The 212,500-nt window shown below is 38.1% G+C and overlaps 6 protein-coding genes across 9 annotated transcripts; 2 read left to right on the forward strand and 4 right to left on the reverse strand.

The window, feature by feature from the left end:
- Positions 1–4,810: 4,810 nt before the first annotated feature.
- LOC121367734 lies at positions 4,811–25,671 on the reverse strand. Of its 3 annotated transcripts, none has more exons than XM_041492072.1 (11): positions 24,330–25,671; positions 21,105–21,315; positions 18,044–18,147; positions 16,405–16,550; positions 13,100–13,242; positions 12,726–12,746; positions 10,014–10,170; positions 9,474–9,616; positions 7,525–7,656; positions 6,279–6,516; positions 4,811–5,288 (listed from the first exon to the last, which is right to left on the reverse strand). In XM_041492072.1, exons 2-11 carry the CDS (start codon positions 21,298–21,300, stop codon positions 5,156–5,158), a joined length of 1,413 nt encoding a protein of 470 aa, XP_041348006.1. In that variant the 5' UTR covers positions 21,301–21,315; positions 24,330–25,671; the 3' UTR covers positions 4,811–5,155. The 3 variants fall into 3 exon arrangements, with proteins under 3 accessions (XP_041348006.1, XP_041348007.1, XP_041348008.1); XM_041492073.1 differs by lacking the exon at positions 24,330–25,671 and adding an exon at positions 23,800–24,068; XM_041492074.1 differs by lacking the exon at positions 12,726–12,746.
- A 1,957-nt stretch (positions 25,672–27,628) lies between these two features.
- Positions 27,629–50,972, reverse strand: LOC121367735. Of its 2 annotated transcripts, XR_005957429.1 has the most exons (12): positions 50,829–50,972; positions 47,868–47,998; positions 44,285–44,474; positions 42,929–43,032; positions 39,932–40,077; positions 37,116–37,258; positions 35,732–35,882; positions 34,548–34,693; positions 33,509–33,640; positions 32,064–32,301; positions 29,917–30,920; positions 27,629–29,851 (listed from the first exon to the last, which is right to left on the reverse strand). XR_005957429.1 is itself a non-coding variant. In XM_041492075.1 (11 exons), exons 2-11 carry the CDS (start codon positions 47,877–47,879, stop codon positions 30,788–30,790), a joined length of 1,395 nt encoding a protein of 464 aa, XP_041348009.1. In that variant the 5' UTR covers positions 47,880–47,998; positions 50,829–50,972; the 3' UTR covers positions 27,629–30,787. The 2 variants fall into 2 exon arrangements, 1 of the variants encoding a protein (XP_041348009.1); XM_041492075.1 differs by having other exon boundaries at positions 27,629–30,920.
- A 14,810-nt stretch (positions 50,973–65,782) lies between these two features.
- Positions 65,783–107,359, forward strand: LOC121367736 (UPF0764 protein C16orf89 homolog). The gene is made up of 7 exons (XM_041492076.1): positions 65,783–66,366; positions 99,358–99,667; positions 101,074–101,188; positions 102,395–102,548; positions 104,747–104,897; positions 106,314–106,363; positions 107,216–107,359. The coding sequence occupies exons 1-7, from the start codon at positions 66,111–66,113 to the stop codon at positions 107,296–107,298; spliced, it is 1,119 nt and encodes a 372-aa protein (XP_041348010.1). The 5' UTR covers positions 65,783–66,110; the 3' UTR covers positions 107,299–107,359.
- Positions 107,360–108,131: 772 nt separating this feature from the next.
- LOC121367320 lies at positions 108,132–109,357 on the reverse strand. Its single transcript, XM_041491429.1, has 2 exons — positions 109,113–109,357; positions 108,132–108,248 (listed from the first exon to the last, which is right to left on the reverse strand). The coding sequence occupies exons 1-2, from the start codon at positions 109,354–109,356 to the stop codon at positions 108,151–108,153; spliced, it is 342 nt and encodes a 113-aa protein (XP_041347363.1). The 5' UTR covers position 109,357; the 3' UTR covers positions 108,132–108,150.
- Positions 109,358–122,675: 13,318 nt separating this feature from the next.
- LOC121367737 (fibrinogen-like protein 1) lies at positions 122,676–196,982 on the reverse strand. The gene is made up of 4 exons (XM_041492077.1): positions 195,621–196,982; positions 146,385–146,504; positions 136,063–136,200; positions 122,676–129,153 (listed from the first exon to the last, which is right to left on the reverse strand). Exons 1-4 carry the CDS (start codon positions 196,123–196,125, stop codon positions 128,714–128,716), a joined length of 1,203 nt encoding a protein of 400 aa, XP_041348011.1. The 5' UTR covers positions 196,126–196,982; the 3' UTR covers positions 122,676–128,713.
- Positions 130,714–133,442, forward strand: LOC121367739. Its single transcript, XM_041492078.1, has 2 exons — positions 130,714–131,972; positions 132,611–133,442. Exons 1-2 carry the CDS (start codon positions 131,042–131,044, stop codon positions 132,688–132,690), a joined length of 1,011 nt encoding a protein of 336 aa, XP_041348012.1. The 5' UTR covers positions 130,714–131,041; the 3' UTR covers positions 132,691–133,442.
- Positions 196,983–212,500: the final 15,518 nt, after the last annotated feature.

Below are 212,500 nucleotides of genomic sequence, written 5' to 3' on the forward strand. Positions count from 1 at the left end.
ACGGTGGAGGGGTGAGCGTATGTCAGAGTGGTGGCGAGGTTAGAAATAGCACGGTGGAGGGGTGAGCGTATGTCAGAGTGGTGGTGAGGTTAGAAATAACACGGTGGAGGGGTGAGCATATGTCAGGGTGGTGGGGAGGTTGGAAATAACACGGTGGAGGGGTGAGCGTACGTCAGAGTGGTGGTCAGGTTAGAAATAACACGATGGAGGGGTGAGCATATGTCAGGTTAGAAATCACATGGTGGAGAGGTGAGCGTATGTGAGAGTGGTGGTAAAGTTGAAAGTAACACGGTAGAGGGGTGAGCGTATACGTCAGGGTGATGGTAAGGCTGGGGGTGGAGTGGCTATAACTCAGTGGGAAACAACTCGACTGCAGTACAATGGGCCATAACCAGTCTACATTAGTACATGTATATGAAAACCTGTAGTATATGCTATTCTGTCAGTGGGAATTCATATTAAACAGTATTTCTTAATCTGTAAGAATTGTCTATATGACGGCAGTGGATTTTTGTTAATTCTTTGACACACAAAGCTAAACGTTTTACAATATGCAAGGGCGTTGTGAAGCAATATATTTTGTTTTATATATTTGAAATAAAAACATTTCGAATACTATGTGATTTTAATTGTATGGCTGATCAACAGCTCAGAATGCAAGGAAAGTGTAACCCTACTATTTTTACATTTGTGTTGTGTTTATATTCTTTGAAAATACATATTAAATAATAATAGCTTGAAATGCTAATTATTCGTCACTAATGGAAAATGACGACAACCACTCTTCACAGTGACCAACACATTACAACATAACTCTATTTTGAAAATATATTATTTTAATGTGGAAAATTGTACAAACTACAGAGTGTATATACAAATTAATCTCTCAAAATGAAGTAGTAGTTGTAACATAATCAGAACATCACATAGAAGATGTATACATAAACAAAACAAAATATATTATTAAAAGTATGAAAGTAAATGCATGTAAAAAAACATAACAATAGAAGTTTAGTTAAAGTACCTGCCTTTTGATTTTAATAAACAGTATCACAAATATACCACAGCCATAGCTAACTCTCTTCCCCGGGGATTGGTGGGAGCGGTGGCAATAACTGGCTTTGGTGGTGTCATGGTTAAGTAATCGGACTTAAGTCTGGTAGGCACTGGGTTCGCAGCCCGGTACCGACTCCCACCCAAAGTGAGTTTTAACGACTCAGTGGGTAGGTGTAAGATCACTGCACCGTCATCTCTCACACTAACCACTAAGCCACTGTCCTGGACAGACAGCCCAGATAGCTGTGGTGTGTGTGCCCAGGACAGCACGCTTGAACATTAATAAGAAATAAGCACGAAAATATGTTGAAATGAAACGACCATCAAGGCAAGAAAAACATTAATTTTACTGATCAAGAGTTATGCATCCCTCCTCAAGGCCTCCATCCCATGGTTGCTATGATACAGGTCACTTCCTAGTTAATTAATGGAAGTATGTAGATTTTGCCTTAAGTCCATATACTAAGGATCATTAAGAACTACCATATATATTATTATATATGGGTTACATCTAGAGCACAAAATTGTGTGTGCACTATCACAATTCATGTGTATTTTATGCACCTATCAAATGCACCATTAGTTTTTCAAATAAAACTCACAATTAACGTAATTTAATTATTACTTAACTAGGATAAACACATACATGTATATGTAAATGAAATTGTGATTACATCAGATTTGAATTGTTGTGCCCTGAATAGGTTTTAAAGGCGCAGATCCTAGTTTCAACCCATAAAATTGACACTGTTTGGTTAAGTTACAAACCTGTAACACATTTGGATAACATTACAAGAGAGTGAAAAAAAAAAAAGTCTGTTAGTTGAAATGGTGAAATACCATTAAAAATAGACTACAACTCAACTCCGTAACTGGTACTTCTCCGATGCATGTGCATTTAAAAAAAAAAAAAAAAAAAAAAAAAATCATTTTGTGGTATTAGAAACACCAGGATGACCAGAAAAACTTTGGTTGTATGTAAATGGATAATCTCAGGGCTGCTAGATTATAGTAGTCCCCCCACTCCCATGGCTAGTGATATTCAATGTTGGGCTAATAAATATCTACTATTGCCTAACGGCTTGTGAATTTTTGTTAGTCAAATGTTGCTGTTAAGTCTATTTTGTAAATATGAATATCCTGCCCCCACCCCCAATGTTTATGTTTTTAAGCTTGATCTCCCTTTTTAGGTGACATATCCGATTATTACTATTAATTAGTAAAACTGTATTAAAGTAAAGTAGGGCTAGTGAATTTTTAATCATGGCTAGTAAATGTTTTAAATCACTGATCCCATGGCTAGTGAATTTTATAAAAAAATTCTAGAAGCCCTGTAATCCAAACAATAAAATACCGGCCTCAGTGGCGTCGTGGCAGGCCATCGGTCAACAGGCTGGTAGGTACTGGGTTCGGATCCCAGTCGAGGCATGGGATTTTTAATCCAGATACCGACTCCAAACCCTGAGTGAGTGCTCCACAAGGCTCAAAGGGTAGGTGTAAACCACTTGCACCGACCAATGATCCATAACTGGTTCAACAAAGACCATGGTTTGTGCTATCCTGCCTGTGGGAAGTGCAAATAAAAGATCCCTTGCTGCTAATCGGAAGAGTAGCCCATGTAGTGGCGACAGCGGGTTTCCTCTCAAAATCTGTGTGGTCTGTAACCATATGTCTGACACCATATAACCGTAAATAAAATGTGTTGAGTGCGTCGTTAAATAAAACATTTCTTTCTTTCTTTCCAAACAATAAAATATAAGTTAAGTTTGATTTCAGTGATCATAAATGGCTCTAATAGTGAGAACATATGCCTTAGTGTTTACAAACTAGGCCTGTCCCTTTAAACTGAACCACCTTAACAAACCGTAATCTACTGTAGACAATATAAACTGTAAAAACACATCTATCACAACCAAGACTTTATGAGCTATGCATACATGTGGACTGTAGGAAATATGTCGTAACTGTCCAATTAATAATACATAAATGAACATGTAGATGGGCAAGTTGAGAAAAATAAATCATGATACAGGGATACAACATAAATATGGCAAAATACAAAAACAAATGTTTGCGACATCATGAACTTATTACAAAGTATATTTTTAAAAAAAGAGAGAAAAAAAAGAGAGACTAGTTAATAATAAATAATGAAAAGAGAAACAAATAAATATACTAGTAGTCAAAATATTGTTAAATGAAAGAGTTATATAAACTGATAAACTATCATCAAAACAAAGTGATAAATGAAAATAAATAAATATATAGAGATAGAAATTGTTCATTTGACCTCTTAAGTCATCGGACAATGTGGCAGAAATAACAGAAATAATAGCTTTACCCCTTAATTTTTATGGTCTGCAGGATAAAAATAATAACTAGTTACTGACGTCGGATATCTGATTTATCCTGTGAAGACAAGAATGGGAAATTCTGCGAGGCTCAGCACAGGATAAAGCACATATCCGACGTCAGTAACTAGTTATTATTTTTATCCTGCAGACCATAAAAATTAAGGGGAAAAGCTATTATTTCTACCACATTGTACGATGACTTAAGAGGTCAAATGAACAATTTTGAAATGTAACTATGCATACAACGTCATATGAGCGACGTCAAAAGTCATAATCTGCAAGCATACGTTTATGACTTTGGTTTATGACTTTGCTTTAATCAGTCGTCATAATCTGTTAATAGAAACAGTGGCTGCAGGATAAAAACTGATAAACTATCATCAAAACAAAGTGATAAATGACTATCAAACATATTGCTAATGGTAGTGATGCACCAACATCAAACATTGTTTGGTATTTGTATTGGAAACATGTACAGGTCTATTTCTTGAATTTATTTAGGGAATACTGTCATGAAGAGACTATCACAATGGCATGATACAAACTAAATTCATAGAATTAGAATTAGGAATGTGCTGTTCTCTGAAAGTTCTACTTTAACAACACTCACTCAAACAGCACAATAGGTTTATCAAGACACACAGTCTTGTCGTTAACATTAATTGCAAGCTACCATGGCTGTTTAAAATTAAAAGGGTGACAACTCAATATGAGAAAACGACGAGACAAAAATGTTTGTTGCGATCAGACTGCAATAAGTACAATGTAATGCCTCAGAAAACATCTGTATTCTGGGCATTACATGTTTTCAACCATACACAATGGGTTCTGCCAGAATTGTGTCAATATAAACATATAAAAATATAAGGCTACAAATGGACTATATAAAAATATAAATAAACAAATAACCTGAAATGTATGAGGCACTGCAGTATGGTTTACACTCTTGTTATAATCAAATACCAGTCCAACTGTTTCCATCCTTCTGTCTGTTCACATTCACGTCTGTTCCACATATAATTTTACAGACCTTCCCCCGCCCCAATGCCTCAAGTTTGACTTTCATGGATGTGCCCATTCTTGACAGTTTTGACACTTTGTTGGTCCTATTAGGGAACATATACTGCTTTAACAATACTCTCAGAATGCTTGTTTTTAGCAGAGTACTGTCACACAATGCATTCACTGCTAAATAATTAAATTTCTGGTACATTCATTACCACGTAACATCATCCCATTGGTCCAGCTGTAGCAACAGGAGTTTGTTAATGTTACAATGAACATAAAAATTACGTCGTCAGGGAACGTCATATCTGATGACTTCATTTTATATGAGCAAGTTGTCTTATTGAGCGTTATTGTTTATGGATAAAACATAATTCAAAATAAAGTATGACGATTTAGTGTTATTATTAGCCTGTATTCACACAGTTTGCGGATGATTTGTTTTGTTCGTACCCGATGAATGTAAAAGAAATAACAGACAATCCTTAAAAATATCAACATATTTAAATATAATTGTTGGTGACAGTGAATACCATTGAGTGTTGATAGAACTTTTCTTGTGATGTCACTATTATAAAAATATCAACATATTTAAATATAATTGTTGGTGACAGTGAATACCATTGAGTGTTGATATAACTTTTCTTGTGATGTCACTATTATAAAAATATCTTTGAAATATTCTACAGAAAATTATTTATTTATTTAACCGGTGTCCTATGTCTAATGTTATAGTGATGCTATTTAGTGAGCTGTCTGATCTCATCGGCCAACACTTTAGTGACGTGCATCTCTCTCTCCACCTCAGCGCCACCTATCTGCTGCAGGGCAACAAACGCTGCGTCTCGCACATGGGAGATGACATCATTTCTCCTGAAAATACAACCAATTCGGAGATGTTAGAAAAACAATCAATTCTGAGGTGTAATTTAATGTAATAATTCTTTTCAACTGAACCCGACATCTATCCAATGGCATTTTACCCTATTTTTAATAGACTAGTATGGAAATTAATTCTGTGACTTTCTTGTTTCAATTGAATAATTTTTTTTTTTTAAACCACATTTTACCAAGGAATGGTTTACTATAATTTTTAACTGCTGCACTGTGTAAATTGAAACTTGTGTCTGTAAAACAAACTTTATAATATTAACTAATGATCAAACTCGCAAAACAATCTTACTAGCAAGCTTATGTATAAAATCTTGTAGTAAATTAAGGTAGTAGTTCACAACCTTAGTGAGGTTTTGATCACACATGGTTTGTGTGACAATTAAATATTTAATGCCATTCGTAACCACTGAAATGGTTAGAAATAGCACTGCAGTGTTTTTGCCAGAAAGAATTTTTTTGGTATGGCACTATGAAATTGATTGCAACCAGTCTACAGGGGGTGGGGGGGGGGGAGCCTTCCCCAGAATGAAAATGTGTTAATTTTAGGGTTAAGGTTAAGAAAATCATACAGTAATGATAAGAGTAATTAATTTGATCAAAAACTGAACTTAACAAAATAAAATCTGCCAAATAATTTGGGTATGGTGCCATACCTATTTTACCCCTGGCAGAAACCCTGCAATGTCAATAATCATAGTACGCGTAGTGAAAGGAACAAATTAAAAAGGATGAATCACTATAATCGCGCAATCAAAATCTTGTTATTTTTACACCCACACCTTTAAAAAACCACTCAAAATTATTTTTTTCAAACAAAGTAAATAATTCCAATTATTTCTTCAAGCCCTATTTTTACCCCACCCCACACAAAACCAAAAAAACCACATTCAAATAATTTGTTTTTCAAATTAAAAAAATATATATTCCAATTATTATCAATATTTATCAGAATATAATAGAATAACTGACCACATATTAAGTATTTTCTTGACAGCTGGTTTGGCCTGTAAGTGACCAAGAGCCAGACACCCTGCTTCCCGCACCAGTCTGTCATTGTCGTTGAGGATGTTCATGATGCAGTTGATGGTGTGTTTGTCACTGGCGTTGGTCCGCGCTAGCGAGACGGCGGCCACGGCTCGCACGTTGGCGTCAGGGTCAGATAACAAATCATGGAGAGCCTGAATAACTGCCGGACTTCGGTATTTACCTACAGGGATATATAGAACAGGCATTCTAAAGTACATCATAAAGCTCTACACGAAATGTCAAAACTCTACACAAAATATCAGCTCAATATCTTAAGGCACTGTGAAAAAAACACATCCGGAAAACTATATGTGGGACAGATGGACAGACGGATGGACTGACAGAGATAAAACCTATAGTCCCCTCCAGTTATATCCACATAAATGGTTATTAAGCAGTATAAAATATTTTAGATTATTACAGCCTTTTTGTTTTTAACCATTAAATTACATATCTTACAGTGTATTGATAAAGTTCTAAGTTTTGATGAATTCAATATATTTCTGGTTGTCCTGGTGTTCGTAATAGCTCCAAAAGCATTTTAAGCAAAAATTAAAAAGTACTTATTTCAAGAACTAGGATCAATGGTTACCAGGGCTAGCGAATTTTACAAATAATTGGTGAATTTTATTTTAATTTGGTGAATAAATTTCATGTAATAAATATTATTTTATTAGACTGAGTTTTTGCCATTTTTAAAATTTAAAATGTTGATTTGGCGAAATTTTCTGATCACCCAAAGCTAGCCCTGGTTGTAATCATATGCGTCAACAGCTTTAATAGCCTGGTTAAGATAAAGTTATTCTATGACATTAATACGTTTTTCATTTCTATCATATAATCCAGCAAGAAGATAGGCAGTCATATTTATTCCAAATTTTTTGTTACTATTTTGTAGCCTAAACTCCAATAGATATACTGCAAAGATGTCAAACATATGACAGCATCAGAAAAAACATCTGGCCACAACACAAATCCCTTGAATACATGATTATTGTCAAAACAATGTTGGAACACATTCCTAACTTTTTGTCCACACTTAAGCAATATATACATTTTGTCCCTACTTATATAATATACAATGTTATACAACTTATATAATAAACAATATACAACTTATGCAATAAACATTTTGCCCATACTTATGTAATAAAATCTACTGTGGCAATATATGTCACCAAACTCCCACCTAAATTCTCAATAGCTTCTACTCGCACTGAGGAGTCCATATCAAAGACTCCTTTCATTGAAATACTCTCCAAGGCTTGATCCTGCACTCGGACCCACAGCGGAAATACTTCGTCGTCGATCTCACAGAAAGCTGCAAAGATTATAAATAATCTAATATAAATTTTATTACATTTCCAAACAAAAACTACAATTTATAAAATATCTGAATATTTATATTGTTATTTACATGCATGTAATATGCTTTATGTGGTGACATTACTAAGTAATTTCTGTAACCACATTTTAAGATAAGTGGTTTATGTCATTTTGCATATGTTTTTAGTTTTAACCCAGTTTAATTGATTGCTCAAAGCTACAAGTATTATCTTACAACATGAATCTCAACGGGAAAAAAAATCAAAAAAATCATGATGGACTGTTGAAATATGCACAGCAAAATCCATAAAAGCAATGTGCCATCTTAACACACAAAAAAAACCTGTTTTGAAATAATACAAACATCACAAACTTATCAAACATAATTTAAACGAGTACCGGTGAGGTACATGATAAGCCCATGAGGAGTTTGATGGAAAACCATATCTATATTAATGAATATGTTACGGGTATGATTCAATTCTAATTATGTGAAATTTTTGGACCAACCACCATCCCAAGTTGTTACTACATATGAGGTCTGATGGTCCTGTATGCATCAGATTCTGTATGCAAGATATGGTCTGGACAAAGATTTACTGTTATTGTGCAGCAGACCGTGAAAAGTAGGTCAGAGTGACCTAGTAATAGTACATGACACACCAACATCCCAAGTTGTTCCTACATGTGACGTTTGATGGTCCTGTATGCATCTGTATGTAAGATATGGTCCGGACTAAAAAAAAATTCACAGATGGATGGACGGACAGACAACACCTTACCATAATACGACCCATAGATGGGCGTATAAAAATCAATGATACTCGTAAGAAATTATAACAGGATATTCCATGCTCTATCACTTTAGAAAAGGAAAATGAATCTTTAAAACTATAAAAGATAAGCACTGAACATTAATCTGCTAACATACTAACTGAATACTGACACTGATAATAAAACTAACACAAAAACCCCAACATATTTGATGGGTCCATGGGAATAACCTATGATGTCATACTTTTGGTAATTTTATATTTTTTAATTTTAATATTTATAATTCGGCAATGGTGGAATATTTATACCTAGGCAAGCATTAATTACCGACAACACTTAATGGCCTACCATAATTATAGGTTTTTATTTTATTGTGTCATTGTCACCTTGACGGGGCAGGACGTAACCCAGTCGTACAGTGCTTGCTCGATGCACAGTTGGTGATGGATCGATCCCCGTCGGTGGGCCCATTGGGCTATTTCTCGTTTCAGACAGTGCACCACGGATGGTATATCAAAGGCTGTGGTATGTGCTATCCTGTCTGTGGGATGGTGCATATAAAAGATCCCTTGCTGCTAATCGAAAAGAGTAGCCCATGAAGTGGTGACAGCGGGTTTCCTCTCTCAATATCTGTGTGGTCCTAAACCATATAACCATAAATAAAATGTGTTGAGTGTGTTAAATAATTTCTTTCTTTCATTGTGACCTTGACATACACAACCTTTATAATACTGACTATCTGTTTGGACATCATACGTTATTCCCTTGTATCTTTCGTTTATATTCAGGAAAAGCAGAGCTAGCTCTGGCACTCACCAAATTCGCCAGTTGTGAATTTCAGGAACAATTGGCAAAATTTATTTTAATTTGGTGAAAAGTCCATTGTGTAACAGTTGATATTTTGTTGGAAAATATCTATAAGTTTTGCATTTTTCAGATAATTTGGCAACATTTTCTGATAATTTGGCAACATTTTCTGATAACACAGCGCTAGTACTAAAAAGGTCACTACGTCCATATGTGAGTTAAAATGACAACCTAAGAATTTCTCTTTGTCGAGCATGTCATCCTCGCCGACTTCCATCTCTCTTCGCAGGATGCTCATCAGCCAGACCTGGTCATCAGAGGTGAATGTTTTCTCCAGGTGAGACTTGTATAGAAACATGAAGTCCGTCACAAATCTGAAACACAGTGATGTTACAATTACAGTTTTATTAATATTGTTATATTTGTCTGTTACTCCATAACATATGTATGACAGATTCACAGACAGTGTGGTTGGCCCACCTCTAAATAACACACTATCTTCCACACTGTAACCTTGGCATCCGACACATATGGAATGTAGTGAAGAGAAAGAGAGAGAGAGAGAGAGAGAGAGAGAGAGAGAGAGAGAGAGAGAGAGAGAGAGAGAGAGAGAGAGAACCTACAGACACATAGAGGATGAAACCAACACCATCAGAGACTTGGTGATCACTTAGTGTTGCACTGACTTCATAAAGGTCATATAACAAATACTGTTTAGACAGTTATCACACACTACATGTTAACACTAATTACAACGTAACAATAACCTACTTCTTCCACTGGATGGTGTTTGAAGAATACCGGTCACTCCAGTATTTCCCTGGCATGATTAACAAAGTTTCATCTGCTTCTACCTGCTTTATCCTATGTCGGTTTAAATTCTGTCTCGACATCTGTCTCTGAAACTTTGGTCTGCTTTTAACTGCAACTGATTGTGAAATATAAAATGAATAATCACCCCCAGAACCACACTACTGTAACAAGACATTAATAAATATGTCAAATATAAAATGAATAGTCAACCCCAGAACCACACTACTGTAACAATACATTAATAAATATGTCAAATATAAAATGAATAGTCACCCCAGAACCACACTACTGTAACAAGACATTAATAAATATGTCAAATATAAAATGAATAGTCACCCCAGAACCACACTACTGTAACAAGACATTAATAAATATGTCAAATATAAAATGAATAGTCACCCCAGAACCACACTACTGTAACAAGACATTAATAAATATGTCAAATATAAAATGAATAGTCACCCCAGAACCACACTACTGTAACAAGACATTAATAAATATGTCAAATATAAAATGAATAGTCACCCCAGAACCACACTACTGTAACAAGACATTAATAAATATGTCAAATATAAAATGAATAGTCACCCCAGAACCACACTACTGTAACAAGACATTAATAAATATGTCAAATATAAAATGAATAGTCACCCCAGAACCACACTACTGTAACAAGACATTAATAAATATGTCAAATATAAAATGAATAGTCACCCCAGAACCACACTACTGTAACAAGACATTAATAAATATGTCAAATATAAAATGAATAGTCACCCCAGAACCACACTACTGTAACAAGACATTAATAAATATGTCAAATATAAAATGAATAGTCACCCCAGAACCACACTACTGTAACAAGACATTAATAAATATGTCAAATATAAAATGAATAGTCACCCCAGAACCACACTACTGTAACAAGACATTAATAAATATGTCAAATATAAAATGAATAGTCACCCCAGAACCACACTACTGTAACAAGACATTAATAAATATGTCAAATATAAAATGAATAGTCACCCCAGAACCACACTACTGTAACAAGACATTAATAAATATGTCAAATATAAAATGAATAGTCACCCCAGAACCACACTACTGTAACAAGACATTAATAAATCAGGGCTAGCTCTGGGTGAGCAAAATCTTTCACCAAATTGTCCATTAAACTTCAAAAATTACAGAAATCAACAGTTATTTTCTTAAAAACGTCAGTTATTACATGAAATTATTTCGTCAAATTAAAATAAATTTTGCCAACTACTTTCAAGATTCGCAATTGGTGAATTTAGCGAGTGCCAGAGCTAGCCCTGATAAATCAAGAAGTAAATAAACAATTTAACACTGTACATATACAAAACAATATGAATGGTATATATTTTGACATGTCTGATATTAGTTAATATGAAATTCTTATTAATGGATATAATAATATATACTGCAGATAGTAGGTTATGGAAGCAACAACTTGTTAAACATTATACAGTTTTTCTTTTATGATCACGGTGGACTGTAGCCATTGTATTTGTTACACCAGCTTCCTGCACAAAATTTGAAGATATTATATCAAATATTAAGCATGATATTCATCAGACAAATTATCAATTGTTGTCAAGTACACAGCACAAATATCTTATCTACCAGATGAATACATATCAGACTTCGACATCAATAGAAATTAATATTTATTCACGGCCGTTTTTTTAACTAACCAGTTAAGATATCTCAGAAATTACAAAAGTGACCTGTACCCAGTAGTTTTTCAGCATGCACCAAAAGAACCAACTTATTTATAGACACCAGGGATTGTTTGTGAAAACCAACTGACATGGTGATAATCATACATCAATAAGAAAGTAAACATGATTACATGTACATATGAATGGAAAAGCATGGGTACTGTACATGCATTATTGCATGTGATCCTATGTATATACATGCTACACTAACACACTAAGTATGCATATTAACATACATGCAAGCATGCATACCAAGTATTATGTATTTCTGTATATGATATCAGCTTTATTTGATAAGGTTAAGAATCGTGAAGAACACTAACTAATGAACAAACACCATGGAATAATCAAGAAACTTCATTAAGACACCACACCACCATTTGTCGTGATGTTACTGGTACTTAGCAGCTTAATATAGTCCGGTTCAGGAAATAGTTCCTCATTAAAAAAATACCACAAAATTATTATATGCTTTTGAAATCTTTCTTTGATGATTACACATAGGTTGACCTCTGTAGTGTTTAAATAACCCATTAGTTTGAAGTTACTTGTTATATATGTAGACCTAACTGATAACAACTGTGCAAGTGGTATAATGCCACTTGTATAACAGCAACACGAGGCGGTGCTCTGGCACGAGGGCTGTTAACTGAAAAAAGTTGTGGTCGACCCATGTTGATTTTTTACATGGTACTTGTCAGTTGAAAGCACGTTCTAAAATTAGTAGTCACATGATCCTCTTAATAGTGTTGTATTTTTCACAGAATATATCCTGACATAGAAACTGTATTGAACTGCATGGAGTAACTAATGGTGCTGAGTAACGTTAAGTAAATAACAAACACCATGCAGTAAATAACAAACATTGGAGTCTTTAACACCATGCAGTAATACTTGTGTGTAAGGTAAACACTGATAATACCTGACTCCTCAGCATGTTCCTCTGTTAAATATTAAACATTGTCAAAAATAATCACAAACAAAAATCTATGGAGCATTAAAAATAATTTAAAATGAAAAGCTGTCAATACTATAACTTTAAATATTAGACATTAGCATTTGTATTCTAAATTTGTTATCAAACCAAAAATAAACAGAAATAAAGTTGTCAAACTCTGTACATAAATTATCATGAAAGAGACGTGCAGTTTTTTGACATCTTTAATCTTCAGTGAGAATTAATATCTATCTTTTTGTTAAAATACAACCAGTTAAGTCCATGTTAAAGTAGAGAAACCAAAGTTCACTCTATCTGGTGCAATTTCAAACACTATAAGACAAAAGACAATATTTCACCTTTCTTTTCAGTCTTTTCATCCAGGAGTGCCGCCTTTCGTTTGAGCTCATCCTTCAACTCAACCACCAACTCCTCGAGGACTCCCTCCACCTTGTCTGGATCATCGACGAGCAGCCACGGGTAGCTAGCCAGCTGCAGCTTCCTTCAATATATACATGTATTGTTGCACTTCACGTAATCAATGGCAAGCTCTTTCTTGGAGATAAACAGAGTTATAGCAAGGATTTCGATAGGGAAGGGCACATGTTTACTTGTAGGGCTTTTTAAAAAATATTTTATTGACAACTAATAAATACCAACAAATAATGTACACCCTGAAATTAACACGTCTCTAAATTAATGCAAGTGACAGCGGACAGACGAAAATGCGACATGAAATTAATGCGAGTGGCCTCTCTTTGAAATATTAACTTTCCTAACATGACACGTCTGTGTACTTTTGGGTTAAATCCAAGTTCCAGGTGTCTTCAATGAGATCAACTCACTAAAATGTCAGTTAACCTGTTTAGTCCCTATTATTTTTGATGAGATCAACTCGAAGCATATTTTTGCGGCAATCATTTACGTAACGTGTATACAGTAGTTCCCTAAATCTGGCTAAACATTAGCATGCATGTACCATTACAACTGTATGCCAACACAGTTGCAGGGAACTTGAACAGTAAAGACAAAGAAAAGATCGACCGCAATATTAGTGTGCTAAAACCCATTCACGCACGATGGATCGTGTCGGCTTTTGACAGGGAGGCCAAAGATCCTACAATCATCACACGTGGCTGGCAGCTTGCTGGACTATTGGAAAATTAGTCTGTCTCATCTACAATGAATTGTTTTCCAGTTCTGTTTTATAAATATATTAGAATTTTAATTTTGGGGGGTGATGTTTTAATAACGTGGAACACATAGAAATATATTATTATTAATGTGAATAACACTAACTTGCATTTTTTGCATTAATATTATGAGCGCATTAATTTCAGGATCTACAGTAATTAATTTTTAAAAATAAGTTTCTAAAATAATTATTATTAAGTTTAATTAATTTTTGGTAAATGTTCGAGGGTAATATATACTCTTCAAAAAAAGAAACGCAAAAGGGTACAAATGGGTTATAACTCCGATTGTATGTTTCCTACCGGTTCATGCTTTGTGAATATAAGGTCATTGCATGTCCCAAACACATTCCCACGGTTACATTCGATAAAACGCAGCTACTGTACAATAAAGTTCCAAAATGTGAATATTCGCAAAAACGCAGCCACGTGCAAACCATGTCACCACTGCACGTGCAACACGTGAACACCGACAGTATAAAAGTGCAGGGTGTTCGCTTGCCTGGCCTCTGTATCTGGCCGACAGTTGACAATCCAGGACATGCCACGTCTCAGTGAACCGCAGAGAAACAATGCCATCGGCCGACTAGACGCAGGCGAATCCAGAACGGCCGTTGCCAGGGCATTCCATGTGTCCCCAAGCACCATCTCCAGACTGTGGGACCGTTACCAGCAACATGGATCAACACGTGACCTCCCTAGATCCGGCCGACCACGGGTCACTACCCCCGGGCAGGACCGCTACATCCGGGTACGCCACCTTCGGGAACGATTGACTACTGCCACCTCCACAGCCGCAGCAATACCAGGTTTGCGCAGGATATCCGACCAGACCGTACGGAACCGCCTACGTGAGGTAGGAATTCGTGCCAGACGTCCAGTTCGAGGTGTCATCTTAACACCACAACACCGTCGACTCCGACTGCAGTGGTGCCAGATTCATCGACAATGGCCTCAACTGCGATGGAGACAGGTGTGGTTCAGTGACGAGTCCCGATTTCTGCTCCGACGTCATGATGGAAGATGTCGCGTGTATAGGCGTCGTGGTGAACGTTATGCGGCAAACTGCGTGCAGGAAGTGGACAGATTCGGCGGGGGTAGTGTCATGGTGTGGGCAGCCATCTCACACACTGGCAGAACGGACCTGGTCCACGTGCAGGGCAACCTGAATGCACAGGGCTACATTGACCAGATCCTCCGGCCACACATCGTTCCAGTTATGGCCAACGCCAACGCAGTGTTCCAACATGACAACGCCAGGCCTCACACAGCACGTCTCACAACGGCTTTCCTACAGAACAACAACATTAATGTCCTTCCTTGGCCATCGATATCACCGGATTTGAACCCAATTGAGCATCTATGGGACGAGTTGGACCGACGCCTCCAACAGCGACAACCACAGCCCCAGACCCTGCCCGAGCTGGCAGCAGCCTTGCAGGCCGAGTGGGCCACCATCCCCCGGGACGTCATCCGTACTCTGGTTGCTTCAATGGGCAGGCGGTGCCAGGCAGTTGTCAACACACGCGGAGGCCACACCCGGTATTGACTCCAGATGACCTTAACCTTGGTGGTGTGTCCTATCACTTACTCACAATGGACTAGAGTGAATTGTGAACAATCCTGCAACATTTGGTAATTATCGGACTCACCATTCAATAATTAAATCAATTCTCCAAATGTTACGACAATGTGGTTTTGCGTTTCTTCTTTTGAAGAGTATATATATATTTTATTGTTTTCTTTGGCATTGAACTAGGATGCTCATACCCAGGAGTGAGCTGCACTAACTGGTAGCAGGTCATGGCACCCCTTCTATTTAATACTATTTTCTACACTCAGTCTGATAAATAATATATAAAGTATAATAATGACCTGTGATATAAAGAAGAATAATGTTCATATGTTAAATGGCGGCAGGTGACCTTGTGCAAACATGTAGTGTGCATTTGATGATAGTTTGACATCCAACAACCGTTGATTAATTAATCAATGTACTCTAGTACACAGTGTTATTAAAGTGACAGACCCTAGTTTTTAAACACTACGGAGTAGTTTTCACTATTAGAGCTGGTTTTTATATTACTGAAATCAGACATTACTTCGATTTATGGTTTAGATTATCTATTTACATACATCCTAAATGTTTTTGGACATCCTGGTGTTTCTAATACCACGAAATGTATTTTTCATATTTTAAAAAATGTATGTACCTCTGACAAGTAACAGTTAAGGAGACAAGCGCTAGTCTATTCAAGGGTATTTTCCCGTTTCAACATCATAGTCTTGTTTCACTTTATTGTAAAGTTATTCAAATGTGTTACAGGTTTGTAACGAACCAGACTTAGTGTCCATTTATATGTATTACCTTTAAACAAAACTGTTTGTTCAAGTGTTACATGATAATTATTTATATCACAGCTTATTTTAAATCATGTGGATGATAAATAAGAATACTGAATAAGACATACATGCCAGTGTCCATAAGAGGGTACAGTATTTCCTTGCTCTCCAAAGCAACTGGAAATATGGCACAGTTGGAAACATATCCCAGCGCAAGCTCATCTTTGCAGTACTTGGATTTCACAGATGTTTTACTCAGCAGGGAAACCAACAGCTGAAATATATACAGTGGAACCTCATTAGTCCGGACAGTATTGTTATTAAAAAAACGTCTGGATTAACTAATTTCCATATTACTGAAATGTATGTGATGAGTAACCTCCCTTGATTCACAAACAAAATAAAAACGACACATTTGATTTTTAGAAAAAAACATTTCTTCAACCAGTTTTGTTCTGTTGATCTGTCTCGTGGTGTGAATAAGCGCTATTTGCCAGACTACTATGCAGTAGTGTACTGCCAGGTGCTTGTCTTAAAGTTAGAAAATGCGATTAAATAAAATGAAATACTGTTTAAGACATGTTGCATTGTTGATACTAAATGTTTGATTACTAGCGACAAGTTTTAAATTTTATTAGTTGTGTTTTGTTGTACCGATTAATGTTATAAATCTAGGCCACGTGGTTGAGTTCTTTTCCACGAAGTGGGTACGTTGTTGAGGAATGCATATTGTTTCTCACTTATATACAATCATTATTAGTTTAAAGTTTCTACGTTTACAGATTATATTTTAAACATATTAAATGGCGAAATTATAATTCATTTCTGCTATATCTACTGATATAATATAAACGCCAACATGATACATCCCTCCACCCCTATCACAGAAATACAACTCTCTCAAAACCGGCGTGAAACCGAATGAGCATTGTTCCACCTGTGAAAGAGTCGCAAGCCAGTGTTTTGATAGCAATAACATATAAAGATGTTTCCTTTGTCTTTATTTTGGGTGACTGGCAATACTCTTGAGTTGGACACCAAAATAATTATGAACAGTATTCAATAATAAATCATAAAGGTAAGTTAGGAGGGTAGTTACAAAACGAGGTCATGGGGTACCGTAGGGTTACCCACTTTTAAAAATAAAATACTCTTTTTTTTCTTCCATAAAATAAAACAGCCAGTTTAGTCATAGATCAAAGAAATTATATTTAAAAATAACTTTTATGTTCAATCAGCGGCAACTGGTCAAATGAAGCAATTTGCCTTTACTTTTTACATTTAGTTCAGAATTATGACCGTCCGGTTCCGGAAGCTGAATATCTGGATTAATGAATAACTTTACTGAGTGGTTGTTTCATTTTGCAAAAAAAATGTCCATAAGGTGACTACTGGAGTCCGGATTAATGAGGTTCCACTGTAGTATATTTGGTTTTAGAATACTCTATATATTACTTTCAAGTACATGCTAAAGTCACATAGAACAAAGACCATTTATTTGAGGGTCTTTTTTTTTTAGCAGATATACTTATTCAGGAACTCACCAGTGGTGGAGAATGCCAGTGTCCGAATGCATAAGACCACCAGATCTAACAATTGGGGTGAGAGGGGACAGAACTGGTCAACTTACCACAAAACCCACCACATTTTTTTTTTTTTGGAGTGGGGTGGGGTGGGGGTCATATCTGTACTTGCAAAGTGCTTGTGGTAAATTTTTAGATCATAAAAAAAATTAGAAGTACAGGATCAACAGAAATATATACATACCTTTGCATCTATTATTGCTTGTCCAATCTTGCTGAGAAAATCAACACCTGCTCTCAGTCCAGAAACATCAACCCAAACAGAAATACCACTGCTTTGTAGTTTGTCTAAGAACAGACACACAAAAAACAATCAATTACTGACTAGAAATTTGTTTTACATTCACAGGTACCAGATATATTATATAAAAAACCCAACATTGGATATATTATATTTATTGTGTATGAAGCCAAAACAAAGGAGAATAAAGTAACTATCATCAACCTTAGGCTTATAATATATTAATTTTTATCATTACTGATAATTATCTCATAATTATAATTAATGAGATGTGTATTTTTATGTATTGTATGTGGAAGATGCTGTGAAATTACTGGCAATCCAAATAAACATATTCAAATAAAACAAAACAAATATATAAAAGAGAGTACAAGGCCATATTCAAAGGCAATTTTAAGCAGGGCTAGCTCTGCCACTCGCCAATTGCAAATTTTAGGAACAATTAGCAAATTTTATTTTAATTTGGCGCAATAAAATTCATGCAATAATTGATATTTGCTGGAAAATAACAGAGTTTTGCATTTTTGGACATAATTTGGCGAAATGTTTTGCACACCCAGAGCTAGCCCTGTTACGGTCAGTATTTTTACATTAAGCTTCTAGCAGAAAGAACTAAGGAAACAAGGTATCTGAGACCAAATTTAATTCCCAGTTGAGCACAGGCGTAGGAAGGGTGGGGGTGTGGTCAAGGGGGGGGCTACTCTGTAGCAGCAGCAATGGTTTTTATATATTTATACATGTATTTATATATATACTCTTCAAAAAAAGAAACGCAAAAGGGTACAAATGGGTTATAACTCCGATTTTATGTTTCCTACCGGTTCATGCTTTGTGAATATAAGGTCATTGCATGTCCCAAACACATTCCCACGGTTACATTCGATAAAACGCAGCTACTGTACAATAAAGTTCCAAAATGTGAATATTCGTAAAAACGCAGCCACGTGCAAACCATGTCACCACTGCACGTGCGTTGTCTGCACGTGCAACATGAACACCGACAGTATAAAAGTGCAGGGTGTTCGCTTTCCTGGCCTCTGTATCTGGCCGACAGTTGACAATCCAGGACATGCCACGTCTCAGTGAACCGCAGAGAAACAATGCCATCGGCCGACTAGACGCAGGCGATTCCAGAACGGCCGTTGCCAGGGCATTCCATGTGTCCCCAAGCACCATCTCCAGACTGTGGGACCGTTACCAGCAACATGGATCAACACGTGACCTCCCTAGATCCGGTCGACCACGGGTCACTACCCCCGGGCAGGACCGCTACATCCGGGTACGCCACCTTCGGGAACGATTGAATACTGCCACCTCCACAACAATACCAGGTTTGCGCAGGATATCCGACCAGACCGTACGGAACCGCCTACGTGAGGTAGGAATTCGTGCCAGACGTCCAGTTCGAGGTGTCATCTTAACACCACAACACCGTCGACTCCGACTGCAGTGGTGCCAGATTCATCGACAATGGCCTCAACTGCGATGGAGACAGGTGTGGTTCAGTGACGAGTCCCGATTTCTGCTCCGACGTCATGATGGAAGATGTCGCATGTATAGGCGTCGTGGTGAACGTTATGCGGCAAACTGCGTGCAGGAAGTGGACAGATTCGGCAGGGGTAGTGTCATGGTGTGGGCAGCCATCTCACACACTGGCAGAACTGACCTGGTCCACGTGCAGGGCAACCTGAATGCACAGGGCTACATTGACCAGATCCTCCGGCCACACATCGTTCCAGTTATGGCCAACGCCAACGCAGTGTTCCAACATGACAACGCCAGGCCTCACACAGCACGTCTCACAACGGCTTTCCTACAGAACAACAACATTAATGTCCTTCCTTGGCCATCGATATCACCGGATTTGAACCCAATTGAGCATCTATGGGACGAGTTGGACCGACGCCTCCGACAGCGACAACCACAGCCCCAGACCCTGCCCGAGCTGGCAGCAGCCTTGCAGGCCGAGTGGGCCACCATCCCCCGGGACGTCATCCGTACTCTGGTTGCTTCAATGGGCAGGCGGTGCCAGGCAGTTGTCAACACACGCGGAGGCCACACCCGGTATTGACTCCAGATGACCTTGACCTTGGTGGTGTGTCCTATCACTTACTCACAATGGACTAGAGTGAATTGTGAACAATCCTGCAACATTTGGTAATTATCGGACTCACCATTCAATAATTAAATCAATTCTCCAAATGTTACGACAATGTGGTTTTGCGTTTCTTCTTTTGAAGAGTATATATATGTGTGTGCATGTGTGGTGTGTGTGCACGTGTTAATTATACATGTATATAAAATACAGAGATATAACATGGGGCTGAATGTGAGTACTGTGGCACTGACTGCCAGTAACACGGTTAACATCCTGGGTATTAATTCACTAAACTCTCGCAACTTTGCGATCTCACAGTGCAATGCTAAAAGACTTGCAAAGAGGACGCTTTGTTGTCTAGCAGAGCCTAAGAGAGCTTTGTGAATTAGGCCCCTGATACTGTACTGGATGAGGGTTTTGAAATCAATATTTGCTGTTACTATTTATGTGTTCAGGGCCCCATTTTGCCAACTGTGTAATTGAAAGGTGTTACGATGGTGCCAACCGAATAACCGATGATCGACTATGAGAGTGCTACAATCACTTTAAGTGCATTAGGTAGTTATGCACTTGAGGTGATCTTAGCACTAAGATTGCTCTGTAAAAGGGGGCCCAGGCCTGTAGGAAAGATACTTCAAGTGGGTGGGTCACAACCATATTATTATCTTTAGGATGAAAACATTAATTTTAAATTTTCACCCTTGAATGGGAAGGGGCACAGGCCCACATAGCCCCGTCCCCACTTTCCCACAGGTCTGTGTGTTCTCTAAATTCTTTCTATCAGTATATAAACTAGTTGATGCTATCGACAATTAAACATGAGATACATTGTAAATGGCTTCCATCAATTAATTAATGCCTCAATTATACAAGCGACCACACAGATTAAGAAAGGTACAGGAAAACCTTTGATCCTCATCATCATCTCTCTATCTGCATGGCTGTAGCTGATCATCAGATCCTTCGGTGCCTGGCTCGACTGATGTGTTAAAGATGCACTCGCCTTTTCTTTGACATTGTCCTGTTTTTCCTTCGACAATGAAGACGAGGCTCTGGATCCCGACCGAGGACTGGCAGACTTTGAGCTGGCACTCGACCCCATGAATATAGCTTACAACTGAAGACCGTAATTGAAAACAAATTAAAAGAAGCATTCTGAGAGTACTGCTAAAGCTATACATGTCCCCCACTGTGCCCAAAAAACTAAAATTCTTATCTCCAAAGTTCAAAGGCCATAATTCTGTGAAAAATTTATAAATTGCCATGAAAGTTAAACTTGATTTGTAGCAGAAAATTAAAAAAAAATGATATACATAAAATTTCAGCTCAATTTCTTGAAGCATTACAAAAAAACATTTGTATCTCCAAAGGCCATAACTCTCTCAAAAATGGGTAAATCACCATGAAAGTCATGTAATAGTACATGATAAAGCTACACAAAACAATTCAGCTCAATATCTCGAGGCATTGTGAAGAAAAAACATCCAGAAAAATGTAGGTGAGACAAACTTAGAGATGACTCCAATATAGTCTCCTCCAAATGAACTGGTATGGGACTAATAATAGGGACCGCGGACACTTTTTAAATATGACAAGAATGATATTGATTGTTCGTTATACTGAAGAAATACATTTAAAAGAATAATAAAAAATAATAATAAAAAATTCAATTGGCTCCGACCCCTCCAAAAAAATATTGGTAATCAGGGTAGGTAACTCCGTTTTGCAAAACAAAATAAAACCCCAAAAAGTTTGGCACACTAAAAATTGTGGGAATGTATTCATTATTTTCAAATAAAATACCTTCAATACCATTAATATAATCAGTATAATCGTCTAATTGGTCATTATAATACCCATCCACCTCCAAAAAGGGTTCAACATAAGAGAACGGCCATTATTGTCGCATAAGCATATATCATACATGTGGAATGTAATAAAACTCATTTGTGCATTACAAATGAACATTACCATCATCGTCATGTGCTATATGTAGTAATCAGTAACTCCTCATTCGTTACCCGCATTATCACAGCATTCAATTGTACAGAGTAAAGAGCATCAGTTAGCAATGGAAAAAGTGATATACAGGTCAATGGTCAATATGTAAGAGGACAAAATGTGTACCATTAATGTTGTATCTGTCAAAATGTCAACTTGTGTGTGTTTATATGAAAGATAGAGAGAAGAGAGAAGTAAGACAGAGAGACAGTGAGAGAGGGGTAGAGAGTAAAAGGACAGAGCAAGAGAGATAACAGATGTATGTGTTAGGTTTTTGGAAATTGAGTTTCTTCATAAATTATTAATTACAAAATTTGGAATAATTAGAGATGCTTCATTGTTGGATGCATGGCTTATTAGCTAGCCTGTCTTTGATTTTAAAAAAATATGTTAGTGGCATTAAAAAACAAAATTACATCACCCATGCTGTGTTATTGAGACAATCATATACACATTTAGTGCTGTCATTGTCAGAGCATGGGCATCAATCCGGCTTTAAAAGTGAAGGGGACGTGTTAGTGTGTGTGTGTGTGATAAAGGAATGTCAATGAAAATAATAAAGCTACACATTAGTGGTTAAACTTTTTTTTTTTTGTTGCTGTTGGAGGTGTTATTGTTGCTTTTGCTAAATGAAAAAGTGGGAGGGACATTTATATAGATTGTCACCCGGCGTTGAAAAGTGAGGGGAACGTGTCCCCCACCCCCCACCGATCAGTGGTTTAATTGGTGAAACGAAGTCGTAGGATACAAAAGTTTTTTACACATTAAGTATAATGTCAAAGTTGACATTTTTACCTGGGTACCACTTTAATAGATTACAGCCAGTGCTCCACAACTAGTGTAACAAAGGCTGTTTTGTGTACTATCCTGTCTGTGGGATGGTGCATATAAAAGATCCCTTGATGCTAAACGAAACGAGTAGCCCATGAAGTGGCGACAGCGGGTTTCCTCTCACAATATCTGTGTGGTTCTTAACCATATGTCTGACGCCATATAACCGTAAATAAAATGTGTTGAGTGCGTCGTTAAATAAAACATTTCCTTCATTCCTTCCACTTTAATAGTTGATATTTTGACTTGACATTTTTTCCAGTGACATTTTGTCCTACATCCGTTAATTGTAAAGATGTTGTTATAGGGATTATTTTTATGTGATTCCCTAACAACAGATGTGTCAGGGCCACAGTAAATGTATTCATAATAACAAATCATTGAAAATGTAAACAAATATCCGCCATCTTGGATTGTAGTAAACACACAAACAGGAAGATGTTGTTAACTGGCGATCAGTTATACAATAAATCAAAACATCTAAATTTTGTTATGTACTGCAAGAGTAATACATAATATATAATTACCTCACAAAAATAAATACTTGCAATAACAACAACAACACTATTTTTCAATAATTAAATGCGGTATCGCTACTTTTTCACTTTGCCACTGAATAAAATGTAAAGTGGCAAGTAACATGAGTTCTATATTTGTTATAAAGTTTTATTAATGTATTTTATACCTGTTACAAGTACTGTATAATGTATTCTTCCAATATTAAACAATAAATGTTTTATAGACGTTAACTAACATGTGCTTTTCAAACCTTGCATTCGGCAACGGTGTAATGGATGTGAGTGATGCTACCAGTCTTCCAGTGCGGTCTCTACTAATAACAATTTATGGGTTTATTAATTGGCTAATTTACTGGCATAAAAACAATAGAATTTGCATGTAGATAATGCAAATTAAATCGAATCCCAACTTAAATGTACAGTGAGAAGAAAATACAGATTTTACTGCAAAATGCTAAAATTGTAATTATTATAATTCAGTGTGTGGGATAAAAGTGGAAATACAAACAGCTTTACTACCTCCCCCCCCCCCCCCCCCCCCCATAGAACATGATCAAGATTTACAGCATGTTTCGTGAACCACTGTAACCCTAGAGTTTCATACAGTCCAGTGTCATGAAATCCAGACATGACATGTATGGATTTTCTCAGACTTCGACATTTTGTATTCTGACTATGCCCACGATGCGCGAAAACGCCGAAAGGCATGTCAAATTCTTGAAGTTGAAACAGTCACAAACCGTAACAAAACAAAAAAACATGTCACTACTGTTATTCATACTTATTTCCTAAATAGCCAAGGCATCGACAACGATTCCATGACAATATAATATTTCATGATTGATGAGAAGTGCGTTGTCACTTCTTGTTGATAAAAATAACAACCTCACACAGACCGGAACTGTCGTTTAGGAAAACATTACGCTTCTTCCGATTTAAATTCCGCCTTCATAATAAGAGTACTTGTGCGGGAGCGTTGTTTAGAAAGAAAGTAAAAAGAATTTTAAAAAAAGAAAAAAAAGAAAAAGAATTTAAAAAATGTAATAATAAGAGGGGCAAGCCATAATATTGAAAATATTTGAATTCAAATATCAATGTCCTAATAACTTGTGCTATGTTTGATATCTTTTATATGTGGTGTCTCATTACTAATTATAATTAAGCACCCACCAATTGGGACTACAAATAGTTTACTGATAGCAGCCTGTTACATTTGAATATTTTTATATTGGGTCAGTCATTGCTTCATCTTTGCCAGTTATAGCAAATAACCCAAATGACTACTAAGGAAAAGAAATAAATAATGTTTTATTTAACGAATCACTCAACACATTTATGAAATTCACTACCAAATAATGCACAAGCTATTTTCAATTAGCAACAAAAGATGTTTTAAATGCACAATTCCACAGATAGGGTAATATATACAGCACAGCATTTGTTACACCAGTTGTGGAGCACTGGCTGGAATGAGAAATAGCCTAAAGAGCCCACCAACAGGAATCAGTTCTTCGCAGACTGCGCATAAAGGAAGTGTTTTACCACTGGGCTACGTCCCACCCCCGACATTCACGGAAGACAGATACCAAGACCCATTTCACCTCATTCAAGCGCTGTACACAACTACTTAATATAACTAATAAATCTGACAAATTTCTTTTGATAAAAAAAATATACTTTTAATGTCGTTAATTAATATACAACATACACATTATTACAGCTTCACAAATTAATAAACTGTCATGTATCCCGGGTAACATTAAACAGAGATGTACATGTAAGAACAAGGGTCAGTAGTAAAACATTGTGAATTAATTTGCAAATAGTTATACACATAAAAAGGCACTAACAAGAGCACATGCAAAGCTGCTGCCTCTAAATAACCAAAATTACACATTGAATACATTGTAATAAATATCAGAAATATGTCATCTTGTTAACTACCTACATGTGTGTGTATGTATGCGAGCATGTATGTATGCATGCGTGTGTGTGCATGCATGTCTAATCTGATTATTGGTCCTTTCAGATAAATGTATGTTAGTTGCAAATCAGTCTGGTTATATATATATATATATATATATATATATATATATATATATATATATATATACATAATAATATATATAGACTTGTGGATTTTTGTTATTATATTAATGCATTGGTTTTATTTGTTTTCATGTAATTAATTATTTTATTTCCATAAACAGGTAATGAATTACAACAGATTGTGTACCTTTAATTATTTTATTCTTAATGACAAGTTGATTACTATTTTCAGGTATCTTGGCTTGTTACAAATTGCACAAGCATGTATGACACTTGCACAACTTAGTAACAATAGCACTATCACCCATGCGCCGTGCCTGTCCTATTGTTTCCAGCTTGGGTACAGTGTAAGCTGATGTGGTTTTAGTGTTCTTATCTGAAATGATAGCTTAGTACAGTTCACTGTTTCCTTAAATACTGGTGTATTGTGGTCCACATTATAGTTTGCTCTTCTGGAGTTAATACTTCATTTTTGCTCAATTTATTGGAAGATATTTCTAGAGAAGATTTAAGGTTAGTTATAGTTAGGTTATTTATTGTTTGGCTACACTATAATAACATATACTTTAATATAAATGTAATTGACTAAATCATGCTTTACAACAAGTAATTATTATATATTTCTGTATAACGTTATAAACTGTACAGTGTAATACTAATTCTTATTAATTCAGTAATTTGATTAATCTATATCTAAATATGTGATAAACATAATTTAGTATGAATGCAGTGTGTATGTTTGTGGTGATGAACACTTTAGAGATTGTTGTATTTTATTATATATTTTAAGAAACATAACGTGTCTGCGTGGTTATTTATTATTGTAATTCTTTTATGCAGATACGTCAATCCTTTTAAGTGTGACCAGTTCCATTTGCCCTGGTGTCACATACTTGATATGTAATATATTTGTATATATATTTGTATAATATAATTCTTATTTCAGGACATGTATGTATTTCACATGAGTGATAATATCTTGTGTATTGTAATTTGTGATAATGGAGACACATGTTAAATCATTATTTGGACATGTGAGTCATAATGTATATTATGTATGTATGTATTATAACTATGTCTGTTGTAATCATAAGACATATTTTGTATTATGCATTAATTACTTTAATATGTCATGTCATGTTAAATACTATTATTTAAATGATGGAATGTTATATATTGCGTATCCTGAGATTTATATATGTATAATGAATGTATTGTTATATTGTATTTTAATTATATTGTTACAGGGATATAAAAATGGAACCTATTGTCAGCCATTAAAGAGCCTTTAACCCAAAACAATGCAGTTGTCATTTGTTCCAAAACGATGATGCTACTACATATATATATATATATATATATATATGTAGTAGCATCATCGTTTTGGAACAAATGACAACTGTTCGTTGTAACGAGGTCTATATATATATATATACACACAGTCAGACCTCGTTACAACGAACATGTTCATCCCTGGGTCACTTTGTCGTTATATCGAAATCGCCGGTGTATCGAACTGTCATGAGTTATCTCCATTGCCAAAATAACGTAACAAAAATACTAATTAATATTAACTGATGACTTAATAGCATTTAAATAATTAATGCATTGCAATTATTATTAAAAATAACAAATACACATAAAAACATCATTAAATATAAAAACAAGGCGCATTCACGGTCAGTCTAATCAAGACATATACGATTGGTACCTGTGTCATTTACAAAATATCATGAAAATAGAAGATTTTATTGTTCGAAGTTAATCCTTCAATTGGTTAACTAAAGGCTTATTTGCAAAAGCAATACATGTGTACAGATTTCGCGGACATCGGTAGCTCAGACAGCATGTGACACAGTCAGCTCACTACGAAATCATGGATTCCTAGTAGCTGTGTGTGTACTGCCAACGTGCTACGGTATCTGTTATTATGTAATGTCGTTGTAAAGAGGTGTTTTCAGATGTCGGATGCACGTTTGTTCCTAATTTGCTCTGTCGGTGTCGGAAGGTGTGAATTCCAGTGTAATGAGCAAAATAACACTGATGTACGTTTGTTTCCGACAATTTGTGGTCAGATGGTGTAAATGTCGTAGTAACGACGGTCGTTGTATCGAGGTCTGACTGTATATATATATATATATATATATAAAGTTTCATCGCAAAACGAGATAAACGCCATATTAAAAACCAGTGTGCGAACACCACTCAGACACTGTTCACACGTAAACAAACACAAGTTCAAATTCAGTTTTCAGTAAAACTCGATATGATTGTCTAAGGATATATCGCAGATTGCAGAGAAACTGGCGTAGTATTTATGGTGGTTTGGAATAAAACGTTTTTCAGGACTGGGTGTGTATAGTGGTGTGTATAGTGATGTTTTTTTGGATCACGTTTTGCGATTTAACTCTTCATATATATGTATATGTATTTTGATTACTGTTTCTTATAATTAATAATAGTCTTCAGTATCAAAGGTTCACCCATTTACTATAACTAGTCTCTCATTCTTTTCTATGTTCACAGTTTTCCATTTCCTTTTTTTAAGATGTGGACTAAAACTGATCATTTAACAGTTATGTAACCCTCTGGAGGAGGATCATGAAACATGTTATAGGGAGAGGGAAAGTTTTTTTTAATGTTTTTTTTTATCTCGAGTTATTTAACATTTTCAAAACAGTGTCTCATATTCATTCACAAACTAAATACAGCCAATTTGGGGCCCATTTGGGGCCAATTTATCTATTAGACAATTTTTTTTTTAATTAAAGGAAGTATGTATTGCCAAAAAAACCCAAGCACAACAGAAAACCCAATAATGCTGGTCAAATGATGTTAATATGGTTATGGTGACAGTGATAGGAGTGGTGTGTTATGCAATTAAATTTAATTTTTTTTAATTTTGTCTTTTTTGTGTGTGTGTTTTAACCTTACAAAATGTTACATGAGGTAGATGGAGTAATAAGAAAAATTATTGGCTGCTGGGATGTACAGATCAGTCCATTGTTAAAAAAGGGGGACTGGCTATAAAGTTTAGAGGTCAGATTACAATAAAAAAAACACACCCAAAGATTGTTATAAGTGTGCACATGTTGGTGGGAGTATTATTTGAGATTGAGTATTTACCTCTGACACCGAATAGAGGATGTAAGCCTGCCTAACATAGATCAAATTGTTAATATATATATATATCATCATAGAATTAATGTATATACATGTATATCTGTGTGTGTGTGTGTGTGTGTGTGTGTGTGTGTGTGTGTATACACATGTGGACGCGTGGGTGTATGTATCTACTAGATATGTTTGAACATATCTGCGTAAGTGCGGGTACCCTATTGTTTTTCATATAATTATTTATTTTAAAATATGTGTACACATGGAGGAATTTGTTGTAAGGCCATTAAATAGGACACCTTGACTTTGGTCTGAAGATAATATATCTTGATAAATAGAAGGAAAAAGATTCAGCTTGGACCGATTCATTGACATACTAATTCTGAAAGTATGAAAAGAAATTAAACAGAATGAAAATATGGCACTATAATAAAAAATATATATATATAAAAAAGCAAGACATGTAATACCCTGGAAATAATATGAAACAACAATAATATAATAAAAACAAAATGTAACGTAACATTATAAATAATATGGACATTGCCATGAGATCATATTCTACTTTTTAGAATCCAGTTGCAAAACTGTTTATTAGTTACTAATAATTATTAACCAGTTTCACATACTAAAATGAGACCATACTGTATATAAAATGTACATGTACCACTCTCATAACAGCATATTCATATGGATAATACTTAAATCTAAACAGTCTTGGCCCAATAAACGTAAAGTGATCATCATAGATGCGTTCAAGTAGTAAACATACACGGCTATTTAAGAAACGTTACAAGTGACAAAGAAATAAATACCTGTTGAAAAAAATTTGGTTCTTCAATTAAAATACCAATTTTGCATCATTATTATTGAGTATATGTCCATCTTAGAACATTATGCAACCTGCATCACTTATTTCAATACAGCAAGCACTAACATATGTCACTTCAAATATACAGAACAAAAATATATTGCGATCTTGACATTGGTGAAATGCATACAAACAAATCACACATCCTTCTATGAATTCCCAAATGAACATTATTTGAAACATGTTTGATAAATTAAACTCTATATTCGGTATTTTGGTAAAAACGACCACCTTAGTTATATTAGTGAAACCCCTCAAAATGGGACCTCAATAAACTAGAATTTTCTCAAAACCAGACCTAAAAAAAACAGGAATTTCCTCAAAATGGGACCTCAATAAACTAGAATTTCCTCAAAACCGCCTCAATAAATTGGAATTTCTTCAAAACGGGACCTCAATAAACTAGAATTTCCTCAAAACTGCCTCAATAAACTAGAATTTCCTCAAAACGGGACCTCAATAAACTGGAATTTCCTCAAAACCAGACCTCAATAAACTGGAATTTCCTCAAAACCAGACCCTTAGTAAACTGGAATTTCCTCAAAACGGAACCCTCAATAAATTGGAATTTCCTCAAAACCGGACCCTCAGTAATTACTAAACTGGAATTCCCTCAAAACCGGACTCTCAGTAAACTGGAATTTCCTCAAAACCGATGTTATATGGTCTCTTTTTGAATAGTCCAGAATAGAATCTTTCTAAATCACATATTGCATTTTAAAACCAGATTTTTTACTTGGTCCTGTGAATTTTTACTTGGTCCACGAGTGTCCGGTTTATAGGGGTTTCACTGATTATATTAAGTTTAAATCTGAATCCTAAACTACTACATAGTGTTTTTCCTAGACATTTAGCAAGTCATGGAAGACTAAACACTTTTGGGGCATTTTCACCATTTTTAGGGCACTTTTTTTTCCATTAAAGACAAAAAAAATAATTGAAATACAAATAAATGTAATTAATGTGCTTGCTTTATTATATGAATGAAAATATATAATAGGCATATTTTATTAATTAATAATACATTTTCTGAGTGTTTTTAAAGGCAATTTTACAATTAATTATTGAAAAAGACTTGTTTAATCTTAAGGCAGCATGGCACTGTTAAGGCAATATGACGTTAAACTATTGTGGCATGGTGCCGTCCCATGCTAAAACAAGCTAGGGAAAACACTAATAACATAAAAAACATGATGGTAAAATTATTTTGTGAGCTGTCTGATCTCATCAGCCAACACTTTAGTGACATGCATCTCTCTCTCCACCTCAGCGCCACCTATCTGCTGCAGGGCAACAAACGCTGCGTCTCGCACATGGGAGATGACATCATTTCTCCTGAAAATACAATCATGTCAGAAAAACATTGAAATAAAAATTAAATAATGCTCATAACTGGAATAATTGTGAAGGGAGTTTTGTAACTGTTTTAACTTAATGAGAATGTGTAACAATTTGCATATTAATTAATTAAAATTGGAAAATTATTTTACAGTAATTAATTGTAATAATTATTAATCTATAAATTGTCGTTATCATGGAGGAAAACTACTTGTGTTAGCTTGTGGTCTTAGTTTAATAAGTATTATTATTGAATTGTTATGTTTATAATTGCAGTCACAACTATTCACAACAGCTATATTATTAATAGTGTAATAGAAAATCATGTAGTATTTAAAATAAATGATTACGTTTATTTTACTTTGTTTTCTTGAATTGTTTGGTTAAAATATTAGAGTCAACTATCAAATACATCAATGCTTGGTTTATCTAACAAGACACGGTTATTTTTATTACATGTTCCATTAAACATGAACATAACAAGATTATCAAAACTTTATTTGTGACATGTATTTTATTAATATTCAGAATAATAATTTTTAACCGATGAAAAATCCCTAAGACTATCTCTATGTGTTGTTTAGATGTGCTATTTACACAGACAAATTACAAATCATCTTTTTGTGAAAATATGGAATAATCCACATCTTGGTAACATATTAGGGGAAAATACATTACAGAAATTATAACAATGGAATGATCATACATGAAACCCAAAATTTTATCAAAAGGCCAATCAGATTTGTTTTACGACATTATGTGCTGAACTCATATGAACAGGCCTCTGGATTTCATGGAAATTATAGTTTCTGACAGCGTGTTAGCTAAATCACAGAACCAAAATTCCAGATTACTGGTAAATAATTTTTGATGAGTTCTGATGACCACTGAGCATGGAAACGAAAAAGTGTTTCTCTTAAAGTATGAAATCCTGATGCCTGTAATATTTATTAAAACACCTACAGGTGCCTGTAATATTTATTAAAACACCTACAGTTGCCTGTAATATTTATTAAAACACTTATAGGTGCCTATAATATTTATTAAAATACCTACAGGTGCAGACAATAAATAGTATAAAATTAACAACTGCTGTAAATGACAAGTTCTGAAGATATTTCTCCTAGCACTGTAACTGACCACATATGAAGTAATTTCTTGACAGCTGGTTTGGCCTGTAAGTGACCAAGAGCCAGACACCCGGCTTCCCGCACCAGTCTGTCGTTGTCGTTGAGGATGTTCATGATGCAGCTGATGGTGTGTTTGTCACTGGCATTGGTCCGCGCTAGTGAGACAGCGGCCACGGCTCGCACATTGGCGTCAGGGTCAGTCAGCAGGTCATGGAGAGCCCGGACAACTGCAGGACTTCGGTATTTACCTGTAATGATATACAGCAAGTAACATGTACTGGCCTTAACAGGATTTAGAAAACACAAAAACCCAGTTATAATGTGAATCAATTAGTTTATTTCCTGTTCCAACCAGTGCTTCATGATTCAGGCCCGTAACCAAAATCTGATATAGAGTTTGTACTGTATCCGTCAGTGCCCCCCCCCCCCCCACTCAAATAGCCACATGTGTGCCCAGGACAGCGTGCTTGAACATTAATTGGATATGAACCCAATATGAAGTTAAAATGAAGAAGAGTTAATTTGTAAAACATGACATATGCCAATTTCTACATTTTGGAGTTAGAAGTGAAGGTATACTTATGTCAGTACAATTCATCAGTAATACAACAAATAATTTAAAAATAATTTAACAGTCACCGACTTAAAAACATTCTTATGTACAGGTGACAAATAAATAACTCATCTTGCACGTGTGCCACACAAAATATGAATATAAATAGTGTAACACCACTCTAAAATGGACACACCCTTTCCTGTCCTGGACAGAGGAACCGGTGGATGTCGACACCTGCACCCATAACAGACGTGTGCTACAACAGCTTGCTGTGAATGTGTATGTTAAAACCCTATGACCAAAATGGACACCAAGTAAAAGGTCTCTAGTTTAGAGAGGTTCTGTTCTGTAAGATATTTAAAATGTGAGTGAAAAACATCTCATTTTGAGGGAATTTCACTTTATTGAGGTTCCAGTTTTGAGAAGTTTCAAGGTTTCAGTTTCACTTTTGATTGAATTTCTAATACTTCTACTCGCTTGTTTAAGTCGGCAATAGCATTCTTAATTACCTCTAAGCGATTGAGGATTTGTTCTTCCATTCAACACAATGTTGAGTCTAGAGATGCGGGTGTAGCACAAAGTAAAGAACTGATGGCGGCATTGTACAACGCCACCTAACCTAGTGTTAAGTTATTCCCCTTGACGTAGGTTTAATCAAATTGTAATTTCATGACACTTCATGCAAATATTTCTTATTTCAGGGCTAGCTCTGTCACTCGCCAAATTCGCCAGTTGCGAATTTTTACAAGAATTGGCAAATTTTATTTTAATTTGGCCCAAAAATATTGTGTTATAATTTATATTTTGTTGGAAAATAGCTCCAGGTTTTGCATTTTTTAGATAATTTGGCGAAATTTTCTGAGCTAGCCCTGCATTTATTTTCCCATATTTAAACTCACCCAGATTCTCAATGGCCTCCACTCTAACTGATGAATTCATATCAAACACGCCCTTCATGGAGAGACTTTCCAGGGCCTGATCCTGCACTCGAGTCCACAGCGGAAACTCTTCACCATCGAGCCGGCAGAATGCTGCAAACACCAGTTTAAATCACTTTTATGATACATTTATGATATATATCTTTGTTGGATTGTTGAGGACAGGACGTAACCCAGTGGTAAAGCGCTCACTTGATGCGAGGTCGGTCTAGGATCGATTTCCCTCGTTGAGCCCATTGGGCTATTTCTCATTCCAGCCAGTGCACCACAACTGGTATATCAAAGGCTGTGCTATCCTGTCTGTGGGATGGTGCATATAAAAGATCCTTTGGTACTAATGGAAAAATGTAGCGGATTTCCTTTCCAAGTCCATATGTTAAATTTACCAAATGTTTGACATCTAATAGCCAGACCAGCCTCGGTGGCATTGTGGTTAGGCCATTGGTCTACAGGCTGGTAGGTACTGGGTTCGGATCCCAGTCGAGGCATGGAATTTTTAATCCAGATACTGACTCCAAACCCTGAGTGAGTGCTCCGCAAGGCTCAATGGGTAGGTGTAAACCACTTGCACCGACCAGTGATCCATAACTGGTACAACAAAGGCCATGGTTTGTGCTATCCTGCCTGTGGGAAGTGCAAATAAAAGATCCCTTGCTGCCTGTTGTAAAAGAGTAGCCTATGTGGGGACAGCAGGTTTCCTCTAAAAAACAGTGTCAGCATGACCATATGTTTGACATCCAATAGCCGATGATAGATAAAAAATCAATGTGCTCTAGTGGCGTCATTAAATATAACAAACTTTACTAATAGCCAATGATTAATAAATGAATGTGTTCTATTGGTGTCGTTAAACAAAACAAACTTTATCTTTTTGTTGGAGTGTCTTAATTTAGTTTGGTAAGATTGATCTAGAATGAAATTACCAAAATTGATAAACAAAATAAATTATTATAAAAAATAAAAAAAAATATACAATAAATAAACAAAAAAAGGTTCAAACCTAGGAAGTTTTCCTTTTTGAGAATTGGATCATCATCATTAACTTCCATCTCTCTGCGCAGGATACTCATGAGCCAGATTTGGTCAGCAGCTGTGTATGTTGTCTCCAAGTGGGACTTGTAAAGGTACATGAAGTCATTCACAAATCTGTACAGAAATAAAAGACCAATTCAAATTCAATCTGCATATAATAAGAATTTTTATTGGCTAATCAGATAACAATAGTAGCCTTATGGACTGATATATGGAGGTAGGCAGCAAAAGAAGTTGAAAGATAGGAGCCCGTAGAACAAAAGTAAATGAGTTAGAAGTAGAAAAAGAAAAGTGAGCGGCAGGATAAAAAAATAATAATAACAATAAAAAGTAATAGTGGTTGTAGTAGCGTCAGTACAGGATTCTGATAATTTAAAGTCTGCATAAACTATTTATGGTTTACACAAAAAACAATTTATGTCATCCATTTTGTTTTTGTGTAACCTGCCATGACCATATAAATGACATCTTATGCTAGTCTCAACTTCTACAACTGTCCAAGCAGTTGCTAATCTGAGCACTCTTACAATTTGATTCACATTGTAAAACCCATTAGTTGTTAATTTGAGGGCACCCATTGTAAGATGGGAGTTGAGAAAATTACAATGCAAGCGTCTAGTTTGCTAACTTCATCATGACAGCTATTTCTCGTTCCAGCCAGTGCATCACAACTGGTATAACAAAAGCTGTGGTATGTGCTGTCCTGTCTGTGAGATAATGCATATAAAAGATCCCTTGCTACTAATGAAAAAAAGTAATGGGTTTTCTCTTTAAGACTATATGTCTGAGATCGATCCCTTTTGATGGACCTATTGGGCTATTTCTCGTTCCAGCCAGTGCACCACAACGTATATCAAAGACCATGGTATGTGCTGTCCCATTTGTGGGATGGTGCATAAAAAAGATCCCTTGTTACTAATGAAACAATGTAGCAGGCTTCCTCTCTGAGACTATATGTCTGAATTACCAAATGTTTGACATCCAATAGCCGATGATTAATAAATCAATGTGCTCTAGTGGTCTAATTTTATTGTTTCGTCTAACATTAGACCAATCATCACAGTTGCATATTTAACACCTAACAGATACTTGAATGATTCCTTTCATAATCACATCTCAAACATGCTAACACTAAGTACCAGAGCAACTCACTTCTTCCACTGGGTGGTGTCCGAAGTGTAATGGTCATTCCAGTATTTTTCTGGCATAATTGACAGAGTTTTATCATCTTCAGCTTGCTTCATACGGTGTTTGTTTAGATTCTGTCTTGAAGTCAATCTTTGTAATTTTGGCACAATTTTAACTACAACAGGACAAAGTTGAAAACAACATTAACACCATACAGTTGAGGCAAGCATTAATGAATCATAAATAAAGAATGATAAGATAAAATAAATAAGTATAATATATGTTTATTTAGCGACACCATGGTATGTATTAAAAAAAAAAAGCATTCTGAGAGTACTGCTAAAGCAATACATGTTCCCCACCAGGCCCAACAACATTCCATATCATCTAAGTTTAAGGGCCATTATTCTGTCAAAAATAGGTAAATTTGCATGAAAGTCAAACTTGATCTGTAAGAGTACATGATAAAGCTATATGTATACACATAATTTCTGCTTAATACCAAGAGGCAATGTGAAAAACAAGTTCGGAAAACAGATTTTCTTATCTCCTAAGTTTAAGTGCTATAACTCTGTGAAAAATAGGTAAATCGCCATGGAAGTCACACTTAATATGTAACAGTACGTAATAAAGGTATACACAAAATGTCAGCTCCATATCTTGAGCCACTGTGAAAATAAAGTCCGGAAAACCTTATGTGGGACACATGGACAGACAGACAGACAGATGGAGACAAAACCTATAGTCCCCTCCAACTAACATCCCCACCCATCAAAAAGGACTGGACATGAAGATTTTTGAAAAATTAAAAGCACAGTTTTAGTCTTAGAGATAATAACATTGTTCACATGGTTTACCATAAACAGTTATAATATAAATGTCACTTTATTTGATGTTATCTTTATGGCGAGTATAACAATATTGTTGTAGTACTCCTGTGATATCACATTGATTGCAATAACTACATTAAGAATATCTGTGTGGTTTGTGAAAAATCGTCCATATGCTGAAAATATTTTATGTACTACAATTATCAAATGACGTTTATAAACTGTATCTATGGAAGAGCTAGGCAGTGCAATGGTGACAGTCAAACTTAACTAAAATAAAATACTCAAAAGTGGATTAATATTGTGACATTAGCGACGAGTAAAACATTTCACAAATTACTGACATTGCCAAAAGCACACTAACCTGAAAAATAATATTCGTATAAAGTTTGAGACTTGAGATTTGCATGAACAATGCTAAATGTGTATACATTCCCCTTCCCCCATTTTATAGTAGTAAGTTACCGGAAATGAAAATATCATTTATCAAATCATAATCCACATTTGTAATGTCCAAAAACTAAAAATTTACTTTGACTTTTTAAATGTTTGTGGTGTTTAACAAAAAATAAGGTTACCAGATGGTTCTACGTTTCCATCCATCTCTTCTTCATTTCTTTTGAGCTGCTCTTTTAACAGGACGACCAGCTCGTCTAAAACTGCATCCATCTTGTTTGGATCGTTCACCATGAGCCAAGAATAGCTGGCCAGTTGCAGCTTCCTGAAATTATCATTATACATTATTATGTCAAACTGATTTCTTGATTTCCTTCCCATTCCACTGCCCTCTTTTAATTAACTCCTTTGAATCTCATTTCAGAGAACATTTTGTGTTTAAAATCTCAATTAGTGATATTTCTAGTCAATTGAAAATTGATTGGCAAATACTGTTTAATGTTTAATGTAACAAATCGCAATGTTATGCCGAACAAAATGTTCTCTGCATGTCTTCTGATTTGGCAGCTCCTTGTGTATTTCAACTTCGTTTGCTGTCCACCTCCATATTAATATGGTTTGCCGAATAAAACATTTGTAATATTTAACTAAATGGTAACATTTAATCAACATGAAATTACAGTGACAATGTAGTGGTAAGCACATGAACAATAACAAAGATTATCGGCCTTTTCCAAATATATGTTACAAAAACGACACAATCAGTAACCACCACATTTTGAGGGGAAACAACTCTTTACAGACTAGCAAGAAATGATACACTGTTTTGTACTGGGTTTATAAAGGAAATCAATCTTTTGGCCAACAGACACTCTACATCTCAGTTAGAATAACATCCCATTGCTTGATCTTGGTCATTGTCTAGTTTATAACAAACAAAAGAAAAATGTTTCATTTAATGACGCACTCAACACATTTTATTTACAGTTATATGGCGTCGGACATATGGTTAAGGACCACACAGATTTTGAGAGGAAACCCGCTGTCCCCACTACATGGGCTACTCTTTCCGATTAGCAGCAAGGGATCTTTTATTTGTGCTTCCCACAGGCAGGATAGCACAAACCATGGCCTTTGTTGAACCAGTTATGGATCACTGGTCGGTGCAAGTGGTTTACACCTACCCATTGCGCCTTGCGGAGCACTCACTCAGCGTTGGGAGTCGGTATCTGGATTAAAAATCCCATGCCTCGACTGGGATCCGAACCCAGTACCTACCAGCCTGTAGACCAATGGCCTAACCACGACACCACCGAGGCCGGTTTATAACAAACAATGCACATTTTCTTAACAGGGCATTGCACATTTTCTTAACAGGGCATTGTACACAATAACATTCAATACACATACATTTTCTACATACAGTGTACTTAAAGGAGGGGACAATTAAGGCATTTGGCCTGGTATGCATATTCAACGATATATAATGCACATTATTGCTTAATATCAACAAGTATAATCTTATTGTTAATTAATAAAACGGTTAAATGTGACGGCTATTATATATAATGGATGCAGCCATTTTGTACCATCCTAGTGAATACATACGCGCTCTGGCGAGCTGATGGTTACGTAATACCTAACGTGTCATGTCAGGAATTAGTCTTCGAACTGAAGAAACAAAACATACCTGATTTTTGCAGATGCATCGCAATGTTCTGGAATAATAGCCATCCCAGTAAGCCATTTAACAATTATATATTATTTTTCAACACAAAATAAACCACCATTGTCAGTGTTGAAATAACTGTATTATATTTTGAACATAAATTAACACATGTACTGAAATAATAATCGGAGTGTTTTCTTAGTTAATTGGTCTTTTCTTTCCGTGGCCTGTACCTGTGGTTCCTGATTGGTAGGTGTATATTTAGACGATCCCCAGACACTGTGTCTAGACACACTAAAAAGACGTGCCTCTTTTATTAAGATCACAGGGTATTGTGTTATAACCGCATGGATACCCCTCTATTCGTAACAGATATTACCAGCCGCCGTGCGTTATTACTGTAAGTAATTCTGTAAAACCCTTGCTTAAGTAGACTTTCCCATCTAAAATCACAAAACTGACCAATTACGTCGTCCCAAAGAAAAGAAAAGTATCACTTGGGTATCGTGAGTGGTTGTTTTTGCTCGAATGTACCCTACCAATAGGCCTAATAATATGCATTTTTTTCTTTGGATTTTAAAAAAAAGAAAAATACTATAACTTCATTTCGTTCTATTGATGCAAATTGAAATATATTTAGTTTAGTAGTTTATTATAAAATCAAGTCATTTATGTTGTTTTACAAGTCTGGTTGATGAAAGCGAAGCGCCTTGTTGTAAATTAGAGCATTTGTTTACACTGCATACAGAGGAGATGGACGGAGCTGACGTCACTTCATCCCAAGCTATACCACCGGACATCACAAAAATGAAACAAAATGGCTGCCCCCAGTTAGCAGGAATAATCATGGTTTTTTATTAACTCTAAAATTACGCGTTTTTCATTTGTTAAAGTGTCAGTATGTGTTGGTGGTCTGGGTATGCATCTTTCTAACACATAAGGCTCTTGTTTGAGTTGACCCTACCTTTAATAAATAGGGTATCAAAACACTAATCGAATCATATGAACATGATATTCTGTTAGTTTTTAGAATCAGATAACATATTGTTACCCATTGGTTAAAAATATCTTGGTGTATATGAAAGTGATACGTCCCACTAAAACACCAAGTGGGATGTAACACTTCGAAGTCACTGATTGGCTCACTACAATCTTGCTGGAACGTCAGCCAAAACTAGTTGAGTGATATAAATCAAGATTGATTATGGGTAATAAATAGGATATTACACTCGTTACCATTACATATCATGATTATTTTACTCAGGACATAAACATGATATGAAATGGAAGCTTGTTTAATATCCTATAATTATGATATAGAAAACCTACATCCCAGTGTCCATGAGTGGATAGAGGGTTTCTTCAGTGTCTAGAGATACGGGAAATATGGCACAGTTGGAGATGTATCCCAGAGCAAGTTCATCCCGGCAGAACTTGGATATCACCGATGTTTTACTCAACAGACAAATCACGTTCTGAAACAAAAACATAAATTTAACAGAAATAATCATTAAAGGGAGGGTAAACTCAAATAAGAGCCTTATGTGTTGGAAAGATGTATACCTAGACCATCAACACATACCGACACTTTAACAAATGAAAAAAAAGTAATTTTAGAGTTAATAAAAAAACATGATTATTCCCACTAACTGGGGGCAGCCATTTTGTTTTGTTTTTGTGACGTCCGGTGGTATAGCTTGGGGTGAAGTGACGTCAGCTCCGTCGAAAGCACAGTGTAAACAAACGCTCTAATTTACGACAAGGCGCTTCGCTTTTATCAACGTGACTTGTAAAACAACATAAATGACTTGATAGTATAATAAACTATTTAACTTAAAAAATTCAAAGAAAAAATGCTTATTATTAGGCCTATTTGTAGGGTATGTTCGAGCAAAAACGACCACTCACGATACACAAGTGATAATTTTCTTTTCTTTGGGACTACGTAATTGGTCAGTTTTGTGATTTTAGATGGGTAAGTCTACTTAATCAAGTGTTTTACAGAATTACTTACAGTACTAAAGTGATAATGTCCATTACGATTTGAGGGGCGTCCGCGTGGCTATCAGACAATACCTTGTGATCTTAATAAAAGAGGCATGTCTTTTATGTGTGTCTAAACACATTTTATGGGGACCGTCTAAATATACACCTACCAATCAGGAACCACAGGTACAGGCCACGGAAAGAAAATACCAATTAACCAAGAACACACTCAGATTATTATTTCAGTACGTGGGTTAATTTATGTACAAAACATAGTACAGTTATTTCAACACTTTGACAATGGTGGCTTATTTTGTATTGAAAAATAATATATGTACTTGTTGCCGGCTTACTGGGATGGATATTATTACAGAACATTGCGATGCATCCACAAAAATCAGGTATGTTTTGTTTCTTCAGTTCGAAGACTAATTCCTGACGTGACACGTTAGGTATGACATAACAACCAGCTCGCCAGAGGGCGTATTCACTGGGATGGTACAAAATGGCTGCGCCCGTTATATATAATAGCCGTCACATTTAACCGTTTTATTAATTAACTATACTATTATACTTGTTGATATTAAACAATAATGTGCGTTATATATCGTTGAATATGCATACCAGGTCAAATGCCTTAATTGTCCTCTCCTTTAAGTAATGTATTTTTGGGTAGGTTCTACCTCAGTGGTAGAACACTCACTTGTCGTCTGGTAATTCATGATTGGTACATCAAATATTGTGGTATGTACTGTCCTGCCTATAGGAAAGTGCTCATAAAAGATCACTTGCTGGGGTTTTTTGTAGCATATATGGGCAGTGAGTTTTCTCCTAAACTCTTGACCAAGAGTTGAAATAGTCATACATGTATGATGAATACTAAACAGCCATAGTTTAACATGTGCTGACAGGACCGTATTGTTTTTTTTCTTTCCTTTTAGTAGTAGTGTAGTTCTTACATAGTATAATGTAAACTGATGGTGAGTGTGTTCTGTATTGTGATCGGTTAATTACATTCTTTTTCTGGGATCAAATGAAAATAACACCCGGAAAGCTAATGATGTTATTAGAAAGTGACGTCATTAGCAATTGGAACAGGCGAAGTTGACGATTCAAGAGTCTACAGTTAGATTGCAGCCAGGTATTTTTTTTTCAAGGAATACCAAATATACAGTTAGTTCCATAGAAAAATTATTCAGTTTACAATGGACATAACCACATAGAGTGTTTAGATTTGTGGGTGTTATTGTCTATTTCATGCCCACAAATGTTTCATTTTACACCTCAGGTTAACGCCTTGGGTCAAAAATGACATTTGCAGGATCAAATAGACAATATCACCCACAAATCTAAAAACTCCATATGGTTATTTCCTAAGTGAAGACCGAGTGCTGTTTCAAACTTGATCATACAGGTTAGATGGCATCACTGACTTAGCATGCCCCCCCCCCCCCCTGGTTGGACACGTCACGTGGTGGTTAATCTCGCACATATGTTTTAGGCTAAGAACTTGGAAATCACCAATCGCGATAACAGGTTAATCTCAATCAAGTAAACCCCAGTCATGCTTTGAATTTCAGTGTTTGTTTAATTTACCTATTGTTTTCTAATTTAACACTTCGCTTACATGTGGTTATCGGCAATCAGGAAAACAATTTACTTTAATGGTAACCGCACATGCAACGACTCGGCTTGGCCTATTATGTGTAGCGGTTTGGATAATGTGTTACAGCTACTGATACAAGATAATATCTTTTTTTGTTCATCATTTAAACAACGGATTACATGTCGCCATTATATTCTTTTGATATCGGTCTGACAGGGGATGATGCCCTGTATTAGAGCAATTGGCATCACTGTTACAGTGTTCCTGGCGATATAAATAGTAGGCCCCAAATCATTTAGTAAATGTATAACCCACTACCAAATACACCTAACCATCTATTACCGTGTGTCACACTGTCGTACCCTCATTTAAATTTAATTATTTTGATAGTGGGTTTAGATACCAACCATGAATTTGCTAAATTATTTTTCCCCAGGGGAAGGCAAAAGTGAAAATGGGACAAAGACGATGGATCACACTTGACAAAAGACCAAACGTACAACACGACAAAAAACCGAAAGTTACAACATGATTTAAGTGTTTGTCTTATTTTACCGTTATACTTGTAAAATGTGTAATGTTACAAAAATTATATAAAAATCCAGTTATAACTGATCAGGAATTTGGGCTAGTGCTTTATCTTGGTGGGCTAGTGGTTTTTACAAAGCCACTAGCCGTGTGGCTAATGACTTTTCAAAATATTTGTCATACTCTGCATATTACTTACACCATACCTTTGCATCTATAATTGCTTGTCCAATCTTGCTGAGGAAGTCAGCCCCGGCTCTAAGGGACGATATATCAACCCAAACAGAAATACCACTACTTTCTAGTTTGTCTAAAAACAAAAGACATGTGAAATAAAATCATTACTGGCTATATTAAGAGACAAATACATATTTAACCTTGTCAAACATATACACATATTTTATTTTAACAAATACAACCATGGCATAATCTTAATCTTTGTATATATACTAATAATATAACACCAAGATTTATGTAGGATAATTTGAAAAGTCCAAAGCTTTAAAACAAACCTAAAATTCTTAAATAAATTAATGACATAAACAAAGAAATACAAATGGAGAGAGAGACCGACAGACAGACAGACAGACAGACAGACAGTTGCATGTATAAGTAATAATTAAGAACAATCAAAACACTATGGGCTGAAATTACAAAACCTGTTTATGTCTTACACCTGTGTAACTACATTCATTTACAAGGATTAAACACCTGTGTTTAAGAAAAACATCAAAGGTAAATTCAAGAGGTAGGGTCTCGAGGGCAAATCCCACTACATATAAATACATGTCTATCCGAGTGCCCCCTTTATCCTTCTTTTAATTTGGTTTTCCATTGGAATGCCCTTTAACATGTTGATCCATACACTTTTTTCCACATTAGTCCCTCATGCAAAATATTTCTTGCATTCACTCTGTTCGCGTTTTATTAATTTTACTTATGGTTAAAATCTTATAATATATAACCATTACTGACACTGTAACTTCAGTGAATAGTTAGGGTTGTATATATGGCATAGGTGAAGGTGAGAGAGGTAAAATTAAAGTTTGTGTTGTTTAACGACACCAATAGAGCACATTGATTAATTAATCATTGGCTATTGGATATATGTCAAACATTTGATAATTTTGACATATAGTCATCTGATAAAACCCGCTACATTTTTCCATTAGCAGCAAGGCATCTTTTATATGCACTTTCCCACAGACAGGATAGCACATACCATGGCCTTTGGCCAGTTGCAGGGCTCATATTGGAATAAATTTTGGTTTAGCCAGTTTTCAGAAATGTAGAGTATTTTCTTGAAAATCATTAAAATGTGGTTAATTTGAGGAATATTTTATTAGCCAAAGTGTAAATTTTGTATAAAAATTAGCAATTGGCTAATTTGGCAATGTACATGGTGAGCCCTGAGTTGTAATGCACTGGTTGGAATGAGAGAGAAAAACCCAATCAGTTGAATGGATCCACCAAGGTGGTTCGATCCTGCAACGCAAGCACCTCAGGCGAGCACTCGACCGACTAAGCTAAAAGCTAGTGATAATTATATAGCACTGGTAAACCTTTGATCCTCATCATCATCTCTCTGTCTGCGTGGCTGTAGCTGATCATCAGATCCTTCGGTCCCTGGCTCGATCGATGCGCCAACTGAGGTTTTGGCCTTTCATTTCTATCCTCAAGTCTATCCTGTAACCCTGACTGTGAACCCGTAGATTGCGAGTTTTCGCGTGACTGCAATGACAGTCTTTTAAACTGAAAGTCACAAAGTACAAGCAAATTATAAAAAATACATGAAATAATAAATAAAGTTTGTTTTGTTTAATGACACCACTAGAGCACATTCTCAAACATTTTTTTTGGGGGGGGGGATATATGAATGCAGTGACAACAAGTACCCACAATTTAAATTATATGTAGTGTTTCAGCTGTCAACATTTTGTTATGGACACAGGTGTCGGAGTGGCCTTTTAACAGACGTCAGTTTGTTCTTAATTTTAATAATTGGAAAGATGTTAAGGTGCCATTTTAGCAGCAGGTATGACTGTGTAACCTTGCTTTAATTAAATTGGTGTACTAGCTGAGCTTCTAAATCTTATTTACCTGTAGGTGGGAGAAATAAATTCCTTATGGAGAACACCTTTTTTCATGCTATGGAATTTACTGCAAGTTAGTTATTTCTGAGCCGATTTTTGTGTTTTAAACTGGACATAGAAATATTATTTTAATAATATTTTACTTTTTGTCTTTCGTCAGACAAAACTGAAATTATTTACAAAAGACATTTTTATACAATGATGGGACAGACTATAGTATCCACCTGACTTAATGGCAAATGTTTAACAATTGAGGTCATTCCTTTTTTCAATCTGAATTTTTAAAATTAATTTTCCAATAAAATATTTTTTACTTCTATTAGAAGTCAAACTCCATGTGGTACTTCTGTGAAACAGAAAGGTAGACATTTGAAGTACTGATAAAATGATTAGTTAATGATCTATTACACATGTCGGTATTTCGGTAGATGGGGAGGGGAGTAAACTGTGGCAACACCTATAATGTATAATTTACAAAACATCAGCAGGACGTAGCCCAGTGGTACAGAGCTCGCCTGATGCAAGGTCGGTCTGAGATCGATCACTGTTGATAGACCTATTGGGCTATTTCTCATTCCAACCAGTGCACCACGACATATATCAAAGGCCATGGTATGTGCTGTCCTGTTTGCGGTCATTTGCACACCCCCCCCCCCACCCACCCCCGGACATCTGCCCCTTTTAATACGAAACAACATTAAAACATATTCAATAAAACAATATTTTATTCAATACTACATGACATAATTACAAAGCACTTTTTCACAATGGTCTATGCCCTTCAGGGTGGTTTTCACTTCAGTCTGATACATGACTATCAAGTAGATTAAATGATTTTCACTTGACAATACTGATCGATATAATATTTGACTGGGACTCAAGTTGTATAGAGAATTTTGTAATCAGAGATTAATCAGATGTGAGATTATTAAATGCATCCTATTCTGCCTATATACACAATGCCACATTTAGTCTTTTGATCAAAGCCGTAGTTTTGGAGGCCATGACTATCAAGTAGATTAGATGATTTCAGATATTTGATGTTATTGTAAACAAAGCTCACTGGCAATGATAGTGTGTGTGATTCTAGAAATATTTTTCGTAATTCGTTAATTTATTTCCATAATAAATGGAAGGAAGCCACATACATATTCATGCCTTCATGTACCTCAGTTGCAATATTTAAGAAAAATATTGAATAATTTATACAATAAAAAAAAAAATTAAGGTGGGGGAGCAAATGACCAGATTTTCATTAAGCAAAAGGGAAATGTCCAGGGTGGCAAATGTCCTAGGGACAAATGTCGGGGGGGGGGGGGGGGGGGGGGGGGGGAAAGACCTGGACCCTGGAAAAATGTAGCATGTTTCCTCTCTAAGACTGTATGTCAGAATTACCAAATGTTTGACATCCAACAGCCGATGATTAATAAATCAATGTGCTCTAGTGAAATGGGCTTGATCAAACTAATTCTTAAGTCAACAGGCTTGTTGGTTTTTTCTTTCATTTCTTGGCCATGTCAGCATACCACTCGGTAAATTTCCCCTTTCACTGATAAATCCATTGGCTAGAGCTTATCAGTATGAGATAATGCACATCTCATACTGCATACTGGCCACTAAGTGTAAGCTATAGCTATTAATTAAAACAACACAACATGCCACAGACTCATGTAAGCACTCAGTTCAACACTGACGCAAAGTGTTTGCTTTTGAATAGAGTTTTTATTTTTATTATTTTTGAGTTGCAACTAAGTTCGCAATACCTTTCTTGTAAACTACATCTGATGTCGCAATATTTTCTATATAAGCAGTTGCAGCTAGTGCTGGCATATCGCAAAACATTCATGACGCAATAATATATAATGAATCTACAGTACATAAAAACATTAAACAACTCCACTTGTCTTAAAGATACAGGCCTCTGAAAATTGTGCGAACGATCGTTTCTCTCGCGCATTGTTCGCACAAGTCTAGCTTGGCGTAACCCATTTTTTTTTCTCGCCAAAAAAAAAAAAAAGGCATTAAAAATATTTTACACTATCATTTGTCACTGTTTACATAATGATATATCTGTGACGGGTTACACAAAATGAAATGGGTTACTTGAAAAAAGATTTGCATAAACCATATTTGGGTTACGCAAACTTTTAATTTTCAGAGGCTTGAGATATAGGCCTATTTATATTTACAACTGAATAGGCCTTTCACACATTTGTATGGGCTCGTCAGTCCAATAAACATGTGACGTCATATAGATAAAATACATATATAAATGATTTGAACTGGGGTTGGTAGGGATGGGTTCAACCCCGTAAACCCACCTGTTTCATATGCACTTGATTGTTTTCACACATTTATAAAGGTTGAGCTTCTAGTGTTATAATTATTCAGTGAAAAATGACCAAAATAATTTAACTTAAAAATAATGAGTGAAATTATTAATTTCCACTAACTTAGATTATGGGCAGCCACTTTAAGGCCCAGACCCTAGTTTCAGTCTGAAAATGGACACTAAGTTTAGATAATCTACAAACATATTTGGATAAAGTTACAATAGGTGAAACAAAAGTCTTTGAAATGGTAAGATACCCTTAAAAACACACTAGAACTCGACTCCATTTATAACCATTACTTTTTAGACACACATGCATTTTTTTAAATATGAAAAATGCATTTTGTGGTACTATTAAAAAGACTTGGATGACAAGAAACACTTTGGATGTAGGGAAATGGATAATCTAAACAATAAAATCGAATTAATTACAGTGATCATAAACAACTCTAACCTTCAGTGAAAAATATGCCTTAAGACTAAGTAGACTTTAAAAACTAGGGTCTGTCACTTTAAGATACAAATGTTTTAAAAATTCACATGCTAAGGGTAGCTAAAAATGAGTCTCTGTGAACTTGTCTTGGGAAGTGATAGAAAGCCAGTGAGCTTCCCTTAAACAGCGAGGCTTGATTTCATTTCTTGCTTTGAATTGTTTGGCAAATGGACTCGGAAATAGTACTATTTAATGTCCAATGTATTTATACTAATTTATGTACATACTTCTCTATACATTCTGTATCACACATGTATCCATACAGTCTTCCTCAGTACTTTAACAGGGCTTGAAAGTAATGTCTGCTGCCAGGTCATCATGTTAGTAAACTATACATTTTCTTATCACTAAAGAGCATCTGTAACAGCAAAATAGCATTCAAAATTAGTAAAAAGACATATTTCAGCTTATACAATGTTTATATTTCTGTGGTATGAAAGGAAAGGAATATTGGTTTAATGATATCTTTTAAACTATGATAATTATGATGTCAAATACAATGTATATAAAAATAATTATATATATATAGTTATTTACACTTTGTACAGAGTATAAGAGAAGGCTTTGGACCATGCCACATTTAGTTACTGGATCATAATGGAAACCATCAACTTTGTATCTATGCCACATTATGAACTATTACCACATGTATACAGGGTTGAAAATTAACATGAAAACCATGGTCGCCAGTAGGGCTAGTTGAAGACATTTTTTACTGGCCCTTCTCAAATTCAACTAGACTTCCAATTATCACAATGAAATTTAACTGCACAGCCAAAATCAAAACTAGAATGTTTTTTGTTGAATAATAAACCATCTGCTCACCATAATTATATAGTCTGTATGCATCCAAAGAAAATCAATGAATTGGCATTTAACTTCATAATGAATAAAGTTAAAATTCATATAAAAACATGTGATTAAATTTTATACCCTAAGCAACTCAAATAAAAATTGAAAAAAAAATCCAGCATAAATAAAAATGTTTCTGTATAAAGTATCATTAAATTACACATATGAAATCTTACAGGGGTGAAGACAAAATGCTAGAACAGCCAAGGTATGCTGCTTGACTTGCATTGTCTCTGAAGTAAAATATAATGCAGTACTAAAAGACTATTTGTAGAACTGCACGCGCTTAGTAAACTAGTCTGAGTGGCCATGCAAGAGGGATGGAATAAACTTTGTGGCGAACCAAGATGGGTAAAATCCCCAGTAAATGATTTCCTCTGGAGTGGCTATTCTCCTATAGACGAGGCACTATAGATAGAGATCCATAGAATCATCCACTAGGCCTATTTTGCCAAATGCCCATTCGACTCTGCATTGTGCACAGATACGGTCTTGATCATGGACTACGGTTTTGTCATTCAGATTACCTTGGATGTTCCATGAATTGCCTTAAAACCTGTATCAGAAAAAAACCTATGCAGTTTGAAGGTAATTTGTAAAGAATTTTTGTTTTAATTACACTGAACTTTTACCCCCAATAAAATGTTATTTGAGATGGTTTGGGTTTAAAACTTAATAAATGAATATGTTTTTATATAAATTTTATCTTTATTCATAATTTTGGCACTATCAAATTTAAGAACATGTTCAGTGTCCTCTGCTGCCAGAACTGTAGTGGTTTGTCACATTCGATTTAGTATCAGTGACAGTGTGTTTATTTTTTATCTAGTACCATACTCCTCAGTCCCTAACATTGATGGTTGCCCAACGGACTACCTTTGTAAAATGTTTAGTCGCCTGTAGCCAATAAAGGTCGCCACAGGCGACTGCTAATTTTCAACCCTGTGTATATATTATGTTACTTCTTCCAAATTAAAGGCATCAAAGGTTTTCTTGTTAGTGTTTTCTCATCTGACAGTAGTGGAGAGCGCACATTAAGTTAATACTTTTCAGACTAATCTGTCAGGACAGTACCATCGACGTCCCAAACTGCGTTCACCTAACGACAAAAAAACGAATACGATATTTACGGAAATAGTATTCTACATTTTTCAGCTACAATACGTGAAACAAAATAAACTGCAATCAAATAACGTAAAAAATCAACAATGTGGACGTAAAACATATCCATTCTAATAAATGAAAGTGAAACACCCTCCGTTAAACAGGAAAGGGTGCGACGTTTCTAACTGCATTCAGGTGTATGGGTTTGCAAAACGTATCGTACTGCACATGTGCGGTTTGTCATTTTCCATTGTTAAGGCAACTACATGAAAAGATATGTTTAATTATGCAGTTGCCGAACACTTAATTTATTATTTTTTTTAAAGGAAAAATTCAATTTATCAAGCGTTCTGGTCCAGTCCACGTTTTATCAACACACATCGCTCACACTTGATATCAATACCGATAGGCATTACGTTCATACCTGCGAACAGTTTGTAAATTTTTTTTTTTTTACTGAATTGATTCTAAATAATAACACACTTTATATACTCAGTTATTTACAACTGTTATGAATGGATTATGAATATTATTCACTACAATAGAGGCACAAAAATGTAGCATACCTTTTGCAGATCGAATATAATAATTGAAAACAAATTCTAACAACAGGGGTCTTAAAAATCGTAAAAATTTAATTCTTTGGCCTTGTTGATCTGGCACATGTGAGGTCATGTGACACGCACCGAACGTTAATTCATCTTTCTCCATTTTAAGTCAATTTCTACGAATCACGTGGACCTGATCTCGGTAATTTTAAGGAATAAACAAAAACGACTTAGTAAAATTAATGGTTTTAGGGGTTTGTAAAGTTTTGTATTTAGATACTTACTTTTCTCAACTTTATTGTTTATAAAAAATTTCCTGAACTGTGAAGAAAAACCTCATAAGTGAACGACATGCCGATGACAACAAATCAGATGTTGATTGCGCGAACCGTGCACGAAAAAACAAAGTGAACGGAATTTGAATCATAACGCAGTTAGAGACGTTGACGATACATACCACAACTTATTTTGTAGAACTGTTCCATCAAGACAGATCAATCATGCACTCCACCACTGATTGAGGCTCAGAGTCAGTGACTGAGCTACATCCTGCCCCTCCAAAGACTGACATTGTGATAAGAGCCGAAGAGGCCATTTATAATTTAATTTCAAATTACAAACTTCAACTTGTCTTTTGCTTTTTCTTCTATTAGTTTTAAAATAAGAAGCGGACTATTGTCTTACTTAATTTCCAAATAAAGATGCCTCGATAAAAATAATGATTCCATGTCAAAATAATCTGTCACTTAGTGACGTGGTAATCACATCACTCAAATTTTTTAATTAAATAACAACCTAGGTTGAAAAAATAATAATAATAACACAGGGATCAACCGGATCCGGAACTATTGGTTACAGGTAAACATTTATCATATTCTTCTCATTTAAATTCCTCATTTTCGAAGATTCTGTCTTTCCACTGCGAAATATTTTGAGAACTTTTTTTCTAATTTAAATATCCCTAGTGGTGGATTTTTGTTCAACATTGTGATCTATGGGTGTATGCGTATGCAAGAGATAAATCCTCTCCAGTTAGGGGCTTGAACCTCAGCACATTTTAAACTACATCTATTTAGTGTCTAACATATAGGCCAGTTTCTCGTGCTCATGCTAAGTAACACCAGGTTATCGTATAACCTTAGGCTAACCCGGGGCTACGTAACACGCTCAAAACCTTAGCCTGTAGCCGTGGACTGGCGGCTTTTCACATGCTTGGGTTATAGACGTGTTACGAAAACCACGGGTTTTGCATGGGTTATCTGAAGAGTTCGCGGAGTGCATTTGAAAGTGGGGGTCACTGTCAGTGCAATTGCCCTGGGTGGTGGTGAAAATTTTAGTCCGCTAAAGGGCCGAAATTGTTAAGAATTTCGGGGACATGTCCCCCACCGACCCCAACCCCCAAATAATTATTTTTAATGTTCATGTGTCCAAATGCGACATTTCCAACCTTCCTAATACAAGAACCATGGAAAGGGATGGCCCCCGCCGCTCCACTATGTTGTGGGCCCTGGTTTTCTTCGCTTGGAAGGTATATAAACCATCGTATCAACTACATGCATGTTACATCTACACAATGGCTGAAACTAGAGGTAAAAAAAACCACAACAACAAAAAAACGTCAATGAAAATGACAATTTAACGTCTATTGATAGATCTGATTAATGCAAATATTAAAATAATTGAAAGTAAAAAAGTGATATGAAAACACATTTAGTGAAACAAAATGTATGGCATGACATACTTAAAAAATTCAATAGTCAGTCTTCCGTAAAACGAGACCTGGGACAACTGAAAGAACTTTGGAAACGTTTGAAGTGCAAAGCCAAAAAAGATGTATCCCAGCTGAAGAAACATCAGAAAGGGACTGGCGGTGGATCACCTATGGCTGACATTGACAACATGAGCTATACAATTCAAGGCATGATTTCTGGTGAATTTGTGGAAATGGTTAATCCATTTGATGATGACAGCACCCTGCATACAGAGGTGTCTGCAAATTTACCGTATGTTAAACTATTATAATAAGTATTAAGTAATATCGTATCGTATTATTTCAGATGTCCACTTACGAGATCGATTAAATGTAAAGCCGGTGGTCGCGTTAGCCGATACCGTTTTAGAAATTCAACATCATCATACATGTCTAATGGTTCCAAACGTTCCCTGAAAATACGTTCACGCCGCATGGCCTGCCGATATTGGTGTAAAAAACGATTACCGTGTCAGGTTTATGGCGCAGTGCAATTGTAACCTGGTGTGATCCTGGTGTTATTGAAACCCGGGCACGTGAAACGTGCAATCTAAATAACCCATGGGTTAACCTGAGGTTAACCTGGGGTTTCCATAACCCTCTGATAAACCCGGCACGAGAAACTGGCCCATGAGTCGACTGATACACACACCCCTCAGGTCAGGTCAGGTCAGGTCATAGGGCTTTACGTGCACATTCAGAGCAAGCTGTTGTAGCGCACGCCTGTCCTGGGTACAAGAGCCGGCCCTGGCCCGCTCCTCCGTCCAGGACAGGAAAGGTGGGGGTGGGAAGGGAGGAGGGACCATGCAAGGGAGCACCAGCAGTCCGACCATGGTAGGTAACAGGCGGGGGGGGGGGGGGGGGGGGGGGGGGGGGGGGGGGGGGGGGGCTCCATTTTTCCTTCTTTTTATACACACATGGACAAGGTACGGCCTTAGAGGTTTTAGTCGTCTGCATAGGTTGGTATATATATTAATATATAATATGTTTATTTAAAAAAAGAGAGGGAAAAAAAAGTCAAATTGGTTTGGTTTTTATATTTTTTATTATTATTAAAACATTTTTTTATTATGATCATTTCGTTTTAATTGTTGTTTAAATGTTTCTTCCTTCCTTTTACACTTGGTACCTCAAACTAAGATGTATGCATGTTCGTTTTCAAATAGGCTTACTATTCTTATTAAATTGAAAACATTGTTTTTTTTACTCTCCGAACGATTTATTATAACCTATAACATTAATAATTAGGACCTACTTTGATAAAATACAATACGTCTATTTTAGTAATTTAATGCTTGGGCATCAGATAACTCAGTTTCTAATTAATACTGAGCTTCAAATAATTATTTCTTGTTAAAACGTTTCTTATTGCATCCAACATGAACACCCTGATAATAACGCAAGCTGGGTTGTTATGTTATCGTATTTGTCTCAAGGCTCATAAAGACTGGATGCGCCGCGTGCGTGCGGTCCGACTAATGCGTCTGATACGTCGGCGGCTTGCGTTTGGGGCATATAGGGTGTATACTACCAAATCAAATCCCATAGACGGCAATAGTAACATATATGTGGCTAAAACTCTTACCTGCAACGTATCAATCGACATAAACGTCACGGATATAAATACTACCACCCTCACATTAAAGTGAATCAGAAAAAAATGGGGGTCAAACTGCTCATTACTGAGATAACGGGTAGCATCTATGACTACCCCAGTTCCGCACAAAATTTGAGTACTTTTTTTACAGGTACCCCATACATGTTCCAAACACAAGGCTACTTGACACAGTGGTACTAGATGAAATAAAATTGCATATATTTTTAGCCCAGATGAAACTTTTTTTTTTTTTTACAACCAACACACTCACATTTATAACCAATCAAAGGATTTGTGGTGTTCACTTCTCTATAAAAAGTTCGCTGCACCTCGAACTTTGACCCAGCCGGAAGTTATTTGGTTTAGTACTACCTATAGGCCTACACCATATACAGTTATTTCATTGCGCGTCTGGTCTAGACATTTTCACTGAAACTAATGTTGTCATTTTTTAAAAACCGGACCGCACGCACGCGCCGCATCAGTCTATACGAGCCTTAACACGTGGTCATCAGTGGGGTTTTTTTCCTGATTGAAAAATAGTTTGAATTACAGTAACTTGTTATAATATTATAATATCCACGGTGCTGGACGTTACAGTCCGAGAGGTCGGAGGTCATTCCAACTGCTCTGATGGCTAAAGTGACAACCCTAGTAACGTTGTCTTGTGGATGAAACTTGCCAGTGCCCAAGTTTATTTGGTGGCACAGGAGCAATGCCTTTGAATATCTATGACTTGGTGAGTAATCTCAGAAATATGTGCGTAACGGACGTTACTTCAGAAAGGTCATGGTAAAAACACCTAACTTCCATTTTCACAGATTTCCAATTTTATACAAGCCACTGATAATGTATCAATATATCCGTAGTCTCATATATTTCTGTCATGCAACAGCCTGCATTTATTCTTAAAGCCCCGGTCACACTGTCAACGGATTATGACGCCGGGTTAGCCACGGATACGACCCGGCATCATTCGTGATAATCAGTTGTGGTCCGTAAAGGTACGTAGCTGTCCGTATTAAATCCCTGACCAATCGTAGCAGTACTTGTATGTCCGTGAAAATTTTGAACATGTTCAAAAATTCATCACGGATCCAACAACCGTAGTACATCCTTAATGATCCGTAGAAGAACGTAATAATCCGTTATAATCCGAAATAAACCGTACTTAAACCGTACTTAAACCGTACTTATCCGTACTTAATCGTAGGTCCTAATCCCCGGCCTCAAGCCCCGGTCACACTGTCAAGGATCAGGACGCCAGATTAGCCACGGATATGATCCGGCATCATTCGTGACAATACGTGGTCCGTATTAAACTGTACCGATCCTTAGCGATCCGTAGCGACCCGTAGCGCTCCCCGTCAACTAACCCCTATCCTTAATAATCCTTGGTTTATCCGTCGAAAACCGTAGTTAAACTGTGGTGCATCCGTAGGGGACCGCGGATAGACCACTATCCGGGGTCATCCGTGAGGTTTTCATCCGTCATGGATCCGGCCAGACGATCCTTGACAGTGTGAACGGGGCTTAAAGGCATATTGTCACAGACGACTGATCTATTTACTGGTCTAACAAAGTATTACCTGAACAAAAATTATTTGATTTGTCCCTAAATGTACTTTATTCAACCATCTTCATAACCACCATACTCCATTTATTAATGATTTTTTTTTTTAAATAATTGAATTATGGCAATGGTCCATAATTCAAAAACTAAAATTGCCTAGAGGGTTGACATGGATTTCACTCCATCATGGTTGAGTTATGGTGATGCAATAGCTAGATTTGGTTTCCAACAATTAATGTAATTTTTATTTATTATCCATTTTTAGAGAAATAAGGTCCTTAAATCCGTGACAGTATGCCTTTACGGTAAAGTTCATCTCAAAACTGTCAAGGAGAATACAAACATAGTCTGCAAATAAAAATAAAAATAGAAAGACTTGTGATAAGTTACGAGCCTACCAGTGTCACACCCGTGTGCATTTTAAGGTTACCAGGGAGCGGGACGTAGCCCAGTGGTAAAGCGCTCGCTTGATGCGCGGTCAGTCTAGGATCGATCACCGTCGGTGTGCCCATTGGGCTATTTCTCGTTCCAGCTAGTGCACCACGACTGGTATATCAAAGGCCGTGGTATGTGCTATGCTGTCTGTGGATGAAAAAGTGTAGCATGATTTTCTATCTAAGACTATGTCAAAATAACCAAATGTTTGACAACCAATAACCGACAATTAATAAATCTATATGCTCTAGTGGGGTCGTTAAACAAAACAAACTTTAACTTTAACTTTTTAAGATTAATAGCGAATCTTTCATACAGGTCACAGTAGTAGCTGCTATCACGTGGTATCAGGGCACACTATTTCACTTGAACCGTTGTTCTGTTCGCGCGTCGGTTATCCCACTTCAGATTCTAGCGAACCATCACTCGTTATGTAATGAATCATTACATTCTAAAATAAAAATTTGCAAACTTCAAGGCACCCGAAATATTATTCATATATATATATATATACACACCCAAATGCATGTGTTATATACTGTTGAGACCGATTTGTGGACACTCGATGCACAGCATATCAGAAGTCAAATTATAACTCACCGATTACGTAAATATAATTCACGTAAACGAACAATCGGTTATCTAGGTACACTGATCAGAATACTGGGGGGGGGGGGGGGGAGACTTTTTATAAACAAATGAAACACTATACAAATTAAACCCTCAGATGTGTATACTATTTTATGGAGTAAAAAAAAAAAATTAAAAAAAAAAGGTGAGATTCTAAGGAAGGCAACTGCCCACCCCCCTCCCCCCAGGAGGGTACGGCCCTGTAGGTAAGCATCATGCGAACTGACTTCTGGTCATCTAAGATTTTGAAATATTTCCCCCTGTAGTGTGGATCTATTCAAAATCAATATGTGGTTAAAGATCTATTTTAATACACCATCTTGTGTCATATTTAAGACCACTGTGACCTTGTATCAAAATCGAAGGTTAATCAAAATTGTGGAAGCTCGTCTTCCTCCTCCCCCTCCCCCATCCTTTTATTAACCATGGTGGGTGGTGGCAGCTTTTCCTCATCTTCTCTCTAACATAGAAGATCTTGTCCTCATTTTTAGATAGTATCAGTTCGGTGCGTCGCACTCACATCGTGATTTTTTCCATCACGAATCTTATTTACCTCATCAGGAAAGCCAATCTGATTAAAATTAGCTCTACTGGGTCTACCCTGGTAGATCTAACAGCATTGCGTAGACTCCCATGTGCAGGTGACATTTCATCTATAAATAACAATTCAAATATCGACCAATTACACTTCGCCGTTTATAGCGTTATTCGGGAACATATAAATTCTAAAAATATCGGGCGAGACTATTTATGTAATAGGCGAACTTGTTGGTCTATTTCAACATTAAAAAAACAGGGGGGAAAGTGCAGTAATAAACTCTGGATTGTATACTAGTATAAACAGATTTTATGGCTATACCATCACAGTTTTATTTTTCGTCTTGAAACGAATTTTATATAAAATTTTATATTGAAATTAGTTTCCGGCATACTTCGTAATTCACCCGAATCATTTCGTATACCCTCGCCATAATCCCGAATGTTTAATTTTTTTTTTTTAAATCACTGGCATGATTTTGCAAGTAAGGTTTTGATTGGTCGAATGAAAGGTCAACTGGACATGAGCTCCAACGGGCTGCTGTTAGATCCACATGTAATAGTGGAGCTAATTTTAATTAGATTGCAGGAAAGCGTTAAAAGTTACAGTTTGTTTTGTTTAATGAAACCATTCGAAATAGTATTACCCTGTCTGTGGGATGGTACATATAAAAGATCCCTTGCTGTTAATCGGAAAGAGTAGCCCATGAAGTGGCGACAGCGCCCCCCCCCCCCCTCTCTCTCTCTCTCTCTCTCTCTCTCTCTCTCTCTCTCTCGTGTGTGTGTGTGTGTGTGTGTGTGTGTGTGTGTGTGTGTGTGTGTGTGTGTGTGTGTGTGTGTGTGTGTGTGTGTGTGTGTGTGTGTGTGTGTGTGTGTGTGTGTGTGTGGCAGAACCCATTATATGGTGAATTATACAAAAATGAGTTAATCACCTTGTCAGCATCATGGGAATGTGTACTATCATTTCACAATGTCTCGTTCAAACCAATCATTTATTTATTCTTTTATACATGAGAACCCAAACCAATTATCTTTTATGTCCATTTCCACAAAAGGGCAAAACCATGTTTTCAGCACTACCTTATTCTGTTTCTCTAGAATGTTGTAGTATTACCCATAGCGAATGTGTGTGTGTTGTTAACTAGTTGCTGAATAAATGCCGGTTATGTAAATAGTTTAATGAGAAGTGATTGCAGAGTTCATTTAGTTCTACAGAAGAAACACGCAGTTGAGAAAATATTAACTGAACAGAGACATAGAGAAACTAGTTAAACAGGAAAGTTTTTTCCTTAATTTAGTCTGAATAATTACTATGTGTATTTGAGAAAAAATAATATAATTAAATTAATTTGTCGGGGGCAGGACGTAGCCCAGTAATAAAGTGCTAGCATGGTGTACGGTCAGTCTAGGATCGAATCCTGTTAGTGGAATCATTGGACTATTTCTCGTTCCAGCGAGTGCTTCACAACTGGTGTTACAGACCATGATATGTACTATCCTGTCTGTGGGATGATGCATATATTAAAGATCCCTTGGTGCTAATAAAAAAAATAGTTTCCCATAGTTTCCTCTCTAAAATATATTTGTGGTCATTAACTACATGTCTGACACCACATACATGTACATGTGTAGTTGTGTTGAGTTTGTCATTAAATATAAAATTCCTTTCTTTGTTTCTTTGTTTCTTTCTTTTAAACATGTTTCCCATATGCCACAACCTTAGTTAAAAATTATGGTCGAGCTATGTCTGTATTTTGTAGATAATTTGAATATTATATAAAAAATAAATTTAAAATGAAAATGCCTGGGAATTGATTATTGTAAAAAGGATGCGGGCCCAAAGATGATAAATGTTTTATGACCATACGCAATAAAATATTTTAATTTACTTAGCATAGAGGGAAATTAGTTTATATTATTTCAAAGGCATCATCACATGATTGTAACTTTTCTAGTCATTGTATATTTTATAGACATTATATAATATTTGACATATAGTTGAACATGAATTAGTAGATAAAGGTCAAGTATTTTTTCTTTAAATCGGAGTCCGTGCATGGTAGTTCATATTATATCTAATTGGTTAGAAGAAGCGACCCCTTTATATAAATGGCATAAAATGAATATGCATACTAATAATAAATATTGTTCATTGTAGTAGTTGAAATGTATGCACATTCATATTTTCTGGGCTAAAATATCTAGATATTACTACATTAACTGGAATAATTGTAACATTTCAGATGTTCCAATGATGAGGGATCTCTGGTCATTATAACAAAGTGGTTACTGCTATTTAAATAAAATGTGTGTGTGTGTACATGTATATCATTCTACGAGCGCATTAGACAAACATTAATACTTAATCACGCACCAGCTCAATGCTGATAACGAATGCATTAAACTGTATTTAGATATTTTTTACACCTGGTCTTATTGTACTTAATGGCATTTACTGTTTTCATTATTATAACATCAATTTATTAAATATTTTAATCAAGTCTTTATTCAATTAACAAATTAAAATGTTTTCAAAACATTGACAATCAAAACATGAAACTATACCTGAAAATGTCTTATTTTTAATCTACATTTACCTCAATATATTTGCAATTTATATATGATAAGACTAGTAGAGTAGTTCATTCCTGTACACGCATGCAGTATATCACCCATGTCAGCATAGTTTAGTGGTACAGGTAGATGCGATGGGATATATGATTGATTGCCTTTAGTGGACCCATCGCCTTTTATTTTACTTCAACCAGTGCCCAGGACTTGTACATTAAAGATTGTGATAACTATGGTTTAAACAACTTCCAGATCAGGTTGCCGGGGTCTGGATTGAAAATTAATGTTGCGGAAAGACACTGACACTTAGGGGAACAAAAATAACAGTTAAAAGTTGATACACAACTATCCACAAGCACAAAATGCCTAGAGTTTGAGGATTAAAAAAATAATAATGCACTGAACATGGAATATGTGATTTTAACAATTCGTTAGCCATAGTAAAACACCTACCAGCCCTTCTCCTGTGTGTACTGTACACTGGTGCTAATAATACTACAAGTAGAACATAAAACCAGAATCCAACATGTCCAAAACACTTTTATAATCACTCTAATAATTAGCATGCAATTTGTGCACATACCATGTTAAAACTATCCCAATAAATTAATTCCATTTAATGTACAATTGCAATGCATCTACATTTCACCTGAGATTGACATTTGTTTAAGACAAAATTTAAAAATACAAACTTTACTTTCCACAAAATTGGGGGTTTCTAATTGACACATTTATTTGATCTCAAATGCCACGAGACACCCTACGTTTTGCTGGTAAAATCAAATGCAAGGTACCACACGTTATATGTGTTGCCTGAGTAAATCGATACATTGTTTTTATCAGATAAATGTTTTATTACAAAATGTTTACATTATCAACAATGAAATCTAATTTTGTGAATTTGAATGTTGACCATTTGCGTTTCGCCTACAGTGTATTACTAAGAATAACACATGTTTGCGTACCAGTGTCAATAAAATGGCGAGTTTTATTAGGAATCGTTTTTGTCTGTTCAAGTATAGGCTAGAAGGCATTAAAAATATCATGTGCTGACGTGCCATTAAATATTTCTTTCCCATCCATGCCAATATCCAACTAGTCAATAAACCCTAACGGGGCATATATATATATATATATATATATATATATAACCCTAACGGGGCATATATATATATATATATATATATATATATATATATATATATATATATTAGGGTAGCCAGGATTGTTTATTGGGGGTGGAGTGGAGATAGAGGGCACTGCTTTTACACATGTTATGGGGTGACATGCATTATAAAAGTTGGTATTGTGAAAAAAGAGGTATATTCGAGAAGGCAGGGTCCTCTTTTGCCCAATCCCGGGCTACCCGGATACGCCAGTGCATATATGTGCAATTTAAAGTATATCAATCAATAGATTTTGGTTTCAACACGGGTACCTTTAGCAGTATTACTTGCATGTTTAAAATGTACTCAACAAAATGAATTAAGGGACAGTAGAATTGTGGTAATTATTTGCTAATGTCATATTATTTTAGTAAGTTTTTATCACATATAACTTCTAAACATTGTTTCAGTAATGTCTGACCTATGTTACATGCAAACATCTTACACACAATGAGATTTTTGTGCATTTTTGTAAAACCTACGAAAATGAGTATTCTGCTAGGAATTATTACACATTGATTGTAAATATATTTGTCATTTTATTCTCTCTAAATTATTGTTTAAATCATTAAGTTGAAGAACATTTGTTTTAGAACATGTCAAAACGTAGACACTTTAGAACGAATGAAAACTTTTAAGGAAAAATGCCGAATATAGTTACTGGCCCTGTATTCATTTTGTTTTGTTAAATTACTGTGTATTAAAAATCATTAAACGCATTTACTTATTTTAACGGTTGATTATTAATTCAGTCAGTAGCTCAACACTACAGATGGAGCAGTTTACTCTGATAGCTTACATATCTGTTATAACTGGTTTTAAGGCTTTGCTTTGTTTGACAAATTGTTTTTCTAAAGTTGTGAAGAGCTTCTAGCAACCTGCTACAATACCAGGGAGCCCAATTCACCATCTCAGTGTAGGATAAGGTTACTGTGCACACAGCTGGAAACACCCATGACCATTTCCAGTGTCTGCCATCCAAAGATAATTTGTTATTGTTTACAATTATTTCCTGCCGCCAGTACATTTTCAAAGTATTAACAACACAGACCCAATTAGATGTCTCAGAGCTGCTGCGAAATTAAACGTTTACTGTATGCCAAGTGGACTCACTGCAAGATAACATTATTCTGGACTTAGATGTCACACAATGTGTCACATATGTTGGACTGTAAGAAAAACTGTTTATAAAATAGCTTGCTCTGGCATGCTGGTTGGAGCTGTTTGTGTTCAAGTTCCAGGAGCCAGAATAAATTAAATAGTTCTTCATCAAATTACATCATGATTTATTATTATTAGCAGACACAACTTTTAAGGTTTATACTAAAACAAATAACTGCTAGCATCTAAAAGCAAAATATTTAGCAAAAATTAAGTTTCCGATTTTTAAGTGCATTCCAAAGTTTTCAGTGCAGGTTTCTCAGATTGAAGTGGAAAGAAGATAAGTGGTTCAGGCACTAACCCCTCGATATGTCTGACGCCATATAACCGTAAATAAAATGTGTTGAGTGCGTCGTTAAATAAAAACATGTCTTTCTTTTTTTCTATTTGAAATACACTTTTCTCTTATACATTTGTTATGCAGTATACACGAGGTTGAAACAAGTGCATGGTACCCCAAAAATGGAACTGCGATTTTCAATAAAAATGCTATTAAAAACAATAAATGGTATGTGACCCATTAATATTATTTTCTTATAGGTATATTAAATGTAACTGTGGGTATAACTGTTACATACACCTCGTAATGTGTGGGTATATCTATTATATACACCTCGTAAAGTGTGGGTATAACTGTCACATACACCTCGTAAAGTGTGGGTATAACTGTCACATACACCTCGTAAAGTGTGGGTATAACTATTACATACACCTCGTAAAGTGTGGGTATAACTATTACATACACCTCGTAAAGTGTGGGTATAACTGTCACATACACCTCGTAAACTCTGGTATAACTATTACATACACCTCGTAAAGTGTGGTATAACTATTATATACACCTCGTAAAGTGTGGGTATAACTATTACATACACCTCGTAAAGTGTGGTATAAGTAATAGTTATACCCACACTTAAGGAGGTGTATTGGTGAATATCTCTACAGTTTTGGTGATGGGGCCTCTGAGGCGAGCTGTTGGGATATTCACCGATACACCGAGTAAGTGTGGGTATAACTGACTTATACCCCACTTAAGGTCGAGTTAATTATTTTATTAGTTCTATGGCAAATAAAATCAATAACTAAAAAGTAGTAAATGAGGAAGCGAAAATAACGTGGACCAGACGTTGTGAGCCTCACATTTTGTTCTGGAGCAGTGAAACTGTCTATTTCAGTTGTTCGTGTCGCACGTGCAAATGAAGTTTGAGGTAGTTTTATCAGTGTGTGTTAGGGCTGTAAGGGTATCGGAATATATTAAAACTCATGAACGTAGTTTACATTTCTCGGGATGGGAATAGTATGGAGAATTGAGTAATAAAATGCTATTTCCGAGAACATTGTTGTATTTAGATCGTTTAAAAAAAAACCTTTTATAATATGTAGAACTAGAAATAATATTTAATGATTTTTTGATTTTTTGATTTTATTTTTAAGTTTGGGGAATTTTCTGGATAAGGGGTAGTTGACACACCTACCACAATAACTACAGCTCCGCAAATTGCATGATTGTAACAGACGTATCGTGCTGTGACTATCTCAAGGGAATTATTGTGAATAAGTGCGCATGTGTAATTAGATGGCTCTTTCCATTGGTTGAAATATTACGAAAACATAATTTGAACTTTGGTATATGCAAATGATAAGTGTCACCAAGTAAAACCATTTTCTCTTATTTTGTAATTGTGAAAGACGGTCGTGGGTGTGAAAATAAACCAGAAAGAAAAAAAGGACTATGAAGGCCAGAATGGAGATTTGTTTTGTTTAGTTAAATGGACTTCATTTTCTGTGCATTTTAATTTGGACAATCAAGAAGATTTTAAATTCTAACTGCAGGAGGAGAAATGTTTTTGGAGACAGTTACGCAACTGATTCCCACAAACACGTTTAAGAACACGTGGTATTGATTAATACAGGTTATGACAGCTGGACGTGTACTATAAGGGGAAAATTAGTCTACATTCCCCAATATATGGATACCTAAAGACTTTTGTTAAGTGCTGAAGGATTTAAAAGAAAATGCGCTGCATCCGAACATCGCAAATGTGAACACGTGCTCATCAAATATAAGAAAAACAATGGAAATACTTTCTGGATTTCAATGTGAGTTATGACAATAAAAGTTCATTGTATTATTCATAATTTTTGTTTGTTTTTTGTTTTGTTTTAAATACAGGTGTTGTTAAATGAAAAGTGATAAACCTACACTATTCCTCCAAAAGTGTAGGTGTATTGTAATGCACCTAAACTTTTGGAGGAAAATTTTAGGTTATCGGTGAATACACCTTCACTTTTAACAAAAGTAACCATGACAACGAGACTGGAAGTGGGGTTTAACTATTACATCTCGTAAAGTGTGGGTATAACTAACCTTAGTATTGAGCCTATCGTGCAGAGGATAGTCATAACCACAAATCTGTAGGGGGAGGCACTGTCTGTTGGGGGAGGTCACAAGCCATATAAGTACATGTATTTTTATTTATATAGAATAGGACAAAAAGAGTTCATTTTCGTCCTCAAAGGAGATTGCCCCCTCCTACGTCCCCGGCACCCGATTCCTACGGACCTGATTAATGACGTCTTTCGTTGCAGACACGGGATTGAAAAGAAAAAAAAGAAATGTTTTATTTAACTCAACACACTGTATTTATTGTTATATGGCGTCAGGCATATGGTAAAGGACAACACAGATATGAGAGGAAACCCGCTGTCGCCACTTCATGGGCTACTCTTTTCGATTAGCAGCAAGGGATCGTTTATATGCACCATTCCACAGACAGAGTAGTACATACCACGGCCTTTTGATACACCAGTCGTGGTGCACTGGCTTCACGGGATTGGAGTTATATCTAAAAGTATGACATGGATATCGTGCAATATGTTCTCATAATACATGGCATAATTAAAAACCAGGGTTTGCAGCATAATTATGTAGTGTGTTATTTGTAACATTAACTTAAACTGGATACAAGAGACACACCAAGCAATGCATTGTTATAAAACACATCTTTAATGCACAGGATTTCAAGTGTAGAGACGTACAATAGTATTTGTTATATAACAGTATAGGTCATAAGAGGTATCATGAGAGGCATGTCGTGCAGTGTAATATAAAATATATATCGTTTTCATACGTAAACCAATGCGATGGTGATGATAAGTTATTTATTATCCAGGAAGGAGGTCAGTGGGTTAGACTGACCAGAAATCTGCTCTGTGCTTTACACTAGTGGATTTCACTTTTATAATAATAGTAATATTTGTTTAACGATACCTCTAGAGCACATTAATTTAATAATCTTCGGCTATTGGATGTCAAACATTTAGTAATTCTGACAAATAGTCTTACAGAGGAAACCCGCTACATTATTCCACTAGTAACAGGAATCTTTTATATCCACTATTCCATGACCAGGATAACACATACCAAGGCCTTTGATATACCAGTCGTGATGCATTGGCTGAAACGAGACATAGCTCAATGGGATCACCGACGGGGATCGATCCTAAACCGACCGCGCTTCAATCGAGCGCTTTACAACAGGGCTACGTGCCGCCCCTTTTAAAAAGATGACCGTTGATGTATCATTTATGGAATAATGGTTCTTTAAGATAACAAAATTTGCTTTGTTTAGCGACACCATTAGAGCACACTGATTTATTAATCATCGGCTATTGGTTGTCAAACATTTGGTAATTTTGACATGCAATCTTAGAAAGGAAACCCGCTACATTTTGTTCATTAGTAGCAAGGGATCTTCTGTATGCACCATTATACAGACGGGATAGCACATATACGACCTTTGATATGTACCAGTCGTGGCGCACTGACTAGAACGAGAAATAGCCCATTGGACCCATCCATCAATCCTAGACCGACTGTGCATCATGCGAGCGCTTTACCATAGGGCTACGTCCCGCCCTTTTTAAAAAAGATGACCGTCAATATATAAATTATGAAATACTGATTCTTTAAGACAACACAGACCAAATGTTAATGGTAGCAGTTTGAAAAATATATCACTAAATTGTTTTTAAATTCAAATAAAAGCATACACACAGCAATGTTATGTTCATGAATTATGAAATTCGTCAATATAGGAACGAAAATCGATTTAGTTGTTCATTAAAAACAGTTTAACGCAGATACCAATCTATGAAACCTGCTAGCTGTCTGCGAACGTCAGCTGTGACACTCATACTCTGGTTGGTGAATGGTGCTTCTCTTTTAGACCAATTTGTCCTGTCAGACACCAGCGATTCCGCTCTCACTCGACGGGAGGCCTTTACCTCCCGATAATTCTCTTTTCCTTTTAGAACTCTTTAAACGATCCGCTCGCGCCTTTCTCAATAGCTCCGACGCTGTAAGCAAAACTTTCGTGGATGATGATTATGATGGACTGACTGATTATATATTTTAAAAAAGAAGAAGAAGAATATGACTGTCAAATCAGCGTGCGTTCTTGACCACGCATTGGGTGCAATGTCGTGACGTCATTGCGATTTTCGCTCGGGCGAGCATTGAGAGGTGGGGCTTTTGAGTCCGATTATGATCTGTAGGACAAACACCTGTTTTGTTCACACATTCGTGATCCGGTTTGTCAGTCGTGTTCACGGTACTTGTCTGATAAACATGGCAGCTTTGCTCGTCCTGCTGCTAATTTGCTGCGTTTCGTCAACCCCACAGCGCAAAACGGAACTTCTGAATAAACTTCTGAGTGCAGTGGAAAAGGCTGCTGACTTTTTTAGTTCAGACTATGCAAATATCAACGCTGACGGAATTTTTGGATTAAGAATAGGACAAGGTAAGTGCTGTTTTTGTTTTGTTTTATTTTGATTGATTGATTGAAAACATATTTTATTGTACAAAGAACAGTAAGTTGTATATTATGTATGTTGTAGTTTTATATGTATATTGTGTGTGTGTGTGTGTGTGTGTGTGTATTTATACATACATACATACATACATACATACATACATACATACATACATACATACATACATACATACATACATACATACATACATACATACAAACAATATACAATATTAAACCACACGACATACTATTGCTTCTAGTTGTAGATTTTTTTTCACGGACCAACGGCTGATCTAGCTCGAGTCACCTCCAGCCCTGCCCTTATTGATATTGATATGTAATATCCAGCCCTGCCCTTATTGATATTTATATGTCATATCCAGCCCTCACCTTATTGATATTGATATGTAATATCCAGCCCTCACCTTATTGATACTGATATGTAATATCCAGCCCTGCCCTTATTGATGTTGATATGTAATATCCAGCCCTGACCTTATTGATATTGATATGTAATATCCAGACCTGCCCTTATTGATATTGATATGTAATATCCAGCCCTCACCTTATTGATATTGATATGTAATATCCAGCCCTCACCTTATTGATATTGATATGTAATATCCAGCCCTCACCTTATTGATATTGATATGTAATATCAATAAGGGGAGGACTGGAGGAGACCCAGCTACAGCTAACCAGGTATTATCTAAGATAATGCACACCGCTCACTTAAACGTGGATTTCACTGCACACACGCGTTCGCTTAATGCGCGGTCGGTCTAGGATCGATCCTCATCGGTTGGCCCATTGGGCTATTTCTCCTTCCAGCCAGTGCTCCACAACTGGTGTAACAAAGGCCGTGGTATGTACTACCCTGTCTGTGGGATGGTGCATATAAAAGATCCCTTGCTGCTAATCGAAAAGAGTAGCCCACGAAGTGGCGACAGCGGGTTTCCTCTCTCAATATCTGTGTGGTCCTTAACCATATGTCTGACGCCATATAACCGTAAATAAAATGTTATTTTTGAGTGCGTCGTTAAATAAAACATTTCTTTCTTTTTTCCTTAACCATAAGACTGACGCTATATAACCGTAAATAAAATGTGTTGAGTGCGTCGTTAAATAAAACATTTCCTTCCTTACAGTTTTGATTTCGGCTGTGCAGTTATATTTCAATGTGATAATTGGAAGGCTAGTTGAATTTGAGAAGGGCCAGTAAGATGTTTTTAACTGGCCCTGCTGGCGACCATGGTTTTCATGTTAAGTTTTATCCCTGGTTACAGGTTTGTAGATTAATTAAACTTAGTGTTAATTTTTACGGGTTGAAACTAGGGTATGTTACTAAGTAATGGATAATGTATGAGGAGGTGCAAGGGTGAGTTGATTATTGTTCATGAATCTACACTTTCGAGTGCATTTTCAGCTCAATCCATTATTACGATTCGGTCAGGAAAATTTCAGCATTAAATGACTGGCATTAAGCGTTAAGCACGTGCTTAACAGTTACTCTCGGATTTCTGATTTTGTTTCCGACAATCTTCGCTGTGCTCCGCCAGAATACATTACTGTCACATTTATCAGGTGTGCAAATCTGAAATTACATGTTTATTTGATGATGCAAATATTTAGTGTTGTGGTCTAACGTGTTTTATTCTATAACCTACCCATAATATCCATGTCATAAACCCATGTGATAATGTAGTGTATTAACCCAGTTAATAACAGTGTGCAAATGTACAGGTATATGCAAATTTGCAAGGTCTCTAGTTGCTGTCAATGGGTCATTTGTTTACAAGCCAACAATACCTGTATACCTGAGCGGAACGTTTTTATAAGACTTAGTAAAAATGCGTGACCTTCAACCTAATTTGTGCTAATCGTGATTACGTCATATTACCGATGGAATGAATGAATGAATGAATGAATGTTTAACGACACCCCAGCACAAAAATACACATCGGCTATTGGGTCGTCACAAATGGTAAGTATATGAAAATATTATTTATATATATTTATGTAAAACCACAGTGTAAGGAGCTGTGGGTGAAAAGTATAATACAATACATAAAATCAAGGTAAGTACATTTTAAAACTTTGTATAGAAGTCAAAGTGTTTTAAAAACTTTACAATTAATTCTGGATGGAATTTAAAAGATTCCAAAACATTTCTATTGCCAAATATATCATTTCTCGTCGGATTGAAATGATCACACTCCACCAAAATGTGGTGCAAAGTCAGTGTACACTGACAATGTTCACACTGAGGGGGAGGGTCCTTCTTTAAAATAAATGAATGCGTCAAATATGTATGGCCGATGCAGGCACGGCACAAGACTACTTCATCCTTCCTGCATCGCTTGTAGGATGACTGCCACTCCCCAGGACTGCCTTGACAGAATGAAGCTTGTTCGCATCCGCACCATCCCAATCGTCTTGCCAAGTCGAAAAGATATATTGGTTAATATGAAATTTAAAATCACTGTAGGGGACACCAACATGGACACGGGGCAAGTTCAAAGCAGACTTGGCAGCAACATCTGCCTTTTCGTTACCCTTAATGCCAACATGGCTGGGTACTCAACAAAATATAAACATCTTTATTGGCAAATGATAAAAATACACACTTTCGTATCACCGTCCCAACTAAGGGATGCTCCAGTTTCATGTACTGTAAAGCATGGAGACACGAAAGTGATTCTGTAAAAATAATATATTTGGATGCACATGAATACTTAATCTGTTCCAGGGCTTTAATGATTGCCCAAATTTTAGCAGTAAAGATTGATGCTGAATCGGGCAATCTCATGGAAATTATTGCGTCTGATGGAAAAACTGTAGCACAAGCTACAGAATTCCCATCCTGTGATCCGTCTGTGTAAACAGGAATGTAATCACAGTACTTCTCTTGGATTTCCATGAACTGTTGTTTATAAATAACTGCATCTGTGCCATCTTTTTTTAGATGCACAAGATCGAATACAATGTTTGGTGGTTTGATACATCAAGGTGGCAAAATAAAATATGACGGCGTTTCCAAAATGTCTGTTAAACAAATGTTGGAAACTGATAAAAACTGCTTAATGCGAAGACCAATGTTCGAATCGCATTCGGTTTGCATCAAATAACTTCATATATTTATTATCAAACACCGCATTGTGTGCAGGGTGTTTTGACATTGATTTAATCTTTATAGCATACTGCAGAGAAAGCTATGCACGTCTAGCACCCAAACTAGGTTCGTGTGCATCGACGTACAAGCTCTCCACAGGATGTTTTGAAAGCACCAAGACAAAGCCTAAGTCCCTGGTTGTGTATAGGATCTAGCATTTGCAAGTAAGACTTACGTGCTGACCCATACACAATGCACCCATAATCAAGTTTAGACCGAACTAAAGATCTGTAAAGTCGGAGCATAACCTTTCGATCTGCTCCCCATTCAGTCTTGCCAATAACCTTTAAAATATTAAGGGCCTTTAAGCCCTTCTTTTTCACATACTGTAAATGAGGAACAAAAGATAGGCTCTTGTCAAAAATAACCCCCAGAAATTTGGTCTCCTCCACAACTGGATCCGGTGTTTTGTCCAGAAACAGCTGAGGATCTAAATGGTGACCTCTTTTCTGGCAGATATGCATACAGACGGTTTTTGACTTTGAGAATCGAAATCTATTGTCAGTTGCCCATTGTTGAAGTTTATTCAAACAAAGCTGCAACTGACGTTCAACGATACTCATACTGGACAACCTGTAGCAAATCTGAAAATCGTCGACATATAACGAGCTATCAACGCCAGGTTTTAAACACTGGGTGATGCTGTTAATTTTCTCGGAAAATAAAGTTACTGACAGGATGCTACCTTGAGGCACACCCATCTCTTGGGAGTGAGAATCGGATAACTTAGATCCACTCGTACCTTGAAAGACCTATTCTGTAAGAAATCTGAGATAAAGTCAGGCATACGGCCTCTTAGGCCCATGTCATGGAGGTCTTTCAAAATCCCATACTTCACGAGGCGACTTTAGTACTGTGAGTTACTAAATATCGAATGAAAATGTTATTTTAGAAGTCTTATAGGATAATAGAATTCGCTACTCGTGTTTTTTAATATGTAAACAATCAACCTCGTCTAGTTAATCGGTATTTGTCTCGGCAGAGCCTTGACAAATATCGATTAACGTAGACTCGGCTGATATTTTCCATATTAAAAACCCCCCACTTGTGACCAATCCTCTATGTATTTGTTCACAATGCTTAAATAAACATATATGTGTCAGTAGTGGGTTCGAATCCCTAATCTGAACGCATAAAAATGTCAAATTGCATTGTTTTTTAAAAACTAATCTACACCTAGAACAATAGTGTGACGTCACAGTCACATAGATTAATTTTAATATAAAAGTATAATCAACTCAAAGCCAGGGCCTGGATTCGAACTCCAACCGGAACTGTAGCCGAATATTCCGACAATTCGATCACCAGTGGTTCACAGACAACACTCCATTTTTTAATACTTATAAAGATCATAGAGGTGTATTGTGACGGATTAAACCAAGCATCAACGGAATAGAACAAAACAATGGAAGCTCGTGCTTTTCGATGTAATTTCAGTCACGTTTTTGTCTGTCTAGAGGTAGGATTTGGGGTTTTCTGGATCTAAAAAAATAAAACAACCAACAAACGCTTTTCCATTAGCAGCAAGGGATCTTTTGTATGCACTTCTCCGCGGTCTTTGATATACCAGTCGTGTGGCGCTGGTTGGGATGGAGGAACATCCAATCAGAGAATGGTTCCACTGAGGTGAATCGATCCTTTGGTTTGAAGCGAGCGCTCTACCGATTGAGCTAAACCCCCCCCCCCCCCCCCCCCCTCTCCTCCTCCACCGCCTTGGTGATGTCAAAAGCCGCTGATACGTTTAGTACACTTAGCTCCAACGTTACGTTTTCAGTTTTAGCTTCATTTCTCACAAACTATAGTCATAGATCAACGAAACTTGGTTTATAGTTTATGAATGTTTATCTTAATAGACGTTAAACAAATTAACTGTCAGATTATTATTTTATTTTATTTTTTTATTATTAATTTTAATTATACTTATTTTCCTAAGAACTGGATTAATCGTGAATGTTACGTCACAGTCTATTTGTTTATTCACAATATCAGTTTATGGTGGGGGAGACAGGTATGCAGCGGAATTCCTTACAATACAGTGCGGGACGTAGCCCAGTGGTAATGCGCTCGCAAGATGTGCGGTCAGGCTAGGATCGATCCCCGACGGTGGACACATTGGGCTATTTCTCGTTCTCTAGTGCCTCACGACTGATATATCAAATGCCGTGGTATGTGCTATCTTGTCTGTGGGATGATGCATATAAAAGATCCAGTGCTACTAATGAAAAAATATAGTGGGTTTTCTCTCTAAGACTATATGGAAAAGTTACCTAATGTTTGACATCCAACAGCCGATGATTAATAAATCAATGTGATCTAGTGGTGTCGTTAAAACACAGTTTAAACTTTTATTTGTATAATAAAAAGGCATTGTTTTTAATACGTTCGTAGCTACTGTATTCAGCTGAAAACATATTGCACGAAAATTCCGAAGAGCGCTGGAGACCCAATTACTTTAAATACAGATAATGATAGTGTTTTTCACGTGTCAACTCGCCGGAGGCAAAATTCCAGGAAAAACCATTAAAATTACATTTAGATACTGCAATGTTCCAGATAGCTCTTGAAAAGAGACCTCTTGACATGTGTTACAAAAACTATATAACGAATGATTGAAATAGGTGTTCAGTTTTAGATGATTTTTAAAATTAAGTAATAGTGTTGTTTAGTTGAAGAAGTATAATGTCAAAAGGTTAAAAAAAAAAAAAAAAAAAAAAAAAAAAATATATATATAGTCTTAGAGGAAACCCGCTGCATGTTTTCTATTAGTAGCAAGGAGTCTTTTTATATACAACATCCCGCAGAAAGGATAGCACATACCACGGCCTTTGATATACCAGTCGTGGTGCACTGGCTGGAACGAGATACTGACACTCAGTCTCACATTACATTTTGGTACTTTCCTTACGTAGCCAGGCGGTAAAGCGTTCGCCTGACGTGTAGTCGATCTGGGGTCGATCCCCATTGGGCTATTTCAATCATTCGTTATATAGTTTTTGTAACACGCCAAGAGGTCTTTTTTCAAGAACTATCTTGAACATTGCAGTACCTAAATGTAATTTTAATGTCTTTTCCTGGAATTATTAAGAGGAAACCCGCTGTCGCTACTTCATGGGCTACTCTTTTCGATTAGTAGTAAGGGATTTTTTATATGCACCATCCCACAGAGAGGATAGTATATACCACGGCCTTTGTTACATCAGTTGTGGAGCACTGGTTGGAACGAGAAATAGCCCAATGGGTCCACCGACGGGGATCGATCCTAGACCGACCGCGCATCAAGCGAACGCTTTGCCACTGGGCTACGTCCCGCCCCTTAATAGGGGAATGGATGCCAGTAACACAGTTAACTTTCTGACACTATGTTGTTGACGTTGATGTGATTCCTTATTACTTTCTGTCAGTATAGATACACTACAGTCTCTGTAGTACTGTGGATCAGTTATCGAGCCGAGTTAAATTTAAAACTGATTACCATTCGCTAATTAAATCGAGTTCAATTCAATTTGTTTGCACCGGTTCACCTTTTTAGGCAGTTTACAAAATAACCGAAACTGTGTTAGTGAATAATAAACCGTAAGAAACCGGTAACGGTTATAACTTAATGTAAAGTAACATTTTTGTGTTTTAGCTATCGTAGCATGTTTTTCGTAAATGGAGCCTCTTTTTTCAATTATTAAAATTACAATATACAGTACTTGTATTTATAATATTTTATTTAAAATACAAATGTTTGTATATACAATGCATGCTTGGTCATCCTCTAATATACATTTTATTTTATTGCTCCAGAGATAATGCTATGGTTAGGACCCTAAAATCGTTATTTTACAAAATATACAATATATATATTCATATGTGTGGAGATATTTGTCGTTTGTTGTTGTTTGTTTTGTTGCTCTTGTTGTTGTTTTTTGTTTTGTTGTTTTTTGTTTTTTTATTTGGGGGGGGGGGGGGGAGAGTGGGTGTTTTGAGGTTTTTAGAGATGTTTTAGATGTTCTCCCTTGTATATAAAAGATCCCTTGCTGCTAATCAAAAAGAGTAGTCCATGAAGTGGCGACAGCGGGTTTCCTCTTTCAATATCTGTGTGGTCCTTAACCATATGTCTGACGCCATATAGCCGTAAATAAAAGGGGACGAGGCGTAGCGCAGTGGTACAGCGCTCGCTTGAAGCGCGGTCGTTTTGGGATCGATCCCGTCAATGGGCCCATTGCGCTATTTCTCACTCCAGCCGGTGCACCACGACTGGTACACCAAAGGCCGTGGCATGTGCTATCCTGTCTATGGGATGGTGCATATAAAAGATCCCTTGCTGCTAATCGAAAAGAGTAGCCCATGAAGTGGCGACAGTGGGTTTCATCTCTCAACATCTGTGTGGTCTTTAACCATATGTCTGACGCCATATAACCGTAAATAAATGTGTTGAGTGCGTCGTTAAATAAAACATTTCCTTCCTTCCGTAACTAAAATGTGTTGAGTGCGTCGTTAAATAAAACATTAATTTCCTTCCTTCCAATTCCCTATTACTGATATTCAGTTAAAAGTTTGTTTTGTTTAACGTCACCACTAGAGCACATTGATTTATTAATCATCAGCTATTGGATGTCAAACATTTGATAATTTTTACATATAGTCTTAGGGGAAACCCGCTACATGTTTTCATTAGTAGCAAGGTATCTTTTGTATGCACCATTGCGCAGAAAGGATAGCACATACCACGGCCTTTGATATACCAGTCGTGGTGCACTGGCTGGAACGAGATACTGACATTCAGTCTCACATTACATCTTGGTACTTTCCTTACGTAGCCAGGTGGTAAAGCGTTCGCCTGACGTGTAGTCGATCTGGGATCGATCCCCATTGGGCTATTTCTCGTTCCATCTGGTGTATCAAAAGCCGGGAAATGCGCTATTTTGCCTGTGGGATGGTGCATATAAAAGATCCTTTACTACTAATGGAAAAATGTAGTGGGTTTCCTCTTTAAGATTATATGTAAAAATTACCAAATGTTTGACATCCAATAGCCGATGATTAATAAATCAATGGGCTCTAGTGGTGCCGTTAAACAAAACAAACTTGTACTTTCGTTTTGGGTACAAACTGTGGCTAGGTTTACACCCACAAAGAGCGTGTCTGAACCATACTTGGATGTAAGCACGTTAAACCTGTTGGTTGGTTGATAGATTTATTGATTGATTGATTGATTGATCTTTGTACTTTATACAAACATTGCGGTGCTAGTAGTAAATCAAATTTGGTCTCCCGTATTTCGTTCTCTCACTATGTCATTCCCAGTCTGGAGCTCGCCGCGGTAAGACGTGTTTGTTTCGCCTGTGCACACTGCACGTGCTTTCGTGTGCTGACTTGGGAATCCTCCATCTAGTTTTGTTTTTGTCAGCGAAATGGAGTTTTCTACTGGGATATATGCCGGGACACTTCTCGTTTCGACAGCCTGCACCACCAGATTGGATTCTTTTTTTAGCGAGATTCTTTGCTGCCACATCATTTCTCCAGCTGACTATGTCGACTTGTTTTTTCGTGACTCATATGACGGCCATTCTACAGAACGCCACGGTTGTTCGCGTTTAGTCTCTACATGTCCGAGCCTGTCCTAACAGCACTGGACGATTGGCCGCCCCACTCTAAGAAGAAATAGGAAGCGGATCGGGCCCTACTACTCTTTTTCTAGACTATACTTTGTTTTATATTGATACCATCTCGTATCCTCCGGAGCCGGGCCCGTCCGCACCACTGTACCAACCATGTCAACTGGAAAATACCCTAGTCTGATACTCTCTCGTTCAAACTGATCCGGCTTCTCAAGATTTGTATTTCAGCACAGCACTACACCTTAAACGTCTAATGACTGTCAATCTAGGGGTTTTCTTGATGGGATACAACCAATCTCGTCCCTACAAACTGTGCACCTTAATGGTTTTAACGAGGCCACCCACGTGGACATATAGATCGGACATTAAACTTTTAGACCTTCGTTCAAATTGTTTTGTCAAAAATAATTATTTAAAAAAATGTATTATTAAATAGTCCGAACCTCTCTTCTTTCTCGTATTAATTTGTGACTGTCCTTCTAAAGTGCTCTAAATTAAATCAATATTCGGCTGAGCACTCCATAATTTTATTTTTGGCTTATTAACTTTTTATTTTATTTTTTAAAATATAATAACTTTTTTACCAGTTGCTATTTTCAAAATTCTTCCCATTTTTAACTCTAACCCCTTACCCATCCCTTCTGTTCCGGACCCAGTCACTGGCGAAGTCAGAGATTGTGCCCGGGAGAGACGTGCTTGAACCTTAATTGGATATAGGCACGTTAATGTGTTATCCAATCCAATCCAATCTCACTATATCACTGTGTGGGGGAAACTGCACCAAGTAAACCTAAAAATAATTATAAATTCTAGTCAGAATGTAACATAGTAAACTGTCACGAATTTTCTGATCTTGACAAGATTCGTTATTTCCTGGATATTTAGGGTTTTTTTTAATGATGATGCTTGTCCAAAATACATTACGCTAATAAAACTTTGCATTTAGAAAGTTCAGCACTTTAGGGAAGTTACCAATTAGTGGATCTGAACTAAATACACTAGCTGATTCACTTAGTTTTTAATCAAAGCTCTGGTTCAAGCACTTACTCCAACTAGGTTTTTTGCTGATGGAACAACGCATCGTTCGTGGTCTTCAGTTCAAAAATAGCACTGTACGCCGTGTCGAGGATTTAGGAATCATTACAGGCGCGTGAGCAGGACTTTAGTAGGGACGAGTCTAGAAGTTTATAAAGGGTGGGTGGGTCGAGTCATACTATCCCGGAAAATAGAGGAGGTGGCGGTTCGAGCCCCCCCCCCCCCCCACCCCCACCCCGGCATACTCGCCTGATTAAATGTCATTCTATCATTGTACGTGTTCTCTGTAAATTCAAATTAACACCAACATTATTAAAAGCATTGCAAAAGACCTACCTTCCTTATTTATATTGGCAAGTTATGGTGACTAAATAACGGCCGTTCTACCACTGGGCTACGCCCCCCCCCCCCCCCCCCCCCAATATAAAGAAGGAAAGAAATGTTTTATTTAACTACGCACTCAACACATTTTATTTACGGTTATATGGAAAAAGAAAAAGAAAGAAATGTTTTATTTAACGACGCACTCAACACATTTTATTTTACGGTTATATGGAAAAAGAAAGAAAGAAAGAAATGTTTTATTTAACGACGCACTCAACACATTTTATTTTACGGTTATATGGAAAAAGAAAGCAAGAAAGAAAGAAATGTTTTATTTAACGACGCACTCAACACATTTTATTTTACGGTTATATGGAAAAAGAAAGAAAGAAATGTTTTATTTAACGACGCACTCAACACATTTTATTTACGGTTATATGGCGTCAGACATGGTTAAGGACCACACAGATTTTAAAGAGGAAACCAGCTGTCGCCACTACATGGGCTACTCTTTCCGATTAGCAGCAAGGGATCTTTTATTTGCGCTTCCCACAGGCAGGATAGCACAAACCATGGCCTTTGTTGAACCAGTTATGGATCACTGGTCGGTGCAAGTGGTTTACACCTACCCATTGAGCCTTGCGGAGCACTCACTCAGGGTTTGGAGTCAATATCTGGATTAAAAATCCCATGCCTCGACTGGGATCCGAACCCAGTACCTACCAGCCTGTAGACCACGACGCCACCGAGGCCGGTTATATTAAAGAGAAAACATGCTTCAGGAAGAAGCTTATAGAACATTCTACAAAAGATGACGAATACATATATTCAGAAATTTATATCGCTTTCTTCCTTTATGCTCGCAAATGCACATGCAATGCAAAAAATGTCGGAAGAATAGGGACGCTATATACGATGTCAGTTCAACCAAAACTGCATTTGAATAAGACCCAAATAGCTGATATTAATTTAAGGGAAATGAAAGAATCTAAATGTCTAAATATATATATATGTTTAAATATACTAGTATACCCGCGATAGCAGATGTAATAATTAAAAACAGTACGTTTGTGAATTGCTATAAAAAGAGTTCCAAATTCTGATTGATTTGAACGTAAAAGACAGAACATGAATACATCTGTTTACGTTTCACCTAGAATCCCCTAAGCGCATTAGTTCCATATTCATTATGAACATGAAATATATATGGAACCGCAATCAAATTGAGCCTCAACTAACTAGCTTTAACGATATTACGATCCCCCGACACGCTCCAGGCAACTGATGTCATTTACACATCTGCGACTTTCCACTCGTTGTGATCGATTCTTAGGCAGCGGCGAATAGATCAGTTTCATTAGTTAATATACCACATTATAATCATATATTTAACCGTTCAGTTTTTGTTGTTCATTGCATGTACCGCAGTCAGTGGTAGGCCTACTGATTTGGTACTAAAACGTAAACTAAATTTAAACGGAAAAGTAATAATTAAAGTAACAACCGGCCTCGGTGGCGCAGTGGTTAAGCCATCGGACTACAGGCTGGTAGGTACAGGGTTCGCAGCCCGGTACCGGCTCCAACCCAGAGTGAGTTCTTAAGGGCTCAATGGGTAGGTGTAAGACCACTACACCCTATTCTCTCTCACTAACCACTAACCAACTAACAAGTAACCCACTGTCCTGGACAGACAGCCCAGAGAGCTGAGGTATGTGCCCAGGACAGCGTGCTTGAACCTTAATTGGATATAAGCACGAAAATAAGTTGAAATCAATCAATTAATGTAACAGACCCCAGTTTTTAAACACTACGGCGTATTTTTCATGATTAGATCCGTTTTTGATAATTAAAATTAGACATTTTTTAGATTGTAGTCTTTTATATTATACATCTCCGTAAATCCCAAGTGGGTTGTGTTTCTTTGTTTGTTTTTGTTTGTTTGTTGTTTGTTTTTTTTTTGGTTGTTTTTTTTTTTTTTTTTGGGGGGGGGGGGGGGGGGGGGGGGGGGGGGGTGAGGTTGTCGTGGCGTTTTCTAATACCTCGATATTGATTTTTGTTATTTTAAAAAACGCACGTTTTTTTTAGAAATAACGATTACGGAGACGAGCTGTAATCTACTTTTTAAGGGTATTTCTCCATTTCAACATCACAGACTCTTGTTTCATTCTGTTGTAACAAGAAGAAAAAAGAAATCAGATGAAGAAAACACAAACGAAGAGGACAAAAGAAAAGAGAAAAGAAAAAGAAAGAACGCAACAACAATCATTTCACTAAATATGTTTTTATGCGGAAAAAAAAAATGATTAAAGAACATCGTGTTTTGTTCGTTTGATACCAGAACCAAAATAAAAAATTTTCGCATACGTCCAGGTTTTTTTTTAGCCATGTCCACAACATGTATCGGTGCCTAACTACTACGGTGGTAACAGTAGCTCGAGGGCATCCTGTATCGCACGACAACAGGAACCTGTAATGACTGGAAAGGGATAAGAGTAATTTAATCTCACGTTATTACGCTGGATAACACGATATCATTAGACTCGGAAAGCTTCTGGTCGATGCCAAAGGTGGAATCTTGTTCTGTGTTTGGCAGAATGAAGGTCGCGCCGGTGGATGAACTGATCTGACGTAAAATCCATCTGTCGAACTGTGTCGGATTATCTGTACTTTTGTTTTAATATCTTTGTGTTAAAGGAACATACCCTAATTTTTAACCACTAAAGGTATATTTTTTTTTTACTGTTAGAGCCGTTTTTGATGACTGAAATCATACTTTACTTATATTTTATTGTTTATATTATCCATTTCCGTACATTCGAAGTGTTTTTGGTCATCCTGGTGTTTTTAATATCACAAAATGCGTTTCTCATATTTTAAAAACACACGTGCGTCTGACAGGTAACAGTTTAAGTTTTAGTCTATTTGTAGAGGGTTTTTCGCCATTTCAAAGTAACTTTATCCAAATGTATTACAGGTTTGTAGATTAACTAAACTTACAGCTAATTTTCATGGGTCTTTTTAATTCAGGATCCAGGGAAATACCTAGATTACAATAGTGGGGGGAGGGGCAACGACAACAGTAACTGGGGGGCAGTAATGAAAGTTAAAGTTTGTTTTGTTTCACAACATCACTACAGGACATTGATTAATCAGTCATAGCTATTGGATGTCAAACATTGGGTAATTAGGACTCGTAGTCATCTGAGGAAACCCGCTACATTTTTCCTAACGCAGCAAGAGAGAGAGAGAGTACCTTTAACATGCCCATATACCTCTATGGTTTCAGACATGACTGTCCCGGGCCCTGTCTCTGGATAGCCAGTGGCGTGGCTCGGGACAGTAATACTACGGGACAATTTAGACTCATTATTTTTAGGAATGGGGGTAGGGAACTAATAATTATAAAATTAAGACGCGATGATCTAAATAAAAATATTGGTTCAAAACCAAACTAATTTCCTCATTTAAAAAAAAAAAAAAAATTAATATAAAATTTAAATTTACTTTAATTTAATCTAACGCAGAAAGGGATCTTTTATATGCACTTTCCCACAGACAGCAAAGCACACACCACGGCCAGTTATGGTGCACTGGTTGGAATTAGAAAAAAAAGCCAATCAGCTGAATGGATCCACGAAGGTGGTTCGATCTTACGACGCAAGCGAGTACTCAACTGACCAACCGACTGGGCTAAATCCCGCCGCTGGACAGTCATGAAAGGTCTTAGAGTGTTCTTTAGCCCTACGTGTATCCCATGCACTATTGTATATACATGTCTATATTAATGTATCTGTTCAATACTGTTGATGCCATTAAGCTGAAAAGCTTAACGCAATACAGAACTTGAACTTGAACATACCAGCAAACATTTTAAGTGTTTTTGTCAATGGAAAGAAAAGAAACACTGCTTTAGAAATAACACAAAATGTTATATTTTTATGAGCAAGAAAAGCCTGTCTTGGAAATAACAAAACAAAAAAACATTTCATGTACAAATTGTGAAAACATTGGTCAAGATATAAATAAAAGAGTAATATACACTATAGTGAAGAACATTGTCTGTTCATTGCATATCTGTATATTGTTTTTGTAAATGTTTTATCCTACACGCATACGAAACACATGTTCAGCTAGTAGACAAACCTTAACAACAGAATAATCATATACTAGTGTATAGTTTAGTAGGATAAACAAATCAAGAAAATATTTTATAAATTTCATAAAAAAAATAGAACATTTAGTTTATTTTCAAAACATTTTTTTTCTTTATATATTAACACTTACGGAATAGAGACAAAAGGGGCATTTGTAATCTCATACATTTTTATGACCAGAAATACGAAGGATAAAAAGTTAAATTTTAACATATATTATATCAACCGGCAAAATTACAAGAAAATTAGAATATAAATGCATCACATAGGGTTTGTTTTGAACACCAGAAATACAAGAGATGTGCTGAATGTAATATTTTGAACAAAAAGCAAGAACATGATTTCAACCTACACTATTAGAAGAAAGTGCTTTTTGGATGTACAAAAACTTGTAGTTTTACGAACACTGAGTAGGAAACATACTCTATACTGAGCATTTAGTCTACACACTACAGCAAACATCTGATGGTGATCGTGTCCACATTGATACTAGCTATAACTGAAAACCGACAAACACGTTTGAGTAAATTACATATATGCAACAGCTGTCAATACCGAGTATGATTCAACTGGAAATGTACGCACATGTACATTTCCGTGTTGATTTCATTATCTGTTTTTTTTTTTTTATGTGACATGAGGGCTGGATACACTAAGTAGTTCCGTTATAGACTGAGCGGGACGTAGCCCACTGGTAAAGCGCTCGCCTGTTGCGCTATCGATCTGGTATCGATCCCCGTCAGTGGCCTCATTGGGCTGTTTCTCGTTCCAGCCAGTGCCGTGGTATATACTATTCTGTCTGTGGGATGGTGCTTATAAAAGATCCCTTGTTGCTAATCGAAAAGAGTAGCCCATGATGTTGCGACAACGGGTTTCCTCTCTCAATATCCGTGTGGTCCTTAACCATATGCCTGACGCCATATAACCGTAAATAAAATGTTTTGAGTGCGTCGTTAAATAAAACATTTCCTTCCTTCCTTCCTTCCTTCTTCGTTCCAGCCAGTTCTTTACAACCTGTGTAACAAAGGCCGTGGTATGTACTATCCTGTCTATGGGATACTGCACATACAAGACACTTAGCTGCTAATCGGAAAAAGTAGCGCATTGTGTGCTGCCAGGGGGTTTCCTCTCATTATCTGTATGGCCCTTAACCATATGTCCCACACCATATAACCGTACCGGGGTTCCCCGTATTTAAGCCCACTCGAAATGAAGTCCATGAGCTTAAAAACGGAAAATTGTATCGTGTTTATGCCCATGGGCTTAAATTCGATAATATTTTTCAACAGGAATCTGCCCTAGGTTACAAAAACATTGTGTCGTATTTACTATTAAAAATAGAAAGAAACTTTGTACGTCTAACGACAGATTTTAAATGTACTGGAATTAAAGATTCAGTATCATAGTTGCATGTGTCATTTTTCATTATCTTTACATTTACCTGATTTAAAAAAAAAAAAAAAAAAAAAAAATAATAATAAAATAAAACCCATATAATTGTTACCTAATTAAATAACTCACTAAAATGAAAATTGCAATTTGCTGGTTTCGTTTTGTTAAGAATCCTTAGCTAATTTAAGCGTCATGAATCCACAAAGGGACTGTCCTGAATGTGCTACCACTGTATGATGTTTCTCATTATAACATTCTATACATATTGAATACAAATTCTTATTTAAAATATCTGTGTCTGTACATTCAGTGTATTTCTGATCATCCCAATGTTTGTAAGTAGGCCGACCTGGATTTACACTCCCAATAATTGTGTACGTACGACAAAGTGCATATTAGGAAATAAAGAGCTAGTACAAAGACTAGGATGACCAGAAACACACATAACATACAGACACTGATATAATTATGCTATACAGATGCATTTACTTATCATTTAATTATAGTAATCATAGTTAGTCGACAACATCTTAACAATCGATAGATAGATAGATAACTACTTTAATGTGTTCATATACCACTAGGGTTTCGAACACGCCAATCCAGAGTCCGACCTCCGATAAAATCGGTGGTCTGACTTGGGGATGGGGGAGGGGGAGGGTAGAGTTGAAAATAGGCAGAATTTAGAAAATAACAATTAGTAAAAAAGTTAATAGAATAAAATAAAAAAATAAAAAATTACAAGCCAAAAAAAAAAAAAATTGTCTGCTCGGCCGAATATTTATATAATTTGGAGCATTTTAGGACAGTCCAAAAATAAATAAGAGAAAGAAGAGAGGATCGGACTATTTAATAATATTAAAAAAGAAAGTTATTTTGACATAAAATTTTGAACGCAAATCTAAAAGTTTAAAGTCCGATCTATATGTCCACGTGAGTGACCTCGTTAAGGCCGTTAAGGGTGCACAGCTTGTAGGGACGAGATGGGCTGCATCCCGTCAAAAAAACACCTAGATTGACAGTCATTAGACGTTGAAGGTGTAGTGCTGTGCTGTGCTGAAATACAGATCTTGATAAGCCGGATCCGTCTGAACGAGAGATAGTATCAGACTAGGGTATAGTCCAATCGTCATGGGTTGGTATAGTGGTGCGGACGGGCCCGACTCCGGAGGATACGAGATGGTATCACTATACAGCAAAGTAAAGTCTAGAAAAGAGTAGTAGGGGCCGACCCCGCTTCCTATTTCTTCTTAGAGTGGGGCGGTCAATCTTCCAGTGCTGCTAGGACAGGCTCGGACATGTAGAGACTAAACGCGAACAACCGTGGCGTTCTGCAGAATAGCCGTCATACGAGTCACGAAAAAACAAGTCGACATAGTCAGCCGGAGAAATGACGTGGAGGCAAGTAATCTCGCTAAAAAAAAAAAAAATCCAACTTGGTAGTGCAGGCTGTCGAAACGAGAAGCGTTCCAGCGTTCAATCAGTTTCAATGGCCGCATACATCCCAATAGAAACTTCATTTCTCTGACAAAAACAACCAAATGAAGGATCCCCAAGTCGAGCACACGAAAGCACGTGCAGTGTGCACAAGCGAAACAAACACGTCTTACCGCGTCGAGCTCCAGACTGGAAATTGACAACAAACCCAGGACAGTCTCTTTAAAATAACTCTACACGAAGAGTTATATTAGTAGGCATGGGAAGCATTCCCCTCTTCTCACCGAGGTGACTAGAATGCATATATTCATTGTCACTCCTCAACTGAAAGTCGAATTGATAACTGCCACCTCCTCTGACATTGAAACATATTTTGCTTGTGACTAATGTTATCATGGAACAATGCTTTTTATGCACCTTTTGTCTTTATTATAGTATAATGTTTGTTGTCAACATCTTAATATAGAAAGAAAGAAAGAAATGTTTTATTTAATGACGCACTCAACACATTTTATTTACGGTTATATAGCGTCAGACATATGGTTAAGGACCAAACAGAAATCCGCTGTCGCCACTACATGGGCTACTCTTTCCGATTAGCAGCAAGGGATCTTTTATTTGCGCTTCCCACAGACAGGATAGCACAAACCATGGCCTTTGTTGAACCAGTTATGGATCACTGGTCGGTGCAAGTGGTTTACACCTATCCATTGAGCCTTGTGGAGCACTCACTCAGGTTTGGAGTCGGTATCTGGATTAAAAATTCCATGCCTCGTCTGGGATCCCAACCCATTACCTACCAGCCTGTAGACCGATGGCCTAACCACGACGCCACCGAGGCCGGTCCACATCTTAATACAAGCCCTGGGCCTAATTTCAGATAACATTTTATCTTCTTCAAGGTGGTGAGAAATCCCGGTAATTAAAGTGTGTTGTGTGGCGTTAAATAAAACATTCCTTCCTTTCTTCAGTGGTATGTAGCGTTCACTGAGGTGCGATGGGTCATAGGATCAATCGCCTTTGGTGGACCCGTCGTGTTTTCCCCGCCTCAACCAGTGTCAGCGTTCCAGGACTTATATCAAAGCCCACAGTATGTGCTGTCCTGTTTGAAAATCATGTCTGTGAAAATGCACGTACTACTAACTGGTATAAATAGCCATGATGGAAGCGGGTTTCCTCTCTCATCTTGGAAAAGTGTCGAAGAGCGTTTTCATTCAGTCATTTAAAATGTGAGTTGTGTTTAAAAATGTTTGGAAAACAAAATCTAAAAAAAAGTTATTTAATACACTACTTCAATAATGTACGCCGCCACAACATACTGGTGTGTATATATACACATTATAATATATGCTGTTGTGTCCGAAATTTCAGTTTCGTGAAAATTTTATATAGATTTTTGAAAACATACTTTTTAAAGTATATTAGAGGACAAGGAACACACAAAATCGATGTTTCCATTTTTTTCTTCCGCCATCTTTCCTAACATAGTTACTTCGTCAGCTGTGATAAACGTGGTTTTTGACGTTTTCCTAACTAGTACCATTAATTTTGACATTCTGGGTGTAAAATGGTGGATATTATTTTAAAATATCTTACACAAAAATAGATCTTCAAATCAACGGCCTCGGGAGTGAAGTGATTATTAATAGTTTCAGCAATGTCAGCATCAAAGTCATCATCAAATGTCACAGCTACATCAACATTGTTACAGTGGTCTACTTCAGCCTGACAGGTGACCGGTGAAACAGTGGACAGGACGTAGCTCAGTAGTAAAGTGCTCGCCTGATGCACAATATGGTCTAGGATCGATCCCGGTGTAACAAAGACCGTGGTATGTACTGTCCTGTGCATATAAAGGATCCCATGCTGCTAATCGAAAAGAGTAGCCCGTGAAGTGGCGACAGCGGGTTTCCTCTCAATATCTGTGCGGTCCTTAAAGGGAGGGTAAATTCAAATAAGAGCCTTATGTGTTGGAAAGATGCATACCCGGACCACCAACAGATACTGACACTTTAACAAATGAAAAACGCGTAATTTTAGAGTTAATAAAATAACCCATGATTATTCCTGCTAACTGGGGGCAGCTATTTTGTTTCGTTTTTGTGACATCCGGTGGTATAGCTTGGGGCGAAGTGACGTCAGCTCCGTCCAACTCCTCTAAGCACAGTGTAAACAAACGCTCTAATTTACGACAAGGCGCTTCGCTTTCATCAACCTGAAATGTAAAACAACATAAACGATTTGATAGTATAATAAATTATTTAACTAAATATATTTCAATTTGCATCAATAGAACGAAATGGAGTTATAGTATTTTTCTCTTTAAAAAAGTCCAGAGAAAAATGCTTATTATTAGGCCTATTGGCAGGGTACGTTCGAGCAAAAACGACCACTCACGATACCCAAGTGATAATTTTCTTTTCTTTGAGAATACGTAGTTGGTCAGTATTGTGATTTTATATCTTAATAAAAGAGACACGTATTTTTAGTGTCTAGACACAGTGTCTGGGGACCGTCTAAATATACATCTGCCATCCAGGAACCACAGGTACAGGTCACGGAAAGAAAATACCAATTAACCAAGAAAACACTCCGATTATTATTTCAATACGTGGGTTAATTTATGTACAAAACATAATACAGTTATTTCAACACTTTGATAATGGTGGCTTATTTTGTATTGAAAAATAATATATACTTGTTGCCGGCTTACTGGGATGGATATTATTACAGAACATTGCGATGCATCCGCAAAAATCAGGTATATTTTGTTTGTTCAGTTCGAAGACTAATTCTTGATGTGACACGTTAGGTATTACGTAACTACCAGCTCGCCAGAGGACGTATTCACTGGGATGGTACAAAATGGCTGCGCCCGTTATATATAATAGCCGTCACATTTAAGCGTTTTATTAATTAACTGTAGGATTATACTTGTTGATATTAAGCAATGATGTGCATTATATATCGTTAAATAGGCATACCAGGCCAAATGCCTTAATTGTCCCTTCCTTTAACCATATGTCTGACGCCATATAACCGTAAATAAAATCTGTTGAGTGCGTCGTTAAATCAAACATTCCCCTCCTCCCCCTCCATTAAAACATATGTTACACTTTCTAAACACATACAATCTAATTAAAATTAGCTCCACTATTACATGTGGATCTAACAGCAGCCAGTTGGAGCTCATGTCCACCAATCAAAACCTTACTTGCAGAATCATGCCAGTGATTTAAAAATAATTTGAAAATATTCCGAATTATCCTGAGGGTATACGACATGTTTCGTGTGAATTACGAATGCCTTAAAACATGTTTTATTTTATAAAATAAATAATTTGTAATGTAAAACTGAAGACTGATTTAGTAGGGTTTTTTTAAAATAAATAAATAGTTTGTAATGTAAAATTGAAGACTGATAACCCATCCCGTACATATTGGTATGGTTCGCTGTACTGCGGCCACTAAAATAGACTCGCCCGATATATTTAGAATTTGTATGCTCACAAATAACGTTATAAAAGGCGAAGTGTGATTGGTCAATATTTAAATTATTATTTACAGACGAAATGTTACCTGGACATTAGAGACTATGCAGTGTTGTTAGCAATCTGATTAAAATTAGTTCTACTGGTCTAAATAAGGCATTTGTAATTCACATGAAACATGTCGCATACCCTCAGGATAATTCGGAATGTTTTCAAATTATTTTCAAATCACTGGCATGATTCTGCAAGTAAGGTTTTGATTGGTGGACATGAGCTCCAACTGGCTGCTGTTAGATCCACAAGTAATAGTGGAGCTAATTTTAATTAGATTGAAACACATATATGTGAAAATAATCTTTTTTTTTATGTTTCGGGTAGCCATTTTTAAACATGGCTACCAGATTTTCAAGATGGCGGATACAGAAATTAAACATAATTTTTTTTAATACTATTTGGCACTCAAATTACACAAAAATCATTCACTTTCTAACACACACACACACACACACACATATATATATATATATATATATATATATATATATATATATATATATATATATATATATATATATGTGCAAATAATAAAAAAGTTTAACATTTCAGATAGCCATTTTTAAAAATGGCCGCCAGATATTCAAGATGGCAGATAAAAAATGGAAACATCAATGTTTTACTATTTGTCACTCAAATTACACAAAAATCATGTTTTAAAAAATCTATATAAAATGTTTACGAAATTACACAACAGCATGCACTGTTAATATCATATTAAAGACCTATCTTGATTTAACTGACCCATGGGAAATTTTAAGTTGTACTCGAATAATTAAATCATACACAGTAGATTACGTGACTGTTTTAATTTTGTTTTGGACGACACGTCAATGATTTTAAAAAAAAAAGAATTGTTGGGACCAATTTATTATATCGCTTGACATATTTCGTGGAAAGAAAATTGGATCTGGTACTCTAATTCAAGTATGTTTTATGACGCCCACCATTTAACAGTTTTGGAAATGTTTTAAAAATAAAACGTAAGACACAACATTGTATCTCAAACTGATTCTCCAGTGTATTGATGTTGACCATCACTAATTTTTGCCTTTGCCATAGTTTGACACCCAATAGCCGATGCATTTTTCGTTCTGGGGTGTCGTTAAACATTCATCAATTCATTCGATTCTCCAGTGATAACCATAAAGACATGAATTTTCTTCTAATGAATTTTAGTTTGAAATAAAAAATACGAAAAAAAAGAAGTGAAAATATAGTATGTATCTCAATTCACTTTATTAATATGTTCATGTACTTACCATTTGTGACACCCAATAGCCGATATGTATTTTTGTGCTGGGGTGTCGTTAAACAAACATTCATTCCATTCCATTCATTCACTTTATTTCCGTATGCCTTAATACAGGACATAAAAAACAAAACAGCTTACAACACAAAATGGTGAACATATACAAACTATTAAGCCAGATGACACAAGAGTAAAACGAATTTATTAACCAGGCCCTTAGGACCGAGGAAGCGGGGGCGGGAAATTACAGATGTTGGTAATAATTCATATACTTTGGTTACGTGAGTAATAGTTTTATGTATTGGATTATGGACATACATGTATAAGTATAAAATAAAATCTCCAATGTCTCCTCTGTCACATAATGTACAGACACGTTGGTTTCTATCCAAACCAGAATAGGTTCCTGTCACTTAAACAACGATAGTGTAAACAATATTAACTGTTTTGTTAGGTTGCCTCGGTGGTGCAGTGATTAAGCCATCGGACCACAGGCTGGTAGGTACAGGGTTCGCAACCCAGAGCGAGTTCTTAAAGGCTCAATGGGTAGGTGTAAGGCCACTACACTCTATTCTCTCTCACTAACCACTAACCAACTGATCGCTAACCCACTTTCCTGAACAGACAGCCCAGATAGCTGAGATGTGTGCCCAGGACAGCGTGCTTGAACCTTAATTGGATATAAGCACGAAAATAAGTTGAAATGAAATTGTTAATAACAGTGTTCGTAAACGTGGTAAATATGGCTTATAAAGAATATATTCTGGATTGCCGCAAGCGTTTTTGTATGAAACTGTCTTGAATAGGCCTACACTGTCTAAAACTGACAGAGAAACTGTTTTTGTATGAAACTGTCTTGAATAGGCCTACACTGTCTAAAACTGACAGAGAAACTGTTTTTTTTTTTTTTTTAAATATATGAAACAATGTCATAATGAAATTCGCATATATGAACAAAATTATTTTCACAGAGTACATTTTTGAGATGATCAATGCAATTGAAATTTACAACGCGGTTTACGTTTAACAAGTCGATGATTTCTGTGCAATATACTTGTTATCTGGGGAAATCGGCCAAGTTCATAATAAAGCACAGCACTAGTTGTAGATGGGTTTTTTTTTTACCACACAGCAATCTTTTAAACAAAAATAATAATATATATTTTTTTTTTAAATAAATAACTAAATAAATAAAAAGAAAAAAATGAGAAAGAAAAGAAAAACTCGCAACCTCAATGACGTACTTCATTATACCTGAAAGAATTGATGGGTCTCCGATGACGTCTACAATCGCATGAGTATTATTACAAACCTATGAGCCATCGTATCAGTTTCCGACCAACCCTGTGAATATTGCACCATTTTAAAAACAATTAAAAAGCCTCACTAAATCGGTCTCCAATGATTAATCAAACATTTTTACAAATATTGATTCCTCTGACTTCCATCGGTCAATCCCCAGCACGTGCTGTAACCTCACCGTGGTGCAGAGGTGTAACATTCTCTTTGAGAATGGGACCGGCCTCGGTGGCGTCGTGGTTAGGCCATCGGTCTACAGGCTGGTAGGTACTGGGTTCGGAGCTCAGTCGAGGCATGGGATTGTTAATCCAGATACCGACTCCAAACCCTGAGTGAGTGTTCCGCAAGGCTCAATGGGTAGGTGTAAACCACTTGCACCGACCAGTGATCCATAACTGGTTCAACAAAGGCCATGGTTTGTGCTATCCTGCCTGTGGGAAGCGCAACTAAAAGATCCCTTGCTGCCTGTCGTAAAAGAGTAGTCTATGTGTCGACAGCGGGTTTCCTCTAAAAAAAATAGTGTCAGAATAACCATATGTTTGACGTCCAATAGCCGATGATAAGATAAAAAAAATCAATGTGCTCTAGTGGCGTCGTTAAATAAAACGAACTTTACTTTGAGAATGGCCAATACAGCACAAATTGAAATTTTGAGTAAAAGTCAGTATCTATCTGTGATATTTGTATTTTTGCACAGTTCTTTACACAGTTTTTATTTGGATCTTGGGTTTTTGTATTGATGTTGATCATCACCTTGTTTGTTTGCATTACCATAGTTTGACACCCAATAGTCGATGTATTTTTCGTTCTGAGGTGTCGTTAAACATTCATTCATTCCATCGGTCAAAGTCATGAAGTAAATAAAAACAAATATAAAGTTTGTTTTGTTTAACGATAACATTTATCTTCCCATCAGCAGTAAGGGATCTCTTACATATAGTTCCCCACAGACAGGACAACACATACCACGGCTTTTGATATACCAGTCGTGGGACAATGGTTGGAACGGGAAAACCCAGAGAATGGAGCCACCGAAGAGATTCGATCCTAAGATCTAAGACCCCGAGCCGAGCGCTCTACCGACTGGGTTAGTTTTACTAGGTATCGCCAAAACGTGTTCGAGACAAGTGGTATTAACCACATGTGGATTCTCAAACATTCTAAAAATTTACTTGAAACCATTCCTTTCAATCCAGATCAAAGTTCACTAATATTAAAACATTTGATTGTTTAAAATTATACACAACAATCCCCCACGAAAAACGTAAGAAAAGACTCCATTCCTTAATCAACGGGGCATGAGTTATAAGAACGGGCTACTATGACGGGTGCCACCGGTGTATCATTGTTTTGACAACTGCATTTGTTCCGATGGGGGTGGGTGGGTGGGGGGGGGGGGGGGTAGCCCAGTGGTACAGCGTCCGCTTGATGCACGGTGGGTTTGAAAATCAATCCCCATCGGTGGGCCTATTGGGATATTTCTTGTTCCAGCCAGTGCACCACTACTAAGGCCGTGGTATGTACTGCTAGTATCCTGTCTGTGGGATCGTGCATGTAAAAGATACCTTGCTACCAATGGAAACATGTAGCGGGTTTCCTCCCTAAGGCTATATATGTCACAGTTACCAAATGGTTGACATCCAATAACCGATAATTAATAAATCAGTGTGCTCCAGAGGTGTCGTTAAACAACACAATCTTTTTTATTCCCATTGGGGAGGGGGGGGGGGGGGGGGGGGAGGGGGATTTAGCTCAGTCGGTTGGGTGTTCGCCTGAGGTGCTCACGTCGCAGGGATCGAACCACCTCGGTGGACCCATTCAATTAATTGGGTGTTTTTTTTCACATTCCAGCCAGTGCACCACAACTGGTCAATGGCCATGGTATGTGCTTTCCTGGCAGTGAAAAAATGCATATAAAAGATTCCTTGCTACTAATCCAAAAATGTAGCGAGTTTTCTCTCTAAGACTGTCAGTTACCAAATTTTTGACATCCAGTAGCCGATGAATGATTAATAAATGTGCTCAAGTGGTGTCGTTAAACAAAACAAACTTTAATTTTATTCCAATGAGCTAGTTTTGATTTAGTAAACTAGTCTGGGAGTGGCAGTCCTCTTCGTGGCAAAATGATGTATCGTCCAGTACAGTATCTCACCGGGAGTGGCTGTCCTCTTATAGACGAGGCACTGGATAGATATTCGTGGAATCATCTACTATTTTGTCAAATGCCCATTCGACTCTGCATTGTGCAGAGATACGGTCTTGATCGCGGATAACGGTTTTGTCGTTCAGATTAGAAGAAAGAAGTAAGAAAAGAAATGTTTTATTTAACGACGCACTCAACACATTTTATTTACGGTTATATGACGTCAGACATATGGTTAAGGAACACACAGATATTGAGAGAGGAAACCCGCTGTTGCCACTTCATGTGCTACTCTTTTTCGATTAGCAGCAAGGGATCTTTTATATGCAACATCCCACAGACAGGATAGTACATACCACTGCCTTTGTTACACCAGTTGTGGAGCACTGGCTGGAACGAGAAATAGCCCAATGGGTCCACCGACTGGGATCGATCCTAGACCGACCGCGCATCAAGCGAACGCTTTACCATTGGTTCACGTCCCGTCCCACATTAGAAGAAAGAAAGAAGGAAATGTTTTATTTAACGACGCACTCGACATTCAGATTAGATCACGCCTCATATCCAGTTAAGATTCAGTCACGCCCCCCGTGCCATACATCTCAGCATCTCGACCAGGTTAGTGGGTTAATTGTTACTTAATACTTGTTAGTCGTTAGTGAGAGAGAAGTTGGTATATTATGCTGGTCTTGTTCTTCGCTATTCACATGCTAAAACTCACTCTGTGTGAGCCGGTGCTGAAATGCGAACCCAGTACCTACCAGTATGAAGTCCAACGGCTTAACCACACTATCACGGACGTTGTAAATTTAACAAATCATTAATCTGTAACATTTTAATAAAAGTTTAGCGCGATGATTTATCAAACCCAGGTACACTTTGTAACCTACGCGCTCCCGCCATTGTCATCGAACGAGTTGCTGCCAATTTAATTTGAAAATAATTAACTTGTATAATTGCGATCAGCATTTGGCATGAAACGAACAGTAGCTTGCCTTGAACATAGACATGTCTTGAATATAGGCCAGGTCTCAGAGTCTTCGTTTTACCGGCCTCGGAGGCCATCGGTCTACAGGCTGGTAGATACTGGGTTCGGATCCTAGTCGATGCATGGGATTTTTAATACAAATACCGACTCCAAACCCTGAGTGAGTGCTCCGCAAGGCTCAATGGGTAGGTGTAAACCACTTGCACCTACCAGTGATCCATAACTGGTTCAACAAAGGCCATGGTTTGTGCTATCCTGCCTGTGGGAAGCGCAAATAAAAAAAAGATCCCTTGCTGCCTGTCGTAAAAGAGTAGCCTATGTGGCGACAGCAGGTTTCCTCTAAAATACAGTCAGAATGACCATATGTTTGATGATAAGATAAAAAAATCAATGTGCTCTAGTGGTGTCGTTAAATAAAACAAACTTTACTTTTGGGTCTTAGAGCGTCGCGAAAAACAAGAAGAAGCGTATTATTATTGGGCTTTTTATTCAATATGCATGCAAAGGTCACATACCCTGTATTAACTGTGCTCATGGTTCGGATTTGGAGGAGTGTGCTTTACACTTAAAGTTATTCTTTTTCATAGTGGGTGTTGCATTCCAATACAGTCGGCTTTTTGTAAGCGGTTGCAAATCATTTTATTTTATTCCGTTGATTCTTGAATTTAAATAATATCATTCTCATGACATTAACATTATTCTTGCCACCCCCGCCCCTCGTGTAATTATTTGAAAGTCAATCCTTAATGGTGAAATATGCCGATGACGGCCGTTTCTTATCTGATCACATTTTAATATGAAGATGTCACCTGATGATATATAGCGCCAAACAATATCGATTAACTGGTAACAATTATTCTCTAACGTGAATGAGATACAAACTCAAGGTTATTAATTTCTATTCTTTCTTTTAACAGTGAACTATTGAAGAAATAGAAAAACATTTTAATTGTCATTATAATATTATATGTTTCTTATCAGACATACAGAATGGATATTCGAATTTCAATTAACGTTTCTGTGTAATGTTTTTAATAATTTGTTGTACAATCGACTGTTAACAATATACATGTGATGTCGTGTTTGTACGCCTTTGAAAACGGTATTATAACCTATAGTTTTCTTATTAATAAATGTGCGGGGTCCGACTATATTTTGATTGACAATTTTTGTGCGGAACTAGGATAGTCATAGACTCTTCTCGTTGTATCTGAAGCTAGCAGCGTAACCCCTATTTTCTGCTTAAGGGACATACACTAGTTTTAAAACACTATGGCATATTTTTTACTATTAGAGGCGTTCGCTTGATGTGCAGACGGTCTAGGGTCGATCCCAGTCGATGGGCTTATTGGGTTATTTCTCGTTCCAACCAGTTTCACCACGACTGGTATGTCAAAGGCCGTGGTATGTGCTATCCTGTCTGTGGGACGGTGCATAATTATAAAAATATCCCTTTCTGCTAATCGAAAAGAGTAGTCAACGAAGTGGCGACAGCGGGTTTTCTCTCTCAATATCTGTGTGGTCCTTAACCATATGTCCGACGCCATATAACCGTAAATAAAATGTGTTGAGTGCCTCGTTAAATAAAACGTTTCCTTACATCTTTCTTCTAATCTGAACGACAAAACCGTTATCCGCGATCAAGACCGTATCTCTGCACAATGCAGAGTCGAATGGGCGTTTGACAAAATAGTAGTCGATTCCACGAATATCTATTTAGTGCCTCGTCTATAGGAGGACAGCCACTCACGGTGAGATACTGTACTGGGCGATACACCATTTTGACCGCCACGAAGAGGACTGCCACTCCCAGACTAAATAAAATGTGTTGAGTGCGTCGTTTAACATAAAAAACATTTCCTCCTCCCTTGTACACAGCGTCTGCATAGTAGTATCGGATCCAGGATTTTGAAGGTGGCTCGTTTGCTCTTTTGGATCGCGTTGGGCTATTTCTCATTCTAGCCAATGCACGACTGGCATATCAAAGGCCGTGGCATATGCTATACTGTCGGGGTGGGGGGGGGGAGGTGGGGGGGGGGGTGTACGTAAAAGATCCATTTCTACCAATGGATAATTGTAGCGAGTTTCCTCTCTAAGACTAACTGTAAAAATTAACAAATCTTTGACATCAAATAGCGGATGATTAATAAATCAATGTGTTCTAGTTGTGTTGTTAAACAAAACAAACAAACGTTTTGGTCGAGTTACGAAATTGCAAGAGCCAAATTAATTTAGTGTATATCTTTGCTCTATATTTTTGCATTTGTTGTATAAAACTATCAACAGTGGCGGATCCAGAAAACCCAGTGATATGAGGTGGAATGCCAAGGGAACTTTCGGGGAGGTTTGGAGGAGGATCGTAAAAAAATGAAAATTAATATATAATAAAATTATAACTATCGCAAAATGTAGGGGGACGGGCCCCTGGGCCCCCCTAGATCCGCCTCTGCTAACAAGGTAATAATTACCCAACAGGAACGTCGCCCTTGGTCACTATGCGTATACTTTATTTATGAAAATACAAAATAGTTAGCTCCATAATATAATTATACGGTGCCTAATTTTCTAAATTCTCTCAAATTTGTGAAATCGCAATGCAATGCAAAAAGACATGCCAGGAAGATACAATGTTGTTGCTTAATATAAGGGGCGTTCTCAGTATGCGAATATAGTCACAGCGACATGTCGCATGCTATTTGGCGTAGCGACTCTAATCATATGTGTACATGAGTAATGTCGTTCCGATTTACGTGTTCTCACTGTATGATTCGATCGCTGGCGACAAATCGGTACGACTAATTGCATAATGAGAACGCCCCTGTATGAGCGTTTAAATAAACTTGCGTGAATACTAATGCCTATGTCAATAACAACTGCTGCTGGGATCATATTCACTATAATAAACTCCCGCAACTTGGCGATTTCGCATTGTATTGCCAAATAACTTGCAAGGAAAATATTATGTTGCATAGGAGAGCTTAAGAGAATTAGGCCCCTGGTAATTTTACAACACCGTGAAATACTTGTATATAATCGAAGGGGCGGAACGTAGCCCAGTGGTTAAGCGCTCGCTCCATACGCGGTCGGTTTGGGATCGATCCCCGTCTGTGGGCCTATTGGGCTATTTCTCGTTCCACGACTGGTATATCAAAGGCCGTGGTATGTGCAGTCTTGTCTATGGGATGGGGCATATAAAAGATCCCTTGCTACTAATGGAAAACTAGCTGGTTTCCCCTCTGAGACTATATGTCAAAATTGATATCCAGTAGCAGATGGTTAATAAATGAATGTGCTCTAGTGGTGTTGTTAAACAAAACAAACTTTATCTATATAACCAAGAACACCGGGTGTCCAATATTCTTTAAGCAAAGCACTATTCGTGGGTTTTGTAGAATTATATTATTTATTTACCAAGAAATGAACACTTTACAGGCACAAGATAGGCAAGCACATATTATATACAGACCTATTATATATATGGTGGTTGCGCCTGGTATCGTTAAACAGAAATGTACATAGTCTAATAAGTTGTTTTATGTTATCAATGGACAGTTGTTTAATTCATTTAAATGTTGATGTGTTTTTTTTGTAATGTTAAGTTTATCTGCCTGTTATAGTACTGTCAAACGGACATTCTAGGATGGAATAGTATTTGTCCTCTACTACATTCATATTACAAAGAGGGAGGAAGGAAGGAATTTTTTTTATTTAACGACGCACTCAACACATTTTATTTACGGTTATATGGCGCCGGACATATGATTAAGGATCACACAAATATTGAGAGAGGAAACCCGCTGTCGCCACATCATGGGCTACTCTTTTCGATTTGCAGCAAGGGATCTTTTATATGTACCATCCTACAGACAGGATAGTACATACCACGGCCTTTGTTACACCATTTGTGGAGCACTGGCTGGAACGAGAAACTGCCCAATGGGCCCACCGACGGGATTCGATTCTAGATGGATCGCGCATCAGGCGAGCGCTGTACCACTGGGCTACGTCCTACAGAGAGGTTATATGCAAATAGTCGGTATTTACACAAACTGTGTATGTAATTTAAATGTAATAGTTTTTAGTAGATACGATTTTAAGGATAAATTACGGAACAATATGTTTGTAAAAGAAATAGAGGTGTCTATTAAATAATATACGTGTGCGTATCAGTGTATCATTAATAAGGTACACGTGCATGTATACGGATTACGTACAGATGGAATTGGCTCCAAACGAAAACTGCGCCGCTTATGTGGAAACACTGCTACTGATGACCACAGATAGAACAGTTAATAAAATATGAACAAGTGTTATCATTCTGATGGTGTGAAGGACTGCAGATGGTTGGTTTAGTGTTGATTGGGGAAATCGATAGCGAATAAAAGATCGCCTTTGTGAAATATCGAACTAGAAAACTGGAAAGCGTTTTTCTTAAAAGCTCAACCACAACACTTGTCATGGGTGTACGGCACTCCTATAGATTTGTTTGCAATAAAGTGCAAAACCAAAATGATTTCATATCATGCGAAATTTTTTAAACTGAGATGATAAAGCGGGGGTAATTAACGTAACGTAACGTAACTTTCCTAAGTAACGTCACGTATAGTTAAAGTAACAGTGTACCAAATAGTATCTCGCCTGGTCAAAGTGCGAAGTGCATAAAATAGTGAATTAAATACTGCCATAACTGACATTTGTAAGGTATGTAACATGACTTTGTCTCATTAAAGGGGCGGGATCTAGCTCTGTCAGTAAAGGGATATAGGATGGAATCACACCAGTGGACTCATGTTCTCACACACACACACACACACACACACACACACACACACACACACACACACACACACACACACCGTCCCAACCAGTGTCTCACGACTATATTTAGCTGAAGCGTTATCGTCAGTCGTTCCATCCAGTGCATAACAACTGGTGTATCAAAGGCATATAAAAGATCCCTTGCTTCTAATGGAACAATATAGCTGGTTTCCTCTAAGACTGTCAAAATTACCAAATGTTTGATATTCAATAGCCAATGATTAGTAAATCAATGTGCTCTAGAGGTATCGTTAAAAAAAAAACCCACCCCAACTTTAACTTTATCATCAGTGAAATTTGATTTGGTGGGAGATTGTTTCTAAATATATTCGTTTCCTATTTATTTTAAAGCTTAAAATAACGAAATTCTTAAAACGAAATTCATTCATTCATTTTAATTTATGTCTGCGCTTACATCTAGTGAAGGTTCGGGTTAAAACACATTGTCCAGGGCACGCGTAGCTATCTGGTCTGTTTGTCCAGATTATTTTTACAAAAAAACTAAACTGAAGACAATTTACAAGTCTTTAAAGGGACATTCCTGAGTTTGCTCCATTGTAAAATGTTTCCGACTAATAAAATATTTCTACGATTAAACTTACATATTAAATATATTTTCTTGTTTAGAATATCAGTATCTGTATATTCAATGTGCGTCTGGTCGTCTTAATATTTGTAAGAAGCCAAAACTGGATTTTGCCTTCAAATAATTTCGAATAAAATGAAATTTAACCTAGTACAAATCAGAAACACGATCAGAAACACGTTTAATATACAGCCACTAATATTTTATGCAGAAAAATATATTTGATATGTAATTACAGTCGTCAAAAAGTCTCTATTAGTCGATAACATCTTAAAAATTGCAGCAAACTCAAGAATGTCCCTTTAATATACACTTTTCCTACAGTCATGATTACACAGTCTACAGCCATTAAAATACCTAGTCTTTGATAAAAAAAAACATGGGTTCACCGAGGCGGTATTGATCTTTTGACCCCTCGCATTTCGAGGCTAACTCTCAAGCCCACATGTGCATGCTGGTTGTTTTAAACCAATTTCGGTGTCGCAAATGAAATTATCTAACAGGATTATGGAAGCAATATTTTGACCAGAGTAAAAGTTTGCTATTTTTCGATCAGTCCTTTGGTGCACGAAGCCATTGTTTCGCTAAAGGCGTTAATAGCGAATTTGATTTTTGATTAATTTAGCTAATTTACCTTAAACACGTTTTGGCCGGCTCGTGTAATTGAAGGACAGGCTGGTGTAGGTATGACACTGAACAGCTGTGGGATAGGTTTGCATCGATCTTAAACAATTTCCTGCAATTACTGTTGTGTTTTGAACCTATGATGATGATGATGATGATGATGATGATGATAATGATTGTGACGGCGATATGATGCATTATGAATGGTACAAGTAGAAATGTTATTAAGGGAATCTTGATTTAATTAGTCTGGTGAATCCTTTTAACACATTTTTAAAAATTAATTTTATAGTAGATAAGTAATAAACAAAATATTTTCAATCGCGTAAACGCCATGTGATTGTTTATTTAACATTCCTGGTATCAAGACCGTAAACCCCATAAAGATAGTTATCAACATTCGACCACCATCGCAATACTGATACGATGATGGTGATAATGGTTGTGGTGATGATGATGCTGGTGATGATGATATTGATTGTGGTTAGTTGGCTGACTGACTGCTGACCGACTAATCAAGTGATGGGTGGATTGATTGATTGATTGATTGATTGATTGATTGATTGTATATAACATTTTATGATATTGTTGTTTTAATACAGGTCAACTAATACAAATATTCGAAGACTGCAACCAAAGACACTGTGATGAAAAAGCTCTCTCACGAATCCGACGTATTACGTCCATTGTTGAAGAGACCTGCAAGTCCGCCATGCCTTATCTGAAGCAGCTCGACGAAAAATACTACAACCGGTTCTTCCCCTTGATGAAGGAGCCCTACCTTCTGAAATACAGACCCCACACGTTCAGAAACCTCGACAAAGTCAAGCCTGGGACCAACACAGAATACAACGAGGAAGATGGAGACAGCTGCTTTGCCAGAATAATGGGAACCTACGTGGACGAGAAAGGGTACGTGACACAGGTTATCAGGGCTGAGCTCAGACAGACCTAGTAGAAAAACGTTCGTTAGCTTGGTTTATGCGCTTCAAGCCGGGAACCAATCAAATAATCTGTGAACGTTAGCGAAACGTTTGCTGGCCAAACTTGGGGCTGGCCTTCTCATGGGTTCTTTTCAGAACGATGGTAACAGTAATATCTTAAAATAATGGCAAGCTCATGGCAACACGAGAAAGAGAACGGGGGCCTGACACTGGACATTAGGCCTTCTCAGGGTTGGGGCGGGGGAGAGCTGCCCCCCCCCCCCCCCCGCACGTGCTGGAGCAAATCCTCAAATTCGGGCACAAAATACAGGGATAATCGAGCAAAATGAGCTGGCATGAAACCTTTTCAACATGTATTTTCATCATTCTACCTTCAATATGAAGTGTAATCCATGCACAAAAATGTATAGTGATTCTTCACTTGTAACCCTATATAGCTGTTTGGCAGTAACGCTAAGATGAATAAATGTTGTTATGCAGATTCGGGTATTTGTTGTTTAATTCGGTCAAACATCAGCCTGCTCTGCTACAAAAATGGAAACTCCTACGCCTATGCTTCTCAGAGGTTCCTTTCCGAATCATGGTGATTATATATATATATATATATATATAGACATTTTGTGTTGACAAGCTTATGGTAACTTATGAAAAAGAGAACGGTTATGTTGTTAAATGTCCTTGGAGAAATTATGGCTCACTCACTGTTTAGGACGATGCTGGTTATATTATCGTTTTTAAATGATAGCAATGCTCATGGGAACTTATGTAAAGGATAACTGGAAATTCTGAGCCAATCCTTTCGTTCGAGGACAGTGATCAGAGTAATGTTTTTAAACATTGTCATGCTGATGGAAACCTAAGTAAAAGATAACTAGTGGTTATTATTTATTAATTTTCCACAGTGCCTTCTAAAATGTTCTGCGGAATTTGAGATGATTCCTATCCTTTGAGGACGCTGGCTATGATATTATAATTGATAACCTAATCAAGGGAACTACAAATTTCACCATGCTTTTAAAATGCTTCTCAGAGATTTGGAATCAATTTTAGCTTTTGTGAACCATGATCATAATTATTTAATACTTTTAAATGAAGACCAATTTAAAAAAAAATTATATTAAAAAGAAAATATAATTTAAAAAAAATTAATTAAATTAATACATAAAAATAAATAAACATAATAAAAATAAAGTGTATGGACATTTCTATTATATTTTCTGTTATGATTATCCATGCATTAATACAGATTTAGCAAACATAAGAAATTCGCGATGATGCTTCACCATCACTTTTTCTAGTCCCGAATGATAATTTCTGAAATGACTTATTTGCTTACATATGAATGATATTTGTTATTTATCCTATCTTGTCTAGAGAATACCTACCCAAGTGCAACACAACACAGCGCTGTTTTGACATGATGACCCACGAAGGCACTGCAGAATATACCATCACGCATCAGCTGTTTTATTTCATTATTATGGAACATGTAAGCTTTCTTACATCTCATTTAAAACCTTGTTTTGTGTTCCACTAAGAAACACAGGTTTTGGGTTTCGATTTTCGACAAAAGGAGCATTTTCTGATCTTGCGTATCATGTGACACTCCTTTCATTGCTCGAAATATAGTTTTGCCATTCCGATGTCTTTATATAGAGAATAATACATTGGTCGTTAGATATTATTTGTCTCACAACGAGTTGTTTTAAAATGTATCTAACGAGCGAAAACAGATCGAATTTCATAACTGAAAACAAATTCTAACAATAGGAGGCTTAAAAATTATCGTAATTAAATGTATTGGCCTTGTTGATCTGGCACGTGTGGAGACATGTGACACGCACCGAATGTTAATTCATCTTCCTCCATTTCAACTCAATTTCTATGAAGGAAGGAAATGTTTTATTTACGACGCACTCAGCACATTTTATTTACGGTTATATGGCGTCAGGCATATGGTTAAGGCCAAACACAGATATTGCGAGAGGAAACCCGCTGTCGCCATTTCATGGGCTACTCTTTTCGATTAGCAGCAAGGGATATTTTATATGCACCATCCCACAGACAGGATAGTACACACCACGGCCTTTGTTACACCAGTTGTGGAGCACTGGCTGGAACGAGACATAGCCCAATGGGTCCACCGACGGGGATCGATCCTAGACCAACCGCGCATCGAGCGAACTCTATACCAGTTGGCTACATTACATCCCGACCCTACGAGTTAAGTGGACCCGATATCGATAATTTTAAGGAATAAACAAAAACGACGTTGAAAAAATTAAATGTTTTATGGGTTTATAAAGTTTTGTATTTAGATACTTACATGTCTGAACTTTATTGTTGATGAAAATGTTCACGAACTGTGAAAAAAAATCCTCATAAATGAACGACAAGCAGACGATAACAAATCGGATGTTGACTGCACGAACCATGCACAAGAAAACAAACCGAACGGAGTTGGAAGCATAACGTAGTTAGGGACGTTGACGATATATAATATAATATAATATAATATAATATAATATAATATAATATATATACGAGGTTTTGGGTGGGTTTTTTAATATTTGCGTCAAAGACTTACATAATAATTATTCGATCGCAAAAGCAAAATGATGAATTTGACAAGTGTTTCAACACACCTCTTGCGCTTTACATGATGCTAAAAGGAAAACCTTTCTCTTGTTTACAGACGGATTGTGACAAAATGGCTGGAGGGGTAATCACGGCTGATAACCTGAGACGAGTGGAGCAGAAGTTATGTAAAATTATTTACAAAGAGGCGGAGACGCTGTGGAACGGGCAGGACGTCTTTCTGGGCCACCAGGATCTCTTCATGGAACAAGGCAAGTTACAAGCACTATGGAGTTTATTATCATCATCATCAATATCAAAATAATACTATTTATTCCCAAGCTATGATTGAACAATTACAAGCAATATGGAGTTTATTTTCATCATTATCAATATCAAAATAATACTAGTTGTTCCCAAGCAATAATTGAACAATTACAAGCAATACCCATGGAGTTTGTTTTCATCATCTTTTATATCAAAATAATACTATTTGTCTAGACACTGATTGGAAAGTTACGAGCATCTTTTCGTGGAACAAGGCAAGTTACAAGATATTCCCATGGGTTTGTTTTTACCATCATCAGTGTCTTTTATATCAAAATAATACTATTTGTCTAGACACTGATTGGAAAGTTACGAGCATCTCTTCGTGGAACAAGGCAAGTTACAAGATATACCCATGGGTTTGTTTTTACCATCATCAGTGTCTTTTATATCAAAATAATACTATTTGTCTAGACACTGATTGGAAAGTTACGAGCATCTCTTCGTGGAACAAGGCAAGTTACAAGATATACCCATGGGTTTGTTTTTACCATCATCAGTGTCTTTTATATCAAAATAATACTATTTGTCTAGACACTGATTGGAAAGTTACGAGCATCTCTTCGTGGAACAAGGCAAGTTACAAGATATACCCATGGGGTTTGTTTTTACCATCATCAATGTCAATATAATAATGTTTATCCCCAGACCACGACAGAAAAGTTACAAGCAATACCTATGGAGTTTGTATTCATCATCTTTAATATCAAAATAATACTATTTGTTCCCATGCTATGATTTGTATTCATCATCTTTAATATCAAAATAATACTATTTGTTCTGAGAATATGGTTCAGAACGGGCCATTGGTTATTTCTCGGTCTAGCCAGTGCACCATGACTAGCAAATCAAAGGCCGTGGTATTTGCTATCCTGTCTGTGGGATGGTGCATATAAAAGATCCCTTGCTACTAATAGAAAAAAATGTAGCGGGTTTCCACTCACTGACTATTATTACCAAATGTTTGACACCCAATAGCCGATGATTAATAAATCAATGTGCTCTAGTGGTGTTGTTAAACAAGAAAACCCAAACTATTTTATGATTGAAAATTCGTGTTTTCTGTTAATATTTTGTAATTATTGTTTTGTTAAAAAAAAGTATTAAAATACTATTTGTCCCTGGACTATGATTAAATAATTCAAGTGTTTTCATTTAATATTTTGTATTTTTAACAAATTTAGACCTACTATTTGTCCAGAGACTATAATTGAAAAACCCATGTGTTTTTTGTTGTTAATATGTTGTAATTATTGCTTGTTAGAAAGTTTAGAAATTTCTTATTTTTGTGTGTGCTAATTTTACCTTTAATACATTATTTGGATCCAATTACAAAATTCTATATTTCTAACAAAATATTACACGGTTGTCTAGTTCAAGACTAGCTATATCTTGTTTCATTAAATCCTTGGTTTCTCCTTTCACACGAGAAAATGTGACTTGAATATAAACTTAGTACAATAATTTACTGAAAGAGACAGTAACAAAGTGTTGAATCATTTAGGAAAGTAGTCTTTATATTAAACAACTGAACAACTATGCAATAGAGAGAGAGAGAGAGAGAGAGAGAGAGAGAGAGAGAGAGAGAGAGAGAGAGAGAGAGAGAGAGAGAGAGAGAGAGAGAGAGAGAGAGAGAGAGAGAGAGAGAGAGTGAGTGAGTGAGTGAGTGAGTGTGTGTGTGTGTGGCTTGTATTGGTTTTACGTACATTACAAACATTAGTAATTAAAATGGAAAAGCCATGTTTAACTTTCTGTCTTAGAAGAAGAGAATACCTCTGTGGCATTCTTCGTCTAAAAATCTGAAATAACGAGTTCACCACCTGAAGTTTGAAGTATTACCGCTCTTTACTCCGAGTGATCCAAAAAAGGAAGCAATTCGTATTAAAACTTAGAATACTGGCAGCACACTACATGATATGACACTCATTTTTAGATGCAAGAATCAGCACTTTTTTACATCATAATTGTTGGAGTTGCCTCTCCCCCACACCCATCAACATTGTATAAACTAATAGTCAAATCAGCTCTGATTTCAACAAACTAAAATAAATAAAAGGGACACGTTTTCCAATGTAACTGTACGATTGGCTACGACAGTCTGAGTATTGAAATAGCTAGAACACACTCTCTATGTCATCAACAGGTGTTCTGTGCGGCATTCTGGGATTCGAGAACTTCATGAGAACTGACTGGGTGAGAGCTGTTCTCAGGTGGCAGACACACGAGGGATGTTTCAAGGCCAAGCGACCCTGGCAGATCTTTGAGGAGATGATCATGCCGCACGGCGATGTGGAGTGAGTTTTTTGGGTTGTTGGGTTTTTCGCTTACCGTATTTGTCGGGTCCAACCGGAGGGAACTATAGGTTTTGTCTCCGTATAGTTTTCCGGACTTGCGTGTTCTCAATGCTTCAAGATTTTGAAATTTTGTCTATATCATTACCATGTACAGTTACAGATCACGTTTAACGTTCATGACGATTTACCCATTTGTGACATAGCTATGCCCTTTAACTAAGGGGATATGAAAGGCGCATTGGATGGCACTTTATTCAGTGTCCTCACATGCTTTAGGTGCTTTGATTTTCGCAAAAACACTAAACTAATACAAACTTTAGAGAAACCAATCACACACACACACACACACACACACACACACACACACACACACACAAACACGCACACACGCACACACACACAGTGACAAGCACTAATCTACATCAAGTAATACCCCACTCCCCCCCCCCAAACCCCCACAAAAACCCCAACCCACATATGAAAATAAGTTTTTGACATGCTCTCAACCTCTCATACATCTATTCCTTTAACTACATGTAGTCAGTATGCAGAGGTTAATATGTCCGTATATGTAAAATATATTTTGTAAAACTCTGTTTGTATGCAAGTCAAACCCACCCATCACAAACACGAAGGGACACATATGTTGTTGTTTTAGGAATATGACATAGTTTTAGTGTCCATTATAGAATAGAGGTTTTCCGATATTACAAAGTACAGGGCTTCTAGATTATGGTAGCTCCACTCCCATGGCTAGTGATGGCTAGTAAATAACTACTATTGCCATGCCCGACGGCTAGTGAAAAAAGGAGTCAGATGTTGCAGTTAAGTATATTTTGTAAATATGAATATTCTGCCCCCACCCAACCCCCAATGTTAGTGTTTTTAAGGTCCATCTCCCTCTTTAGGCGATATATCTGATTATTGCTATTGTTTAGTAAAATTGTATTAACTTAAAAAAAGTAAAGTAGGGCTAGTGAATTTTTAATTGTAGCTAGTAAAACTATTTTAATGACTGATCTCAAGGCTAGTGGATTTTAAAACAATTCTAGAAGCCCTGCAAAGTAAATCCTGTCCATAACGGACATTAAATGGCTGTTATGTTCAGGTCGTTCTTATGTAGAGGATGCCGGAAACCTTAGTGGTATAGGGGCATGTTAAAAGATACTCTCTCTCTCTCTCTCTCTCTCTCTCTCTCTCTCTCTCTCTCTCTCTCTCTCTCTCTCTCTATGTAGAGGTCAACATGTAACGCATCAAAATATGTTAACTTGTTTGTAAAAACGTTTTTGCCGTCTGATACAGGTATGTACCATTTGTTGTGTTGTTAAATATAATAATCAATAAATCGTGTTGTAACAAATTGATTTGTTTTACAGAGTGTTGAGACTTATTTTGTTTACTCATTATTTGTTTCAGAACAAGCAAAACCCCCATGAGACGATTACAAAGAGAAACGTCCATGTCAGGTAAACAAACACAACAGTTTATGTGAAAATTCAATTGTTAATTTGTTTTGAAACCCCCTCCCCCCCCAACATATTGGTGTATTTCATTTCATTTCATCGTATTTGTGTGCTTATATCCAATTAAGGCTCAAGCACGCTGTCTTGGGAACACACACCTCAGCTATTTGGGCTGTCTGTCCAGAAGAGTGGGTTAGTCGTTAGTTGTTAGTGAGAGAGAAGAGTGTAGTGGTCTTACACCTACTCATTGAGTCGTTACAACTCGCTCTGGGTGGGAGCCGGTACCGGGCTGCGAACCCTATACCTACCAGCGTTATGTCTGATGGGTTAACCACGACGCCACCGAGGCCGGTATATTGGAAAAAAGCGCAAATGCCATTTGTCTATAATCCGAATGTGTAGAGTATACATAATCCGTAATACACGGAGTAATCGGATACGCAGACGCTTACGCACACGCGTCCGGAGACGCGTAACTGGAAGCAACTCCAGGTCACCAATGCCACACATCCATTGAAAAACAACACGATGGAAATCGATTAGACTGTGACGTATAGTTAACCTGACAATCATGTGTCTGTGACGCGTAAGTCAGCTATAACTTTTAGTGAAAAAAGATGTTAAAATTTGCTTTAAACCTGGTTTTTGAGGATATGTAAGAAATAGAATAATGCATTTGTGTCCGTTAGATACCATTTATCTCACAACTCGTTGTTTAAAAACGTATCAAACTCGCTTTCGATCGTTAGATACATTGTAAAAAAAACCTCGTTGTGAGATAAATGGTATCTAACGGCCACACAAAATCTAAATATCGGTATCAGTGTTTCTAAACTGTGCCTGTTTGTTTTTCAGGTGACTGTTTGGCGCATAAATCCGGATTGGGATTCGGTTATTTATCGACTTTTCTACGTTATTTCATCCGATCTTCGTATTAACATGGTGTCATAAGGGACAAAATCTGGTTATGCACTCCAATACAATAAAAATACAAAAATACATGTTTTCAGTTTATATTAGCCATGTAGGCCTACACTTCTGACAACGAACACTGTTAACATTAATTAATTCACTCATTCATTCATGCACTCATTCATTTTCAGTTATTTTCGTGCTTATATTCAATTAAGGTTCAAGCACGCATACACCTGAGCTATCTGACCTGTCTGTCCCGGACAGTGGGGTTAGTGGTTAGTGAGAGAGAAGTCGGTGTAGTGTCCGTACACTTAACAACCGAGTCGTTAAACTCGCTCTGGGTTGGAGCCAATACCGGGGGGCGAACCCAGTACTTTCAGACTTACAACCGGTGACTTAACCACTGTATCAGCAAGGCCGGCATTGTTAACAGCCAATACAAATGTATGATAATGGAAACATTGGCAGGCAGGAATGTTTTATTTAATGACGCACTGAACACATTTCAACTATGGATATATGGCATTTGGACATACCCGCTGAACTCACGCAATGGACCACTCTTTCTGAGTAGCAACAAGGGATCTTTTATATGCAGCTCACCACAGACAGGATAGTACATACCACGGCCTTTGTTACAAGTGGAACACTGGCTGGAATGAGAAATTGCCAAATTATTTATTAATTCCACCATCGGGGATCGATCCCAGACCGATCGCACATCAGGCGGTGCTTTACCACTGGCCTATTTCCCGCCCCCTTGGAAACATTGGTTTACTTAATCTTTATCTTTATTTTTTGTTTTAGTTTACAAAAATGTCTTAACTACGAGTATAAAATGTGACAGTGAAAACAGTTTATTGAGAAATGTTTATTTATTGATTGTATTGGCTGAGTTCTCTCTTCGTCTGCCACCCATTAGCATCTCGTTGGTAATCCGGATTTATTTCGTACTCGAACACCTTGCCAGTCACTGAAAAAAGAAGAAATATGTTATAAAGAGATGATATTTTGATACAAATAGAAAGGATAAAAGGCATTGTATCCTGTGGAATATTAAGCAATTGGAGAAAACAGGTATATAATGTGTATCAGGGATCGAAATTTGCTGACATTCCCGCCAGATATTCGGTCCGGTATGCGACAATTTTTGCCGACCCGAATCAAAATTAATGTGTAAATACATTTGTTTAAACGTACAATAATTACCTTTCCGACAGTGTGACAGGCAAAACATACAAATAAAATACTAGTACCCTCCGGTCCGTGGTGATGTTGACTGACAAAGACTGTTAGGGACGGCAGTATTTCGAGCCCTGCTGTATGGTATTTAGTCTCACAGTGTAAATAGGTAGCTGTATATATTAGGTGCAGTCTTATGAAACAGTGATAAAAATAACTCTGTGCATGTCAATGATAAGACGGGTAAAGCAGTGTGAGAATCCATATGTGTGTAGAGATATTGGCTAAACTTAGTATCCTGGGAACCAGACATCGTCTGTCTGTCTGTCTGTCTGTGTGTCTGTATTATAAGCATGATATCTAGTACACTGTGAAAAAAAAGTCGTATAGTCTTCAACAACATTTAAATGATGCAAATAATCACGATGAAATGTAATAAATTAATTTTAGCAACGGCCAGCATAAAACGTTTTAACTAAAAGGACCATAATGTTCAAAATATATTACGATAGGTCGCGTTCATTTTACTTCCAGGCTTTTAAATTATTTTTGTTGTCTTGCTTACTTGTTTTGATTTTTTTTCTTGCTGGTATTTTTTGTTTGTTTGTTTTGTTTGTTTGAAAATGTAATGAACTGTCTAGTGCTACAGACTTACCATTGTCGAAATATTTCACCCTAAATGTTCTGGTTGTGTTGATCGCCTTAGGAGCGCCAACCTGTCCATGTTGTACTGAGTGTCTGTCTGAGGTCTCAGACTTGCTGGAACCTGGCAGACTTCTGTCTTTCCGAACTATCACATTATTATCTCTGTTTGAAACATTACCCTCTCTTGAGCATAGCTGAGTTTGCCTTGAGGCCGGCTGAGGTGTATATCCCAGTCTAGGAATCCTAAAAGGCATATCGCCGATAGAAGGCGCTTTACTTTCCGGAGAGTTGCTTCCCCTTAACTCCATCCTTGACATTGGTGTAAGAATAGACGAAGCGTCATCGTTTTGAGAGGTAGATTGGCTGTCATCAGCGATCGTCTTAAATGACACGTCGTCGTAAACGTAATCGGTGAACTGTGGTCTGGGGTAACCCAGAAAGAGAGATTTGGATCGGACTTGAAATGATTCTTCCTTTAAAGTCTTGCAAGTGTTATCCCAGCCGTCATCAAAGCGTATGACGTTAGCCTGTGTTATGCCAATGTCGTTGCAATGGATGCATCGGATTTCGTCATAAAGCATCGAGGAAACAGTTTTCTTGCTAGTTACAGGATAGCAGCTGCAAGGTTCTGGTCCTGTTGCCAAGACAACTCTTGGATTTTTGTTTTCAACATATTCTGTAGGCTTATATGTGAAATTACTCCAGTCAAAATTGTATCTATTCAGAGATTCGAGCTCGGGTGTAACAGGTTGGGAACTACTTCCTTCGTGTCCATTTTCGGTACACACAGTTCCGTGTTCGGTATGCGCACTTCCGTTTTTGGTATGCGCAGTTCCGTTTTTGATATGCGCACTTCCGTTCTTGGTCTGCACATTTCCGTTTTCGGTATGCGCAGTTCCGGTTTTGGTATGCGCAGTTCCATTTCTGCTCCTCAAGCCTGCGTTTTTGTCATCTTTGGATACCCTAGCGTCTCGAGTTCCAGAATTTGCACTTTGGTTCTGTAATGACGTAGACTTGCGCTTTCCCGATTCCCGGGAATGCTCAGTATGTTCTTGTTTTTGACTCTGCCTCTCTTCTCTGTCTGAACTGAGCGATTGTCTTTTGTCGAGCTTGGAATCTCTGCTATTCTTCTGTCTAGTGTCTTTTCTGTTTTCCGTTTGATGTTTACTTCCATCCGCACTGTCTCCTTGTTTCATAACATCGTCTGCTGCTGTCACTTTTTCCTTCGATCCGTTTTCTTTCTTTTTAGGCATATTTTTGTTACCTAGTCAAAGAATTATCAAGGTATGAGCAGCGGTTTTCACCTTCTCCACTGGTGAAGTTTTACTACGCTAAGGGTCAAAAGAAAATAACAAAGGCTATTGATTACTCCATCCGATATATTTCCGAACACGCCGTGTTCTCTTCGATAACCCGTCGTTCGAACCATTGTCAACCTTTCAGGTGAGAAGAATTAATAGCTGCTCGGTTCGGGCAGGTATGTTCGTTCCCAATACACGGATCGTTGTAGGGAGTGATTTAGAACTGGAACACGTCGAACTTGTGATTAATCAGAAATAGACTGTAACTTGAGAATATTTTAAGTGGTGCAATTTAATGCACTTTAAAGCCGTTATCGCAATACGAATACAAAACACTGTTCGATTTACTGACACGAACCACTTCAGGTAAACCTGCATGAACTACTCAAGTAAAAGTTGCATGTCTATAGTGTTAAGTTGTATAACAAATAGGATTTACCGTTATTGTTAGATACGTGTACTTTCAATTCGCTGTTATTCGTTATACTCACAAACTCAAGTACTCGTGTACACACGTGAATTACACATTACCTTTCCCTTAGATTTCACGTTGATGCCTAATAAAGGACATTGTCATAATATTAAAAGTAAAGGTAGTACTAAAACAAATAACTTCAGGCTGGGTCAAAGTTCGAGGTGCACCCAACTTTTGATAGAGAAGTGAACACCACAAGTCCTGTGATTGGTGATAAATGTGAGTGTGTTGGTTGTTTATTTTCTTTTACACGTTACACGTGTTATAGGGCGACAGACAAATATAAAAGGTGAAGAAAACGAGATGTGATTGGGGAGCAATATCCCCATGCCTCCCACCTCTGGTTACGTCAATGCTGATGCGTGTCGGTTGTCACTCGACCGGAACAGTAAATTGCCACTAATAATATTATGATAAAGTCTGCCAATTCAACCATGGTATTTGAACCTGTAAACACCTTCCCTTATAGCGGGACGTAGCTCAATGGTAAAGTGCTCGCTTGATGCGCAGTCGGTCTAGGATCGATCCTCGTCGGTAGGCCTATGGGGCTATTTCTCGTTTGAGCCAGTGCACTACGACTGGCATATCAAAGGTCGTGGTATGTGCTATCCTGTCTGTGGGATGGTGCATATAAATGATCGCTTGCTACTAATGAAAAATGTAGCGGGTTTCCTTTTTAAAACTATATGTAAAAATCTCCAAATAATTGATATCCATTAGGCGATGATTAATAAACCAATGTACCCTAGTGGTATCGTTAAACAAAACAAACGTTAACTTTAACCCTCCTTTATTTTATGTGCCGGTGAATAACCAGTATCAAGAGAGTGTGGGCGACAGGTTGCGATTCACTGAAGATAAAAAAGAAAACATATTACGTTAATCGTTGACCAAAACCATCATAATTCAATATTCTTGTTGTTTTGTTTGTTGTGTTTGTTTGTTTCTTTCTTTGGGGTTTTTAAAATTAATATTTTATACTATGTGATGAATAATAATAAAAATAAAACAAATGAAAAAACAACAACACAAAACCCCCATAAAAAACCCCATCGTAAAACTTGTACTAAGATAAACTACTAATTATTTATATATAACTGCTTTAATTTGCATTTTTTCTTTTTTCTTCATGAAAGTGTATATTATCTCAAATGCTATGCACAGAACGAATTCGATATCTATTCCCAGAAACCTCGAAATACAGAGTGTGTAGACTCTGTGCTGGGACCTTCCATCCAGTGCACCACGACTGGTACATCAAAGGCCGTGGTATGTGCTATCCTGTCTATGGGATGATGTATATAAAAGATCCCTTGCTGCTAATCGAAAAGAGTAGCCCATGAAGTGGCGACAGCGGGTTTCCTCCCTCAATATCTGTGTGGTCCTTAACCATATGTTCGACGTCATATAACCGTAAATAAAGTGTTGAGTGCGTTGTTAAATAAAACATTTCCTTCTTTCCTGTGCTGGGACCAGCCACCTTATTCAGATATATATATATATATATATATATATATATATATATATATATATATATATATATATATATATATATATATATATACGTATACGTATACATATACATATACATATACATATACATATACATATACATATACATATACATATACATATACATATACATATATATATATATATAGAAAAGGTGTGTGTAGAAAAGGATATATATATATATATCGCAGTGACTAGATTGACATTTGACTTTGGGAGACCCCCACCCGCCTCCACCCCCAGCCCTACAGATACACAAGCATGAATCCGTTACACAAAGCTGTAGTTATATACTAATCTGTAGGGTAAATGACGAAGAGATATTGACTGCATAAATTATACATCATTGTCATACCACCTGCATGAATTGTTCAGAGTTCATTCGAGCGTCGGTGTGGCCATTTTACACAATTATCCTACTCTTGTCACGAGTTGCTTTTGTGTTCGTTGCTCGTCTTTATTGACACATGTCACAATTCCACGTCAATCGACAAAGCGAGGAGATTGTCACATTGTTGATTGTTTTCTCCCAATATCTACTGGCCACACACGAAATCAAATATTTAGGCTCAGGTATGCTATGTAATTTATTTTATTGCATGCCAATGAGTATATGTGTGTGAGAGAGAGGGTTGGGTGTCTGGCTGGATAGGGGGACGAGAGAGAGAGTGAGAGAGTGAGAGAGAGAGAGAGAGAGAGAGAGAGAGAGAGAGAGAGAGAGAGAGAGAGAGAGAGAGAGAGAGAGAGAGAGACGTGTGTGTAGAAAAGGGTATTTTTCTGTATGTATGTGTGCATGTTGCGAGTAATTGTTTTCATTATTACATAATTGTTGGCGTCCAAATTAATGCTATCGATGTAACGTCTAATTGATCTTTAATGCTGACCAAAGACAATATAGAAAATGTTTACGTAATGAAAAAGGAAATATTTTATTTAATGAATGAAAAATGAAAACATTTTGAAATTTTGAATCTATACTCTGTCAAAAAAGAAACGCACTGGTGATAGGGATAGAAGAAAAGTGTTTGATTTTACAAAATATAGTTTTTTGTACAATGTTGCTGAATGACCATGTTCGTTTAGGTTCCTGAAATGGGACAGCATGCCCAAATGCACCCTAAAACAAATTTAACGCACGTTGTGCGACAATTGCAGGAAATCGGCGTGAAATGGTAAGATTTTGGCGAATGCACGTGAAACTCAGGGAAACGATTGGGGTAGTGATGGGTATTTAACGGTGCAATGCTCGCAATGATGCCTCATTTCCATTTCGAAGTAGACGAGTCACAAGGTGCCAAAACTAAACCTGCCGAATCGCAACATTGCAATAGGCCGCCTCCAGTTAGGTGAATCGCAATCAGCAGTCGCACACCACATGAATGTCCATCAGAGCACCATTTCACGTCTCTGGGACAGGTACCAGCAGTTTCAATCAGCTGAAGACCGGCCCAGAAGTGGAAGACCTCGCATAACAACTGCAGCACAAGATCGCTACATCCGGGTTCTGCACTTGCGTCCCCGAACTGCCACAGCAACGCACACTGCTGGACGTATACCTGGTTTGAATAGGGTGTCTGCACAAACCATTCGGAACCGACTTCGGGCTAGGAGACTGTATGTTGACTCCGTCCTGCGACGTCAACATCGACATTTACGTGTTCGCTGGTGCACGAATGTACAGGGGTGGAACTTAGGAAACTGGCGGCGAGTATGGTTCAGCGACGAGTCACGTTTCATTCTACAGCGACATGATGGACGACAACGTGTTTACAAACGCCGCAATGAACGTTTTGCCAACAACTACGTCGCCCAAGTTGACAGATTCGGTGGAGGGAGTGGGGAGCCATCTCATACACCTGCAGAAATTAACTTGTGTTCGTACAAGGCAACCTGACAGCTGTACGCTACCGGAATGAAATTCTTCGCCGTCACATGCTTCCCATTTTGGATCGACAGAGAGAACTCTTTCAGCAGGACAATGCCAGGCCGCATACGGCACGTGTAACAATGGATTTCCTACAGAATGATAACATTAATGTGCAGCCATGGCCATCAAGATCGCCAGATTTCAACCCCATTGAACATCTATGGGACGAACTGGACAGACGTGTACGCCAGAGTGACCCAGAGCCTCAGACTCTTCCACAACTGTCACATGCACTGCAGGAAGAATGGGCTAGGATTCCACGTGCCCGGATTCAGAGACTCGTTCAGTCTATGCTAAGGAGATGTCGCGCAGTGATTGCTGCTGCTGGTGGCCACACAAGGTATCGATTTCAGAGCCCTTGTGTGACGCTGTTTGGTGAAGAAAACGCCTCCACTGCCGTCATAAATAACGATCATAAATAACGAAATTATGCTACTTTGTATTAAAGAGATAATTCCATGAATATTTCGCCTATGCGTTTCTTTTTTGACAGAGTATATGTTTGTAGGACCGTGACATTTTTAACGTCACAAGCTCTACTCTACCTGCAGATATGGGTCCGTATTGGGAATGTTATAAAACCATAATTATCTTCAACTGGACTTTTAGTGGGGTTTATGATTTACTTACTGAACCAATTACATAAAATACGTCATATGAAGATAGCTTATTTTAAGTTAAAGTGAGTAGATGTAATTAAACACTATGAAAATAACTCGTTCAAATTCTGCACTCTTCATTCAAACTCTACTGACATGTATGGAGGTTAATGACAATTATTTTACAGCAGTAGCTGTAAATATGTATTAACAAAACAATCTTTCAAGATTTCTGCCTTTCGGATTGTTATGATCCAATGTTCAGCAAATGCCTGGCGATACAAAATATTTAAAAGACTGAGGCTGTGCAAACGTAACACTCTTTTCCGCCCAATCACAAGCTGGTACTCGAAAGCCATTGATCTCATGCATAAATCCCCTTAATGTTCACGCACGGTCACCCTGGACCCATATCTGATATCACCAGCTAGTCTGGGAAGAGACTGCTTAAGTGAACAATAGGATAATAGACGAGTTTCCACATCAATGACAAACCATTTCAGAAAAGACACGTAAACTGATGGAAATATATACTCTTCAAAAGAAGAAACGCAAAACCACATTGTCGTAACATTTGGAGAATTGATTTAATTATTGAATGGTGAGTCCGATAATTACCAAATGTTGCAGGATTGTTCACAATTCACTCTAGTCCATTGTGAGTAAGTGATAGGACACACCACCAAGGTCAAGGTCATCTGGAGTCAATACCGGGTGTGGCCTCCGCGTGTGTTGACAACTGCCTGGCAGCGCCTGCCCATTGAAGCAACCAGAGTACGGATGACGTCCCGGGGGATGGTGGCCCACTCGGCCTGCAAGGCTGCTGCCAGCTCGGGCAGGGTCTGGGGCTGTGGTTGTCGCTGTCGGAGGCGTCGGTCCAACTCGTCTAATAGATGCTCAATTGGGTTCAAATCCGGTGATATCGATGGCCAAGGAAGGACATTAATGTTGTTGTTCTGTAGGAAAGCCGTTGTGAGACGTGCTGTGTGAGGCCTGGCGTTGTCATGTTGGAACACTGCGTTGGCGTTGGCCATAACTGGAACGATGTGTGGCCGGAGGATCTGGTCAATGTAGCCCTGTGCATTCAGGTTGCCCTGCACGTGGACCAGGTCAGTTCTGCCAGTGTGTGAGATGGCTGCCCACACCATGACACTACCCCCGCCGAATCTGTCCACTTCCTGCACGCAGTTTGCCGCATAACGTTCACCACGACGCCTATACACGCGACATCTTCCATCATGACGTCGGAGCAGAAATCGGGACTCGTCACTGAACCACACCTGTCTCCATCGCAGTTGAGGCCATTGTCGATGAATCTGGCACCACTGCAGTCGGAGTCGACGGTGTTGTGGTGTTAAGATGACACCTCGAACTGGACGTCTGGCACGAATTCCTACCTCACGTAGGCGGTTCCGTACGGTCTGGCCGGATATCCTGCGCAAACCTGGTATTGCTGCGGCTGTGGAGGTGGCAGTAGTCAATCGTTCCCGAAGGTGGCGTACCCGGATGTAGGGAGGTCACGTGTTGATCGATGTTGCTGGTAACGGTCCCACAGTCTGGAGATGGTGCTTGGGGACACATGGAATGCCCTGGCAACGGCCGTTCTGGATTCGCCTGCGTCTAGTCGGCCGATGGCATTGTTTCTCTGCGGTTCACTGAGACGTGGCATGTCCTGGATTGTCAACTGTCGGCCAGATACAGAGGCCAGGCAAGCGAACACCCTGCACTTTTATATTGTCGGTGTTCATGTTGCACGTGCAGACAACGCACGTGCAGTGGTGACATGGTTTGCACGTGGCTGCGTTTTTGCGAATATTCACATTTTGAAACTTTATTTTACAGTAGCTGCGTTTTATCGAATGTAACCGTGGGAATGTGTTTGGGACATGCAATGACCTTATATTCACAAAGCATGAACCGGTAGGAAACATAAAATCGGAGTTATAACCCATTTGTACCCTTTTGCGTTTCTTTTTTTTGAAGAGTATATATCACACTGTCAAGGATCAGGACGCCGGGTTAGCCACGGATACGATCTGGCATCATTCGTGACAATCCGTTGTGGTCCGTACTAAACTGTACCGATCCTTAACGATATGTAGCGACCCGTAACGCTCCCCGTTATCAACTAACCCCTATCCTTAATAATCCTTGGTTTATCTGTCGAAAACCGTAGTTAAACCGTGGTGCATCCGGACCGTGGATAGACCACTATCTGGGGTCATCCGTGAGGTTTTCATCCGTCGTGGATCCGGCCAGACGATCCTTGACAGTGTGAACGGGGCTTTTGAGATTGCACAAATAGTAACAGTGTAATAGTGTTTGAAGTTGATCGTGTAACCGACAGTTACCATGGACAATACTTCTACAGTCAGACAAATGTCATACAGTGAGCAAGTGCCACTGTCACTGTCTCCCGTGGATAATATTCCCTCAAACATGCACATGCTGTCTGACATGAATATACCATTCTCTTCATCTACTATCGACAGTATTCCAACAGCTAAACATACCTTGTGAACATGTTTCATTATCACTGTCAACCAGTATTCGTCCAACCAACCATGTGCCACGCATTGAGCGGGTATCATTGTTACAGTCTACTGTAGAAAATACTTCTCAAGTCAAGCACATATCACCTGGTGTAGAAGATTCAACGTCGTCTTTTTTGTGCATTCCGAGCCTCAAGCACATACCGCCGGATGTGACTCGAATTCCACAAGATCTTGCTCGAAAAACAATAAACATTATCGCATGCAACATTGAGGGCTGTAAAGCTAACATAAACTATCTTCAATCATTAGACTTTAGTAATTCCTTGTTGTGTTTACAGGAATATTTTCTTCGGGACTTTGAAAAACATGAAGTTGATAAAATACTTCCTAACATGGATAATCACACTCGGTGTCATGACACAAGTAACCCAATTTCAGCGTTTAAATTACCAAAGGGTTGAACTGGTGTATCCATCCTATGGCCTAAAAAATGGTCGAACTTTATTCAGAAGCTTAATGTCGGGAATGAAAGCATAACGTCTGTGAACTATCTCAGCGTCAGTCAGACTGTCTTATCAATACCTACTTGCCAACACATAATCAGTGAATTAAGTCGCATGAAGAATATCTTTAATGTCTCGATATTCTACACAATATCATATAAACCTATGGGAGGACTGACGAAGTTATCATATGTGGTGATCTAAATGGCACACATCCTTCTGGCTATGGGTCATAACAAACATGACATGTTATTGCACAAGTTTGTGAGCGAACACAATCTGAACATACCAATTAGCAACGAGTCTACATTCATACATCATAATGACGTGTCCCAATCACAGACAGACTATACCTTGTGTCGAAAGAAGCAACTTATCACAGACTATGGCATCTGTCATGTACCACCGGCCTCGGTGGCGTCGTGGTTAGGCCATCGGTCTACAGGCTGGTAGGTACTGGGTTCGGATCCCAGTCGAGGCATGTAATTTTTAATCCAGATATCGACTCCAAACCCTGAGTGAGTGCTCCGCAAGGCTCAGTGGGTAGGTGTAAACCACTTGCACTGACCAGTGATCCATAACTGGTTCAACAAAGGCCATGGTTTGTGCTATCCTGCCTGTGGGAAGCGCAAATAAAAGATCCCTTGCTGCCTGTCGTAAAAGAGTAGCCTATGTGGCGACAGCGGGTTTCCTCTAAAACAAAACAGTGTCAGAATGACCATATGTTTGACGTCCAATAGCCGATGATAAGATTAAAAAAATCAATGTGTTCTAGTGGCGTCGTTGAATAAAACAAACTTTACTTTTTACTGTCATGTACATGTACGAGTCAGACTAAATGTATGTACTCCATATCAGAAAGGGGCAGGACGTAACCCAGTGTTAAAGCGCTCGCTCGATGCGTGGTCGGTCTGGGATCGATCCCCGTCGGTGGGCCCATTGGGCTATTTCTCGTTCCAGCAAGTGCACCACGACTGGTACATCAAAGGCCGTGGTATGTGTTATCCTATCTATGGGATAGTGCATATAAAAGATCCCTTGCTGCTAATCGAAAAGAGTAGCCCATGCAGTGGCGACAGCGGGTTTTCACTCTCAATGTCCGACGCCATATAACCGTAAATAAAGTGTGTTGAGTGTGTCGTTAAATAAAACATTTCCTTCCATATCAGAAAAATAACAGTAAAACAAACAAGAAAAAAACACACAAAAAAACCCTAAAGCAAAATCTCTATCCGTAAGCTACAGTGGAAAAATGCAGACATCAAACAATTTAATACAACACTTGAAGCTAATCTGGCATTGAGTTTCCACGAGAAGGGCAATGGTCCATCAACGAAGACCTTGCTAATCAGGACAGCACTACAGAAAGCTGCAGCAATATCAGTACCATTTAAACTAATCATTCACAAGGGACCTAAGTGGAAATTTTCACCCAGTGTTAAAACTAATTCAAAACTAATGTAAGTCTGATTACTCAGCATGGCTTAAAGCTGAGCGGCCAGTTTTACGTCATACTATAAAGACTTAGCAGTCCCACAAGACTAGGGTTATGACAATAACTTTAAATCTCTTTTAATATTAGTCATGATATCATCAGTGACATGTATTTGAAGGAACCGGTATCAGTGAGTCCAGTCACCAGTGACGAAGTTGAGCTTGCAATTAGTAATTGAATTCAGTATATCATCTGAGCACTTCAAGCTAGGTAAATCAGAAAGAAGTGTTTTATATAACGACGCACTCAACACATTTTATTTACGGTTATATGGCGTCAGACATATGGTTAAGGACCACACAGATTTTTTTAGAGGAAACCCGCTGTCGCCACATAGGCTACTCTTTTACGACAGGCAACAAGGGATCTTTTATTTGCGCTTCCCACAGGCAGGATAGCACAAACCATGGCCTTTGTTGAACCAGTTATGGATCACTGGTCGGTGCACTCACTCAGGGTTTGGAGTCGGTATCTGGATTAAAAATTCCATGCCTCGACTGGGATCCGAACCCAGTACCTACCAGCCTGTAGACCGATGGCCTGCCACGACGCCACCGAGGCCGGTAGGTAAATCAATGTCAATACCTTATCTATGTGACCGGATTCGTTCAAATGTGGCATTCTTACACCTGTTCTTAAGAAGAGCAAATACTTTACATCCACTGATAGTTACAGAACTATCGCTGTTACTACTGTGATAGGGAAAGTCTTTGAATATGTACTACTAGGCAGAATAAATACCCATCAGAGTAGTGTGCAATATGGCTTTACTAACGGTCTCTCTCACCAACAATAGCTAGCTTACTTGTATCTGAGGCCAATGCAGAACTGAGGAATACATCTGGCAATATATATCTAGCGACGTTAGACGCCCAAAAAACATTTCATGTTGTTGACCACATCTTTTTATTAGATGAGCTGTATTAGAAAAATTCATCCGGATCTGTGACTAATTGTGAAGAATCTGTTTGAAGGACTAAAAACTGGATTGAAGTGGGCTGGCAAAGTGATTGCTAGCGTCAGGATCCATCAGAGTGTTAGACAAGGAGGTGTGATATCAACGGAACTCTATAAAGTATACATAGATGGTTTACTTGATAAATTAAAACAGAATAGTATTGGTCTCTACATTGATAATGTGTATGCTGGATGTATTACATGTGCCGATGATATCGCACTGTTATCAGACAATTAAAGGGAATTGCAATTAATGCCGAATGTTGCCGGTAGATATTCAAAACAACACCGCTACACCCAAGTAAATTCAAGGTAATTATTAATGCCAAGCTAATAGTCTAGAAAACTGGATTATAGATGATAATTAAATAATCGCTAGTGAACAGACAATCCACTTGTGATTAATCTGTGCGACTTCCGGTTAATCGATTTTAAACACTATGGAGCGTATTAATAATTAGTTTGGCAAGAAGAACAATGTATAGTCTCATTAATACTAGCCTACACGGTACAAATGGTCTTAACGCAAAAATATCATATAAGATTTATCAAGCACATGTACTACCGCGACTCCAGTTTGGCCTGCAAGTACTGCAGCTGAGTAGCTCAGATTTGGAGATCTTAATGAGATTCCATCACAATAGTCTACGAATGTTCCAGTCTCTACCACAACGGACTGCGATTGGTGTACTCCATCTCCTCCCTGTAGCATTACCCGTATCTGCAGAGCTTCACAGAAGACAACTCAGTTTCCTCTATCTTGTGTTAAGCTGTAACAATACTACTATCCAAGAATTAGAGACCAGACAAACTGCTGTTAATATGAATAATCTTCGATCTTTCTTTTGCCGAGTTGCTGATACATTGGAACTCTGTAAGTTACCCATTTTGAATGAACTGCTTGACCATCTACCAACAAAATTGGTATGGTGTGGAAAAGAATAGTCAGTAAACAAATCAATCTTGTTTTGGACAAATAAATTAAAAAACTTTACTCGGAGTATGATGAATTTGTCCTCTCTGTGTACTGGCAGTACACGCCATATCTGGGATCAACAGCGACTGAAGTTCGGAAAGGAGTCACCAGAGCGCGAATGTTAACAGGAACATATATGCTTCAAAGGGTGGAACGTAGCTCAGTGGTACAGCGCCCGCCTGATGCGCGATCAATCTAAGATCGATTCCCATCGGTAGGCACATTGGGTTATTTCTAGTTCGAGCCAGTGCTCCACAACTGGTGTAACAAAGGCCGTGGTATGTACTATCCTGTCTGTGGGATGAGGCATATAAAATATCCCTTGCTGCTAATGGAAAAGCGTAGCCCATGAAGTGGTGACAGCGCGTTTCCTCCCTCAATATCTGTGTGGTCCTTAACAATATAACCAGTTACTACAATTGATTTTTCTTTCTTTTTGTTTTGGGTGCCAGACGTAGCCCAGTGGTAAAGCGCTCGCTTGATGCGCGGTCGGTTTGGGATCGATCCCCGTCGGTAGGCCAACTGGGCTATTTCTTGATCCAGCCAGTGCACCACGACTAGTACATCAAAGGCCGTGGTATGTGCTATCCTGTCTATGGGATGGTGCATATAAAAAGATCCCTTGCTGCTAATCGAAAAACAGTAGCCCATGAAATGGCGACAGCGGGTTTCCTCCCTCAATATCTGTGTGGTCCGTAACAATATGTCGGACGCCATATAACCGTAAATAAAATGTGTTGAGTGCGTCGTTAAATAAAACATTTCCTTCCTTCTTTTTGTTTTCTATAGAAACGTGAACTCAGGGCGGGACGTATCCCAATGGTAAAACGTTCGCCTGATGCGCGATCGGTCTATTTCTTGTCCCAGCCAGTGCACCACGACTGGTATACCAAAGCCGTGGTATGTGCTATCTTGTCTGTGGAATGGTGCATATAAAAGATCCCTTGCTACTAATACACGTTTCCACTATAAAACTCTGGTAAGAGAGATCGGTGCATTGGTCTTACACCTAACCCTGGGTCGTTAAGCTCGCTCTAGGTGGGAGCGAACCCAGTACCTGCCAGGTCCAATGACTTAACAACTATACTACTGAGGCCGGTAACATGACAGTGACTGGAAAGCCAATTACTTGTATATATTAATTTGATTTTCAAACGAGGAGGGGGTGGGGCAATCCATTATCTTCAAAGTGCCCCATGCTATACCATCCTCCACTTCCGACGCATTTGTCTCGTAAATATATGTACGTAACCAAACACAAGTTATTTGTTTAAATTCAAGTAGGTTTTGTGTTTTTAGAAAAACTTAGCTGAAAAATAACAAACACAAGGAGTTGTTTAGAAAAACTCAACAATGCTTTATTATCTAAGACAAACCATTTCGGCTACAAGAGAGTGAAAAATGATCTTGAGTTTGTCGAGAATAGGCACATGGTGAGAACACGTCAAACATTGATATATACAGTGTAGCAATATAATTGCATAAGGCTGATACTCAAAAGACCACTTACAAACTTAGCACCATCGTTAATATTTCTGGATGAAAACACACGAGCAAGAATAAAATGAAACATACTTGAATGCAACCATTATATAAAGTCTCAAAATTAGTTTCGAAACAACTGTTAATATATTCATTAAAAGAAAACTGGTTTTTGTTATTTCCATTTCTTTCTTTTGGTCTTTTTTAAAATTACAAATTGTCTATTAGTGTAAATGTTTTGTTCACAGTGCAAGTAGTAATACTTTACAGCATGCGATATTTAAACACTTTCAACTTATTTTAATAATGTGCTCTTATAAAACTTTCACAATAAGGACGGATATGGACACGGTGTCGCCCGCTAGCGAATACGATTTTCCCATTCCTCGCATATAGTAATTGTCTGTTCCATATTCGTATGCTATATCTGTATCCGTTTGCGTATTGGTGCATATGTGAGCATAACATACCTTTATACAACAATGAAAATATGCTACACATCGGTGCTTAAGTTGACAATGTCAGGTCACAAATGTATGGCCGCAGATAAATTAAAGTTAGACAAGGGTACAAGTTACTAAATTGCATGTATTCAATATGTTGAGAACGGGTAGAAATGGACTGTACCAAACATTATTCTAGAAATTATTGCCCGAGGAGGCTTTGAGGGGAAATAATGTGATACGTGCTAACAGTCCAGAAAAGGCTTAAGTACGCCTATCTAGGGCGCATCATTTCGGTACAGATGAATGGTTGGTTTCGATACAGGTGAAGTAAAATACAATATGTATGGTTTTATCTGAGTTTATATTAAATTTTTACTTGGTGTTTTATTTTGTTATTATTTTTAATTTTAATACGCCAGAAGGCGTAGGGTTTTTAACAAAAGTAGAAAGAAAAAACCAATAGAAAGCTATATTATTAAGAAAACAAAACACTGTATCTCTAAGTATGTAAAACATCGTTTGAAATGGTACTATTGTTGCTCAGGTTGTGGTTTTATTTTATAAAGAAAGCAAAGCTTAACACATATATTTCTAACAGAAAAATATGAAGTTCAAATAAATTACTGTAAAGCGTATCAAAGGTTTGTCGTAAATCACTGAACATATATGCTAGACTGGTACGAGACGTTTTCAACAATACTAATCGTGTCTATACAATGTCGTTTAATAACATATAATATACCTGTGTCGTCTCGCAACACAAACAGTGCGTTTCAAATGAAAGCACGTAAACACATATACGGTCTTTGAATGAACACGTTCAGTCATACGACTGTAGACTAATACAGAAAAGATAATCATGCAATAAAACATATCAACACGATATTACAGCGGTGTATATTTGAAAAGAAAGAATTGGGAACCGTTTTCGGCGCAGATATTACACGAATAATCTTCAAATAATCTAGATTTTTTATGGGCAGTCTATATTTACACGTAATGTAACATAATTTTTACTGAGATTCAGACTAAAAACTAAAAGATTTATCTGTAAAACTAGTTGAAAAGGGCAGTTTATCGTCTATCATTAATAATATATCATCAACACCTGAGCTGCGGCTCCTCCGTGTTAGCGTGATTATTGCTAGCGAGAGAGGGACCCTGTTGCTGCCACATGGACTATTCCTATGAAAAAGCAAAATGAGAGGTTACACACAGTATTGCCTACAGCCGGCCGAACACGAGCATTCTACCACTGAGCTACAACATGTCTCCAATCGTAATATGAATACTGCGTCGAAAAGTGATGACTAAGTCTTTTTAAATATTATTTGATAGCCAATGAGAATCGTTTGTGTTTTACTTCTGCCACCAAACGTATGTCAAGTCTGGTTCCCATAAAACATATAACATTCTACCTATCGCCGCAGACTGTCGTGATCAGACACAGATATCACGTTCTGCAGATTTCACTTTCCCTATCCTGCATTTATCCGTCGCAAACAGTCTGCAACCAAGTTCCTATAAAAACTACCGTTTGTCTGAGATGATCTGCAGTGACATCCTGTGTTAAAGATTTAATGGGAACCAGTCTTTATATTCTGATTAAAACAAACAACTTTAATAGTAACGTCGAATGGATGGATACCTTGCATAAGAACAATTCATTGTCAAAACGTCCTTTGGGCTCCTTCTCGTGCCGACATTTGATCCTGAATATTCTAATAGTTTGTCGTTCAGCACATGCATAAAAATAACATGTTTTGAGTAGATTTTTTCTTATGTTTAATATAATCATCGAAACAATGAAAGTAATTAAAGGACACCGTCGATGTCTGTTATAAACCATTACTTTCGTTACAATAACGTGACAGAGAATCAGATTCCCCCGATCAAAGCGGCTTAACACTGCCGAAACGTTGGCTAATTATTGTAACGAAATTAATTAACATGTTTAACCTTTCTCAATTTGAGATTTTCTTCTAGTATAATATTACATGTTTTATACAACTTCTCTGCAAATATCATCTTGACTTCGAATTAATAAATTATAGGATAAATTACACTCATAGTCTATGATGGGAGAAAGCAATGTTGTTAACATACTAAGAAAATAAATATGTCCAAGTATTTAAACATAAAGCTAAAGTTGATTTCTAATACATGTAATTAAAAGTCATTTCAAAGTATGTCGCTACTAGCTAACACAGAATCAAATGGGAAATAACTCTAAAGGTAAAACGTTATCATGCAAATACTAGATGAAGTTATTCTACGAATGATATAATACAGTGTAAAATGTTGTGAGACAGAAACATAATACTGAAGGGGTTAAAACTACAAATATATTTACATTACCGCCGCAGACTGTGACGTCAGCTTTTCCACGTCAGACTAAAATCATCGAGACATTTGAAATCTTTAGGCAGTCTATGAATCATACCTCGAACTAACGACAAAGGGATAATATATGTTCGATCTATTTTCGTTTGCCATATAGTGCTTATAAAATGTATGTCTCTTTAGCAAGCAAGCCTTTTGAAATCTATCATAAAAGGATGAGATCCAAATATTTCTCTTTTAAAAAAAGAAAGAAAATGAGAAGATTTAGATTATGATGCATACTGTATAGGAGCTCAGCTAGGTTAAAAATGCAGTTACTCTCCTCAGTATTAAATCAGTGCAATTTTTATGGTGTTTAAGTGTAACACCTTATGATCAGCCAAACAAACAAATAAAAACATTAGAAAAAAACATTTAAATTTTGTTGGTGTTATGCACGGAGGTACGAGAGCATGTCACACGCACCTGCAGTCAACTATCTACCAGTGGTGTTTAATATCGACATTACTAACATTTTTGGGCATATTGGTTGATTATCTATGCGTAATATCAACTTCTGAAGAACAAATGTTAGATTTATTCGTTTATTATCCCCTTTTCATACACCCGAGATATGATTCATAGATTCGGACATAAGGTTCCAAATGACCAACCAAAATCAATCACCAGGAACGAAAAATTAGGTGTTTGTTTTCGAATTTTTCACTAAAACCTGCATAGCAAATGCATATTTTTTGTAAACTTATTTTAATTTTTTTAAATAAAAAGGACGGCGACAGAAACAAAGATATACACAGAGGGAACACTTAAAGGCAACTGCAAAACAAAAGTCACCGTTACCTAACGCGTATTCCAAAAGTCTGGACTCCTTTGAAATATAAATTGCATTTAATTTATTATTGCATGTCAGTATCAGCCAGACACACATGAATTCTTTCACGAATGAATCATTAAACATCTTCAAATCGAAGAAAAAAAACCCATTACAAATGTTTTGTTTTTGACTTTGAGAATATAATGTTTATTTTTCCACTGCATCCAGACGTTTGAAATACCACACGTCTAATATCAACATGCAGGTATCATGCAAAGTAATGCATAAATATTACATAATATTTACAGAATGATGCCCTATGAGTATGTAGTTTTAGTGGACAGTTCAGTAATTTGTATTCTAAATTGACCTCCGAGATGGTCATGGCCACTATTTTTGCATTCTTAAACAAACAAAGTGTCACGATGTATCATGAATATATTGTTCTACATCTTGCACAAAAGAAAGAACTGTACTGACCAAACATAAATGCATGATGTATATTCGGAAAGAACACACACTGCATAGACGTGCACTAAGAAAAACAAAAGCTAATGATAACGTTGATTGCATGGTAGTCTCGATTAAACAGATTATTTTTAAAGTTTGAATTTTGGGAACTTGGTCCACAAAACAACCTGCAGTTTACCAAACGAAGTAAAACATCTGATGTACTGTTTATATAGTCGTATGTGTTGTTGACACAACCTTTTCCCACTTTATTGATGATTCGAGGTGATGAAAACAAACGATTGCAGGCTTTTCTGGCCAATGCTCCCGAATTCGACCAAAATAATTGCATAGATTAAACAGAGGCCAATGAAAACATTGATTGCATAGACCAAAGGAGTGCCAAATGTAACAGTGATTGTACAGAATGAAGACAAAATAATAATAATAATAAACACGTCAATTTAAATAATTAAATCTCAACTATGATTATTTGTTTCCTTCAAATTTGGATTTCTTATCGCGTATCCAATACGTTGTATTTCAGCTTCCAGTACACATGCATACAGTTCAAATCCACAGAAACATGGGAACATTTCTCTATGTAGTACTATTCCGAAGCAATAAAGCACATCTGATTGCTAAAAATATTTTTACTAAACAGCTTCTTGTATCCACTCAACACCACCACTTGAACAACCAGTATCTAGGTTATCTGCACATTTAAAAATATGTACAGAATATAAACAATCTGAGCAGAAAGTTCAAACCACACAGTGTTACTTCACAACCTAGGTGAACGGCCATCTGTATCTACGGAACCCGTACCATTGTCAGCAAGTTCTGTTGCTGTATCACCACCTTCTGGCAGCTATTTGCTGACCACGTCACTTCCGACACAGTCTCCAATTCTCAACACAGTTCAAAATACCGAACACGGTCCATATCATTGACCATACTATTCAACACTGTCCATAGTAATCAACAGTTCCCAATATCTAAAACTCCATAATAACGGAGTTCGTATTATATTCCATAATATGCAGCACAGTCCATATTACCAGGCACGTTAAAGTCCACAATATCGAATGTAGTCCGTATACTCAATATATATTTTTTCCGTTTTTCGTACCCATTACAGTCCGTACTATCCAATGCAGTCCATAAATAGTCCATCATATCCAACACAATCTATAAAACCGAACAGTCCAAAAAAACTCAGCATAGTCCATAATACTTAGCATAGTCCATACTGCTTAGCTTGGTGCATAATACTAAACAGAAAATATTCTGTTGCAAAAAAAATATAACAACTGATATTAATCTCCTTTTATGTATTCTCTCTCAAATGCATGAAGAATATGACTGTTTTCGTATCCAATGATACAATGCATTCTATCACGACCGCAAATTTTTATATTTGTTTCAGCTTGGGGATTTCTTGATCAAATTATCAGTGGCAATTAAAATTACTATTACTATTATCTGCGTAGTCGAAAATTTTGTTTCATCGATAATACGGATACCACATTATCAATGATACACCATACACATAACAATTTTAAAATGTAATTATTAATATTCGCTTAGTCAGCAGTGTTGTTCCATTGATACTAATAATACTTGGTGCCACGATTTAAAATGTAATTTCAAATATCCGCGAAATCGGCAATGTTGTTTCTTTGATAATACTGTTGCCACGAAACAAGAAAGAACGCGAAACCAACGTGTAGACTCTTTTTTTTTTTTTTTTTTTTAGAAATTTGAATAGAATGTACGGCCGTAACTATTCCATGAGAAAAAATTATGAGTTGCCACTGCTGTCGCCCCAGTTGCTCAGACGTCGTTGCTGATCTGCACATTGTGTTTCGGTCTGTCGGAGGGTTTGATCATCATCTGCGTCCTCTTCAACGACGAGTACTGGTGCACGCTGTTCCACTGGATGCCGTCTCTCTGGAAGTAGTTGTTGTGGAAGCCCTTGTGGTAGTACTTGCCGTTGAGGTGGCTGTCGAAGCAGCTGTTGAACCACCAGGCGCCGTGGTAGTGGTGCGCGCAGCTGTCGTAGAAGCGCCCGTCGTTGTCGCTGTCCTTCGTGCTGAAGGCCATCCCGTCGTGGTTCTCCCAGTGGGAGGTCAGGGAGTCGCCGGCGTTGCCGTGGTAACCGCTGACCTTGAGCTTGTACTTCTCCTCTTCCGAGCCGACGTCGAAGTGGTCGTAGGTGGCGGTGAAGGTCATCTCGTCCCAGTCTTGAAGCTCTATACGGAGCATGACGTCACCTAGAATAATAAATAACAAACCTGTGTTAACATTCTAGGGTTAACGGAAAGGGATGGGTTTTTTAATGACACCTCTGGGTATCCTGTCTGTGGGCCCATTAGGCTATTTCTCGCTCCAGCCAGTGCACCACGGCCGTGCTACCCTGTCTGTGGGATGGTGCATATAAAATATCCCTTGCTGCTAATCGAAAAGAGTAGCGGGTTTCCTCTCTCAATATCTGTGTGGTCCTTAACCATATGTCTGACGCAATATAACCGTAAATACAATGTGATGAGTGCGTCGTTAAATAAAACATTTCCTTCCTTCCACATAACCGTAATTAAAATGTGCTGAGTGCGTCGTTAAATAAAAACATTTCCTTCTTTCCTCTACGTATGTTTAAACAACGGCCATTTGTGTCCATAATATAGTTATTGATATTGAAATTTAAATAATCAGACATAAAAACAGATTGACGCTACATAGGCAAGTCCTTGTGAATAGCAGCATGGGGCATACACCTCGACCTTTGATATGCCAGTCTTAAAGCACTGGTTGGTACGGGATAACAATGTGCCCAAAGGTCTATAACCATTCAGGGACGATAGTGAAGTCGTGTTCATGATTTTTAATCTATTGAAGAAAAACATATTTTTGAACTTTCAAAATAACAAATAATAATATTTGCGTGATTTCAAAATTTGTCATTTTATATGACCGTTGCAGTATTCTCCTCGCTGTGATAGTCGATAAATAAACTAATTCGCAAACTCATCTTATAAATTTCGTATACTTACACGTCCACACAACTATTATTACACTGAATTCTGTGTTTCAATTCTACAGAGTATATTTATTATACATAGCAAACCGTGTGTCAACAAGGTATTGTTGAATCATCGAACATAAGCTATTGTTGATGTTATTGCATTTTTTCAATGACGTATATTTATATAACCTCAACAGTACAACCCCAAGAACCCAATAACGCATAGCATTAATGCCTTATCTCATAATTAAAATTCTTAGTGGGAGAAATATTTAGGATATATTATATTTTAATCCAAACAGAAAGTAAAGATTTTTATTTCCCTGAAAAATACTCTATCAATGTTGGTAGTCAAAGAGTGCTTTTTTAGATGACGCTGCTATATTCAATGATATTACTGCACGCTTCAACGCCGCACCACACATACACTGGTGTTTTGAGCAAACGGTCGCGTACAAACCCGTGCATTGACAAGTACCGTTATTTGGTGTAACTAAATACTTTCTTTTGTGGCTGGACGAAAGAGCAAACAGCTAGCCCTTGTCAGCTGATGTTGAGATGAAAAGGCGCATTTAATAAGTAGATAAACATTTCCGATCTCGTTTGGTAGTTAATGGCGACACCCATGTGGGCAACCATTCATCGATTTGTATGACACCTTCCACGAGAATACAGATAATAGAAATGAAGGTGTTTTATTGGCCCGAAAGTCATGTTCCGCCATACTTTCGTACTCGTAATGTGCGCATGCTCAGCTTTTACATGTCTCACATAGTTTTGGACAAGACAGTTGAAAGAGAAAACATATTTGTCTGATTTGAGAAGATGAAGCGAAACAAGAAGTAAAACGCATGTTATGGATATTCTCATTAGCCTTATGACTCTACTGATCGCTTGGTTTATCAGAAACCCCGAGGAAATCAGTAACTAAGGACATTTTTGTATGGTGTTGACAGTGTGTTTGTGCTTCAAATGACATTTCTCTTACATTTTGCGACAATCAGTAGTTTGAAAAAAATATACACAGAATCTGTTGAAGCAGATTCAACATATTCTACTACTGAATGAAATTAAGAAGAAAAAAAAGGCAGACGACATTTTTATTATTCATTAAATATTTTTAAAACAATTATCTTCGGATGTATCGTAGGAATGGCTACGACTCTCGACGTGGTGTGCGCAAGACACCACGTCTCGAGGTCGCCGTGTTTCAGGAAAATATACCCGACGACGACTTCGAATTTGACGGACGAGTGAACATCGCCGACTATGACCCCAACGACCCCTACAGCTGCGTCTGCTACCCGAAACCGAGCAGCATCCTCATCCCGTCCATGGTGTACGACGAGATCCGTTGTCCTCATCCCGAACGGCATCATCTACAGCCGGCACAGGACGATGTGTTCGCGTACCCGTGGACGGTACAGACATTCGAACCGCCCACCAACATGTGTAGGAAACCGTCGTTAGCGTCGCCTCTCGTCAGACGGAAACTGCGGAAGCCAGTAACGGCGAAGACGGCGCCGCCATTTTTTGACCAACCGGAAACCAAAGCTCCACGATCGACGCCGCCATACTCGGCCCCAACCAGGCCGGCGAACGTACCAAAGTTACAAATGAAACAGCAGGACCAAAGAACGAAGATTTCAGCTACCCCAGAGCTTTCAATAATAACCGAGGATTTACTGTACCAGCCGAAAAGGGAGTTTGAACCTCTGCCCTTGGAACATGATTATCAACAGGAGATTACCCAGTTTGATAGTGTGAGTCAGATTTGCATGCCAAAGCCGAGTCCCAACACCTTTCGTTATCCGTCCAGAAACAATGTTCGTAAGACTCCAGTTCACGATCCAAGGGTCAGAAAGTTGGCCCCACGAACGAGACAGATTCTTAGCAGGGATCTTCCGACTCGACACAACTTTTTCGGACAGACTCGGGATAGTATAAGAGGACCGCTCTACGCGTACAGCCCACCGCACAAGGCTGGGTCAACACCCCAGCCCAGAGCAAGAACCAGCAGTATCCTGGGTCAACCCAACAGACTGTTCACCGGTTCATACCTGGATCCACGTATGTATCTACGACTTTGATTGTGCAATGTTTGTGAATAGTTTCCATTGGCGTATACAGGATGTTATATTAGGGGGCACCCACATTTTTTGGGGAAGGGGGTACCAACACTGTCTTTTACACATTTTATGGGGCGACAGGCAAATATAAAATGTGGTGGGGAAACAAAAGGTGTGATTGGGGAAAATAACTGAATTCCCCCCTCCGCTACAACTGGCTACGCCAGTGATAATTTCATGAAAAACAGCTTATTAGGAACTATAGAGTTTTTAACTGAGGATATTTGTATTGTCGCCTGAATAACTATTGTCAGTCCTTGATTTCTGTTTAATTTCTATATATCCTTCTATCCATGTTTTACTATGGGTTTTTTTTTTAACCTTTTATGTAATATCCTTAGTTTTGATGTACTTATATAACCAAGGAACTGAAAATTAGCATTCAAATTCAAACATCCAATAGCCGATGATTAATAAATCAATGTGATCTAGTAATGTAGTTAAATAAAAAATCTAATTAAAACTGACTTCGCATTTTGGGTATGTAGTCTTCACATTACAAAACCACAATGACAATGTTTCGAAAGCATACAATATACATGTAATATTAATATTTGTTTCCTCTTTTTGTTGTTGTAGGAACTGGTAAGAAATACGAGTACGATGTTAAATACGGTAACAAGTATTTAGAAGGAACCCGGAAGCTTGTTGCTACGTAACAACTCGGGTCATACAATGGCTAGAAACAAACTGTGATTCTAAGTATATTTATCCACGTTTATGAAGAATGACTCCAGGATCGTTCAGATGAAGACGTAAAGATTGAACACCAGGTGGAAGCATAATATAATAACATTCTAAAGACGTATTCCACCAATTGGAAATTATAGTTGTTTTCACACGAAGAACATATTTCAATGATGTGTTTTACAAGTCATTATTCATGAAATGCATCGATATGACCCGAAGTGAAATTCTCTGGGTTTAATCCCCCATATATCTGAGTGCAGTTGTGTGACAGAGACACCGGCCCCAAGTTCAGCCAGCAAACGTTTTGCTAACGTCAGCGAACTATTTGATTGGTTCCCATCATGGTCATTTGCTTTACTGTGAAGCGCATAAACCAGTCTAGCGGACGTTTTCCCGCTCGTTCTGGCTGAACGCAGCTCGGCTTGTATTTTGTTGACAGTCTTGCCAAATATGTTTGTTTACGTTTCCAACATTGGAATTACACAAGAAGTGGTTTTTATCTTCGAATAATGGTACACATTGTGGATTATACTAACATGTTGGATTACGACAGTGGAATTATTATATCATTAAAATATATCAATATACAAATGTATTTAGAAATATAAAAGTATTCACAGGTATGAAACGTGCTTATAACATTATATTTTTATATCACACATGAATATTCAACTATATCAAATGTAATAAAAAATAATAATTAGATTAATAAAATGTTCTGTTTCATGCTCCTTGTGCGATTTGTGGAAGCAAAAAAAAAAAAGATTAATATACTGATAAAAATAAATAAGGGAACATATGAAAAGTAACAGAAAATACTGAATTTTTACCCAAAACCGTCATCAGGAAGTTGACCGTGTTACTGGCAATCGGTCCCACACTGACATTCAGTTCCACAGTATTGACATTCAGTCCCACAGTATTGATATTCAGTCACACAGTATTGATATTCAGTCCCATAGTATTGTCAGTATTAATATTCAGTCCCATAGTATTGACATTCAGTCCCACAGTATTGACATTCATATTCAGTCCCACACTATTGACATTCATATTCAGTCCCACATTATTGACATTCAGTCCCACAGTACTGACATTAAGTTCTACAGTACTGACATTCAGTCCCACAGTATTGACATTCAGTCCCACCGTATTGACATTGAGTTCCACAGTACTGATATTCAATCCTACAGTACTGACATTCAGTCCCACTGTACTGATATTCAGTTCCACAGTATTGACATTCAGTCCCCACAGTATTGACATTCAGTCCCACAGTACTGACATTAAGTTCCACAGTACTGACATTCAGTCCCACAGTATTGACATTGCGTTCCACAGTACTGATATTCAATCCCACAGTACTGACATTCAGTCCCACTGTACTGACATTGAGTTCCACAGTATTGACATTCAGTTCCACAGTAATGACATTCAGTGAGTTAAAACTGGTCTCGGACACTGTCTGTTCCCTTGTTTCTTCCCATCAGTATACATGTGTTTGTAATGACACTGTAGTATTACAAATGGTAGTTTTGGTTGGGTGCACTTTGTCGACAGAAAGGGAGCCTAGTGCTAGAGTCACCCCACCCATAAATCCATCCCGGTATTATGATAGGAACATTAAAACTACATTCCCTGAAATATTATTATTATTTAAGCATATAGAACAGAAAATCTAATTACTTTGGTGCATATATGACGCCGCACTCCGCATTGGTTTCACTACGCTGGCTTATCCAGGTCAAAAACAAAGCCAGTATTTTGAAAGTGGGACACTTTTGACGGGCTCGTACCGATCTCGGTTTTCATTGGCTTATCACAAGTATAGAATTCCCCAACAAGAGACCACTTGAGATTTCGCAATTTTTGAACAAATTTAACTGTCTTGATTGAGGGGTCGTCTCATATCTCCAAAACATATTTATATCCATAGAGGTATGGTACAACGCCTTTCCTGGGGTCGGTGAGTGGGGGATTTGCCTTGAAATTTTGACAGTGGCCAGCTGTTGGCATACGCGTTACATGTAAGGGGGGTGTTACTAATTACGTAACGCTCTAGGGGTTCGATTTACGTAACATTTTTCAAGACTATATGTTATTTTTATTCATTACTCAGACCTAAAAAGATGTTTTTTTGGAAATGCGCGGTCAGTCTAGGATCGATCCTCATCGGCGGGTATACAAAAATACCATGGTATGTGATATCCTGTCTGTGGGATGGTACATATAAACGATCCCTTGCTAAAAAAATAAAAAAAAATGTAGCGAGTTTCCAAGGCGCGTGTGCAGGGATTTCTGCGGGGTTGGGGTTTTTTTAAGCTTGGGCAAGTAAGGGTTTCGACATCCAATACCCTCCCCCTGCACATGCACCCAATTCCTCTCTAAGATTATATGTCAAAATTACCAAATGTTGACAGCAGCAGATGGAAGGAAGGATAGGATATGTTTTATTTAACGACGCACTCAACACATTTTATTTACGGTTATATGGGGTCGGATGATTATTAAATCAATATGCTTTATCTTTGATGTCGTTAAACACAACCCTCTCCCCCCCCCCCCCCCCCCCCAACTTTACCCTTTCCAAACGAAATAATATTTATTTGAATTTGTCGATTTTAACACCTAAAATTAAGTAGTGAAAACGTTCATTGTCTACTTTAGTATATTTTATTTTAAAAATATATACATGATTAATGTATTACTAGTATACAAACTAAACTTTGAAAGTTCTACTAACACTTTATAAAATATCAATTCTGAAATAGGAAGGTACGACTGTCGATAATACGTTTTAACTAAAGACTAGTACCGTATCCTCAACCGAACGTTCTTCGTACAGCGCAAGATTTCTCTTTTAATTTTTTGAGACGAACCCTACAATTTTTAATCGGCAAACGCACGTGTTAACTGAAACTGATAACAGACTGTCGTTTGTGCTTTGCCGAGCTATAGCGGCACAGGCGACGAATCAAGCGTATACGTTTGACGATTTCCGTTCATAGCGAACACACACTACTTTTTTAAAAGTGCATTTGAGCTTGCATTTCACATTTGTATATGATGTTATAATGTGGTAACCAGAGAATGTAACTTTAATACTATTGTCACTGTACTGACAATGATTAAACTCGCATGGTATCGGATATCGAAATGAGAATTTGCTTTTATTAAAGCCAATTTTCGCTATGGTTATTCTGTTTATTTTTTAAATAAATTACTTTTATGAATTATAAAAGGTAACTCTGTTGTTTTATAGCTTTGATATTCCACACAATAAATTAATATATATATTTAAAGTACCTGTTATTGTACTGTTCTAACTCGGTTGTACATACCTTGTTGCGTCAAATAATGAAGATTGTCATTCCCTAACCAGAACTCGCCGTGCATGTCTCCGAATCCTCGCTTGTAGTCGGCCCATGACCGGTAGAAATCAACTGACCCGTCTTGGCGGCGCTGTATTAATGTCCACCCTACAAGAAAGACAAAACGGTTAATGGCTTTATTAGTAAACCGTAACAGTGATTTCTTAGATAAGCCAATCCATTCAAACCTTTTAGAAAATATTTGTATTCAATATCTATCTGATGGATTTTGGTTTCAAATACTTTATTACTTAGTACGTTTGTATTGTTCATGCATATCTTTAAGGTATTTACATAGTTTGTAAACTTGCAAATACGTGACACGTGATGCTACCGACTCGTGTTTAAGATAGTGTCGACGTCCCGTGTTTGTTAAACTAGCTGTAAGACAACCATTTCCTATATCTCGTTCCTAATTAATTTCATGAAAGGTTTCAGAAGAACAGTATATTCTAGAAATGGAAAATACTAATATATTTTAATCTAAAAAAAAATTGGTGAATATAGACCATTCAAAGTTGGGAACTGTGGCTGGGGGCTGGGGGCTGGGGGCTGGGGGCTGTGCCTGCCACTGCACATTTCAGCATTAAAATTATAAATTCTAACTTTAATATGCATCATAATGCAAATATCAGCACTGTAAAACTTTACAGCTGACTTTATAACATTTTTATATAATGTTTGTAGCTTAAAATAAATGATTTGTCCAGATATCGACTCCAAACCCTGAGTGAGTGCTCCACAAGGCTCAATGGGTAGGTGTAAACCACTTGCACCGACCAGTGATCCATAACTGGTTCAACAAAGGCCATGGTTTGTGCTATCCTGCCTGTGGGAAGTGCAAATAAAATATCCCTTGCTGCTAATCGGAAAGAGTAGCCCATGTAGTGGCGACAGCGGGTTTCCACTCAAAATCTGTGTGGTCCTTAACCATATGTCTGACGCCATATAACCGTAAATAAAATGTGTTGAGTGTGTCGTTAAATAAATCATTTCTTTCTTTCTTTCTTATTATGATTTGCTTTACAAATTATATATTTGTTTGTAAATCGTGTTTCGTCCAAATATACAAAAACAAAAATCAAGTCAAATCTAAGAATGTGGGTAGAAAATGAAAAGTGACAGCACCATTCTAAACAAAGGTATCCGCATAATGGATGCAATTAAGACAAAATGCATTTCACAAATCGCTGGGCCACTATCCACGGTCCGATGGGATGGCCAGATGGTCCGTGTTTTTGACAGCCCGCACATTTGTTTCACTCCTCGCTCCAAGCTCGATGCGTCTGTTTGTTTGAACAATCGCACAGGTAATGCAAATGCATTTTGTTATTTTGAGAAAAGCGCAATACGCGTTTCCACTTATAGCTTGAGTGAGAAGAAAATAAACACGTGTAACTGAAGTCTAAGTGAATTTTCTAGAAGCTGAACCACGGACTCGACGATGCGAGGCGCGCTTTGGCAAGCCTGTGTGTTTTCTGTTGGAGCGACTTTAATTGAGGGAGGAAATAACAATTTAATACAAAGTGCGAAAAAAAGGTGCCAACATACACTTAATTGACCGATATCGATGGTAATTATATTTAGTCAATGATGCAATTGTACACTGGCGTAGGAAGCGGGGGGGGGGGGGGGGGGGGGGGGGGGGGGGCAAGGGGGCATGTGCCCCCCACTTTTAAGATATTTTGCTTTATATTTGCTTTATAATAGTGTAAAAGTGTGCCCCCACTTTTTGGCACCTTCCTACGCCACTGCAATAACATGCCGGAGACCAGAGATTGCCGCTTGAAGTAGCTTAGTAGTATATAGAGAGAGGGGGTGTGGGGGGGGGGGGGGGGGGGGCAAGGGGTTGGGCATGTGTCCCCCTTCTTGATACAGTAGCAGCAGCGATGGTTTATACACACGCACACACACCCTCCACTTTTTGGCACCTTTCTACCCCACTATAGCAAATAGCCGTATAGTAATAAGTGTGAAATATCAATATATTACAGTCCCCATATGTTTTAAATAATGCTATATTCAGTAAGGTCATCGTGTTTTTGAAGGCCACACACATACATACATACATAGGCTACACCCACCCACACACGAGATCCCCCACACACATACATACATAGGCTACACCCACCCACACACGAGATCCCACACACACATACATACATAGGCTACACCCACCCACACACGAGATCCCACACACATACATACATAGGCTACACCCACCCACACACGAGATCCCACACACATACATACATACATAGGCTACACCCACCCACACACGAGATCCCACACACACACACACACATACATACATAGGCTACACCCATCCACACGAGATCCCACACATACATAGGCTACACCCACCCACACACGAGATCCCACACACACACACATACATACATAGGCTACACCCACCCACACACGAGATCCCACACACACACATACATACATACATAGGCTACACCCACCCACACACGAGATCCCACACACACACACATACATACATACATAGGCTACACCCACCCACACACGAGATCCCACACACACATACATACATACATAAGCTACACCCACCCACACACGAGATCCCACACACACATACATACATAGGCTACACCCACCCACACACCAGACCCCACACATACATACATACATAGGCTACACCCACCCACACACGAGATCCCCCACACACATACACGCACGCAGATGACTGTAATACAGCAGTGCTAATATCTTGTTCGGACTATATATTATAATATGCACAAGATAAAAGAATTAAGATCAGGAGAAATGCCAGCCAAGGGGAAAAATGTATGTCAATGATGAAGTGCAAGTCAACAATCTCAAACAAGTTAGCACTATTTGCAGGGCTTTAAACTGAAGCCGACCGTAAATATTAAAGGTGCCAAACTAGTTGGGCACGCGCCTTGACGTATCTGGCGAAGTATCGTATAACCACAGTGCAAAAAACGTGCACATATATCACTGAGGTTAGAGTTGCAATGTTTATCAAGTTGTTATGAATGACTGCAAACAGCCGCAAAAAACACGGAATTCCCAAATGATCCAAGAACGGAATTTGGAATTACATGCAAAAAACTAGTGGAAGAACAAGAAAAAGGTTTTATTTAACGAGACACTCAAGACATTTTTATTTGCGGTTATGTGGCGTCGGACATATGGTTAAGGACCACACAGATAATGAGAGAGAAAACCCACTGCCGCCACGCCATGGGTTATTGAAGAAACAACCCTAGACATTCATATCGTGAAAGCCTAATACTCTATTTTAATCGCGAGCGCAATGTATACTGTTGAAATACATATGTCGTTATTTTTTTAAAGGTTGCCCCACACCAACTCATTACCCATTTGTGATATACAAAGGCTATAAGTTTTCACTTTCAACAATAAAATGATACAGACAACACCTCGCTACTCCCGCCCCAGTGAGACAGGCATAAAGACATCGGTCATAAACTGAAAGGTGCTGGGTTCGCATCCCGGTACCGGTTCCAACTCAAAACGAATTTTAATGGCTGAGTGGGAAGATGTATGGCCAAGACACCAAAATGTATTTTAGTAACCACTAACAACTAACCATTAATCAATATCCAATAAATACGGTTCAGATAGCTGAGGCGTGTTCCCAGAACAGCGTGCTTAAATATTAATTGGATGTAAGTAAGAACATAATTAAAATGAATTAATTTGTATGTCATCATTTAGGCTACCTCTTCCAATTAGAAGCAACATTTTATTGGCTCGTTGCCAAAAGAAAACAGCATAGACCACATGTATGAAGTACCATGAAGTTAGTTTGTTTTGGTTAACACTAGAGCACATCGATTTATTAATAATCGGCTATTGAATGTCAAACATTTGGTAATGTTGACATATAGTCGGTGAGGAAACCCGCTACATTATTGCATTAGTAGAAAGGGATCTTGTATATGCACCATTCCACAGACAGGGTAGCACATACAACGGCCTTTGATATAAAAGTCGTGGTGCACTGGCTGAAACGATAAATGGTTCAATGGGTCCACCGACAGGGATAGATCCCAGACCGATCACGCACCACCCGAGCGCTTTACCACTGGGTTACATACCGCCCTCATGGATTACCAGTCATGGGTCGTTTCTGGAGACAATCCTAGCTCGATAAAAAGAGGTTAGTTTGTTTTGTTTAACTACACCACTAGAGCACATTGATTTATTAATCATCGGCTATTGGTTGTCAAACATTTGGTAATTCTGACATATAGTCTTAGAGAGGAAATCCGCTACATTTTTCTTTTATATGCACAATCCCACAGACAGGACATCACATACCACGGCCTTTGATATACCAGTCGTCGTGCACTGGCTGGAAAGAGAAATAGTCCAATAAGCCCATCGACGGAGATCGATCCCAAACCGACCGCGCATCAAGCATTACCACTGGGCTACGTCCCGTCCCTAGACATGGTAAAAGCGACAGCTCATATAAGCGCTCTATCACTGATCTACATCGCATCAAGATCAAACAAAATCCGTTTGAAAAACATCTCAGACTAAGCCAGTGGGAAGACACAATACATTAGGAAAAGAAGAAAGATAATCTATTTTCGTAAACACCATCTATCACTCAATGAACTAAGCTCCTTAACATTTTTTTCTTCTTCTTCTTCTGTCGACTTGTGCAAGTAAATCAGAGTAAGTTAGGCTTCACTTTCTGGAAGTTCGCAACGGGTTCACGTCAGACCGGCTTGTCTGTCAACAGGAGATCAGAGACTCAAATTATGATCTCTTCCTCACAGACTACAAACGATTCCGAAGACAGGGCGATATGCCCGTGGAATTCGTGCCAGAATTTTGAGCTATTGTACACCTATACAGTACACTCAGTGTCTCCGTCAGAATTAGCGCCCGGTTCAGTTAGTATATCTAGAACAGTTTAAAGATACTGGTTCAGTGACTGTAGAACATTAATGTCTGGTCCCAAGAGTAAAATTGGAGTCTGACTGTAAAAATTAGTGTCAAATCGCAAGGACAAATCTAGAGTGGAATCAAACTGCGTAGCCCGATAGGACCCATGCTTATAGGACTTTTAGAGTGCTGGCGCACACCTTTAATGACGTCACATGCATGCAATTTATATGATGTTGCCATGTTGAAGTCTCTGACTCCAATGAGTTTTGAGTAGACTCTATAAGCATGATATCAGAACTTAAACAATCTGGACTTATATTGTTTACGGTTTGAAACCAAACTGAGTCTGAGCAAAAACTGCGTAGAGTCTGGCGCAATATCTGGACTTAATGTGACTAGAACTCGCATATAAGAATTCAAACTGTATCAAGTCTGGACTCAAACTGTCTTGGTCTGAACTCATATAATCTAGAGTCTAAATTCATACTGCCTAGTAGAATTTAAACTAACACGTCATGGAGTCTAGATTGAAACACTGTAGAATCTACCATAACTGTGTAAAGTCTAACCCAAACTACTATAGTATATACTTTTGTAATAATACTAGTGTCACTCGAGATTGAACCCAGATATATGGATCAGTATTCCACGACTGATATACCAATGGCTTGGTATGTGCTATTCTGTAATTACAAATATATACACCAATCATTAACCCCCACCACACATTTTTTTTTTTTTTTTTTTTTTTTTTAATAAAAGCAAAAATAAAACCACATAAAAAAAACCCCACAACTTCGTGTAAACAATGTTATAGATATTTAAAAGGTTCTGGCCTAGACGTCATTATTATTTTTCTAGAAATTAATACGCAGGACCGGGCCTTTTGCCTAACAGACGTATTTGGCCATGACTTCAAATATAGACTTGCATTTAGTATGCTACTTAATAATATTATTGTTCCTAATTTCGCTGCTTTTACATTGTATTTATTGCCACTCGACACAAAACTGCATGGAACAGTCACTGAACTAATGAACATCGCCTCTTTTGTGGGAATGACTGGTCTGATGATTTAACTAACGAAGAATGAGAAGAAGAAGATTGCCAACCTTTTAATCCCTTTCCTATGCTACAACGTGCCTGCATTTCAACACGAATATGTTATAAACAGTTAGCTTAGGTAAGCCAACTTGATAAGAAAGAATCATCTTTCTAAATCCTCTGTTTATCTTTTAAGGCAAAGAATGAACAGCAATGGACCTACTTGGCAACTGAGGATATCGGCAAGGTAAATCCAGATGATATCCAAGAACGGCAAAGACATACAACACCAGTACCCACTCGCAACTCCACCCCCACACACACCCCACACCCCCCCCCCCCCCCCCCCACCCCCAAAAAAAAGAGAAAAAAAAAAGAAACCAACCCAAAAGACACAAAAGATACACACAAAATTCCACAACCACAAAGACAATCCATGACTAAAAACAACTCCCAAGAAGCAAAACAAAATAAACACAAAATAATAATAAATCTTCAACGACTATCTAGTTGCTGAAGAGAAGATACAACTTCCACTAAAGATAAATTTAGTTCCATAACCTGACAAAAAACATCTGCAAACAGCAATCAGGTAATTCCTTAAAAGTATCAACATATAAAATTAATATCATAAACTGAGAAATAAAAAAGCAGTTGAATCATTTCTGCTATTTGTCACGGGGATCCTATAATACCCGTAACTGAATGAAACACAATTGTCCAAATATCTCTCCTAACTGTATATCTATTAGATCTCTCTGTAACAGGCAGTGATACCCGCTGGCTCGTCTAGGTATGATCAGAGATAAGATCTTATATAAAGTATCTATTATTATAGCACGTTTAGTTCACTAGAAAACACAACAAAAACACAATACACTTTGGAATCTGTATTAACCTACGCTGACAAATGTACTGCCGCAGTAGTTAATTAACAACAACAAATAATAATAACAACCCAGAACTGATCACTTAATTAGTTAATCTCTAGGTGTCTAGTTTACACAATATGCTAATCACTTCACCGACACAACACCCACACGTGTGATAATTGAGAAACGCTTCCAGGAGAACTTAATTAACAAAGGAATTACAACTCTATTCCTAACTGGTTAATTTTTAATTAACCCTTACTACTCGTTCAATAACGTGTGATAATTGAGAAACGCTTCCAGGGGAACTTAATTAATAAAGGAATTACAACTCTCTCTATTCCTAACTGGTTAATTTTTAATTAACCCTTACTACTCATTCAGTAACCTTGTAACACAGAATTAATACTGGTACCTATCACAATAAAGACAATAACCTACAGTTTACCTAGGTCCTCTAGAATGACTGGCTAAGCTTTATATATATATATATATATATATATATATATATATATATATATATATATATATATATATATATATGTATATATATATATATATATATATATCAGAACGGTGAGCCTACAGTATACTGCGTCAGATGACCGGCAGCACCGTCTAAATAATATTGGTATAATACAGTATTAAAATATTTAAAGTCACATCAATCACATCAAGGTTATACACAGAGCAGAAAATATATAATTACCAGTCCGGACGGACTAACGTTCCCCCTGGACGCCTTCCAATATGTTTCTCCCCGATATCTCTAAAACCCTAGCTATTTATTATAAAATCCCAGACTAGTCCGGAGACAGGACGCGGAACCGAATCTTATGATGTGTATATTTCCACAGTAACCAAGCGGTATTTTTTTTTCAGATGGTCAGACTTAATGACGCCTATTCGCCAAATCACGGTTGTAAAAACCGCACTCGCGGAGGTATTACGTAACTACTGGCCACCTGGGCTTAAGTGCATATGGAACTGTACACGGCCCTCTAAAACAATTAATATCGCCACAGGCGAAAAGAAATTAAGAGCATGTACCGTCACACTATTCAAATTCCTTAATTCATTTATACTTGTTTTGTGCGTATATCCATTTAAGGTTCAAGCACGATGTCTTGGGCACACACCTCAGCTATCTGACCTGTCTCTCCAGGACAGTAGATTACGGTAGTGGTTAGTTGTTTGTTGTTAGTCGTTAGTGAGAGAGACGGGCGGCGTTGTAGCCTTACACCTACCCATTGAGTCGATAAAACTCGCTCTGGGTGGGAGCCCGTACCAGGAGGCGAACCTAGTACCTACCAGTCCTATAGCTTAACCTACACCACCGAGTCCGGCGTTATTCAAAGAAGGCTGGTTATTAAATGCATTTCCCAGACAGGACTCCACACCAAAACACTGACATACCAGTGGAAATAATGGTTGGGACGGAAAATATTAGTTGTGTGTTCTGTGAATACCACAGAGCTGGGTAGATACCACTGTATTTGTTATCTCAATGAAAAAGCTCTGTATACCATGACTACGATACGGTAAAATATTATTTGTTGCTAGCTTGCACCAGCACCTGTTTAAGACATTGCAACCATCTGTTAGTCGGACGAGGCTTGCAATATCCCGTAATAACCCACGTCTGACAGGCTATTAGGTAGCAGCGGATGCCAGATTTTTTTCTTCATGTTTTCATCTTGTTATCAAATTTTCTACCTTCTAACAAAACAATACATTGGCGGTTTAAAAATAATAGCTGTCAGACATTCCATACCTTTCAAGACTTTATCTTTCAAGTAAGCATTTTGTTAGATTCTTTGATGAATTTTTTTTAAAGGAAAAGCCGTAGAAGACAATACGCGTATATGAAGATTTGTTTCCCTGCCACGTCTTAAAAAAAATACTTCTCCAGTTTACATGGGGCTGAATGATAATTGATGTGCTATATATCATTCATCATAGCACTAAAGACAAACTACAAGCGCATCTCGTTTTGCACATTGAGTTACTTCACCTTGTGATGTCTGCAAAAACCCCACGTCAGCATATTATTGGATCAATGGTTCCCATCCCATCCACTATTCCATGACTGGTATATCAAAGGCCGTGGTATGTGATTTTTTTTCCTCTGTGGGGAAAGTACATATAAAAAAAGATCCCAAGATGCTAATGAACAAAAATGTTACGGGTTTCTTCTGAAGACTACGTGTCAGAATTACTAAATGTTTGACATCCAAAAGCCAATGAGTTATACATCAATGTTAACTTTAAAGCCAGTGTCTTTAACAAAATAAACTTTAACTTTGATCAGTGGTTACTAAGAGTAAGTTAACCGGCATCGGTGATCTGGTGGTTAAGCAAATGGACCTAAGGCTGATAGGTTATAATGCGTATCACAGACTACCAACTGTCATGACGGAGTTGGCTAACTCGCCGATCTCCAACTGCTACTACTGTCCTGTTGCTAGTCTGAGCACACTTGCAATTTGATTCTCGTCCTATACAACTCCTACGACCGATTAGTTGTTAGACTGAGCGTACTCGTCGTAAGTTGGTAGTAGGAGAAATTACAACGCAACCGTTGAGTTAGCTAACTTCGTCGTTACAGTTGACAGTCTTAGCCTAGCATAAGGTCGCATCTTGGTACTTACCCTGTCATACACGAAGTGACTTTTATTGGTTCCCATTAACCACTAACAACTAATCATTAACCCACCGTCCTGGACAGACTATGCCAAGGTTAGTGTAATGGAATCTTAATAGGATATAACCACACAAATCAAGTTTGAATGCATGGATGAACGAATGAAGTGTCAAAGTCGTTGCATGTTCAGAAGCAATAAAACTCGTGAGAGCTCGCGTTCGATTCAGTATGATGTACTGTATATTAAAACAATCACAAGCGCCGGCGGAGGTTCGCCTTCCTGAGCACGCTACTCGCAATAGTAAACCCATTGTTTAGTAAGTTAAAGAAGAAAACCGCTACGACCATTTAAGCTTCTCTTTTAAAATAGCTACAAGGGATCTTGTACATTCACGCCGCGGATTGTGTACAACGTGCCCAACTTTCGTTAACACCAGATATCATCAGTTACGACATTTATTATGGATGTATAATCATAGCTGTCGAAATGTCCATTGAGCTGTCAGACTTGTTTCGAACGAGATTTGTTAAACCAATCTTAGGAGTGGCAGTCCTCCTACCACGTAGGGTGGACATAACGTCTCCAGAGTGGCAGTCCTCCTACCACGTAGGGTGGACATATCGTCCTGCAGAGTGGCAGTCCTCCTACCACGTAGGGTGGACATATCGTCCTCCAGAGTGGCAGTCCTCGTATTGATTTCATGGGAAAGATTACAACGTTGTCAAAATGTCTTTAAAACTATTTTTTTCAGTTATTTTTTTCTATATATTTAAGCTGTCATTATCAGTGGCTATGTGAATCAACCAAATACACTCACCAGAACCGTTGTGTGCCTTGCACACGGCTTTGAATGGAGTTGGAGCGCCATCTGGTTTTATCAAGATGATGTAGTCTCCCTTGAATTTCATCCCTCCACCTTGGTAGACCTCGTCGCAGTCTGAAAAAGACAAAGAAGCGTGTTATTAGTTGTGTGTTTACAGTCAGCTTTAGAATGTACTGAAGGTTTAGTTAATTTTATTTAAATCAAATTTTATCCATATCTTTATATATAATGTATACTGAACTTCGTTTTGCAGAACCTTGTCAATTCAGTCTGTAACACCATTTGTACCCTTGCAACGACTCATAACTTCTGTCAGTTAAATATATACAATTCAAGACTTATAATGAATGAATGAATGGATGGATGGATGGATGGATGGATGGATGGATGGATGGATAAATGAATGAATGGATGGATGCATGAATGAATGAATGAATGAATGAATGAATGAATGAATGGTGGGTGAATGGATGGATGGATGGATGGATGGATGGATGAAATGAATGAATGAATGAATGAATGGCATGTTTAATGAAACACCAGCACAAGCGTAATAAAAATGGTTGATCGATAGACGTATAAACATCCAATAGGTACAATAAGACGGTGTACAGAGCTGTGGAATATACAAGTATCACAGCAAAATAACGTTTCTTAGAACGTATAGAATAAACACTTATTTCTCTTTAATATTTTAAAATTAATTCTGGATAGGATCTACGAGATATTCAAAAATATATTTGTATGAAAAAAAAAAAAAAAAAAAAAAAAAACAACGGGTGAAGTATAAATATTCCACCACATCTTTTCTTCCAGATATATCTTTTCATGTTTGTATTCGATTGATACACTCCGCAATTGGCCAATGATAAATGATAGATACACTCAACAATCAAACATCTGAAAATAAACTAGTATTCCCAAACAGAACATGTATTTATTGTCACACCAAGCACAGAGCTAACTTCTGATAGGTCAGATCCAAACTGTGATAAAACAAAGGTCAGAGAGGGACACTGGAATATCGGAAAACATTTGTTGTTTAAAACAGTTAGCCACGTCATAATAAACGAGCTAGGCAAAGGTAACTGATCTGACAGGTGTCCCAGGTGAAAAAGGTTACGTGTAGACAATACTGACAGTACTGTGTAACGTTCTGTTTTCGTGCACGTCTTGCTTGTTTTGGTTTGCTACACGTGTTAAGATGAGAGTGCGCGGTTCAATGGTACCAAAGGTTGGAGAACAACTGTGTGCAGTCTCCCGAAACAAGACGGGCGATTAGGTCAACAGTGGACTGGGTTCTGTGGCGTCATAGGTATACAAAAATACTTAAAACAATCAAGGAAAAGTTATTATTGAACTGGGCAAAATAAACGGAAAGAAAGAACATAAAAGTTAAAGTGTGTTTTGTTTATCGACGCAACTACAGCACATTGCTTTATTAAGCATAGGCTATTGGATGTCAAACATTTGGTAATTCAAACATATAATCTTTGATTGATTAATCACCGGCTACTGGATGTCAAACATTTGGTAATTCAAACATATAATCTTTGATTGATTAATCATCGGCTACTGGATGTCAAACATTTGGTAATTCAAACATATAATCTTTCATTTGTTAATCATCGGCTATTGGATGTCAAACATTTGGTAATTCAAACATATAATCTTTGATTGATTAATCATCGGCTACTGGATGTCAAACATTTGGTAATTCAAACATATAATCTTTGATTGATTAATCATCGGCTATTGGATGTCAAACATTTGGTAATTCAAACATATAATCTTTGATTGATTAATCATCGGCTACTGGATGTCAAACATTTGGTAATTCAAACATATAATCTTTGATAGATTAATCATCGGCTATTGGATATCAAACATTTGGTAATTCAAACTTATAGTCTTTGATTTGTTAATCATCGGCCACTGGATGGCAAACATTTGGTAATTCTACCGTATAATTTTGGGGAAAGCAGCTAAATTTTCCAAATGTAGCAAGGAATATTTTATATGAACTCTCCTACAGACAAGACAGCACATACCACAGCCTTCTGAGGGGTACTGCCAGTTGAGGGGTACTGCTTTGGACTGAGAAACCCCAAATGTATTCCCTTCTATTTTGGACAGTCCCTATTAAAGGGACATTCCTGAGTTTGCTGCATTGTAAGATGTTTCCGACTAATAAAATAGTTCTACGATTAAACTTACATATTAAATATATTTTCTGGTTTAGAATATCAGTGTCTGTATATTCAATGTGTTTCTGGTCGTCTTAATATTTGTAAGAAGCCCAAACTGGATTTTGTCTTCAAATAATTTCGTATGTATGAATTTTTTTTATTTTTTGAAATAAAATGAAATTTAACCTAGTACAAATATTAGTACGACCAGAAACACGTTTAATATACAGCCACTAATATTTTATGCAGAAAAAATATATTTGATATGTAATTACAATCGTTAAAAAGTCTTTGTTAGTCGATAACATCTTAAAAAGTACAGCAAAGTCAGGGATGTCCCTTTAAGTGTCGAGCGATAACTGAAACCTATCCCCTTTTAATAGTTAATTATAACACTCTCCGCCAATCAAATGACACTTCGTTTGTGATGTTCTTAATATGCCATCACGACAGCACAACGGATTCACAAATACGCAAGAAAGGTATTCTACTACTAGCACGGTATTTATCCCCATGAACCAGCACTCTAAGCAAATGTACAGTGAAAATACAGTTTTTAGTGTTTACATTGTCCAATAAGCCTCGTCAAAAAGTCTTTGTCTGCATATGCAGAATCGTCACAGAGAACAAACAACCTGGTCACAGAACTGCCAAAGAACACAAGTAAACGTACAACAAGCATTCGTACGATGCTCGTGTGTATAAATTAGATGAATTGGATAGCGACAGAGTGACGTACAGAATGAGGTTAAGCAACTTAAGGTGTCGAGTATTTGCCACAACAGCCAAGGGAAATAACTGATTCTGGCAATACAACACGAGTAGCGTAGAATATTGTAAACCTCAAAGAACATATCACACATTCATATGCATCTGTAAGCATTGGCGTATTTATTACTATACTAGTTACTATTTGCTTGCCCGACTGCCACAGTTATTGGTTGTGAGGTTAACGTCATGGATTATCATAGTTAAAAGTTTGTTTTTGCGTACGTAACGAGATCCCATTTGTGATGGCGCAGACAGATCCCCCCCCCCCCCCCCCAACACACACAAACCTAATTAAACGAAAGTACCCGAATCTGGATAGCAATGTTTATCCATATTAGCAATACTACCAAACAGCTGTATTGGGGTGCAAACAAATCATTACGCTTTTTACATTAATTACAATTAACAATTGTGAGTAGAATTATGGAAAGACATGGTGAAAAGGTTTCAGGCCAGCTAATTTTGCTCGAATGTCGCCATCGTTTTTCCCGATTTCGAATGCTTATGTAAACTACAACATGAGAGCACATTCATTTATCAATCATCGGCTGATGGACGTCCACCATTTGATAATTCGGACATATAGTCTTTGAAGAAACCCGCTACATTTATCTCGCACTGCCACTCGCAAGACGCGAGCCTCAAAAACTCTGGATCCACGGGAAAGGTGATGGGGTGCGCACCCCCACTTCTCCCCCCTTCTCCCCCCCCCCCCCCCCGAATTACGATATACCCCAACAAATCCAGTGTTTGTCAGAGGTATACAATAAATTTATTTATTGTTATCGTTGAACATGTAATATCGTGATCGGTTTGATCTTTCAGTATCCTTTTCAATCGTTGCACCACTTTCTTTTTCTTTTCTTTTTTAATTGCAACCAACACCCCATCCCCCGCACCCCGCCCTAAAAAAAAAGCAAGAAAATAAAAGCCTGCCATCCGCCCGCAAGATATTTTGTTACAATGAAATGAGGTAGTCATCAGAATTTGCCGGGAAATGTTGCCGTAAAAACGTAAACATTTCTTCGACGTGACGTCAACAATGCTTTTACGTTTTAATATGTTTATTGATGCCAAAGCGATGTGTGAGTACAGAATCGCTGATTGACATTTTATAATCATATTAAACTGCCATGCTGTCCTACTGCAATATTGATACAAGTGTGGAGTGGATATATCAACAGAGGTAGGCCTAAGTGTTTGTTTGATTGTTTAGACACAGTGTGGGAGTGGACCGACAACGGATATTGGTGCTGTCGAAACGACAAATCTTGCTAGCACAAGTATAAAAAAACCCAGTTAATATAAATTTTGTCTTTTATTAATTACTTACTGTTGGGAAGGAAGGAAATGTTTTGTTTAACGACGCACTCAACACATTTTATTTACGGTTATATGGCGTCAGATATATAGTTAAGGACCACACATATATTGAGAGGAAACCCGCTGTCGCTACTTCATGGGTTACTCTTTTCGATTAGCAGCAATGTGTTCTTTTATATGCACCATTCCACAGGCAGTATAGTACATACCACGGTCTTTGTTTCACCAGGTGTGGAGCACTGATTGGAAAGAGAAATAGCCTATTGGCTCCACCAACGGGGATCGATCCCAGATCGACCGTACATCAAGCGAACGCTTTACCACTGGGCTACGGTCCGCCCCTGCTTACTGTTGGGGGTCACTTACCATTAATCAAACTACAAATTACGTACCATATATAATAACGCATTTAAATTGCGGCTGTACCAGTCATTTTTACAATTTCCCGCAATATGGGTTCCCTCCAATATTTGGAGGAGTTTCAAAAATGCACAAGACGTTTTCATGGTAATACTCGCATAGCCAAGACTGTATGCCTGTTGTAACAATATAAAAAATTTAAAATTGCTATCCACCCCTCTTCCCCATTCGCCAGTTTCACAGACTCGGCGTAACCGCCACCAGATTGCACGCTGGGTAAACAACTCATAGTATGCTATGATACCATATACATAATATTAAGGTGGGTTTTATATATATAAATATTAATTTTTAAAAAACAACCCAGCAATGCTAGAAAAGGAAAAATCAAGGCTACATTAAAGAAAACATGTATTGAAATTATTTCCAAACTAAAAAGTCTCTAGAGAGTTGCACGGTTTACCAATTAGGAAAACTGAGTAGGCCTACATATACTAATATCAATTAATCTATAGCACATGATACTTTCGGTTAACCGTTTAGCAAAGTACGGGTACGTATGTAGGCCTAACTGTGACAGCCGTACTTCTGGGCGAAGTCAGGAGGAATGTCAAACCAAGATAACGTACCCCCCTCCCCCCTCCCCATCACTTCCAAAAACTCGCAATTGTATGATATGCTGTCTTTCTGAGGCGTCTCCGCCACGTTATAAAATATATTAAACATTAAACTACTACTACCAGTATCCTGAATCAGTCCATTAATTTCAAAACAGTTCTCTTTTATACTTTCATCCGACACCATATAACCGTAAATAAAATGTGTCGAGTGCATCGTTAAATAAAACATTTCCTTCTTTTTTGCTTTCATTACGTTTCTATTTCAAAAATACCAGTCTGAGTATTTCCCGCATCATGTACGTTGTCAGTCAAATATCAAACACACCCAAGCAAAGAGTCATAACTTGTAGCAGTATCGGACATTGTTTGAATCCACCCTTTATGCTAACACTCAACCCAACAATCATGTCATCCTCAAGTGTACAGTTCTGTAATATTGTCCAACCACTTGACGTTACTGGGCTGTCAAGTTGGCAGTTTTATCATCAGTTGTTCTAACGATGAAGTGGAGGTGTTTGGGAAGTAATAGTGTTGAAACATGTTCCACCCGACAATGGAATGTCAAGTAGCAATCATATTTAATTATACTCTCGCATATTCGGAATTACTGCATAAACAATACTGTATCCCGATTAAAGTTGAAGTTTGTTTTGTTGTACGTCACCACTAGAGTTCACTGATTTATCACCTACTATTGGATGTCAAATGAAATATTCAGCGGAAGGGTGTGATTTTACCTCTTCATTATGGGCGAAATATTATAGTTTACCATTTTGCTCTTTAAAAGACCCAACGCTGTTGTGGTTTCAATACCAGATTTTACATAGAATTATACCAACAAATACCTTTTTACATAAAATAAAACTGATTGATTTTAGTATGTGTAACATGAACCAGAAACACTGCAGCATCTATTTTATGACTGTCCTAAAGTCGTTGAACTCTGGAGTATTATAGAAAAATGGTTATTACAAAAAGGTGATTATACCCAGTTGAATAGGAACACAGTTTTATTTGGAATTATAAATAGTAAACATATATTTATAAACTGGTTAATTGTTAACGTAAAATATTACATATACAAATCAAAATTACAAAAGAGTACACTAAATGAAACTGGTATCAACAATTTTATTAAAGACAAGTTACAAATAGAAAAATACATATATTATAAAAACATTTTACATACAGAATTCGACGACAATAATTGGGACCATGGTTAAACGTTCTAGAAGGCCACAACTGAGACACTTAATACTTTTGTTATGTGTATAATTTTAAGTATGACGCCAGGTTGGAAGTATATCAATAACTTCATTTTAAGTTTTCTCTTTTCAATCTTCTATTTATTTCCACTTTTGTTACTGCTCCTTTTTATATATTAGTATATTGTTTGCTATGTAAAAAAAAGAAAAAGAAAAGAAAAGAAAGTATTTGGTAATGTTGACATATTATCTAAGAGAGGAAACCCGCTACATTTTTCCATTACTAGCAAGGAATATTTTATATACACCATTCCACGACCGTTTTTACACTAGTTGTGGAACAATTTCTGGAAAGTGAAATACGCCCAATGAGCTCACCGACGGGTTCGATCCTGGACTGACTGCGTAACAAGCGAGCGCTTTACCTGTGGGCTACGTCATGCGCCCTTTATGTAGTTCTACAAGATTAAACAGAAAGAAAAAAAAAAGAAGAAGGAAATGTTTTATTTAACAACGCACTCAACACATTTTATTTACGGTTATATGGCGTTAGACATATGCTTAAGAACTACACAGATATTGAGACAGGAAATCCGCTGTCGTCACTTCATAAGCTACTTTTTTCGATTAACAGCGAGGGATCTTTTACGTGCACCATCTCACAGACAGGATAGTACATACCACGGCCTTTGTTACACCAGTTGTGGAACACAGGCTGGAACGAGAAATAGCCCAATGCCAGAGGAGCCACCCAGACTAAGGACTTAGGAATTAGTTTTTTTTTTTTTTTTTTTTGATCATGAAATTTAATTTCTATGTTGAGGGGCCTCGAACCGAGGGGCTCCGGGGCCCTGCCCCATCCCCCCCCCCTCCGCCCCCAGGTCTAAATCCGGCGTTGGATAGCTTAACATCGTGGTAGCACAATCTATAATATAATAAGCAATATATTTTACACACACACAAACACACACACATGCACACACACAAATTCCGATCGTTCTGATCGCTTCTCACATTTTTATCTGCAGCCTTCTTTGTACTTGCCCGATTATGCATTTTGAAGGAATTTTTCTGCGCCGAGGTGGTCGACTACCACACACACACCGTGCTAAATATTGCATACAAAGATGAAATCATATTCAAAACCGTAATGGAGGTCGCCATCTTTGTTACATAACCGAATATACAATGTAACTTCGGCTAGCTATCTACATTGCGGTCATACCTTTGAGGGGAAAACAATGTAAGGCCGCCACACCCCATTTGATGTGATCGAAGACGGTGGTACCAGTCAAATTGTTCGCGACAGCTCTGCCTCGAGAACACACCATAGATTACCCAGAACAAGAGGATGTAACACAAAATGGTATACAGGTATACGGGATATTCTAAATACGAATCTCTCAAGTCTATTTGTTGATTTCTATTTTTGAATAATGAGTGGGGAGGCAAATTCAGTGTAGTATGAGTAGGCTAGTCATTCTGGAAAAGAGGTTAGATGGCAAAACCCAGTTATTGTACGTCGCACGTGCAAAACTCGCAACTGTAAATATACTTAGTAACTATAATAACGCCAGTACCATTCCACACTGTAATGCACATATATCAGTGTTCTCAGACAAAGACTTTCTTCCCTTACATAATATGGAAATAACTACACACACGAGGTTTCTAGTTGGTGTATATAATATTTCAGGAGTGGACCTTGCTCTGAAATTAGTGACATGGTAAAATTCCTTTAATGCTCGACATAAATATAGAAAAGTACCTCATTTTGCGTCCGTCCAAGCTGATGGCATACAGGAAAAAATAACAGTTTCAGATGTTTGTTTAAAAGATGTCAAACTGTACACATTAAAACGTTCTGTACCCAGCTTTTGCCAGTAAAGGCCTACTGTAAGCTAATACCAAACTGGTGGCTGATGCTATTCCATATTTTGAACTTATGAATGCTTCTTTTTTGGTGAAAAACATTTTTATTTTTTTTCGTCGTTTTAGAAGTTGACACCGGTGGGGCATGATATGCTCAACTTTCGCGAACACCTGGTATTATCACTGATATGACAGTGATTCATGGGTGCATGTTATCACTGCTGTACCTATTCTAATGAGCTCTGTTCAGTGCTAATTGTGATTAGTGAACTTGTCTGTAAGTGGCAGTCATCTTAGTAGCGATGCAAGAGAGGTGAAATCTCCAATAAAGGATCTCATTGGGAGTTGCTGTCCTCCCACAGACGAGGCAGACGAGGTTCATGCAATCATCCACCATTTTGCCAAATGCCCGTTCATCTCTGCATTGTACGGAGATACGGCCCTTATCATGTATTATGGATTTGTCGTTCTGATTTACGCAGTCCAAACGTTTTCAGCTCACCCTTTGCCAATATCCTGTACATTATTTCATCTAATAGAGTGCTTGGTGTAAATAGTTTTCTTATAACTTTCGCAATCAGTGTAATGGTCTTAAAAATAGAACCAATTACTAGTATCTAAACCTTTACATAATAATTCTGAAAGGATCGTAATGGTGCTGATGAGCCACTGAGAACATTCCTGGCATCAACACTCGCTAACAAGGTTAATGCTAAAGCTGTTTCCGCCCCGCATGGTGGTCCTGTGTTATTGGGGAAATCATGGTTTCCTTCCTTAATGACGTGAAATCAGCTGTCTATACACACACCAATAATTACTTCCTAATGTTTTTATGATCGTGTCACAATTAAGACGACCTGTTCGTGGTCCAACACCTGAAACCCATAGACTGGTAACCTATCTGTCTATTTGAGACGGTGGCTACTGGGAGAAAAAAAAGAGCATAACTGCAGGTGTTATAACAGGCGAGGATTTGGGTTAAACAGACATTGAGTGCATAACCAATCTAGGTCTGCTGGTTCCAGTTAGTAGGAAATGAGAATCCAGCTTTCAGACATATAATACAGATGGACGAATAGGGATCAGGAATGTGTTTATTCTATGTCCCTGTAACTGTCTCTTTCTCTGTTACTTTTACTGTATTTCTCTCTCTCTCTCTCTCTCTCTCTCTCTCTCTCTCTCTCTCTCTCTCTCTCTCTCTCTCTCTCTTCTCTCTCTCTCTCTCAGATACAAGTAGTTATTTGGACTGTCTGTCCAGGTCAGGGGTTAATGGTTAGTCGTAATCAAGCGCGAGGATTATTATATCCACCAAAGGTTAATGCACGGTTACCACGAGCCTAGCTTCTAGCACTGCCAGCAATTTTGGGGCAGTGGGTCATTTTGAACTCGTCCACATTAAGCGCAAAGGAAGGAAATGTTTTATTTAACGACGCACTCAACACATTTTATTTACGGTTGTATGGCGTCAGACATATGGTTAAGGACCACACAGATATTGAGAGACGAAACCCGCTGTCGCCACTTCATGGGCTGCTCTTTTTGATTAGTAGCAAGGTATCTTTTATATGCACCATCTCACAGACAGGATAGTACATACCACGGCCTTTGTTACACCAGTTGTGGAACACTGGCTGGAACGAGAAATAGCCCAGTGGGTCCACCGACGGAGATCGATCCTAGACCAGCCGCGCATCATGGGAACGCTTTACCACTGGGCTACGTCCCACCCCTTAAGCGCAAAGAAGGCGGGATCATTCTCAGTCGACCGGCCTCGGTGGCGTCGTGGTAGGCCATCGGTCTACAGGCTGGTAGGTACTGGGTTCGGATCCCAGTCGAGGCATGGGATTTTTAATCCAGATATCGACTCCAAACCCTGAGTGAGTGCTTCGTAAGGCTCAATGGGTAGGTGTAAACCACTTGCATCGACCAGTGATCCATAACTGGTTCAACAAAGGCCATGGTTTGTGCTATCTTGCCTGTGGGAAGCGCAAATAAAAGATCCCTTGCTGCTAATCGGAAAGAGTAGCCCATGTAGTGGCGACAGCGGGTTTCCTCTCAAAATCTGTGTGGTCCTTAATCATATGTCTGACGCCATATAACCGTCAATAAAATGTGTTGAGTGCGTCGTTAAATAAAATATTTCTTACTTCTTTTTTTCATTCTCAGTCGATAGAGCGCTCGCCTGAGGTGCTTGCGTCGCAGGATCAAACTACCTCATTGGACAATCAATGCTCCACGATTGGTATATCATAGGTCGTGATATGTGCTGTCCTGTCTGTATATAAATGCATATAAATGATACCTCGCTGCATATGAAAGAACGGGTTTCCTCTTAAGACTTCGTGTCGAAAATTACCAAATGTTTGACATCCAATAGCCGATGATTAATAAATCAATGTGGTCTAGTGGTATTGCTAAACAAAGCAAACTTTAGCTCTTAACTGGCACCGCCGGCAACCTAATATGGGACAGAGAGCTATTGTGAAGGCCAAACGTCTAAGATCAAACGTCTAAGATCAAACGTCTAAGATACCCCTGTTGTACACTTGCCGATTTTACTGACAATACAACAAACTAAACAGATCACTTCTAACCATAACTGTTAGTATAAGCTATTCGCAGTGATACTCCCTTTTCCCCCTTTAGAAATAGCAAAAAAAATTAAAAAAAGAGAGAAAAAACCCTCTAGCAATTTGACTCCAAAGGTAGCAGACCCAAACTAGACACCCTAGCCTGCGCGCCTGGAGGTACGTTAACACCTGTTGTTGCCGTGGTAATTAGAGTAGGTGAAGAGCCGATATTTAGATTGTTTTCTTTTACTTTCAACACCTAGTGCGAAACGTAATCGTTTCCTTCCTCAAAACCCCAGACACCGACGACTGCATCCTCGTTTTGACGTGATTTGTTTACGTTCCGTATCTTATCTCATCGCATTCGCAGTCATGTTACAACACGACAGAAGGAGATACATCACAGTGGAGAAAACGTTGTGTAGTGTTGGTTCGACAGTTTTGCCGATATCGGTGTGAATGTAAACCTGTAAACTGAAACATGATTCTACAACTACGTACGCTGCTAGTAGTAGTATTACTAAGTAATATTTGATAGTTTCGTGAGGGCGAGTCCTAGCCCAGTGGTAAAGCGCTTGCTTGATGCGTGGTCGGTTTAGGATCGATCCCCGTCGGTGGGCTATTTCTCGACCCAACCAGTGCACCACGACTGGTATATCAAAGGCAATTGTATGTACTATCCTGTCTATTGGATGGTGCACAGAAAATATCTCTTGCTACTAATATAAAAATGTAGCGGGTTTCCTCTCTAAGACTATATGTCTGAATTATCAAATGTTTCACATCCAGTTTCCGATGATTAATAAATCAGTGTGCTCTAGCAGTGTCGTTAAACAAAACAAACTTGTTCTTGATAGTTTCGCCGATATAGATATGGACGTAAAATTACAGGCTGAAAAAAATATGACACGTTAACCGCTAGTACATTATTACTACGGGTAATTTTCGACAATACTTCCCATATAGGATAGACATCGGCGATGAAATATATATATATATATATATATATATATTTCAACAGGGGGAGGGCGTCAGTGTATTATATTCGGTATTTGGTGCAGTTCTCCCCCTAACGACCAGGGGTGTAGCGTGATCTGGACATGGGGGGGGGGGGGGGGGTATACCAAGTGGACCTTTTTTTATTTAGTTTTTGCACCACCAGAAACTCCATATGTATAAACCTGTTTATGTTTTAGTTCTGAAAGCGGACCATTTGCTTCAGCGGGGAGGGGGGGGGGGGGGGGTCGTAGGTCGCGATATGATATGTATGCTAAAAAGTAATATTAAACATAACAAAGTCTCGCCTGTAAAATTCAAAAGTATATACAGTAATCATCATACTATAGGTGATAGGTACAAATATTTAGTAATTATTATAAAGTCAGTTCGCCCATTTTTAAACGAGTTTTGTACCTTGATATTAATTTTTCTTTATGATTTATGATAATTTATGCTGATTTGTTGTTAATTCATGTGAAAGAATGAAAATGTTTTTTGCAATGCTTTAGTAAAATTCTCTTGGATTCAAACAACTCTAGGGAAACGATTTTGAGTAACAGCAAGTTTCTAGTTTTGATACCAATGTACAGAACTGAGAGCCACAATAGTAAAAAGAAAGCATTGTTATTAACTTTTTTTAGTTTTTTACGAAACAATCCGTAAGGTACCAAACATTAGCGAACATTACCGATAGTATATATCTGTTTCCTGAGACATTTTTACTGATACACAAAATCCTCTTGTCTGACAGCTGTTGAAAGGAATATGCGGGTAATTTATACCGATGTCGATCGACGGAACACGGGTGTTTGACTTGTGTGAACACGGGATCTTACTGAGGCTCTGACATGTCATGCACGTGCTCCGAGGTATCGGACGCGATTTACGTCATTCTGGCCGTCTGCTCCTGCCGCCAGCGCGTGCTCAATACGTGGCGTTGTCAGTTAACTGCCAATCAGTTGCCAGCGAAAATCCTATCGTCTGAGAATCTAGTCCATTCGAAGATTCGACAGCTGGCCCTTACGAATCTAGACAGCACGTTGAACGATTTGAAATATGACACAAACTCGACTAAGAATAAACACGTGTTAATGGATACTGAAAAGTTTCGTGTACATGTTGCCTAAACAATAAGCTGTAAGGTGATTGTGAAGGTGTAAATCATACTCCTTCATCTGTTTTTAACGCGGTGAAAACCTGTGCCTTGCGACCGGTATATCAAAGGCTGTGGCATGTGCTGTCCTGTTTATTGTTTTTTTTTGTGTTTTTTTAAAGTGCATATAAAAGATCCATTGCTGCTAATGAAAAATTGTAGCAAGTTTCCTCTGAAGACTTCATGTCACAGTCACCAAATGTTTGACCTCCAATAGCTGTTGGTCGGTGGCCTCATTGGGCTATTTCTCGTTCCAGCCAGTGTTCCACAACTGGTGTAACAAAGGCCGTGGTATATACTATCCTCTCTGTGGGATGGTGCATATAAAAGATCCCTTGCTGCTAATCGAAAATAGCCCATGAAGTGGCGATAGCGAGTTTCTTCTCTATATCTGTGTGGTCCTTAACCAAATATCTGAAGCCATATAACCGTAAATAAAATGTGTTGAGTGCGTCGTTAAATAAAACATTTCCTTCCTTCCAATAGCTCTTAATTAATTAATCAATGTGCCCTAGTGGTGTCGTTAAAGTATACAAGCTTTAATTGTTAACATCTCAGCTATCTGGACTGTCGTCTACACCAATGGGTTGATTATTTAACAAGTTTGTCATTAATGAAAGAGAAGCTGGTTTTCTGGCTCCACGCCATCCCAATGAGCCATTAAAATTCACCCTTGGATGGAAGCCGATGCTGGAATACGAACCCAGTACCTCACAGTCGTATCTCCGATGGCTCTGCCACCACGCCACATACGTCGGTAAACTAAGCGTTGGGTGAAGTTTGTTTTGTTTAAAGGAAATGAAAGGAAATATTTTATTTAACGACGCACTCAACACATTTTATTTACGGTTATATGGCGTCAGAGTTTTGTTTAACGACACCACTAGAGCACATTGCTTTTATTAATCATTGGCTATTGGATGTCAAACATTTGGTAATTTTGACGTATAATCCTACAGAGGAAACCCGCTACAGTTTTCTTTTAGTAGCTACGGATCTTTTATACGCATCATTCCACAGACATGATAGCACATACCACGGCCTTTGATATACCGGTCAATGGGCCCACCGACGGGAATCGATTCTAAACTGACCGCGCATCAAGCGAGCGCTGTACCACTGGGCTACGTCCCGCCCCTGCATTGTATAATATGTCAAAAGACTTTCGCATGCTGCATATAATCCCTGAAGTACAGCATTACGTCATACACCTCTATAAGGAATACTACATACTTATAAACGATGTTTGAACTTTACACGCAGTGTTCACACTGAACTGATAATCCCATTGGGGATTACTTTTGTATAGTATGAAGGTATGGTATATCGCTGTTCCGGAACATATGCTACGAAGTTGCAAGAACACTGGATATATGGTTAAGGACCAGGCTCCATATTCATAAACGTACTTAAGTCAATGTATGATACTTATCTATGCACTTTAAGTATGTATTTAGGTATCATACATTGACTTAAGTACGTTTATGAATACGGAGCCAGGGGCCTAATTCACAAAGGTCTCTTAGGCTCTGTTAGACAATAAAGCAACCTCTTTGGAAGTCTTTTAGCAATGCACTGCGATATCGCAAAGTTGCGAGAGTTTAGTGAATTAGGCCCCAGACAGATAATGGGAGAGGATACCCGCTGCCGCTAAGCAGTGGGCTACACTTTTCGTAGCCTTCGTTACACCAGTTGTGGAGCACTGGCTAGAACGAGAACTAGTCCAGTGGGGCCACAAATGAGCATTGATCCTACACCGATGTCGCCTCAGGCGTGTGCTTCATCAGTTTCATGACCGAAACTAGAAAGGATGCAGGAGGGCAGTTGCGCCCCCCCCTCCGCCCCCCACTAAACAAAATATTATAAAATAATAATGATAACATAAAACACCAAAAAAGTGCCATTTTTGTCTAGGTGGAAAGGACAAGGGGAATACCCAATATTGTATACTACGATTTTCGATGTACCAGTGTTGGATCATTAGTTGGAACGACACAGCCGTAATTAGAGAGCAGGCAGGAGGACAGCTGCGACCCCCATTCCCCATAAAAGTGTCCTGTTTCTCTGTATGAAGAATACCCTATATTACTGTGTCCTGGTTGGTTTTAATGTCCCCCAGGCGATACGTAGCCCAGTGGTAAAGCGGTCTGATACACGGTCGGATCCCTGTTTATGGGCCCATTGAGCTATTTCTCGTTCCAGGCAGTGCACCACGATTGGTATATCAAAGGCCGTGGTATCTGTGGGATGGTGCATCTAAAAGATTCCTTGCTACTAATGGAAAAATGTAGCGGGTTTCCTCTCTAAGAAAACATGTCAAAATTACTAAATGTTTGACATCCAAATAGTTGATGATTAATATATTAATCAATGTGCTCTAGTGGTGTCGTTAAGGAAAATAAAAACTAATGTCTCTCTATTTTAGGCTAGGTATGGCCCTGACCGAGAAACACATCTGACACCACTAGATCACATTGATTTAATAATCATTGGCTATTGGATATCAAACGTATGGTAATTTTGACATATAGTCTTAGTAAGGAAACCCGCTACATTTTTCCATTAGTAGCAAGGGATCTTTTATATGCACCATCCCACAGACAGGATAGCACACACCACGGCCTTTGATATACCGGTCGTGATGTAATGGCTGGGACGAGAAATAGCCCAATTGAGGGGGGGGGGGGTCGATCCTAGACCGACCGCGCATCAAGCGAGCGCTTTACCACTGGGTTACGTCCCGTCCCCCACCCCCACCCCCACCCCCAGAATGAGTTTTAATGCAGAGTAGAGATACTGATCTGATGATCCGCCATCTTTGACACATCAGACAGTAGCCGTACCACCGATTCACACCCAGCACTCCTCTCGCAGACGGAGACGTAGCAGTGTAATTCATGTCCCGGCAGCTGAATAAATATGGCCAGCCATTCCTCTTCCCTTTATCTCCATCTTAATTATTAGTGTGTTGCCTTTGCACAACCTCTCAACTCCACCAGTGGGTTCCATCCTTAACCTTTCACCACGGAAACCTGCATTTAGAAATTTGGTAATCTAAATGTCGACCCCCTCGTACAACCCGATAAAAACGTAGAATACACGAGGCCCCGTGCAGGTTTCAATAAAAATTGCATATCATCGCGCCGTGTCAGATTCTGAATCTCGTATTGATGAGTCATGCAATTCTGCTGGTATACCTTACTACCACTATTAAAACACCGTCAAATATTGCAGCAATATTTATAGCCTATTTTACCGACATCCCATCGAATCAGTCTGTCTATCCTTTCGTCCATCCATCCATCTTTTCATCCATCCAGCCAGTCAATAGATTAAAATGAATACTGAAACGTAGCGCCAAAATTATATAATTAAGTTTTCTTTGCGTCTATACACTTTTCGGCAATTTGATTGGTCTAGAGGTGCTTACCTTTTTTCGTTCATATCTCAATGAACCGAAAAAATGTAAGCCACACCTACTACCCCCCCCCCCCCCCCCCCCCCACCACCACTGACTCGCACTACTTTTGTGCAACAAGCCGGATTATTCTGGCAATAATATTTAGATAATTTGAAGAAAACACACGTGAAAGCTACAAAAAATGTATAAGATAAATTAATGGAAAATGCTTATAGCAGAGTAGACATGTAGATATATACGCATTGATTTAAAAAAAAAAAAAAAAAAACCCCACCCAAAACCCACCCAAAACCCCCAACCTCTTCGCTAATCATGACATAAGACTCGATCGGTGGCCAAAGAAATCATGTAGGAAACTTCACTTCTGTAACTTACTTGTAAGCGATGTTCTACAGCTGTTGGCGAAAATTAAACGGTTCCACCAACAGCATAAATGTTAGACACGTTCTCTTCGTTCACTTTCATAAAATATAAACTAAACACGAATAGGACAATTCCTTCCAATATAACTAAACGATCCGTAAAATTGCACAGCAGCTAGAGGAAATGACGTCATTTACAAAAAAAATATCACCTGATTCAAATGATAGTGAATGAACGTTCGCATTCTTACGCGACATAAGTATCATTGAAGTTTACACAAACAATACTACAGGCGTATTTAAAGCTAAACAAAATAAATTCAGTTATGTATTGTCAAAGTATGCATATAAATTTAATTATAAGACCTGACCGCAATTATGTTTTGGTTCATGCAAGTATGAACCGAAAAAACGATGTGCACACTTTTGTATGACCCATCTACGCGGAGTCATACATCGTTTTTTCGCTTCATACTTGCATGAACCAAAAAATAATTGCGGTCAAATCTTAAATTAGGCCACTGAAACATAACTACTTAGCATGTATACGTCGTACCAACTTCTTACGTTAACAGCGATAAACATACACGTATATTTAAGGCACGAAAAGAGCGCCGCTCCGACTGGTAGTACAAATATGTGACATTGTTTATTTGTACGGATACTACTGTCTTTTTTCCAATAAATTAGTCTATTTGAAGTAATATACAGTTGTTATGCAGAGCACACTCGAGGTTATTCAGCCAGTGCACCACGACTGGTACATCAAAGGCCGTGGTGTGTGCAATCCTGTCTATGGGATGGTACATATAAAAGATCCCTTGCTGCTAATCGAAAGGAAGTGACGACAGCGGGTTTCCTCCCTCAATATCTGTGTAGTCCTTAATCATATGTCCGACGCCATATAACCGTAAGTAAAATGTGTTGAGTGCGTCGTTAAATAAAACATTTCCTTCCTTCCTTACTCGAGATTAAAACCAGTAAAGAATAAAGTACAAAACTGGAGCTAAGATTTTGTGCAAATAAAATAAGCTTGCTAATAAAGCATTCAGCATTCTCGTGGCTCTCTATTTTCTTAAAGATAGATTAAACGTTAGGAGCCACATTATAAAATAATACGTGTACCACCTGGTTGTCGGCAATGAGAAGTGATTTGAACTGGAGGAACCTAAAACACGTAAACCCCGCTGATATCAGTCGTGTATAGATGGAATTGGAAACATGCGAGATTATTACCTTGCAGCTCTATATAAATTTATTATATTAAATTATTTAAAAATCGACAGTACCACTTTAAATGCAAATAGGATGGGCGGGCAGTTTCTCATATAACTAATGAAAGTGCATCGCAAAACTCGTCTAAACTTTGACGCACCTGTTTCTACCGATTCTTATTTGAAGTGACCTCTTATCAAGTTTAGCGCGTGTTCGACATGTTCGATAAAGAAACCTGCATGCTGGGAATTGCAATGAGTTTTTGGCGGCCACCAGGCGTCGCTCGTCATAAATGTCAGGATAACCTATATTTGAGAATCCATAAATGTAATATATGTGTTAACACCATCTTGTATGGAGCGATTGTGTGTTAATGAACTTGGCCCGTGGCGAGGGTTTCTTCGTTAACCTCAAGCACGGCGGAACTAGAAATGGCGAGATTGCCACTTACACGTACTTTAAGAGATCCAGTGGCTTCAAAGATTCTGATGCATAAAACATAAATCTTTATTTCGCTGAATGGGCGTTCAGCTGCCATAGAAACGATGTGTGAGTCCGCTCTCTTAAGGTTTAGTGTCTGGACTGCGAGGGGGGGGGGGGGGGGGGGGTGAACGTTATCGTTGATGGCTGTGTGCTAAACTCGACCCAAACTTTAACTAAAAGCACCCGTTATATATTTAATGAAGGATAAAGTTTGTTTCAACATCATCACTAAAACACATTGATTTATTAATCATCGGCTATAGGATTTCAAACATTTTAACATATAGTATTTGAGGAAACCTGCTACATTTTCCATTTGCAGCATGTTTCCACAGATAGGCCAGCACATACTACGGCCTGTGATATGCCAGTCGTGGGAGGTGAACCCAATCAGAGAATGGATCTAACGATAATATATCTCCAGTACACTCCTTTAAACCGGGATCAGTGGTAAAGTGCTCGCTTGGTGCGCGGTCAGTTTGGGATCGATCCCCGTCGGTGGGCCCACTGAGCTATTTCTCGTTCCAGCCAGTGCACCACGACTGGTATATCAAAGGTCGTGGTATGTGCTATCCTGCCTGTGGGATGGTGCATATAAAATATCCCTTGCTGCATTGGGAAAAATGTAGCGGGTTTCTTCTGATGACTACGAGTCAGGTTTACCAAATGTTTGACATCCAATACCCGATGATTAATTAATCAATGTGCGCTAGTGGTGTTGTTAAACAAAACTAACTTTCACTTTAACCTTTAAACCGGAAATCCCCCCCCCCCTCCCCCCGAAGAAAAAAAAGAAAGAAACATTTTTACTAATGCAAAATAGTTTTAGTTATCTACAAGCACGCCAACTGCTTTGAAACAACAAAGAGACACGCCATTTCTTTCATATGCTGTACAACTAAACTGCTCGGAAGCATCAATAATGGCTACCATCATGTGACCCAAACGTTTTAAAGATTGACGAGGGTTGGAGAGGTACAACGGGTTGCTGAATCACCCTGCAATCTATAATCACCCTGCAATCTATATTCACGGCTGTATAATTACACTGTCAATAAATTATTGATTATAAATATTCTACAGTCAATGTACTCTGCATACCTTGTAGATTTGCTGGCCCTTTTGGTGGGTTTTATTCTTACAAAAACAGAAACAAAAACATATCACAAAAAAGAAAAGAAAAAAAGTTGCAAAAAGTATCAGCGTATAACAGAGTTTACTTTATCTCATTCTAAAAAAATACATAACCAGTATCAACCACCAGGTCAATATTGTTTCCTCTCCTGAAACGCTTACAAAATGCAGATGAGAGAATTGTAAAGAGCACCCGAATTGGGCTATCAAGAACTCCTGTATCCATGCAAGGTTCAGGCACGCCAATCTCAGGCACACCTCTGACTTCACCACTGACTGACTGGTGAAAAAAGGACCCCAAAGATATGCATTTTTCTATTTATACAGACGTGATCCAGTTTGTTAAAATGCTCGATTACCTATAATGGCGATTACATTTACTAATTATATATATATATATATAGTAAAAACAATGCACCGAAGAATCGTTGGTTTTTTTGTGTCGTTTTGTGGCTTCTTGTTTTTGTTTGTTTGTTTGCTTTTTGTTGTTGTTTTTTGTGTATGTTTTTATTTTTGTTGTTTTTTGTTTAATCGTTATTACTCCAGAATTTTATCGTGTTAAGGCTGGTAACTTTAAATCATTACCGTACAGGTGTTCCACGAATTCGAGCTAGCTTGAATTAAAAACGAAACTTAAGATACTAGTAAATTGTTACTTCAAGACGCAGGTGTTAAATCTTAGCTTTCCAAACAGCGTGTGAGTCTGCATGTGTGCGTTAGCTTGTGCGGTTCTATATAAGTTAATGGCTCTTATTTTTAGAAGAAAACAAATCTTATAGATGTGCACTCCCAGGTGAGGCCTCCTGAATACAGACTATATGTCCCGTGTTTCTGATCAACTCTGAGTGCTGATATTTAGCGAAGAGCGTCTATTAACACCATGGGGATCCCTCAAAGAGAGCTTTATTTCGGTTGAACGCCACCGCTCTCGATCGCAAGACGTACTCTGTAACACGTGTTCTGCGTACTGGCTGTACCTAGGTTCAGAACGGTCTAGAACCTGTCCTGACAGCAACGTCTTACCATAAACCTTTATATTGGCAGTTCTCAGTTTTTACTGCGCAAAATATTCTTGCACACCAAGGAAACACATGATTTATTTTAAGATTAGGTGTAACTCTTGCTTCGCACGGGAAAGTTTAGATGGGGTGTGGTAATAATAATAATAATAATAATAATAATAACTTTATTTAATGAGGGTGACAGGTTTAGCACAAGCTAATCTTCCACTTGGCCCAAGTGGTGGCTTTACCCTGACACCCCCACCCCCACCCCCACCCTAATATGACCGCCGTATAGATTGCCAGCCCTCATTAGCTGATACTATATATACCGCTGCCGTGTAAGTAAAAACGATGCAGACGTTTAGATAAAATGAGTTGGGCTAAACATTTTTCACCATGTTATTCCATTGTTCTACAGTGGTAAAGCGCTCACTTGATGCGCAGTCGGTCTAGGATCGACCCCCCTCGGTGGGCCCATTGGGCTATTTCTTGTTCCAGCCAGTACACCACGACTGGTATATGGTAGGCCGTGGTATGTGCTATCTTGTCTGTGGGATGGTTCAGGTAGATGCAGTAAAAAATCCATTGCTATCAGTGGAAAAATGTAGCGGGTTTCCTCTCTAAGACTATATGTCAAAATTACCAAATGTTTAACATTCAATAGCCGATGATTAATAAATCAATGTGCTCTAGTGGTGTCCTTAAACAAAACAAACTTCTCTCCATCGTTCTACTCACAATGCTAGTTGTAATTCAGGTAAAATACGTAGTGGTTTGTTTTGAACCTATATATAGCCGAGTGTTAGTAATGCAAAAAAGATACTTGTGAGGTGCGACATCTGGTAAGTAAAAAGTGGCAGTCGACAGTGCAAATTGAAAGAGGAGAAGTGATTAGAAATACCAGAATCTGTTTTAAAATGGCTTTGCGCATTATATTAAAAATACGTTATGGTCAGACTCTATAAATAACGACCACCTAAACACACTGTCTTGGACGGAGAAGCCGGCCGAGGCCGGCTCTTGTGCCTAAGATAGGCGTGCGCTACAACAGCTTGCTCTGAATGTGCACGTTAAGTCCTTTTCCATTCCATTCCACCTAAACACACCTGGGATACTTTCCTTCTTCATACAACTCTATAATACTTTTTCTTGGTTTAATAAATCGTCTCTTCTTTGTATCGAATTCCCCCCAAAGCCCTCCAACAAAATAGAAACAAAAACTACAGCAATTAAGAAATCTCACACATGAATAAAATTAAAACACACCCACGGCTGTGATATAATAACACGATAAATAGAGAATAGTACATGAAATGGTTTATTTAACGACACACTCAACACATTTTATTTACGGTTATATGGCGTTGGAAGATTAATAATACATGAGTGGGCCGTTAGATACCATTTATCTCACAACGAATTGTTTTAAAATGCATTTAACGAGCCAAAGCGAGTTTGATATGTTTTTAAACAACGGGTTGTGAGATTACTATTTAACAGTCAGTGGTTAATGACAGGCAAGCTGGGGCAGATAGCATACACCTTCCATCTGAACTATGGATTCACTGACGCTGGAGTCGGTGCTGGCAATAAAGAGATGTAGTAATGGTGTGGTATGTGGGGAAGTGCCTCAGTTCCAGGTTTCGGAAACAAGGAACAAAGCTGTGGTCCATGTATTAACCCTTGTGTCGTCCTGACAAATCCAATATGAGACTTTTGCTCAGTCCCTTTTAATTCCAATTTGTCTCTCGGTGGTTGTCTGCACTGAAATACGAATCCAACTCTCTACCGGTCATTTAACTACACAAGACAGAGTCCAAAGGATATTTTGACATGTGAAGGTTAAAGTTAAAGTTTGTTTTGTTTGTGGATATTTTGCACCACTAGAGCACATCGATTTATTAATCATTGACGATTGGATGTCAAATTTTTAACAAGGTCGTTACGGTAATACATGCATAATCTTCATATAAAGTTGCCAAAATGTACTTCATTGCTTAAAATGGTTTATTTGCGAGAGTTTATGCCAAGACGTGATCAAAACAATCGCGTTCAAATGTCCAGACTGATAAACATTTTATTATTTATAATATTACACATATTATACATTATTTGTAGCAACATTATTTGTAGCAGCATTTTCTGCTGCTAATAATTTGTTATGCTAAAGATTCCTTTCAAACAAATACGTTGTGACCACCAGAAGGTCAAAGTACTTGCATGTATATTAACAATATAATTAATCACTTTCACACGCGTTGTTTGTATATAATATTGGTAATCGTGTTTTGATTGGCTCTAATCTGTGAAACCCCATACCCTATCCAGATGTTAAAGCGGTTACAATTGGCTGCCCGAAAAAGGACGGGGCATCACTAATAGTTACGCTCTCACTAATTGGTATACCCCATGACCAGTATCTGAACCACGCTGGTTATTCTTTGCTAGTATATGAATTTTCTAGACCATTTCTTGGCAAGGAAGTGGGGCACTATATAGATCATATTCCATGCTTTGTCATATAAATATTGTAGATTACAATGGAAAAAACAAGTTTGTTTCTCTGTCGTAAAATTTAATGTTACAAACCATATCGTTGGTCATTTGCGGAGACAGAATTTACTGCCATTCCACATTGGAGGGGGGGGGGGGGGGGGACCACTATATTGTTATGGGGCGACAGAAAAATACAGAAGGTAGTGGGAGGAAGAGGTGATTGTGGGAAGGCCATGATCCACTGCCCCTCCTCCCCGCCCCCCCCCCCCCCCCCCCCCCCATCGGTAATGCCAGGATCTTTGGCAAAACGTTGGAATCTTATTTTATTTTGTTATATAAATAGTCTAGGCCATAACTTGAACATGCCATGAGGTACCTGCACATATCACATCGGGTTTCTATGACAGTAGCGCCTTTATTTATTGGGCAACGGGCACGAGGTAATAAATCGAGGCGGCCATGATGGCGTCGACTTGTTTACTTTCAGTGGCTGCTAGTCTGGCGTGAACGCAGTATTGGGCAATGTGGCAAATTATTATCAGCCCGTCAATTATTGGTCGCTTTTCGGCCTTCACTCGTCTTTCGTGATAGCCAGCCATTCTGAGTGCCTCGTCCATCACAGAACACGTTTAGAGGAGCGCTCGATCAAAATGGCCTTGACCTATTTTGTAGAATAGGCAGTGGTTGTAAAAAATGTTTGCTAGGCAGTCTGTTTGCGGCAGTATACTGCGGTTAACTGCTGTTAATGCCATCATATTTCACCTCTGCTATGGTTATTAGTTACTAGTATTCGTGTGTTTGTAAGTTTGTTTGCACTGGGAATGTTGCCCCTTGACCAATGTATCCATACAAAAGTTGCAATAAAAGATAATTTTATTGTATTATGTTTACATTAATAGTATAATAAATACATGTTTGTTTTGTTATTTTGGTTTTGGTTTGGTTTGGTTTTTATGGGAGGTTGTGTGTGTGTGTGTGTGTGTGTGTGTGTGTGTGTGTGTGTGTGTGTGTGTGTGTTTTTTGTTTTGTTTTTTGCTGAAGGTGTGGGGGAGGGGTGGCTTGCTAATTCGTTAAAGATCAAGTACACAAATTTAAAATTATACACCTTGGTGTTTTGTACATTTATTACAGTAATTATTTCCACTAATATACAAGTCTATTATTATTGTTAAGCCTAATAAAAATGTTGGAAATCACTTTGAAAAATAGAAATGGCCAAAATACAGAAATAAAGAGAAAACAAATGAACTTAATAAATATTCACAATCAAATTTGAACAGGAAGAAAACATGCACGTACTAAAACTGCTTATTTATAAGCAAATTGTACCAACTGCTGTGAAACAAGCATCGAAGACAAATGCACCCATGTGCAACTTTCCTAATTCCTTTTTTTTTGGAGGAGTATTCGAGTAACACGTGGGTTGGTTAATATAAATATTGGAACAAAGATAAATATCAGTCGACTAACGTAAGTGTTCTGCACTCACTTTATTCTTCTCAATGTTACAACATCGTAAAATTAAATGAGCTTAGAGTAGCCCACGGGGAATCCTGATAAACAAATATTAAGTCACGAATAACTCCATTTAACTTTGATGATCTAAACTTCAGAAAAAAAGGTTCAAAACAGATGTCCTTGTGGGCGCTTGCATTTGACATGTCTTCTGTTTCACGCGTAGGTTTATAAGAACCGAGAAAGTTTCACTTTGATTACAACTTCCTAATTCTGTTTAAGGTAGAAGGTACGGATCTGGTGTAAACTGTGTTTCCACTATACTTAAATAATTACTTCGAACGAAAAGACTGGTAGACATGTTGAAAAAGAACCCCAAAGCTGTCAAGATTTTCATAATACATTCAAGGAAAGGAACGTCCACGATGTATTCCGAACAAGTTAAACACTAGAATCAGTTAAACACTAGAATCAGTTAACCACTAGAATCAGTCATTATTATTCACCTCTCTACCACAAAAGAAAGGAATGAAGAAAATGTTTTATTATTAAATGACGCACTTAACACATTTTATTTACGGTTAAATGGCGTCGGACATACGGTTAAGGACCACACAGATAATGAGAGAGAAAACCCGCTGTCGCCACTTCATGGGCTACTCTTTTCGATTAGCAGCAAGGGATCTGTTATATGCACCATCCCACAAACAGAATAACACATACCACGGCCTTTGATATACCAGTCGTGGTGCACTGGTTGGAGCGAGAAATAGCCCAATGGGCCCACCGACGGGGATCGATCCCAGACCGACCGCGCATCAGGCGAGCGCTTTACCACTGGGCTCCGTCCCGCCCCTCCTCTACCACAAATAGATAAAAGATAAAAACAAACTTTATTGTATATACACATTTTGCATAAGGAACTGGATGCAAAACATGTTACATATACAAAAGTATATACAAACTTCATGGAACATTTTGTTTTAAAAACGTTGATTCACGGCAATTGGTGATCTGTTGAAAATTGAGTAACAACTACTATTTAACATTTTAGAACTGTGTGGTGATTTCTGAAATTAGTGTAGCGAATCGCGTATTTCCCTTACACACAGGACACACAAACATGATACTATTGTAATACCATACTAGTGTACGAAAAGGAAGAACAAAAAGAAAGGAATATTTGTCTGCCAAGGGAAGTGTAAAACAGTCTCCAATGTGCGAATAACGGCCATTAGTGTTGCTCTTTTCAATTGCCTGTTACTTTTAGAATCATAGGCAGGACAGGCTATACCACGACCTTTGATGTATCATGGCAATATTTTCTTTTGCATCGAAAAAAATGAAATATTTAAATATTTAAAACAAAAACCAAATAAATAAATAAATAATTAAACAAAACAATCAAAGAAACAAACAACTATTTCTACTGTTAGAATGCACTTATTATTTAATAAAAGAGATATTTTCAGTTTATGATTCTGTAATAATTATCAGCATGGTATTACTTTGTACCATTGCACCGCGGAAGTGTGTACATTTGTTTTCTACTAGGCATGCTAAACGGCTGTATCAGTGTATGTGTTGGCATGGTTTCTGTAATCATGTCAGAGCTTTATACAAACATAAACACTTCATCATGGCATGCCGATTTACATTAGCAACTTTTGTTTATAAACTGAAAAGCATTAAAATATCAGCAATCACGGCCAACATGATTTAATAACCTTTAATAACCTGATTTAACACCTGCGAATCAGTAATAAAGATTATTTCATTTGCAGCTATGTTAGATATGACGCCCAAAGAAAAGGTCATTTCTCTTATGAAATGTAAGATCATAACAATTAGAGGTGTTATTATTAAGTTAGTTCACTTATACCAGATACGTGTAACTAATAGAATCTCGTTGTTGTTTTGTTTTATTTATTTATTTGTTTGTTTGTTTTGTTTTGTTGTTTGTTTTGGGGGGTTTCTTTGTTTTTCTTCTATTCTGCATTGATAGCAGGTCTCTAAAAATTGTGAAAAAAAATCGTTCACACATTTCTGCCAAAAGTATTGTTTTACGTAACCTATTTTTCATTCTCGCATCAACGTAGAACATGATTTTTATCATGAGAGAAAAAAGGTCAATGAGAAAGAAAAATCACCTCCTGAAATCTGATTTCTAAAAAAACACAAAAAAACACCAAAAAAAACCCCATGTCTGTTATCATTACTGCAGTAATTTGTACATGTTTACAGTAACATAATGGTGCGCAATAAATCATCAATTAGTGGAAATACCCCCAGAAGAACTCTCTCTCTCTCTCTAACATGGACTATTATAAAGACGAAACCTGTCCACAATGGCGCGCACTACATCAACAATTAATGGAAATAACCCCATAAGAATTTTCTCCAACATGGCCGACACGACCCCAACAAAGCTGGCCTAGTTGATCACCTTAACCAGGTTGAGATAAACCCAGCAGTGGTCTCATTCCCTGGCAGACCAGACCAGACCACCTTTTGACCAAAATCTCCACAAACAGATGGTGGCCAAGCTGGAGCGGTACATTAAAGATGGCTGGCGAGGCGTGTACTCGGTCAGTTTACGATAATGATTGTTTGATGAACGCAGCCCGGTATCTCACATGCCAATCCACAGCCATGTTAGCTTCAGTTTTAGCATGAGAAACAGCTTGTTCAACATCCCGTCCACCAACCCCCCCCCCCCCCCCCTTCCCCACCACCACGTGTAGCGTGCATATTCTAGTCTGATGCACGCGGACCGCATCTTACACGCCAATCCATAGGCATGTTAGCTTCAGATTTAGCATGAGAAACAGCTTGTTCAACGTCTCCCCCGCCCCCCCCCCCCTACCCTACCTACCACCACGTGTAGCGTGCATATTGTAGTTTGATGGGCGCGCTCAGGTATTTGTGAACATTGGTGTGCATTCTGTCTTGACAAACGAGCACGTGTATTTATTTTACATGGGTGAATATTGTGTGTACAAACATCAGTACGATAGTAGTTCGTTCCGGAACCATGGGGATGATGCTTACACAGTCACGACGAAATGCATATTCTGTGCATGTTGGTTGTCATTATTTGCGGCCCGTGTCGTGGCTTGGTTAAAATATCCCTTAGGTACTTACTTGTACAGAAATACGATGTATGTGCGATGTACGTGCGTGTAGGCGAATGTATGTGTATGTGTGTATATGTTTGTGTGTATAGATAAAGATAAAACTTTATTGCATATAGACATTCCACATACGGAACTGGATGCAAAGCATATATGCACAAACAAGACACAAACATCATACTACTCTAATGACTAAAGAAGGACTAATTATGGGCAATACATGTATAATCATGAACAAATTTGCATACCACACAAGCAGAGGCTGGATTTTGGTTTTGCAAAATAAATATAAGTTTTTCTTGCATATGTGCGTGTGTGTATGTGCATCGTTGAATACGGCTTAAGTGAAAAAAAGGTTCAGTTGAGATAATTTTCATACCGAAGAAAAATGCATGAACAAGCCTCGTTATCAACTCATTTGCATAAATTACGCACATATTTACATTGCTAAAGAAATTAAGAGTAGTTACGAAAGAGAAAAGGTATACACAATGTATAGCATGGAGATTAACGGTGACATCGAAAGACGTTCAAGTAGTTTTGTTGCTCTTTGGCTTGTTTTGTTAGTTATTAGGAGGAGTTGTAACCATTATGAAAGCATTGTTTTGTTTCTAAGGATCTGATAATATCAGCATCTATACTACAACAAAAAATAAACACATTTTAAAAGCATATCAGTTTAAACAAACAAATTTTACGAGCAAGAAACACTTAATTTGCTTTCATGCCAATTTAACCATTAAAAACGGAGAAAAAACTTGATAGCCAATTTTGTATTCCAGATGCCCGGAAATAGCGATCCAGAATTCAGATTATATGGGTTAAGTGCTATAATTCACGAAACAGTAATGACCTTCTGAAAACATCTTTTGGACTTTATTTTGGACAGAGGTACGAACTGAAATACGTTAACAGTTTTGCAATTCAGATTCAGAGTTTGGATTAGTACGTTTCATTGCATGCCTTGTCTACACGTCACATCAAAATGTAATTGACCACGAAAACGAGGGAGAGATTTAGACCGGAAGTTAAGGGCAGATCACTCTGACCTCTAGCCCTGGTCGTGCAAGTGTCCTCCCCCACATCTTCATTACCGTGTTTCGGTCGTGACGAAGAACGTAATATAGCGTTCGTAGCCAAGATAAATCTCTTCGGGTATCTCCGGGAAGTTGATAAGGCGCGATAACCGTAATTAAGCGCTCGTACTAATAGTCGATTCCTACAGCTAAATGAGCCACACAGTAAATTAGCTAATCTTTAATTTTCTAGAGACTCTGGGCGGATTGGGTTCAATGGGATACTTCATGGGAACGTATGATCTATCTGTCCGTTCCTTATAAACATGCGGGGGGTAGACAACTCAAGTGCGGAGTAATAAAACAAAAATAGTTCAAGCTTACCTGTGATAAACTACTTCATTAATCGCAGTTACCATTTGAGGTTGGGGGTTATACCAATCAATGTGGATCGCACTTACTTTAGTACAGTTAAATTATCTTTTACTAATATACTAGTGTGTATGGTCTGTTGGTGATAATTTTATTTTGTCGATGGAATGAATGAATGAGTCAAAATTAAAGGGTTTTTTTAACGACACCCCTTGAGCACATTTCATAATTCATAGTCTTCAGAGGATATCCTCTACATTATTAGAAGCAATTGATCTTTTATAGGCACAGCACTACACATGCCATAAATGAATAAATGTATGTGTACGTGCGTATGTGTGTGTGTGTGTGTGTGTGTGTGAGACAGACAGAGAGAGAGAGAGAGAGAGAGAGAGAGAGTATATCTGTACATACGTAGGTACGTTCGTGTGTGTGTGTGTGTGTGTGTGTGTGTGTGTGTGTGTGTGTGTGTGTGTGCTTGTTTCTATGTGTGGATGGATGGATGGACAGAAAACAACACTAACAAGTGTATTAATGTAATACGTCCATGGTTGTCTCGAACCAGTTAAATACATGTAGTTTTTCTGAGGTTAACCTAATCTTTAGGAGATGTTCATGCTTTTTATCACTGACGATTGCTGCATTTCGTTTATCATGTCAGCTGTACCAATGTTCCATGTAGACCGAATAACCATCAGATAACTCAGTGCTACCCCGCATAGGATACAGGGTCTGTTGTCATAAAAACAGCTTTATCTGGTCGTAAATGCATGTAATTTCGTTTCACCCATTATCTCTGTACCTAATACCCTTGTTGCTTAAATATATACTACTCAAAAGAATTTAAGGGTAAAAAATTTATAACCAAATAAGTTTCAGAGTGTATTAGATTGATGATGTAAACTACACCAATTTTTTTTATTTATTGTTCCATATTTACAAAAAACCACAAATAAACGTCACTGTATACAAGAAAGTCACATGACATGCTGTCAAAGTTGAAGGTTGTCAAACATGGATTTTACACATTAGAACATTCGTTTAATAGTGTGTGAATCCACCCCTGGCGCGAATACACTCGACACATCGTTGCCTCATGCTGTTGATCAGACGTCTGAAGAACTCTTGGGGAATGGCCATAAGAAGTTGACCCAGATCATGAAGGTTGGCCGGAGGGGCATGGTTATCCCGAACTCTCCTGCCTAATTCGTCCCAGGCGTGCTCTATTGGGGCCCAAGTCAGGCGAATATGCTGGCCAATCCATCCTGGCGATACCTTGTTGTCTGAGAAAGTCCGTTACCACCCTGGCGCGGTGGGGCTGGCATTGTCATCCTGCAGAACTGCCCCGCCGCCAATCTGCTGAAGGCCTGGGAGAACCAACGGCCGGATAATCTCATTCAGATAGCGGATTCCATTCAGATTGCCATCCACCACATAGAGGGGGGTCCTGTGGTGGATAGAGATGCCGCCCCACACCATGACGCTGCCACCACCGAACCGGTGACGTTGTCTAACGTTAACGTCAGCGGAGCGCTCCCCAGGACGTCTGTAGACACGAACCCGACCGTCGTTGAACTGGAGACTAAACCTGGACTGATCAGTGAACATCACTCGACCCCACTGAACACGTTGCCACCGCAGATGAAGCGTGCACCAGTGACGTCTGGCCGTTCTGTGACGTGGTAGGAGTGGTGGTCGAACAGCCTGGCGACGGCAGCGTAGATTATTGGCTCTCAGACGATTGCGTATGGTTTGATCAGACACTCGAGTTCCAGTCGCAGTCCGCAGATTGTCACGTAATCGGCGTGCAGTGGTTGTGCATTGACGTAGAGCCATATTGGTGATGTAGCGGTCTTCTCAATTTGTAGTGCTTCGGGGTCTTCCCGAACGTGGACGATTTCGAACAGAATTCGTTGCTTGGTACCGTTGCCACAGTCGGCCAACGACACTCTGACTGACACCAAGTCTCAGAGCAACATTTCTTTGCGTATTGCCATCCTGAAGCCAAGCAATAGCCCTTCCTTGATCTTCGATAGTCAGTTGAAGTCGTACCATTGTCGAATTTGGAGTGTGCACCGTACACGAACGCAAGCTCCAATTATACAGAAATTCAGCATTGGGAACATGGAATACACGTGCAAAGCGTGCAAATGAAGCGCTTTGTGAAAAAGCAAGTTATGGGTACTTAGCAGACCTTTCGCTTTCGCCCTAATTTACGTGCAAATGTAAGCATGTTTTCGCCATTAGAACTAGTCGACAGTGTCAATGACAGTGGATTTTAATTCATTTATGGGTTGCTTAGACCCACTTTCGTCAAAATGGAACAATACCATGCGTGACATTATGGTCTAGCTAATATAATTGACATTCAGAAAATAATGTTGAAAATATCATCTGACCCTTAAATTCTTTTGAGTAGTAGCTGCAATCCAGAGCATTACACGTTTAGTGCGGAATTGGTGCTTGCTATGAAAGGAATACTTGTATCTGGCCGTCGGCGCATGGTATAGTCAGACAGTAGAATTATGACGTCATGTCTAAACTTTAAGACTTACCAATTGATATAAAAGAGGCTCCACGACTGGTATATCACACGCCGTAGTATGCATCATCCTGTTTGTGGAGCAAATGCTAATAAAACTATTTTAAACAGTAAAGAGACCATTTGCTGATAATTGGTATATTGCGAAATAGATGTAGTTTAGTCGAAGAGCAAGGAATTTTTATTCAACAACACTTCAGAACTTTTAAACTGTGGCTATTTGGTATTTTAACATGTGGTTATTTTCAACTCGTCATATAGATACGGTCAGAGTAGAAATATAGCTTTTACAGGGCTCCAACTTAACAACGGCACCGACGGCAATTGCCGTCGTTGAGATATAAATTGCCATAGGCCGGGAGCATCACAGACGGCACAACAGCTCCCAAATAATGTTTTCATCCGATTAGTTGGCAGTATATAACGTTAGTACATTTAAAATATGTCTACATACAGCAAAATAACCTTTCCGTATTATTATTTTGCTGCAAAAGTCTTTTTTTTTTTTTTTCAATTGCCATGGGCAGGCTTTAAATCCCTGTCCCGAGTCAGACCCCCGATCATATTGGAGGCCGGACTCGGGATAGGCGTGTTCGAAACCCTAGTGGTATATGGACACGTTAAACCAGTTACTAAGTAAGCAGGCTTTAAATTGTCGTCGGTGGTCCATTTCACGCATATTGTTTTTAAATTGACGTGGGCGACAAATTCTTAAGATCGAGTTCTGCTTTTATATGCACAGGACAGCACATACTATGGTCTTTGGTCTACCACTTGTCTGAGACGGGTCTATCGTGAGACCCCAGACAAGTGTTCTATCATTGAACGGTATCCCGCCCCCAAATAATCTATGCTGTTTCTTGTTTCGCATTAAACCAGTAACGACTTTTTCACACAGACGAGCACTGATTTAGTCAGAGGATAAAGCATGGAAGCCATGCCCCCCCCCCCACCCAACCCCCCACCCCACACACCCTTTTCCCCCACTACCTTTTATAATACTTGTCGCCCTATAACACGACTTTTACACAATGGCGTTGTCCCCTCCCACTTAATATTCAATCATGTCTGCGCCAATGCAGGCCAGACAGTCGATTTGCGTCCCCAGGACAGCGTACTTGTACCCCAGTAGTTTATGATCATGAAAATGAGTTATATCATCCAACATATGTTAAGACTTTCATCTTCAGCTCATCCAAAACATGTTACAAGTTCACCTTGACGCTTACAACCAATATTTCTACGCGTTTTTTGTCTTTAGTATCCCATCAAAATATGTCTAGTAAAAGATTGACTTTTTTAGTATTGCACTACGGAAAATAAATCCCCGTTTCCGCTGGCAAGGCGTTTCGGCAATTGCGTTTCGGCAACTTCACCAGTATCACATTTGACGAATCAATTGTCTTGATGGCGCTAGCAGATTTGTTAGTTGGTTTTTGTGGATGTGTGTACTACGTGAATGACGTCATACAAAACATCGATTTCGTACTCTTTGTTTTTTAAGGTAAAATAAACCACAACATCGATCCAAGGTTATTAGCTGGTAATTACCCCTATTTCGTCCTGAAATGAAATACCACTGTTACTTTATTTTATGAAAAAGAAGAAGAAAAAAAGGCATTTGACGTATTGCTCCATGTACTGAGAAAACAATAGTTCGCTATATTTGAAAAGGAAAGTATATAATTTACTAACATAAATAACTTGCGTTATTGGTGTATAAAGGAAAGAAACCCGCTACCACCTCAAAAGCAAGATTACCGTCAAATGTTTAGTTGCTTATATATACAGCTTTTGATACGTATATGTACATTTTATGTGTATATGTATATTGTATGTGTATATGTATGTGTGTATGTGTATGTGTGTGTGTGTGTGTGTGTGTGTACGTGTATGCGTATGCGTGTGCGTGTGCGTGTGCGTGTATGCGTGTACGTATGCGTATGCGTATGCGTATGTGTATGTGTATGTGTATATGGAACATTAACTGGAATAGAAAATGACCACGAGTCATCGTAAGTGTAGGGGGTGGGGGCGGAGTTTGGAATGTTTTATTATATACAAAATGGGAAGTACGCTTGAATGAATGACGTCAGTATGAATGTCAGAGTGCATGTTACTGATAATATAAGCTGTGGTGCCTTGTCTGGACGCTTGGAATTACAACAGAAGATTTCGGCAAAAGTTTCCGTTAGATGTGCTAAAAATAGTATGATCACATCTCCCCTCCCCTCCTCACCTCATTAGACTCGTTAGGGTGTATTCCGTCTATCCACGAGAAGTCATCGAATTGTTATATTGTATTCAGGCGCTGGTTCAAGGGGGTGGGCGTACGCGGATTTGGAGCCATTGTTTGAGCTCGCACATAATCATCATGTTATTTCTTGAGAAAACAGAGACATCTTCTTAAAAGTTGAGAATCCATCAGTTCGAGCTCATTAAACATTTATCAAACTACCAAAACTGCCCAAAATGTTGTTATTCACCTTTATACCAGAGCACCAGCTCGTGTCGCTGTCCTATAAATGGCAGAATACCACCATGCACAATTCCCTCCGCCTGCTATCGACTCCGGTCGGGCTGCTGGTGCTCTCTTGCACCTGCCAGTGCAGGCGGTCCCTTCTCCCACCCACCCCAACCCTTTCCTGTCCTGGACGGAGGAGCCGGTCGAGGTCGGCACCTGTGCCCATGACAGGCGTGCGTTAAAATAGCTTGTTCTGAATGTGCACGTTAATCCCTATAACATAGCATAACATTGCACAATTGTTATGATTTATTACTAAAATGACTTAATACTACATAGATCAACCTACATGCAATCATAAACAAAACAAAAAAAATATTGAAAGGGTATTTCAGAATTTACATTATTATTATTTTTTTAATGAAGAACTATGTCATAAACTGAACTATATTATGGTGGCGTGATGTCGGGAGTGATTCCTTTCCCTGTTCATTTGTAGTAATGTTCGTGCTTATATTCAATTTAAGTTCAAGCACGCTGTCCTGGGCACACACACCTCGGCTATCTGGGCTTTCTGTCCAGGACAGTGGGTTAAAGGTTAGTTGTTAGTAGTTAGTGAGAGAGAAGTCGGTGTAATGGCCATACAGACACCTACCTACTGAATCGTTAAAACTCGCTCTGCTTTGGGAGCCGGTACCAAGGAGGCGAACCCAGTACCTACCAGCTTAACCACTACACCACCGAGGCCGATAGAAGCGATTCTGATCATGGCTGATTTATATTAGGCGTCTGTCGTCTGCCAAGTTGGTCTCTTAGACACCTGGCGAATACTGGATACCTAAAACACACACATGCACGCACAACTCCTGTTACGACTGTGCGACCGTGTTAGCTTTACATCAATACGTAATCATTCTTCCTTATTATTTTCTTTCCACCAGAATAGTCGAGACCCGAAGCAGTTGTTGTAAAAACATTGTAACCCAACGCCCCGTGACGTGTTCCGTTCGACAGACATCATCTCTTTAAAGAGGATCCGACTAACATAATTTTGATACTCTGGCATTTAACCCAGTGAACCTCTGCGTTTGCGAAAGGACACATAAGTGGAATCAAAATATTCAATTATCTATTTGATTGGCGCTAGACTAGCAGATGTCCAGAAGATTATGGGGTCACGGTAAAGGTCATGTAAATATGGTTATGCTGTAACGTTCGTGCGATGAGAAATGGATGGTCTTTGCCGTCGTTCGCGGTATATGCTATAACAACATCTACCGCAGATCGTCTAAACTAGAGACATCAAACGGGAAAGGTTGTGCCATTGAGAAATACTACCATGTGTGCCGTGATTGACTGCCAGATGCAGACTATGAGAAAACATAAACAGAATATTGTTTTAGGTAAATCGTATCAATAAAATATGTGTTCAGTAGTTTGTCCATCCACGACTCCCGAACATACGAGTATTTAGGGCCTGTTTGGAACTTGTGCATTCTTTTTCATCCCTGTGGTGAAAAGCTTGAACAATTAGTTGTGGTGGGGTTTTTTTTCATCGTTTAGATGATGTGACAGACTTGACAGCTGTGATTGCAGTACTCATGACGAGTGCCACCGGTGATGCAGGGTATAGTCACCTTTCGCGACCACCTGATATCATCACTGTTGTGACAGTGATTCATAAGTGCATGTCATCACAGCTATACTTATTCTAATGAGCTCTGTCCGATGCTAGTTTTGATTTAATAAACTTGTCTGTCACGCTCAGTCCTGTTTGTGGCGCTGCAAGAGGGATGAGATCTCCAGTGAAGGATCTGCTCGGAAGTGGCTATCCTCTTATAGACGAGGCACTAGGTAGAGATTCACGAAGCAACCACTATTTTCCAAATGCCAATTCGACTCTGCATTGTGCAAAGATACGGCCCTGATAATGTATTACGATTTTGTTGTTCAGTTTAAGTCAGTGATCTTTTAAAAATATATTTGTTCATGCTTGTATCCAGTTAAGGTTCAAACACGCATTCCTTGGCACAAGGTTACACACCACAATTAATTACTCCAAGGCAGGCACTGCCTCATTATAGAAAAAAAAGTAATTAACTACAAGTATATGCAACCACTAGTGGGCCAGACTGCCTGTTACACGTGTTCTGAAAGATTTGATGTCGTTAGTATGAGACATCGTGAGTAAGCTGCATTCCCAGACAGAAGACAAGTAATTTTCATTAAGTCTTTCTTAATTTATCAAATGGGCGGTGACGGGGCGTCTCGTAAATTATGTCAGAAAACGCATTACGTGGCCATCAAAATGCAAACCAGCCGGCTGCTGTACCTATAATAAGGCCAATGTGCGGATTTTTATATTATGATTTTTTTTTTGCAATGTACGTAAAATAACAAAATTAAATTAATCTTAATAATTTCATCATGCACACATTTTCAGGACTAGCCAACGTTCTTCTACAGGAAACACGACACATTTTTCTAATTTCACAAATGACTTCTTAGTAACTGAGAAATTGTATAATCTAACTTCGTTATGCAAAGGATCATTTGAGATATTTTAGTTCTTTTGTTGTTTTGTATCTTTTTTCTTCTTTTTTCACTATTGCTTTTTTGCTTCTTTTTTATTGTAACTTATATGTAATATCGGTACCTTTAGGGTGTAATAAAAGGGATACATTTAATCAGTGCCACGCCGCCTTGGGATGTATGGCGAATGAAGAAATCAGCAGACGTATAAACAGACTGCCTTGCACAGACGGAAAAAGCAGACGAAGATGATACGCAAACATTACCAGACATGAAAGAGGAAAGACTGCTTCGTATGAAGGTTATTTTTTATTACAGATATGGGAGTATGCACTCATACTCAAACCCATTCACGTGGGTCGTGATTTGGCAAAGCGGTACTTTGATAGCGTTATCGACGTTATTATAAAAGACCGGAAGTACCTTGCGTCGTGGTTTAATTATTTCAGTAATCGTGGAACTAAAATATGTTTGCCAATGTCAGGAGGGCGCTGTTTTGAAGATAACAAAAATTGAAAACACCTTCTTGAATATCTGTTTGTTTTAGTAGCTGGTGGTTAAGCTCATTAAAAAATCTTTCTGTTCTGTTCCAGGATTTATAATTCCAGTCTGCAATCTTGGCCATGTAAAAAAATATCTAGACATCGGTCTTAGCTGTAATATAATATGTAATAGATTTCATATCATACAACAAAGGACATTCATTGAATATCGTTTTGTCAATATTTCAGCTGGGTTTTTTTTTTGTATATGTTAAAGATAGCCATGAATGAAATACTGTCATCATCTTTTCTTAAAATATATTTTTAAAATGTATAATCATTTCATTTAAGGTTTGTTCGTGCTTACATGTATTTAAGGTTCCATCATGGTAGAAAACTACAATGGCTTTCATGGCATATTTTCACAGTAATCATAGTAACAATCTTAAGTGGGGAAAAAAACCTGTTTACAGTTACCGCAATCCGCACCACTCACAAAGTGTTAGTTCGAGAAAATATTTACCAATGAAACAACTGGTGGTCAAGTTAGAAAAACTAAATCAGTTGTGCTAAATGCTGAAATAGTTACTAGTAGATCTACAGACTTGAATTTGCCTGTAGGTTGCACCATGCAGTTCAATACAATATTTATGTCAGAATATATTCTGTGAAAAATACAACAACATTGAGAGGGTCACGTGACTACTAGTTTTAATGAGTGCTCTCCGGTGCCAAAACGTTAACACATATCGACCACGAACATTTTCTTCTCGTTCCAGCCAGTGGACCATATATATCAAAGGCCGTGGTATGTGCTATCCTGTCTGTGACATGGTGCATATAAACGACCCCTCTGTCAGAATTAACAAATGTTTGACATCCAATAGCCAATGATTAATAAAACAATGTGTTCGAGTGGTGTCGTTAAACAAAACAAACTTTTTTAATGGACATTTTCAGTTAACCATTTTCATGCCAGAGCACCGCCTCGTGTTGCTGCTATACACGTGACACTACACCACGTGTGCAGTTGCTATCAGTTAACCACTTTCATGTCAGAGCACCGCCTCGTGTTGCTGCTATACACGTGACACTACACCACGTGTGCAGTTGCTATCAGTTAACCACTTTCATGCCAGAGCACCGCCTCGTGTTGCTGCTATACAAGTGACACTATACCACGTGTGCAGTTGCTATCAGTTAGTACTACATATAATATAGAGAATAATACATGAGTGGCCGTTAGATACCATTTGTCTCACAGCGAGTTGTGTTGCTGTATACAACGAGCTAAAGCGAGTTTGATACGTTGTTAAAACAACGAGTTTCATGAGAGGTAAACCGCCGCCTCGTGGTTGCTGCTATCTAAGTGGACACGAATGTATTTTCTATTTACTTGTATAATATCAAAAACCAGAGTGGCCGTTTATAGCCAATTTGTCTCAACGATCTTTTTCGACTTAAGGTATTTACTGCGAGTTGCATACGTTGTTAAACACTTTGTGAGACATGATTGTAGGTTAACTATACGTCACGGTGTAATTCTATTTTATCACCGTGTTTTAAGTTTTTAACATTGGCTGCTTGGCACTGCCGTTGACCTGGTTACACCTAGGAGCAGCCATTGTCAGGTTAACTATGTCTGTAAATTTTTAAATTGGCTGGTCACACGTGACGTTTGTTAACAACCCAGTCGTATGTTATAAAAAAAAAAAACAACGTTTTGTTAACAACCCATTTGTTATATTAAAAAAACAATAACGCAAGATGTTCTCACCGACGGGTGTGTAAGAAAACAAGTTACTTCAGACCAATGGGTTATTTAAATACTACAGAGGTCAACGTTACCTACTTGTAATGTAATCATCAAAGAAAGATTTCAAAAGGCATATCAGAATTTTGTCAAAAAATAAAATAAAACAAAAAACAAAACAAAACACAACAACAACAACAACAAACAAACATTATGCGGCGGAACTATTTCCTTAAGCGAACTATATGAAGCTGCTACAACAAGACTTAGTATCAGAACGACAAATGGTGATGTGGTGTTTCTAGTGCTACGACTTCAAAACCTCATAGCAGACGTGGACGCACCTGAACCACGCTTCCTAAGTATTAAAAGAAATTAGCCGTACACGTAACCGAAACAATGTTACACAAAACACATGGAATTAATCAAAAAGAGTTTACCACAAATCGGGCACACGGACTAAAACATGCAATGGAAAAAGAAATAAACAAAGATAACAGAAGTCAACAAACCCTGGATGTATTACTGCAACAAACTTTAAAAAGGAACTGACAAAGAAGCACAAACGCGAAGATCAGACATGCTCGATTACAGACAACGAACAAAACAATAATTAAACTACAAATCTGATACCACTGCCTTCGCTACAGATGTCTACAGAACTGTAAACATTTAAAAGTGGTAATAGTAACCTGAAATCAAAGAAGATAACGCTTAAAGACAGGTGTATAAAAAATGAAAACCCTAAAAGATCAAACTAAAAGTGATGATCACTTTCTGGAAACACAAGCGCCTTGATGAGACTGATTACTATTGAAACAAATGAAAACCAATTACCAAAATTCACAGCAGGTATAGTTGGAATAAAACACAACGAAAAAAACAACAACACAAACGCACGCACTCACGCACACGTGCACTCGCATATACACACCAAACAAGGAAAAGAAAATGGAAAACAAAATAGAGAAAGAACAAGATCTCCCCCCCCCCCCCCCCCCCAAAAAAAAAAAAAAAAAAAAAAAAACCAGAAGAAAAGAAAAAACAACAACGACAACAACAAACAAGTTTAGTCAATGATTGATTGACTGACTGACTGGTTGACTGGTTGGTAGGTTGGTCGCTCAACCGGTCGGTCGGTGGGTAAATGGATTGTTGAATGAATGAAAAAATCGATCGATCGACCGATTGATTGATATACTAGTTTTTCGAAATCGGGTCTTCCCTTGTTTTACATGTGTATTACCCCAAATAGTAACGCCCTCGCTTTATGTGCGGTCGGTTTGGGATCGATTCCCACCAGTGGGCCCATTGGGCTATTTCTAATTCCAGCCAGTACATCACGACTGGTATATCAAAGGCCGTGGTATATGCTAACCTGTCTGTGGGATGGCAAATATAAAATATCCCTTGCTACTAATGAAAAAATAAAAAACGTAGCGGGTTTCCTCTCTAAAACTATTTGTCAAAATTACCGAATGATTAACATCCATTAACCGATGATTAATAAATCAATTTGCTCTGGTGGTGTCGTTAAACATAAAAGTTTTACCACCAAATACCACGGATAGCGTTGTGCACGCTCTGTGGGTTCTGGTGTGTTCTCGGGGAATATGTTTATTTGTGTGGGAACATGTCCGATTCAGAATTCCTCAAACTGTAGATGAAAATCTTAAACAAATAACTCGTACTGTTGTGTAACTGTTAACGTTTACAACGAAAGATTCAAGTTATATTTATCAGTTATAATCACACATGGCTACCGCCAACTTCACGAAATCCCATAACGTGATTGTTTATATTGCTTTGATAAAAAATGTTTATCTAGTTTTTAACTGCAAGGGTAATTCATTTTACCCCACCTCCCACACACTCACAGAAGAAAAAACGAAATCAGGAAAGTAACTAGGTATTTATAATCCAGGAATAGAGACACGGTTTAAAATGCTAAGACATTTAAAATATGTATACAGTATGCAGGAGCAGAATGAATAACTCAGTGGGTAGGTGTAAGAACGCTACATCGACTTCTCTCATTAACCACGAACCCACTGCCATAGTCAGACAGATCAGATAGTTAAGGTGTGTCCAGAACAGCATGCATGAACCTTAACTGGATATAAGCACGAAACTAAGTTAGAATGAAATGACATAAAACGGGCGGTGATGGTATGTATGACTTGGTAATGACGATATGCACTTTACTAATATGCAAGGGTCGAAATTCGTGTCGGACATTCGGTCCGGAAAACTACGAATTGTTCCGGCCCGAATCAAAACCTGCCGTACCAAATATGATTGACTAAAATTAATGTGTGAATAAAAACGTAAAATGGAGGAAATGTTTTATTTAACGACGCACTCATCACATTTTATTTACGGTGATATGGCGTCAGACATATGATTAAGGACCACACAGACATAAAGAGGAAACCCGCTGTCGCCACTTCATGGGCTACTCTTTTCGATAAGCAGCAAAGGATCTTTTATATGCACCATCCCACAGACAGGATAACACATACCACGGTCTTTGATATACCAGTCGTGGTGTACTGGCTGGAGAGAGAAATAGCCCAATGGGCCCATTTACAGGGATCGATCCCAAACCGACCGCGCATCAAGCGAACGCTTTACCACTGGGGTACGTCCCGCCCCACGTATAATGAATGCTGGTCCGACTAAAACAAATCCCGGTTCGTTGTAATGTTGACTATGAAAAACGCGATCGAGACGGCAGTATTTCGACCACTGATAATGACAACATGGATAAACATAGAGGAAATCATCTTTAATAAAAGCAACATATAAATTTATCAGTATGTCAAAAGCTGGAATCTATAAAACGAAATTGCCCGAAATGGCAGAAAGAATGTTCGTTTTATGTATACAATACACAATACAAATGTAGTAAACAACAAATTAATTACAACCGTGGTTGTTAACAACTGACAAACCGAGTCATTAGCGAAAGAGAAGCATGTTAGGGCTTGAAGCAGTATTTGTTTAAGCCGTGTACACACTGAATAAACAATATCTTACACGTGAAATGTCTTTTTTCTGACAGCTTAAAAGCTGTTATTAATAGGTATCTTTTTTTCGCCGACGTGATTGAACAGACATTAAAGATGACAGGTTTTAGCAGCTGTGCGGTCTGGGGATGCACGGTGTGCGTGTTTTGCATGTTTCCGTGGAAATATGTTTGACATCTGAGCTACCGGAGAGTACTGATGGATCTGTTTATTGATGAGCTGTTGCTTTTAATAAACATCCCAGGCTCCTGAGAGCTCGAGATGGAAAGGGTGGGTAGGTGGGCTAAATATTATAATAACCAGCCCCCACCTCTCTCGTTCTCTATCTCCCTCCCTCCCTCCCTTTCTTTCTTTCTTTCTTTCTTTCTTTCTTTCTTTCTCTCTCTCTCTCTCTCTCTCTCTCTCTCTCTCTCTCTCCTCTCTCTCTCTCTCTCTCTCTCTCTCTCTCTCTCTCTCTCTCTCACACACAAACAACTTTGGAGGGGGGATTTCAGGCACATTTTTGCCCGAATTAAAAAAAAAAAATGCACGAACCTCATTAATAATATTTATTCATATTAACATAGCTGCTAAACAGCTATACGAATCACTACGCTTTTTTTTCTTTTTTTTTTTTTTTTTTTTTTTTACACGATTTACAATTAATATTGTGGGTAGAATGATGGAAATACATGGTGAAAAGGTTTCAGGCAAGCTCATTTTGACTGAATGTCTCTATCGTGTTTGCCCGAATTTGAGGATTTGCTCAAGTATTGGGATGGAGTTGCCCACGACCCCCCCCCCCCCCCCCCCCCCCACACTCACCTACACATCTCGTGCGCTTATGTGTGGTACCATGTAGGAATCTTGCTGGCCACTCATCGTTATTTTCGTGAAACCTTGCTTGTGGATGACATAAAAAGCCGGCGGGGTTTCTTTTAAAATATTTAAATATAATCTAAACATTTATCTCAGTGTTTGGATTCCCGAGCATGCTAATGTAAACATTGACAAATGACATTTAGCAGACGGGTGAAGGATTTCGGAGAATTCGCGCTTATCACCTGTGTAATAAACACCGCTTTGATAATTCATAAATAGTCATTTACAAAAAAAATATTTTTTACTCGAATTAAAGATTAAAAATGGAGATACTAGTCCAGAATAGTTTAGTTACAGATTAAAATGGATATTTATTCAGTATAAATGTCAAGCATTTTGTTAACTAGTCTTGTTACGAAAATATCAGTATTTCACAAGATTAGTACATGTCATACAACACACACACGCACGCGCGCATGCACACGTACACACGCACACACCACCACAACCACTACCACACATCTATTAATTCTTGGGGTAGAATATATTTGGTATGACATGAAGAACATTATCAATCGAGGCCTAGTCAAAGAAATAAAAATGTTATTTAAAAATTCAAATCAGAATTTTAAAAATTAAAAAACAAAAATTCAAATCAGAATAAGTTGTCAAAACAACAATGCTGGTAGTGGTCGGTGTTACTTCTCTCAGTTAACGGTCGTGTTTATTAAATAAAAGTGCAAACCGCGATCATTAAAACCGGTTTCCATAGGATTCCAGACCATTTAGCAAATGAAAACCAGGTTGCACTTCGGCAAGACGTGTTTACGTACATTTCCAGAGGTCGTAAAATTATTAAAGGTGATTGAATGTAATTTTTGCCATCTGTGATGAATTGTGCAAGTAGTTCTTTGAACTTGAAGAGCCTTGAAGAACTGCGTGTATGAACTCGACGTGTTGGTGCAGCTGCTAACAGTGAGTTTTGCAGGTTTGTTTTTCTCTAAATACACCTAACTCACTGGTTCGTTCCGTTGTTGTAAGATGCATTGTCCATAACACACAACGGGCTCCGTGTATATCAAATGCTGCGGTGCGCGTCATACTGTCCGTGGGAATATGTAAACAGAAGATCTTGTGCTGCCTTTTGGAAAGGAGTGGGCAAATACAGCAGCAGAAATATTCTATCATGTAGACTAAATGTCGCACATGATATGTAACACGCAACGAGTGCTAATTAGACAATGTGCTGGGGTGTTGTTAAATAGAAACATTTCTTTTTCCTTTTCAGCATCTAATATATTCAATATCTCAATCATGTGTGTCTAGAAATCGTTTTTCAACATTAATGAATTAAACTACCACCACCACCATCACTACTACTGTCACCATCATCATCACCATCATCATCATCATCACCATGTGCATATATTTGCTGTCACCCCAGAATTAAAAGATGGTATTATAGCAGGCGATGTTTCAATATTATCATTATCATTATCATCATCACCATGTGCATTATATTTGCTGTCACCCCAGAATTAAAAGATGGTATTATAGCAGGCGATGTTTCAATATCATCATTATTATCATTATCATCATCACCATGTGCATTATATTTGCTGTCACCCCAGAATTAAAAGATGGTATTATAGCAGGCGATGTTTCAATATCATCATCAGTATTATTATCATCATCACCATGTGCATTATATTTGCTGTCACCCCAGAATTAAAAGATGGTATTATAGCAGGCGATGTTTCAATATCATCATCATTATCATTATCATCATCACCATCTGCATTACATTTGCTGTCACCCCAGAATTAAAAGATGGTATTATAGCAGGCGATGTTTGAATATCGTCATTGTTATCATTATCATCATAACCATGCTGTCAGCCCAGATGCATTATATTATCATGTGCATTATATTTGCTGTCAGCCCAGATTTAAAAGATGGTATTATAGCAGGCAATGTTTCAATATCATCATTATTATCATTATCATCATCACCATGTGCATTATATTTGCTGTCAGCCCAGAATTAAAAGATGGTATTATAGCAGGCAATGTTTCAATATCATCATTATTATCATTATCATCATCACCATGTGCATTATATTTGCTGTCACCCCAGAATTAAAAGATGGTATTATAGCAGGCGATGTTTCTTCATCATCATTATTATCATTATCATCATCACCATGTGCATTATATTTGCTGTCACCCCAAAATTAAAAGATGATATTATAGCAGGTGATGTTTCAATATCATCATTATTATCATTATCATCATCACCATGTGCATTATATTTGCTGTCACCCCAGAATTGAAAGATGGTATTATAGCAGGCGATGTTTCAATATCATCATTATTATCATTATCATCATCACCATGTGCATTATATTTGCTGTCACCCCCCAGAATTGAAAGATGGTATTATAGCAGGCGATGTTTCAATATCATCATTATTATCATTATCATCATCACCATGTGCATTATATTTGCTGTCACCCCAGAATTGAAAGATGGTATTATAGCAGGCGATGTTTCAATATCATCATTATTATCATTATCATCATCACCATGTGCATTATATTTGCTGTCACCCCAGAATTGAAAGATGGTATTATAGCAGGCGATGTTTCAATATCATCATTATTATCATTATCATCATCACCATGTGCATTATATTTGCTGTCACCCCAGAATTGAAAGATGGTATTATAGCAGGCGATGTTTCAATATCATCATTATTATCATTATCATCATCACCATGTGCATTATATTTGCTGTCACCCCAGAATTGAAAGATGGTATTATAGCAGGCGATGTTTCAATATAAATTATTAAGTTTCGTCCTGGGTGGTGGAATGTCCAAGGTGATCGATTCATGGTTGAAGTAACGACCTTTTATAAACGTTCCTTTGATTCTGTCTTAGGTAGTGATAATATTTTTAATTACGGTAACTGTTTTGTCGCTTAGAATTCAAGCATTCGGTAGATTAGTGGATACGTAGTATTTAGACTCTGCTCAGGTGACATCAGAGCTTAATGGTTCGCTTACACCCCTCCCTCTCTCTCTCTCTCTCTCTCTCTCTCTCTCTCTCTCTCTCTCTCTCTCTCTCTCTCTCTCTCTCTCTCTCTCTCTCTCTCTCTCACTTTGTGTGTCAGTGTGTGTGTATGTGTGTGTGTGTGTCAGTGTGTGTGTGTGTATGTGTGTGTGTGTCAGTGTGTATGTGTGTGTGTGTGTGTGTGTGTCAGTGTGTCAGTGTGTGTGTGTGTGTGTGTGTGTGTCCCCCTCTCCTTAACCACTAAGACACAGACACCGATAAGAGCGTAGTCATAACAGGTTTTATTATATTTTCAAATAATTTTGTGTTTATATCCAATTAACAAGGTCCAAGCACGCTTTCCTCAGCACACATCTGAACTGTTTGTTCTGTGTGTTCAGGGCAGCTGTTGGTAGCTAGTCGGGGAAAAACCCTCGGTGTAATGGCCTTACAACTCCTCATAACTGAACTGTCAAGATTCGCTCTGGGTGGAAGCCGGTATTGGGATTCGAACCCAGTACCTATCGACCTCAATTCGACAGCTTAAGCACTACAGCACCGATGACTCGTTTTCACTGACATAACACTAATACTACTAATCGAGTTCCTCAAGTGGTACGTGCTCGAACTGAACCACATATCCGTTTGGAGTGGTACTTATATTTATCTCGGAAATTGCCACATCTTGAATCAAGTGCTCCCGTGGTCGGTCAGAGTGTCGTAAGAGGAAATGTTTCTGTGGCGGTCAGATTCTGATAAGAAAAGGAACAGTTGTTTAACGACACCTCAGCACATTTTAAACTACAATTATTTGATGATGTTTAAAGTATGATTGAGAGAGAGAGAGAGAGAGAGAGAGAGAGAGAGAGAGAGAGAGAGAGAGAGAGAGAGAGAGAGAGAGAGAGAGAGAGAGAGAGAGAGAGAGAGAGAGAGAGAGAGAGAGAGAGAGAGTAAGTACCAGAATGAGAGCAAGAGAAAGAATGATACTAACACACACAAAGAGAGAGAGAGAGAGAGAGAGAGAGAGAGAGAGAGAGAGAGAGAGAGAGAGAAACCCTCGCTGCCGTTACATAAGCTACTCCGACTGAAAAGGCAGCAATATATATTTTATATGCCCTTTTCTCCATAGACAGGACAGTACATACCACGGTATACGATTTACTAGTAATAGGAACTGGTTGGGATGGGCAGAGCGTTCGACTTTGCCACCCATCACATTTCAGGCAACCGTAGTAGTGGTATAAAGTCTTCTTTTTAAATTGATTGAATTCCATACTGCGTATTTGGGGGACATTTTTGTACCATCAGCATGCTACAATGCTAACAGTTCAACTAGTCAATCTAGTCTACATTCACGAAATTACTTCTGATGCGATAAAGTCTGTGTGATATGAAATACTCGCTAGACTGATGTTTGTGTTAGGTCAGAAATCAGTCAATTCGTTTGCGCTCGCAACAAAAACTACATACTGAGCGAGGAACTTGGGCAGATCTCTCCGGGGCAATTCGAAGGACCTGCCCACCTTAGGCATGCTTGAACTTTTTTGTTTAACGACACCACTAGAGTAGAGCACATTGATTTATTAATCATCGGCTATTGGATGTCAAAACATTTGATAATTCTGACGTATAGCCTTAGAGAGGAAACCCGCATCATTTTTTCCATTAGTAACAAAGGATTTTTTATATGCGTCATCCCACAGACAGGACAGTACATGCCACGGTCTTTGATATACCTGTTGTGGTGCACTGGCTGGAAGGAGAAATAGCCCAATGGGCCCACAGACAGGGATCGATTGTAGACCGACCTCGCATCAAGCGAACGCATTATCACTGAGCTACGTTCCGCTCACGGTAACCAATACTCGCGTCCACGAGGAACGTACTTGAACCACCTTCAAATGTGTATGGGCACGGTATCTACTCCAGTTCTCTCTCTCTCTCACACACACACACACACACACACACACACACACACACACACACACACCCGCGCGCGCGCCATTCGTATTACAATCACTATCACACAAATTACGCGCACATCATTGTGATCTGGCAGAGAGAACAGGAAGCGAGGGGAAGTTCTGAGTCATTACCAGTGTCGGCATTGTTACTTGAATATCTATCAAAACGCTCGTCCTGGGAATATTATGCAAGCGGATCAAGCGTGTAATAAGTAAAGATAATTGTAATTCCACGAAAATGCTTGCAGTACGGGTTACTGTTAGTAGGCTAGCGGATTTGCGTTACGTAATTTTGGAGAAACACTTGACGACTACCAACACTAAAACACGCGCTTCGTCAGGCGATGTTTGCTGCACATAAACAGGGGAACATTTCAGCAATTAAAAGAAAAACAGAAACAGTTTGTGTTACGCTGTGCAAATATAAAGCATTTCTCGAGCACAATATACAGAATAAAGAACAAATATTCATATTAGAGTAAAGTCTAAATGTCCAAGGTCGTCTTTGATTATTGTCACTTTTTCTTTTCAGTGGCAATTTTCCAAATACACACCATAGATTTTAAATGTAATTCTTACGTGCTTGCCATTCATGAAAGACACGTAATTATAATACTCTAAGAAAAATATGATTTATTTTCATTAACACATCACTTGTTATAAAAACAGCCGATAGAGCGTTATTTGACTTCGACAAATACACCAGCTTTCGGTCCCGGCTAGTGGGCTTTCGTTCTGGGCTAGTGGAAAATAGCAGGTGTATTACTATAATACACAGAGCACCAGCCAAAACTTCTGCGAGGACAAGTGACTTTCTCAAACATTCGTCGAGCTCTGCAAATGAGTTTAGTTAGTGTCATTTGCCGGATCCATGTCTGATGTATCCATAGATTGAAGGTTATTTATTGAAATCTAAAATATCTTGTAATGTTGTGGGGTTTTTATATTATGTTTTGTACACAATATGAATTTAATATTTTCATTTTATTTAACAAATATATAAAGCTGTTGAAGATCAAAACTGTTTATCGACCCTTTACTGAAATTATAAACTTGACCCTACTCTGTAGCTATTGGTTTTATACAGGGTGGCATAAATTCTATTTTTTTTCTATTGATGTCAGTATTTTTTTTCTAAATACGTTACTTACTTGCCCTTTAAAAATAATGATTTTAATACATCGATTATGCTACTTATGCAACTGTTGTTCATGGTACGGTCTTTGTGAGAGTTTTGTGCAATAAACTGAACTGAATAGAATTGAACATGCATGTTATATACTTTGTATGATTGATAATATTGCGGCGCAGGACCCAGCAGTTTGATGTTGAATGCCAGTCTTCGTAACACGTTGTGAATCATAGCATACATGCACACATACATGTATGATGTAAGTAATACATGTCATAATCATGAAAATCTAGGTCAAGGTGCACTATAAAGATAGTATACTTACGTCGTGGATACTTCGGCTGGGGTGAAGGGTCCACAACGGGTTGTGCCGCGTGTGTGGTCAGGCCCAGATAGGGTTTTACTAACAATTTCTCCAGACGTTCGACAACTCCCGTCAAATTCTTCACCGACAGGTTCAGCTGTAGAAAGTGATCGCCCAGCGTCCCCGTGTCACGTTTCTGATTCCCCACCTGGTCCTTCACATACTGGAGGGTCTTACTGATCCCCTTTAGGGCCTCCTTCGTGTAGTGGACATCTCCATTGAGCTTCATCCAACGTCTGTCTTCCAGCGATAGAGAACGCGAAGAATTCTCCCGGCCCGAATTGAGGACGGGAATAAAATATTTTTCCTCGAAGTTTTTAATCTTTTTGTCAATAAGTTTGTCGATGTCGTTTAAAAACCTGTGCATGCATTTGCAGCCTCGCTTTCTCTTCTTGTTAGGAATGTCCGAACACACTGAGAGAAACAAACACACCGCTAAAATACCGCTGAATAAACTGTGAGCCATTGTCGGATCTTTGGACAACTTAAAAGTAAAATATTAACAGTAGCAGGCGTTACAACCACCAAGTGCTGTGGTAACTTGCCTTTAATATGTTACAAAAATCCAGAAAAATTAGTAATCCAAAAAAGAAAAACACGTCCTCTTGCGTTTGCGAATTGGGTTCCGCGAATTGTACGATATCAGAAAGAATTCAATAAAAATCCTGTTTTCACACTTACACCGATTCCCCGGAACACAACCAAGTTAAAACGTACCAAACGTATGTTTGCTTCGTCTTGTTTCACTATAAATGTAGATACTGATTTTATATCCGTTTTTGTTAAAGGCACACTTTTATAGTCATCACCACAAGTTGTCTGACATCGCACGCCAAACACACAGACGTCATGTCATGCTACGGACCCGTTTCTCGATTATTTTCTTCTTTATTATTATTATTTTTTCGTTTACAGCTTTTCCTCGGGACAGAATATATTCATTTACCACAGAAAGTATCCTGGCGCCGTAGACTCTCCGATTGGTTTATTAACCCCCGAGAGAAAATATCCTCCACGCGAAGCTTCAGCGTTCTTGTCCGGGATGTTTTGGTACGTCTGCTAGTTGTAACCTACCATAAAGCAGTCTGATTTGTTCGGCCGCTTTACCGCCACTGGGAGGCTCTCTTCGCGTCTTCCGTAGGTGCGCTGGGCTGGCTGGCGGGCGGGCTATAAAACAGAAGACGAAATCTTTCAGTTACACACTGCTTGAACTTATTATTAATATTATGGCACTGCTAGGGACAACAGATACAGGGAGTTCTGTTTGGCGTGTTAAGCTTTAGGCTGTTTTCTGCGGAGTCTTTGATGTCGCAGGTTTCTGTATCTGAAATGCCGTGTTATCAAATCTAGCGTTAGATTACGGACGGTAAACATTAAAACAAAGAGAGCTGAGAGAGGGAGCTTGTCGGCGCGACATACGTCACATTCCACAACACTTCATTTTTTTTTTTGAGAGACTGTAAATTTTATTCGTGGCGACAGGTTTTAACAAAAGTCACCCACCCATACTTGGAGTTTATACATTCATATAACCGCCGATTTTATGCACTGGAAACACTTGCGTTGACCACGTGGAGAACTTGAAAAGTCGGGGGCGGTGACAAGCATGATGAAATTTTATTAGCACCTGAACCTATTGTAAACAATTGATAGAAACATACGATACCATGGGCGGATCCAGGAAATAGTTTGCGGGTGGGTGGGTGGGGGTGGGGGGGGGGGGGGCCTAAGGGAAAAAGGGCACACAAATATTTTAGGGGGAACGGGGCCCCTTGGATCCGCTGAAAAATATCACAAAGGAAAGAAATGTTTTATTTAACGACGCACTCAACACATTTTATTTACGGTTATATGGCGTCAGACATATTGTTAAGGACCACACAGATTTGGAGAGGAAACCCGCTGTCGCCACTACATGGGCTACTCTTCCGATTAGCAGCAAGGGATCTTTTATTTGCGCTTCCGACAGGCAGGATAGCACAAACCATGGCCTTTGTTGAACCAGTTATGGATCACTGGTCGATGCAAGTGGTTTACACCTACCCATTGAGCCTTGCGGAGCACTCACTCAGGGTTTGGAGTCGGTATCTAGATTAAAAATCCCATGCCTCGACTGGGATCCGAACCCAGTACCTACCAGCCTGTAGACCGATGGCCTGCCACGACGCCACCGAGGCCGGTCATACCACAAAGGAGTCAGTAACCAGAGGGTGAATATTTTACATGCTTTGTCATATACAAAATACATTAGGCTATCAGGGCCATAATTGTCAGGGAATGGGGAGCACTTGCTCCATCCACTGTCCCTCACACAATACGAAGAAATATGCTTTTTTAGTTTCAAAGTATCCTTTTTTGTCTCGCTTTTATTATTTATAATGGTTTGGGGGGGGGGGGGGTTTGTTTTGTTATTATTTTATTTTATTTTTTTTATTTGGGGGGTGGGGGAGAGGTAACTGTCCCTTATCTCCCCTATCTCTAGTTACGCCAATGGCAAATTAAGCATATTTGTAACAGAAAACGTGTGGTAGGTTTTAAATCCCACTTGCACTGAAGCACCTCTGTCTGACTGCAAACCATCCTATGAGTACCACTCTTCGGTTCCGATCTTACTGCGTTGGGCGTCTCCGGTGTCTGGGAGCTCGCGTCTAAGGCAGAGCGCGTTACTAGGTGTTAGTATATGTATCGTGTATCGTCGATAACCTGTTCTACAGCGCATCGTCTGCCCTCGGCGTCAGGCTCAGTCTATATCTTCTTACTGATGTCACTTTAGCTGGTCAGGTGGTACCGTGGATTGGTCGTTCAAAACCCAGGAAAGACATTGGCGGACCCAGAGGGTTGTTACAGTGGTCCCGCGACCCCCTCCACCTCCCGCCCGTTTGAAGTGCCCGTTTTAATTATTGTTTTTTTAAATTCGTCATACACATTATACAACACTAAATTAACCTGGAAACGCATCTCTCAGTATATTTATTTCACAATTTAATGGGGAGTTTGTGGTTTTACTGCTTTTGAGAGCTCAACTCTTTTGCCATTTTTATAATTACATCCTCACACACACACACACACACACACACACACACACACACACACACACACACACACACACACACAGACAGACACACACACACACACACATACAGACACACACACACAGACACACACACAGACACACACACACACACAGACAGACACACACACACAGACACACACACACACACAGACACACACACAGACAGACACACACACACAGGCACACACACACACACACACACATACACACACACACAGACAGACACACACACAGACAGACACACACAGACACACACAGACACAGACACACACACACACACATACACACACACAGAGACACAGACACACACATACAGACACACACACACACAGACACACACACATACACACACACAGACACACACACAGACACACACACATACACACACACAGACACACACACAGACACACACACACATACACACACACACAGACAGCCACACACACATACACACACACATGACCTTTCAAGTTGAAGTGTGTGTGTGTGTGTGTGTGTGTATGTGTGTGTGTGTGTGTGTGGTGATGGTGATGGTGATGGTGGTGGTGGTGTGTGTGGTGATGGTGGTGGTGGTGGTGGTGGTGCTGTATGTGTGTGTGGGGGGGGGGGGGAGAGGTAACGGATATGCTGGCTATACGAGCAGATAGCAGCTGTGGTCATAAAATGCAATAGTTCATGTTAGTTTAAAGAAAATTTTAAGGCGTTCAGATATCCGCTCGAATGTTATCTTTAAAGGGACTATCCTGAGTTTGTAGCCAATTTAAAAGGGTTTTGACAAATTAAATATTTCTACATTTATTAACATTACAATTTACTTTTATTTCCTTGCTTAGAATATGAATATATCTTTAACCGATACATTTTTGGACATCATAATGTTTTGTAATATCTCAGTATCAGACAGACACATACACACACAGACAGACAGACACATACACACACACACAGACAGACACATACAACACACACAACGCACAGCCAGACAGACACATACACACACACACAGACAGACACATACACACACACACAGACAGACACATACAACACACACAACGCACAGCCAGACAGACACATACACACACACACAGACAGACACATACAACACACACAACGCACAGCCAGACAGACACATACACACACACACAGACAGACACATACACACACACACAGACAGACACATACAACACACACAACGCACAGCCAGACAGACACATACACACACACACAGACAGACACATACACACACACACAGACAGACACATACAACACACACACCCTCTTTTACAAAATACTGCATTCTCTCCAGAAGGACATAATATAATATTGCACTATGATAGATTCGATCTAAGGACATACAATCACGACCGTGCTAAAACATAATTTGGACTCTGTCTTATGCAGCGATACGAGTTTGAATGTCATAGGCCTAATGGTTCTGCTGTTCAGGTAAATAGTTTAAGCTGTCAGGGTTGTGGGTTCCTATCCCAGTACTGGTTCACACTGAGAACGAGTGCACTCCTTCCCACTCATTAACCACTAATTAATTATTAAATTATATTTAAGACTGGCATCCCAGATTTTAAACACGTACGCTGTGGACAGCATGTTTCCGCTGTTACTACATATATAAATGCAGACATAAGTTGAATAAATGAATGAGCGATATATGAATGGATGGATGGATGGATGGATGGATGGATTAACAGGTATATGAATGAATGTATGGATGGATGGACGGACGGACTGTTGGATAGATTGATAAATGGATATATGAATGGATGGATACATGGATGGATGGATGGACGGACGGACTGTTGGATAGATTGATAAACGGATATATGAATGGATGGATGGATGAACGGACGGACTGCTGGATAGATTGATAAACGGATATATGAATGGATGGATGGATGAACGGACGGATTGCTGGATATATTGATAAACGGATATATGAATGAATGGATGGATGGATGAATGGATCGATGAATGGATGGATGGATGGATGGATAGAGGAGCACAAAATCGACGACCGAAAGAAAAGCGCGATTAAGCCTAATAGTAGAACATCGAAGTTCTAGAATTGCTAGAGATCGAATAATCAGTCCACCTTCCCGTAGATCTGATAGTTTATTTCTGTTCCAGTCGGATTACCACGACCAGTACATCAAGGTATCTGTTGTCCTCTTTAGGGGGTTGGGTGGGTGGGCGGTGGCGGGTCGTAGCTCAGTGGTAAAGCGTTCGCCTGATGTGCGGTCGATCTGGGATCGGTCGGTGGGCTCATTGGGCTATTTGTCGTTCCAGCCAGTGCATCACGACTGGTATATCAAAGACAGTGGTATGTGCTATCCTGTCTATGGGATTGTCCATATAAAAGATCCCTTTGCTACTAATGGAAAAATGTAGCGGGTTTCCTCTCTGACGCTATGTCAAAATTACGAAATGTTAGACATCCAATAACCGATGATTAATAAATCAATGTGCTTTAGTTGTGTCGTTAAACAAAACAAACTTTAACTTTTTTTGTGGGGAGAGATACTGTTTTCTAACTTAATTCCTGGTCTCTGCCTTGCATCACAATTACCATGTGCCATATGCTTCACCTCCAATAACCGCTGACCAGATCTGGGTTAGACGATCCTCTCTCGCAAGCAGCATCTAGCAGCCTGGTCGCTGATGGTAATGATAATACAACTTATTCTACGGGCTTATATTCTATTAATGTCCAAGCATGCTGTCCTGGGTTGGTAATTCAACGCGTCTGGGCTTACTGCTCGGGATTCAGGTTAATGGGTTAGTGTAAGGAGATAAACCTGCTACCGTATTTTTATACTGTTACAAGCTAACTGAGCCTGACATTGTTCAAAAGCGAACATGGTCTTCAGTATGGAATAAGCGTTTGATCGCTGACGGAACCGTTCTGGGCTAGCCTCTGGGATCATTTTATTTCAGGTTTTTCAATGGATGAAGGCAATAGTGAAGCGCACGTCATCAGAATGGGCCGCTTGCATAAGATGGTACGCTGACGTGTTGAAATCATGGTTTTACAACTTTCTGCGCTCGCACTTGTTATAATTGTGGAGGTTTTCGAGTCAGCACATGAGGTGCAAACATTAGCGTGCTCGTTCAAATTGCATTGCAATGTTTATAGCGGTTTAGAGTCTAGACACTGACGTTTGAGGGCGAGTCCAGATTATACCAGTGTCAAAAGGTCACCATTAAAGCTGCAGTCTCGACTATATTTTTAGAATAATTATTAAAGGTACATAATCTTTTATAAACAACGCACGGTACTTTTGGTTAAAAAACTAATTATTGCTTAAAATACGGTATTCATTTTAGTATATATGGGGGCTCATTCACAAAGCTGTCTTAAAGAACATAGCATCAATCTTGCATGTCTCTTTCTAAACTTAATAAGTAAATAAATGAAATGTGTTGGTAAATAGTAAACAGTATTTTTATGCACATTGTGTTATTTTTGTTTATTTATTTAATTGATTATATATTTATTTCCTTTGTTTTATCCCTCTTCCTATGTTATAATGTATTTTTCCTTGTGTTTTTGTTTGTGTTTTTTGTTTGTGTTTTGTTTTGTTTTTGTTTGTTTTGTTTGTTATTTTTTGGTGGGGGGTTTTGGCGGTTTTTTGGTGGTTGTTTTTTTTTTGGAGGGGGGGTAATTGGGTGGGTGGGTTGAGAAGAGTTCCACCGGATGTTTAAAAATAGGAAATACTTCCTTAACGACTACATACTTACGTTTTTCTCTCTGACTTAGTTAAGTATAACGCAAGTTGTTTGATAAATACGAATGTACAATGGTAAACCAGTTTCAGACATTTAAGTTAAACCTTAATTTAAAACTTAACTTCCGTGATAAATACGGGCCCTGGTGTGTTCTAAAGTCGACAGAAACTCAAGACTGCTTTGATATGATCATTTGGCTTGCGCCCGACTTTTGACGATAATGGGTTCTTGTAAGTACATTTTGCAAATACATCATCTGCTGAATCGTGACGACGTATGACCATTCAGAACACTTGAAATGGTCATTATCATAAGCATTTTCTCGTTTCTAGAGAAGTTTTGGGTTGTAGACTTTCCCGACGAATTTACACTCAGAAATAAAGTTTATGTAGCTAGATGTGTAGAAATTACTAGTGTGAGCAAGAAGCCAAGTTTTAGGTAAATACCAAACTGAACGACAAAACCAGCCTCGGTGGTGTAGTGGTTATGCCATCGGACTTCTGGCTGGTAGGTACTGGGTTCGTATCCCACCTGAGGCAATGGGGGATTTTTCATGCCGGTACCGGCTCCAACCCAGAATGAGTGCACCGCTAGGCTCAATGGGTAGGTGTAAGGCCACATACACCGAATTTCACCCACTTCACGGGTGCGGTTATGGATGTGTCTCCCAAGTGTATGACCACACATGGGGGATGATTACCCGGCATGCACTACAGGTTCCGTGTACCCCGGGCTACCCGGATACCGAGATAGCTCAACTGACAGCAAGAGTGGAGCACGGACCTGTCAAGTAGTCCCATACAGAAATGGAAATACTGCGGCTTCATCATCCATGTTTGTAATGTACAAAAATACACCAAAAAATTTTCTTTGTCTCTGTGTTAAATGTTTGTGGCGTTTAAAAAAAAAAAAAAAAAAAAAAAAAAAATTGAACGATAAAACCGTTATCCTCGATCAAGACCGTATCTCTGTACAATGCAGAGTCGAATGGTGCTTTTGGCAAAACAGTTATTGATTCCGTGAATCTTTATCTAGTGCCCTGTATATAGGAGAACAGCCACTCCCTAAGAGATCCTTTACTGGACAATATATCCTTGACAGAGGACTGCCACTTTCAGACTAGTTTACTACATCAAAGACAGAGCTTATTGGAATAACTATAGCTGTGATAATCATGAGCCGCTGTCAAAACAGTGATGATATCAGGTGTTGGCGAAAGGTGGGCACCTCCTGCCCCACCGGTGGCACTCGTCATGAGTATTTTAGAGTATCATGTACCTTTAACAATTTAGAATAAATCATCCACGATATTTTTTCTTCCTTTGGATGTTTGTAATTGGCAATTTTAAACGATGCTATAAGATAGTAGACGATACAGCAGGTTTCAAATACATTGTAACTGTAACATGATCGATTCATAAACAAAATCGTATAGTTTGTCTTTACTATCACAGATTGTGACCACGACAGATGTTCCTGAACCTTAAATGGATATGGGCTCATACAAAGAAATGTCCCAAACCGTCCTTGTATTCTGCGTTGAGTTTTAAAATATACTATTCCCCCCCCCCCAAAAAAAAAAAAGAAAAAAAAAAAAGAAGAAAAGAAATAATAATAATAAAATTAAAAAAAAAAATAATAATAATAAAAAAAAAAATACAGGGGAAAAAAATAAAGAGAAAAGCACGACAGCGGCTTTAAGGAAAAGAATATTCTATTTAACAAAAGTTAACATTGTTTAAATCGCATTTTGGGGGCTGTCTTAATTATAGTATTTCTTTACAGTACGAGAGACGAAACATCTGTTGTCTCCATACTGTCACACGTAATCGTTTATGTACATCTCACATACAAGACAGCACACACCACAGTATTTGATATACAAGTCGGGTTATTACTAATGGACACGTGGGAGTGGGGGTTCGCAGTTTTAACGCTTACGTCTAGCTCAAAGACTACATTTTCTTTTCATATCTGCATACCAAAACAGGAATTTGTGGTCAGCATTAGTTTAAATTACATTTTATCTGAAACACACTCCACGTATGTTACCAGTTATCAATTAGAGTACCAATACATTATCTATCTCTTTTTCACCGAGTACTCTCTAATAGCATACACCTGTCTCGCAGCGTGTATCGCTGGCCTATCTTAAACGCTTTCGACATTTTCACAGTATCTATTTGGGCGACCCAGGTAAACGTGAATTACTGCAAGCCGGGGATATGTCACGCATCTGACAAATGCATTCCTACTGATCGAACCATGGTTTATGAGCAGATATCTTGTGTACTATAGTCGGCGATACCTTTAAGCCCGGTTTACACAAAATCATATTATACGTCGCCGATCATTGCAGACGTAGATTGGCTTGAACCGATATAGATCAACTCTGGTCCTGTGCAACAGATCGATACAGTTCAAACGTTGTTTTGTTTAACTGGAGCACATTGATTTTTTAATCATCGTCAACTGAATGTCAGACATTTGGTAATTTTGACTCGTAGTCTTCAGAGGAAACCCGCTACATTTGTCCATTAGCAGAAGGGATTTTTTATTTGCACTTTCCCACGCACAGGACAGCACATACCACGACCTTTAATATACCTGTTGTGGGGCACTGGGTGGGATGGGAAAATGTCCAATCAGATAATTGGTCCACCATGGGGGTTCGATCCTGCGACCAAAGCACTTCAGGCATCTGCTCAACCAACAAAGCTAGATCCGCCCGACAGATCTGTAAGATGAACAGGTTTCAGTTTCACCGATATGTCACAGATCCAACAAAGACCGTCTGCGCCTGCGTGTAGCCGTACACAAACTGTTCTCAGATCTAAGAAACAGCCCTGATATTGTTGTGAAGTTAGTATTAACATTACAGCGTTGTCGGAGCCAGATTGGGAGGTGGTGCGGGACCAATCAGTGCCTATGATCGACCTCATCTCCCCTTTTATCTCAGTCGTATTTCATAAGGATAAAAAATATTTTAAAACGTTTGCAGAATCTTGGGATCAATGCGTAAATTCTATTTGTCGGTAATCCGTATATGCGTATCCGTGTACGTAATTAATAATGCACAGATACATAAAAGACGCATAAAATTAATGGAATCTACTCAACCTATTTGCATAGAGAGTGACTGATAAGGATTAAGTATTCGCTTATGGATTACGGACACATGGAATTTGCGCCTTATACTGAATCGAACGCAAGCGCTCGCGTACCTTTGCTTTCATGAACGCGCTATGATGATAAAATGCCACCGACATGTCCTCACGCCCACAGAAATAGCTCAACAAAGATATCTTCCCACCCACAACATTGTCTCAAAAGAACCTACATTAATAGCTTGTCAGATGTCACTCGGGTGTGCACATCTAAAAATTATAGTTAAAGGTCTATAGTCTTGCAACAGTTTATAGTACTTCCGGTTGAAACAGTGGAGCTTTTTCTTTACACTATGCATTCTATCCATTTGATATTTGTTTTTGGTTTTTGTAGTTGATTGTTTTGTTGTGATTTTTGGTTGTGTTTTTTGTTTGTTTTGTTTTTAATTGCGGGTTTGGGTTTTTTTTTTGTGTTTTGTAGATATGTATTTTTGGTTTTGTTTGTTTGTTTGTTTAGGCTTATTTGTTGTTTTGTTTTGTTTTGTTGGGGGTGGGGTCTTACTCTTTAGACAAGCTCAAGGCAGTGTTATAATATCAGTTTGGCTCGAACCCGAATTTGAATGATACTTGTTTGTAATGTTTGTAATGTTTCAAATATATTATCTCCGAATCACCTGTGTATTTGGTCTTCAAAACAATTCAACTGATACCAACCGCGTGGTTTACTCGTTTCCGGATTTAATTGGAAACGTTAAGGTTTTCGAATCCATGAGCACAAAACTAAGTAAAAGAACCAAATACCCTTACGCACCTAGTGTGGTTGGATTTGACGTAAGAGATGATGTGGGCGGTAGCCGATTATTGCCCTGAACGACAAGGATCTGAAGATACCTGTCACGAAAAACAAATTACTGTTACAGATACTGTTGTTTAACACACCCCACGTTTTATAGCTTTACAAAAGGTTCCTGATAATAAAATAAAGCCTTGTTACAAAGATAACGTGTAGTTGTTGCATCTAGCTATTTATTTACTTACTTACGTTTTAATACCTTTGTATGTTAATAAAACACAAACAGGATTATGTACCGTAACGCTCTCTGTTTTGTGAACATGACACAAACAGGATTGTGTACCGTAACGCTCTCTGTTTTGTTAAAAGGAAGGTTTCGCAACCACACGGAGGCGGGACGTAGCCCAGTGGTAAAGCGCTCGCTTGATGCGTGGTCGGTCTGGGATCGATCCCCGTCGGCGGGCTCATTAAGCTATGTCTCGTTTCAGTCAGTGCATCACGACTGGTATATCAAATGCCATTGTATGCGCTATCCTGTCTGTGGGATGGTGCATATAAAAGACACCTTACATGGAAAATGTAGCAGGTTTCCTCTCTAAGACTAAGTCGAAATTACCAAATATTTGACATCCAACAGCCGATGATTAATAAATCAATAATTTACAATTAACATATCACAGCGCAAAAGTGAAGACGCTATATATTCGCAACCACACCTTTACTGTTACGGATACTGATAGGTCACTACTTTGAGTGTAGTTGGTGACCGATTAGTAAACAATATTTTTTAATAGTTTTAACTCTTATAACTTGTGTATAGAATTAAAATCGTTGCCACAATATGAAGAAATCAAATTTGATTAAAAACAGCTCCATTTGTAGTTATAGACTCCAGTGGGGCTAATTTTAATCAGATTACAACAAATAGTATGTAAATACAAATCGTTACTATAAACTACACCGTGAAATTATACCTTTAACATTACACCAAAATTAGTAGTAGGCGATTTGTGAGTTACAGCGAATACCCTGCTGGAAAAGGTGAGATCGCAATCGTAGTAATTCGCGGTCAGCTGTGAAGGTGTATCCACTTGGAGAGGCGAACAAGGTTAAGTACTGTGATACATTAAATGTCGCCCCTGTAGGATCGGACTTTATTCAACGTCGGTGGTTAGATCGGCCTGCTTTAAAGAGATCTATCATAGTTGCATAATTGAATAACTTCCCGTTAAAAACATTTAACTTTTATTTTAAAATGTAAGAAGAAAATGTCTTTTATCATTATTGATTATTTAAATTTTAGGTTATCATTCAAACTTCTCCAACATCGGTTTCCAATGGGTCGGGTCATTCTCCCTCGTCTCTCTCTCTCTCTCTCTCTCTCTCTCTCTCTCTCTCTCTCTCTCTCTCTCTCTCTCTCTCTCTCTCTCTCTCTATTTGTCTGCATCCCTCTCTCTCTCATTCCTTCACACACAACACAAACACACACTAATTCAACTGGGCACTGAAATTGCAGAAATGTATCGAATACACCTGCACGCACGTTTTTGTTTTCTGTTTTTCTTTTGTCGCTCTTGATTTGGTGGGATGTTTTGTGGTTTTGTGGTTTTCTTTCTTCTTTTGGGGAGGAGGAGGGAGTCTGGTTTTGTCTTCCCATTGTATTTTGGGTTAGTTGTTTTTAAAAATTCTGAACCAATTAACGTTCTTGTAAAGATAAATGTGGCTAATCTTTTTTTAAGTTTTCATGCTTACTGGTTCTTTTTTCGGTAATTAGCACTGTTTAGTAAGACGTGAACGGGTCATTAGTGTTGCTGAACAACTCGTCTGTGGTGCGCTGCACGTGGGATGCTAGAACCTGAGAATACACGCTGGGTACCAGTGGAATACTGCATGCTAGGTACCAGTTGAATATGCATGTTGATGTTAATGAACGCAAATAAGTGGTCGTCGAGCCACGGGTGTCAATCACACGTTAATTAAAAGACGCAAGCAGAAGGCTTTATATTTACTAATTTTTCAAGAGACACAGACAGAGAGAGAGAGAGAGAGAGAGAGAGAGAGAGAGAGAGAGAGAGAGAGAGAGAGAGAGAGAGAGAGAGAGAGAGAGAGAGAGAGAGAGAGAGAGAGAGAGAGAGAGAGAGAGAGAGAGAGAGAGAGAGAGAGAGAGAGAGAGAGAGAGAGCGAGCGAGCGAGCGAGCTTAATTTAAATAATAATAATAAATTACTAAACAAAACACAAAACATATTCACATACTCCCAAAGTGATAATTTCTAGAATAGTGCGTAGTCTTGTAACTTCGTTCGGCAGATTACGTAGTTGTTTGCCGGAAGAGCACGTCACACATTAAAACGACATGTTACTGACAATTTTCAGAGTTTCGTGTATGGACCCCCAAGCAACATTCACACATTTCATTTTGTATTGATCATCTCCTGTTACTTAAATCCAGTGTCTGATTTCATTTTGTAAGTCACGAGTTTTCTTTTATTTAAGTACATTTACTAAATTGCTAAACTTGTTTGGCTAAGTATATACTTGATTATCTAAAATATTCTAAATATAGTTCGCTTGATTTTACGTAGTTTTTACATGCACCAGTATTTAGCATTTATAGTATCAATATCGACTGCAAAGGAGTCATTAATGTGTGTAAAATAACTCCAGATAAAATTCCTTTTAAACATGAATGACTGGACTACACAAGATACAAAACATTTTAATTTACATCTAACAGATATCACAGCGCTAAAGTGAAGACGCTATATATTCTTGGGTCTTTGTCTTCCTAGGTCAAGTTCTGGATTTTAAAGGGACTTGAGTTTGTTGCCATTCTAAGAAATTGTCGACAAATAAAAATGCCATATTAAATCACATTTTCTTGTGTTTCAAATATCAGTGTCTGTTTATATACGGTATCCAGTGTTCTAATGATCAGCCTTTAATATGTTTTTGGTATCTCAGACTTCATTTACTTCCTATTATATATTTTTCCGTTCGTACGAAATTAATGTGAGCGAAAAAAACCAGTTAGGGCTATTACAAACATTAGGTTGACCAGACACACATTAAATAAGTGACAAGAAAATGTATTTAAAGTGGCAGACCTTAGTTTTTAAACACTACGACGAATTGTTCACTATTGAAGCCGTTTTTGATAATTTAAATTAGAAGTACAGACATTTTATTATTTAGAATATTAATTTTCGTACTCCTGAAATGGTTCTGGTCATCCAGATTTTTGCAATAATTCTAAAAACGCACGTTCGTCTGAGAAATAATGGTTATCGAGACAAACTCTAGTTATTTTAAGACGGTATTTTGCGGTTTAAATATCACAGACTTTATTAGTTTCTCACTGTTATAACCTTATCCAAATGCGTTTTTTGGTGTTTGTAGATTAACTAAACTTAGTGTCTATTTCCACGGGCTGAAACTAGAGTCTGCGCCTTTAATGTGAGTTTTTTTGAGTAGTTGAGAATGCTCTATTTGTTGGAAACAGGTTACAATGATAACACTTAGGACGGTTCCGTTAATACAGCAGAAATTACAACCTTCACGTTGTTGTCATTTGGTTTTTTACAAAACAAATTCACAATATCTTTTTTCGATTTTTCTTTAACCTCTATTCTATTTTGAAAACCGTTTACCTGTTTGTCCCAGTAAAAGATGTTTTCTCAAATCGTGAAGGTTTTGTGTGTTGTGGGGTGTGTGCGCGAAGGGGACTACGTGTTAACAGCCTGAGAAATGGCAACACCACCGTGATGTCGTGTTAGACCAATAAACAGTTAAACGTTGCACGGTGTTGACAGTGTCTTTCATCAGTTACATGACAGTTACTGCGGCCAACGTGAGCAAACAATCTTAGCCGTCTGCCTTACGTAATGGCCGCTAATTTCTTTTGAGCGCGGTATCTGCTGCTTCGATAACCGTGGTGCTTCCCACCTTCCGGGGAACGCTCCGCAGCATGATTCCCCCGAAACGGGCCATATGTCAACAAACATTAAAGCCAAATCGCATCAAATGGGGGGTAACTATCGGAAACAAAGGCCATGATATGTATTTGGAAATGCCGGAAAAACCTTAACCCGATATTCGATTGCGTAATCGACTGACCATTAAAAGCAAACTGTTGGCGATAGTTGAAAGATGGTTGAAATAGATAACAAGCGAAGAGGAAACACTTGATGCACTAAAGTGGATGCTCGTTTCGTCTTATTATTCACGGTTGGTTAATTCACCGATTTAACATCCGCACCTGCCACGAGCACGACAGATGACACGAGAGCGATATCTACGTAATGGCTGGAGTCAAGGTCAGGGCTGATTAGTTGATGTGCTAATCTGTGCAAGTTGTGAAGCATCTCGTCGTACACGGAGTTTGTTTTTGTCATCTTTTTTGTGTCTGTATCATTAGATTTTTAACGGAAAGCAGGTGTGATTAAATCAAAACTAGAAAATTATTGTATTCCAAATCATATCTGTGTTAAGACACAGTACAAAGATAAAATTTGTTTTTGTTTAACGACACTACTAGAATACATTGATTTATTAATCATCGGCTATTGGATATCAAATATTTAGTAATTATGACATAGTCTTAGAGAGGAAACCCGCTACACTTTTCCATTAGTAGCAAGGAATATTTTATATGCACAATTCAACAGACTTGACAGCACATACCACGGGCTTTGATTTACCAGTCGTAGAGCACTGGCTGGAACAAGAAGTAGCCCAATGGGCCCACCGACGGAGATGAATCCTAGACTGATCGCGCATCAGACGAGCGCTTTACCACTGCGCTTCGTCCCGATCTCTCTGTATCATTAGATTTTTAATGTGAAGTGATTGTGATCAAATGAAAACTAGAGAAAAATGATTTTATTCCAAATCGTAACTGTATTAAGATAGTGCGCACACAATGTTTGTACAAGGCGTGACATACATAGTATATACCAGCTATATGGGAATTCCAGCCTTTTTCTATCTTTTATGTCTCCCGTCATAGAGAGATGTGCTGGTCCATGACATATGTGCTAAAACTTGTTCAGTATATACCATCATTACGATGATCGGTTGTGGAGTATTAGTAGAGACGGGCAAAACCCCAAAGAATGTAGTAAAAGGAAGCGATCTTGCGATGTAATGGTTAAAGTGTCCAGAGTGAATCTTTACAACTCAGTGGGGAGGCGTAAAACCGTTTATCGACTTCTTTCGGACAGACCATTAATAACTAACCATTGACCTCTGACCTGGACACAGAGCATCAATAGCTGAGGTGTGTGCCCAGAAACAACGGGTTTGAAATTTAATTGGATAGAAAAAAACAAGTTCAATGAATCTTGCGATCCCATGCACTATCACGAAGGTAAAGGCTGCTCCTAGATATAATAAACATAAAATTCAATTAAACGGAGAGAGGGTTAGGGGAAAAACAAACATCGTCGTATTTTATCACTATATCATGTCTCGATAAAACCTCAGTAAACAGGAGCATCTTTCCAACAGAGATATGGATAGTAAACTCGGTGGTTAGTGAAGTAAGATTGCCTTTTCAAACTGGATGTTTTTCAAGGGCATAGCTAGAGGTATACTTAGATTGGTCTAATTTGGAGAGCGCCGGATGCAGACTTGAATTCATTAGTGCCAGAAGAAAAATGAAGCACCACATGTTTTTGAAAAATTTAAAAAAATAGCCGAGTTTTAGTTTTGACGCTTAGTAGGTGCCATTCTCCGTCTAATTATATAACAGCGTCAAAAACGGATAAAAAGGGATATGTTATAATATTCACCGGCGAAGCAATAAACATATTGCAAAAACTTGTGCAAAAAGACCAAACGAAACAAAATATAAAAATATCCAACTACTGCTGATTGAGTTTTATTCAGTCACATGTTAAGGTATTACCTTCTCATTCAAAACGTGGTGACTATAGGGCTAGGGCTAGAGTGGATTGGGGAAGGTAATTATGTGAATCGCAGAAGCCATTAAGAGCCTTCTATTGCATTTAAAATCCGATTTTCTATAATTATACCGCTAAGTTGTGGTTACAGGGAGAGCATTACCTATCTCTTTTGATATGATTTTTCAAATGAAATCTATTAAGAATAACTATAAAAGCTACAAGT

The sequence above is a fragment of the Gigantopelta aegis genome, chromosome 3 (assembly GCF_016097555.1).
Source record: "Gigantopelta aegis isolate Gae_Host chromosome 3, Gae_host_genome, whole genome shotgun sequence".
Taxonomy (NCBI): Eukaryota; Metazoa; Mollusca; class Gastropoda; order Neomphalida; family Peltospiridae; genus Gigantopelta; species Gigantopelta aegis.

Bases quoted from the DNA above. Each gene is read 5' to 3' on its own strand.
- LOC121367737 (XM_041492077.1), bottom strand. From the start codon at position 196,125: ATGGCTCACAGTTTATTCAGCGGTATTTTAGCGGTGTGTTTGTTTCTC. The intron at 146,505-195,620 runs GTAAGTATACTA...TGTCTTTTTCAG, and splicing joins CCAGCCGAAGTATCCACGAC to ACTGCGACGAGGTCTACCAA. The intron at 136,201-146,384 runs GTGAGTGTATTT...TCTTTCTTGTAG, and splicing joins CAAGGCACACAACGGTTCTG to GGTGGACATTAATACAGCGC.
- LOC121367739 (XM_041492078.1), top strand. From the start codon at position 131,042: ATGTATCGTAGGAATGGCTACGACTCTCGACGTGGTGTGCGCAAGACA. The intron at 131,973-132,610 runs GTATGTATCTAC...TTGTTGTTGTAG, and splicing joins CGGTTCATACCTGGATCCAC to GAACTGGTAAGAAATACGAG.
- LOC121367736 (XM_041492076.1), top strand. From the start codon at position 66,111: ATGATCTGTAGGACAAACACCTGTTTTGTTCACACATTCGTGATCCGG. The intron at 104,898-106,313 runs GTGAGTTTTTTG...TATTTGTTTCAG, and splicing joins ATGCCGCACGGCGATGTGGA to AACAAGCAAAACCCCCATGA. The intron at 106,364-107,215 runs GTAAACAAACAC...TTTGTTTTTCAG, and splicing joins AAGAGAAACGTCCATGTCAG to GTGACTGTTTGGCGCATAAA.
- LOC121367320 (XM_041491429.1), bottom strand. From the start codon at position 109,356: ATGCCTTTTAGGATTCCTAGACTGGGATATACACCTCAGCCGGCCTCA. The intron at 108,249-109,112 runs GTAAGTCTGTAG...TTCTTTTTTCAG, and splicing joins GGTGAAATATTTCGACAATG to TGACTGGCAAGGTGTTCGAG.
- LOC121367734 (XM_041492072.1), bottom strand. From the start codon at position 21,300: ATGGGGTCGAGTGCCAGCTCAAAGTCTGCCAGTCCTCGGTCGGGATCC. The intron at 16,551-18,043 runs GTATGTATATAT...TATATATTTCAG, and splicing joins AAGCAATAATAGATGCAAAG to CTGTTGGTTTCCCTGCTGAG. The intron at 6,517-7,524 runs GTGGGAGTTTGG...ATATCCCTGTAG, and splicing joins AGAAGCTATTGAGAATTTAG to GTAAATACCGAAGTCCGGCA.
- LOC121367735 (XM_041492075.1), bottom strand. The intron at 40,078-42,928 runs GTATGGTGTAAG...TTTTTGTTTCAG, and splicing joins AAGCAATTATAGATGCAAAG to AACGTGATTTGTCTGTTGAG. The intron at 33,641-34,547 runs GTTTGAACCTTT...TGGTGTTTGCAG, and splicing joins CAAAAAGGAAAACTTCCTAG to CATTCTGCCGGCTCGATGGT.